Below are 234,353 nucleotides of genomic sequence, written 5' to 3'. Positions count from 1 at the left end.
GAGACATCCGATATATATATATATATATATATATATATATATATATATATATATATATATATAAATATATATATATATATATATATATATATATATAAAATTCTGACTTGATCTTGACTTCACTCGTTCTTGGTTTCACTCCCTGGTGCTTTCCACTAACTTTCTAACTGCTTCATTTCCTGTACGTATATGATACCTGTACTAAATCAATATGTATTGTATTGTATATTAAATGTATGTAGACACCCACGCGCGCACACACACCTCTCATAACAAATAAAAAATGCCCTTGAGTTGCAATCCAGAGGATCAAATTGAAAATCAATTCCTTTTTGTCCATCCTAATATTGTGAATAGTTTCTTGGAGCATAAACCCTCTTTAAATGGATCGTTATGACAAAACCAAACACTTCAATTATCATCATTAAAACATCACTTGTAACACATCAAGTCGAGTTCAGCGATGCATAAGTACAAATAAAATAAATTGGATTGCGACTGTGCAGGCCCTCGCAAGCCCTCTTTCTAAATGCATTGTACTGCATTACAAATGATTGGCAATAAGAGCGACATTCGATACGGCCCCTTCTCAATACACTCATGAGCACGGGCAGCATTAATGCTTGAGATACTGTAATGTGATGCAAGTCAGTGTATAGACGGTATGTGTATGCGTGTGTTCAGTCGGACTGTGCCATTTCTTAAATGGATCCATTATGTTTGCGGTCAGTTCACTGCAATGCGATTCCTGTTCGTGACCCAATGAAACTTATTACATTGATGGACACATTTGTTTTGAGCCCATATGCAAATGAAGGTCATATGTTTTGGTTGGTAAATAGGCAAGATCGTGTCCTCGTGCAACTTCACTCCACATCGATCGGAGCATGTGATGGAAAGAAACTCCTGTGCGACAATCAGGAGAATTAAGGTCATGTGCCGCTCAGGCCACAAGCTGTAACATTAAATGAGGATATCCTCTTGTTAATGTGCATTGTATTAGCCTTTTTTGGACTCGTAGGGGAGAAAAATACATTTCACAGCAGCAAAGTGATGAAAGTAAGAGGAAAGGAAGAAGAAGAAAAACAAAATACAGGATCTGCTGTAAAGGCAGCCACTCTCGCGGCACCATCTTGAAGTCCAAACAACACAAACTAAATAACAACTAAATTGATGAAAAGATGAAAAGAGATAGTCTCACATCTCTTGTCCCACATAAATCCGCTTCAATTTCAAGCCGCGACAGTTCCACACACACATCGGCGCTCTGCGCTGAAGCTCCTTTCTTCTCATCGCCGGCTCCTCAAGCCATGCATCCATCCGGACGCAGACTGTCCAACAGCACCGACCTTTCCGCTGAACAAAGCGGGGCTGTGAAAAAGCTGCCCATTACAAGTGCAAAAAAAGCACAATGGCCCCAGAGCTGTCAAGTGATGACAGTCAAATGGCACTGACATTCCTCGCAATCAAAAACAGTGCTGGCATAATCATGCTGATGAGAAGGCGCAACAGCTCAGCACAGTCACCTCCTTAATGAATGCCGTGGCCAAAAATGCTGAAAAACAATCCACATCCATTCCACACGACGCACAACAACACAAAGTGACAAAAGTAAACACAAAGACAATACAAAAAAACACAAAAACAACAACAACAAAAAGCAAGGCTCGTGAGAGCACTTGCCGCCAGCTGCCTACTTTGGCGCCATCTTGGACTTGTTATTGGATTTGTTCAATACATTCACATTGTTATTTAGCAGCTTATGCGTGCTAAACTGAGGAGTTCATATTGTTCCGTAGCGTGACTTTTGTCATCCTGAAATCCCAATTCTGACATATGCCCTCTTAAAATGCAACCATTGGGGAAGACGGTTACGCGTCACAAAATCCTTTACGCTTGTTAACTTTTTTTGAAAAGAAGTCGCTCAGACATGTCAAACCTGTCACGAACCCTTCTGACACTCCCTCAACTGTATTGCGATGCCGTTGAGCAAGGAGGTTTCCTTGTATCAGGTGAGGCAGACGTACAGTAAAGTCTCGTTATATCGATATCGGATATATCGATAGTCCCGGTTATATCGATACTATTTCTATGCACGCACGGAGAAAATTACATGCAAACAGGGTCGGATATATCGATAGTCCCGGTTATATCGATATTTTTTCGGACTCCCTTGAATATCGATATGACGAGACTTTACTGTATTTGTATACGATTACTATTATATTGTATTTGGCTAAATATTTCATCCATCCATATTCTATATATATATTGATATTTTCAAATGTGTATTATTTTGATTTCTGTTGTCCTCCATGAATCATTGCGGTGAGTGCCTCAAATTAATAAATGGCTTTAAATTTGGAAAACACTATTGTAGAATATTTAGGAATATTTTCTAACATTGTTACGAACTAAATAAATATTCATTCATCTTCTGGGCAGCTTTTATGCTCACTAGGGTCTCGGGGGTGCTGGAGACTATCCCAGCCATCTCTGGGCAGTAGGCGGGGTACACCCTTCACCGGCTGCCACAGAAACAAACAACCATTCAAGATCACATTCGCACCTTGGGACAATTTTGGAGTCTTCAATCAGCCCGCCATACACGTTTTTGGAATATGGGAGGAAACTGGAGGACCGAGGCGGGCTCAGGGAGAACATGATAACTCCACACAGGGAGGGCGGACTGGCTCTTGAACTCACAACCTCTGCACTGTGAAGTTGGCATGCAAACCACTCGACTATCAGACCTGCCACTCAATTAATATCTAAATCATAATTCATGATAGGGCGGACCGGGAGTCGAGTGGTTAGCACACCGGCTTCACAGTGCAGAGGTCGCCGGTTCGCGTCCCGGTCCGGCCTCCCTGTGTGGAGTTTGCATGTTCTCCCCGGACCCGCGTGGGTTTTCTCCGGGTCCTCCGGTTTCCTCCCACACTCCAAAAACATGCATGGCAGGCAGATTGACCACTCCAAATTGTCCCTAGTTGTGAGTGTGAGAGTGACTGTTGTATGTCTTTGTGTGCCCTGCGATTGGCTGGCAACCAATTCAGGGTGTCCCCTGCCTCGTGCCCAAAGACAGCTGAGATAGGCTCCAGCAACCCCCGCAACCCTAATGAGGAATAAGCGGTACGGAAAATGAGATGAGATGAGATAATTCATGATTGTTTATGCATTTTCTACACTGTCAATTTGCACTAATTTCCTATTTTTGAGAAAAGGGATAGAAATGAAAATAAAATCAAGTCAGATTTATTGATGTATCAAACAAATATAACCAATTCATCAAAAATAATAATACATTTAATTTTTAAGCGCCTTTCAAAACATCTCAAAAGATTTTTGAAATACCATTCCTGTTGCTTTGTCTGGTAGATGTCATTAACGGTGAGAATTCTGAGAGCATTCATGCATTTTGTTGTCATCACTAAAATCTCGGTGTTGGATTGGGATTTGAGAGCCACTGAGTATTGACACAAGTATTGACATGTTCGCTTCCCCTAATTTAATTTTAATACCCATCACATTATTTTTCATATCTTTCTTCTGAAATGATCTGTGAAAGTGGAGTGTGATTATGTGACAAGAGGCAGCCAAAGTGATGTTGAAGAGGGGGAGGCCACTTCGAGATCAGCCAACAGGATGTGCAGGAAGAGCCACTCATCACAGAAATGGGAGTCGCAAAGGTGGCAGGCAAACCACACACGCAGGGGAATGTGTCTATCTTCAAAACCAACCTTGCAAACCTTGAATTCAGCTGCCTTTTAACAAACCTCTGTGTACTTAGGCATCATCAGCCTCCCATTTGAAACCAGACGTCCCGCCGATAAAGCACCCTCGCAAACCGCCTGCCTGGTTAATATGACCTGATGCTCCGACGCCATAGGATCCATAGGAATCCCGCGGGATTTTTCCCAAACGGGAGGAACGACAGTGAGAGCTATTTTGTAATGGAGGCAAGGGCATCTCAAGACATCAATTACCCAGATGATTCCTTTAAAGTGGTTTATCATTTAAGAGCTGTGTTCGTAAAATAGTGAATATCAGGAAGGAGTGTGGGAATCCTAAATGTTATGGAACTGTCCAAATGGATTTGTGTTAACTTTAGAAAGAATGCAAAGTGACCACCAGCCATCCATTTTCTTAAGTGCATGTCCTCATTGGGGTCACATCTGAACTGAAGCCTTTCGCGAAGAGGCACATCTTGGGCTGGTCACCAAAGGGCACATATCGACAAACAACCAAGTCACTTACAAGCATGTTTTGAGATGTGGAAGGAAGCAGGACAATGCAAAAGCTCATAACTGCAAGGCACATGAACAAACCACTAACTCGCCACGTCATCAGCAAAATGGCCTGATCACACATGAAGATTGAATGATAAAATGACTTGTACTTCACATTGGTTTACAGACAAACGGCAAAATATTGAGTTGTTTTGTATACCCTCATCTTATTTTGCTTGTGGAGGTTGAAATAAAGCCCCATAGTATTCTCTTAGTAAAAAAACTGACGTTGAACATAGACTGATCTGACTCTTCAAGCGACGGTGTTTTCATTCTAATGTTGGCAGGTGCATGTTAATTTACAGTACATATGCACACAATATGAAAGAGAACAATGGGTATTAATGACCGATTGGCCAAATGATGAGATTGTGCGGTGCACCTTAAATAAATGGCCGATTTTTTTTTCCCATACATTGGGCACACCGCATTATAAGATGCCATCTACAATGCCCCCACTAGATGGAGCTACGCTAAAGAAAATGCCAATAGAACCATCTGATGGCAAACGTATTTCATAAAGCAGCGAGACTGTTTAATGGTGAACTAAATTACGGGCAACCATAAAACTACTAAATTCTCAGAAAATAGACGATGAATGTTCCAATGCAGCTCATTAACATCCACAATTATTATTTAAAAAGCATATTTTTATTGAAACTTGGAAATGACAATGTCTATGAACTAAGAATCGCACCATAGAGTGCTATACAAACCTACAACAGATATCCCCATGAAAGGACAAAGGGAGGGGGGGCATCAAAAACGTGAATCTTTGAGGAAAGATCTCGGAGACAGAAGTCGGGCACATCGTTCTAAGTCTTGAAGCTAAACTTACAACTTTGTGAATTTGTTTTGTTTTCAGTCAGGTTGTGAGAAGTCATCCCATTTATCTTCTGGACCGCTTAATCCTCACGAGGGTCGCGGGAGGTGCTGGAGCATATCCCAGCCGCCTTCGGGCATTAGGCGGGGGACACCCTGAATTGTGAAAAGTGTAAATGCCCGAGTGAATAACTGAAATGGTGTATGTGTATGTGTGTGCGCGTGCGTGAGAGACAGATTAATCAGACTCTTCCTCTGAGCTCGCAGGTGTGGATGCAGCAGCCTCCTCCTCCTCCTCCTCTTCTTCTGAGTCCTGGTTTAAAAACAAAGGCAACAAATGACATTTAAGCAGCAATAAAACCAAAGCAAAATGGTTTGTAATCCTAAAATGTGCTTACGCCAATGTGACAATAATTATTTATACAAACTCAGAGGTAGGCTTGGAAATCATGCAGGACAGCGACCCCCCCAGGACCAGACTTTGACACATGAGCTTGAATAGTTTGAGTTACTCGGGTGTTACTGAATGAATGAAAACTCCCAAGTCAAGCCACGACTGTACTCTGAGTAGCGGGGCAGTTACATTTCTGATTCGAGGCTAAATTGAGGTTTCCTTGACTGGATTTTGTTTTGGCTTTATAGCATTACTCGGAAGCCATTTGTAACCAGAGCAAGTTGTTTTCGACCGCAGAGGTTGCCGGTACGCTTCCGCGAAGTGAAAGAAAGCCACAGTTGAATTGGATGAGATAATCCATGTCATCATCTACGCGCTTGTCTACCTCCTTCTTCTTCTTCTTTTTGGACTTGCTCTTGTGGTCAGAGTCGGATGAGCTCTCACTGGTCTCAATGAACTCTTTGCTCTTGAAGCTCTCGTTGCCGCCCACACGCTCCCTCTCCTTGTCTCCTCCGGAGGACTTCCGCTTCTTGTCCTCCTTTTTGACTGCAGACTTCTTGGCCTCCCTAAGGGGAGAGAGGGCTCGGATGAAGTAACGCTCAAGAAAGTAGCCTGACTGTCATGCTAGGAGATCAGTCTGACCTCTTGGAAATGGAAGAATCTCCTCCGCCGCTTTCATTGTACTCTTTCTTTGCAATGTCATACTGCCGTTTGGCTTCTCTCGCCTTCGTTTCCCACTCCTGAAGAACAGAGAACAAACTGACTTGGTTTATGTTCAGACACCCAAAAACGAAGCAGAGCACAACGGAATGGGATGTCGATTTATTTAAGCAGGATATGGTTGAAGCCATTAAATATTTTGAGAATATTTTACCAATGGTGCCATCGATTGAATAATTGGATAAAAATTAGTTTAGGCTTGGTGGGCATCATCTGCGCCATTGAAATGAGGTGTTGAGTTGGCTGTCCGTCTACATGTCATGCGTGATTGGCATCTCTTGGTGATGTCCTAATTTGCAGCGGTATATAGTCCATATTACGTTAGCTCACACTGATGGGTTAAAGTGATGATTATAACTATGTTAGACTTTACTTATCGCATCAAGTTTTTTTCACAGTGAGGGTCATTTTGTGAGCAATGTTCGGTAACGCTTTGCCTTTTTTTAGCTGCAGCCAGAAAATGATCTTGTTTTTCACAAAACCAAACCAGATTGGTGCATTTAGTGCTTCCTTCTCTCATTCCTTACCTCTTTCTCATCTTTGCCCAACTGCCTCCACATTTCTCCGGCTTTTTTAGAGATCTCTGTCACAGAGATTCCGGGGTTTTCCGACTTGATTCTCTCACGGCTGGAATTGAGCCACAGCATGTAGGCACTCATCGGTCGCTTGGGGCCATCTTTATCTTTCTGCTTCTTCTGGAGTGGTTGAAAAAAAATGTGTATGACTGCTGTTGGTAAATGTTAGCATGGACACATTTTTTAGCAGTCCAACTTCCTTCTAACCTCTTTGCGTGGCTTCCTTTCCTTTTTCTCCTTCACTACTTTGGTCTTTTCAACTTTTTGTTTCTTCTTAGGACTATCATCCTCACTCCCATCGCCTTCGTCACTGCTGTCGCTAGCCGACGCCTTGCTGTCATACCTGACGACGGAAGGCAAAAAAAAGTTATGTCTCAGTGGTGAAAACTGTGAGATGTGCATACACAGGGGTCAGGGTTTTCCTTACTCTTCTGCAATGTCGTCATCCTCCTCACCCGGGTTGAAAGACTCATCTAAAGCAGAAAAAAAATCAAGAGGTCTTAGTCCAACTGAATATTACAACGCCACCGCCCCCCAAATATACAAATAAACGTTTTTTAGATGTGTTGAGTGCTCATGAAGGTTCCCATAAACACACACACGCACACACACACACACACACGCACGCACGCACGCACGCACACACACACACACACACACACACACACACACACACACACACACACACACACACACACACACACACACACACACAATTTGTCCTTCCTCATTAAGTGTCTTGCAATTAAAAATAAATTTAATGGCCCAGTTGAAAACAAAACAAAACATCATGTGCTCATCCCTCACCGCTGCCGCTGTCAGAATCATCACTGTCGTTACCCTCCTCTCTGATCTTGCCCTCGGCCTTCATACGCTCTAAGTAGGCATCGTGCTTGTCTTCGTCAGAGTCGCTGTACTCGTCAATCTTCTTGCCCTTCATGCCCTGGAAGCACAGTACAGAGTTAGAAGACACCTACAAAAAAAGGTAGACTCCCCATATAGTCCATCATTCCCACAGAGATGGCGCTGCGCCTGAAGGTTAAAGGCCAACGTTGGTTTATGCATTAAATAAAAAAAAGTTTAGTTCTATTAGAATTTTACTCCGCAGCCAAAAGGTACTGAATGCTTTTTGGGCTAGCAGAATTTGTGCATAAAAACTGTCATGTGTCTGGCTGCATGTGTTAGTGTTGCCTCCGACTACAGTTGCGTTATTGCATGTCAAAAGCCCCCCCCAGCCCTCAAATCTGCACAATGCGAACACACAAACAGACATGTAGAAACACACACACGCCCGCAGCCCTCCCAGTTCCAATGTTAGCAAAGAATCACCTCATCAATTGTTTTCCCAATCCAAAAGCAATGTTTGCATCACACCCAACCAAATTGTAAATCAACGATACTGTGCTGGATTACGGCCGGCACCCCATGCGATCACGAATTACACCAACCACGAGACGAACATACGAACCTTCTTCTATACAGGGACAAGCACACGCGCACAAGTACAAGGAGAAGGGAGGGCGACAAGTGTCATTAAGTGAAATGGATTATGATTGACAAGAGCGTCCTGACACAGAGGGCGACCGCGTTACCTCTTTGAAACCTCGGTTCTTGATGTTGAGCTTCTTGGCGTTGACAAAGTCAAACAGTTTGTCGTACTCTTCCCTGAAAAAAATAAATGGTCCAATGTGAGGATGGGAAATGAAAGACACATGGCAACATAGGGAAGTTGAGGGCTCTTGTTTCTAGGACTAAACAAGTGAAGGATATATGACTTTAAGATAGGTTTAATATTTTTTTCAAGAAGGGGCACACTATTTTTTTCGACTTGTGGAATCCCTCAAGAACTCCCAAAGTCACCTCTCAATGTTGCTGAAGGTGTACTGGTTGCCCTGCTTGGTCTCAATCTCAAAATCAAAGGAACGGGTGGTGGTGGTGCCTCGGGCAAAGTTGACGCAGGAGATCTCCTCGAAGCGCAGGTGCACGGGGGGCTTATGGACGTAGATGAAGCCCCTCTCCAGGGGATAGAGAAGGCCCGAGGTTGCCTTATAGGAACAAGTGATGCACTGAGCACCAGAGTGGCTGAGAAGGAAGTGGAAAAGGTACCTTTAGTATTTATTTAAAATTAAAAACTAAAATGTGACGATGGGAATTGTGTGTTTTGGTACGTACCCCTGAAAGTTTCCTGGAACGGTGATCTTTCTGTTGACCAGGGCCTTCATCACCCTGCTGACCAGCTCGTAGAGAGACCCCGACATGTTTTTACTCAGTTTGCCCTCAAATCGGCGTTCCACATCATCCCTGTTGACACGCAGGAAATGTTACAGTCAACCATGAGAACTGTGCCTCCCCCTAGTGGGAAAAACTCTCAAACAGCTGTGCGTAGTTGGGTTCGATTTGCCGTGACTATGTTAACTATTTTTCCCTAATAAAGTATTTGGGGCAATCCTTATTGACAAATATTTTGGGATATGTATATTGTTAAATTGTTTATGGTAAATGGATTCTGGAGTATTGGTGTCATTTTTTGAGCTGTGAAGGAATTGTCATTGTGCTGATTTTTCTTTAAACTGTGCAATGACTAACTACATGATGATTCAGGTTCATTTTTGTATTACCAGTGTTTGAAATAGCGTCTGCCCAGTGGCCCGTACAACTGTACAACTTTCAAAACGTAGCGGCTCGGGTGGCCTATGAAGTTTTTTTTGTCAAATCAAACGTTTGCTTTATTCAATAACCCAAACGTTACGAGCAAATGTTTGGCAATTTGCATACTCGGCACCAGCAGCCAATCAGAAAGAAGCCTGCTTCGGACTACACCCTGACTGAAAAGTGTACTTGAGCGTTTTGAAAGAGGAGTCCACGTAGCTTTGAGCAGACAACGCAACGATTGCATTGTGCACCATGTCGATAAAGGTCAACTGGAGCGAAATCTTCAGCAAGGGAGCATTTGTGGTAGGTACTTCCTTAACTTTAGAAAATACTTTATACTTTATACTATACAACTGTGTTTTTCGTTTTTTTGCTATTAGTCGTCTTATTGTGTTTCAAATTGTGAAAAATCCGGCAGGCAACTTTATGGCCGGGCAGGAAACTTTTCAGAGATGTCTGCCCGGGTGTCCACTAATTTTTTGACACTGGTATTACTTATATTTCATTGTTTAGTTTTGTGTTGTTACTGGCCAGTGTTAAGACTTGTCCAATTTAGGCGTTCGGGAACATGTGCTGCTTTGTGTTCCATCCGCAGCTGTACTGGTCAGTCAATATAACACGTACCACTTAGAATGGCAATATAAATTGGCTGGAATATAACTTGGGCCTGCAGTGGAAATAGTTCTATATATATATATAAGATATTTGTAGTGGTATGACAGAGTTCACATACATCAAAAGTATCCGTCGAGTGTAATTGAAGCACAAAACTCACTCGCTCATGTTTAGGGACAGACTGATATTTTCCTCTTTGGAGAAGAGCAGAATCAGGAAGTGGTAACGTGTCTGGCCTTGCTTAATGGGAGGATCCAGACTGATCTACACCAAAAGACAAGAAGCATATGTGATGGTAAAAAAATACAACAACAACAAATAAAGGGTGAAAATATAAATAGAAAATGCAGACTTACAACAAAAAACATCTGTCTTTGGTCCTTGTGTGGCAGCAGGAATAGACGAAGGACAGTTGTGTAGGGAATCTTGTAGTCAAAGGTCTTACCGTGCAAGTGAAGGAAAGTTGGGTAGATGCGAATGTCGTATCTGGCACACACAGAACGTGTTCAATTAAGGCGATAGAATGAATTGGACTTTTAAAACAGAGATACCAGTCATTGGTACAGTAGATTAAGGAACAATGTGGGCCTTACTTGGCCCAGCCTCGCTCTGAATGTCATTTAAGGCTTGTGGCCATTTTACCTTCCTCTGGGTGTAAGACACTGGAGTTCTTTGAAAATACACACAGCATCTCCCGTGGCCTGAATGACATCGGCCTTTGATAACACATTCTGAGCAAAAGCCTGAAGAGGAGGCGGACAAGGAGATTTCAGCACAGTTGCTAAATGGCTCCACAGAAAAAGCGGTGGAGAAAAACTCCTCTCACCTCCACGGGGTCTTGCCGCTCATCCGCCAGGCCTGGCGGGACATAGAAGCGGACCTCCATGAGCGAGACCTCGGCGTCGTCGTTCTGATGGAATTCAAGGGTCACTTCATTCTTGCCTGTGGCGCACTGCGACACATTGGAGAGCGGGACCTCAAAGGCTGTAATGTCATTCACGTCGAAGGATAACAGCGGCCCTGCAGTGGAAGAAAAATCAGTTGCCTTTTATTTGTCAATAAATCAAAATTTTGATCTTTTTTTTTCAGCCTGGGCTGCCTCTGCCGAGTGCGCAAAAAGCAATGTACAAATTGGTTGTCAACATAACTACAGAACAGATTTCTGAGAAAAAAAAAAACATTTTGGTGTGCATATGTACACAAATTGAATATGATTCAGTTCAAACTGCGCGCCGTGTTTTGTGTCCGAAAATAACTGCAAATCCAAAATGACTGCCAATTGTGTATTTACCTGAAAATTTGGCCGCTCCCCAGTTCCACCCCTTCACACACATGTCCTTCTCCGTTAGCTCCACACTGTAGTTTGCTTTGAAAAATTCAGAGATCTTCTCAAAGTCCTGATGCAGGGAGACAGACAAAAGAATAATCAGGTGTTAAAAATGCTGTGTAGTGATGGATGGGTCAAAGCTTTGCAAAACATTTGCTCACTAGCTAGAAAAACAAGTGGACACGTGCTGGAAGGACTAATTGAATTGAAACCATGCCTATCATTCGGGCCTCCCAGGAGGGTGAGCATCATTAATCCATTGAACTAATTTGTCGTCCAACGCAGCTTAATAATGCACACACCAAGGCGGTGTCCTCATCACATGTGGAAATGATTGTGGCAGGCACGAAAGAAGAGAATGAGACTGTGGGAAAGAGTTTACACACCTGGATATGTGCTTGTCCGCTTGCTTATTACAGACCCTGTAATCAGTGTGTGAATATATGTGTGTGCATGAAAGTTATCCGTCCATTTGTGAATGCTAATCAAGGCACCGTTTAAAAGGAGACCACGTGAGTGTTTCACATTGGGTGCATTGATGAGCGTTTTCTTTTGATGTTCAAAATAGTTATCATTTTTACGCCACTGTTTATAGGCGAGCTTGGTCCAGAAGAGGTCTTCTCCCAGGCACACGTTCAAACATAGCGCTAAAGTTACCACGCATTAGAGTGAACACAGGCAGAGGCCAAACTAGTCGTCATCGAATAATTACTGACACTGGCTGAGGGATACTAAACAATGACATCACACGTCAGTGCTCAGCGATGCGAGGATTTATCTCTGAAAAGTGGTCTGATTAACCCCAGGAGACGCTGCTCACGCCACCGTGGGTTACACCACCGCCTTTTTTCAACCCATTTCCTGGCATTCTGACAGTTGCTGTGCACGCACGGCAGCGAGGGAGAGGAAGAAGAAAAACACACATGGAGATAAAAACAAAACCTTTTTCCCTTCCACAGCAGTCACTCTCTGCCAAATTGTTTCAGTGAACCGATATAAACACTGACTTGCCATGATTATGCTGTTTATGCAGCACATGTGCGAGCGCCGCTTTCCTTCATTAATCCTATTAGGGCCTGATACACACACACACACACACACACACACACACACACACACACACACACACACACACACACACACACACACACACACACAGACTTTTCAACAACTCATTCACATGAAGGCAGCACAGTGGCGCTTTGGTTAGCGCCGCCACCTCAAAAACTGAATTCTACGTTGGAATGTCAGAGTTTGCAAGTTATTCCTCTGCTTGAGGTTTTAAGTCGTTGCTTTTGTTTTTTTTCCCCTTGTGTTCCAAGCCAAAATTGTCAGTTCTGACTTGTGTTGCCTTGATACCAAAAGGAGTTTCATACACCGATACAGAAATGATACCACAGAAAAACCTAGTAGGAACTTATCATATGTCAGTGGGTGGAGTGCTCACTTTCAACATACAAATAATGCAGATTTTCCACAAGTGATGAATAAATAGCAAAAGCAAGAACCCTTATTTTGGAGGGAGGTGTGGGGGACATTTCTGCTGAACTGCACACAAGTACCACTGCTCGTCAAAATAGCATATTTTCCGGTGTATAAGGTGTACCCAAAAGCCTATATTTTCTTCAAAAGTTGACTTCTGTTGCGCCTTATAATGTGGTGTGCCTTATATTTGGAAAACTTTTGTATATTTATATATTAGATTTGGAAAACGTTTTTTTTATTGATTGAAGGTGCGCCTTATATATGGAACAAGTTTGAAAATACACTTGGGGTGCACCTTATACACTGGACAATACAGTACTTACTATTTGGGCTGAACGATTGCAGAAGATTGAATTGTGCTTAATCACACTGATACTGCAATTTCAATTAGATTCATGTGTATGAGTGTGCGTGCGTAAATGCAGCTGCAGGGCAATATTCATGCAGGTGTGCTGACGCAATATTACATCATACCTTAAAAACATATTCACTTGAGAGTAATTACAGTACTCAAATAACACAAGGCCGCGAAAGCGACTGTATGACACACACACACACACACACACACACACACACACACACACACACACACACACACACACACACACACACACACACACACACACACACACACACACATTCAGGGAGTCAGTATATTATGCAACCCCAGTTACAGGCAAGCTTCAGATATGCCGCCGCTCGAAGGAAGTAGGGGAAAAACCCCAACAGTTGCCAATACTTTCCAATGTTTATGAAATGGCACAAATAGTACAACACACACAAAATACAAACACAAAGCAAAAGCTTTCACACAGAAAAGCTGAAAACGTGAAATAAACAGGCAATGTGACTGAATCGAGGCTTCTGACGTTACTCACTTGGCCACCCCACTTTACAAATATAAATTACGGCGTGAGCCAAACTTTCAGTTTAATTAATATATTAATCCACTGTGGTTTTTTTTTTAAACAAATAATGGTTTTTGTATTCACAATTTATAACGTAGTATTTTCTTCATTAATAATGGAACAAAAAATGGTGGTGGAATAAACTCATGGGACATGTCAAAGGATTCAGTTACGGAATGAATTCCCGCTCTTAAATAGAGATACTACAGTACTGTATGTGGCCCATTAAGTGTAAAATGTCTGTCTGCGTGTCTGTTTGTATGCAAGTGTCAGACCTGTGACTGAAAGATTGACCACGGCCGCCCCGCTCCACCCCGTCCAAACCGGATGATAAGTATTAAATCAATTGAAGGATATTGATCGAGATGTTGCCAGAAAAGATCCCTTCCCCAAATGGCAACAGAAGTCATCTTTAAGAATCCCCCTAGCTTGTGTTACATCCCACATTCATTAATACAGCACTTGGCAAGCAGGTTTGAAGCTTTTGCTCAAGTAAGGTAACATTTATTTCATGGGAACATTTCACAAGAGAGGAAGCGATGCCAAGCATTAACCCAGAAACAGCTGTCAGACCACTCCTCTAAATGTAGCTGCACATATGGAATTGGACACTCACCGTATCCCTGAAGCCGTCGTATTTGTAGATGTGTCCCGTGCTAGTGCTCAACTTGATTCCGTGACCTAAACACACACGTCGCCATTGAGCCAGGCTAAGTTCACCTGCCGGGATGCTGTCCACCTTTCCTGTCTTGCTGCTCTTGTACACCACGTTCTGCTTGCTGAAGCGCAGCCGGCCATCATTCTGCAGAGAAAACAAAAGGCACGGGGGTCTTTTGAAAAATTAGTAAACCTAATGTTCAACTCTTTTGGAGAGCTTATGCTATGTTTACACCAGTCACATATTTCACAATTCGCATGACACGATCCCATCCAGAGTAAACGCAGATGGCGTGTCGTGGCAGAAAATGGCAGCAGGCGACGGGGAGGAGTGCCTTCAAGCCTATGAGAAATCGCACATTTCGCTGTTTTTCCCCCGTGTTGCTCAAGTTGAACTAAATACAACCAACTTGACAAAATCGCACAATTGGTTTTTTTTTTCAATTTTCAAGTTTACTTCTGTATTCATCCACAATGTAGAGACAGTTTATTGTGCACTTTGAGTGGTCTCATGAACATTCTCATCTCATCTGTGAGACTAATAAAGGCAAATCCAATCCAATCTACAGTACCGAAATTTTCTTGAGAAGTGCGCAGCATGCAACACTTTCAGTTTTCTCTAAAATACTGCAGGAGAAACATAAGCTGCAGAGTGCCAATATTAAATAAACGTGTCATTGAGTATTTAATGAATTTAATTTAGCCAGTCGCACCCGTGATTGCTATGTCTGTGTACGTGCATGTGTCTGTATGTAGCCAAACTAATTTATTGATTTTAACTGTACAGCTGCTGCCATCAATAATCATTATAAAATAATTTTATAAATCACGTAACTTTATATAATATTACACAATGGGTGGATTGTGTTTGTATCCATCTATGTGAAAGACAAAGAACAGCTAATAAATGACATCTAGCCTAATGCATCCAAAGCAATGTGAACAACATGAAATTATGGGGAATGTTGCCAGCGTCATAAACTATGATGAATATTCTTCATGCTGTGGCATTTCTACAGTTACATAAAAAGGAAGCAGCATAAATAAAAGTTTCTTTTTATGTGGCTTCCACCCAACTCTGAGTTTCAAAATGAGTCCCCCCCAGGTGGGGACCGCAAAGTGTTTACCCTCGAGCTCTATGTCCAAAACACAAATGCTCAGCAGCCTATTAAAAGTTAAGGAAAGTGAACGCAGCACAGTGCTGCAAGTTGCAATCATTGGCACAAAAAGGCAGCAAAATTCATGCATCAATGTGTGCTGAAAAGCTCTGCGGCCATCGTGCTTGGTGGTACATAAAGGTGGTTCCATTAAGCTAAACTGACTTCGCTCAGGCAGTCACGTTATTGATTTGCATATGTGTGGTGTAATTATGTGTCACATTATAATCTGTTCACATTTAAGGTGAGGGGCACACAAAACAGCTTGAACACAGCCTGTTTTAAGGAATTTGAGATTTCTGGGGGGGGGACAGATTAATGGTTCATGAGTAAGTGGGGATTGAAATACTGTAACTTCTGCGAACAACCAAGACTAAATTTTGTTCCTCCTCGAACAGTAAATCTTTTCTTTCGGTCGAAATGAATCACTTAAACATGGTTCACTGACACCAATGCACTACTGTTATATTTAACATTTTTTGGAAGCAGAAATGGTCAAAAAGAACCGAAAATGCGAATTGATTAGTTTTTCATGAAATAATTAGGGTGTAAAAAAGAAGCAAATTGGTCAATGTATGGATATACAGTGGATATACAGGGGACTACGACATTTGAAACCAACACTGTGCGACCAATGTATCCAACGTTGCTTCTCTTTGGGAGGGGTCGCACAAATCATCGATACATCGTCGGTAATGTAACGTTTTACTACGGTACTTACCCAGGAGCCTTTCACTTCCTGGTAAATCTCATTGAACTCCAACGTGTCTCCCATCTCAGCAACAGGCTGATGCTCTATTGACACACAAACGGAATAACAATAATAAATACACATAACGACATGTGTTTTTGACATGTTCATAGAAAACGACGTTAGGTAACTGCGAAAAGAGGAGGCAATAGTAAAGACGAAGGTAGCTTCTTGTCCACTCACACTCAAGAGTCGTGATTCCGTAAACTTGCACTTTTCCTAAATTAGCTTTGTTTCGTACTATTTTGGGCTGCTCGTGGCACTTACTCTCTGCCTGGTTTCACGTTCGCATTGTTTCCAAACAGCATGGAGCGTTTCAATAATGCCACGTTCATTCAACGTATGTCTTCAAGATTAATAGCTAAGCTAACTCGAATTCCACTAGGCGCGCCTGTTTTAAACAATTGCATTGTATTGCGATCTGAAAGCCCGCAGCCCGTATGGAGGCTAAAAGAAAACTAGATCAAGCACCGCCTCATTTAGACACCAAACGCTTCACGTCGAGCGCTCATGCGAGCAAGGCCGGTCTAAGGAAACAAAGTGGAGTTAATGAATTTAACACGAACTAAGGACAGACACAACGCGTCTTGTCACTTACAAATCTTAAAGATTTACCTATAGTTAACGATTAACACGTAGAATGAAAATTTCAAAGTCCTACCGGTGATCTATGGGCACGTCTGCCTGTTTTCCCGCGTGTAGCGTTAGGCGCTAACACACGTCACAGGAAGCTCCGACGGCATTGTGTTCGGTATTACTTCCGGTAGCAAGATCAAATGCACTCTGTGATCTATACGTATGATAATAATTCCAAATTAAAAACACACAATTTAGAGTGAAATTCACATTAAGCCAACGACGTGCTCATGCAAAACATATTTTAGAAGTTTGTGTTTTGACACCTTACTGTCTTATAATGTAGTGAATATTTTCTCCCACTAGATGTCGCTAAACTCATCGAATGAAACCAGATCATTGCCACGTTGCCGTTGAAGTACATTTTTTCTCAAGTATAAATTGTAGCAAAAATTAAAAACAAAAACCAAATCAAGGAATTCGAACGGTGCCGAATAAATGAAGTCAAGTGACGAAGCAACGAAATGTGCATTTCAAGCCTGAATAATAACTTGAATGATCATGAAATGATCATTCAAGTTAAAATGAAAACGCATTTTAATGAAGAATCGTCCTTTAAATATAAGACTGATATTTGTTATTTACAAAATGAATAGAGTAAGGAATTTTGAAAACCTCGGTTTTGTCAGAAAACAGACATGCGATTTAATTGAATAAAGGAAGACCAGGGCAGATTTGACACGGGTAACAACTTTCGTGTAGCTACAGTTTATAAACTAATAATAATAACAGTACCAATATTTTTTTTGCCAAAAAAATGCATCTTCACAAGTTATTTCCTTCCTCAGATTTGTATTAATTCTGACATGAAGTACGTAGCGTTATAGGAGGTTTGCGAGTGGGTTTGTTTTCCTGGATGATTATAATCAGTGCACACAATTTCTCCATCTATGTAATGCAATGCAAACGTACCAGTGATTTAGCACACTTTGGGAGTATATATCCTTGCGTTTAGTGTAGGGAATGCGAGCATGTCTGGTCTCACTATAGGACATTTTGCAGTTTAATGAGCATGCAAGGTGAACACGACATACAAAATCATTCGTGTGACATCTGGTGAAAATACTTGTAATTGTAAAGAAATTACCAGAAGCAACGAGAAATTGTAAACATTTAATAGACCTGTATGCAAATTATTTTATCCGTGCATTGCTGTGACGCTGCAGCATTGAAAAAATAATAATTTTCTTGCACTATTGTCACTATTTAGAGGAGTGGTTTCCCAGCCGCAATTGTTTATCAGGTGGGGTGCCGAGTAATATTAAAGTTTACTTAACTGCATGGTCTTAAAATGATTAGAGAAATAAGTTATTATCCACTGTAGGCTACATTGTGACATGCAGGAACAATTAAGCCCCTCCCCTTCATGTAGCAACCACAATTAATTAACTTGTGTATCCAGTTTTTGTCACATTTAGTTTTCTGGTTTTTCTTGAGAATGTAAAATCCATGCTTTGGATAAACAAGGGTTGTGAAAATGCTCATTTAGAATGTTTTAAATGATGTGTATGGTCATTTTTTGTGTCAAAAACGTACAGTTGTGCTTAATTTATGTTTGGATTGGATTTTGATTGGATTTGCCTTTATTAGTTTCGCAGTGTAGAAATTTAAATTTCACATTCCATTTTTATGCCTGATATTTCGTTTTTTTAATGTTGTTGATATTTATTGATTACATTAATGAAAATTGGCGCATTCATGCGGCCATGCGTGCATGCGTAAAAGATGAACATTTTCCATTCGTCTCGTTGGATTATCCTCCCAACTATTCGGAAACTGATTAAATAAGAGGAGGACGTAAGTGGCGCGCAGACATCAAACGATCACTAGTCAGCGTGCGCGGAGGCTGCGATGACGATTGCGTGCGTGAAGACGGAGATGAGTTGAGACAAGTCTCGTGGTTCCGGGGCGAGCAGTGATGCGTCAAACCGGTGAATCAGACATAAGGATTACCATGAAGAAGAAAGTCGGGATTCAGAAATGTGCAAAAGGGGATGAAAGGAGGAGAATGAGGACGAGGAGGGGTGGTGGTGGTGGAGGAAGAGGCTACAAAAAGACTTCGTCGCCTCTGAGAGTGTCACACCGATCATAGACGTAGGAGCAGATGCTCCATCCTGACGAGAAGCTTCTTTAGAACAAAACATCACCTGCTCTGGACCTCCTCTTCATTCGCAACCTTTGCTTCAAAGGAGAAGGGGATAAAACTCTAACGAGAGAGCACCTTGAAAGTCTTTACATCTCATTAATGAACTCCTGATCACTGAAAGGAAATAAAAGAATTTGGAGGGAGGAAAATGACATTCTGCATCTGTAAGTACAAACCTGTAATTATTTTTTTTATTGTCTTCTTTTCGTCCTTGTACGTATTTGTGTGGAGGTATGCCTTCATATTTCAAACCTGTCTTCTCTTTAGTTATTTTGGAGCGATATTAAAAAAAAACAAGAAAAAACACAAACACAAATTCAACACAAAAGTCCCGTTGCCTCAATAAACCCTTTCTGAATTACCATGACTTGCGTGACTACAAATCAACACAGATATCAAGATGAACAACTACTTTTAGTAAGGAAGTTGTTTTTCTTTGATATTCTAAAACCAAGAAAGAAAATTGCAATCATTGTGGAAAGCTGTGAAATGTTAAGTGTTGTACACTGTGTTGTGTGTTGAAGTATTTTTTCTGCGTTTTTCTCACCATTATCTGTAATTGACTCTTGATCAGAAATTACTCCATGTATAGTCCAATGACAGAAAAAGAAAAACAAACTGAAATTGAAGTAAAATATTCACAATTTGTTCTCCAAGTTAAATTTTAATTAGTCCTTCTTTGAAGAAATCAAATAAAACCATGCTAATAACTGTTAATATTGATTGTGCGCAGAGTGAGGAGAGCAAAGGGTTGACTTGAGATTACTTTTTAGCCCTCGTGAATTATCTTTAATTAAAGTGACGCTAAAGGTTTTGGGGCCATGCACAACAAGGTTTAAGTGCCAGTCTTATTAGCTGTTACTGATATGTGGAAGTACGTACATGATTCAGGTTAGTCACACACACACACACACACACACACACACACACACACACACACACACACACACACACACACACACACACACACACACACACACACACACACACACACACACACACACACACACACACACACACACACACACTGATTTCCATTCACTTTTAAACAAAAAGTCTGTCCTTGGGCGATTAAACAAACGCAACATGCAGGCATAAACACAAAATGTATTATTGTGATGGTTGAGTGGATGACTGTGAGTGTGCACAGGCATGGCACAGGTACACACACAAACACACACACACAAACACACACACACACACACACACACGCACACAGACGCACGCACACATACACACACACACACACACACACACACACACACACACACACACACACACACACACACACACACACACACACACACACACACGCACACACACACACACACACACACACATGCGCACACACACACACACACACACACACGAAACAAAGAACAATTGAAAGATTGTGCAAGGAGGTTGGGATAAGGATGCTGTTTGATCGGCCTGCGTCAATATCAAGCAGCAATGGAGGGGTTAATTCCAAGCAGACTCCCCACTGACACAAATCCACAGCACCCACAGGGGAAGAGAGAGAGAGAGCAACGGGAAAAAGGGGAACATATAAAATGAGTCGGTCACGCTTTGAACAGTTACACATGCTGTTTACATTTTTGCCAAATTAACATGGCCCCTCGGCGTAGAAAAAAAAAATCTCACCACAGCCCCCCTTTCAAATCCTCTCCTCCTCCCTTCTGTCTGTCCTGCAAAACTCAACATACGGTACACTATAGCACACATTAGTTAGCTGTCACATGCTTTGAAGGTATTCTTTAAATTACTACACGAGAGAAGGAGAGTTTTAGTGATGAGCGAACAAGGTGTCAGCTCTCCTCCCACAAGTTCATAACGACGTATGGCACAAAAAACCTACTATAACTCAGTTGGCGGTAAAAACATCAAGCAGAGCTGTCGTGAAAGCGTGATATAAATCAAGAAGCATTGTATTGTTTTGTCAATTAAATATGTATTGTATTGGATGAATTGATTCACTCTTTCATTTGGAATGCAGCAAAATGGCACAAGAAGGAAAAAAAACAACGTACCCCAGTTGCTTGACTTCCAAAACATTGTAGCGATGACACCGTTCAGCAACATAAAGAAATTGATCTTGAAATTCTAAAGGTAAAAGTGGAACATTTTAAACGACTTTCTATAGTCTTCTCAAAGTATATACACATTCACAGTAATTTTTGACATATCTGCAGTGTTACAAAGCACAGCACAAAAATAAATATGTAAATAAATAAACCAAAACTATGCAACTTACAAATGCGCCTAATAAAATGTGCTTGAAGGCCGCATCATCCTCCACACCCTAAATTTAGGATGAATACTAAGTACACAAACACACGCATACACACAAAAAAAATCCCCACCCATGCTTTTAAAGAAGTGGGGGAGTTGCTTGGGGGTTGTCTGAAAAAGAGGAAGTAAGGAATGAAAGATGAGGATGAAGGACACGAGTGGAGCCAATTAGTCAAAGGAAAACAGAGCAAAGGCAATTAGGCCGAAGCCTTAGCCAAGTTTCACTTTTCATTGAGATTTTGGAAGCAATTCGTAACGGGGGAGACAGAATTGACAGGTCGCATGAACTAAAACGACTAACCATAGATTAGGGGTGGCACGCTCAAAAGCGGTTAGACAACACGCCTGCTCATGTTTGACAGCATCGACTAAGTCACCAATGTTGAGAACCTTGATAGTAAATCCAGTGTGGGTGTTTGACCCAGCAAAATGTATGTGACAACACACGGCTTTGGTTATATGGATTATTCAGCCCGTGTGTGTGCACGCGCAGATCTGCGCTGCCCTGAATTCATATGTGTGCGTCTATGCCTCCTCGTTTGTGTGTGTTGAGTTAGTGAAGGAATGCACATTTGATTGGCAACAGGCTGCTCATAAATCTGCTCTCTAACTGTACGTGCACACACCGCACCCACAAAAACATACACGCACTGACCGTGACCCCTCAACTGTCACCCTTCCAAACCCTTCCTTCCAGTGGCCTCACGTGAAATTAGCCTTTAAAGCGACAACACACTCAGGTGTCATGGTGTGACCTCAAACAAGTTCCTCCTGGTGGTCTTGTAACCATGACAACCAACCTTTGACATTGCGCTAAACTCTAACCAAGTTCTAACAGCGAGTCCTCGTGGGATTTGTGGTCATCAACTGTTTTGAAGTTTCAGATGAATCAGGTGTGAACGCAAAGTAAAAGGAAGGTGAGGTTGTGTTCTCACAAGTATTTTGTTCATGGTATGGTGAAGTGCGATGACCGATGGTCAACGCAGAATTGCCGTTGTCCTGTATGGAGTACCAGTACTTGCGGACGATCAAATCAAACTGCATTGCGTCTGTGTAAAACAGCAAATCCCTTCACTAAATCGCCATGTTGGTTTAAGTTTTAATTTAGACCGAGCTTACAACAGACTTCTTAGGCCAATACCACATAGGTTTCATCATGCTAATGAGGTGAAACTAGAGCCAGGGATAGTCCAATAGGGGTAATCAGATCAACTAATGCGGTGAAATAAGAGCCAGGGATAGAACACTAGAGGTAATCAGATTGGAGAGGTAATCAGATTGGCTAATGAGGTGAAACCAGAGCCAGGAAAAGAACAATAGATCAGATTGGCTTCGGGGTATGCTCCACTGCTTCCCCAACCTTAGAGCAAGGACCTATCAGAGCAGAGGTCTGCCACGGCCACCTCTGTGCATTAGGGATATCAGAATCAGAAAACCTTTATTCGTCCCACAATGTGGAAATTTGCAGTCCACAGCAGCAATTTGAAAGGGGATGGGGTGGGGGGGGGGGGGGGGTGAAAGGATAGAGAACAAGATATTCTAAGCATAGCAAAATAAAAATGTCAACTGTATACTGTAAATGTGCAAAACCGTTTTATAAAAAAAACTGTACGTAGTGCAAGTATGAAGAAAGGCATATTGATATATGTAGCTGTATTGTATCAACCCATATTTACAAGTGTCCAGTTTTTTTTCACATTTGATTATTGAGAATTGCAAAGGGCCAGGGTTACCAGCTCAATTTTAGTTTGCTGATGAAGCTCTTTGGATGAGGAGCGAAACGACCGACACCTTTAAAGAAGTACAGATGACGACTGAAGAAACCTTTCCCTCAGTCAAACCGCAATGGCACACGTAAAATTTTTGATTCAGTGTTTCACCTCCCCTCTGATATTTTATTTCATTTCTACTCTGGCAAAAAACTTTGATGTTTTAAAACGCCATCAGTAATTTAAATTGATGTAAAGCTCAATTCAAGGCTCTTTCCTGAGGTGGTAGCACGTACAATTACCTTATTAACTTGTTTTCTGATCACATTTGGTCCCACTCAAAAAGAGGAAAAAAGTTTGCTCATGGTCAAACTTTCCAGGACACTGAATCCACAATTCAGTGTCAAAATCAACAATGGACCATGTCAATACATTTAAGATTGCGGTTTGTTCACACTGTTCAGATTAAGATGATGACATTTGCATCATTCATTTTGCCCCAAATAGAATGTGTCGTGATGTGGGGGTTGTATTTTGCTTTGTTGTTATTTTCTGCATCTAAATCATCTTTTGCAATTTTACTATTGGATTGGATTTTATTATCCTTTATCAGTCTTGCAGTGGAGACATTTACATTTCACAGCAGAAAAGTTATGAAAGTAAGAGGAAAGGAAAGGAAGAAGTTGAAAATCAAAATACAGGACCTGCTGTAAAGGCGGCCACTTTCGCGGCGCCATCTTCAAGTCAAAACAACAAAAAACTAAATAAAAAACAATGTGACACAACACAAAAGACACAGACGGTCATTCAATTTTAACCACTTTCTGCACCATCTTTGTTGTATGAAGTTCTGGATGAAAGAAAAGAGGATCAAAGCATCTTTTTCACCAGTGGAACAGAGACGTCATGGTGAAATGTACACGTCTGCTACAAGCTAATTGTTGAAGCTGTAGCATCCGTTGACGAAAAGAGACTGTTTCACATCTCCTGTCCCACGTAAATCCGCTTCAATTCCAAGCCACGACAGTTCCACGCTCTTTTCTTTAGTTAACTTTTATTGGGCAACATTCTTGCTATGATACAACCAATGAAATGGCAACGCTTCAATGGGGGTGCGTCAAATGAGGGCAAAGATGATAAAAGTCAGAAGATAATTGATGGTGATGGACGCCACTTGGTGCAATTGTTTGTCTCAGCATTTGTTTGAGCCCGACATCAAAAGCGTCTCGCTCCTCTTTCGCTAATGGATTTCTTTCACTTTGATATTGCAACACAATAAATCTGGAACAACTATTTCAAAGGCAACATATCTGCTGTCAATGAGGGAATAAACGCTCGGTCGCACTGGGTCAGCAACCAGTGGTGAACCCTGATCATTCCATGCATAATCCGGTGATCATTTTGAAAAGACTCAAAGGCTTTGTTATTGTGTTTCCATGTATGAATTTTTGAACATTTAGTTTATGTACAGTCACGTTGACTCAGAACCAGGGCCTGGAAGACGATGATGGAACTTTTATGGTTTATATGTAAGACAGTGCTGTGATTCAATGGCAGTATTAGTGTGGATGAGCTGCTTACAGGTCAGTGATTGTATGGAGTAATTTCTTTGTCTCCCTGACAGCATGTTCCTGCCGCTTCCCTCGTTGCATTCTAGAAAACGAGGCACATTTGAAGTTTCTGACCTCCGACTAGTAAAAATAGACAAGAATACCACTCAGCAACATCGGCGAATTTCAAAACGCAAACTCCAGAACACTATATAGACTATGTACAGCATGTGGTTTTGCCATTTCGCATTAAATACACTAAATCGCAACACATTTTCTACATTCTTAAACAAAGCAAATTGCTGTGGTGCCCAAGTTTTTTTTCACACGAGTGGAATGTGAGGTCCGAAATAATAAGATTTCTCCCATCTGTGAAGCCCGTGATGCAGCATCTTCCAAGATTTTATAAGACTGTACTTGTGTTATCTAGTATCAAAGTGTTGGTCTATTGCCACAAGAGGCAAGTGGGCTCTGTTTTATCGTACACAAAAGAATTCTTGTCTCAATCCAGTTCAACTGTATTTAACTCTGAATATCAAAAAATGCTTCCTTGAGATACAAATTAAATTAATTAAGTGTCCATTCTTGGAACAGCAATCTGCTCAATGTATCTTTCATTTTTTAAATGTTCTTAATGAATGAGACTGCCATTAGTCCATTCTATCCTCCCCCAAAACAATTCACTTAAAGGACAACTGACGTCTCTGGACAAGTTGTATCCATAATTTGTAAAATTGTTTCAAATGACTTCTACTGAGCGTATTTTACAAAGATTCCACCGCATGTAGCTATATTTTAAGACTCACACTGAATATTCCGGAAGTCTTGTTTTCGAGTTGATGACGATGCCTGATGTGACGTCACGTCAGGAACGCCCCTGACCGAGATACCGACACACAATGCATTTTGGGTACTTTCTTTGGTCTGAAAACTACGTGTTGATGGCAAAATTAGAAGGGAAACACATAAATAATGCGATGGTGAATCATTGTATGTTGCACCAAGACTACTATTTGATACTAGTTGACACAAATTCCCAGCAGACAAATCAGCCCATTTCCAACGGAGCTTCGGCGCCATCTTGTGCATTTTCTGGGACACTACATTGGAGTTCTGACGGCTCGAATTGATACGGGAGGACTTCTTTAATAGATTGCAAACATTTATGCTTTCCTCTTCAGAACTATTTAAAACATATTCAGAACTGGATGAGTAACAAGAAAGCATCTTCTCCGAATCTGAAGCCATTGTCTTGATTCTAGACTCCAGGACGTCATGCCTTGCTCTAGAATCTAGAGCAAGGCATGACGTCCTGGCGTGACGTCACGAACAAGGGGGCGGGACCTTCTGAAACTCAGCATCTCCAAGGTCATTTTGAAGTAGTTTTGGGACACTTTAACTCGTTTTTATTGGTGTTTTGCATTTGACTAAAAAATCAGCCTGCATGTTTTGGGTATTTTAGATGTTATAAAACGTTTTTCTGATGTCAGTTAGGAAACAAAAAAAATGGTGTTGGTTGTCCTTGAAAGGATTATAACACTGAAACTATTCATTGGCCAGTCTAATGCGTTTTCATTATGCTCAATTACATTGCGATTGTTTTGAATACAGGTGAATTCTTTTTTTTTTGTTTACTTTGATGGTAAAGTTGAACTGAGAGTGGTAATAAACTGCGTGTGGCCTTATATTTGGATATTGGGTGATTTGCCAAGTTGCTGTTTGCTGGGAAATAAGTTGAGTTACATTGAGCACCACAATTTCAATTGAATTTTTAGTGTTTGTTTTACTGTTCCAATTGTATACTAAGAAGGTTTGTTCAAGGTCAAAATGTGCATATCCAACATTGCAGTGGCTTAAAATTATTAATTGAATTTTAATAAAAGCCCTTTAACAATTTTGCCTAAATACCATCGCCAATAGGTGCGGAAAAGACTGTGCTTCACCTCCCCACCAGGCACACGCATGCAGCCTCAATCCGCCTGCGGTGATCACCTTGAAGTCTGGCCCAATGCCAGCTCTAATGAAGTCACTCATTATAACATTATATAACAACAACACGGAGCTGGCTTTTATGGTATGTTAGTTATGCACACTTCTCCAAAAAACATTTTTAACCACAGTGGTGAAGGAGGCTTTGCAAAATGAAAATGGAAAAAAATCAGTATAACCATGCACCATGACAATCACGGATGGAACATTTTGGGCATTTTGTGTACCTTCTTCTGTGTGGGACCATTTCCAAGCTAGTTATTCCTTGGTGAAAGCGATCCATTTTGTTCCATCATGTGTAAATGCTAATGGATGTTCCACAGGAGGAAGCTCCATGTGACTTGATGGTCTTCAAACGTTCACATGTGGCATAAAGACGTTTATTGCTCCAGATAAGTGACAGGGTTTTGTGGGCTGAGACCATCCAAGCAGGTTCTGCCGGCTGACGGGCGTTGTTGTAGATGACTTATTTTAAGGTGTGTGTGTGTGTGTGCGTGCGTGTGTGTGCTTGTGTTTGTGTGTGTGTGCGTGTGTGTGTGTGTGTGGAGCGGCCCGGGACTACCGCCGAGTTTTCCAAAATATTCCTTGGAGACACTTTGATGTGGGCGACCAGAGGCTCACTGTGTCGTGTTACAAATCATCAGTCCTTATTATGTTGCTGCATGTAGTTCTTCGTCAGACTAAAAGACTATTACAAGATATCCATCACTCAATTTGTCGAAAGCAGTGGTTGCCCAACTTTTTACAGCCTCAAAAAATACTTAAGTCACTATCATGCCTAAAATTAAAATATAGTTGGTCTGTAAGTGTTCATGAAAAACAAGAATGTTGATTCTTAAAAAAGAGAGACTTTTAATAGTATAGTAAACCACTGAAACTGTGATCTGTTTGAAGCTTAACACTGCACTTGAAGACAGACATGCAATTCCAATCAGTATCCATTGAAATGTCTTGCCAACAAATGGATGTGCCACAATACAGTAAATGTATAAAAACAAGACAGTTGTGAAAGATTAAATGCAAATGTGTTGATCTTAAAAATGAAATACAGCTGAACTGTATTCTTTCATCTGTCACACTATAAGTGATCCCCTCAACTTTACATATTTGTGTTGAAATTTTATATGTGGAATACAGTACCTATTAAAGTCATGTTAACATTGAATCCTTCAATAATTGTGTTGATAACTAGTGTTACATATTATTATAAATTAGACTATTGGTTGACTTGAAGTGAATTCAATCAACATCAACATTGCATATGCTAATTAGTTTTTTGTATAAATAATTCCGATTTCAGTTGGACTCACTCACAAATGAAGTTAGATTCTGCGTGAAAGAACAGAAAGTATAGAATGGTGGAAGCATCACTCAAAAGCTGATTAAGTTAGTTGCCTTGTGTATGAAATGTGCTCTATAAATAAAATGCCTTGTCCTACTCCCTAAAACTGAAACATGGACTTACATTCATCTTTCATCTTCTTGTCAGATTATCCCCCACAATTACTTTGTCAGCTAACCACAAAAATATCATACATCAAATTAATATGACAAAACAATTACAGTGTGTGGAGACTAGTTGACAAGAAAATGTGCTAAACTGTACTGTAAATAATGAAATGACACGGTGGAAAGTACAACCACAGAAAACAGTTTGTTGAATTAGTAGTATACAATAGGAAACATTCATTTTCATTGCATGGTGAAGATACAACAGAATTGGGGAACAACTACAAGTAAGTTTGTGCGATGAAAAATAAACATTTGAATACAAAAAATATATCCATATGTATCCTATATATATATATATATAATTGTTAAAAGTATACATTATATATTATATATTATATATTATATATTATATATTATATATTATATATTATATATTATATATTATATATTATATATTATATATTATATATTATATATTATTGTTAAAACTGCAATAAAATGACAGAATTATTGTCTAATTTTTAAATGGGATTTTGGAAACCTCGTTACTGCTCTCTGCTTTCTTTTTCATAAAATCATAGTTAGCCTTGAATGAATTGAAGATTGTTTTTGTTTATTTTGCCTGTACAGTACAGTTCTCTTCAAATTGCCCTTGATTCTGACCTTGCTAGCCCGCTATGAAGCAACCAGTAGGGACGGAAAGAAAAAGGGCCAAAAAAAGCAGGATTTTCTGGGCGGAAGGGGAAGCAGGGCGAGGTAACAGGGTGGAACAACAAAGGACGAGAATGGTGACGTAAACGGGAGGCCTCAGGTGTGTCAGTCTGACAAAAATTGACAGGGTCATGGAAATTCTTGTTAAACAGCAGCATGTTTCGACCATAATTGCATACATGAATCACCGCTTGCTGTCTGGATGTCATGCGGTGCGAGAGAGACATGGCAGAAAGAATATGATTTTTGTGTGTGCGCATGAGTGTGTGTGTGTGTGTGTGTGTGTGTGTGTGTGTGTGTGTGTGTGTGTGTGTGTGTGAGTCTGTGTGCGAGAGAAAGAGAGAGAGAGAGAGAGAGAGAGAGAGAGAGAGAGAGAGAGAGAGAGAGAGAGAGAGAGAGAGTGAAAGCAGCATTATGAGAGGCTTGCGAACATGCGTTCCCTTTTAGTTGAAAACCATCTTTCAGCTTCAATTTTCTCTGTTTGAAACCAGAGTTAGAAGCAGTGCAGAATTTTCAGTGTTCCCTCAGAAACACATCCGCACGCGCACAAATTACATTCCACAATGGTACGTTGACTTACAAGTTCATGTGTTCCAAGACCAAGCTCCTTATATAATATACACCGGTCCTCATCTTTAACTCGCACTTTGAAAACATTTTTTTTTCATTAAAATGAATAAATAACATGTAATCACTCAAAACCCCCACTCCTCCCTCAAAAAAAGCACCATATCGCTCATAAACATTACAAAACATAATAAAAGAGAATGTCAACCAAACGACTCTTAACTCAAAAAACTAATAAATTGGGATTGAAGGTCAAATATACCACCGTATATCCCATTTTTTTGTATGAGGCGCATTGCAGTATAAGGCACACCCCCAATGAATCAAAAAGATTTTCTAAATATAATATATAAAAATATGAATGTTGTCCAAATATAAGGCACACCACATTATAAGGCGCTACAATAGAGGCTGAGGTTACGTATTACTTCTTCTACAGGGGGAAATGGAGTCGGTGGCTGCTGACAGTAGTTGCGAGACCTGTTGTGGCTCAATATTACTTCACACATGAGGCGCACCTGTGTATAAGCCGCAGGGTCATCTTTTGAAGAAAATGGCCTTATAACCAGGAAAATATGGTACTCAAAGTAAGATGTTACACATCGACATGTTAGAAATACATTTTTTGACTCTACAACTGTACTGCGAACTACGTGACCTCAAAAAACTAATCTCATATAAAAGCATTCATCATCAGTGCTCTTTTGTTTATTTTTTTTAAACATAGGAACATGTGCATATCCATGTGTGAACATTCATTCGACCGTCCCGAGCTACTAAGTGAGGTTTTATTTGAAACCAATGTAAACCTCTGAACGCCAGAGAGCCCAAAATAAGAATGGAAATGGAAAAAGCTTTCTTGGCAGTGTTAAATGAGCGCACTGGCAGTGTGTAAACAGACAAGGGCATTACCGTAGAGACAAAGAATTAACCCAAAGTATTGTAAGAGAGAGAGAAAAATAAAACACGAAACAATGAAGAAGCAGCAACTGAAGCACAGTTTGAAATTTATCAAAGGGGGTCATTTCTGGGGCTGTGGAATCATATCATCTATGTCATGATAATTTAAACATCTGCTATTTATCAATTGTTAACTACCAAAACCGTTGCAGTTTTAACATTTTGAAGCATTTCTGAGTGTGCTATCTTTACAGTGCATCAAATCCACGTTGTGCTTTTAATGTCTGGTGCCATGGTCGCCGTCATGGGTTCGTCCCAGAGCTTGGCCAGTGAGAGGAGTTCAATCGAAAGCACGTATGAGCTGACCAAATTTCTGGAATTCCAGCTCAAGGAAATCAAAGATGTCTATGTGAGTTTTATTTTGCTTATTTTAGCCATGTGATTTGTTGGATGGTTTATATGATGCCTTTTGAGATATAAAGATGAAATATCGGTAACCCTGCACTCAATTTTATTCAACCCCCCTTAAATCTTTGTTGCTTGCTTTCAAACATTTCCAAATGTCCAGTATTTCATGTTCAAATGACAAAAGCATATTTAAATACTTGAACGCAAATGACATTACCATTTCATAAATACGCTGTTTGTATGCTATAAATTTTCAGTCTTCCATTGTAAATGCTGAAATAAAAACGTCTGCGATCTATTCGCACGTACCCGGGAAGAAATGCAACACAGCGAATCACATTTTAACTTTTAATCATTTTACCACATGAATTCTACAGACCATTGTTACTTCTGGGGAATTACTCATGGGAATTATGTGAGTTCAACAGAGATTTATTGACATCAAATACCTTTGTGCCATTTCTGTGTCAGTTTATATTCTTTGTAATAGTTTAAGCAGATATATCAAGGTTGTGTTAGCATAATTTCAAACATTTACTTCGCATATGTGCTTCTCGGACAATGGAAGCATTTTGTTTTTGGTGAGCCTCCTGTGGGTCTTGTTCATAGCACGTCTACACATCTGTTTGGTTCTGCTTAATGTGCTTGACAAGATCTCAAATTCTTGAAATTCAACTTAGACCCGCGTGCTTGTGTCTCTGCCCCCATAGTTGACGTACCTCGGCCCCCCGTTCAACGATAAAGACTTTTCACCGCCAAGGCCCAACAGCACGGCTCTCTCCCTGCCCAGCGCCGCCACTCGTCTGGAGCTGTGGCACGGTCTGGAGAACCAAGCCCGCCTGGCTCAGAACCAGAGGGCATACTCAGTCCTGTTGGCGGCTGTTAGGGATCTGGCCCGCTCTACAGTCTGCCCCTCCCTCAAGACCTCCCTGCTGCATTTTTGCACCGGCCTGGATGGCCTTTTGGGCTCCATATCGGCGCTGATGAGCACTTTGGGCTATGTCCTTCCTGAACGGAAAACTGGTGAACTTCAGCGGGGGTTGGAGGGAGATAGCCCCGTGCCTTTGATCAGCGGCAGCCCGTACAGGTCCAGAACCAGGACCAGGACAGGGACACGGGGACGAGGAGAGAGGGAGGGAGGCCTCAGCGTGGATGTTAAGCAAGGGAAAGCGAAGAGGCGACTGGAGTCGGCTGCAGATAGAGGAAGGAATGTCAGGTTGAGGGAAAAGGTGAAAAGAGAGAAGAGGGGGAGAGGGAGGCGGGAAGAAACGGATGCCTGGAAGTGGGACTGGAAAGAGGAAGAGCGAGTGGTCGGTACAAGAAGATGGGGAAGGAGCTTGTTGAGCATCGCTGAGAATCCAGAGGCAGATTCTGCCATCGTTGCCCAGACAGGTGAAGGGTACAGCTACAACCTTGACTTCCATTACACAGACACACTCAGGAAGGAGGACGGCGTCACGGATGGGGGGGAAAGCTTCTTGATGGACTTCTCCTCATCGCATCCTCAACGTCGGTCTCCTCGCTCCCTCCTCCGCCCTTCGCTACACCCCTCGCCATCCACCCTCTCTCTTCTCTACCAGCTCAGGCCAGGCGAGGAGCAAGGGCTCGTCCCCGCATCCCCAACCTTGTCCATACACGGAGGGCCCTCGCTCCTCTCCTCCGCCTCGTCGTCTTCATCTGTGCTCCTCTCCGTGCGGCCAGCCATGAGTGACTTTGCCAGGAAGGTGGAAGGCTTTTGGATACTGCGTGAGCTACAGAGCTGGTTGTGGCGATCAGCAAAGGACTTTAATCGCCTCAAGAGAAGATTGAGAGGTTGATAAAATGCCACACAAAACAATACACACACACACAACTGGCTGTGTGAACATTGACAATATTTGCACTAGGAACTGAATTGCTTTGATTGACAACAGGGGGAAATCAGCAATCAGTAAATAAAATAGTTGTTATTTAAAAATAATAATAAATAAATTAAGGCTGGCTGCACTGTGCATAAGCTGTTAGCACACCAGTTTCACTTTTAAGGTTGAGAGTTCGAATGTGGGCCGCGGTCTGTCTTAGCATGTTCTTCATCTTTTGTCCCCACATTCCAGTAAGTTCATTGAAATCTCTTAATTGTCCTGAGATATGAATGGCGTTCTTGTATCCGTGCCTGACCAAAAAGCACCTGGGATGGGCTACATATCAGTCTTCTTTAGACTGTAAACTTAAAAAAAAAATGACTTGTTGAATTTACTAAATTGTGTTCCATCAAGTGGTTGCACAACAAACAAACAAACAAACAAACAAACAAACATAAAAATACCAAAGAAATAAATACATATATAAATAAATGGGTGAATAAATACATAAATACTTAAAATACAAATAAATAAATACATACATAAATACATACACTGAAAATCACACACAAATATATATACGTACATCAGTGACGTGCAGTCATCATGGAAAGCTGTCATGGAAATATCAAATGAAAAAATAAATTAAACAGTTAGATGTATTTAGTGATTTGTACTTTAAAGTTCTTGTCCATTTATCTTCACAGTTTTAGGATTTGTTTCAAAATCGCTGAATTTTCACATTTACCGTTCAAATACTAAGTAGAGACGAGCGGTGGCGTCATTGATGACGTCAGTGCCTCACCAGCCATGAACCTCACCGCACGTCACTGACGTACATACACAAACACACAAATAAATAAATAAGTAAGTAAACAAACAAACTAACTAACTAACTAATAAATAAGTAAACAAACAAATAAATAAATACAAAATAAAAATAAAATATAAAAATAATAAATAAAATAAATAAATAAATGAATAAATACATAAATACATACATAAATATACTGACAAACGCACACAAATATATATGTACATACACAAACACACAAATAAATAAGTGAACAAACAAACAAATTAATAAATAAGTAAACACACAAACAAACAAATACAAAATAAAATGAATAAATAAACCAACAAATAAATAAATAAATAAATAAATAAATAAATAAATAAATAACATCTAGTTCTGATTTTTTACGTTGACGATATATCCAAATACTGTATTTGAATCCAGATTATTGTTTCTTTTTTGGGCAACTGCTTGACTAAAATAAAAATTAGTTATTTCAACAAACCATTTTACAAACCAATTAACGATCAATTCTACACAACCAAATAAATTCTTAACAATCCATAAATACATTATCCTGCCCATCCCTAATTCATGCCGAGATAGACATTGATTTAAATGCAAAACCTTTAAAATGTCTGCGTAAGCTCTGAGTCGTACAGGAGTGGTCCATTGATGAAAAGGTTTCTTCAGCCGTCATCTGTACTTCTTGTAGGTGTCGGACGTTTCGCTTCTTATCCAAGATGCTTCTTCAGCGAACTAAAGTGTTACTGGTAGTTTTGGCCCTACATATATATCCCTACTGTCCAGACATGGCGGTGCCGGACTCTGCAGAGACCTATCATAGGACATATGAACATTCATGCTGCACGTTACTCAATATTCAGCTTTGGGTCCGTTTTGAGAGTGTCCTCACTATTAAGGCAACTCATCACACTAGAAAAATGATTGTCTAACTAAGTATGTTTTTTTTACACTACGAGCGCCAAAGATTAATATGCAATTTTTAAATGCATAGTCCATTTAAAAAAAGCAAATATGGATTCAGATGATTTTATTTTGTGCAACCACTAGATGAAATAAAACATAGTAAACACACTTGGTCATTTTGTTCAGTGTAATGTGCTTAACTAGTTGCGGTATTATGATAAATTAGAAGCTCTAAAACAAATTAGCTGCCTGATGGACTGTGATAGCATCACCGCACAGTGTGAAGTGAACTGGCTAAATTGTATTTTGTCAAGTGGTTGCTCGAAATAAAATATACAGTAAAGTCTCGTTATATCGATATCGGATATATCGATAGTCCCGGTTATATCGATACTATTTCTATGCACGCACGGAGAAAATTACATGCAAACAGGGTCGGATATATCGATAGTCCCGGTTATATCGATATTTTTTCGAACTCCCTTGAATATCGATATAACGAGACTTTACTGTAATTGCCAAAGTTGTCCTACTAGTGCGCAGAAATAGCCATACAGTAGTGGAAAAAAAGTAAGACATCATCTTTTATTGTTTTACTCGTGCATCAAATTGTCTTTTGGAATATCAGCATACTGGAAAGCTCTTCAGCAGTTATTCGATCGCCTTGATGACCAGGTTAAGGTCCATGAACTAGCACGTTCATGGACCTTAAGCTTATAAGTAGGACATATTTGGAATACGAGTAGGACAACTCCATTTTACTAGTGTGGAAAATCTGTGCACACTAAAGTTGTTCTACTTTGAAGCAGAAATGTCACACAGTAATGGAAGACAGAAAAATATGTTAGTCATAAGACACAGTCACTCCTCATATGCACCCTCGTTTTTCTACTAATGCAATAAGTTGTCGTATTAATGGGGATGAGTACATGAACTGTTAGATTGTTATTAAGGATGTTGAACAAATGCTCAGATGCCAGATTGCCATCAATGCTTTTGTTCATTTCATGTGGGAGGGTCATTTGGCAGATCACCACAGACACAGACCCACACACAGCCACAATTAATTGCACTGTCACACACACTCTGAGACTGGCCTGAATTACTGGACTTCATGGCTCGTAGATCACCAGCAACACTGCTCACAGGTGGTTACCCCCCACACACGCACGCACACGCACACACACACACACACACACACACACACACACACACACACACACACACACACACACACACACACACACACACACGCACGCACATGCATACACACACACACACACGCACGCACACACACACACACACACACACACACACACACACACACACACACACACACACACACACACACACACACACACTCACGCGGACAGAGTCACACACTTCACAGTCAGCTGAGTGACAGTGCCGCCATTGAGGAGAAAGCAGATTCAGTCACACAACTTGCGTGAATCAGCAAACATTCACCAGAAATGTTATGAATGGGGAGTAGACAAAAAGGAGTGTGGCGGGAGCGGAGATGGAAGAACCCGTCGGATGGGTGAACAGGTCCCAGACGAAAGAGCAGAAAAGAAGAAAATGAGATGAGTCAGTGGATGAGTGCTGAGAAAAATGGCCAGAGGGGGAGGGCAATGCTGAGTAAGCACAAGTCGACTGGTCAGTTACAGTAACTGGACAACAGCACTGTATACTATACCAGACACTGGCAGTACCACACACACACGCACACACACACACACACACACAAAGTCGAACCTCTAAGATTGAACAAAATCCAGTTTGGGAGACTTTGTGAATTTAGAATCCAGCTTTAGCATAGAAAGTATGACAAATTGATGGAATATATGTCAGCACAGATCTGCCAAAATTGTACACCGTGTTTTTTGTTTAATTTTTACATTAACAGCCATACAAGTGCAACTATAACGAACAATAAAAAACATTCTTAAACTTAGCTTGCACAACAAGTGATAGACATCGTGACATCGAGGCAGAGGGACATGATTATTTGTGCCGACTCTCCATTGTACGTCTTTTATTATTGTCATCAATTTAGCCAAATTATGCTGGGCAGGCCAGAGCGCATTTGCTTGTTTGATTATTCATTCTTTTGTTACAGAATGTTCCGTCCCCTCTTCTATGGCTTTTTTTCTTTTGCCATTACTATCACTGGTATCCTTCTATGGTGGTGCCAGACCAAAATATGCAATTAGTAGTGGTTGACCTTGGCGGTTCCACTGAAATTTAGTTTGCTGTAACACACATCTTCCACCATGCTCTTTTCTACACGCATTTAATTCACAGAATTGAAAAGTAACTATTTTGTTTAAAATGAATTATTTTCATTTCTTTTGGTTCAGAAGACCAGTTCCACAAAGAAGGAAATAATTAATTAAATTAAATAAATAAATTAATTAAACAAATAAAGACAAATATAAAGCCACTCAAAACTGTTCTCGTGAGAATTAGAGTGGAGTTCCATAAAAGTGTCGATATTACTTTCCAGCATATCGCCACATTTTCAACAGTGACACACTTACACAGCAGGGTGCCAAGTTCAACGTTACAAACATGTCCAATGCTCAAATAAAATGCGGTATTTTACAATAATCAAGCTGCTTACAGTCAGTTTATATATGTTTTCCTGAAAATAAATCCTGTAAATGTCAATGTTTGCATAGTACTTGGGATTTAGGATTTATGTTGTTTGTGATGTATGATGTTTTACTGATCGGATACCTCATAGCTAAATCCAAAAAGTCAGAATTATGTTTTTAAGGGTATGCTTTTTTGAACGATTCTGTAAATCAAATAAAAAAAATCCATATCATAATTAAGGCGCTTGTAAATTAAATGTATTATTATTATTATTATTAGTAGTAGTAGTAGTAGTAGTAGTAGTAGTAGTAGTAGTAGTAGTAGTAGTAGTAGTAATATTAGTAATATTAGTATTATTATTAAAATGTAACAGCTTCCCACAAATTCCACCACATTTCTATAAAATACAACAAAATCACTTTGATAAACAGGTTCCAGCACAGATTGAACACGGTGCAAACATCCCACTCATTTATTCCTCGGATAATTTTACGGTCAATAAATGAGAAACTTTCATTGGCTGTACTCACCAAACGCATGTGATCAAAAGAAGTACAACAATGCAGCCTCATGGCGGTCATGTCTAATCCATGAACAGGAGGAATGGGAATCTCCACCGTAAATCTTAACCATCGCTATCTTTGATGAGGTTATTGAAAACCTCTCTTCTTACCTATAAATTCTCCCTGACTGCCTCTGCACGGCAGAGTGTTATGCATGCGTGGGTTTGGCCTTTCTCAATACATTCTCGTGAAGGACAGATTGAAAGGGCATCAGGATGAGCTGTCATCTATCGGGGAAAAAAAACAGACAGCAGTTGGGTTTTGGAGAACATTTGCGCCAGCGCTTGGTGTACAGGAGGCAATGGTTGAGGCAAAAAGGACACAAAGGTTGAACAAAATGACACACCTTCATATGTGTAAGTTTGGGACTCACATGCGAAAGTGATTATTGATGGCATTTTGAAACTTCTTCATTTTGTATTTTATGTTGTCCCGTTTGATGCACCAGAAAAAAATCTAAGATTTTTCCAATGTGTCTTTAAAATGTTATCAGACAAAAGTCTTGGGCCATCATTAGATTTGTTGTTTGAATAAAATTGTCATGACCTTAAACAGACACAATCAGAAACCACATCAAAAAGAATTGTATGGCACGATGTCAAATATATAAAATGTTTATCATTGCTAAAAGTATGAGGGACGATGTCAGCTTTTATTTCTTGAAATTTCCATGTATAAGACCACATTTGAAAAATGAAAGGCAATTTCAAATGATTGTTAACTTGATGAGGTCGACTACAAATAATTACAAATTCCTCACTTTTGTGTGCATGTCAAAAATCATCGTTGCATAATGCAACAAGAAAGTCAATGGTGTCCTCAAGACATTTGAACAGTCATTATTGTATTTATTAATATATATTTATTTTTATCCAATGTGAAAAATACTGTATCGAAAACTCAATTGAGAATAAAGATGAGCTTTTGTATATAATGTGATGTTCTTGATCATTTGGGAAACAATTTGACGTATGATTTCAGGTAATGGCCAATGTTTGAGCTGTTGTCTGGAAACTAAAGCCAGTGTATATTTATGACTCCACCATTCCCTTAAAAAAAGCCAAATAAAAGTCCTTGTATGCTGGGGTGACAAATATGTTTTCCCTTTGATCTTTCACGTTGCATCATTCCTCCCACTTTTATCTCATCTCAAAATCTCACAAAGCTCCTCTTCCAGCTAATCATCTCTATGACCCGTTACAGCAGGGATTGACATCAGCGCAGGTACAAACACAACCTTTGAGTCCCACTGGCCGCTCTTGCGTCTTTGTTAATTGAAAACAACACAAGCAAGTTGCATGGTTTGGCGTGCCAAATAACATTGTTTCCATTCATGTCAGTAATTTAAATTTCCAACTTAGACTACTACTTTACCATCGAGAAAGACTTTTTTTTTAGTGTCGTTTCTGATTTTGTCTGTATGTGACATGATGGCGGTGGTACAAAGACATGGTTTAGGTCTGGTAACAATGACATTTGCCTTTGATTCCAAAACAGGGTTAATTTGTATGAAAATGTACTGTATTTATTATTGGTTGCAAAACCAGCAATTCTTTTTCATTTGAAAAAATTCTAAAACTCACACCGAGGGCAGTTTGAGGAAACATTTTCCATAACACAATGGAAAAATATAGCCTGGTGATTTGTAAAGGCACCATTAGAAGCTGCATCATAGCCGAGCAGGAAGTGACTTCTGCTGACACATTATCACACATTACTCATGAGTGAAAGTTGGGGAGGTGGGAGGCAGTCCTGACTGGGTCATGACACGCACATGAAAACATGATTAGACATACGCTTTTTACATTTAGTTTGCAATGACTGAGCGGTTGCCACCAATCAACAAAGACAGCTTTGTGTGCTCCTGTGTGTGTGTGTGTGTGTGTGTGTGTGTGTGTGTGTGTGTGTGTGTGTGTGTGTGTGTGTGTGTGTGTGTGTGTGTGTGTGTGTGTGTGTGTGTGTGTGTGTGTGTGTGTGTGTGTGTGAATCATTAGCTACGTGTCAGAGTTCCTTCATGCAAAGCCTACTGGCTATTAATTACCTCACCATATTCGTGCTGATACGTAGCACAGTAGGACATGCGTGTATGACGTGTCGCAGAGGCCAAAAATAACAGTTACCGCTTACCCCGTCCCCACCAAAAACCGGTCACGGTCACCAAATAACCTCTAATACAACCACCACATTCTCACATTGCCAAGAGTTGCAAGGTCGTGGTGGTCGACCCACACAAAGCATTCAGGAGGGAGGAGGATTGTGTATTTGACAAATCACATTAAATAAAGTTGGCAGGAACAAAATCTCAAACAACAAAGTCATTGGAGCAAAAAAGGTCCAAAGTAGCCAACAAAACCATGAGTCAAACAAGATTCAACAAAACTGACATGGTGAAACAAACAGTGACCCGACACTGAATGGTCGTACCGGGAGTCCTTTTAACCGCCATTGATTAAAACGAACAACACCTGTGCAGCTGCAGTGTCACTATTTGGTCACAAACCGAAACGTGACACACATTCCATCAAAAACTCTCACATGCACCACAAAAAGTCACACAATAAAAACTGTTTCACACAACTGTCTCACAAATTGAAATGTGAGATTTTGCAGTGTATGAAGGTTTTTGGAGCATTGCAATATTTGTGGCAGTGAAAGATTTTTAGTGAATGTGAGTGTTTTTCCTCATCTGTTAATCTTTTTTCAGTAGTGTATGAGAATTTATGTGCATGAGTTTTTGGGAGGGTGCAGTGATTTTTTTTTACTGGAAACTGTTTTATGGGTGAGTATTAGTTTGTTCTATGTTTTTTAGTGAACATGACAAATTAATTGATGTTCTCAAATGTTTGAGGAGGGAAATGTTAGAGCTTTTTTGGTGAGTATAAGAATTTTTTGATTCATTTGAGAAGTGTTTTTTTTTTTTTTTTGGGGGGGGGGGGTGCACTTCAAGGTCCGCATCCCCCAGAAAGAAGACAGGCGATGAGTGACGAGGCATCAAGGTGCAGAAACTGCCTCATTAGGCAGAGGAATTGAGCTGGTGACAGATGCTCCACAGAGGCTGATGATCACGCTGAAAATGTGAAGAGGAGCTGATGCGAGAGCCATATTGTTTGGGGGAGATTTGAAAAATGAAATGAGCCTATGGAAACAGCAACCTTCCACTCGCTGTATTGTTCATGATTTGATTGTTATATGCACTGGACTTGTGTATGATACACTGATCCATCCATCCATTCGCTTTCTGTAGAAAGGCATAAACAGTTTAGGGTTAGGGTTGGGGTTGTTGTGTTTAAGTTCATCAATTTAAGATTCCCCATCTGTGACATCCCTCAACGGCACAGGTGTAAAAGTCATGACCCGGGGGCCAAACTGGCCCGCCACATCATTTTTCTTGGCCCGCGAAAGCAGATCAAACTTGTGAAATTCCATGATGCTTGCTTAAATTCTAACCAAAATGTCATATTTTTGAATTTATGGCACGAGAACAGTCATTATTTTTAGTTTCAGATTTGAAAACTAATTATTCATTCATTTGTTGTGCACTCTATATCTAATATGTGGTGGGGATTAAACATTCTAATGGCTTCCCCAAATTCATAACGGCCCTCGAGAGGAAACCATAAGTACAATGTGGCCCGCGGCAAAAAAAAGACTTTGACACCCCTGCTCAACGGGTATCGAATTAAAACTGGTTGAACTCAGGAAAAATAAGCAATTAAAAAACTATAGCAAACATGCTGCTTCGTGCTTCCTTCTACATATACATTTTGAAATATTTGCTCACACTAGCTATCAAATAGTTTTCCACATGTGTATGCTCCTTCTGGCATGTCCAGTAGCATCCTATCTAACTGAATAATTTCCCATTTTGTCTCATTTTGTGTCATATTTTTTTCTCCCCTTACATTTTCACCCCACGTGTCCCTTTGCGGTCTGCTACAATCAAAAAACCTTTCACGCTTCCTTTCAATTTCCTCAGCCACCCCCGTGTTTCTCCCTCTTTTTCCATCTGTCCAGCGTCTTTTCTCTTTCTTGTCCTTTCCTTCCCTATGTGTTCTGCTCACCTGCAGCACATAAAAATTCCTCTTTTCCTTCTCCAGAGGATTGGCAGGTCACTTGGGGATTTATCACATTCCTCCGTGCTGTCTCTGTGTGTCTGTCTCCCCCTTTTTCTCCAGCTTTGGCAGAACTACACAGCTTGTGCTCCAGCCCATCTCCTTCTTTGTCTCTTTAGCACATTTATATCCCCCATTTGGGCTATTTTTCCCACCTCCCTCCATCCGTCTCGGTCTTTATTCTAACACGCACTAATCCTACGAGCTGTCAGTTTCCTGACCTCACCCGAACCACCATACCTGCCCCACCTGGCCTCTCACTCCAGCTCCCGCAAGATGCAACAGCCTGCCTACACTCTCTTCACTGGAGGGCGCAGGGTTGGGCTGCAGTTTCTCATCGAGGTTTAGCGGGTGCACGTTAGAGGGAGGGGTTTGCCGCTCCAGGGCTTGGGGGGCCTGTGATAAAGTTGATTTACTCATCCATCTATTGTTTGCCGATTGTTGGGAAAGCTAAATGTTACGAGACCTCCGAAGGGCTAAACGCCACAACCTACAGCAGGGGCCGGGAACCTTTTTGACTAAGAGAGCCATAAAAGTAAAATATTTAGAAATGTTTTTCAGTGAGAGCCGCACGCACGCGCGCGCGCACATACGAACGCTCGCGTGCGCGCACACACACACACACACGCGGCCACTTTTCAACAACATATCAGAATGTATTATTTAAAATAACTTTGTGATAGTACTCACCGTTAACATGAATGGTTTTCCGTTCATCGTGATTGATTTGCCGGTCCAGAGGCGAAGTTACTGCTAGCTAGCCTGCACACGGCTCATAAGCTTCCACACTTGCTATCTGCAATCTACTTCTCGCAGAAGTATGTTGATGCTAACATTAACATGGGGCTTGTTAAAATGTCACTGACATTCGACTGTTTCATCGATGGTGTTGTTTCATTGCAAATTAGAATCAGAACATTTTCTCTCGTCTAATGCTCCGGTGCATTCACGCTGAAGTGCACTCGTTGGGCTCATTTAAAGGGGCGTTTACCGGTTTCAACATGAGGGCCACTATCATCCAATCAAATTGGCGCTTTTGGCCATTCTAGGTCAGTGTCATCCAATCGAAATTGCGCTGTCCGCCAACTGCAGCCCCAACGGGAAATGAACGGCGAAAAAAACGACAATATGTATTTAGTTTTATCGACGAGCCATATGCAATCATCAAAAGAGACATATATGGCTTGCGAGCCATAGGTTCCCGACCCCTGACCTACAGTGAGGTCCCGCTGCTCGTTCCTGCCGGCTGCTTTCAGGTTATTGAATAGACGGTCCTGAAAACCTGGACTCACCCCCACACACCCACTTTTATCATGCTTATATTTTTATTTTATATTTATATACTGTGCTGAGCGGTTGCGCCTTTTCGGCAGCACGACTATGCCAGCACTGTTTTTTATTTATTTATTTATTTTTTAATTTAATTGGGAGGAATGTCAGTGCCATTTGACTGTCATCACTGGACAGCCCTGGGGCAATTGTGCTTTTTTGCACATGAAACCAGCATCTTCACAGCCGCGCTTTGTTCAACGGAAAGGTCTGTGCTTTTGGACAGTCTGTGGGAAGAAAGGAGCGTCAGTGCAGAGCGCCAATGCATATGTGGAACTGTCGCGGCTTGGAATTAAAGCGGATTTACACAGGGCAGGAGATCTCTTTTCGTCAATCCTCTGCAGCTGCGTATTTGCTTGAAAAACATTTAGCTTGTAGCATATGTGCAAATTCCACCACGATGTCCCTGATCCACAGGTGAAAAGGACGCTTTGATCCTCTCCTCATCTCATCTACAACTGCTTTTTCCACTGTGAGACACATAAAGGCTCATCTAATCTAATCTAATCTAATCTAATCTAATCTATTTTTTGTCGTCTACTGTATCCCTTTCACAATTTTGCAGCTGTCAAATGGGAATTTTGCCATTGTGAGACCATTTTATTTTTCTTATCATGACCCCCTATTGCTCTTTCAACATGTTTTCAAATGCAATTGAAAGGGGGAAATTACTTCATCTCACCATTGTGTGTGTGTGTGAAATGGAAAGACAGAGGGCCGTCGAGCCATGACACAAGAAGACTTCTTTGATGTGTGGAAGGAGCAACAATACCTTCAACTTTTAACCTACCTCACATACCAACCTATTGTATTTGATCACTTAACTTGCATCACATTGCCTAACACCTGCCTCACTGCAATAGTGTTATGATTTCTACCAGCCATTCAGCAAATAAAAGTATATGTTCATACAATTCTCAATGTTGTCAATTAAATACAAGGATAGAAAAGTACAGTATATCATTAGTATGTGGGTTGTGGCTTGTATTGCCTTTTCTAATGAGGGATCTCAAAGTACTTGAGAATTAAATTGTTACCTCATTCACTGAATAACGTAGTGTCAGGAGCAACTTGTCATGTTCTGCTCTTCCTTGTTTTTGTTTCAGCATGAGCAGCAGTGTTGGTCAGCAGTGCACCTGTTTCTCATGATGTCATCAAGCTGCATTGTATTCCAGGACTTTCAAGATGCGTAGCGTTTCTTGGATTATTGACCTTGTTTGAGGTTCATGCCCAAATGCCGTTTTTATGCACTTCATGCTCTCGCTCAAACTCGCATTTACCTCGATAGGTCAATTGTTTTGTCTGTCTTTTTGTCCCCAGCAATTTCTGTTACTACTTTGACCGTCTATCTCTTTTCAATAACTAAATATTTCTTTGTTATTATCATTTAATTGAGTCTTGATTTTTGTTATCCACCTGTTCATACCCTGTCACAAATGGGGTTTCAGTATGTTGGTCAAAGACACTTGTACACAGTTGGAATGGCTGGGCTTGGGAAACTACGACTCGACCCTTGAGCCGCCCCATAGTAATTGAAATTCCCCACTTACAACAAAAGACAAAGAAATATTTTAAATAAATCATCCGAGTGATGGTTCTTTTTGAAAAAAAGGCAAGATGCTATTGCAGTGTTTAAGATGAAGAAATATGATTTTACTTGAGCTTGAGAAATGTCGCCTTATCACTCTAACCTGCAAACAAAAGTGCTTCTTCGTGGAAGGTAGATTCAAATCAGCTCGTGAGCACTTTTGACAACTTGTATTTAGGGGGGTCGGCGTGGAATGTCCAGCCCTCAAACAGTCATGATTTTAACCCAAGCCGTAGGCTATAGGAGGGGTTTAACTTTGGTTGAAAGTTTAGAGTTAGGGTTGGTGAGGAAAGGTCACATTTGACTCAAAAATGGATCTTATATGCTTAAATATTTTGACCATCGACCCCCTAAAAAACTCCAAAATGAAGTATGGTAACTTGGGGAGCACCAGGGAGCAAAAAAAGTTCCTCGTCTCTTTCAAATGGAGCATAGGCTTTCTACTTTATTTGATGTGTTGAATGCACTTTTGGTGCCTTGCTGTAGTCCTTTCTTGGATATCGCAGTGCGTGCTTTTGTGGAAGACGTAATGAAAAGAGACAAGCGAGAACTGTTTTTGAAGACAGGAAACACAGAGTGAGCCGGGCCAGATGACACACGCAAGATGACCATACGAGTTTGATTCAATGTGATTACGCTGATGAATGGCATGCAAACATAAAAGCAGTCAGCTTGAGAAAAAGCGAGTCAATACCTTACTTTAAAAACATGACATAGGCTAAGATCATTGAAGTTGTCATATAGTAAATTATTCATCGCTTTAGTGTTGATCATTTCACTGCAAGTATACATGTTTCTCCACCACACTGGTATTTGTATGATTAATAGCCTCTTCCCTTTGGTTTTCGACAGAGTCAATGAAGCAGCGAATACATGGTCGACGGTACACGTTTGATACATCACACTTTGTCAGTGAGAGGAAAAAAAAAGCTTGTTGCGGGCCAGCTGTCAAGCCGCACAAACACGACATGCATGGTCTCTTCTGCGTGCTGTAAACACACAGGAAGAATGGTGCAAATGGTAAATAAAAAGCTTTTAAACTGTCGACGTGACACACAAAGACTTGGTTGTGGCCACACACACTTGTTTGTGTGGCCACTAGATACACCCAATTGAATTACATATACTGTACTGTAATATTTGGACGGACACACTTTGTGAAGACACACTCAACCGTGCCTGAATTGAAAGAACCACACGGGTGTTTTTTTTATTATTTGACAACCAACAACCTTGTTTCTGTAACTCATGGAAATGTTCTTGCAAGAATTTAGTTGGATGAAAAATAATAAAATTCAAGTATTTCACGGGGATGGGGACAATAGGGTTGTTCACACACCACACATTTGCATCGGTGCCGCACCGATTTCTTTTGTTCCGATATATCTTCCATCGGTGTACATTTTGTGCAGCGTTCATATTTAAAAAGCTGATTACCAAAGATAAGCATGCTAACCCCAGTGCAGTCCTGCTTGCGTTCCACTGTCAGTTTCTGCTGCCGTGCAATATGATAGTAATAATAATAGTAATAATATGGAAATAAAACATGTGCATGCGTAAGGTGTACATCTTTGTTTGTGACACATACATTTTATTCCTGTAGCATTCACACGTCAAAATTGTATATCGGTATATTACAATATTAAGTCATTGGTTGCCGTGACAACACTAATAGAATTTATTTGGTCTTGTTGTTTTGTAAAGGTGTTTAATATTTCCATGTGAATTTTCATAGTTATTTTCTTGGAATCCTCCTCTATACTGTATTGATAACATTTTGTCATTGATCACTTCCGGTTCCGTGTCTTGTGTTTCGTTGTGCGAGATACATCGCCAGAGACAGAGAACGATCAAGTCTACAACGTCATTAAAGTTTGTCTACTTTCGGTTTACAAAGTTCACGCGGTATGTTATTAATTTGCTTATTTACTGTATGTCTTGTCGAAAATATTATAGTAATGTCGATTGTTCTTTTAAATGTGTTTTAGTTTTCACTGTGTTCCATAATAAACGTTTTGGACATCAGTACGAGGCGTCTTCCTTGACACCTGCAAACACCTGCAAACTAGCATTTACTCTGGAGTAAAAATTTCAATCACCCTTTGAGCAGGGTTAAATTTGCTCTGATTTGAGCTGTTTTCAGGGGCTGCACCGGGTTAACTTTGTACGTTTGAATGCCCTGCGGGAGGGCGGGGGGAGGGGGGGGCAGTCCTAGTGCTGCGCTGGAGTAAAAGTTGCCGTGTGAACACCTCTATTTTTAGGGTGGCCTGATGGTCCAGTGGTGAGCGTGTCCATCTCACAGTGCAGAGGTTGTGAGTTCAATCCTGTTTGGAGTTTGCATGTTCTCCCCGGGCCTGGCTCGTTGTTCATCTCTATGTGCCCCGTGACTGGCAGGAAGTAGGTGCCTGGGACAGTTTCCAACACGGCCTGTCACCTTTTTGAGGAGAAAGCGGATCGGAAAATGGATGGATGGATGGATGGATGGATGAGAGATATTTTTCTCATAGCATGTTGAGCTGGGGCCTTTTCCACCTGACTTCATGTAAAAGGGAGACTACACGCACACACAAGCACACATAAGCACAGTGTCGAATAAGTGATGTGTACTACAAAAGAAATAAGCAGGAATGTTCAAGCGGTTTGGGCATAAATTTTTACAATATGTCATCAAGTTCCATGTAGTTTGGTCGATAGAGCACAGATGACCTGCACAGGTCATTTTGCCTCCCCGTTTGCGTGCGCGTGACAGTCAACACAAATCCTCATCAAAGAGTCGGGCGGGTGATCTAATAAAAAGTGACGAGAATGTGATTTCTTGTTACGTGCCTCAACTTGATTGACACATTCTCGAATCAATTCAAAGCAAAGACAGCTGGGAGTGATTTCCCACAACTATTGTGGTTTCGGCACACAGAAGGAAGGAATGGGGAAGTTCCAGGGAGATGGCAGGGTTTTCTTCAATGTCACCGCAGGACCTCATTTGAAGCTCATTTGTTTCATTTGTTGATTGCTCAGGAACTGGAACACATGAGCAGCGTGCACAGCGTATTTGAGGCTAAAAGAAGACAAATATCATTTTCAATGAGCGGTTACGTCGTGAAAGGCTCTTTTTATCTGCACCGGTATTTTATTTTATACAATTTTCCTAGTACTAATTGTCTTTCAAGCAAAACAAGGATGCTTTGCTTTTCTGCAAGAACATAGAGAGAGTTCGTTGAGATATTTCCTCATTTATTTGTGTTGGCATAAGACAGACAAAAGACAAAGTCGCATCCATTTTCCAGTTTCTACAAATGGTCTTTGACCGGTGATTCCACCACATTCAGCGGACGTGCTTTCTCATTACAGTATTTAGAACCCTCATTTTATAGACTGAGCAATATTTTTGCAATCCGTTCAAATTTACAGTAGCAGTGTTGTCAACACTCTTTATCATAGTATGTCAAATTTAGAAGACATGTTGATTTGGAAGGCCGACATGGTGGTCAACGGCTTGGCACATCTGCCTCAAAGTGCATAGTTGCATAGTTTGATACTGAGTTTGCATATTGACCCTTGTTGATGTGGCCTTTCTCTGGGCACTCTGGTTTCCTCCCACATTCCAAAAACATGCATGGCAGGTAAATGTGGTGGAAGTGTGAGTGTGGAAGGTTGTTTGTCTACATCTGCCAGCGACTGGTTGCCAACCAAATCAGGTTGTATCCCTTGTACTGCCTGAAGACAGACTCTGGCACTCCTGCGACCCTCATAAGGATAAGCAGATTAGTAAGAGGATGTATGGATAAATATTGGTTAGACCTTCACAAGAACTTGAACCATGTTGAATATATTAGTAAAATGTCACCCAAACTTTATTTTCCAGCAAAAAATAACAGCTATGTGTGATTATCATGGGCATGTCCCCCACAACTGATACATTCTGGTCAGGTAAATTGGAAACCAGAAGCTATTTTTTCTTTTAAACGATAATGATGAAAGTGTGAATAATTTTGAACATTTTTCATGAATACAGTATGTCCTAAAACAACTTCTACATTTTTGACACTTTCTTGTATCACTTCCAGCCAGACAACACCCAGCCAAACAATAACAAAAAAAGACACACTGTGGTTAGTTATGAAACATTTTGTGCTGTAAATGTTGAATGATATTGTTGTTGCAGGTGGCATGCTTTGAAATCATACCACATTGTTATCAGCGAATTTTATATCAAATTTGTAGGAAGTTGCTTTTACATGCTTTCCTTGAACTCGGGGGCCCTGCAAGCATATTAGCAGGGATTATGTGCCATGATTTGTTCCCATTGAACGAACCTTTAGTCACAATTGAAAGAAGATGTGAGAGTGCATGTTAACGTAACCTGAATTATGCTTTCAAGGCCCATTTAGACCTTCAAGGAACTGAGTGATTAGAATCCCTACTGATCCTCTGCACGCTGCTGCTCTGCAGAACAATGTTTCAAGCATAGCACTAGCAGGGTTGCAGTCATGGGTTTAACTCCCACTACAACTCCCTCACACTTATATTGCTTGTCCGCACTACAGGTTAAGGAGGGCAAAGACAATTAAGGTCGAGAAGGAGGTGCATAAAGATTCATCAACACATTTAGTCTGACAATGACATCTGACACTAAGTAGGAGCCCGGGTACCATCAAAGAGATCCCACAATGCTGGTGGGCCTGCTGGCTTGAATTATGAAATTCAGGCTCACAAGTTGCTAACTATCCATTGAGAATGGAAAAAAACACATTCGGATAAATAGGAGATAATTATAAGACTGGGTGACAACCGGGGAGGGGGGGGGGGGGGCAGGACATGACGGATGAGGGCGGGGAAAGACAAAGGGACCCAGCTACCACTGTAACACAAACTGAGGATTGAGGCTTGGGGGTGAAAGGCTAAACAAAAGTTGAACTTTTAAAGCCATTTTCAAGATGGACTTTTCAAGAATAGATGGACATCATTAATGTTGGATAGCACCGAATCTAGCAAAAATAGCAAATAATATTACAATTTTATGAGGTTACCATGAATCTACACATTCATAGTAAAAATTCCGTTTCTTAAAGGACAACCGACGTTCCGGACAAGTTCTATCCATAATTTGTAAAATTGCTCCAAATGACTTCCACTGAGCGTATTTTACAAAGATAGATACATATAGCTATATTTTACGTTTTAAGACTAGCACTGAATATTCCAGAAGTCTTGTTTTTCAGTTGGTGACGAGTCCCCACCCTACGTCACTGAAGGAACGCCCCTAACCGAGAAAGGAAATACCTTGCATCACCTCAATGCATTTTGCGGTACACTTTGTTTGATCTGAAAACTTCGTGTTGATCCATGTTGATGGCAAAATGAGAAGGAAAACACAAATAGTTCGATGGTGAATTGTTGTGTGTTGCGCCAAGAGTTCTACAGTGTATTTGATGTTTGCTTACAAAACGTCCCAGGAGACAATTTCCACTGAGCTTTGTCGCCATCTTCTGCCTTATTTGGGTACTGTGAGTACTAAAGAGTTTGTCACTACATTTCTCTCCAGATGCAATGACCGGAATAAATTGTTTAATCGATTGCAAACATGTATGCTTTCGTCTTCAGAACTATTTCAATCATATTCATAACTGGATGAGTAACAAGAAAGCATCTTTTCCGAATCTGAAGCCATTGTTTTGATTCTCGAGCAAGGCAAGACATCTTGGCGTTACACCACGAACAAGGGGCCGGGACCTCCTGAAACTGGCCACTTCCGGGTTCAATTTGAAGTAGTTTTTGGACACTTTAAGTCATTTTTATTGGTGTTTTGCATTTGACTAAAAATATCATACTACGTGTTTTGGGTGTTTTAGATGTTATTAAATGTTTTTCTGATGTCAGTTAGGAAAGAAAAAAAGTGATGTCGGTTGTCCTTTGTCTACTAGTCACAAGTTATTTCACGGCGCTCCACTGGCAAAATTGTATTTACAAACAAATGCCTGACCAAAAAAGAACAACAAAGAACACTGGTAAAAAAAAACAATGAAAAGCTTTAATTGTTTGTCCACTCAAAGAACAAAAGAGAATTCAATCGAAAAATATACAATTGAATAAATCTTGGAGAACCCTGGTAAAATTATTACTTCTGCCCCTTAGTGGCCGTATATGTCGCTACACAGGTGCTTCGTGCACTTGGCCCTTTCCCCTTCATCTATTACTGCCTTTTAAGGCTTTGCGTCACATTGTAGAACGAGGCAGGTGAGCGTGGAAGACTCTAGGACACCATGGAAGGAAGTTTAGAAGGGAAAACAAAAGAAAAGCGAGCAGTGTTGGGAGAGGAGTTGCGTGATAAGATCATGCACTCAGTTAAAAGCATACTTTAATGAAACTCCACCACATATGGCTTTGATGCAGGTTATGAAAATAGAGCATCATGGTAAGGAATTTTTTAAAGCTCAGTTTAACCCGCTAGTTGCTTTCTCAACCAACTTTTTCCAGCTCGATGTTGGAGTCTTCAACTGTATTTGCGTATGGCACACAGGGGCACGTTGTGACTCAAAAGAGCCTTCACAGATCACAATCAAATAGTTCCAGGAGAGTCTGACCTTGTAACTGTGAGTAAAATGCAGTTGTTTTATTCTTTTTGGCCTCATATAATGTAAAAAGGCTAAGTATGATTCAAATAAACAGGCTAGATGTGAGATACACCCGCACAATATCATGACATTAAGCAAGAGCAAGGTCAAGGGCAGATCCTGACATGTGACCCAGCATGTCCATGTCAAGATGTTCAATATAAATGTTCATCATCTGCCTCTGGTCAAAAAAAAATCAGGGGATGACTAAATGTCAAGCTTTCTGAAAGCATTGGTTTGGTGGTAAATTGTTTCTGTGCGCCCAACAAAGCCGCATGCTGTCATTATACTGTAGTTTGTTCCTATCTGTGTCACATTTCGGTTTGCGGCCAACGGGTGGTACTGTAGGGCCCTGCCTGCAGCTGCACAGGCGTGGGTCATTTTAATCAGTGACAGTTAAAAGAACTCCCGGCACGGCCATTCAGTGTCGGGTCATTGTCTGTTTCACTCTGTCAAATTTGTTTCATCTTGTCATGTTTTACTCATGGTTTTTGTTTGCTACTTTGGACCTTTTTGTTCTTATGACTTTCTTGTTTGAGATGTTGTTCCTTCTGACTTTATTTAATACAGTTTGTCAAATACACAATGCTCTTCTCTCCTGCCTAAATTGTTGGGGGCCACCACTACCATCGCCTTGCAAATCATGACAATCTGTTAGATACGTGTTGCCAGTGGTGGGCCGTCAGAGCCAACGAGGCCTTCTCTGCTGGCCTAACATAATCAGACATCATTATCATAATTATAATAAAAGTCAATTTCATTAAAAAAGTATTTTTTCTAAATATATATATAATTATTCTACATACTGTTTTCTTGATGTTATATTATATCCATTTGGTTATGCTCCTTTCAGTGTTGTAGTTTTAGGTCAGAGTTTTTAATCCAATCAGAATTCAGCTAGCTTGTGTCGCCAGGCTGTATGAAATCTGACCGATGCCTTCAGAATCAACAGTGAGGGCGTCTGTGCGCTGTACATGAACGGGCACATGTAGTTGATATATAGTTGCGATAGCCAATCAGATCACCAGTTGGCACAGTAAGGCCAGCTAGAGGGCCTCGCGTTGAACATGACATGTACGCGTCCTGTGATTGGATACTCACTTTACCTCAGCCCTCAGCGGAGGCAGCGCTATGCAAATCAACCAAGCTACAACAGATCAGACCCGGAAACTTTAGCAGAAAAACCAAGTATGTATATCTACTCGCTTTTTTAACACACAATGGCTGAAGGAGAGCACAGCTCGCTGTCGCATGTAGGTAAGCCTATTCTCAAGAACACATGAAAAAGATTTGTTTACTTTTATTTTCAACAAATAGTTTGTTTTGTGAACGTCTTGTTGTTTTTCTTATATTAAACTGACATTTTGTAATTTAGCGTAAAATCTTGTTAAAGATTGCATATTCTTGGTGGACTTCATAAAACTTAGTGGACAAATGATTTTACATTTCCTTTTATTTTTAAATGTTTGCAGTATCACGTATAGTGACAAGTTCTAATTGCTGATGCAGATTTATTGATGTGTAATTGCTCCGGAAAATAGCCTGTGTTGTAGACGATTAAGGTGATCCCACGCCCAGTACTGCGTGCGTGTGCTTTTGTAAATGATATCTCCAGCCGTTGTGTCATAAATTATGGTATTACGAGGGATATTTGTTCAAGTCAGACTAAGCAAGACTTCAGTGAAGGCCGAGGTGTGAAATGCACGGACCGCCACTGCGTTTTGCTACTGGTAGATATGACATTTGCACAGTAGAGCTTTCAAACAGAGTTCAGCCTTCAGACTGATTTCTATGAGGGAGACAAATGCAGGAGACAGAAGAGATGGATACCACTCAATGATTCACAGCGTGTCTTATGCACCCTTCAGGGGGTTTGTGAGTGAGCTGCATTTGATTAAAGGGTAGTATTAAAGTAAATGCAAAGCCTTTTTGTTCTTATGACTTTCTTGTTTGAGATGTTGTTCCTGCTGACTTTATTTACACTTTTTACAACAGGGGAGGGCGGGTAGGGGTGGGGGTTCCCATCATAATGTTTTACGAACAAAACACTGCTATTGCCGGGCTCATATTTGTTTGAACACACACCTTACTTTACCCTGCTGTGGTTGTTTTACACAAGTGAACACATTATTGTCATAGTCTATGTTCAAGTGAGGAATACTGTTGTCTTACCCAGTTTTTTTTTGGTAATTAACAATTTTGCATTTATTGATATACGTACCTCGTCGCAACACTAACAACAAAGACTTGGGCCTTTTATCTGCACATTCTATCGGTCAATATCTGACTCCCACCAAATTAGCTTTTACAAAACGAATGCATCAAAGACTGGCACGTATATTAAGACAACAAAACGTTACATAGTTTTTACAAAAAGGGCTAACTTTGTCTTTGAGGATGTTCCAAGGAAAATTGCACAAAAGGAGCGAGACTCAACAGAATTTAATAACAAACTGGAACGAAAGGGAAGCAGTGCAAAGAGACTTTTGTTTTTGTTTTTTTACACCAATGACATTGTCTGCTCTAAATCTTTTCAAGTGGGGAATCCAACCAATGGACGTTGTCAATTTCAAATCGCACATCTGTTACCGAAAGAACTGGCTGCAAACGTTGAAAAAAAACTTTCCTGGGAAATGTTGAAATATAAATAGGCATCTACTGCCCTACTGTGGTCAAAGTTGGGAACTATTTTTCTCATTTGGAACCACTTGCGTGTAGTTTTCACAATGGGAGAAAATGTGTGTGCGTGCGCGCGCGTGTGTGTGTGTGCGCGTGTGTTTATATTCTGCTCGTGTATGATCTCAAATAGAGATCGTTTTTGTGTTTCAGGTACTCTTGAGACCCACCCAGTCAACTGCCAAGACGCACAACGTTCTCACGTTAATGAAAATTAAAACCACATTGGTTTTGGATTTGTGTGCGTGTGTGTGTGTGTGTGTGTGCGCGTGCGTGCTTGTGTGTGCGCGCGTGTCTGTGTGTGTGTGTGTGTGTGTGTGTGTGTGTGTGTGTGTGTGTGTGTGTGTGTGTGTGTGTGTGTGGACTGTGCCTCGACTGGGATCACCACCTTATCGTGGTGAGGCACTTTGCGCGTCTCCGTGACCCCGAGAGCTATGTCGGCTGGAGTCTTGTACTCCTGGCAGGGTCACCCAAGCCGAACAGGTCGGAGGGTAGAGGCCAGACAAAGAGTGATCCCAAATCCGCACCCAGGGGTAGGCGTAGGCGGAGTCCAACAGATCGGACCACCGGCAGCCCCTTGCAACCGCACTCACCTGAAGGTCGTCTCGAGTCTTCACTCTTGCCACTGGAATACAGTGAGTGCGGCCAAGTATGTGGGGGAAGGAATTGCGCGCCCCGTCCCTCACACTAAATCCACTAGTAGCGCAGGTTTCAGCTTCCACCATATAAGTCCACTGGCGATAGGATAAATTGACGGGGGCAGGTCATGGATGTGACTGGAAGCTTCTAGCTTGAATCCTACACAGGGGCGGTACAGGATTGATGGTCGTTGCGAAGATGGGATGGAGCAACATTATCCTTCGGCAGCATCCTGTGCGTCTGAGCAGCCCTATTCAGGGTCCGCACTGCTCACCCCTTATAGGGGAAGGGTCTAGAAAAGGTGACCTAAACATTGCTTGTTCCACCACACCTGGGTGGCCCACCGCAGCCACCAAGGCATCCCCCCTCTGCGGTCGAAAACGAAATATAATCAAACCCATGACTATGAACCTGGCTTCCTGGAATGTTCGCACCCTCCTCGATGCTCGAGACGGGATGGAGAGACCTCGAAGACGAACTGCCCTCATCGCACATGAGCTAAGGAGGTACAACATCGATATTGGCGCACTCAGTGAGACTCGGTTCTCAGGCGAGGATTCACTCACAGAAGTTGGTGAAGGTTACACCTTCTTCTGGAAGGGTCTCCCAGAGAATGAGCGAAGACTCCATGGAGTTGGCTTTGCTGTGAAAAGCAGCTTACTCAGTAACATCCCCGAGTCCCCCCAAGGCATCAGTGAACGGCTTATGACCTGGCGTATTCCCCTGGTAAAAGGTCGCTTCGCAACTTTAATCAGCGCCTATGCTCCCACCTTGGATGCTGACGATAACACCAAAGATGCCTTCTACGAGTCCCTGGATGCTACCATATCCAAAATCCCTGCCTCTGATAAACTTGTTCTGATGGGTGACTTCAATGCCCGAGTAGGTACTGATGCCAGGCTCTGGAAACAAGTAATCGGAAGGCACGGGACGGGGAAAATAAACAGCAATGGCCTCCGACTCCTCACTCTGTGCTCTGAGCATCAGTTGATTGTAACTAACACCATCTTTCAGCTGAAAAAGAAATACATCACATCATGGATGCACCCCAGGTCCAAACATTGGCACTTACTGGACTACATCATCACAAGGCAACGAGACCAAAATGATGTCTGCATCACGCGGGCCATGCGTGGGGCTGAATGCTGGACTGATCATCGACTGATCAAGTCCAGGCTCAAGCTGAGAATTCGACCTCCTCATAAGAAACAGCAGCCCCAAAGGCGTCTTAACACCAGGGCCCTGGAGTCCCCAGAATGTGCAGCCAGCTACCGCCACAAGCTGGCAGAGGGACTTGCCAGCCTGGACAATGACACCAGTAACGGTGACCTTGATGTTGAAAGCAGGTGGAAAAAATTGAGGACAACAATTCATCAAGCTGCCTCTGAGACCATCGGCTTCACTCAGAAACGTCATCAAGACTGGTTCGATAACAGCTCAGCTGCCATACAGGAGCTTCTGGAAGCCAAGCGCAAAGCCCATACCACACTTCTCTCCAACCCTCATTCTCCACTTCTCCTCTCTCACTACAAGGCCATCCGTGGTGAAACACAGAAACAGCTGAGGATGATGGAGAACAAGTGGTGGCTCAGCAAGGCCCAAGAAATCCAGAGGCATGCAGACAACAACAACACACACGCCTTCTATGATGCTGTAAAATCCCTGCACGGCCCACGAAGACAACACATTGTCCCAGTTAAATCTGCAGACGGTTCTGTACTACTGAAGGACAAACAGCTAATACTTGAGCGCTGGGCAGAGCACTTTGACTCCCTGCTCAACCAAGTAAACCCTTCAGACACATCTGTCCTTGACTCCCTCCCAGAGCTTCCAACAGTTCCCTCCCTTGATGAACCTCCTCAGTTCACAGAGGTCCTCTCTGCAATCCGGAGCCTTAAAAACAACAAAAGCCCTGGCCCTGATGGACTTCCAGCTGAGGTCTTCAAGAGCGGCGGTTATCTCCTGACACGGAAGCTTTACCACCTCATCTGCAACATCTGGCAAAACGGGACACTTCCTCAGGAATGGAAAGACAGCAACATTGTCACCATTTACAAAAGGAAGGGGGACAAGTCAGTCTGTGGCAACAGCCGTGGCATCTCCCTACTTTCTGTTGCTGGCAAGATTCTTGCAAAAGTAATGCTGTTCCGTCTTACATTGCACATTACCGAAGACATCCTCCCAGAGACACAATGCGGCTTCAGGAAGGATCGAAGCACTCTGGACATGATCTTCGCTGCGCGCCAAGTTCAGGAGAAATGCAAGGAACAAAATAAGGACCTCTATATCACCTTCATTGACCTTACAAAGGCATTTGACACAGTTAACCGTGACATTCTCTGGACCATACTGCAGAAATTTGGCGTCCCCTCCAAATTTCTCGGCATCCTAAAACAGTTCCACAGCGGCATGCAAGCAACTGTACTTGTTGGTGGCCAGCAATCTTCCCCGTTCCCTGTGGAAGTCGGGGTGAAGCAGGGCTGTGTACTGGCCCCTGCTATATTCAACCTGTTCCTGATGGCAGCTACGCTCCTCTTCCATAAGTCCATCCAGGAAGGTGGCGGCGTACAAATCCAATTCCGCCTGGATGGTAACCTGTTTAACATCAGACGCCTACAGGCCAAGACCAAGACCCTGATCAGCGGCATCCACGAGCTACAGTATGCAGATGATTGTGCTCTGCTGGCCCACAGCCCAGCTGCCATGCAAAATGCCATTGATACCATGTCCTCCGTCTACCGATCACTCGGTCTCGTGATCAATGTAACCAAAACGGAGGTCATGGCAAAAGAGAGTTCTCCAACCCCAGCGTTCACCCTCAGTGGCACACCCCTCAAGGTTGTCCAACAATTCAGCTACCTCGGCAGCATTCTAACACCCTCCTGTCTAATTGATGATGACGTCCAGGCCCGCATCCATCAAGCCTCCAAAGCTTTTGGCAGATTGCGTACTCGTGTGTTCGAAAACAACCACTTAAGAACTCCAACAAAAGTCGCAGTCTACCAAGCAGTGTGTGTGTCCACGCTGCTATATGGCGCAGAAGCCTGGACCGTCTATCGACGCCATGTGAGACGCCTTGATGCATTCCACATCAGGTGCCTCCAACGAATCCTTGGCATCACCTGGCAGGATCGTGTTCCACACACCGACATCCTTCAACGCACTGCCTCCACCAGTATCGAGGGCATACTGGCAAAGAGGCAACTTCGGTGGGTTGGACATGTCATCCGGATGCCTAGCTGCCGCTTGCCTCGACAGGTGCTTTATGGACAACTCTTGTCAGCGAAGAGGAACCCTGGTGGTCCTAAGCTGCGATACAAAGACCAGCTTAAACAGACTCTAAAGAACTGCAACATCAAGCCCAGCGATCTGGAGTCTGCTGCAGCGAACAGGCCACTGTGGCGCTCCTTATGCCACGAAGGGGTGACACAACTTGAAGACAAGCGCACCCAGAGGAGGATCGTGCGGCACGAGCAAAGACACCTTTGTGCTGCTTCAGTACCGCCTCGCCAGCCCGGTCCTGGCCTCACATGTCCTGAATGTGGCAGGATTTGTGGCTCCAGAATCGGGCTTCATAGTCACCTACAGTGGCATCGCCGCCAGCGCCAATAACCACTGTCCAATACCCCACAAAGCAATGGAAGCGACGTCATCCTCGACTTCGATGGACTGCCAAGAGAGTGTGTGGACTGATTGGATCTCATTTAAGTCGAAACAGGTTCAAGAATGATAATTGCGTCTAATAGGGTAGAATTTCTTGAACTGTGTCAAACAGCAGCATCGCAGTGTTGCTGCTCAAGGGGCTTGAAGTCAATTGAAAACACGCACAGACATCACACACACACAGACACGCACAAGCTAAACTACCATAAATAAATGTGTCTGTGAATACTCAAATTAAATTACAACAAAATGCTTCTGAATCTACTTTTTCTTATACCGACTATTATTTGTCTCATGTGATTTTCATATGTTGACAAGAACATTAACACGAAAAGACAGAACAGAGCACACACAACATAAGCATTGTAAAATACAAACCAAATGAATATTTCATATTTTATTTTGATACTCTCATTCACTCTTGGCACTTGGTGCTCGGCAGAATTAACCAAAATCTAAAAAAAAAGCAGGTTTACTCATCATAGCAACAGTGAATTTAAAAAGATGATGAGAGAATCTTGGGTATTGGCGCACACACACTACTCAATCTTTTGTTTTTTTTATTTATCCCAACTGGACTACTAATTTATTTGACACAGTTGTAATGCCCTTCTTAACACAAGTCACATTTTTTAAAATCTGAGTTGGAGACTGGCATTTAATGGTTACACTGTAGTCTGCTTTTCAGAATCAGAATACCTTTATTCGTCCCACAATGGGGAAATTTGCAGTCCACAGCAGCAATTGAAAAGGGATGGGGTTGGGGTGGGGTGAAAGGATAGAAAACAAGATATTCTAAGCATAACAAAATACAAATGTCAACTGCATACTGTGCAAATGTAAATGTGCAAAATCGTTCCATAAGAGAAAAAAAACTGTACATAGTGCAGAATCAAGAAATGCATTTTGATATATTGCAACAACCCATATTTACAAGTGTCCAGTTTTTTTCCTTTTTTCCACAAGTGATCATTGAGATAAATAAATAAATAAATAAATAAGTTAGGAAGGGTCACAAATGTTTTTTCATCCCCTTCATTGGATCTATGTCAGTATGATTCCACTTACCCCAATTGCAAAATCACCCACAAATTGACTAGAAAATTTGTTGAAATACAGTATTGAGAAGTGACAACACTGGTGCACATGTGTGATTTGCAATCAGGACTTGCTGCGGGCCATATAGAAGCACAGCATAACATGGTGCTCTAGAAAGTTGGAAGCTTCATTGTGTGATTAGGACCAGACCTCATACATCTGACACAGATGGACAATATGTCATGTCCTAATCAATCCCGGCTCTCCTCCAGAGGGACAGTGTTGCCGCCACCCATCCGTCTGGACAAGCAGTCAAAGTCCATTAAGAACACTATGACGAAATGATCAGGATTTTGGTACCATCCTACAAAAGATCGAGAAGAAGAAAGACGAAGAAGAAATACCAGAGAGGATGCCAAAAAGCACCAATGGGCCTTACAGAAGTACAATACGCCTTGACATCACATTCTATTCCAAAAGAACATGAATGTTTGTATAAATTGTGGAATGGATACTTGAATACCGACGATGGTGAGCGCTCTTCAATCTTGCTCACGGCAAATCATTTGCCGTGAGTGAGATTGCAGAGAATTTTAATTCTTTGAAGACCTACAGGATACTGTTGTCAATGATTGTTGATACACCAAACTACGAAATGAAATAATAGGCTCCTTTCGGCAGTAGGTAGGAGAACCAGTTTCCAGCCAACAACCATTTGCCCTCACACTCACACCAAGGGACAATTAAGAGTGTTCAATCAGCCTTCCATGGATGCTTTTGGAATGTCGAAGTGAACTGGAGGACCCTGAGGAAACCCATGCAGGCCCGGGGAGAACATGCAAACTCCAAACGGGGAAGCCGGAGCCAAGCGCTCGCCTCTGGCCACCATCTAACCCACAAGGCAGCCAGATTTCTTGTCTTGGCCCCTCCAAGGGCATGAGTACAGTATGCATGATGTATAGTAGACAATGGTGTACTGTACATCACTGGAACTGATGCCACTCCATCCAAAGCCAATAACAATCATGCCAGCCTATGCTTAGTCCATTAGCTGCAGGATGTTTGTGATGACAGGGAGCAACCAAAACCGGAAACAACTGTGCAATAAAAACAGCACAAGTGTTTACAATCAAGCTGTTGTTTGAGAACAAGCACACCCACTGAGATCACTCACTGCATGGTCTGTGAACACACACTGTGAGCAAATGAACACCATTCACCTGCAAAAGTTATTTGTAAATTTGCTAACTGCTTTTAGAGTAAAGCTTCTTTTGTGTTCCAGCAGGTCTGTGCCTCCAAATGCACAAACCAATGTTCATAAAGTTTGGTGTGAAAGAACTCGACCCCCATTATGAGGACAAACTGGAACAGATATTTTTGAGAGTTGTCTGAATTAGTGAAATGTGTGCCTCTATATGGGATGCATGGACCATAATCAATGGAATAATCCACGGGTTAATCAATTTAAAACATTTGTTTGTGACACACCTATAGTTACAATTGATAATTAATCACATTCATTTATAATATAATATAATAAGCATCTTTTCATTCATCAGAATCAGAATCAGAATCATCTTTATTGCCAAGTATGTAGAACACACAAGGAATTTGTTTCCGGTAGAACACGCTGCACTAGTATCGTTGTCAAAAAAAAACTGCTAAGTGGCACTATACAGTTCCATTTTGGTCATTGATGAAATGGTCATTGATATAACATTGCAGGAAAATCACAATGCACCATTGACTGGTGACCAATTTTTGCAAGAGGCTCTGGTGCTACTCGTGTGCTCCTTCAAGGCTACTTGGTGCCTTAGGGCACCATGTTGGTGACTCCTGCTGGAACTCGGCTTGTTGGATCTCCAAGTATCACCCTCGAGCTACAGCCCATCCATCAGTCGAACCATCCATTATTCAAGAAACCTATTGTCATAAGGGTCTTGGACGCGCCTGAGCCTCTCAAAGCAGATTCGGGGAAAAGGTGCGGTACATGTTAAACGGGTGCCACCCAATCGCAGGGCACACATAAACAAACAATCAGTCACAGTCACACCTAGGAACAATTTCGAGTCTTCAATTAAGCTCCCTTGAATGTTTTTGGAGTGTGGACACATAAACAAACAATCAGTCACAGTCACACCTAGGAACAATTTCGAGTCTTCAATTAAGCTCCCTTGAATGTTTTTGGAGTGTGGGCAGAAACTCATCATAGGAAGGCCCGGCTGGAATAGACACACTGACCTGAAGTACTCTGAGGCGGCCATGCTCAACGGCGCCAGGGCACCTCTTCGATGTTTTCCAGCAAAATTTCGGCCCTGAAGGCGCACTTGTTTTTTTTTTTTTCAAGCAACACCAGATGGCGCCGTTGGAAGGCTGTATAACGGCAACTTTTTTTAAACATTTTCATTGCATTTGTATGAGTGCTGGCTTCCCACCCACCACCACAATGTCACTTCTGCTTCACTACAATTGATTATTTTGCATATTAAATGGAGACATTTGGTGTTTGTGTTTCCGATGAGTCTTTTAAGTATTCATTAATTTTGTCAAGAAAACTGTCATTCTTTTGGAGGGGGAAGCAGCCTTAGTTTGCTTAAAACTCGATCTGGCTCTGTTTTTACATCAGTGGCTTGGACAAATCCTGTTTCAACTGACTTTTAGTGAGTGACTGCATTTTTAAGGTGGCAATTGCCAGTCCCAAGCTAAGTCGCAACAATCACAACAGCTCATAAAGTTACTGAAGATATATATTGTATATCAGTGGTCACCAAGCAACAATTGCCTACAAGCAACAATTAAGGTACGTTTTTTTCATGGCCATTCATCACACTAGAGTTTCAAGGTGCTTCAAATACCCCCCCCCCCCCCCTCCAAAAGCTAAATAAATTTAAAGAACACTTGAGTAACATAGAAACATTCCAAATGATGGAAAGTTAACTGTCCAGCAATGTTGCTGATGAACAAAATGCACAGTGGCAGGATTACCGTGGCTGCCGCTGCTCACCCACAGAAAAAAAACTAATGCTGTGACTGTAAAGTGACCTTGAGAGTTTTGAAAGGCGCTTAGAAATGAAATGTATTATTATTACTGAGCAACACTACTGATCACATTGCTGTACTTCCTGAGGCATGTCTTGAGCACAAGATCGGAAAAGATTCCTGGTAAACGGAAGCAAATTATTCTATGTGTGAAGACTGAAATTGTGTGTCTTTCACTTTCGAAAAACACTCTCTCAGACGTCGACCACACTGGCAGTTGCCGGCAACATTTGCTGACGGAATGTCTTCAGAGTTGAGATTTTCATACTGTATGTCAAAGATATTGGCCATTTCATTTGATCAAGGTATGTTGTGGTGAGGTTCGTCTGTTCAACTTTATTTCATCGACATTACTGGCACTTATTTGTGAATAGACTATCTGTGTATTAGCATGGTATCATGATACATCTGTGTAGGCTCTCAGTCGTACGGGAGTGGTCCATCGAGGAAAAGGTTTCTTCAGCCGTCATTTGTACTTTTTTGAATTTTTGAAGGTGTCGACACCTTCAAAAAAGTACAGATGACGGCTGAAGAAATATTTTTCTCGATGGCATCATTATATTTAGTCATTTATAGTTTGTTTGATTGTTTTTTTTCTGATGTTCTGTTAATAAGTTCAATAAATCAGTCGATCTTTTGCAACGTGTGTGTAACTGTCCGACTTATACTTTGGAAGGTTAAGGAAGGTACAGTGGCACAGTGAGTTTGAGTGTTAACTGATGTGACTTGAATGAACTCAATTGGGGATTGCTGAATACAGATGGAGTCAAATGGGACATTTCCAGGTGTCCACAGCTGGAGAGGGATCACACAAATTCCGACAGGATTATTTTACTAAGAATGTGGGGCCCCTAACTTCCTATGTCGACCCAGGAGCCAGAAAAAAAAGGATGAAATGCCTGTAACTTGGGCAAATTGCTATATGGTGAAAAAATGCAATGTGGACACTTCCCAACAGAGCCCAGCAGGGTGCAGATTTCAAAGGCAGCGATTCGCAAGATCTTTCCATGAGAATTAGGCTTCCATCTCAGCAGTCAGTCCAGGACAGTAATAGCGTGATCAGAAGAACGGGGGAGCTGATGGTGTGCACTTTCAAATCCATGACCTCTCTGACCTGATGATGTCACATGACAAATAAGGCTTCAAACATCAGTGAGACAGGAGCAACATGACTTAATTACGACTCCACAATTCTGCATAACACATGAATCATGTAAATGTGCCATGGCTGTTAATAATAATAATAATAATAATAATAATAATAATAATAATAATAATACGTCTGTGTAAGCTCTCAGTTGTACAGCAGTGGTCCATCGATGAAAAGGTTTCTTCAGCCGTCATCTGTACTTCTTTGAAGGTTTCGGACGTTTCGCTTCTTATCCAAGATGCTTCTTCAGCTAACTAAAGTCTTACTGGTAGTATCGGCCCTATATATATATATATATATATATATATATATATATATATATATATATATATATATATATATATATATATATATATATATAGTAAAGTCTCGTTATATCGATATTCTCGGGAGTTAGAAAAAATATCGATATAACCGTACTGTCGATATATCCATCCTGCGCCGAACTGCATTAAAAGGAAAGGGGGGGGGGGGCACACATAAACGGGGTATGTCATGTCATTTTATCATTGGGTTCATGGATTGCGTATTTAAACATGTTTTTTGTACAGTAGTGAAGTGAAAAATAAATTTGTGCATAAAATAAAAATGTCTTTACACTTTTTTAATGACTATTTCCTTTAAAAAATGCCACCAATGCAAAATCCTCACGTTCTATTCACACGAAACCGCGAAAAAAAACAGTGATTGTTGCAAGCGATAAAGATACATTTGAATGACACACAATTAAATACAGTACATGCATGAAAAAACAAAACTGCAACGTTTACATTACTTACGTTGATGAAGTATGTTTGGTCTGAGAAGCGTGTTGCGCCCAAAAGCCGCCATCAGATGGTATCCAAGCGTCATATAAGAAACGGAGTGGCCATCGGGAGCTCGCCATTTTGTGCCTCTTTTTTTTGGGTGAGAGATGTTCTCTCAATGTTGCCTCAAAATGGCACATATAATTCTTTAATCGATTGCAAACATGTATGCCATTATTGTCGCCATTGTTGAGGACGGTAGAAAAAGTCATCTGCTAACACAGGGAGTTGGTCACGTTACAAACACACGTCACCACGTCACGTGACCAAGTCGACCAATGGCGCGACCGATACAGATTTCGATAATGGTGGTACTGTATAGAAACCCCTAAGCAAATATCGATTCATAGTAAGTATCTTTTGTATCGATATATACATAGCAAAATGGCCGGCGGGAGATGAAAAAGAGCACTGTAGTGACCGGATTATTGTAAAAACCACGAATCGTACTAAACGGAACTAATTATACATAAAAAGACTAGAAATGTGCACGGGAAATGAAAATAGTGTCGTAATAAGCAGTATTATCAATATAAACGATATCGATATAACAAGACTTTACTGTGTATCCCTACTGTCCAGACACGGCGGTGCCGGACACTGCTATGATAGGTCCCTGCTCTCCAGTTGGGGTGAGTAGAGGGCTACTCCCTGCGGCTCCACTGATTGTTCCTATTGTCCTGACTAACGACGGGACTGATTACCCCACTTGCTCCGATATCACCTCATCAGCATTACTAATCCTATGATGCCTAAGCAGGCTGTTATACGAACAATCCAAATTGAACCTCACCCCACCATATCGGTTTAGTGAAGGATTTAGCTGTTTTGTGAAAATCGCTTCTTTCACTCCCCTTTTCATCGAATAATAATAATAATAATAATAATAATAATAATAATAAGAATAAGAATACGTCTGTGTAAGCTCTCAGTCGTACAGTAGTGGTCCATCGATGAAAAGGTTTCTTCAGCCGTCATCTGTACTTCTTTGGATTCAAAGAAATACAGATGACGGCTGAAGAAACCTTTTCACCATGTGGTGGATCGGCAGGAAAAGCACTTTCAAACTGAATGCACTAAGGACTGTCGAAGTGATTGCGGTAAATTCAATGTTTTCACTTTTTCAAACAATCGATTGAAGTAGATGAAAAAATAAATGAAAATAAAAAGATAATTCATAGACAGAACAACATCTTAAATCCAAACCAAACGTGATCCCATGAGGTCCATCGTGGGTTTTGCCCGTGGTCTTGTGTGCTGATTGTTGGATGAAGCTTTTTTTCTTTTGTCTTTGCAAAATGTGTTAAACATTCTTGGTTTGTTCATTGTCAATTGTGTTATTTTTTTTGTATGTTTCTGGGTAAAATGAAGAAATAATAAAACACCCAAGTAATTAAACACACTTAATTCGAAAGGGAGTGAAGGGATTGTTTGTTTAGAATCCTGCATAGGAACAACTTGTTTCCCTGCAACATTTTTAATGCTTTTCTTTCTTTAGAATTATTCTATAAAATGTTTTAATAAATATTGAGAGACACCAAAATGTGCTCTAGACAGGCAAGAAAATACTTTGGAAAACATATTACAGTATACCATCTTTCCTCAACCATCATCTAAGTCTCAACTCATTGTCTCGTGTGTTGTACCTTCTACAGCAAGGATGTCAAACATTTTTTTTTTGGGCCGCGGGCCACATTGTAGTTACGGTTATGAATTTGGGGAAGCCATTAGAATGTTTAATTCCCTCCACATATTACATTTTGAGTGCACAACAAATTAATGAATAAATAGTTTTCAAATTTGAAGTAAAAAAATATTAACTGTTTTTGCGGTTTACATGGACAATTTGGAATTTTGGTTAGGATTTTAGCAAGCATCATGGTCTTCACAAGTTTGATTTGCTTTCGCGGGCTGAATAAAACGATGTGGCGGACTAGATTTGGACCCCGAGCCTTGATTTGAACACCTGTGTTCTATAGTGTGTGTCCTGCGATCAGCAGGACACACAAAGCAAGCAACCAGTTCAGGGTGTACCCTGCTTTCTGGAGACAGCTGTGATTAACTTCAGCATGTCCGTGAGCCTCATGCAGATAAGCGGATCAGATTGTGGATGGATGGATGGATGGATGGATGGATGGATGGATGGATGGATGGATGGATGGATGGATGGATGGATGGATGGATGGATGGATGGATGGATGGATGGATGGATGGATGGATGGATCGAGTGGGAGGTCAACACCAACTCTATCCTGAAAAAGGCCCAACAGAGAATGTACTTCCTGAGGCTGCTAAAGAAGCATGGCCTGCCACAGGAGGTGCTGCAACATTTCTACACGGCTCTCATCGAATCCATCCTGTGTTCTTCCATCACCGTTTGGTTCGGGGCCGCCACAAAAATGGACAAAATCCGACTTCAACGGACAGTTAGGACGGCGGAAAAAATCATCGGCACCGCCCTACCCACTCTCGAGGACTTGCACACTGCAAGAATCCAAACTAGGGCGCGGAAAATCCTACTGGACCCTCCGCACCCTGCCCACCACCTTTTCCAGCTACTCCCCTCAGGCAGGCGCTACCGATCCATGCGCACCAAATCCAGCAGACATTTAAACAGCTTCTTCCCCCAAGCCATTAACTCTTTGAACTCTTTCAACAGTAGCCAAAATGGAACTGTATAGTGCCACTTAGCAGTTTTTTTGACAACGATACTAGTGCAGCGTGTTCTACCGGAAACAAATTCCTTGTGTGTTCTACATACTTGGCAATAAAGATGATTCTGATTCTGATTCTGATTCTGATGAATGAAAAGATGCTTATTCCATCCATTTATCCACCATCTATTTTTATACTTTTTTTTTTTTAACTGTGTGTCCTCTTTGGGGTCACAGGTTTGCCGAAGCCTATACCAACAAGTAAACCCATTTCAATCCAATGACAATCACAGGGTTTGCGATAAATGTTTGCTCAAGACTACATGCAAAATGTGTTAGCCGCTCTGCTAATGAATTGAGTTCTTAGTATGAGTGGCACATAATGTACCCATAATGAGAGAAATGCACTTGATTCCCTCCATTTATTATTTTTTTGCTATCAATGTAATTTCCGCAGACTTTGTGGGTTCAAATTCAAGCTCTGAACGTCCTGTATGGAGATGACAGACCTGGCTTTCCTTCCTTATTCCTAAAACATGCACAGTAGGTAAATTGAACACTCCAAATCAGGGGTCGGGAACCCTTTTGACTAAGAGAGCCATAAAAGTAAAATATTTCGAAATGTTTTTCAGTGAGAGCCACACATGCATGTACGCACGCACGCACATACAAACGCGCGCGTGCGCGCGCAAACACACGCACACACACACACGCAAGAACGCACACAAACACGCACGCACGCGCGGCCACTTTTCAACAAAATGTCAGAATGTATTATATAAAATAACTTGGTGATAGTACTCACCGTTAACATGAATGGTTTTCCGTTCCCCGTGATTGGTAAAAATCCAGGCAAACGATCGGAATGAAATTCAATTTGCCGGTCCAGAGGCGAAGTTACTGCTAGCTAGCCTGCACACGCTCATAAGCTTCCACACTTGCTATCTGCAATATACTTCTCGCAGATGTATATTGATGCTAAGGTTAACATGGGGCTTGTTAAAATGTCACTGACATTCGACTGTTTCATCAATGGAATTGTTTCATTGCTAATTAGAATCAGAACATTTTCTCTCCTCTAAGGCGAATTCTCCGGTGCATTCAAGCTGAAGTGCATTCGTTGGGCTGATTTAAAGGGCCGTTTACGTTTCAACATGACGGCCAGTATCATCCAGTCAAAATGGCGCTTTTGGCCAATCTAGGTCAGTGTCATCCAATCAAAATTGCACTTTCCGCCAACTGCAGCCCCAGCAGGAATTGAACGGCAAAAAAAAAAAAACGAGAATATGTATTTAGTTCCCGACCCCTGCTCTAAATTGTACTTAAATGTTAAATGTGTGCATTTGTCTATGTGTGCTCTGTGATTGACAAGCATACTGCGTGGTGTGAAACCTTCATCAAATCCGAGTGAGGAAAATTGGTTAAAAGAAAGGATAGATGGAAGATGTCATGAGTCAACTTTACGCTCTCCATCTTGATAAGTGATTACAATATCAAACTGCAATATTTATGATCAAAAAAGTAGTTGATTAATTTGATAATGTATTATATGTTGATTAAACGATCATTTCTGACACCTTTAAAAGGGTTATAGTATAAGCCTCATACTATAAATATATTTTTGTGATCAAGAAAGATATGTAACTTAATTAAATATCAAGACAGAGAGAAAAATAATCAATTGTATGATGTGCTCAAGAGCCACTTTCTGCATTTATAAAGATCTTTTCTTACAGCTACAATTATTTTTTGTCACACTACAGGTATAATTCAAATAAGCGCACCTTTCTGTATGTTGAGCATGTGTTTTTAGTTTCAGAATTTGCCTTCCAATTCTGAAATGGCCCACAGGACTGAAACACAATGTTTCGATTTAATGCATAGATTGTGGTTGTCAGAAAGCGTTCTATCTATTCATAAAGACCGAACTGATTCAGCATGATTTCTTGGCTGAATGTCTGCTTCACAGATCACTTTAGTAACATTCGCCTCGAGGAGTGTAAAAAAAGTCCGGGGAAAAAGTGGAGTCATGGTTTATGGGTGGTGACTTCTCTCCACCCCTTTAACGGCCGGAAAGCCTCGCAGAGAGGGAGGGGATTAGAAGTCAAATTAGGCAAAAAAGGGGGCGCTTGAAATGAAACCAACAAGACAAAAGAAGCGTGGTCTCTCTGGAATTAAACAGGAAAGGAAGCAAGCGGAGTAGGAAGAAACTTTTTTATTCAATTTTTTTTTATTGAACTTGTGAGAACTAGGTGTACTTTATTCAGTAAGTACGTGTAGTTTATATATTAGTTAGACTAAGAAAAAATATTGAACGACCCGACTCTACAACCGTTTTTTCCTCAGGGACAAGCAACACAACCACAGTAAGTCGTTTTTTCCTCCATCGGGATGCCGCTGCGTGTTCAGTGGCGCCTTGAACGCAACTCAAATTTTCACCACACGTGGCATTTATACTACCAAGTTTACACACGGTTGGAAAAATATAATAAAATACTTGTAATCATAATAATAATACATGTCATTTATGAACGCCTTTAAAAATTCTGAAGGTCTTTTAGAACCATGGTATGGTTTAACTTGTCAATAGTCGTAGAGAAAGAAGAAAACAAAAAAGTATGATGTTGCCTGTGTGGAAAGTGACCATGAGGGAGGGGGTAAAATTATGTCATTGGAAAACGTGAGCATACTTGATAAATTTTAAACGTTTGTATTCGCTTAGGTAAAGTATAAACGTTTTTACGAGACACCCTTTGTCAGACCCACATATTCATTAATATCCACGAGGAACAACCGTTGACAAAAAAAATGTTCGCAGACGCTTTTGCCTTCACTGACTCATTGTAAAGTGCGGTATTTAGAAGTTGAGCTAGCTGCAATAACTTTCAAACAACTGGCTCAATAAATAAATAAGCACGATGCTCCATAAATTCCAATATGGTTTTATTGAAATGAACGAAGGTGTGCCAGTCACATTCACGTTTTTTTTTTTTAACCAAAAGTACAAACGTCGATGAAATCGCATGTTTGCAGTTGCCATTTTTGCTTTTTTCTTCAAGACTTCAAGCACGTGTGTTTTGGAAGGAGACTAATAAGTGAAGGCCTCTTCTATGTATAGCGCCTGGATTGTTTAGGTGCTGCATACATTACGCGCCTGGGGCCTGCATGTGAAGGAGGCTGGTCTCAGAACGTGTCGTAAGGCTGCTCTGTGGTTCTGAGTAACCGGACCTTCGGAGAAACAGCTGTTTCTCAGCATCTGGGATCCGTTGTATCACAATCTTTGACCCCCGTAGAGCCGCGTTTATTTTCTCTGAAACTAGCCAGGATGAAAGTTTCGCTCTGTCTTTGCTGTTTTTCGTATCACGCAGTGGTCCGCAAACACGAGTGATCCAGGCCACAAACTGAATGAGAATGGGAGCACCACTGTATAGACTTTAAAGGGTGAATTACACGTGTCATCATTGCGCAATAAAAGAAGAATTTTTGAACATTGTCCATCAGAAATTCATAAACTCTTTTACCGCAAGGAGCACTGAACACAAACATTGGCTCTCCATGTATATCTAGCCCAACATTAAAACACACTAGTGTAGCATGCCAAAAAAATCAGAATCAGAATCACGGCTTTACAGATTATTGACACCAGCAAGTTAGTCCTCACATAACCTCAAAACTGATGCTATGAAGCAGACGTTTGAAGCAACAAAGTTGCGATATTTACAACCGATTTTCAGGTGTCAGAACTTTAAAATGTTTAAAACATTTTTTACTCCGTTCATTTAAGAACATACAGAATGAAACTACCACATAGTTGTGATTTATCCATCCATCCATTTTCCGTACCGCTTATTCCTCATTAGGGTCGCGGGGGGTGCTGGAGCCTATCTCAGCTGTCTTCGGGCACAAGGCGGGGGACACCCTGAATTGGTTGCCAGCCAATTGCAGGGCCCACAAAGACGTACAACAGTCACTGTCACACTCACACCTAGGGACAATTTGGATTGGTCAATCTGCCTGCCATGCATATTTTTTGCGTGTGGGAGGCAACCAGAGGACCCAGAGAAAACCCACGCGGGCCCGGGGAGAACATGCAAACTCCACACAGGGAGGCCGGACCGGGACGCGAACCGGTGACCTCTGCACTGTGAAGCCGGTGTGCTAACCACTCGACTACCGGGACGGCAGTTAGTTTTCTCAAATTCACCTATTAACCATTGTATAGTCTAATAACGATGTTGATCTATCTATCTATCTATCTATCTATCTATCTATCTATCTATCTATCTATCTATCTATCTATCTATCTATCTATCTATCTATCTATCTATCTATCTATCTATCTATCTGTCTGTCTGTCTGTCTGTCTGTCTGGCTGGCTGGCTGGCTGGCTACTCTACCTACCTACCTATGTAACATTGCATCATAAAACAACTAAATCCTTCATTAAACCGGTTTGGTGGGGATGAGGTTCAATTTGGATCGTTCATACGATAGCCTGCTTAGGCAACATCGGATTAGTAATACTGATGAGGTGATACTGGTCGAAGTGGGGCAATCAGGCCAGTCGTTAGTCAGACAATAGGAACATTCAGTGGAGTAGCAGGGAGTAGTCCTCTGCTCCCCCCAACCTGAGAGCAGGGACCTATCAGAGCAGAGTCCGGCACCGCCATGCACAGACAACTTTCAACCATTTGCTGTTTTAAGCCGTGCCTTCATACGAAATACATCATGATATTTGTCTGTGTTAGTGAGCAGTTCATCTTCGTAATGATAATCTTATGCCAATATTAGGCTATGGTCCACAAATGTTGCCCGATTTAGATCAGACAGACGTGTCTCAAACACAGTGCCTCATAGTTGATTTTGAGTTTTTTTTGTGCATTGTGCCCCACGTAGTTTACTCAACAATTATTTCTGAGACATCCGGGACTGGGTCCAGACTATTTTTCACCCCGAACATACAAACAGTGCACATGTACATGATACTGCAGTCGGCAAGACGATAACTGCTTATCCCAGTTACCTGATGGACGAAAGCTTAACAGAATCACACAACTGCTCAGGACTTGCAGTGTGAAATCTGACCAGGTCTAAAAGGTTGTGTAGTTTTACATTTCACAGGTTTTGACAGGTCCATTCTGTATTGAACAGGCTTTCAGAGCAGTTTGTCTTCTTCTTTTCCTTTCGGCTTTTCCCCTCAGGGGTCCCCACAGCGAATCAATGTCCTCGCAGAGCAGTTGGTATGTGTGCAATAATCCTGCTTTCTAACTAGCCATTCTGATATGCCACATCTGTGAGGAAGATGGAGTGTCTTGGCTAAGGAAAAGTGTTCACTATAAAAGATTTGTGAACTATACTTGAGATTCAAAGGCCTTTGTCTCAAAAATGTCGTAGGTTGGTTTCAGCTCAGAAAAAAATGGTAGCAAAAAATGTAAATAAAAGACACAATCAAGTCTTTGTGTTTATATTTTTGTTAATTTTGAATTTCATGTGCAACATTCAGATTGTTGCGATACACACTGTGCTACGACTGACCCACGCAACACTTCAACTGAGATTTGCCATATAGTGCCCCATTCATGCTTATGAACTTGACAGTTTCGTTTGCTGCATAGTTCAATGTCACTTTCTGTACTTTGCTTATTCATGCAACTTTTTTGTTTGAGTATGCTGCGTCTAGAAAAATAAAGATTTGCATCTGTAAGGAGAGTGTTTGCCATTTTACATGGTTACAAATGAAAGCAAAGAGTACATTGATCGACCCAGGTGGTTGTCTCTTTCAAAGGTTATTATTAGAGTTTACAAGTTCCTACTTAGCATTCCAGATTTAGCAGTGTGTAACATAGTAAATCTTTGTAATGCTGGAATTTCCCTTGGGGTCTGGAATTTAATTCAATCCAATGAACAGAATCGATCACATTGCAACTCAGTTATCCATAACTATATGGTTAAACTTTAAGAACAGTACAAATACAGTAACTTGTTTGGGCCATTTGAACTGGGTTTTGTATTTTGTTCACACATGAATGATGGTTCATTGTTCATTATCAGAATAAGAAGAATCAGTGACGCACCATGATTTACTTATTATTTTATTCATGTATTTCACTGTCTTGTAATTAAAGCGCGTCTTAAAAGTCCCGAGTGTGCACATTTATGAAAAGGAAGGGATTCTTGATTTTTAAAGATCCGACATTTGCCCAAATGATTCACACATAGAATATCTCATGCTTGGTTATTCATACAATTGACAATTTATAGGTCGATTAAGATAACGATATCTTGATGCGTATGTGTGTGTGTGTGTATAGAGTAGTAATAGGATGGTAGTGTCACTTACCAAACAACCTCTCCCCCTTTTGGAAGTCACTTTTCAGCACAATCGCAGACTGCTGGACTGTGAATAATCACATTACACACTCGCCTCATGATCACATATTTGGTCATTGATGGCACACGCATGCAATTTGCTACGATTAGCGCCTGGGGAGCCGGTGTCCAGGATACCATTCAATCCAGTCCCTCCATCTCAAATAAAATCCCAAATTATGGCCATTGTAAACTAAACAACTGACTATAAAAATAATTGGATATAAATCTGTGGTATAAGTAAGGGAGCACCGTAGTCGGGTTATTGGGAGACTTTAGATAATTAATTGGAAAAGAAAAGGTCTCCCACATCAGGATTACTCAATCAAAATATAACACATACTCAAAGGAGCCCTCATTACATTTGTCACTCTCTCACAGCCATAGAATTATATCCCTACGTTCCCATCCTGGCCAAGACATTATTGAAATACTGTAGCTGGTTATATTGGCACTCGTGTTTCCTCTTGAAATGTTTCCCAGCTTCATGTGGGTGACAGAGTGAAAGAGAGTGCCTGCCCAGGTGGTCATGACTGTATTGGTCATTCGTGTCGCAGGTTGTAGTGACCTGTCCTGTGTGAACAGAACTGTGGCCGTTCGCTCCAGCCACCTGATATTGTTTGTTCCGCGACGTCATCTGTCACAGGGTGTGTGTTTATATTTTAGTGTGTGCATGTGCAACAACTCCATTGCGGCCTATCCCTTGCTGTGTTAAGGTGATTCGGGACAGACGTCAGTGGCCCTGTGGCGGCGCAATCATGTGCGCACATTGGCCTCATGATGTCTTTGCGGGTGTCAAGGGTGTCAAACTGGGACAGAACAACTCCTCACCATGTGGGGCCGAGTTAGGGAAAGAGAGACAATGTTGTGATTCTTTGTGAAGTAGTACTTGGAATAACAAATTATGTTATTCTTTATTTGTACACCATCAAGATCACAGGGCGTTACGTTTAAAATCTGTGATCTTATATGGCATTTAAAGACATTGGAATGCCAAACTATTAAAATGACAATATACTGACGTAGAGAAATTGGTGAAAAGTGTTTTTTTAAAGAGTTTGCAATTAATATCCCAAAAAGAAAAGAATCAATTAATGATACCGCAACCGTTTTCAACATCACTTACAAGGGAAGGCTAGTAAGTCATATGCACATCTGCAACTGGCTGTTTTCTGCTTGTGTTTTTTTAGAAATTAAGGCAAATGATGATTTTACTCGTGTCCTCTTCTTGTCTTGCAATTACATTCATTGGGTAATCATTTAAAGACTCTGTAAAGTGAATTTTGATATTTGTTTTTAATGACGTTATACAGTACATGACATTCAATGAAATTGTGATGAACTTCGTTATCATTAGCCTATTAGCTGAGATGTAGCCTGTGAGGAGTTGGTGAGCACAAACATTACATGTAAACAACAAAAAAAGATTTTTTCTTCTGCCTGCAATTTAAAGCAAATCCTTGATGCTTTACCAATGTTTAAGTTGAAATTTGCTTTTTAAATAGTTAATAATATGGCATTAACCACTTCCCCCTCTGTTGCAGAGCAACGATGGCACCCTCTCTCCTCCAGGCCTACAGAAGGCGCTGGTGGATGGCAGTGACAGCGGTGATTGAGAATCTGCTATGCTCGGCAGTGCTCTTGGGCTGGGGATCGCTCCTCATCATGCTGAAGCGAGAGGGCTTTTACTCACACCTTTGCTCAGGTGCGCAAAGACTGAAATGTACAACTGCAAGAAAAAGTTTCATAAAAATAACTGTACATGGTGCAAAGTATAAAAATATATAGAAGTATAAAAAGCATACAGTGACACCTCAGCTCACGAACATAATTGGTTCCCAGAAAGTGTGTGAGGTGAAAAGTTTGTCTTCCGAACATGTATTTCCCAGAAGAAACCATTCAAATGAGAATAATCCGTTCCCAGGTCCCCATAAAACATAATTTTCTACTAAATAAGCTTTAAAACTACACACAATATACCTTATTTTCTGTATAATAAATGTGCTATTGTATTGCAATTAAAGAAATAAACTGTACTTGTTAATAAAGTCGTTTTATTTACCTTTGTTCCAGTAGTTGATGGCTTGATGGAATGGATGACGAACTTCCAGGTTGCCTCTGGATGATATCCAAGTGAAGTTGCTGTGCTTTCTCGGGGATAATACCCTCACTCACACTGTCTCCTGCTATCTGCTTTTCGTGAATCCAAATCAACAGTTTTTCAACCTCTTTATTGCCTGAGAGTGTTGCTTAGACAACACAGAAATACCCTTAGCCACACGTAGCAATGGTCGACTTTGCATATTGGTACTGGGATGCTAAGTCACACAAACGCACACCTCGTTCATGTTTTTCAATGATCTTCTGCTCGATAGTAATTTACTTTAATTTCCTCTTAAGTTTAACACTAGCCTGTGGTGGGCTCTTTTTTTGGTCCCATAATGGCAAAGGTACACTTGATATGGTCCAAAATGTCAATCAAACACAAACCACGTCAGCACTCAAAGAAATGGGGTGGGTTCGTCCACCGGAAACTAGCCCGCCAGCCACCGTGCCACTGTTTTACCATGTGGTTTGGTTCGTCCGCTGAAAACTAGTTTGTCAGCAGAGATGATATGCTCGCGAATTTAATGTTCTTGAGGCGAAAAGTTCGTCAGCTGAAGCGTTCGCCAGCGGAGGTTTTTACTGTATTTGATATGTATATGATATGTAACTGTATTGACTCGACATAAGGTCGCTGTGCTATTTACAATGCATGAGTCCAGGGATTTTTTTTTCAATTACACAAGTGGGATCCAAAATACAGACATTCATATATATGAATGTATTTATTTATGAAGGTGTGTGTCATGACTTTCAATTGTGTGACAACCACAGAAAACGAATCGCTGGTGGTTTCTTTGGGTAACTCTTCTGACGGCGAGGTAGAGGAGTGGCTCAGCTGTGTGGACCAAGAAGAGATGTTGAATCTGGGCTTCACCATTGGCTCTTTCTTGCTCAGCGCCACCACCTTGCCCCTAGGGATCCTGATGGACAAATTTGGACCACGCCCTATTCGGCTGATGGGCAGGTAATGCATTATACTTTTGGGGTCACACTCAAAAACTGCTGAAATTTGCAACTAGGTGTTATATGAGTTTAGGAGCAACTACTAGCTTTCTGTTAGCTAGTTTTAGCTATCAATCTTTTAGCTATCTATCTTTTAGCTAGCTATATTTTAGCCAGCTATCTTTTAGCTACCTATCTATTAGCTAGCCATATTTTATCCAACTATCATTTAGCTAGCTTTCTATCTATTTGAGTTAATTCCGAGTGAACGCTGGCGTGTGTGGCTACCGCTGCTCACCCACAGAAAAACTTATCCTGTGACTGTAAAGTGGCCTTGAGAGTTTTGAAAGGCGCCTATATATGAAATGTATTAATACAGTAAAGTCTCGTTATATCGATATTGGATATATCAATAGTCCCGGTTATATCGATACTATTTCTATGCACGCACAGAGAAAATTACATGCAAACAGGGTCGGATATATCGATAGTCCCGGTTATATCGATATTTTTTCGGACTCCCTTGAATATCGATATAACGAGACTTTACTGTATTATTATTACTACCAGTAAATACTACTTATTCTCACGAGCCGTCTTCGGGCAGTCGGTGGGGTTCGCCCTCAACTGGTTGCCAGCCCCGTGAGGCCGATGTGCTAACCAGTTGATTAGCAGGCCGCCACAAAAGCAGTGTTGCCAACCAATAGCCGTTTGGTAGCAATATATATTTAGTTCTCTTACAGTTATATATGAGCGGAACCAACTGCATTTAAGTGGGGAGGAACATTTTACAGATAATTTAAATGTTTCTGCATGTTTGATTTCTGACTCAGCATTCATGAGAATGCGGGATGAATGAATGAATGACAAAGTGAAAATATTTCGTCAGGCTGCAGTACTGAAAAAGCAAACCGATTGCATTCCCAAAGTGGGAGTAGGGACTTATGTCTTCTGTGTGTCAATGAGTCAAGGTGTGGCAGGAGTGTGCAAAGACTTGGGTGTTTGTTTAGCAAAACGTTACAGGGAGCATGGGAAATATGGAATTTCAACAAAAGAAAAGAACAAGGAAACAAGCTGATGGAGAAATGCTTTACCTCTCAAAATATGGAATATTGCATTTTTCCTTTTTATCTCCGCGTGTGCTGGCCAAGTTGCACAATGGCGACACTCATGTCACACAGCATATTGTCGTACAATGCTGAGTAATCTGCTTCCGACACACATTTCAAAGTGTTATAAAGGTGCAGTGATGAGTTGATGTCACGTCTCTGAGATTTCAGTGTACTCTCTCTTGTTGCAGTTCGTGTTTTGGTTTTTCCTGCATCCTGATGGCCGTATCTGCCTACGACCCACCAAGTGAGTTACATACACATGGCAGGAAGCCTATCCGCTGTGATAACTTTCACCTCTTCCATATTGCCCTCTCTCAACTTTATCTGGATGGAAAGTGCGAGGTGATAAAGCACGGAAGAGAACATGATTTGATCAGGTGCTGATTACTAATGTGTTCCCTGGCAAGAGTGTAACAAAAAGATGTGCATGTGTCGCCATGATGTCATTGCAAGCCAGCTATATTTTTCTGTCACCACCACAACATAATCTACTTTTAAATATGCCTCGCTTGGAAAGAGAACAATGCTCAGCAGGTACTTTGTTAAAAACAGATGACCATTCCAATGACATACAAAACAAGAGGTTGTTAAAAAATTGCCATCACAAAGATAAGATTGTCTTCATTTCTGTGGTTTTACTCTTCGTATGTAGTGTTTGCCATATTTTGACCGGCACGCCCATCATCGGAATTCAAGACCGACGGGTTTTAGGAAAACCTCTGAGTGTGATGAAAACTGCCAAATAAAACCACAGAAATCCACATTTAAGGCATTGCTTTTAATACACCGCTGGTATGACATTGTGCAGGCGTACCTGTGTGAAGTACTGTATGTGTCCTTTGAATTGTATTCACCCCTCTAAATGAAAAGCAGCGTGCTATAAAATGAGTGAAGGAGTTACACGGTGCTTTGGCATCGAGACACGGGACTCGAGTTGCACATCAACACATACAACATTCTTGACACAGTGAAATGAGATATTTTTGTAGCCGTCACAGCACAGGGTGACAAAATGCAATGACAGTTTTTCCCTTAACTCTTTCCATGCAGCACTATCGGCACTCATCTTTCTAGCCTTGTCCCTGAATGGCTTCGGGGGCATCTGTCTGACCTTCACCTCGCTCACGGTAATACACAGAATCAACAAATCAGGAAAAAAGTGTCAGAATCTTGAGTTTACAATTATGTCATTGTGGTAAGGGCCCTTGTGATTCTACTTTTCTGAATCTATTGCCTTTAAAGTCATGAAACTGCCAAGTACAGTAAAGTCTCATTATATCGATATCGGATATATCGATAGCCCCGGTTATATCGATACTATTTCTATGCACGCACGGAGACAATTACATGCAAACAGGGTCGGATATATCGATAGTCCCGGTTATATCGATATTTTTTCGGACTCCCTTGAATATCGATATAATGAGACTTTACTGTATTAGGGAGGCGACATGTGTTGTATATAAGAAGTTAAACTCACAATTGGCTTATCACGGATAAAGCCAGAGGTCAGCCATCTTGTATTGGGACTGTTACTGACAGTTTCTGTTCATGCTGTTCCCAGTATGGGCTAATGAGAGCTGCTGAATGAACAAAATTTTACGGTTTGCATTGACCATTGTATGTCTTCACAATGAAGTGTGCATTAACTTTTCTCGACCACTTTTTGCCATCACCAACCACATAGGATGCCTGCCGTGGTTTCACTTTTTGTTAAGGTGAGAAGGCAGCGTTAGCTATCCAGGTTCTGATATGGGTTATTGAACATAGCTGCTATTTGTTGACCACAGGGTGTTTCCGTAATGGTAGCATAAGGTGAGACAATCACAGTTGACTTTGGGTGAGAGGTATGGTACACCTTTGAATTTTTCACTTGCCAACCATAGTGCAATAAGTGCAAATAGCCCGCCCTCATGCTTCCCAGTAGAAAAATAAATTCTAGATTTGAACCCATGACGTCTGCACTATGAGATGATGTGCAAACTGGTTTTGTGTATCAAGTGTTTGCTCGCATGCAAAAGTGAAAGAATTGGCCCTGTGATTTCAAGTGGGAAAACCCCGTACGTTTTGTTGTGTGACTGATTTCTACTTTGTAAAACTAGTTTAGTTGTTGAAATCATCTTGTGTTTTACCATAATGCACGGTTTTTCTTTGCGAGTATGATGGTATTTCACGGTATTTCACTTTATTTCAATGGGGAAAACTGATTTAATATGAAGGACAAGTAAACCGAACAACTACAACTTCTAAATCCAGATAATCACAGGATTAAAAAGTTTCGTTAAACACTGGCTTTCCAGTTGATTGAGGTTTTATCATCAGTTCAATGTTCCACTGTAGGTGGTATTTGAGGCACACTGCAGCTTTCATTTAAGTTCTCTGGATTTGGGGTCACATTGGGAATTGAGTCCTAATCTTTCACCTTTCAACAGACCTGTCACAGAATATTTGTTTATGATTGTTACTTGAACTGCCGCTGCTTGGTGTCCACCATGCAGTGCACTCCAAATATTTAGTGTTATGTTTAGAGGTGCCAAAGTACATGACAAGTGTCCCAAATGGGAAGGTCGCCAGCACGTACAAATAAGAATAAAGTTATCCTTTCAATGCCACGTGTTCAAAGTCATGCGCTTGCCCATCTTCCCGGTGAAAGTGATGTGATGTTGGAACGTACACGTTGATAGCTGCTAGTGTTAGATTTGCCAAAGCCTTAACTGAAGTGTCTGCGTTGCATAAGAGTTTGACTGAGAAAATCTGTGTTTCTTTTATCAGGTTTTGGTAGCTAGTGTGGTCGCAGCCTCTGTTTGCCTCAGCTGAGACAACACAGTGTGTTGTGTTTACATTTACATCAAACGCGTGTTCTCGCGTGTGATGTGTCAGCTGCTAAGTGCAGCCATCAAGTGCATTTTACTGTTGCTGCGCCTCCTGTGGCTCGTTGGCAAGTATTTTGGTTTGTCCTCTCCCCGCAGCAGCGTATGTTTCCATCCCCTCCTCTCCACCAATAGCCGCCCTCTTTCAGCCACACACCCTCCATCCGCCTGATCTCGACCCACTCACCTCTATTTCAAATAGTCAAGGCCACATTTTGTCCTCTCTCAACCCTGTGACTCCTACCCTTCCCCCTTCTCTCTCTGTTTAGTGGATCAGTCTGGAATTAATACATTCTGTCTTCCTCCATGTGGCTGTGTAATGTGCCCACGTGTTTCAGCACACATGAAATGGACACTAACTAAATAAAGAGATTGAAGGCTGACTATTAAATACTTATTATGTGAGCAGAGATGCGAAAGCTGAAATGATTGGAAAGGTGTCTCGGCTGTTACATCAATTTGACTCCATTTCCCCTGTAGCAGAAGTAGTGTGTAACCCCAGCCCGTACTGTAGCGCCTAATAACGTGGCGTACCTTATATTATTTCATATATTATATTTGTAAAACGTTTTCTCTTGAAGGGAAAAGCCGAAAGGAAAAGAAGATTTGTAAAACGTTTTTCATTCATTGAAGGTGTGCCTTATAGTCCATGTGCCTTATACACGGAAAATGTTTCAAAATACAACATTCAATGGGAGTGTACCTTATACGCCAGAAAATACGGTAAATGTATGCCAAAATATTAACACTACACATACGTACGGTGTTTTCATGTTCTCCCCGTGTCTGCGTGGGTATTCTCCAGGTACGCCCACATTCCAAGTAAAAAAAAAAACGCCATTAATTCACTGATGAATCATCACATTTGGAACTTGTTTGTCAATTTTGCATATGAATATTTCTCTCTTCAACAGTCTCATATTTGCATAACTGTTGCTGATCTCTGTTCTACATTATTGCACACTTTGAAGATCTCAAAGACTGCATCATTTTCCCATTTCACATTGTATCACAATGACAAGACTTTTTGTTGACTTTATATTGCTTTATGACTCTTTGCATCCTTTGCACAGCCGTCGTTGTTTGCTACTACCACACTAGTGCCATCCTTACATCGCGGAGCCACTCTCTGTATTTGGGTGCTACATCCCAAACGTTCATTTTGTTGTAGTTGCGGCAATAATAGGATAACTTGAAAAACACACAAAGATAGAGTTGTCCCTGTCTGATCGTATATTGGGTCTTCCCCTCGCCACCGTCCAGAACTAAATGAGTCTTGTTTTTTGGGGGAGTGAAGTGTCACTCGTCAAATCCTGATTGGAGGCATTTTGCCCAAATACAGTAAAGTCTCGTTATATCGGTTATATCGATAGTACTGCTTATTACGATACAATTTCTATGAACGCAAGGAGAAAATTTACATGCCGCAGGATCGGATATATCGATAGTCCGGTTATATCGATATTTTTTCAGACTCCTGAGAATATCGATATAACGAGACTTTACTGTACAATTTTGTTTCTTGAATGAGACCTTTCAGTTCCCATTTCAAGACACGTACTTCGTAACTACGGAGCTAATAAGGTAACGTGGGGAAAGAAATATACACACGCACACACACACACATCTTTGTGTTTCCTCTGTGCAATATTTGCAAGGGAACACATTTTTTTTATAATTCACTTTTATCTACTTCCCTGTCAGTTCAGCTAATGTAACTCGCACCATGTGTCTGCTTGCCAAATGGTAGTATGCCAAAGATGAAGAGCGTTATCGAGGAGGGTTTGGACTTTTGGTTTTAAATTCACTTAGAAATAAAATAAAAGAGGTTCACGCGGATGTACTTATACAGTAAATTATAAAAAAACTGTCCGCTCCTCCCAAAAAAATAGTGTTGTAATAACAAGATATTAAAAATCTTTGAGGGAACATAATCTTTCTTCCATGTCACCTTTGGGGGTTCTATAATTCTCTCTATGTTAAAGAAGTAAATACAATATTTTTAATCCGTTGCAAAACTTTGTAAAAGTTCAAACGAGGTGAAGGTAATTTCATTTGTGAATTACATTTTCCCGCCATACCATTGCCAAAAGCACACACCCTCTAGCAAACCATTCAGGTGTGCCTTCCCTTCTGAATCATCACGCTTGGTCTGGCTTTCATGCTTCACGTCGGCACTGCAGGAATGAACACAGCCCTCTCGTGACTGAGTCAGGCTTGAAATTCCCTCTGGGATTCTGTTGTACCACACATGCACTGGTGTGTGGTGCGAAAAAACTTATTTCACTCTATTACAATAGCTCTCACAATTCAGCAAATATTGAAGAAAATAACCCCAAAAGAGAGGCATGTAGAGTCTTCTATAAATGCATTTGGTGTCACCCACAACGTTTAGAATCTCATGTGGTTTCTTTGAGAGACTGACTTGTGATTGAGCAACAATTATCTCAACTTTTTTATACACGTGTGGATGAGCAGAAGGAGGGAGAAGTGTGAGCGAGCGTTTTTTTACTATGGTCGGCACGACACCGTTTGTGAGCGCTCTTTTGATATGTTATGACTCCTTTTCTCTACCTTCAACGCTTGTTGGTATTAGTTTAGCCCTATGCTGGAGGGTTCTGATAACTCCTAGTTTGTGTTGTAAAGGGTGGTTAAAATCGAAAAGTAAGTAGCAGGAGAGCACACACAAACTGCGTAAATGATGAGCTTCAGATCTACACCCTGAATCATTGTGCTGATTCAAATTAGGATTGTTTAGATGAAAGGAGATCTCCACTTTATGGGGTTATTTCTGTCCTGACTCATTTACACTCCTTTCATCCTTAATTATAACTAATCCGAAAACCTTTTTTAGCTCACCAAATCCCACGTCCACTTTGAATCCAGGGTTGCATTATTAAACCTGAAATATGGCCCACTGCCTTGATTGATTAGTGCTGATTAAAGTCACTGCGAGGGGTGGACAAGCCTCAGCTGAGTGAGCCCACCAGGGGCACAGCCCGAGGTAATTGGAGCTGACGGGTGAGCTGCCAACTCTCCATTTTGGACTGATTTCTCTGACCCGGTTGACCCTTGTGAGAACGTTACTGAATATCGTCAGTGCAGACAAACTTTATCTTTCTGCAGACTTCCGTCGCCTGTGAAACTGCACATGGCTGGAATAGCATGGCTTGAACATTAGAAACACATTTGCACATTCCACCATGATGTCCCTGATCCACTGGTGAAAAGGACACTTTGATCCTCTCCTCTTTCATTAGAACTGCTTCATGTAACAGAGGGTACAGAAAGCGCAAAAGAATGAATGACTCTGTCTTTGTGTTGTCATATTATTATTTGTTGTTCTTTTGACTTCAAGATGGCGCCGCGAGAGTGGCTGCCTTTCAAGCAGCTCATGTATTTTGTTTTTCTACTTCTTTCATTCCTTTCATCTTCCTTTCATCACTTTGCTGCTGTGAAATGTAAATTTCTCCACTGTGAGGCTAATAAAGGTAAATTCAATCCAATCCAAAAGATATAAACCTCGTCGAAGGCCATGAGCCTTTGACTATTGTCAGAAGCCAGGAGTGGATGTTCTCTGTCCCTCCGACATCCTCAGGAAAGCTTAGAATTTCCTGCTTACCCATCATCATCATCATCGACGTCGTTGTGTCAGCTATCGCTCTTGCCCCGTCAGACAGCAGCCAAGAACACAAACACTGAGCAACATTGACATTTTCACATGCCGGTAGGCTTTTTAAAAAAACACGTTAAGTTCCTGGTCATTTTGGTGATGCTCTTATCTGCACCAACAGGCAAAAATAATGTCATTGTTTTTATTTGTATTTTTGTAATCGTCTAAAAATTCCACATTTTCTTTGTGTTGTGGTATTCAACAAAGAGGCTGGCAACCGCCACATGGCTAAAGTGAGCAGGGCTCCGCTCTAGCTCGCCCCTGAATCTAAGAGTTGTTGTTTTGAATCACAATTAACTCATTCACTGCCATTCCCGAATTTATTTGGGAATTAAAGATATGACGTAGAGCGCCATTCCCAAATTTGTTTGGGTTTTGTTTTTTCGTGCCTGGGTGCCGATAAAGCGCTGCCCATGGCCTCTGGCAATGTTTTTTTCTTTTCCCCTTTTCCATGTTAGCACTATGTTCCAGCTTTATATATCGGCTATATAAACCATTATACCTATATTGCATTGTATTTTGGAGTGCCACCCTCATTTCAAGCTCCTATAACTCCTGACCCATACAATTTAGGAATTATCTCTTATTCTGATGAAAGAAGAGAGTCTAAGGTACTAACACAGTATTGACTGTCTGCAGTCCTAAAACGCAATATTCTGTGGGTCCTAGAATTCAAGTGACAATGACAAAAACCCAGGCACTGGAGTAGACACATTTTTGCACATGCCTGGCAGTGAATGAGTTAATGCTTTTAGACCTCACTTTTGTCATGAGGTGGAATAAAATTATGTGATGAAGTCAAGAGTTCGGAAAACCTCGACATGGAAATAGTTTGATTTTCAAGGAGGTAATTAGTGAGACTAGAGAGCTTGTGGAGCAGCATACCTTCAATCCATCACATGTGATCTCATAATCGTCATTCGTCCGCTGAAAACTTGCAATTAAAGTACAGCGAATGTGCCACTGTCACAATGCAAGCTTTGTCATGCGACCTAAGCGGCTTATTACTGTAAAAGGGTCAACCTGATGTGGGGGTGCCTGGTGCCAGCCGTTCATCAGTGTTTTTAATCCACCATGTCTGAGACTGTGGAAATGAAGGTGCAAATGAAGTGGACGTATAGTATCGTCTGACTCGGTTATTCCGAGGTCAGATTAGAAGCCTGCTGCTGTCTGTCCTCATGACCGACTGTAATTGTGTGAAACTGGCATAGTCACAGAGTCATTGGGTACACAACTACTGGAATAGAATAGAGTGCTCTGTGGGTGACTTGCACAGAAGATACTGAAACCACCGTCACCCAAAAAAAAAAAACACAGAATGCAGAAAGGCAGAAGATGCCTGCCTCCTGCTGGTCACAATTACAGAAATAAAGAAAGGCAGGAATGACATACAAAGATACATAGAAAAAGTGGGAATAGCTGCGCTGAATCTGATTCTTGTTTATGAATAGTTATGACTCAGCATGTGTTTGATTCATCCTTCTTCTGTTTTTGCCAGCTGCCTAACATGTTTGGTGCAATGAGCTCCACCATTATGTCTCTGATGATTGGCTCCTATGCCTCATCTGCTGTCACCTTCCCTGGAGTCAAGGTAACTTTTACATCGCGAGGTGGTGTCACTTAATATTGTAATCAATGCAATAGTATTGAAGTCTCTTGAAGGTACAATTAATTTTTCCATAAAAATGCATGGACAGTATTCCATAAAATCGTTTGTGTGTGTGTGTGTGTGTGTGTGTGTGTGTGTGTGTGTGTGTGTGTGTGTGTGTGTGTGTGTGTGTGTGTGTGTGTGTGTGTGTGTGTGTGTGTGTGTGTGTGTGTGTGTGTGTGTGTTCCTCTGCCCTCCAGCTCATCTACGATGCCGGCGTGTCCTTCAGGGTGATCATGTGGTCCTGGGCAGGCCTTGCAGGCTTTGTCTTTGCTAACTGCTTCCTTAACTGGCCCATCAAAGGTTTCCCGACCCCCGAAGAAGTTGATTACAGGTTCGGGCGCGGTGGCCCGCATTCTGTCAGCCTCTAAATTTGACAAATTTCATCCCAACATTGTTTTTGTTTTGTTTTTGTGGGTGACAGTAAGATCCTCACACTTGAAGTGGTCCCGTCGTCAGACCAGAATTGTGTTGAAGAGAGACTGCAGGAAAAAAATGGCGACGTCCAACACTCCACGGAAAAACTTCCTAATGGAGGCAATGCTGGAACAAGTAGGTCAATCGCACATAAAGTGCATTCAGGACTCACAATCACATTTCATTGATATACGATCAAATGAAATGCGAAAGATGACCAGATAATTTTTTTAATGAACTCACTCACTGCCATTCACGAATTTATTCGGGAATTGAAAATATGACGTAGAGCGCCATTCCGGAATGCGTTTGGGTTTGGTTTTTTTCTTGTTTGGGTGCAGATAAAGCGCTGACCATGACATGTGGCAATGTTTTTCCTTACCACAAGGGGCAGCATTTCTCTTTTTTCCATGTTAGCGCTTTGTTCCAGCTTCACCTGTTGTTAAAGCGGTATATAAACCATTATGTATGTATTGCATTGTATTTTGGACAACCACCCTCATTTCAAGCTCATATAACTGCAGACTCATATACAGTAAAGTCTCGTTATATCGATATCGGATATATCGATAGTCCCGGTTATATCGATACTATTTCTATGCACGTACGGAGAAAATTACATGCAAACAGGGTCGGATATATCGATAATCCCGGTTATATCGATATTTTTTCGGACTCCCTTGAATATCGATATAACGAGACTTTACTGTAATTTAGGAATTAACTTTTTTTTTTCTGATGAAAGAAGAGAGTCTAAGGTTTCTTACGCTGCATTGAATGTTTGTGTAATCCTAAAACTCAATATTCTATGAGTCCTGGAATTCGAGTGACAATGACAAAAACCCTGGCACTGGAGTCGATACAATTTTTGCATGTCGGGCAGTAATGAGTTAAACAATATGTTTATTATTGGAAATTGCACCTCTGTTTTGGATCCCATTACATTCTTCAGTCATAAAGTGAGTTAGTTGACCTATAAATTCACTTGATTTGCTTTGTCACATAAAAAGTGTCCTTCTTCTCTCTCAAGATGCCGTTCCCTTCCGCCGCTCTGTCTTCTCCCCCATCTTCCTGTGGAGTCTGGTCACAATGGGGATGTCCCAGTTGAGAATCATCTTCTTCATGGGCGCCATGAACAAAATGCTGGAGTTCATGGTGATGCACGGCGAAGAACACCGTGAGTGCCACTGCGTCTCCTCACTGTCCCAGATGACAACTTACTGTGTGTGCCTTTACTGACTGACTGTCCCCAACTCACATTCCAGCATCGGAAGATTTGGTGATTGAGAGCGCAGAAAAAGGTCAGTCGTTACTTCATCAAGCATAAATTCCCCATTTTGACTGACAAAATTACTTCACACATGCTATCTTTTTTCAGTGAGCTTCTACTCATCCATCTTTGGCACCCTGCAGCTGTTGTGCCTCGTCACGTGTCCATTGATTGGTTACATCATGGACTGGAAGATGAAGGAGTGTGAGGACGACAAGCCCATCACACCAGGAAGTGAAAAGAGGTAGTCGATCTTGAGGAAACGTCCATTCCGGAGGAAACACGCACAGCCTTGAGGTCTTTGATGAATTAGAGTGAGGGCGTTCGAGACGTGAGAAAAGGCGAGCGACCAAAGGGCCGCAAGTCTGATGCACTAAAAAGTCACTTGCACTAAGTTAACCTTGAGGTTTCAATTTTCCTTCCTCCTCACATGACCGCGTTGAAGTGTCTATGAGCATAGGTACCATCATCAGTGGATGAAGGAAGAAACCATGTCAAAGCGCAATTCAAGTTCAAGGCCATTTAGCATTCATCCAAAGGAGCAGTCCGAAACTTTTGGTACCACAGACCCGTGCCACACGGAGAAATGTTTGAATGGAGAATCTCTGCACTAATCCACCTTGGAATGAATCCTCCTTGATCGAGCAAGACCCCAAGAAAATTTAATTGAAAAATACAAACAGTTGTAATTGAAAAATACAAACAGTTGAAATCATATTTTACCCAAAGCACAAAGCAGCGGATTGCTATTCACACAGAGGCGCTGGCGATACATTTTATTTTCAAAATAAAACTTTTTTATTTTTTTTTCGTTCTGTCTGGCCAGATGGCCAATGACTGTGTTGTTCATGGCTATTAAGCACATCTACCAATGACCCCTCAGGGAAAGCAGTGGGACCAAGCGAGACCGCACGATCCAGAAGTTGACCAATGTCATGAGGGCCTTCATCCTCACCAACCTGCTGCTCATCGCTTTCGGCTGCTGCTCGCTCATCGACTCGCTGCCGCTACAGGTGGCGCAGACGTGTGAAACAAATACCACTACACTCACAGTTGCTTGTCGGGACTCGGTCACCAACACTTGCTTCTTTTCTTGTCTGTTTGCTAGATATTGACCTTCATCCTTCACACCATGGTCCGAGGCTTCATTCATTCCTGTTGCGGAGGCCTCTATGCTGCTGTGTGAGTTGAGCTTCCACTGCCAGGATCGTGTTAGACTGAAACATTGATGGAAACTCCACCTTTACAAACATAAAACAATGATGCAATTTGCTCTTGGTAAAGGCTGAAGTGTGGCTCAAGCTTTTGCCCTTTAACTCATTCACTGCCAGATGTGCAAAAATGTGTCCACTCCAGAGCCAGGGTTTTTGTCGTTTTCACTCAAATTCCAGGACCCACAGAATATAGAGTTTTAGACTACATAAAAATTCAATACAGCGTAACAAACCATAGACTCACTTCTTTCATCAGAAAAAAGGAGTTAATTCCTAAATTGGATTGGATTTGCCTTTATTAGTCTCGCAGTGGAGAAATTTACATTTCACAGCAGCAAAGTTATGAAAGGAATGAAAGTAGAAAAACAAAATACAGAAGCTGCTGGAAAGGCAGCCACTCTCGCGGCTAAATGTCAATTGTATGGGTCTGGAGTTATCTGAGCTTGAAATGAGGGCGGCTGACCAAAATAGAATGCAATACATACATATTGGTTTATATAGCACTTGAACAACCGCTGGAATAAAGCGTGTTAACAAGGGAAATGCTGCCCTCTCGTGGAAGGGAAAAAACACTGCCAGAGGTCTGGCCAGCGCTTTATCGGCACCCCCCGCAAAAAAAAAAAAAAAAAAAGATCAAATCCGGGAATGGCTGTGAAAGAGTTAATGTTTTCATGATAATTGATTTGGAAGTCCGTTTCATTCACAATCTTCTTCACTTGATTTTCATCATGTATGTTGAGCATACTTGCTTTTTATTCATCTTTAGTTCATAAATCCATTGTTTCTCCCATCGCAGCTACCCATCCAACCACTTCGGCACACTGACTGGCCTCCAGTCCATGATTAGTGCTGTGGTTGCCTTGCTCCAGCAGCCACTCTTCATCGCCATGGTTGGTCCCCTTAAAGGAAACCCCCACTGGGTGAGGACTCGTTTCCCTGTTTGGACATGAAAAACACTGGCGAGCCCAAATGCGTCAGGGTTTCTGTCAGAGATGCTCTCGGACATTGTGAACAAAGGCTCGAACAAAGAAAGATTGTCTTTCACTGCCAGTAGGGGGCGCAGTTTTCAAGAAGCCATTTCATGTGGGCTTCTTTGATTGATGCCCGCCCTTACCAGCCCTGTGCCAAGCTATTTCTTGATAATATATGCACATTTAAGTGATACATTAGTAAAACACAGCCTTCTTGATTTGAACACCACACCCCGGGACGTCTCATGGACACTCTTCCAAGTCGTCCTCAAGCACCAACCTCCATAAACCAACAGAACGTAGATATTTTAATGGGTGGCCTTTGCATGAACTGATGGATTTGTAACCTGGTTAATGATAGCTTCTAAAGCAAGAGTGTATCAAATACTCCCTTCCGCCCAAGCCTAGATTTCTTACCCAAGAATGACAGGTCAACATGCTAAGTCTTTTTTTAACAAAGTGCACAAGAAGCCACTGTGTATTGTAGTTCCACATGTTGGGGCAACTAAGCATTTAACAGGATGAAACTTTTAAACATGATAACTTCTGTCTATTGTCTGTATGGCTTCAGTAGGAAAAAAATAGAAACACAGGACTGGATTTTACTGAATTGGATCCATCTTTAGTCTATCTATGCCAGCGACAGCCAGTGAAAGGCAAATAAACACATTAATATTCTTACAGAAAGTGGCAGAAGGTACATTTTTGTAACAGCTTTGGTTTTCATGACATGGCGCTACATGAACCCAGACATTTATATTCTCCACTCAGATCAACGTGGGCCTGCTGATCCTCTCGCTGGCCGGCTTCCTGTTGCCTGGTTACCTGTTTTTCCACCGCAGATCCCTAATGAGGGAAAAAGAGGCCCGAAACAAGAGGGCCACCGGCCAGGAGATGCAAGCGCTCAACCACGCAGAGGCCAATGGTTACAAGCACCGCGGCAATGGCCAGGCGGTCGTCGAGGGTTAAAAACCACCGACGGGAGCAAGGATTTTGTGTGTCTCTTCAAAATCAGCAGTGTCAAATATTTTTGGAGGTTATTGTTAACCATATCATAGATTAAGATTGGATTTCCTCTTCCTGGCCGGCCCCGAGGATCGCTGCCCCGCCCGCCAGCCCGTTCGCCTGCCCGCGCTTTGCATTGACTGAGTGTAAGCCACGTTCACGCTGTGGTGTGATGTGGGCGCAAACTGTCACCATTTTTGGTCATTATTTATGGAGGTTGTTATTGTTACAGAGCCAAATGAGCGTGATCCAAAGCCATAAATGGGTTCTACTCAAACAACGCACACGTCCGCCCCGATGCGTTCTCGGCATTACACTGCGGACATCACGGTACTTGAAACACGACTCACGCTTTCAAAGATAAATCATTGCAATCTTCGCTAAAAACAAAGAGCAAGAGTAGAAATGTTTTTTTCCCCCCAGGGTTGTTCATAGAAAGTACTGAATGAAGTTTTAGTGCATTATTTAATTTTGTAATCATGCTGTTTCCACTGAGATCCAATTCATAAAGGTACCGAAGGGAGGAAACTATCATTTTAACTCTGCAACTTGGCTCGTTTGCAGCGACACCATATCTACCTCCTCCATTTCATTTTGTCGTCGCTTTACAGGTGACAGCATCATTCGTCCATCCTCACTTTTTTTAACAGGAGAAAATATTAGTTCCCCAATCCAAAAAGTACCTTGAGTCAGTGCATTGTTTGCTCCTTGTGCTTTCATATTAAGGTGGAGTTGATTTAAAGGACAACTGACGTCACTTTTTTGTTTCCTAACTGACATCAGAAAAACGTTTTATAGCATCTAAAATACCCAAAAGGCGCAGTATATTTTTAGTCAAATGCAAAACATCAATAAAAATGACTTAAAGTGTCTAAAAAGTACTTCAATTTGAAACCGGAAGTGGCCAGTTTCAGAAGGTCCCGCCCCCATGTTCGTGGTGTCACGGGAAGACGTCTTTCCTTGCTCGAGAATCAAAACAATGGCTTCAGATTTGGAGAATATGCTTTCTTGTTACTCATCCAGTTATGAATATGATTCAAATAGTTCTGAAGATGAAAGCATACATGTTTACAATCGATTAAAGAATTTATTCCATGGCATTTTGAGGTATCTGGGGGCAGGAAATGTGGCACAAAAAGAGGCAGAAAATGGTGACAAAGCTCCTGTAAGTAATTAATCAGCCCATTTCCACAGGCTGATTAATTCCTTACATGGAGCTTGGTCGCCCTCTTCTGGCGGCTTTTTGCTCCTACATGACGTTTTCAGACCAAAAGTACAGCAAAATGCATTGACGTGATGGATGGACTGCTACACTGTGTCCTTTTTTCGGTCGGGCGTTCCTTCAGTGACATCACGTACGGACTCGTCACCAACTCAAAAACAAGACTTCCTGAATATTCAGCGCGAGTCTTAAAACGTAAAATATAGCTATATGCGGTGGAATCTTTGTAAAATACGCTCAGTAGAAGTCATTTGAAGCCATTTTACAAATTATGGACACAACTTGTCCGGAGACGTCAGTTGTCCTTTAACCATAAAATGCCTAGACTGATTATTCAACCCAAACACACGGTATGTGTTAACGTCATTTAACACTTTGTACCGCTTTATGCACAGAAATGAGTGTGTATAACAAATGTATTTAAAGTGTTTTTATACTATAGCTGTGGTAGAATTTAAAAGGGAAGCGTTTGCTGGTCCAGCAAATGTTTTGTAGTGTGCCAAGATAATCACCTGCGTATGCTTTGCCATGTTGCTTTTCTTGTCATGTCGTGTTGATTCGCGAGTAACAAACCAGCCAAAACAATTGACTTTCTGTATATACTTTTGTTTTGTATTTCATATCATGTTCTAGTTGCTCTATTATATACGGTCTGTGTCCAGTATGTTGCAGTGTTTCAGCAGAGGTGCTTGCTGTGCTTCATCAGCGGGAGTTTTGTATAGTTTGATTAGATTGCATGATGAAAGACTGCTCAAGTCTGCTGGAACGTTGGACAATGTACAGTTTGGACTCGTGCAATCACTTTGTCAAGGATGATTTGTTTTGACACAATGCATTTCAAGGTCCTTACATGTTGATTATCAGGCTGCTGTGATGTGATGATTTTACCTTTTTTTTCCTATTCTAAGTACAGTATATGCAAGAGATGCATTGTGTGGCTCCATGGCGACGCAGACTTGAGCAAAACTGTGCCAAAGTAAATCCTATGTATTAGTGACTGTACGCTGCACTTGCAATTAAAAAAAAAAAAAAAACTGGATCACACAAAGGGGTGAAACACACATGAGCATGTAACATAAGTGTCAGTGGTATTGATTTAGTATTCCTTCTGTCTGAACATTTGGAGTGTTCAATCAGCTATTAAGAGTGAAAGAAACTATAATCTGTTGTCAGGAAGGGCTGGTTTTGCACAGGATATTTAATCAAAACGTCTGTCCTTTACATTAACCTGTATATCATCAATCATGCACTGTTGCTAATGTAATCCCGCTTGAAGTAATTAAGAAACAATCACTTGACCAGCTTGTACATTTTATAAATAAAAAGATGGATGAAACAAGACTTTCTGTCAAAAAGGTTTTATTTACAATTGCTCCAAAACACTTTGGCCCAGAAATTCATAGCAATGTGGCTCGGTGTCAATGTTTGAACAGGTAAACCCCAAATCATTCATAGCCTGCCCACGTTGTGACTTGAAGTTGAATTTAGACTCATCTTAATGATGAATCATTTTGGACATGACTGCACGTGCCTGAAATCTAAGCTGCGAGGAGGCAGATTTTGAAGCGTGCTTTAATGAGAAAAACAAAGATTTACATATTTGGGTTGGAAATGGGGGGAAACATGATTACGACAAAGTCAAAGAGTGACACAGAGCTCACAACTTTCCCTCAAGAAGAGTCCCAAGTATCGTGACCAGTGCTCCTGAATGCACCACGAAAGGATTTGTAGTTTCCAGTCCATCTTTTCGTACACAATAGCACACTTTGAATAGTGCAAGTATCTGTGCAACACTCACAAGTGTGACAAACAGGGCACTGTCACTCTGAGGCATGCGCACGTGGACCCGGGGCCTATCTGAGGCTGCTGCTGTTGGGTTGCAAGCCACCCAAGCCAGTATGATCGGGGCTGTGGCGGTTCTGGAGGAAGGGGGAGGAACAAATTCCATGAACATCAACAATATCACTGAAGACGTCCGACACGGAGGCATGTCAGTACCCCTCGAGATGTGCAATACTTTAGGGCATCGATATGGAAAAGGCCTCATTCAATCAAACACTCTGGCTGATTTTGCAACTTAAGTTAACCTTGGCAGAATAATATATTGGGAATATTCACTTTTTTTATGTGAACAACGCATTCTGTCTTGATGGTGGAGGACGGTTGATGAAACACATTTCTGCGCTCAGCTGAGCAATGCTAAACCATTGCAAAGTGCTCGCATCAGGAAAAAAGGAGTCAAAATGCCATACAGCGGGCCTTAGGACTACATTTACCATTATTATTAGGGGCGCCGCGAGAGTGGCTGCCTTTACAGCAGCTCCTATGTTTTGCTTTTCTACTTTCATTTCTTTCATAACTTTGCTGCTGTGAAATGTAAATTTCTCCACTGCGAGACTAATAAAGGCAAATCCAATCCAATCCAATTCTTAGAAGACAGATGCAAAAAGTAGTTGCAACTCCGACTTGACGAAAACAGACGCCTGCTAACGATCAGATGCGGACCCAGAACGAGGCCCTGAATACAATAGAAAGGAATTTGAAATAAAGATGATCAACTAAAAAGCCAGGATCCATAAAGTGCACTGGATGACAAATTGCACTGCCAGGTTTTGAGAAAATTAAGGGATTCTAAGTTATGGTCTTTTTAATCGATGTGATTTTGTTCCTTACCTTCTTCTTTTTCTTATCTTTTTTCTTCTTCTTACGATCTGGATCATCGTCCCTTTTTTTCTTCTTTTTCTTGGGGTCGGTGTCTGATGGCGTTTCTGCTGCGTGGCAAAAGTTCCAGATGAAAAGGCATCTTTCAAAAAACACTGATTGGTGCGAGTACGTCTGCTAGGTGGGTGTCCTGTCCTACCTTGTGGCAATGGATCCTGCGGGCGATGGTGTTTATGCTTGTGCTTGCTCTTCTTCTTTGGCGGCTGGATGTGCATCAGGCGGTACTGTTCTGGGAGCTGGGATGGAAACAAACATACAGATCCACAAGCTTTGTAAATTGGATTTCATTCTTTTTAAAGCACGATGACACACACACACACACACACACACACACACAGTCGGGAGGGCAAACAAACTTACATTCACACCTACGGGTTATATTTCAATGAACCTGACATGCGGGATTTCAGAATGTAGCAGGAAGACAACCCACGCAAGCACAGGCAGAACATATAGTTCTGCCACATAAAGTTAGCAAATGTGAACAGAAGCAGAGCAGCTTCCATATTTTTTTGCACAAATAAAGGTATCAATCAAAATAAATGTCATTTGGAGAAGATTTATTTTGCTGATCTCAAAATTAAAACACAATTAAATTAGTAAAATTTGCAATAATAGGTTTCATCTTCTAGCCCACTGTTGTTAATTCCAGTCGTTTGCAATGTCATTACGTTATCTCACCAATTATTCTGGTTTCTCTGGCTTTCCCTCTGCTCATTACTCATCATAATACCTTCTTGCAAACAATATTTTTCAGAAATGTTGACTAATCACCGCCACAGGAACGAGACGGAGGTTGGGACTACTGAGTTATCAATGAAACCGCAATGTGTTTCGCAGGCAGTCAAAACCAGCTAAAGCTTGTCGCTAAACCACTCGGTGCGGCAGCGCCGCGACGTGCAGACTACGTGGCCGCAGGTGGCCTAAGCATCCCATCAAATATTTTAGGGACATCTCAGCCCTTCAGTTATTGGAATCACTTTTTAAAAAATGATTGTTTTGATGTTGCTCAAAATAAAAAAAAAAAACGCACGTGCGAATGCATTGTTTATTATCAACTTTAAAATTCTTCTTTATACATTTAAAGCGATCCATAACCTTGCCCCCCCATACTTATCTGACCTTCAAATTTCTATTCCTTCTCATTCCCTCAGATCCTCTTCCTCCCTCCGCCTGTGCCCCGTCCCCCGCCTCAGCACGATGGGGGACAGAGCTTTCAGCCGCTCTGCCCCCAAACTTTGGAACCCGCTTCCTCCCAACATTCGTAACATCGATTCTCTTCCCACCTTCAAGTCCCATCTCAAAACCCACCGATTTAAAAATCACATTTTCTGTGTAGTTCGCTCTCGTTTCTATTTATAATTGTATTTTATTTGTGATTGTATTTTATTTATTATAGTACCTATGCTTGTCTGTGACTGTAAAGTGTCCTTGAGAGCTTTGAAAGGCGCTTAAAATGTAATGTATTATTATTTGTTTTATTTTTGTAAATACTGCAGTATTAACAATTGTTTTTTTTGTTAATTTATTATTTTTCAACAAAGTATCCTTTGTTTTTTGCATGTTTTCATTCAACTACCTCGCTATTTATGCTCTTTGATCGAGTAGATTTAATTTTGCGTTGCAAGGTTGTTATGTAGGTTACCATGAATTGTGATTCCATTCCCTGAAGTGTTGGTCAGTCTGCCACCTGGTGGCAACGGTGCGACAGAAGAGAAGTGAAAGCTTTTGCCCATGAAATCAAGCTTATTTGACGTCTTAATCAGTTTGCCGCAGATGATAAATGGCAACAACTTGGTTGTCATTGTGATATACATTGCGGCGTGGCCCAGCTCAATGGTTTCATTCATTACCGGCCCGGTGTGTAGTCTGAAGCCTGTTAGCAAAGCGCCGGTGAGTGGGCTGAAGGAGTTTCCAGACACTGGTGGCTTATCGATCAGGGATCGCAAGGAGCTGCCATCTTGATTCCCGGGACAGTCGATCATACCTATGACAAAAAGGGAGAGAGAGAGAGATGTTAGTATTCCATAGGGCTAACACAAGCATCTATTTTGCTCATTGACTTGTCACCAATAGTAGTGATTAGTGAATTTATCAGATCATACGTTAATTGCAGCACATTGCACCAGCAAGTCTTTTTCTTCTTCTTTTTCTTTCGGCTTTTCCCTTCAGGGGTCGCCACAGCGAATCAATGTCCTCCATCTAACCCGGTTTTGTGCATACTCTTCTCTCACACCAGCTACCTTCGTGTCCTCTTTGACAACATCCATAAACCTCCTCTCAGGCCTTCCTTTGGTTCTCCTGCTCGGCAGTTCAAGGCTCAGCATCCTTCTCCCGATATAGTCACTCTCTCTCTCCTCTGGACATGTCCAAACCATCTCAGTCTGGCCTCTCTGACTTTTTCTCCAAAGCCTCTAATATGAGTTGTCCCTCTCATGTACTCATTCTTGACCCTATCCAACCTGGTCACTCCCAAAGAAAACCTCAACATCTTCAGCTCTGCTACGTCCAGCTGTGCTTCCTGTCTTTTCTTCAGTGGCACTGTCTCCAGTCCAAACATCATGGCTGGTCTCACCACCGTTTTATACACCTTTCCTTTCATCCTAGCTGGAACCCTTCTATCACACATCACACCTGACATTTTTCTCCAGCCGTTCCAGCCTGCCTGGACATGCTTCTTCACATCTTTTCCACACTCTCCACTGCTCTGGACAGTTGACCCCAAGTACTGTACTCGAAATCCTCCACCTTCTTTATCTCTTCTCCCTGTAGCATCACTCTTGCACTTGGATCCCTCTCATTCACACACGTATATTCCGTCTTGCTGCGATTGATCTTCATTCCTCTCTTTTCCAGGGCATATCTCCACATCTCTAGTTTCTCCCCTACCTGTTCCCCGTTCTCGCTACAGATCACAATGTCATCTGCAAACATCGTGGTCCAAGGAGATTCTTGTCACCTTGTCCATCACCATCGCGAATAAGAAGGCGCTCGGAGCTGACCCCTGATGGAGTCCCACCTTCACCTTGAATGCCTCCTTCACACCGACAGCACACCTCACAACTGTCTCACAATCATGATACATGTCTTACACCGACCGCACTGACATACTTTTCTGTCAATCCAGACTTCCTCATGCAACACCATAACTCTTCTCTGGACACCCTGTCATACGCTTTCTCCAGATCTACAAAGACACAATGCAATTCCTTTTGACTTTTCTCTGTACTTCTCTATCAGCATTCTTAAAGCAAACACTGTATGTGTCGTACTCTTTTTTGGCATGAAGCCATACTGCTGCTCACAAATGTTCACTTCTGCTCTTAGTCTAGCTTCAACTACTCTTTCCTATCGTTTCATTGTATAGCTCATCAACTACATTGCACCAGCAAGTGCAGCAAGTGCTGTAAAATGTAAATTTCTCCACTGTGAGACTAATAAAGGCAAATCCAATCCAATCCAATCCAATCCAAGTAAGAGCGCTGATATGATCTTAATTACCTTGCATCTTGAATTAGGTCAAGTATTTGCAAAATTCAAAATGAAGACAATTACAATGACAGTACATTTGACTTTGAGGAAACATCGCAGCTCGTACCTGCACTCACGACGTGCTTACAAATGATGGGGAAACTTAAATTGAAAGCAAGATTAAATTTCACATTAAAATTTTTGCTGTAAATATTCAGTGCCGTACATTTTAAAATGGAAGCAAAAATTATCCTCTATGCAGAGTGTCAATGGGAATAATATGTCATTATTTATAAATATGAAAACACGATACGTGGAAATATTTGTCACTCTTCTCAGGCATCAAGCACTTTGAAGTGTAAAATACGACAAATTAGACATTCCGGACTGTTGAACAGCCGAAGCTGCACATTAAAATTAGGTATGTACATCAGGCCGGCGTGTCGAGTTCGGGCCTTCAACACGACGGTTGAATCAGGTGTGCTGCAGTAATGAGGGATGGAAAACTGGCAGGATAGAGGTCCTTGACAACAGACTTTTGGACAGCCCTGTTCTATATCTTACACTCACGCTCCAAAACATGAAATGCAATGTTACCTGCAGATTTGAATTTGACAATAGGAAGTGAATAGGAGTGAAAGTGTGTGTGAATGATTGTTGAGCTACACGAGCCCTGCATTCGGTTCACGACTAGTGTGGGGTGTACCTCACTTCTGGTCCAAAGTCACCTGGGGTGCTTTGGCTAAGATCACCTGTGACCATAATCCTGTGACCATAATGAGGTCAAACATTACGGAAAACAGATGGATGTCTCGTTTGTGCTGCCACAGATTCATGGAGCTTAATCCATATATATACGTGGTGGATCAAACTAACAGTAAGAATAAACGAACATAATGCTGAAAGGTTAACATTCCCAACTTTTGATGATTAGTGTTACAGCCGTCCGTCTATAGCCTACCTGGTAATTCTGGTAGAAAGTTGCTGAGCTTCTCCTTTACCTTTTTCCCACAGAATTTGTTGTAGGCGTGTTCCAGGTTGTAGTGCGTGATGAGGTTGGTATTCCCAGTTAACTCGTTCCCAACTAAAAAGTCCACATTGACATGCATATATTACACTTCAAAATTATTTTGTCTATTATCGTACAATAAACACTAGATGCGTCTGGGGACGCCAACATTTATATGTTGAAGCGGTGAATACAAACATGACAAATGTGGTATAAAGGTAAACGGAGCAATTGTTCGTAAGAAGATTGATTATAAACTACTTTGATGAAGGCATCTGTTATTGTCATCGCCCCGCCAAAAGCAGAAAACACTCTTCAATCAAGTAAAAATCGTGCAATGATACATTACCGGGTAGTTCTCGTAAAAGGTAGAATGGTTCATTCATCGCTCCGGACTTTCGCATAGGAGGCCCATCATCCCCGAGCTGCGGTTGTATTTGCCCCGCCACAGAGCCTTGATTTTGCGGGAGCGGCGGCGGAGGTTTCCCAGGTCCGAATCCGAGGGAAGATGAACCTGGAGGTCCCTGAGTTTCATTTTGACCGAATAAAGTGGAGAACATTTCCGTCATACTTGTCACTGTTGTTAGAATTATGGAGCTGTAAACAGGTTACGGGTTTACAGAAAGCGTTGTTGTTGCTGCTTATTGAAATGTTATCTGGTCTTTTGTGACGTTCTCACGTAATACCATGAGTAAACTGGCAGCATACCGTAATACTTGGTCAGTGTGCGCACGCGGTTATAGAAAACACAAGACCACCTTTTCCCATCGGTTTTACTTTATTGGAAAAAAATAATGACAAATGTATATAGTTAAATTAGTTAATCCAGTTGATCATTTTGGAAATCATACATCAAACACACCTGCGGGGCATAATGAAGATGCCAGACTTCCGATTTTGGTAGCTGATGCCTGCAAATACAGAAAAACACACAAATAATAGTCAATAAAAATAGAGGGAAAAGTGGAGCATCATTCATGTGAAGACTCATTCCCTTGTTAAAACAAACAAACAAACAAACAAACAAATATTTAAATAGATAAATAAAAACCTGTGTTTTGCTTTTCTACTTTCATTTCTTTCATAACTTTGCTGCTGTGAAATGTAAATTTCTCCACTGCGAGACTATTAAAGGCAAATCCAATCCAATCATATCCAATCCAATAATTATATAGATAAATAAATACATAAAGAGGCAGTACCAGGACTCTTGCAAGGGTAGCTGGCTGTGAATATAGTGCAGATACTGTACTTATTTTTCTCTGCATTATCTCTTGTTCAAGCCATTCTTTAAATTTCGTGTATTTCTGTATGGAATTTGTACTGGCTCGGTTGGGATGTTACTGAAGTTTGGATGGCCCAGCACAGTCACCTAAGTCCAGGCACTTAGGTGACTGTGCCACTGTTAACATAAAACCCTGCTCGCACATAAATGTATTGATTCCCAACTTTAGTGCTGTGGTACCCTAGTGCATGCAAAAGCTAAGACCTGTAAATACTAACCACTTGACCACGCAATGGCACTGAATGCATCAGTTAGGAAAAAAAACAAACAAAGGGAATTTCTAGAGTCTATGCAATGCTGAAGTCATCTTAAATATACACTTCTTTCTGACCTCCCACTCAGCAGCAGCTGTTGAGATCCGTTGTTCGGTCTGGGCAATCCTCTCCCTGCCAGCCTGAACCTTCAGTGCGAGGGCAGCATTCTCAGCTTGAATCTTTTTGAGCTCACGTCGCAAATAAGCCTCCTGCTTTTGATAGTAGGGAATTATAAAGCTGCTAAGGTCTTGTTCCGGAACCCCTGATGGCCGCCTAAAGAACGAAATGAATTGAGATACAGACAATTATTGCATTCTCACAACACAGTTAGTCAAAGTTTATGGTACGACATTGTACCAAACAATAAGACACCGAAGTGGACAAAACAAATATTTTCCCATTTGCCTAAAAAACAACCAAAATGAGTCGATATTACAAGAAAAGGAGAAAATAGCAGTTTGAATCTGTGTACTTGAGTACCAACCATGCAGGATCTGGACTGTCTTTAGCAGCACTTTCCAGTTTGTCCAGCTCTTTGAGTTTGGATTCGAGACTTGCTTCTTCATTCAGTCTTCTTATATCAACCTGAACAAGGAAAGAAAGGTTGAGGTATTATGTATAGAAACAATACATCATGATTTAAAAAAACCTCTGTGTGTATATACATGCTTTGTATGTGACGTATGCTTACATTTATAGCGTTCTGCAACTCGTCTACAAACTTCTTATGAATATTTTCCATCCTTTGACGGTTCATTTTGTAGAACTGATGGAACATGCTGGAAAACCTGTCAAAACTGGTTTTCAATCAGAGAACAAGTGTTAAAATAATAGTATTTCAATCGAGTATGACAATACTCACAGCTTTTATAGTTCCACCACATTGAATGATTGAGCTTAGTTCATTTTACATATCAACATGGCAGATCAGGCGTCACGGTGTTTGACTGATTAGCACATTTGTTCCAGTGTTGTAGAAAGGTGCATGGTTTTATTCAGGCTTCCTGTGTGGAGTTTACATGTTCGCTCTATCCCCGTGTGGGTTTTATCCAGGTACCCAGTTTTTCGCCCACATTCCAAAAACATGCGTGGCGGGTTAATAAAACACTATTATCCATAGGTGTGAGTGTGGGAAAGGTAACACGATAATCACGTTTTTTTATTTTTTATTTTATATGCTACAGTTTATATAAAGTATACTGACATGACATTTTAAACAAACACGTTAACTGTTGCCAATCAAATGGTGAATAAGCTACTCTGTAGAGTTCATGTTTGTAAATCTGACTGTGATGACGTCAGTGCCTCGCCAGCCATGATAAAGACTCAGAAAATTTTGCCTCAAGTGTCATTGGGACACAAACCCCCTCCACCACAGAAAGGTGACAGCTGACGCGGGGAGTTACCCACACAACTACATTCTATATAAACACAGACTGTACATGTCTAGAGCGCTGTAGCAATCTCTGCTATTTAAAGCAAATAACAACAACTCACCGAGCAAAGTCCATGAACTCTTCGATGCTTTTGTCAATTACGTCATTGTACAGTTTCAACCTCTTGCCTTGAGGTTCGTCATTTGAGGATAGGTCACGAACTGCTTCTGATTTTACAACCTCTGGTGAAACCTCCTTCGTAGATTCATCAGAGCGGCGTTCTGTGGCAGAATTTTCATTCGACAGCTTTTCTGTTGGGCTTTCATTGTCCTCCATTTCTCCTGTATTCATTTTGGAATACGCGCCCAAACTATTGCACGTCACAAAGCCCAGAACACACGATTCCCCATTTGCTTCGCGCATGCGCAGAGGCCATCCGGAAGCAATACACCGTCACTTCCTTCACTTGACCCTCGACATCTGCTGGATAGCTCCTTTTGGCCAAAATGGGTCTGATCACCGGAGTCTGCGCTTTCTTATACCACCTGCCCCAGATTTACAAATGGCTGCTAAAACCTTATTACATCACCTCCTTCTTCATGACTATCGCTTTCTTAGCTGTCCGAAAGACTCCCGGTTTGTGCGAGCACCTGGCGACGCAGCGTGAAGACGGCAACTCATGCGACTTCGACTGGGTACGCACCCCTCGGTCGGCTAGTGGAACGCACACAAATATATATCGAGGAGTCTTTTTACTTTCCAAGAGCTTCGCGTACATTCTATGTTTGCCCCTTTTCTTATACAGAGAGAAGTGGAGATTCTCATGTTCCTCAGTGCAATAGTCATGATGAAAAACAGAAGAGCAAGTAAGTCTCATTAACCTCTCTCACCCCCGCCCCTGCACAGATCAATCGACTCCCACCAGTCGTTACATTTGATCAGATTGTAAACAAAACAATTTCCCCAATATTTAGTGTGTTTTTTTTTATTTGCATCAACTATTTTTATTTCCATTAAAAAAAAGCTGATCTTCACCAAAATCTATGAGGACCTCTCCCCATATTCACACCAATCTCAGAAAATATCAAAAGAACTGCACCAATATTTTGGATCTTGTGGACATTACCACCTTCTTCCTTGTCGCAGACAGCCCAATGTCACTTATTTTAATGCAGAAACAATGTTCATGAATCCTAAATATTTGGCAATATTTTCAGATTGATGTAGGTAGAGATAGGGCCATGAACTTTGGAAATGATTGTTTGTTGCTTTCTTACGAAAATGACCTCAAGCGGGAAAAGGTTTAATGTCCATAAAATCCAAAATCGTTTCTATATTTTCAAATGCTAAAGTGGGCAAGTAGCTTGATAGTGATTTTGTCTTGCAATTGTTATCTGAGTTGGCAGAACTTTGATGACATTTGCTTTTAATGATAACTTGTCACGGCTGACATTTCGACATCCAATTCTCACGTGCTTGCCACATGATTTACTTTAAGGTAAACTGTTCACCTAGCAAGTAAAACCGCAGAACAACTTTAGAAATTGCTCTAAAAGAGGCCAATTGTGTAATTTTTTTGTATGTGTGTGACTGTTTAACCAATGTGCGATCAACTATATGACCATTTCACAGTTATCACCCCCAAGCAACCCTTGCCACATGCAGGAAGCAGTTCATGACAAACCAGTCCACTGTTGTGTAAACATTAACCTTGAAGGTCCTCTTCTGACCTTGTATCAGCTTTTTCTTTTCTTCCACATCTTCAGTCACCTTGGAGCAGCACATTGGCAACTTGTTCCTGTTCAGCAAAGTGGCCAACGTCATCCTCTTCTTCCGACTGGACATTCGCCTCGGCATCCTCTACCTCGCTTTGTGTGTTGGTCAGTGGCTTTGTCGCAACCATCTGTAATATTCTCCTTGAGTCATTGTACAGCTTCAATGATTAAGCGGGTGTAAACCTCTGAAGGAATAGGATCAGGATTTAAAATATACCTCCCTCTCAACTACAAATGTATTTTTTCTTTCTCCCCAGCATTTGTTATGACTTGCAAACCTCCTCTATATGTGGGCCCCGAGTACATCAAGTACTTCAGTGACAAGACCATTGATGTGAGTTGGATATACCACATGAAGCATTCTGGAAATGTACTTTTGTTTCATCTGTTGAAACTTAATGTGTTTTGTTTTTTTTCCTATCAGGAGGAGCTGCAGAAAGACAGCCGTGTCACCTGGATTGTTGAATTCTACGCCAACTGGTCGTCTGACTGCCAGTCTTTCGCTCCGGTCTATGCTGACCTTTCGCTTAAGTAAGGGAGGACTTTTCACTCAATTGTCACAAAACATTGAGGTTCTCGGCTCTGCTGCTTTGAGGTGTTTGAGTAATCTTTATCTGCAGGTACAACTGTGCTGGTCTGAGGTTTGGGAAGGTGGATGTTGGGCGTTATGGAGAAGTTTCACAGAGGTATCATATTTTAACTTCTTTTCGATATGATAGCCAAGTGCCCCAAAAAGTTAGTTTGTGCCCACTTTTATTACTACAAATATTAAACTCATTTAAATCTCATCCTTGGAACTCTTTTAAACTGATTGATAAAGCGATAATGTCTTGACCAGGTACAAAGTGAGCACATCTCCCTTGTCCAAGCAGCTTCCTTCACTGGTGTTATTTCAAGGTGGCCAAGAACTTATGAGGCGTCCAGCAGTAGACAGTAAAGGCCGAGCCATTTCATGGACTTTTAATGAGGTATGGCTGCATTGAGATTGAGTAACACAACTAACAATTTACCCCACTATGCCACTTATATTTATTTCTCTGGTTAGGAAAACATCATCAGAGAGTTTGACCTCAACGAACGCTTCCAGAAATCCAAGAAATTGAACAAGAGTCGTTCTTTGAAGGAAGAGAAGCAACAAAACTCCCATCAAGAGAAGGCACAGCCTGATGCGGACACTCAGGAGCAAATTTCAGAGAGCAAGAAAGACAAGTGAATATTTGGAAGTGTGGTTCGCAGATGTACTGTATGTTTTTTTTTTCTTCTTAAAATGACCCGCCTTCCAGTATTTTTTTTAATCCCTAATACAGACACTCCCCACCTTACGAACGAGATACGTTCCGAGCGGTCGTTGGTATTGTGAATTTGATCGTAAGTTGGTTCAGCGCTATATTGTGTATGGAATGTATGTTGAAGTCAAACACTGAACGGGGAAGTATAAAACATTGACACTAACATTCGTAAAATAAATTCACATCTACTGTATTACGGCGACATATATCCTTGGTTTTGCAGTAAGCGATTACTGAAGCTGCTGGCACGTAATTCAGCCATTACTTTTTGTAAAGCATCGCATCCTCCTGGAGTGTCAACTGGACGAGGATTTCCTCCCCGTCCACATATTCTACACAGCCAATCGTAAGCAACCTCGGCAGATCGAGGTCTGAAGTCGTTGGCAACAGTTCAGCCTTGGTGTCCGTCGCGTAAACATCCAGCCCTTGAAACCCCCAATGTGTCTGTGCGCGTGAAGCACAGTACACACTAAATCGCCAACGAGCTTGGCCGGAAAAAGGCGCGCAATACAAAATCTCACTTACAGCACCTGTCCGAACATTTTTCGACATACGGTACTGTACCCGCAAAAATGTTTGTATGTACCATAGCGTCGTAACTCGAATGTTCATAAGTTGGCGAGCGTCTGTAATGTAGAATGATTCAGATTTTACTCAGCGAAAAAAAGTGGGTCAGTGCTGGCCTGTTTTTGGATTGGCAGCCGAATTGTGGCCATGCAAAATATTAGGCAATGGTCAAGTAAGGTTTGATCAGCCTATTTCAATAACTTTTTTTTCAATGTAATGTTTGTTGGCTGCATAACATCTCTCTTCTGTGTACAGTTGTGGAGCTTGTGTTTACTAATGTCACATCACTCAAAAGCAAATTAAAACACCTATCGTTAAACTTGTCACAATTTTTTGTTTCATCAATTTGACCTTTTATTATGAGAAGGCATCTTGAAAAAATCTTGATAAGGCCATTTTGGAAAAGTCTTCAATGCATTACAGGTATTACTGAAACTTGTTCGAATCCTATATGAGCAAGATTTATTCTCACAAGTATTGTACTCACAGTACTTGAATTGTTCAGCGGGAGGATAGTAACACAGGTTTGCTAATCTCTTTTCAACTACATGTGCCATTTATGTTGAATCAATTGTGATCCTAAGGAAGCACCCCCCCCCCAAAAAAAAATAATGTTCGCATACTGGAGAAACAATCAACATGAATGAGAATCACATCCACGATGAAGACACAGCCGGGCAGAAGTGAAAATGTCAGAGTGCCCGTTAAAGAAAAAGTGAATTTTCTCGAATACAATCCTTGATTAGGTTAAGAAAATGGACATTTATTTTTGCCCCAATGGAAGAAATATGAACGGACAAAACCCATCTTTTTTCCTCAATGTGGTAATTGTCACTATTTAACATTTTTAGAATTTATTATCAATGCAGCAAATACAATTTCATTTTTGAATTAAAGTATACTATTCACCCAATCTTTTTGAAACAACTTCAAGGATTTGTTGTGTCATTGTTTACAAAAGTAAAAGCAGATACTTATTTGGATTAAACACGTGATAATCATTCTACTTTTGCGTAGACAGATGTCCCAGAAAAAAATCTATTGACAAGATAAAATCTGAGGATTAGAAAACTGATTGTTCGAATCGTTGTCGGTTAATTATGGATTAATTATGACACTTCTTGCATCTTTTTGCTGGGTTTTCAAGTCACTTATACCTAGTAGACATGATTGAATGTGAAGCTACCAGCAATACACAATGTTGGGGGAAGTTGAATATATAAAATGAAAAAATGTGTCCCAATAACTGGTCTTAAGGAAAGACTCATTGCAAACCAGTGCCAGCATGATAACAGGCACTGTATACTCTAGTGATGCACCGAAATGAAAATTCTCTGCAGAAACCAATTAAGAAACTAAGGCAAACAATTGAAACATGATTGAAACATGATTTATATCTCTCAAAAACCAGGAAAAACATCCTCCGCTGATGACATTGTCTAGTGCAAGCTGCCAGGACCCAACAGCCCATCTCACTGAACGCAAGTTGTTGTTTTTTTTAAACGTCAAGGGTTCCTTCATGGTTGTAAAGAGTTGCAAAAATGAGTGCAGTAAACGACTTAGTTTTAACAAGTTCATCGAGATGCATTCTACGACAGCAGACGTGTTAAAAGTAAGCAGCTTGCACCGGCGGGCATAAATGGTCAAATTGATGCTTCATAAAGGACAAGAACTTTACAAAGTCGGAGTGATTCGTACAAATTGACGGCCACCATAGAGGCAGTCCTTGGTAGTCATCCAAGGCATCCAAGGCCTGTGAGCGCCCACGACGGTGTGATGCACCATTGTGTTTTATTTGTTTTTAAGCGCTAAGCCAGGGGTGCCAAGCCTTTTTTGATCAAAATCTTTATCTTCAGGAATCTAACGAACTGTTGTCAACCCGCTATTTTGTGCACACACTGCACGTGCACACAGTTTGTGAAATTGAAATCATTGCCTTACTTTATGAGTGACCTGACACAAGGTTCACAGCGGTGTGCTTCTGCAACATGTCAGAAACATCATTATTGTAGCTCACTTGTCCCATAAAATGATTCTACTCACGGTCCAGGTTTCCATTCTTTGCCAATCAAAGAATTGCAGATGAAAAAGTTTGTTGAATATGAATGAACAAAAAAGTCAAAAAATCTCAAAGGCCCGTGACCGTGAGATGTAATTGCAGACTAATTGGCACCCCTGTCTTCAGTCAATGCTATCAGGCAGAGCTGACAAAATGTGTGATCAACACCATGATTGGCGTGTTGTCAAATATTTTCAACCCTGACTTAAAAAAAACTCAGAATAACCCATATTACGGCCTTAATGAGTGATTCAGACGCATAATACAGATGATACCTAACACTTAAAGGACAACCGACGTCTCCGGACAAGTTGTGTCCATAATTTGTAAAATGGCTTCAAATGACTTCTACTGAACGTATTTTAATAAGATTCCACCACATATAGCTATATTTTACGTTTTAAGACTCGCGCTGAATATTCAGGAAGTCTTGTTTTTGAGTTGGTGAGGAGTCCTCACGTGACGTCAGAAAAGGACTGTCTCCTGACATAAAAAAGACGCATTGTAGCGTCTTGCCATCACGTCAATGTATCTTGCTGTAGTTTTTTTTTGAAAACCGTGTGTTACATCCAAAAGCCGCCAGCAGAGGGAGTCCAACCTCCATGGAAATCATTTATCAGCCTGTAGAAACGGGCTGCTTCATTCCTCACAGATCGGTGGCCATTTTGTTGCCTCTTTTTGGGTGAGACATTCCCCCCCGCCCGTCTGCCTCAAAATGACACAGAATATTTTTTTTATTCGATTGCAAACATGTATGCTTTCCTCTTCAGAACTATTTGAATCATATTCATAACTGGATGAGTAACAAGAAAGCATATTATCCGAATCTGAAGCCATTGTTTTTATTCTCCAGCAATGCAAGACGTCTTGGCGTGACGTCACGAACTGGGGGCGGGACTTTCTGAAAATGCCCAATTCGCAGCTCAATTTTTTTGCAGATTTTGGACACTTTAAGTCATTTTTATTGGTGTTTTGCATTTGAATAAAAATATCATACTGTGTGTTTTGGGTATTTTAGATGCTATAAAACGTTTTTCTGATGTAAGTTAAAAAACAAAAAAGTGACGTCGGTTGCCCTTTAAAGGACAACCGATGCCTCCGGACAAGTTGTGTCCATAATTTGTAAAATCACTTCAAATGACTTCTACTGAGCGTATTTTATAAATATTCCACCGCATATAGCTACATTTTACGTTTTAAGACTCGCACTGAATATTCACGAAGTCTTGTTTTCGAGTTGATGACGATACCCACGTGACGTCACGTTTGGAACGCCCCTGACCGAGAAAGCGACACACAATGCATTTTGCGGTACTTTGTTTGGTCTGAAAACTTCGTGTTGATCTGTGTTAAAGTCGGAATTAGAAGGAAGACACATAAACAACGCGATGGTGAATCGTTGTGTGTTGCACCAAGACAACTATTTGATTTTCGCTGACACAAATTCCCAGCAGACAAATCAGCCCATTTCAACGGAGCTTAGGCGCCATCTTCTGCATTTTCTGGGTGCTACATTGCTGTCATTGACGGCTCGAATTGATATGGGAGGACTCCTTTAATCGATTGCAAACATTTATGCTTTCCGCCTCAGAACTATTTGAATCATATTTATAACTGGATAAGTAACAAGAAAGCATCTTCTCCGAATCTGAAGCCATTGTTTTGATTCTCGAGCAAGGCAAGACGTCTTGGCGTGACGTCAAAAACTGGGGGCGGGACTTTCTGAAAATGCTCAATTCACATCTCAATTTGTTGCAGTTTTAGCACACTAAGTGTTTTGCATTTGACTAAAAATATCAGCCGGCATGTTTTGGGTATTTTAGATGCTATAAAACGTTTTTCTGATGTCAGTTAGGAAACAAAAAAATGTGTTGGTTGTCCTTGTAAAGCATGGCAGTGATGAAGCATGATGAGCAGTGAGATGAGACTATTTAGCCTGCCCAGAATGCTTACTTGAAAGTTTTTTGCTTCATGTACAACATCCTATTTTGATTGTGTCTTTTCTGTAATTTTTTGGCAAAAGATTTTCGGTGCATCCCTACAACCGGTATATTACATTCTTTAAAATGTATCCAAATTTTAAAAAAACAACTGAAAGCAACTAGTTTGACATGTTTTTCTCTGAACTGCGATTTGTTTTTCGGTTTTAGTGAAATAAATAAGCCCATCCCTTGCTGCCCCGAATTGGCTGGTCATCCGAGGAAATGATCAAAACTGTTCAGCAAGCATCCGAAACAAGACAAATGATGACCTTAAAGCTCCAAAACTGATTTTGTATAATGCCTCAAGCTCAAAAACATTACACAGGTACATTCAACAAAGATGCGTTCCACTCAGTTCACACATTTTTCTGTGGCTTTTGAAAATAAAGCTCAATTGTTCGCCACGCCTGCGGTTGACTCTTTGAATCACTACAATTTCGGCAAGAGCTCACGAGTGGCTGATGCAGCCGTCAATTCTAAACAGGCAACACATTTGTAATGAAAATAAACAATTATACACATTATACACTTGCCACCCTCATCGATAAGTCATCTTTACCACTTGACGAAAGGTCCCATTCATAATATGTGAGAACTTTTATATAAAAAGCATATTTAAAAACAAGGACTTGTAAAACTAAAATGACACTGTGTTTTATAGGTCGGATGCTCTCAATGTTTTGCACTCGGCGGGATGTGTGGTCCATAAACAAGACTGTCCTCATTGGTCAACACTCGGATATCCTCCTCAAAATGCAATCAAGTTTCAAAAATACTGTGTCCTCATGTAATCACGTCAAACGGTGTGCGTGCACGTTCTGTCCTTGGACAAAGAGCCTCCAAACCGTCTGTGCCTGTGAAACAAGAGCTACGTGTGGTCTTGGTTCAGATTGGAAAGGCCATTCGGTAGCGGCGGGCAGGTGCGCTCACAGCCGTGACTTACGGCTCTGCGGTAGTCAATTATATCCAGCTCAAAAAAGAGACAGGTGGGAGTTGTCCAGTGACTCCCCCCGCCTCCTACTCAATGGAATAGACCGTTTGTGGCTCAAACCGATATCTCGTAAGTGGTCCCTCCGACACCAGTTACCTTCTTCACTCCGGCTCCTGGTTTAGATGTGGTGTGATTGGCCAAGACTGTGCGGGATGTTGACCTGGTTGGAGGGGCAGCCGGGAAAGAAGAAGATGACAAATGGAGTTGAGATATGTTATTTCTAAAATTAAATTCAGTACATAAAAACTCAAAGGCTGAGTTTGGAATCATTCACTCATTCCTTTGTCACTGTAAGTAAGGGGATCTTTTGTCTCGTGGACTATATAGGTCACCTACCAGCCAAATGAAAAATTGTTTTGAGAACACTACTCGGGAGCGCCGTAATTGTATCAATTTTGTCAAGTACAACTGGTGGACCTTCCATAAATAATTTTGAACAAATGAATAAATTACAATAACATTCAATTATGAAATTACTATAAATAAAGCAATTGCACTTTAGCATATGCATGATTGCCTTTTTTTCCTGTTTCGGCGCAATGCGTCATGGGAAACAGTAAAATTATAGTGTATTGCTTTTCTTGTGACTTCAAGATTCACCAAAGCCCCTAAACAGGAGATAACGTACTCTCTACAGTCTACACAGTCAAACTGCACTATAAAATGGCAGACTTGATTCAGAAAGCAGTCATTTTCAAAGACAGAATAATGGACTATGCAATCTTACAATGGCTACAGCTGTTTTTGGAGATAATATGCTAAGTTGTATTTAACTTGAACAATGCTTTTGCATTTAACCTTTTAGAACTTTGTTTCCAAACAATTGATCCTTTTTTTAACTGACTGCCATGAGGTGGATTTTCACACATTTTTTCCTATACTGTATTAATATGTAAATACAGTGTTAATGTTCAAATGCTGAAGTTTTGCAGTGGTTGAATATTAATTCTCCGTTTTAGGAATAAACAGCTTCTAAGCTTGTTTTATTCACACTTGGGCCTGTCAGCTACATATGAGCTTGGGTTTTAATGATGATTGATTGTTGGAGAATCAAGTACAGTATTTTTTAATTTTCTGTCAACACTGAGTACCACATATAGTGCGTCGGGAAATCAGCGTTTGATTCCAAAAACAACTTATGGCTTCTCTCTTATTCAACTTTCTATTCAGTTCAAATTGGAGAAAAAAGGCAACTGGATGAAAACGACCGCATGCTGGCATGCTCCTTACACTAATTGTCTGTCTGGAAGCTAAAGGAGGAAAAGGAAGACTCACACAGATCAGGGAGGAAGAGGATGGCTGACACAAAGTAGGGAGGAAGCAAAGGACGATTAGGAAGAAAGTGAAAAGGAAGACGATCAGGCTAAGCGTGACGACGACGACGTATCTTTACTCACTGTGGAGCCTGATTCCCTCCTCCAACTCCTCCCCCTCCCAGTACCAGTGTGGCCCGAAGCTTGTGCTGGGGCCCCGCCTGCCCAGTGTAAGACTGGGACTTGCCCAGGGAGAGGCCGCGCGGCGGCGGGCAGACAGGAGGCTCTGGCGAGCGAGCCCCCAGAGAGGAGGATGACGACACAGAGTTACGGGGAACTCTGGAGGAGGAAGAGGAGGCGTCGTGGTTATGCTGTAGCAGGTGCAGTGTCTCGGGAGGCCCGGAGAAAGGGGGCGGGCTGACGGCACGCAGGTAGGCTCTGTGGGGTGAGGAGAAAGTGGCGGAGCCTTGGAGCAGTTGGCCCTCCCTCTGCTGGCTGAGCTGAGCGGAAAGGAAGGGCGACGTATAGCCCCGCAGCGGAGAACTGGGGATCTCGGCTCTGACCGCAGTCCCGGCCGCGGAGGGAAACGGGGGGCGGGGTTTCTGCGGCGACAACTCATGGGCGGCAGACTCAAACTCTGGGCTATCGGATGGCGTGAGTAGGCTGTCGTAGGACAGACTGCCGTTCCGAGGGGTCTGGTTAGCCAGACTTTTGTAGCTGGTGTCTGTGGTACCTTCTGACTGAAGGGCGGCCAGAGGATTGTGGGCCATGTGCACCGAGCGCAGGCTGGAGGAGTGGGACCCCCCAGTGGACAAAACCAGAGAGGATGGGTACGAGGTGTGGGAGCGCCCGGTCAGGGAGTATCCTGACATGCCCCCCGACACCCCACCTCCAGTCCTGCCTAAGCCTCCGGGGCCCTCAACCCTCTCCCCCGCCCCTCTGAGCATCCCTGAGCCACCCACCACCGTGGCCCCGTCCAGGCTGCTCGGTTCCGAACGGGAACTGGGATGGCGGCTGGAGTGAAGAATAGAGGGAGACGGAGAGTCGAGACTCTCCCCGCGAATCACCTGAAGACAGCAGAGAGGAGGAGAGACAGATATAGAGACAGTCGGGGGAAGTGTACACAGGAGAGAAGGGGAGGGGCCGTGATGAGCACGACGGGTGAGGAGAGGATGAAGAAAGACCAACAAGTCCCCATGTTACCACAGGAAATTTTGCAGAGGCGGCAATGAAACACGGGTCATCTGACAGATTCCAACAGGAATAAAAGAGTGGTGGTGGGCAGGTTGGGTGCGGATGCTTAATTTGTGCTCTACTCCATCATCACACTACTGCATTGGAAACATTGACTGGTTTGAACAGGCACTGACGCTGCATGTCACAGACAGAAATGGAAATACACAGTATGTTGAATACGCATTCCAGTCAATGCACTTTAGGAGGGGGGGCAAGATCCACTCCAACATACAGACTGGCAAGGGAACACACACATGACACTTGCTGAGGACTTACTGATCAACCGATGGCCACTGAACGATCAATTTTAAGTAAAAACAAAAACAGAGGAGCTTGGTGTTAACCACAAAGGACATCAGAGAAAGGATGGAGCAATAGTTTCCAAAGCAATTGGGAATACATCATAAGCAGGAGGTCAATGCAGGGGAGCTAGGTTTTCCTTATCCAACCAAGTTTTTCCAGGTTCTGATTTAACTCCTTTAAGTCGGCTGCAGCGCAGCGCAGCACATTTTGACCGTATTTTGGTATTTGGTACCCGTCTTATAGTACCTTGCCGGCATGCGTGTGGGCACTGTGGTTCCTTCCTGGGCTGTTGTAGGCAGGTCGATACTTGTACATGGACTGTGGGACCACTCCTTCTGCCAACAAGCTGCTTTCTACAATTCGGAAAACAAGTGAGCATGTGATTAGGAAAAAAACTACGTCAGTGCATGCGCGTGTGTGTATGTAGGATGTGTATCCTACCCTCAGCGTCACCATGAGGCAGCCCAGGGTAACGAAGTTCTGGCTTCGGTGGAGGTGGAGGTTCTGTGTCTGCTGACTGGCTCTCCATTTGATCCAAACTGTTCTTTGACTAAAATGACAACCACAAGGACCACACCATCATGCTGAAAATTAAACTGGAAGTTCTACCTCAAAACTGGATTTTGCCACGTTTTAAAGTATAGAAAAAGCGGTTAACCACTGCTATTTGCATATGATGGAACTACACCATTCAAGTGCTTACTGCTCATCAATACCGGTTTTTCATTTTGGTTGATATTAATAATCTTTCCTTTCTTCTATTCAAAATAAGGACCCAAAGGGGGAAAAATCTGAATTGATTGAATTTTAACATCGAATATTTCATCTTCAATAAGTGTGCACCATGAAAAAGGTACACTAATCTGGTCAAAATAAAGATTAAATAAACGCCTTTCTTAAAGGACAACCGACGTCACTTTTTTGTTTTTAACTGACACCAGAAAAACGTTTTATAGCATCTAAAATACCCAAAACACGCAGTATGATATTTTTATTCAAATGCAAAACACCAATAAAAATGACTTAAAGTGTCCAAAATCTGCAAAAAAAATTGAGCTGCGAATTGGGCATTTTCAGAAAGTCCCGCCCCCAGTTCGTGACGTCACGCCAAGACGTCTTGCATTGCTTGTGAATCAAAACAATGGCTTCAGATTCAGAGAATATGCTTTCTTGTTACACATCCAGTTATGAATATGATTCAAATAGTTCTGAGGAGGAAAGCATACGTTTGCAATTGATTAAAGAATTTATTTTTGCCATTTTGAGGCAACATTGGGGGAAAATCTCTCACCCAAAAAAAGAGGCACAAAATGGCGACCTCCTGTGGCCACCTCCGTTTCCACAGGCTGATAAATTCCTTATATGGCGCTTGGACGCCCTCTTCTGGCCTTCTGGCGGCTTTTGGGTGCAACATGAGGGCCCCAGACAACACAAGTACAGCAAAATACATTGACGTGGTGGAAGGACGCTACAAAGCGTCTTTTTTACGGTCAAGGGGGGTCCTTTAGTGACATCACGTACGGACTCGTCACCAACTCAAAAACAAGACTTCCTGAATATTCAGCGTGAGTCTTAAAATGTAAAATATAGCTATATGAGGTGGGATCTTTGTAAAATACGCTCAGTAGAAGTAATTTGAAGCCATTTTACAAATTATGGACACAACTTGTCCGGAGACGTCAGTTGTCCTTTAAACATTCAGTTTATGATTCGCCGGGCTGGGCAATGTGGTTGAAATATTTTTCACAATAGGTATACGGTATTGCATTTGAGTCAATCTTGAGCGTGACGGATTTTTTTTGTCTTGGATGCCACACACGCTTCCAGATGAGGGTGTGCACTTCATTAGTTTTGGCAGACAAGGTTTGCGAAAATGTTTTTGTGCAATCAAGGCGCTTTTGTAGCCAATATTTTCTCTGAGGGGCTTGTGGTCTAACATCATGCTGAAGCATGTGCTCTCCAGACCTCAAAAAAAAAACAAAGAGGAAACATTTTCAACCTATTTTTCAATAAATAGAACATCAATAAAGAATTAAGATGGCACCGACACGCGTGGCGGCCTCGGTTAGGCAGTTCATAGTATTAAGGATAGAAATCATAACATAATTCAGTAGAACGTAAAGAATTAAACAGTTTGAGAATGATCCTTTCATGCAATAATTCAATGGCCATTGTGTATCTGATGCTCTCTACTGTCGCAACGGTAATCCTAAACCTCAAGCAGGACGTGGAGGACACCCTGAAATGGCTGCCAGCCAATTGAGGAGCACACACAAAACCATCCACACTCACAATCACACTTCGAGATAAGAATAGGGGGGGAAAAAGACCAAGCAAACCAACCGTGGCTCCGACCAACTATACCCCGTGACTTTTCCCTAGACTGCTTCACCATAGGCTGGACCTTCAATGTCACACCCCACGTTGACAGCGCTCATAAATAGCAACGGCCTAACTGCAGACAAAAAATATGTTCGGGCTTGCATTGGAGTCAACAGAATTGGCAGTAAACTTATAATGGGAGAGGCAGTAATCAACATTTGGCTTTTTTTGTGGGGGTTGAACAACTACTTGTACTTCAAGTGTGTCATTATCTCAGCACTTGTATGATTTTGCTCACAAGTCAAAAAAGGGGGAGCAAAGAGTGGGAAAATGGCTAAGTGACCGCTCCTTTTCAAAAAAAAAAAAAAAAAAAAAATCACCCGGATCACTCATAAATTGAGATAGTTTTACCAAAACCTATGTTTTAGAATAAGAATAGTCTGTGTTTGTCTGCATTTTCTGTACTTACTCTTGTGCTGTGTCGATCATTCGGGATACCATTGTCCAGGATCTTGGCTTCGAGCTGTGCCTCCGTGAGAGGTGGCCTGAGGAAGGGAGGCTGTATTTCGACAGTCTGAGGTTTCCGCGGACGACCCGTATATCTGAAAGAAAATGTACACGTCACTCATTATTTCAGTCAAAAATGAAATTCTTCAAAGAGGGTTTTTAAAAGATAAGGAAAAACCGACCTGGGTGCTAGTGAGCTGCATAGCACGCGTGAAATATTCCTAGCGCAGCCATTTGTGAAGGGGTTAACACCTCCACGAAATTTTCCTGTCACCTGAAGAGTGCAGAGATGAAAGAAAGAATAATAATACATTATCATTCATTTTCTCTGCAGCATTAACCAACGACAACAATAATACATTTAATTTGTACCGCATTTTCCAAAAGAACACAAAATAACGGATGACAGGTTTAGAACAACAAAACCATGCAAACTAACACATGAAGAATCTAACAAAAAAAAAACAGAACAAACATTGAAAAGCCAGTGATGAAAGTAAAATGTGTGGTGTGGAATAATTAAGAGAGGTTGCAGTTCATGTGGTGTTCTGAAAGGGTGCCAACTTTCACATACCTGTTCATTTGTGGTCCGACCTCGAGCCACGAGCACAATATGGAACCCAGTCAGGCCAGCAACCGGGACAAAAAACAGACCAGCAACACACATCACAGCCATACTGGTGGAGCAGAAGCTAAGGAGAAAAGCCAATACTTCAACAAATGCAAATATGAGCAGCAAAAAAATCAAATGAATAATCAGGAAAAATTATTGTGATTTGCATCTTGGACACAGCGTTAAGGATACGTCACTGCAGCGTGTGGCATGTCGAGTTGCTGCCGGTGATGCAGTACATAAACCAGGCCAAAGCCAAAAACGTCCACAATGTGCATGGTCAGTGACAGCAGAAAGAGGAAGAAATAGCGATAGTTGCGCCGACCAATACAGTTGTTCACCCAGGGACAGTGGTGGTCAAAGTCCTGACAAATCACAGAGGAGAACTTATTCAGACGAGGAATCCAGGACACGGTTCATCTAAAAGTAAATCTCATCCTATTCTCTACCTGAACACAACTAATGCACTGTTAATATTAGAGCTCAAGCGACATGAAAATATCTCTGAAAATGTCATAGCAACTATGAGGACCAAAATGATCAGAGACACAGTAGCTCTTGAATAAACACAAACAAGAAAAATCCCACCAGAGCTGAAAACATGGAAGAAAATGATAATCAGCAACAAGTTGTGAGTTTCAACAGGTCGCATCAGGTTGTTACGACAGTGAGTCATTTGCATGATTTGTTCGGCAAAGTTTATCTATCTATTTACAAAGCACCATGTATTTGCTGAAGCAAATCAGCCATTATTTTAGAATATGATTTCAACACACATTTATCTTTCACAAGGCTCGAACAATATCAAGTCGGCTCTATTTCATCCTTTAACAGACTTATGGTAAACATTCTAGTCAGGAGACACCCGTTTCTACTTGGGCCGCATGATCAAGCTGTTTGATACGAAAGGGCTAAAGTCAGTGATACCTGCAGCTAAGACGCACAACGCAAGCAATACATATATATATATACATATACACACACACACACACACACACACACACACACACACACACACACACACACACACATATATATATATATATATACACAGTAAAGTCTCGTTATATCGATATTCAAGGGAGTCCGAAAAAATATCGATAAAACCGGGACTATCGATATATCCAACCCTGTTTGCATGTAATTTTCTCCGTGCGTGCATAGAAATAGTATCGATATAACCGGGACTATCGATATATCCGATATCGATATAACGAGACTTTACTGTATATATATGTGTGTGTGTGTATATATATATATATACACACACACACACACATATATATATATATATATATATATATATATATATATATATATATATATATATATATATATATATATATATATATATATATATATACACACACACACACACACACACACACACACACACACACACACACACACACACACACACACACACACACACACACACACATATATATATATATATATATATATATATATATATATACACACACACACACACACACACACACACACACACACACACACACACACACACACACACACACACACACACACACACACACACACACACACACACACACACCTACATGGTGAATTTATGATCAACAAGTCAGTCAAGGTAAATGTTGTGCACATACCTCCACACAGTTGTCACAGACTGAGCAATGTGAGCATCGGGGTGGTCGGTAGAAACGACAGGTGGAGCACCACTTCATGCGCACCTGGATTCCTTTGATCTCCACAGTCTTGTAGAGTGGCGCACGGAAATCATCCTCTTTGTCCTCATCCTCCTCCGCTATATTGAAGTGCGGAAAGAATTCAGTTGCTTTACAACTGACAGGATCAAATGGGTTTGCAGGACTGAAACTTTTAACACTTTATTCCTAATTAGAATCAGACCAGAAAGTCTTCAATGGGGAAATTTGCAATGAAACCATATCAAATTATAAATGACAGAGAAAGAATATCAGTAATATAAGTGCAAGGGTTGCTCGTAAGCATATAGATAAAATGAAAAATGTTTGCAATGATTATCGTGTGAATAGATGTAGCTATTTGAACCAGATGTTCAAGGAATGAATGAAATATTCTTGAACTAGAACATTCAAATGCATCAGAATGTCCAACCTTCTATTCTTGACAGTGTCATTGTGACACTGTTATAATTTTGCTTGCATGCACCTGACACACTTGCAACCCTATCCCCGTGTACAGCCAAGAAAAAAAATATTTACCTCGGGGGAAAACCCCCGGATCCATGAAGGTGGCCATACAGAAGTTGGCCAGTGTGAAGAGGAAGATCACCGCAATATAAACAGGAATGACGGGGGAAAAATAGTCGTACAACCAGGGACAGCTAGAAAAAAACAAAAAGTCATATTATTAATAATAATAATAATAATAATAATAGCGGCCCAGTAGTCGAGTGGTTAGCACATCGGCTTCACAGTGCAGAGGTCGCCGGTTCGCATCCCGGTCCGGCCTCCCTGTGTGGAGTTTGCATGTTCTCCCTGGGCCCACGTGGGTTTTCTCCGGGTCCTCCGGTTTCCTCCCACACTCCAAAAACATGCATGGCAGGCAGATATACCACTCCAATTTGTCCCTAGGTGTGAGTGTGAGAGTGACTGTTGTATGTCCTTGTGTGCCCTGCGATTGGCTGGCAACCAATTCAGAGTGTCCCCCGCCTCGTGCCCGAAGACAGCTGAGATAGGCTCCAGCACCCCCCGCGACCCTAATTAGGAATAAGCGGTACGGAAAATGGATAATAATAATAATAATAATAATAATAATAATGCATTATTGCTGTACAAAGTTTGCAGGAAAAAAACTGATTTGAATCCATTAAGAGTTGGCAGGATAAAAAAGTAAACAGTTCTTGCCAACATTTTGTGCACCCAAATATGACAAAAATTAAGAAATGTATTAAGTGTTAATGCACTTACTTTATGCAGTGAGATATAGTGTACATTGCACCAGTTATTTGACACTATGTCAACAGCAAGAGACTCACGTGAAGCAGAAGAAGAGTGTGGTGGATCCGACGAGGAAGGTAGTAGCTGCAGACACCGGAACATATCGGCTTGGTTTAAAAGGACGAGGAGGAGCAGAAACCTGGCCACCCACTCCTCCCCCAACACCTCCACTGCTGAGGCCCGGCATCAGAAATGGAGCAATGGGAGGAAGACTAAGCGAGAGGTACCTATCTACTACCGAGCTATTTCAAAGGCTGTTTGACCACTCAATATGACAAATTTGGTCTTCGGCTGGGAAATGCCATGGATTGACTTGGAGCAAGCAGCACATGAACGGAAACAGTTGGCAAGACTAGCCAGCACTACAAAACTCAATCAAATATATACGCCTTAAAATTATACAGCAAAATACAATTCCACTTGCATGTTTATAGTATGTAAATATAAAGTCGTATATGCAGAATTATAAATTAAGCATTAAAAAAGCAGGAGCAAGATGCTACAAAAATATGTGTAGGAAATTCATAAATATTTTTGTATGGCTTCAATGTTACTGTGTTTGGTGCAAGAAAGGAATTGGGTCTTCACTGTAACAACCCTGATTGAGCATAGCCTCAGACAGTGTTTTTTCAGTGAATCGCCATTGTTGTGCTTGAATTCGGATTCTATCTTAGAACCAAAATAAAAAGTAAATCTCAATGTGAGGGAGCAGAAAATAAAATATTATGGCAGATAAAGGGCTAGCAGGCGCTGAGCTGATGCACATTGAGGAAAACAGGCAAAGGATTGAGCACAGTTACTGATGGCTTGTGCGATTGTCTCCAAAGGGCTTATTTAGGCACTGGGTGGGTGGAAGAAGCTGGTTGACAGCTGCAAGCGGGACGGTTCCACACTGTTGAACTGTCAGCAGCGATATACAACTGGAGAAAGTTCAAATTGAACTCCAAAGGCGTCTTTGAAAAGTTGCTCAAATTGTACAGTCACATCTATAAGCTTATAAAACTCTGCCCTAGTCCATAACGGATCCTTCAGACCCCTGCCTTGAGTTTGTATGTCAATGTGGCAACAGGAGGAGAAACAAAAGAAAAAAAAATCAACTCATTCCAAAAAGAAGCTCTGTGCACGTCACTGCGGCGTCACTGTACTTGTCCAGGCCTGGATGTAGAAACCTTTCCCACCTCCACATTCTCAGCACACAGACCTCCTCTTCCATTGTGCAGCTTTGAAACACAGCCATCTTCAACATGGCGGTCACATTCTCAAAAATGTCTTAGTCTTTATAGCTTGTCTCCGTGATGTAATTCCTCAACACCTTATGTTTGGCGGATTGGAGGAATTCTCTGTTTAAAACAAAAACATAATACAGTGAGACCTCAACTTACAAACACCTCAACTTACAAACTTTTTGTCTTACAAACATTAAATTTATGAAAATTAAACCTTATAATAAGCACTATTTTCATAATAGACACCCACCACGGCTGGCGGAGTGATCTTCGGCGGAAGCACACGACCGAATAGCACCAGAGGTTAAGTTACCAACAGTCCTTATGGAAGGTGACTCTCCTTCCATAAGCCATCAACGAACATCAAAAAGGTAAATAAAACTTTATTTTACAGCACAGTTTATTTCTTTAATTACAGCGGTCATGTAATGCGCCTCTCTTTCCAACCAGCAATTCCCTTTGACCTTCGACCTCCAACGCCATTCCATCAAGCCATAAATGACCATCACAAATGTAAATAAATTGACTTTATGACACAATGCAGTGTATTTCTTTCATTACAATACAATAGCACATTTATTATACATAGAATAAGGTATGTTGTGTGTAGTTTTAAGGCTTATTTAGTTGAAAAGTATATTTTATGGAAACCCGGGAACGGATTATTCCCATTTTAATGGTTTCCTATGGGATTTTTTTTTTAGATCCACACTTTACGCCTTACACACTCTGTCTGGGAACCAATTAAGTTCGTAAGTTGAGGTCTCACTGTAATTTGTAATTAAAAAATACAATATCAGTGTGAATGGTTATCCGTTTCTATGTACCCTTATCTAGCAAAATAACATGATGTTGGCGAAACAAAGAAGACCTTAAATGGGTTGTTTTTGGCCGGAAGCAACATTGAACAATTTCATGGAAAGACAAATCTAAGAAGGCAAAAAAAAAATCAACAAAGTCATGAGTTCAAACCATCATCATTCATGATGTGAGCAAAAAATATAATACTCCTTCAGCTCACTGAACAGCTTAAGCAGTAATTCTAAACCAGTGGATACAGATTCAAAGAGGTCGTAAAAATGAAATAGGTCGTGACTTGGCAACAATTGGAAAATGCGGGTCCCTAAAACAGTGGCGAACCAGTTTTCGAAAGCAGAGGCATTTTTTTTTGCTCAGGCGACACATGAGAAATTAGAACATTATCCCAAGGTGTGATCATGACTGTTGACGGTTGTTTGTCTATGTGTGCCCTGCGGTTGACTGACAACCAGTTCACTGTCTCCCCTACATACTGCCCGAAGACAGCTGGGATAAGCTTCAGGATGCCCCACGACACTTGTGAAGATGAGCGCATCAGAAAACAAACGGATGTATAAATGTTCAAATACAACATCATTACTTTAATTTCATTGTAAACATGGACAATGAATTGATTCAATATTTTGCCAGAAATATATAGCAAGAATTATAAAAGAATAATGATGATGATGATCATCATAATAACATTGTTGAATTCCAAGGTCGTGTTGTGGGATGCCTCAGATTGCCACAAGGAGCGTGGGGTGCTAATGAGCCCCTGACGCGCCTAACTGGACACCAGCCAGCAGCAAAACAAGTGGGGTCTCAGCACATGGTAAAGCACCCAGCACTTGCTCCGCCAGAATGGAAAGGAGTGGGAGTAGACCGTCCTTAAACAATAATCAGGCGAGGGCCCTTTGGAGTCCCACACTGTGTATGAATCTCAAAAGGCACCTGCGAGTCGTGTGTTTTGGATACCGGGAGTTGGGGCAAGTCCCTGACGGAGGCTTATAATAGTAGGAGAAGGTTGAACAGCGGCAGCCCGATAGTCGAGTGGTTAGCACACAGACTTCACAGTGCAGAGGTCGCGGGTTCGCATCCCGGTCCGGCCTCCCTGTGTGGAGTTTGCATGTTCTCCCTGGGCCCACGTGGGTTTTCTCCGGGTCCTCCGGTTTCCTCCCACACTCCAAAAAGCAGATTGACCACCCCAAATTGTCCCTAAGTGTGGTGTGAGAGTGACTGTTGTGTGCTGCAAAAGCTCATAGTAATTTGCGTTGTGCTGAACAATAAATGTCTTTCAAAATGCACAAGTGTTATGCACGATGTATGTTTTATGTTTAAATGTTATCCTGATTTTGATCTCACCTTCTATTTGGATTTAGTCACCCCCACTGACGTCGCAAGATGAAAAACTAGTTCGTGCGGTGAAAACGGATCTGTCGGAACACACGTAATCGGATCGTTTGGACACGCCCCTCTTCCAAACAACCGAGTCGAGACTAACGCGGAGCTGTCGTACTGACCGTTACACCGTGTCTGTTGTTAATCATCTCATCTGTCCCACACAAAATCCCCCCGTAGCTGCACTATAATGGATGTTAATCCTAAAATCTCCACCCAGCTCGGCATGTTGCGGCAAACAATTCATAGCTGAACTTAACGTTCACGTCAAGCAAAACGCAATCAGTTTAATGTGTAACGATGCCACAATGACCCTTTGCTGGTTTCTGTCTGATTACGATGCACCAGCTGATAGAACGTAGCGCCATGTTTCATTTATCTGTCCGAATTGAGAGCTGGCGTTGAACGGGCCAGGGCAGTGTTCGAGATCATCATCAAGCAACAGACTCAACATTAAATTAAAGCAATGGCCGTCGACGTGACTTGTCATCCCAAACGACATGACAGAAACAACAGGGTTTCGCGAAGTTTCCGCGTGATTTGTTGCGCTTACCTTGCCTGTAAAGTTTTTGCGACAGCAAACGCTAACAGAGTTAGCCGACGAGCATGAAACCTTCACACTGTCGACTGCGCCTCTTTGGCTGCCACCGTTCATCAAATATTCAACAGGATTTACCGATAATGTTGACAAGAGAAAGCCACACTCACCTAAATATCCAAATCGTGTGCGATTTTGCTCGTGGATGAGAAGTAGTTCCGGTTTAAGCTGATTTAGCCGATAGCAGATCGCATAACTCGTCTAGGCCGACAACGGAATCCCGGAAAAGGAGCATTGTTTGCTCATCCTCCAGGTGGGTCGAGTAACCAATCAGAAACCGAGAGGCGTGGTCTGTCGAAACTGTTCAGGACACTGCCATTTTCTTCAAATACCGTACTGTACAATCACCTGTATATTGTCCTCAATTGCAGAAAACGACCTGATTTTTGAAAACGAGATATCGTTATTGTATCTTGATTACCATTACTGGTGAATCACAATTAACTGAAAAGTGAAAGTTAACTAAAAAACACCGTAATAATTTTATTTAATGCAGATGTTCTGTATTGTTGTATTTCATTTTCCTGCAAGAAATGCAGTTTTATCAAGAGTTGATCACGCTATTTCAACAATTCCATTCTGGAATTTGCGCAAATGTTTTGTCAAAAAAGATTCCTTGGCGTAGTATTTTCTCTGGTCCTTTCTTAATTTCTGGGGCCATTTACAAGACGCAAAATTATTTAAGCATTTACTCTTTTGTTTGTTCGTTGGTTCGGACTCAATGAAGCCAAGACGGCATAAACAAGGGGATGAGGCAATTGCACTTCGACCTGAACTTGAACATCGTGGTCTTGACAGGTCTTTTGAAAACCTAACATGAAAGCAATCGAGGTCCGGTTCAACAAGACCACTTTGTAGTTATTGTGTTCTATGCAAAATGTTGATTTATAAACGTAAAAATATTGGTATAATTAAAAAGCCAATGTTGGAAACAAATTTGAGAGACCCCCCCCCCCATTTCTGGAATTTTTATTATATGTGGTTTTAATACAGATAGTGTTCATAAAAATAAAAAACGGAAGTGAGGTGGGCAAAAATGACCATCACGGTCTAAGAGGTTTATTATACAGTGTATACAAGGTGAAAAATGAAGAGTACCTCAGGAATGTTAAATATGACCTGCAAAGTCAAGTGACAAACAAACAAATGAAGTGTGAACAATTCAGAGTACTTTCGCCCCAAACCTCTTTGGCAAGCGTCCTCTGTGTATTTTGCATGTCGTCCCTTGCTTGTGGGTGTTCTTCATCTACTCCGGATTCCTCCCACACTCCAGAAACATGAGTGGGAACTAACTCCGGGGTTTCACAAAGTCAACTACAATGCGCGCCACCTCAACTTCAACTCTATTGAGGATAAGCGCTACAGAAAGCGTATGGCTGAAAATGAAATGTTAAGGGGGAAGTCATTTAATTCATATGACAACAGACTATGATGTGTCACCTGTCAAAAATAGCAAAAAGCAAACTTGATAATAAACTGAAAACAACATTTCAATGGATTTGAGTATTGAAGCATAACAGGCATGATTTGATGTCATTGGGACCAGCCTAAAAAAAGCACAGGACTGCGCCACCTCATTTAGTGTCCATGAAACGTATGTCCATGATGAGCAGTGTGTGTCTGGGCAACGGTCTGGGTGCTGGGGACAAAACTTTCATGACCTGTGCTTGTGTGTCTACATTGGTCACCACAATAAAGCCACACACGGGAGTCTCCACGATTCCCTTTCTTGCCCCGTCGTCTCCATCCTCTGCACTACTAACACTCAGAACATGATAGGTGAGGTCCCTTCCTGGCGTCACAGGGACCAGTTTCAGTTGAGTGTCATCCTGAGACATCCCTAATGGCAAGCATGAGTCCGGGATGGATGGTGCCCCAATTTTATAGATTCGCACATCAGAGAAACGCACTTCAAACGAGAAAGGGTAGAACGACACTCCTCGGAAGCCGTAGAAGTATTCTCGGATTTTCTCATCCCGAACCTCGCGTCGGCACTCCTTGGAGCGCTCGACCACTCCTCCTGATTTGGGCAGGAGCACGACACGGACAAAGTGAGGAAGATCTCGTTTCAGTTCATTGTACAGCCTCTCGTGGTCCAGCACGAGTACGACGTCAACCTCGAAAGCGGAGGCACAGTGGACCAGAGCCTGGTAACCAGAACCCTTCACCCAGCCACATGTGTTGATGATACAGCCTCCCACGCTGGCTTTCCTATTCACCTCACAGCGCTGAGAAAACACTTCAGCCAGGCACGATGTCAACTTATGGGGCATAAAAATACTTCAGGTCATTGAAGTGAACAAGATACACTGGATATAAATAACTCCACGCACGCACGCACGCGCACACACACACACACACACACACACACACACACACACACACACACACACACACACACACACACACACACACACACACACACACACACACACACACACACACACACACACACACACACACACACAGTAACTGGGATGTAGCTGTGTTCAGTTTTAACCAATCATATTATTTATATGTTCAGTGTGTGTCACCTGACACAAACCACAATTTAAAAAGCTTCAGATTAACCGCAAATGCATTTCAGCCCCAAAGCATTACCTTGCCACCACCATGTTTCACTGTGAGTGTGGCGGCTCATGACGAGCATTGTGTTTTTTTCGCCATGCATGATTTTCAGAATTAAATTAACCTTTGGCTTAATCAGAATAGAACACATTTTCCCTCAGGCTTTGCAAAATTTAGGTCCACGATCCTAAGAAACGTATTTTGTGTTCCCACAAAAACTGCAGAATTCCACCCGAAAGGCAAAAATCTGTAATCAGAATCAGAAAGCCTTTAATCGTCCCACAATGGGGACATTTAACATTAGAAATTTATAGGTGGTGAATCAGAAGCTCTTTAGGTGGTGAGAGGTGTGAGCTGATTCCTATTTAACAGAAGTTTGAATGTGACTAATTAAATCTCAACACATCCACGAGCCAGTTATAAAATGGTGTGAATGCCTGTATATGTACAACCATCATATTTCAGTATTTTTTTTCATCCCTCTAAGAACTGTTTAAAAGTGTCAATTCATTTTCAAAAATGGCTTATCACTAGGGTTTCAGAGATGCTAGAGCCTATGTCCGCCGTCTTCAGGCAGAAGGCGGAGGTCACCCTGAGCCGATTGCCAATCAATCGTAGGACACACAGAGATGAACAACCATCCGCGCTCACAATCACACCTGGGAAAAATTTAGAGTGTTCAATCCGCCTGCCATTCAAGATTTTGGAATGCAGGAGGAACCCGGAGGATCTGGAGAAAACCATGCGCGGGGAGAATATGTAAGATCCTCACAGAACTGAGGTGGAATTGTAGCCTGTCCCTCTGCACGAGGCAGTCAACGTGCTAACCACTGAGTTGAAGTTTGAAAATTATTTCATTTCACTTTTTGACTGTATGTCACAAAAAAATGGCATTTGAACAGAAGCGTGCAGACTTCTACAGCTGCTATAACTACAGTTTAGCAATTTCCATTAGCCTTTTATTTACTACTCCATTGTTTGGTCTGGATTTTACCTTGTTGTAAAGTTTGATATTGGTCCCTGGAGAAGTCGACCCAAAGTGGTAGACCAAAGGAGCCTGGACTGAGAAGCCCTCTTCCACATCTGCTGGACGCTCGATGCACAGCGCTGACACTGTCCCTGGCACGGACACCTACAGAAAAAAAGTACTTCAAACCAAATATATTTCACTGTCAAGACGATCCATCCATCCATTTTTTCTGATTCGCTGATCCTCACTAGGGATGTCTCAACTAATTAATGAATATTCTGTAACCCCCGCCCATATTATTTTTTTCTGTCTGGCAGTTAATTCAATTACATGTATGAAAGTAAAAATTTAAAAAGTGAGACGAACAAGGCTGTCTTGCCTTTAGCAATCCTTCATTTTCACTTCCCTGCTCAAAGCATGTCATATGACCATCAAAGATTGAGTAATTTGGTAGTAGTTTTATATTATCATACTCTATACTAATTGCTCCGGGGATTGTGTAAGTATTCACAGTGGTTTGGCAACAATGATTCCAGTTCAGCTTTTTGGGATGTAATATAGGGAGATGATAATTTAGATACAGTATATATACGGTGGAAGATAAAGCATCTCAAAGGACTTTGAAGTTCTGTTTGTGATGTAATGTAGGGAAAGAGATGCCCATGCCACGGTAAGATCAGAGCATTGTCATCAAATGGTGAGTATAGTTTTTGTTTTTTTGAATGTTGCTGTGCCGATGACCATTTTGTGTTCGGGAGCCTTTTACTGAGCGAGTTGCTTGTTCTGAAGCCACAAAGGGACATAAGTCTTCTTGTGCCGGTCCCAAGGCCGGATAAATACAGAGGGTTGTGTCAGGAAGGGCATCGGACGTAAAAGCTTGGCCAAAACAAACATGCGGATCAAACCTCGAAAGATGGAGGACACTGATTTGCTGTGGCGGCACCTTGAAGGGAAAAGCCGAAAGGAAAAGAAGAAGATACTACAGTAAAGTCTCGTTAAATCAATATCGGTTATATTGATAATACTGCTTATTACGATACTATTTTCATTTCCCGGCCGAATTTCTAGTATTTTTATGTATAATTAGTTCTGTTTAGATGATTCATGGTTATTACGATAATCCGGTTACTACGGTGCTCTTTTTCATCTCCCGCCAGCCATTTTGCTTTGTTTATATCGATACAAAAGCAGTTTAGGGTGAATCGATATTTGCTTAGGGGTTTCTATACAGTACCACCATTATCTAAATCTGTATCGGTCGTGCCGTTGGTCACGTGTCTTGCGCAGTGTAGCAGACGCCATTTTCTACCAGCTTCCGTGTTTTGAACTGGCGTAGTAGAGCTTATATACAGTACTGTTGTTCAACACCAATTTAAACCATGGGGAAACATAAGAATTGTGACCTCGGAATGAAGTACAAGGCAATAGTGGCTGTCGAGGATAATCCAACAAAATTTGAAACTTAAACAGTGTTGTTGCTTTCATGAAGCATGGGTGTGTCTGGAACGTGCAAGAGTTAAGACAAGAATATCAGTGGTGTCCAAACTCGGTCCTCGAGTGCCAATGTCCTGCCAGTTTTCTAGCTCTCCCTGGAGCAACACACCTGATGCAAATCATCAGCATTTTCATGCTGCTTTAAAAGTGGCCGATTAGCTGCTCATCTCAATCTGGTGTGTTGCAGCCAAGAGAGATGGAAAACGCAGGGCGGCATCCCTCCAGGCCTGGAGCTGGACATGCCAGGACTAGATTGTGTTTCAAATAACTACAGCAACACACGTCTATTCATCATACCCCGCTCTGGCCGACATCCAGTTCCACCAGCGTGGGTCTCCTTCCCACTCTCACAGCATAGCTAAGTAAGAGTCGACACACCGTTGATTTGCCCACGTCAGTCGGTCCAACCACCATGACCTAAGAAAAGAGAAACAGTTAGTGATTCCTGCATTTGACACAGTGGACAGAGGTTGTACTCCAGGCCATAATCGCTAACATCCTACCATTACCTTGACCCCAGTTCCAAGTAAGTGACTGTGTTCAAATGAGTGAGGTGCATCAGAGCAAGCATCCGTTGTAAAGACAATGCCAAACATATCAACATTGTGGCGACACCTGATGAGCAAGCCCTACTCCTAACATGGAAAATGACTGCAGTGTCAACTTTTGACCAAGAGGTTCCTTGTCAACTCTGATGAAGGCTATGAGTGGTTCAGATGTATGTGGTCTGGAAAAGCCTTTATTTATGGCATACAATGTTGCTTGCAATCCCGCAGGTCAAAAATAAATTTCACCAACCATTTGTTTTCGTCTTTTTTCCCTCTGACCCCGTTGCCAATCCTACTGAATATTCATTAGCCCTTCTGCAGCAGTTCCAGTTATGTGTTACTACTAAGCTAGCAGACATGAAGGCAGATATTGTTTTAGGTACACAATATACATTTCTCCCTATTTGATTTGTTTCATCCCAAACTTCAACTGTGAGTGATGCCTTAGGACGTGGGTAGGGAGGGCACTTGGGTTTCTTGAGAGCCATATCCTACCGGTTTCAAATCTCTCTCTCCTTTTATACACCTGATTCAAATGATGAGTTCATCTGAAAGATCTGTCAAAGGCTGAAATTATTACCATCAGTTGAATCAGAGTTGTGAGAGTAGGGAGAGATCTAAAACAGGCAGGATATGGCTCTCAAGAAAGCAGAGGTTGGGAACTGCAGTTTTTTTGAAAAACTGTACTCGATCTGCCAAACTGTTACTTCTTGTGAAGTGGGCTGAATTCAGTTTACGAACACCATTGAGTACTATGTACATAAAAACTGAGGAAATAAATAAATCCGCTTAATAATGACTAATAATAGCTAATATCTCAAAATATTCACAATTACAGTCACTTGTATCTCAAGGCACCAATGTATTCAATATTTCAGAATATAGAGCACTTTCAAGGTTTATGTTTATGAGTGGATATTCAAACCTACCCTTGGCCCTCTCTCATTGTCCCGCTCTGCCTGTTTTCTCATTTGTTCCAGCGCAGCATGCGTGTTCAGGTAGAGCAACATGGGAGTATCTTTAGACACGTAAGCTACCTGAAGTTGTGATGGAAAGAAGGTGATTACTGAGCATGATGAATTGCTACTATGATAAAGAAAAACAGACCGAGTGCTGTGCTAACCTCAGGCTTTCCATATAGGTTGACACTGCAACCTTGCCAGGTAAATACTGCGATCTTGGCGCCTGCTCCAAAAGTGTACTTCTTGTTTTTGTTCAATTCGGATCCAAATACTTCTGCCATTCCTGTAAGGAGCTCTAACTCAACATGCTCCGCAGCCTCCCCGGCTTCCACCTCGAAACGAAGTTCAGTCTCCCTCCCCAGGTCAAATCTGGTGCCGACTTTACCTGGTTGCAATGGATCGTCACTTGTATTTTCTACCCCCTCTGTTGCCATGATAATGCTAAAGAGTGCACAAAAACGGGGAAAATGTGTTCACATATTCAAAAAGATCATACACAATGTTTCGCTGAGATTAATTATATGGGAAAGTTAAAAATTAAACTGTATATGTATAACATGTAAGAGTAACCTCAGGATTAGTACGCTTCATTGCACGAGAATTCGTTTAGAAACACCACTTCATCCAGTTTAAAATTGTTAAAAAACCTTTGCAAATCGGTTGCTAACCGCCAAACTAGACAGAAACATAGGTGACACCATTTGTCGGATACGATGTCCGAGCGTCAACAATAACTTTCAAATCTAAACAACTCACATGCATTGGCGCCATACTTACGCGTGTATTTACTAACTAATAACGTGTTTTCTAGACTCAATCACTTTGGTGTGGGAGCACTGAACGTCGCGTGTTGATGACGTCGTACTCGCAACGAACAAGTGGCGCTCAGGAATACGCAATTAACTTTTCCACTCCGTCCAGCCTGCTGGGTCCGTTTGTTGTGTTCTGCGCCTTTATCAGGAGGAAATCGACTACAAACATCAGTTTTCAATACTATAGAAAATAATTACAATAGTTGAGATGGATTGCACTGTCTTGACGGTCTGATGCGTCATTAAGTAGCTTTGGGTTCGTTGTGCACACGACTTAATTACAAATCATATAAACAACGCAATAACAAAAAAACAATGTAAACATTTTATTTTGAGAGTGGGGAAAACAGTATACATGCAACAAATGTCAAACTTGGTACACAACAAGCGAACAACAGTGTGTGGTAAAGGACGTGTTCTATAATGGTCCAGTAGATGTCCCCAAATGTTCATAAGTGCGAGCTGGAAAAGCTTGGTTCATCAGAGGAGAGACTGTGCACCCAGTTTGGTCACTCTTCTTCATTCTGCTTCCACAAGCCACACACATGAACCTGCACGTTAGAGAAGAAAAGCCAGAATTGTCATTCATCACAAATAACTTTTGAGTGAGGTGCAGCCAAGTGGTCCAACACATCAAACTAGGTGCAAAGTCATAGGGTTCAATTCCAGCTCCGGCCACCCCGTGTGGAGCGTGCATGTTCTTCCCGGGCCTATGTAGGGTTTCTTTGGGTACTGCGGTTTTCCCCAATATTCCAAAAACAAGTGACTGTAAAGGTGGCAAGGTTTATCTGTGGGTACCCTCCGGTTGGCTGCTAACCAGTTCAAGGTGGCCCCACCTACTGCCCGAAGATGGGCTCCAGCAACCCCGCAAAGATAACCGGATTGGAAAATGACCAAATGGAATTTTGAGTGGAGGCTGAACCGACAACCTATGGGTTCCTGGTTTGGAATATGAAATGGCAGTGTCCATACTTTAGGAAATTAATGTTTAATTTGAAGTGTTTTAAGTCCAATCATAGGTGCAGTATATCAAATGTCAGATGCCCCCGTCACCCTCCAAAAAAAGTGACATTCCCTTCACAGAGAGAGAAAACTGTAGCACAGGTCTTAACTATCAAGAAAGTTTTTTTGGTCAACAAACCAAATAACAGTGACAAACAGTAGTGTCATTAGTTTCTTGGTATAACAGACACTGCAAGTGATGATGTTTTTTTATAAATACACAACGCATAATTACCTTTGTTTTGTTTAGTTTGACAGTGATAATGTGATTTATCTCGACCAGCAAGGTTATGTCACCATCATCATCATAGACAAGCATCCTTTTTGAAAAAATATTAACTATGTGCTAATCTGTTGCATGTTGTGTTGTTTGTGCTGGTATCTCTTTTGCTAGGCAAAAATAAATGAATCGGGTGGGTGGGAGGTAGAGAAATGGCTTTTATCATGAAGAATTCACAACTTCCGAAAATCAGGAGACTACTGTGTCTTTCAAAAAGACAAACCTTCTCTAAGCATCTAGTCAGCACTGACAGCCTCCAGTAGAGCAGAAACTACAATGTCAGGTTCGGGAAATTTGAGCTTACGAGGTGGCCCCTTCTTTATTCCAGTCCAGAGAGGTGTTTCTGTTGAAATGAGACACAAGAAAAGACAGTGGTATAAGAATTATCATTTACATAGTCAATGGTAATGGAAACACAGCGCTTGTCACCCTACACACATCCCTTCCATCCTCTCCCCTATAAGAAGGCTACGGCGCTTCCAAGCAGTACCATAAGGCAGAAGAAAGCTTCTTTCTGCAAACTGCTAAGACTGTTAAACTCAAAACCTGCTCTGTAGCCCCCGTTTCTATTAGTCTCTGCACATCAAGTACTTTATTGTTAAACACACTCTAATCTCCATTTTGTTGTTGTGCAAACCGCTGCTCACCCGCAGAAAAAAATCTCTTCCTGTGACTGGAAGGTGTCCTTGATAGTTTTGAAAGGCGCTACTAAATACAACGTGAACACAAATACAGTGATACAAACCACAATTCCAGTGAAATGAACTTTAACCTCAGTATTGTATCATAAATACAATAACATTTGTTGGAATCTTTGGCACTAAACACAATCCAGCTGCAATTCCAAGTTGTCCAAATTGCTTTTTTCCAATAAGAAATGTATATTGTCATTTACTTCAAGCCCTTTGTTGTTGTGTTTGGACCTAAACACATTAAAATAATTTATTTTGCACATGTGCATGTATTTTGCCTATATATAAACTATCAGTTTTTGTCATAAATCTAGATAGGATGGTCATCTGTAACCCACATGTGTGAAACAGTTTTTCTTATCTTGTAAAACTAATAAAACGTGTGCACCCCTCCAGCATTTAAGTTTCCAATTCCTCTTCCAATTACAGCAAAGTCTCGTTATATCGATATTCTCGGGAGTTGGAAAAAATATCGATATAACCGGACTATCGATATATCCGATCCTGCGGCATGTAAATTTTCTCCTTGCGTTCATAAAAATAGTATCGTAATAAGCAGTACTATCGATATAACCGATATCGATATAACAAGACTTTACTGTAATAGTTTAATATTTTTAATGGACATGCAAATACGCAATGCTTAATATAATTGTTTTTCCGTTCAGCTCACCTTTGCCTCTCTCAATGAGAGTGATCTCAAAGCTGTTCCTGCGAGGCTTCTCGGGGTTGAGGACCACAGTCAGTTCAGGGCGTGCAGCCAAAAGGGCAGCTTTTACCCCCTCGGCATTACGCCCATACACTCGTCAGCTCTTACTGCCAAAGATAACGGATCATCATAAGAATGTTAGTGCCACTTACTAAGATGATATGCCACTTCTGCCTGAGTATAAGTATTTTTGAGTGCTTGTCAATATAGAGTACCGATATGATAAGAAAACCCTTATTTGTCTCCCAATGGAGACATCCACCATTTATAGCAGCAAAAATTGGAGAGATGAGCGTATAAAAAAAACGTTGAGTGTTTGTGCCATTCTGTCTTGCAATTATGAAAACCAAACCAAAAAAACACACCAATATGATGGTTTTGACCATTCTGACGTCTTGTATACTGAATGTTAATCATAGATTTTTGGGGGGCAGGGTGGAGGGATCATGAAATGCATCTCGGAGAGAGTCAATTACGGTATATCGTGCATTCTCACTATTTGCAGGCCAGCCTCAACCTTGCCTACATGCTGAATGTTGGCTAACTTACAAAGAGAGACACGCTATGATGTATGGCCTGAATCGGGTGTCAAACTCATCTTTTGTTGCGGGCAAAATTGTAATTAAGGTGTCCTCTTGAGGGCCGTTATGAATTTGGGGAAACCATTAGAATGTTTTGTTTCCTCCACATATTGCATACAGAACACACAACACATTAATGAACAACTAGTTTTCAAATCTGAAGTCAAGAATAATGACTATTATTATAGTTTACATACGACAATTTGAAATTTTGGTTCGGACTTTAGCAAGTGTTTGGGAGCCTTTTACAGAGCATCTTCATCTTAATTAAGTTCATAGAGTAGCTTGTGCTGTAGCCACAAGGGGACACAAGGCAGTGTCTTATTGTGCCGGTCCGAAGCCCGGATAAATACACAGAGTTGTATCAGGTAGGCTATCCGAAGTAAAAGCTTGGCTAAAACAAACATGCGAATGAAACCTCTGAAGATGGAGGACATTGATTCACTGTTGCAACCCTTGAAGGGAAAAGCGGAAAGGAAAAGAACACTTTCGCAAGCATCATAGCACTTGACATGCTTGATTTGCTTTAATGGGCCGAATAAAATTATCTGGTGGACCCAATTTGGCCCCCGGGCCTTGACTTTGGCACCGATGTTCTGTATGGAGGACTTGACAGAATGAATGCTCTGTGAACGTATTTTAATCTCAACATTGACCACCAGCTCTGGACAATGTTTTTGAACATTATGAAATAAATAAACATGCTCACCAATGTTCAATCACCACTCTTTGGCCATGCAGCATAGGCAGGTCTTCTTTTGCCTCCTTGGCGGGTTTCTTCTTCTCCTCATCCTCTTCCTCAGGTTTGCGCTTTCTCCCACGGCGACCTGAAGAAATCATCGCGTTATTTTTTTACGTCCGAAATAAATATGCTTGTTAGTTTGTGTTTGTCTGCCGGCAAAAAAAGTAAAAGTTGGCTCCATCATTCAATTCCAGCAGACCGATGAAATCTAGTGTGTTGTATTTGAAATATTGAAATGCAAAGATACTTTCACGAATAAGCTAATTTAAGAATAAGATGACTTTTGGAACGACGTTTGTTTTTAGGGAGAGTGGAATTTTTAGAGGGCAAACCTAAATGAGGATATGACCGACCTGCTCCAGACGCCATAGTTGTTATGAAACTTTCGCGGGTTGGAGGACTGTACTAACCCGCCGGTGCAGATGGGGGTATGGTCGAAACCATTACTAAACATTTGGGGAATAATCACTGTACGCCAGCTGGGAAAAGCGAACCATGATTGCGTTTGTAAACGGTGTTGGATTGGGTAAACGCCGTTTACCCAATCCAACACCGGTTGTCAAAGTTGATTGACCCAGAGTCCACTTACAGCGGGGAAAATGGGGGCTAATTTTTTTAAGACGACCTTTGAAAACTTTATTGTTCACACAATGCCGGTTCATAATACGTACTGTGTTATGTCACTATCTTGTTTTTAAATGTATGTTTTTAATCTATTTTTGTTGAGTTTCAGATTTAGACTTTATGTATTTATTTATTTATTTATTTATTTATTTATTTATTTATTTATTTATTTATTTATTTATTTGTTTATTTATTCTGATTCACTGTGGCGAACATTGAAATGATTAGCCAAAAGGAAAATATTTAAGTGTACTTATTTGTGTGTTTATTTGTTTGTTTATTTATTTTTATCCAGATTTATTTGTTTAATTGAGTCTGTAAAGCACTCTGGCTTGATCTTAAACTAGAACTGGGCGTTTGAGGCAAAAATATTCACGATTATTTTAATTTGGATTGAAAAAATGATCCATCCATGCATCCATCCATCGATTTTCGGGCATGAGACGGGGAAACACCCTGAACCGGTTGCCAGCCACAACCGGAAAACCCATGGATGATAGGGGTCCCAGTTTGAGAATGATTTTGCATCTTTGTATTGAACTTATTTCGTATATGTGTCTTGAGTTGTATCGTGGTTTTAAATTGTGTTTTCTGCCATGAACAAATAAACTGTCTCGAATATTTGTACAAGTTGAAAAATGCCACAAATGTATTACCTCAGCCCATAATTAGAAAAAGGGATTAAACTATTGTTTGAGGTGCACTAATTGTCTGTCAATCAACAATGCCAATGGACTCCACAGCCTAATTCTATTTGCTAATCATTTCATGAAATATTTTGGCAGTCGTTTCAATCTGATAGCAGCTCTGATGGAAGCTGCTTCATCCATCTTAAGCCTCACTTCTGGTACTTATGTGTGAAAATAAGTGCACAGCAACGATATTAGCACAGACGAATGAATATGGGACTGGTGTACTTTCGTTACTTTTAGTAATCCCTGAATATCTTCTAGTGTTGAACAGTTGACGTTGAGATTCAAAATATGGACAAATTCATGAGAAAACCTGCCTGCAGATGAATATGCTTCAAATCAAAATGCCAATACCATATGTGCTTACCACAATAATAATAGCGCATGCATGCATGTTACCTAGGATGTGGTGTTCACTTTTTTTTAGAAACGGCGTAAGCGTTTGACGACATTGGAGCATGTGACTGTGTCAACAAACAAAGGCTGTCAAATGTCCGAAAATGAGGCGGTGTGTGATTCATCCGTGCTCATAATAATCATATTTTTTTCTGCACTTGACCTTAAATCACAGGAGTCATCTGCTAAAATGTTATTATACTCTCTTTTATATCATAGTAGGATTTAAAATATTCGTTAGCATTTCAAAGTATGGTTTTGCATTTGAGTTAAAAGTTTCCAAGTCGTTTTTTTACCGAGGCTAAGGTTGCGAAGTAGGTTTTTAATCCCTATAAGTTTTTCAAATAGGATTTAAATTAAGGTTAGAGTTTCAAACTATGTTGAGGACTTAAAACAATATTTGGGCATTCAAAGTAGGCTTTTGAACTTAGGTTACACTCTTGTCATTAATTTAATACAAATGTTATCCCTCAAGCATACAAGTGGTATCAGTTTCTTGCTCCTGTATATCAGACTTCAGTACTCATACCGGCTTTAGTTTGGGAAAAAGTGCGATCAAATTTCCCTTGTTTTGAACTAGAATTAGTGTTTCAAAATAGGGGTTTAAACTCGAGTTAGGGTTTGAAAGTATGCTCACAATTTCAGTTTCAGGTTTTAAAAGTTGGTTTCCCATTTTGAATTGTCCTTTTAATCCATCCATCCATGCATGTCAATATTTTATGTATTATGTACAGGATAAAGACAAGTTGGTCATTAGAGGTTAGTTATGCTTGATATGGGTCTCTGGCTGCGCTATTCTATTCTATTCTATTCTCTATTCTATTCTATTCTATTCTATTCTATTGGAGCTATAGAGACTAAGGGTCCAACGTGGCAGTCATTTTAGCCAAATATGACTTTAGCAAGCGTGAACGTCACCAAAGCACGTCAATGAAATAGCAACTAATAAGGGCCAACGCACATGTTTGAAGCATCTGCATGCGCGTGACAGTGACAAAGAGAGAGCGAGTGAGAATTGGTGTCCAGACAAAGAATGAGTGACAGCATTAAAAGCACACACAGACAAAGCCAGGGGAAAAATAACACAGACATTTTGGAAGACAAGGAGTGGGTGCTGTGTATGCACGTCATCAATGCACGAAAAAAAAATGCAGTACGTCACATTTGTAGTGCACAGGAAGTTTGAGACCATACAATGCAAACGTCTACACTTTACTGAAATGGGAACATACTGTAAACATATATGAAGGATAATCACAAATGTGTCAAATGCGAGGGATCCTTCCTGTGGTACATAACCCGGAACTCTTCAACAGGGAGCTATTCGGGAGGCATACTGTTAAGATGCTCGAGCTAACTCATTTGTACAATGCAGCCAGATCTTATACCTCTATGTTACACTAAATGCAACTTTCAGTTTGGTGGGTCTTGTTAGGTTAAAATATTACGAGTTAATATTAGCATTAACAGTTATCTTTAAAATTGTAACAATTAAGGAAATAAATACATTTATTTTAGTCTCATCCCTTTTCCTGTTTTGCTTTTTTTAGCAGCATAACAACACAAAAAACTCAGATGCTCACGCAGATCAAGGATTTATATTTGAACTGTTTTTTTAAAAATTACAGTACAGTATTTTTGTGTGCCACTTTTATGGCATGTAATTTCAGAAGTTAAATTAAAATCTTATTACAGTGAGATGTTGGTTGTTCACATACAGTATTTGTGTGTGCGTGTGTGAGTGATTGCGTGTGCGTGTGTGTGTGTGTGTGTGTGTGTGTGTGTGTGTGTGTGTGTGTGTCTGTGTGTGTATATCACTATCACGTCTGAATCAGCAATGTCACAGTTCGGATTCTGTTGAGGGGGTGTGTGAACTCCAGGACAAGTTATCGCCGCATCTACAAGTACAGTACATATATGCCATTTTTGGAACACAATTTGGTCCCATGTTTGAATAACACCGTTGTTCTGCCAGCAACCCCCGCCCCCTCACCCCCAAAACACTCTGGACATCTCGTGTACATGTTATAGGTCCAATCTGTACGCGTGAATGGTATTGCTATTAATCACCTTTACCAGATACAAACGCACTCGCATGCCCACAATTTATGGACTCAAGCATAATGAAGGAGAATGACTCACTTTAAAACTGCCATTTTGTAATCTCAAAACTTCTTTCTCTGTTAATTTAAAGGTCATGTTTTGCAATAATCCATGTGGCCTGCGATTGGCTGTAAACTATTTCAGGGTTTCCCCCTTCTGCCCAAAGACAGTTGAGATCGGCCTCGTTACCCAAGTGAGGATAAAGTGGTTCAGAAAATGAATGCATGAATGAATGAATGTTGATGTTATATTGTTTTTAGTGAATTGGAAACAACTTGATCCAGATTTTTGTGCCAGTTAGTATAATAGCGTTGAACTTGAGTCAGCCACTTGTTGCAGTGAAACCAAGGAACTGGTTTCTTTATTCAAAAAAAAAAAGAGGAAAATGCACAAAAAACTGATTCTTCCAGCTTTCAATTGAAAAAAATCACAAAATGTGATAAGTGAGCAGATCAAATTCAAAAACATTTTGGTAAAAACCTGACAACACATTATACAGCTTCAGGGAGTTTGCTTCACACCATCGAAAAGGATGTGGTCTTATTCACTAAAGCTGTAGCTTTCGGCGCGTCTAAATAAACAAATCAATAATAAATGCACACATGAGCGAATACCTTTACAAATCAGGATGTATTGTATTATTATGTAAATAGGCTACTGCAGCAAATCTGTAGAATATCTGGAAATTATTTCATCAACTTTATTTTCAGATTTTTACACACACAACAGATACTCAACATAAAGATGATCAAAGCCAATTTCTAAGAATCTAATGCAAAATCCAACCAAGACAAACACAGGATTTCTGATTTTCTTTTGTTTGACTAAACTAGCCAATGTAGTTTTTGTGTTCATTACTAAATGCTACTGACTGAAAAGGGAAAAGTATGACAGATAAAAGTGCAGAGAAGCATATGATAGTTGACATTTTTTGTGTCATGCATGTTTCAAGTTCCTTGATGTGTTTAAATTTGCGCGGAGAAGTGCGGGCGGCTATGCTGCTGACATCTCTAGGATGACACACGATTTGGAATCTCAAAGAAGAGTCGCTCTTGGCTGCAAATCAGGCACTTGGCCATTCGCTTTTTCTCACTCCTCATTTTCATTTTATTTCACAATGAAATTTTCTGTTTGTCCTTCTCATCTGTGATCTGTGCCAAGATACCTTTCCGCAGCTTTTCACAAACTGTATGTGGTACTGACAATTAGAATGTATTGACAGCAAGCTATTCTCTGAATTTTGGACCATTTTTCTTGGCTGCATTCCTTCCAGAATATTTATCTGGGTATTAATGTTTTGTTTTGTTTGTTTGTTTGTTCTTTTGTTTGGTCCAATCAGATTTCATGTTGCCATCTATTCTGCCCGGGGCCTTCGGAATCAATAGTGCTTGCTTATGCAACTTAAATTATTAACGGCCCGGTAGTCGAGTGGTTAGCATGCCAGCTTCGCAGTGCAGAGGTCGTGAGTTCAAGACACGGTCCGGCCCCCCCATTGTGGAATTTGCATGTTCTTCCCGGGCCCGTGTGTGTTTTCTCCAGGTTTCTTCCCACATTCTAAAAACATGCAGGATTGAACACACCAAATTGTCTCTGGATGTGAGTGTGAGCGCGGATGGTTGTTTGTCTCCATGTGCCCTGTGATTGTCTCTGTGTCCACCGCCTAGTGCCCGAAGACTGCTGGGACAGGCTCCAGCACCCCCTGTGACCCTAAAGAGGATAAAGCGATATGGAAAATGGATGGATGGACTGTTTGGTTGCCAAAATGTACACCAACCAAATGAGTTTCCGACCCGAGCCACCACTTCTACCCATAAGAAACAGTATTAAAGCAAATTGTTGGTATTACTTTCGAAGAATGGTTTTTCTTTATTTTCCCATTTTGCAAAGCCTGGTGCTCAAAAGAAAAAGATAATCATCTTCATTGGCGATGTAAATGAAAGCAGCAGTACAGATGCTGTTTGTTGTTTGTGTAGAAAATACCTCCAGACAGGAAGGTGGAATTGCTTCACTCCTACACCCGACAGTGTGTTGTTTTGTTGATCGATGAGTTCTGTTCAATACCTATCACAGACTCCACCATATGATCCCTGTCATTGTCAAGGCCTATGCTGCACCTATTCTGGTCAGCAGCAGACACATCAACAATAATGATGAGCCCTGTCTTGCCTCAACTCGCAGAGTATCTGCTTCTGAAAACTGATTTTTACAACCCTCACCCGTTTCCTGTCAATGTGTAATGCCATCTCCTTGTGGGTCAAGGAGGTGACTGAAAGGGATCAAGGTCCCAAGCTTTTTCTATGAGTTGAAAAGAGCAGGACAGAAGAATGAGAGAAGGGCTGAATGAATGGTGGATTCAGCCAAAAAGTAAATGGAGGGAGAAAGCAACTACGCAGACTGAGAGGCGGTGGAGGAGAGCTGGACTTGTGGCAATGGATGAGAATGAGGATGTAAAAGCTGAATTGTCATAGTTTAGGGAGCACTCGGGCTCGAAGCAGCGGATGGCAGCATCTTCGTTGCCATAGTTGTCCCAGTACTCTTCTTGGTCGAGCTTTGGGAGAGCCACTTCGTCATCTGATAGTTCATACTTGGGAGGAAATGAGTCCAGTTGGGTTTTGGGGAAATACTGTGGCTTTCCTACAGGGAATGTCTTTCCTGTCTCTGTGGTCTTCTGATTATTGATCTTGGAGGAAGAAACGGGCTTGTGCTTGGAGAACCACCAGCGTGTCTTAGTGCTAAAGGTGGTCGTGGTGGTACCGGCCAGGGATCCAGGGTCAGGCATTGGGCAGAGGGCAAAGTCAAGTTCCCGGAGGAATCTGAGATCTTGGCCGCGACGCTGGGACGGTGATGAGCATCTGAGCTCTGAAGAGGAAACGCGGGCTTTGCGAAACCACTCCCACAAGGTGCGGGCCTCACAACCACAGGACCAAGGGTTGCCATTGAGACGGAGGAAGGTAATGCCTTGGGTGTCTTTCATAGCTTGGCCTGGGAGCTCAGCAATGGAGTTGTTGAACAGGTAAAGGATGGAGAGGCGGCCCAGGTCGCGGAAAGCGCGACGGTTGACCTGCCTTATTCGATTATCATGGAGAAGGAGGCGGTCCAGATTGACCAAGCCTCGGAACACATTCTCAGAAAGGACACGGATGCGGTTGCCATGGAGGAATAGGTGTGTGAGGTTGACCAGATCTGAGAACAGGTTATCCTGCAGAAAGTGGAGCTGATTCTCCTGCAACAATGTGAAAACATCACATTACAAAACAAGTAATTGGATCTATGCTTGTCTGTGACTGTAAAGTGTCTTTGAGAGCTTTGAAAAGCGCTTGAAATAAAATGTATTATTCTTATTATTTTTTTTTATAACCACCGCTACCAATGCTAGCCTATAATGGGTAATTCCAGATTGTAAACTTTGTTCAATGTGTATTTATGCAATATTTACCTGCAAGTAGAGAAACTGCAGACTGTACAATTTGTGAAAGAGGTCATGGGGTAGCATGGAAATCTTGCATCGATGCATGTGTAGACTCTGCAGCTTCTCCAACCCTCTAAAAGCTCCACCTTCTAGGCGCCTCAGTGTAGGGTTGTCACCCAGGTCCAACTCCTCTAGCACTCTGAGGTTACTAAAGGCCCCGGCTTCAATCCAAGTGATGTTATTGCCATAGAGCCAAAGCACCTGTGTCGAAGAATAGGGGGGTTAAGGTGTTGGAAGGGGAGTGTGAGTTGTCCACCTCATTTAAAGTGCCCGGCGGTCATCCACTTTCACCTGTGTTTCGAAGCCAAACGAATCCACACGGAGCTCTGTGATACGGTTGTTTTGCAAGAAAACACGTTGTGAGTCATAGGGCACGCCGTTCGGAACCATGGTGAGGTTCTGAGACTGACAGCTGACTGTCATGGGTGTAGGGTAACACACACAAAGCCTGGGACATGCAGCCACACTGCTGGGCTTCACCACCACCAGCCACAAGATCAGCCACAAAGACAATCCACCTAGGACAAAAACACAGGATTCAAAGCTTGTTTGGAAAATGTGGACATCAGATTAAGATACATAGCTCTTGGTTTCACCTATTTTTTTCTGTGCAGCCTTTTGTAGCCACTGATTATTTTCTAGCACATTCTTATGTAAGCCTTGTTTTCTGAGACTTGTGCAGATGACACACATCATTCAACCATTCATATCTCCCGGATCTTCGCATTGGGTGTCTTGTCTCCAAGACACTTGTCTCCAATGTCAGAGTGACTCTAACCATGAGCTATGCAGAGTAAGTAATAAATAAAAAACCTTTGACAAAAGAATCAATTCGTAGGCAAATCCCCCCCAAAAAAGGAAAATGTGAATGAACTCACTGAGTGTATAATACTTTGCACATGTTCTAGAAAACAAACCTTTCTACTGAAGAGTCTGCTAAGCAGAAGGCACACGTAAAAGAAAACTAGACTGAGATCAATTTCACTCCGGCTTCAGTTACTTCCCTGTGCTTCAGCACAGCTCATATGACGGCACACAAAAAAAGACTATGGAGGTAAAAGTAGAGTCATTAAATGATAATGAACATCCCATTCATCTGTTGTACGCAAGATTTTCCAGTGACTCACCCCTTGGCCTCGCATCAAGTTGAACCCTTACCTATGCCGGACCTCCAAGAGAACACAAGACTGGGATTTCAAATGGAAGAAGACACCAATCCAAAATCTTGGTAAGCCTTATTTACCACATTGCAAATAATGATTGCATAAGCATCCAGTTTGTAAATGATTTATGGAGGAATTCGATTAAAAAAAAACCTAAATGAAAAACACATCCATAGCAATAACTAGAAAAAACGGTGCCATGTGAGAACCCAAACATGAACTATATGTACTCATATCAACAACAACATGCACCTCTGCTCAAAAAAATTGGCTCACTTAGAAACTGCCTTATTTTTTCAGTACATTGTTTTGATCAACTCTTCTATTTGAGATTGGTGTTTTGTGGAAACGCACCATGTGGCCATGTCATGAATGTAGAAGAAAAAAATTGGTATAATCTAAACAATATGGCAAATATCTTGCAAATTTACATGAGATGTTAAAATGAAAACGACATGGTGCTTAACTGGTTAGCACATTGGCCTCACGGTGTAGAGGTGCTGGGTTCAAGTCTGGCTCCAGCCTTCCTGTGTGAGGTAGTATTGTTCTCCTTGTGCCTGTGTGCTTTTCTTCAGAAACGCCGGTTTCATCCCCACATTCCAAAAACACGCAAATGAAGTTAATAAAGCACTCTAAATTGTCCTTAAGTGTGACCGAGATTATGAATGGATGTTTGTTTGTGTGTGCCTTGTGATTGGCATGAAACCAGTTCAGTGGTTCAGAGAATGGATGAACGGATAGAGACTCAAATGGTTTGTCATAGGAAGATGCCAGCACAAGAAAACATATTTTATCAGATTTAATTGTAAGTAGAAATTATTCAAGTTGTAAAGTACTTTATTGAAGAGCAATACAATTAATATGTAGTTGTTATCAGTCCTTGTGACCCAACTGATTATTGAAATAACAACAATTCAACAATACCCCATCAGAAAATGCCTACGAAGCATATCTTCTTGCTAACCTGGGGTCGTTTTTTGTTTCTTCTTTTAACCCATTGCAGGTCATTGACTCGATTTCCATATTTAACTGTACAGTTTTGCATGCATTTGTCATGTTGCTGAATCCCCTCTTAATTTAAGTAGTCTGTACTTCGTAAGTACTTTGTAAGAATCAACTTTGAACTTGGTATTTTCACCAACCAACCAACCAACCAACCAACCAACCAACCAACCAAACAAACAAACAAACAAACAAACAAACAAACAAACAAACAAACAAACAAACACAAAAATAAACAAACAAACAAACAAAATAAAGTTATGTTTTTTTCGTAGTTCATGAACATTTCCAGCTATTCAAATCAATGCTGGCAGTACTCCAAAATTATTCTAAATTGAAGCATTAATTTTATTTTTTTAAGATGCAAGCCAATCAAATCACGGAAGGCAACACAATCATGTTGGGTGTACGGCCGCTCACTTTTGAAGTTGTGGGCTGTTGAGGAGCTCCTCTTGGTCCAGCGAGTCTCCATGGTGAGTAAAAGCGAAAGCGAGTTAGCCTGCGCGGCGATGAAGTGCCTGATCGCTGCTATCTCTGCTGACGTTCGGCTCCGGGGACCGAGTCGCTGTGGCTTCCCAGGGGAGTGAAGCTCAGGAGTCCCTGTCAACATTTTTATACTTGGCGGCGGCTTCGTCGCCCACCAGGCGGCGTAGGCAGAGCGGTGCCTGCTGTCAGACGTCAGCCTTCTTGCTGAGAGGAGGAGGGACGGCACTCGCCGAAGGAAGAGCCAAGAAAGGGAGCAGCACACAATGTTTAGCTTCTTTCTTCTTATGCTAACAATACAGCATCATTGTTGCAAAACAAAAGGGAGTGGGAAGTGAATATGTCTTTATTGTCTTCAGACTTTTTACTTTTACAATACAACACAATACACCCTAATTTATATTGCGTTTCCACAATAGCTGCAGCAGTATCGAAGCAATTCACATAATAGTCAACACAAAGCAAAATAATAAACACGACAGGAACATAATAACATGGACAATTGTGCAATCTTAACGACTTTCCCCATGTACTGTATGATGTTTGAGTACAAGACAAACACTATTACGTGAAGCAGTTCTAGATTTTACTCTTTATCACTGGATTTGACGACAGTGGTTTAATTTGGGTGACTTTATAATCCAGTGGTGAGCGCGTCTGCCTCACAGCGCAAAGGTATAGGATTCGATTCCCTATCCGCCTTTCCTTGTGGAGTTTTTCCCCCTCTTTATTCTCCTTGTGCCTGTATGGGTTTTCTTTGGGTATTATGTTTCCCCCCCACATTACAAAAACATGCGTGGCAGTATCATGGAACACTCTCAATTGTCCCTATATGTGAGAGTGTGTGCAGATAGTTGTTTATCGAGATGCGCCCTGCAATTTGTTGGCATCCAGTTCAAGGTGTAGCCCTGCCTCCGGCCCAAAAAAAGCTGGAATACGCTCCAGCACACCACGAAGCATGGAGTATGCCTGCATGTGTATAATCTGTACAAATACATGAAAACCCTTGATCGTTATTCATAAATTGATCCATCATTGCCAATATGGGTCGAGGTGAGTACCAGCATGATGCATCCATCTGTTCCCAAGAAAATACACTTACCAAATTGAAATCTTGTGTTTCAGGATGGTACTGACAGTAAAGTTTCTTGTTTTAGGTGATTGGCGGATGCATATTGTACATCATATCCAGACAGGCTTCGGAAAGTATTTACCCTCGGCTTTGCACAACAGCTTTGGAAGCATTGATTGTGGGATTTCTTTGACAGTGTTCTTGGCCTCAGGGTAAACTGGTCAGACTCCGTGGAGGAGGAAGACGTGTGTAAGTTCACCTCATGTGCATATCATGTTGATCCAACGTGTGTCTACACACTCCACACCAGCCTCTCCTCCCTTAATGATGCATCATCTCACTCGCCCACTTGTGTCAACGCGATTCGCAGGCACGCTGGCATTTGAATTGGTGTAAACACAGCATGTTCAAAGGATCTGTCTTGATTCTGTTCATGTGTTGTCATCTCTCACACATGCAAACTCATCTTTCACAGCTGAAGACCTTCTACAGTATGCAGAATCAGAATAAAGATCAGAATCAGAAAGCCTAATCATCCCACAATGGGATAATTTGTAAGATTATGGTGTGGCAGGGTGGTGCTTGTGTTAAAAGTTTGAGAATCACTGTTTTGGGGAGCTATGAGTGGTATGGCCCTACCAAAACATGTTGAGCATTCCATTCAGTACAATTTGGCTCCGATTAGCTGGCAACTGGTTCAGGCTGGCCCCAAATCTACTGCCTGAAAATGGCTGGGATAGGCTCCAGCACACCCACAACTCTTATTGATGATAAGCACCTCGGTTCATTGATGAATGCACAGTTTTCTTCCAATAAATACCCTGAAAACACAGAGGCCAACAGTGACGTTAGGTGTTAGGTTGATGTTTCTATTCTCAGCATCTCCGAGCTTCAGTTTCTATTTCAAGGCGATGTACACACACTTACATTCCAAGTGAAAGAATTGGCAGGCTTGCATCGATCTAACATGTTGCACAGCGGGGGCACAGTGAGAGACTTGGTCAGTGAATTTGCCTGTTATTTTTGGTGTCAAACACAACTTATTGCTGCAGAGGACCTTCTGTCCCCAGGAGTTTTAGCGTACAGGCAGAGGCAGCTTACTCAGTGACAGTGAGTAGAAATGGATGTTCTTGTTTTCTTTCTCTGTTTCTTTTCTTTTTCAGGTGAGGTGGTAGTTAAAAGGTGAGGTAGTAGTAAAAAAATCACAAAAATGATGGCATCGATGGTGACTCGAGGCCCAATGAGTTAGCACGTCTGCGTCACATTGCAGAGGTACAGGGTTCAATTTCAGGCCCCGGCTTCCCTCTGTGAACTTTGCATGTTCTCCCTGTGCCTGCGTGGATATTTCTGGGTATTCCGGTGTCTCCCACATTCCAAAAACCTGTATGGCAAGTGAATGGAACTTTAATTTAACAGTAATTGTCCCTCAGTATGAATGTGAGTGTGAATGATTGTTTGTCTATGTGTGCCCTGAGATTAACTGTCAATAAAACAAATCTTGTCAAAAATGGTCAAGAATACAAACATATGATATAAACCGAGACTACAGTTATCAACTGAAATACTACCTATATGGAACAAAGAAATTACGAGGTATCAACATCAAGTGTATAGACTCTATATTCTATTTGCAAAATTTCCATCAGTGTGGCATGGCTTTTGGAATTGGATTTGCCTTTATTAGTCTCACAGTGGAGAAATTTACATTTCACAGCAGCAAAGTGATGAAAGGAATGAAAGTAGAAAAACAAAATACATGAGCTGCTAGAAAGGCAGCCACTCTCGGGGCGCCGTCTTGAAGTCAAAAGAACAAAAAAAAAACTAAATAACAAATAATATGACAGCATAGAGACAATATGACAATCCAAAGACACAGAGAGACATTCATTCTTCAGGACTTGCTGTACCCTCTTTGTGATGACATGAAAGATGATTTTTAAAGGCAGAACGTGACAAAGGCAAATCTGTGTCATGTGCGGCTCGAAAGGCGAGACTGAGGAAACAAAGCTAACAGGACCAGATCATGACAAAGATGTTTTTCTCCTGACATGTCATGTGGAGTGGTGACATGATGCAAGAGGAAAGAACTGTTGGGGGGAAATGAGCACTTCTGATGCAATGGATGCACCGTGTCTTATGCAGTAATAAAATGCATAATGTATAGTGGGCCACATTTTACATATCATTTCCCTTGGAGAACCATTGTAATTAAAATTATATTCAAACATTCAAAAATAAGACTTTATTCAACTATTCTTTATGTGACTGTAATGGAGTGTTTGGCAACAAGAAAATACTTACATTGTCTCTCAATTATTACATATGAGAATTTGAAATTGTGGTACATATTTTAGTAAGCATCATGGAAGTTGCCATATTTGGTTTGCTTCCGTGGACCATATAAATAAAGTTGGGGGCCAGATATGGCCCCTGGGCCTTGACTCTAACACCTGTGCTCTTGAGGGATCCAGCCAGTGCATTAAAAGAGTAATTTGACCGTGTTGTCCAAAGTTCAATCATGTTCACAGGACACCATTTTTGATATTTAACTTCATAACCTTTTAATTGGCGCCACAATTAATGTTCATTTTTCATCCTGTGAAACTTTTTTGACTCAGATAAAACTCCTCATGCTTGTCTCTTTTCTATATTTACAAAATGACGTCTGTTGTCTTTATGGATGACAACAATCAGCAGGTGGTGCAATAGCTGAGTCACGAACTGCTCCGTTGAATCTGAAACTTTGCCTTAGTTTAAAACAGAAGCCTAAGTTACCCTGTGGGCAAATTCATAACAATATAAAATGTGTCCAGAACCCAGAATACACCTCTATATCTTTTATAGTAAAGAATATTGCGTAGAGGCAAAGTTGGCATAAGGTTGGCCAAAATAAAACAAAATTATTAGTACACAAGGCGGCTTTGGGTTTGCTGACGACATACAAAATGTAACATGGGTATCCGAAACACACAAGCAGAACTTTGCGAATCATTTAAAAATGAAACAACCACCCACAGTACAGTATTGATGTTATAGTCACTGTGTCAGTGTCATTGTGTGACTTGAAAAATTGTCACAAGTCCGCTTTCAATGCTATTGAAGCTGTCTGTTGGCTCGCTGTGCTGCAAGATTTTTACAGTGCAAAAAGACAGACAGCGGGTGGACAAAGGCGAGCAGAATCACCAGGGTCACAGCGATGTTCACCTACAGACACATCAAATAAAAGTGAGTGTCTGAGAGAATTTCTACAGGAATTTATTTAAGATTTGTGTGATTGTATACTCACATATAAAGGATCTCCGTGCAGAACAGTTTTTACCAATGCAAAGGAGGCATACTGCAATAAAGAGATGATTGCTGAAATTGCCATGATGAGGCCATAGAGCTTCCCAAAGTGGCATGATGGGAAACTAGATACAAAAAAGAATAACAGAAAATTAAAGAATAAAGTACACGTCTCATAACTTGTCAAATTAAGCTATGGGAATACTTTCTGGCTCATGCTGAATGAATATTGTGTAAGCATTTTTGGGTCAGGGAAATTGAGTCTCTGTAACTCAATGACCAAAAAAGAAAGACAAATGATGACATGTCCCAAGCTTCCTGAACACATCAACAAATAGCAATCAAAACAAGACTTTACTGCTTTTTGGAGGTACAGTTTTATGGGAGATATTGCAAAATTTTGGTGTGCACTTTTACTCACGCCACACTGAGGAATGCTGCATTGCCACCATACAGGAAGGAGCGATTGAGCACTTGCATGATGAAGGTAAAGTACTGAAGTGGTAAGAGTGGCGCAGCTGCACAAATTGAGAACACGAGCGCCATCAACGATGTCAGGAAGAGAGAAAGAACTGAGGAGTTCAGGTCTGCCTCTTGTTCACTCAAACCTACACAAACAATCCAACAACAAATTAAGTTGCTTTTCGGTTTTCGTTGAAAAGCCGTTAAATGTAGTATGTTGCCTTTAAATTTGAATATACTGTATGAACTCCTAGGCTTTTCACACAAACAAGTAATTCCTGCCCATACAATCCACTTTATTCCCGGGGGCTTTGAGATTGCAAGAAGAAAGATAATTGTGTTGTGAAAATTGGTAGTTTTTCATTTGGTACTCGGTTATAAGGAACATAAAAGGACTAGGATGAATACCTTAATTAATAAAGACCGGCTAAATGTTGCAAGCTTGCTGCTTTCATTTAACATGGGCAAAAGGATACCGGGGTAATATGTGCAATAAACTTCGGACGTAGGTTTCGACAAATACCAGAGAAGGTTCACTGGGTAAAGATTGAGAACAGTGTCAAAAGAACATAACATATTTCATTTATAAGGGTAGAAACCACAAAGTAAATCATGAACAACATGTAAGGACTTATTTTCGTGCCCACCTCGTTTCACACATTTGCTCAGTATGAAAGAGCCCTACGGCAATGTCAAATGACCAGTTACCATATTTGGAAGTGCCAACGTCGCCTCCTCCCCGAAAGTAAAAAGGCAGATTTTGCTGCTGGTTAGACTTATCTTTCAATGCCAATGAAGAAAAGTCAGAATGTGCTCATTGTGGAGGATATTCTCCCTTTGGCACTGTTAAATCAATTTTGCACGTGCACTTTTAATATGTGGATTCTTACACACGCTTCATTCCTGACCTGTGAATACTGTATGTGCGCAACCATCATAGAGGTGTCATTCAGTGAAGTCTGAGGATATCCCGAATTGACTGATCATGGAGTTCTCATGAGACTTGAGAATTCCATAGAGATCCATTTTGAAAGTATGCCACACTTTGATTGTGATATTAACACATTCACTGCCAGGCGATTAGCAAAAATGTGTCCAATCCAATGCCAGGGTTTTTGTCATTGTCACTCCAGGACCCACAGAATATTGAGTTTAAGGACAACATAGACATTCAATACAGCGCTAGAAACCTTAGACTATCTTTAATGAGAAAAAAAGAATTAATTTCTAAATTGTATGCATCTGGAGTTATATGAGCTTGACATGAGGGTGGCAGTCCAAAATACAATGCAATACATACAAATTGGTTTATATATCGCTTTAACAGCTGAAGCTGGAACAAAGCACTAACACGGAAAAAGGGGAAATGCTGCCCCCTGTGGAAAAGAAAAACATTGCCAGAGGTCATCGCCAGCGCTTGATCGGCACACAAGCATGAAAAAAAACCCGAACGAATGGCGCTCTCTGTCACATGTTCAATTCCCGAATACATTTTTCAATGGCAGTGAATGAGTTAACATGCACCATGAATACATTTACACCAGTGAGATGTGCTAAACTCAACTATATGCCACTTGGAAGGAGCACTTTGCATTAAATTTGTGATAAATTCAGTATAAGTAATTAAATTTGTGTCAGTTCTCAGAACGGAAAGCTTGTTCAAGTCGTCAAGCAGCACGCAGCACCCATCTCAATCAAATACCCCCTCCAAAATAATCTGTAATTTATGATCAGTTATAACTATGACCGTGACTCTGTGTTTTAATCTTAATTACTAGCAACATGTGGAAATTCTGATCATTTTTTACACCATCCGATTTAATGTTAACGTCATAGTATTGTAGTTCTGACACATATGCAGCTGTTTGGCAGTCGGTGAGTGTATATGGGATAGATGTTCCCTCCTTCCACCGTCCATATACCAGCAGGAATCAGCCGAGTTGGCCTTTCACCTTCATCAGCTCACTGTGAAATTACTCAAAATATAATGTTTTGCCTTCAACAGGCACTAAAACAGTGCAGAGGCCAAAATACGTTTTACGTCCATGGGACAACACGTACCCATACAAATTTGTCAGCATACAATGCATGCAATTGCATACAAAGCATACAACATGCATCAACAATGACCCGACACCGGATGGCTGTGCCGGGAGTCCTTTTGAGTGTCACTGATTGTAACGACCAGCACCTGCGAGGCAGCAGGCAGGGCTGACAGCGCTACCCATTGGTCGCCAACCAGATCATGACACTGATAGCATGATAATTAAACTACACATCAGCTGTAACATCAATAGTGTACTGTTTGTTGGTGGCTTTTTTAAGTATGTCTCCTATAATTGTTCGTCCAGCTTTTTCATTTGTTGCAAATAAGTGCATGCATTCCTATTATCTATTTGCTAGGTTGCCGCTTGGCCTGACTGTATTTATTCAGTGGGTTCTACTTTGTACCCTGATGAACGTCCCACTGAGCCTGGTGGCTACCAATATTTCCACGAGTTAATTTTTAATGTTTTCTTGTTGATGATAAAGTTGAACGTGCTTGTTGTTTATTACCTTGAGGCAGAGGTTTGCGCTTGTTTCTGTCCATGATGAGGCCATTCCAAGGTGCACACAACACCCCACACAGTTGGGTAAAGGCAAATGCGTTGATGTACTGGCTGACTGCCAACATATTGACAAAGGTTCATACATTGAAATGAGAATCACTGTCAACAGTAGCCAAAATGGAACTGTATAGTGCCACTTAGCAGTTTTTTTTTGACGACGATACTAGTGCAGCGTGTTCTACCGGAAACAAATTCCTTGTGTGTTCTACCTACTTGGCAATAAAGATGATTCTGATTCTGATTCTGAAGTTCACATTGCCAAATACTGTAATGTGTCTTTCTGGGACTCATTTACTAAAAGAAAATGAATACATTCTACTTTTTTCCTGATATGGTTTCTGTCTTTCTTTTAAATCAGAGTCATCAGGAAATGCGTGCGTGCATGTTATGTATGTTTTTGTGTGTGTATGTGTGTGTCTATATGCGCGAGCATGTATTTCTTTGTATGTATACGTTTCAATGCACAACACTTTTTGTTGCATTTTTATGTAGGAAAAATGCTGCCGAAATAAAGTTTTATGAATCGATTACCTCACAAGGAGGCTTGTTTGAGTGGACTGTGTTTGACTTGCATGCCACTGTAGAATATGAAGGCCACAGGATAAAGTGTGCTCGTACCAAGTGAAGGCTGTCCATGAGTTAGCTTCTGCAGCATGGGGTTAAGGGTGCCAATGAACAGATAATGTCGCAGTTGGATCACCGATAACCAGATTACATGCCAGATGAATAATCTGGATAGAACACACTCACGTAAAGTTTTCTCTGGGTAAAACAAGAAATTGCAGAGATTTGACAGTCATTAGTTCAGAAAAAGGTTTACCACCAGACTTAAACGGGACATTTGATCAAAGCCGCGTCATAGAGCCTCTCAACAGGTTTACAGATATGTTATTCAGGTTGGTCATTAATTATTATAGTTATTGTATTTCATACATTTTCAGTGGAACATACATAAAATGTCATCGTGTTTACCGATCATGTAAACTGGGATTTATGTATTGATCAAAGCATTCCAAGGGATGAACACCAAAGCAAGGAGACTATTCACAAATATTTTTTTTTTATCAAAAAAACGTTTTAAATGACCTGTTGCTTTATTCCTTGAGAAGTACCATATTTTCACTGCTAGACAAAGCCATTGTGGTTAAAAGGATTGGTTTAAGGCTAACTTGAACCATCTCATTGTCTAAGAAGCAGTTTGACATACCATCATGTTTCACATTCATCACCAATTAAATAGGCGTTAGTATAATTATCATGGGAATGAACTGAGTTTTATTTTTTATAATTCCAGATTTATCCAACCGAACCTTGGGAAAAGAGAACCTTGGGAAATGTGAAAAAAACTTGTTCAGTGTCAAACATTTGTCAAGTGATGCTCAAGTTAAATGTGAGCTTGATTTATATCTATGAAATTTGTGTTTGAAAAAATTAGAGAGTTGCAATTGCACACTGACCTTGCACCGGAAGTGCCTTGTTGGCAAATTGTTCTGTCTCTGTGGCCTTCTGTGAATTTACGTTCAGGGATTGTTTAACCCTTTTTCTCTTGCTGCAGGACAGCCTGAGGTCAAAGTACAGCGCAAGTTACATTTCTATTTGTGATTGTTTACATGTCACGCTTCACATGGATAAATACACTTGATTTCCACTGTTCATACCCATATGTGTAGTCATCAGGCAGTGGGTATGGAATGAAGGTTCTGGGGAAAAGGAAGAACGTCCTGAGCACATGAATGACACTGCAGATGGACAGGAACAGGAAACAGGCACGGAGAGAGATGCCAGACTCGTATAGCAACTTCATCGGGAAAAGGAAAGATCAGTATCAGTGCATAAAATTAGAGATTAGATAAATCTGATGATTTGGGTCATGGGGGCAACTATCTCACCTTGATGATTATGAAGAGTGCTGAGGAAGAGTCAAAGGCCCCGTTGTAGAGAGTAATGACGGTTGAACGACGGGTGCCAAAAAGGTTTCCCACCTTCAAGGGGAGAAATTGAAATAAATTACATTGATGTGTTCTCTGCTGCTTGTAGTGGTTTGTTTTTTTGTACTCTATCTATCCATCCTTTATATGACATTCACTAGAAAAGCTTGTGAACATAAAAGCTGGATTTTTTCAAAATTTGTCATCATAAGACCAGTGACAAGATAATTAATAAATAATCAGATAATTAATTTATTATTATCATAATTAATTAAGTTAATTAACTAATTCACTGCCATACGTGCAAAACCGTGTCCACTCCAGTGCCAGGGTTTTTTTCACTCAAATTGCAGGACCCACAGAATATTGACTTTTAGGACTACATAAACATTCACTTGCCGTAAGCAACCATCGACTCTCTTCTTTCATTCCAAAAAAAGTGTTAATTCCTAAATCATATGGGTCTGGATTTATCTGAGCTTCAAATGGGGGCGGCTGTCCAAAAGACAATACAATACATACATATTGATTTATATAGCGCTTTAACAACAACTAAAGTTGTAATAAAGCGCTAACATGGACAAAAGGCAAATGCTGCCCCCTCGTGGAAGGGAAAAAATTGCCATAAGTCTGACCAGTGCTTCATCGGCACCCACAGCAAGAAATACCAAAACCCGAACAGATTCGGAAATGGCGCTCCATGTCATATTTTGAATTGCCAAATAAATTCGGGAATGGTAGTGAATGAGTTAATAGTTGACTATAGTTACTCCCGCTTTGGTTGAATGGGCTTTAGATGCAGAGATTGGTACAGTTAATTCTGTTTTGTACACCAGCGTGAAACTGCCAATTCGGACTTTTTTTGCAAATAAATACATTTGAATGTACTTACAAATACTTTCAAACATATGTCCAAGTAGACGTTGAAAATATTTAAATATATTGAAATGTACTTGCAAGTACGTTCAATTTGAATATATGGCCTAGTGAGGAGGAATTTGAAACCTAATGATTGATAGAACCAACACAATGGCAAATACAGTTTAGTTATAGTGGCCCGCACCCCTGATTTTGACCCAAAATAGACTGAGGTGGTAGCACACTGAGGCTATAAACACATTTTTGCAGAAGTGGGACTTCTGTCACTACTGATGGAAGGTCTGTCCGTCTGTCACAGAGAGACGCCCAGTTTGGCCAAGATTGACAAACGATGGCAAATTCAAGCTTCTTTACAGAAATGACCGTCAAAGCACTGACAAAGTAAGTTTTGGCCCATCGATGTATTCTTTACTAACCGGATCAAGTACAGATAAACCTCTCAGTCCATCACTGACGGATGCCACTTTGCGACTGACAGAACCATGCCCTGACAATCTCGAGTATTTTCAATGTGCATGGGTGAAAACAAACAGGGTTGATTCTATTGGCTATTTATGGAAATAATAGTACAGACTTTTCTTCCTGTACAGTAGAGGGCCGTATGCCCGAAATAGGTGTAATCCACCAATGAACCAAGAACAAGAAGACAGCGAAAGGCTTTTTAGAAGTTTATTTGGAAGTCATTTGAGTTCTTTGGAATATCCACATGTACACATGGGTACCCCCTCCACATTCCCCTGCTCCTAATGTTATGTGTTAGCTGTGTTGAATACTGTGAAGAGTAAAATGTACTGGGTACTGAACTATCATTTAATATTTTTTTATAATTCACTTTGTTTCATGTGATTTTATTGTTTGGTTGTCAATTTTTCTGATGTCAAATATTTCCCCGATTCTTTAAACAACCCCTCCAAGATAAGACTTGTTTGACAAAAACGTTTCAGACCTACCTGCATGTTGGTAATGAGCAACATGATGCCTCCCACAGCAATGAAGGAGAGGGCTGGGAAAAGCAGGACAGAGAGAGCTGATGGAAAAAAGGCAATTAAATGAGCATCCTCACTTGATTTCAGGATTCAGACCAAAAAGTGTTTTGTTTTACCTGAATTTGAGAAGGCTACCATTAAGGTACCGGTAGTGTGAAAACCTCTGAAATAAACATATCACATGCATGATCAATGATGAGTCAAATGCCAAAGAGTACAAGTCAATTGTGAGGCGGTTTTTAAAGATGGGCAGATTTTTCATTTGCGGATTTACTTTCCAGCCTCATGATGCGATTCCCCTGAGGCCTTCTGTTTTTCTTATTTCTTGTACCAACCCCAAAACAAGAGATCCCTTCAAATCATCAAGCTGTGAAGTATTGAACTGGAAAAAGCTATTAGCATTCCTCGGCTCTGTATTTTCTCTCCACCCTGTATTAGTGGAAACACATGGATGTTCAATGAGTCAGTATATTTTTGTTGTTGGTTTGGATTATTCTGAAATTTCGGCTCTCTTTACTTTCCAAAATAGTTACTGCGCACTGTCAGCCAAATAGGCATTTTTCTCTCCGATAACTCCTCCTTTCACTTCGTTTATCCTTCCTCGGTGAGGTATTTTCTTGTACTGCTTTCACTTGCGACCCCCCTTACCACCACCACATAAAACAATCAGTTTCAGTCTCTGCCATTTCAGTGCTCCCTGGATCTCCTGTTAAGTGTGTATGTAGACATGACCATTTCTCATGAAAGCTACTGCGGTTTCTCATCATCTGCTTCGTAGCCTTCCCTCTTCCATTGAGTTCATGAAATGGATAAACATTGTGAATGAAAGAAAAAAATCACAAGGTTTCTCAAATTTTGGCTATAAACCACGAACATTGCCAGAGGAACAACACATGGCAGCATTGTGGTCTAAAGTTTAGGGTAGGGACCAAAATCTTGATGAGATGAAGAAAATGAAATAGAGAGAGAGAGAGAGAGAGAGAGAGAGAGAGAGAGAGAGAAGGAGAGAGAGGGAGAGAAATTCAGTAAACAAATAGCTTTATAATAACGTCACATCGTTTTTTTTCTTACTAAGAGCCTGCTCAAAGGTGAAAACGATGGGTAAATTTCAATGATTGGTTCTCATTACAGTCATTATAAAAAGAAAAAAGAAACAATGCAAGCCTAAAAAATCAAGCCGTTTTCACCGATCTCAAAAGCTGCGTGTCTATCCATTGAATCATATTTGTGAGGTGCCAAATATACATATGTCTAAGACACATGTATATTTGCAGGTATTTTCTTTATCCACTGTATTTATCCACTGTATTTAGTTGTGTACGCTCCTAATCAATAATTTCAAATAATCCCTACCTTATTTAATAGTCTGTTGGAGGCCACATTCCTTTGAGTCACTCCCTTTGGAATATTTGTAATTAGTATGACTCCAGCCGCATTTATCAGAATCAGAATCAGAATCATCTTTATTGCCAAGTAAGTAGAACACACAAGGAATTTGTTTCCGGTAGAACACGCTGCACTAGTATTGTTGTCAAAAAAACTGCTAAGTGGCACTATACAGTTCCATTTTGGCTACTGCTACTATTTAACTCAAACTGAGTGAACTCCATCAATCAGTCAACTGGTTGTATCAAGATGTACTCACATTCCCAAGAGCCTCGCCACTGTTGTGCCAAAGTGGTCGAAAATGAAACCACTTGCTACTGTCAGAAAATTATTCATGAAGGATGCAATGGTGAAAACCAGGGAGAGCTGCTCATCTTGTCCATTGCAATCTGAAAGAGGCAAGTGAAAAGTAAATTGTGCACCAGAAACAATAGTATTCGAATCACAAGCTCACCTAAAGCCTGTGAGCCATTGATTCCTGTGCTGTTGACACACAGATAGTTGAAGTAACCCTCCTTCTTGAGGACGAAAACAAGTGACGCCCATCCAAATAAGATGCCTGCAAAACAAAGACACTCCACCAGGCCAGTGATGAAGGTGAGGGCCTGTCGCATCCCCAAACGATTCTGACAGTCCGGCATGGTCCCGGCTTCTCACACTTGCATGCACACCAGTGGAATTGGTATTCACACTTGCAGACAGACACCTGCCAAGAATAATGCACGATTTTTGATTGTGGGAGGAAACGGGAGGACCCGGAGAAAACCCACACGAGCAAACTCCACACAGGAAGGTCTGCTCGGTATTGACATGCTAACCGCTCGACTACTGGACAGCCCACTAATATTATTTATTTGAGATTTTTATGTCTTGAACCACAAACCATAAGATGACAAAAACGGCTTTGATTAAACTCCCAGTCAGCAATGGCATCTGGGCCGGATCTGGCATGAATCCGGCACAGCCAACCTTGTGTCAGCACTGGCAAAACGCATGTGGGCCGAATGCGGCCCAGACGCGGCAAAGGAGGCACGTGGGCCTAAAGAGTTTGATGGTTCTCTTTATTTGTAAGTAGGGTCGTTGTCAGAACTCCCAGGCAGGTGACGCGCAGAGCTTGATCGCGGCGTGGAGTCGAGCAAGTCGTGCCGTTATGTCCGTCCGACGCCCGGCATGAGCCGGGCGCCTGAGCGGGTCTTTGCAAGTCTCTTTGAGTCTGTGAGTCCGAGATGAGTCTGAGATGATTCTGCCCCGTGGTTCGCCCAATCTCTCTGTCCCGCGACAGCTCCTTTTATACCATTTTCAAGCGTGTGCTATGCGTCAGGGTGAGACGCACATCAAGGGGATCAAGGAATTGAAAGACATGAAAGGGTTGAAAGGCGCACTTCAAAATCATACACACGTGTGACGCCACAGGGCTCCCCTCCTGGATCCGAAGTCGGTGAAGTACGCTGACGTCGGCGGCCGAGTTGGCCATGAAGCGTCTTCCCGAAGTCAGATCGTGGACATAAGCGATGTCCGACGATGTGCGATCGTGGACATATACGATGCAGCTAGTTGCAGAGTCGCCAGGCGAATTGGACGGTGTTGGCTATCAGGGTGCGACAGGTTTCACGGTGGGGTCGGGGCGCCCACGGCAAAACATTTCTGTCGAAAGTTAAGACTGAATTTTGAAGAGCCCTAATAATAACATTAGCGCAAAATGGGGGGATATGACTCTTTATGGTAGCAAAGGGAAATATTTTAACATATTGTGCTCTAACTTTCGGGTTATTTACGTGTATTTTTGCAAATATTTTCACTTGGTGTACGTATTTAATCGAGACTGAAGCGTGCAAATTTTGAAAGTAAAAACTCAAAACGTCACTGGTGGGTTGGGCTTGAAACTGCCGAGGATTTCAGGAAAGATTAAAAAAACACTGAACTGAAATACAATGAACTTCATTAGGATTCACCTTGCAGCGATATGAACCAGACACTGTACTTATATTACCATAAAACAATTATGAAAATTGTAACCTGAATTTGAAAAAACATTCAGACGTTGAAACTAACTTTTTTATCTTAACTTCATCGTGCATGAAACTCATATTGACATGCCTGATCTTTATGCGTCCCTCAGCGCCGGTGTTGGTCAGATCGTCAGCTTCAGCGTGAGTGACGGAATAATCAACAGCTGGGCACCACCGCAAAACCTCTATGTACATTTGTTGAGGTAAGCTGATACAAATCAGTCTTCATTATTGGAGAATTGTGCAAACTTGGCCCTGAATGACCACTGTCCTGCCCATTTCCCTCCTGAGCGCTTTGTTACAGCTTCAGTTGTTGTTAGCGCTATATAAATCAATATGTATTGTGTTGTATTGTATTGTATTGTATTGTATTGTATTGTATTGTATTTGCAAGATTGAAAATGAAAATAAACAGAATTTAATTATCAGTGAAGATCAAATACAGTTTCAAAACTGGCCTTTTCAAATTGTACAGTGCAGATTCACTTATTCAATATAATTAAGATTATAATATACAAATCCATCCTATATCTGAGTCATTCAACTTTAAGTTATGCAATTCAAATTCAGAATAAACTATTTAATTCTAAATTATTCACCTTTAGTTTTTGGTGGCAAATATTCCACCTCACTGTGTCACTCCTGATGAAGAAATTTCAAGGGTTATTTTTACTGATCATTCATTGGATTGGATGGGCCATTATTCATCTCGCAATGGATATATTCACATTTCACAGCAGCAAAGTTATAAAAGTAGGAGGAAAGGAAAGGAAGTCGAAAAGGTAATGTCATGTACAAATGTTTATTTTCCTAACACACTGTCCATCCGTGTTTTCTTACAGTTCTTACAGCCGCTGTGAGACCTAACTGCCCAGCATGAGACTAGGAACTCAATGTCACAATCAAAAGATGGATACATTTGGCTTTGGATGGTTAAAAGAGGGCATGGAGAGTACAATAATATGACGGATAGAAATTTGCAGTTCAAGAACAATGGTTTGGACTCTTGTGTTCACTATTAAATAAAGAAAAGTGCAGTTTTCCAGTATATGTGCAGTTATGTGTGACAATAAAATATTTTTATAACAATTGTTTTTGCCTTTTATTTAAAGAAGGGTCAAATATGGCTCATGAAAGAAATGGTTCAATTAAGGTTGAATTAAGGCTGACATCAGGTGCCTGTTCGGGCCGGAGTCGGGACGGATCCGGTTATTCAATCCGGGCCAGATGCGGCTCACATTGCGGTTGCCGGATCCGTCATTCATTGCCGTATCCGGGCCGGGCCGAGTGACCAATTTTGCTGACTGGGCTGTTGCCAATCCCAGAAGACACTCAGTGAGAGGAATAACATTCTCAAAAAATGCACTGTCCCTTATTAGGTTCGTTGTCCTCTGGACATAATTTATTAATTTTGGCAAAAATAACCAGAATTTCTCGATTGCTAGACAAATAAAGGTGGTTCCTATCTTATTTTATCATAAAATGTGCTGTTAAGTAGAAAAAGAATACAGACCTTTGCTGTCCTTCTTCCGGCGGTGGTGGATCTCAGTTCACATTGCCATCTGTTCTGAATTTTTCTCTTCCTTTTAAATGGTACAGCTCCTCCTTCCTCTCGCCTTTTGGCTTCCGCTCTCCTTGTTTTTTAATCCGTCTCTTTAGTGCAAAAAAAAGAACCCTTTCCATCTTAGTTAGTTGCAAAAGATGCACCAAAAAGGCTTTCTTGCTGTTATGATGAAAGTGCTGCAATTGCTGCAACACTTATTCCGTCAGTCTAAAGGTCATATGAATGCAGTGACAGGAAAAACATGCCAAAAGCAGATTGGAAACAGACAGAAACAAAAAGAAAGAAATCTTCCAAGAATTCAATTTATCGGCCAAAATTCAGAATTGTGAAACTTGCCGCGTAAATGTGAGTTTTGTGGAAAGAGCATATTTTCAATGACATAAAGAGAGTGTAAAATTCCCTCAGGAGCTTTTCCTTGTTGATCTAAAAATATCCCCTCAAACATAGTCCAAAAATCTATGCCAATACTCTTTATTTACTCGAGCCAGATCATGCAGGAGTCTGACTACCAACAATAACATGAGATAATTGACCCAAAAAAGGCTGCTTTTCATCACCAGGCTCTCCAACAACATTTGATTGGGCGGTGAATGGTTTGATTTTGTGGTCTGATTATTATTATTATTATTATTATTATTATTATTATTATTACAGTAAAGTCTCGTTATATCGATATCGGATATATCGATAGTCCCGGTTATATCGATACTATTTCTATGCACGTACGGAGAAAATTACATGCAAACAGGGTCGGATATATCGATAGTCCCGGTTATATCGATATTTTTTCGGACTCCCTTGAATATCGATATACCGAGACTTTACTGTATTATTATTATTATTATTATTATTATTATTATTATTATTATTATTATTATTATTATTATTATTATTATTATTATTATTATTATTATTATTATCAGTAGTAGTAGTAGTAGTAGTAGTAGTAGTGTATTTGTTTCTATGTTTAAATATTTATGTATTTATTTTTATGAAAGTCTTGCTTTTTGTACTGACATACATTTTACATTATTTTAAACTGTGCGCCTAACCGTGGTATTTCAAAATGAGAAGACATGTTTGTTATCACATTATGAGGATAAAATCAGCTGGCTGAAGAATGGATCTTAAACTAGTTATTTTGTCTGCAAGCAACTGCAATGGTATCCTACATAAACAATGAGAATAAGACAGGTTAATGTCTCGAATCATGTTTTAACAGATGATCCTCAGCAAGCACAGCACACCAAATGAAATTTAGTCATGGTGAAATTTAGTTAGGTTGGCACGCACTATTCTGAAATTCAGGAACTGCAGAATAAAAAGAGTGCCAACATCAGCAAACTTTGTGGCAACTTATGATCTAATGTCATTGAAAAAAGAGCCAAAATAGCGACGGACTTGAGATTGTCTTTCCCAATCGTTGCTTCCTGTTTCAAAAAATGTTGCGTTCAAAGTATTGACAGTTGATCTAAAACACTGAATGTATGTTGTTGATCACACAATACAACATAACTTGTACAAGTTCTCCAATAAAAACGAGCATTTTGTAGAGTATCTCTCAAACTAATATTGGTGAAAGGAATTTATATCGTACACTAATATGGAATGTTGAACATTGAAAATTAATAGCAGTTGATAGACTCATGGCTTATTTATGTTGTTCCTTCACCCCTGACAAAATACAAATACATGCCACTTGAGACACCTGCTGTTGTTTCCATGTTTTTGGCAGTGCTGTGATTGACATAGTGATAATTAACAATTTCACACATGCATGCACACACACACACATACCACCTATATATATATATATATATATATATATATATATATATATATATATATATATATATATATATATATATACACATATATATATACACATACACAGACACACACACTGAGATTCGGTTAGCATACAATAGCTTTATAACAATGTCACATTGTTATTTTAATTATGAATCTGCTCAAAAAGTGAAAACTGGCACATTTTAATGGTTGGTTCTCTAAAACTATTTCCCCCGACATTGACTGGAAACCACGTGCTCTCATTTTGTTCTGATGATCAATTCGCAGTCTACTGTAAATCAGAGCGTGGACTCCTCATCCTGGGATAAACTGGCAATTACAACGAAAAGTACGGGTAAACAGTAGTCAATTTTTTAATGTATCATCAGGAACACATAACTATATTGTAAAAACTGAATTGTGATGTAATTGTTCCATTAAATGTGATTCATTTATTCCAAACAGATTACTGTCTTTATTGCGTTTCTTTATGCTTATGGACTACTAAAAGATAACTATACTAATGAAAACAATCACAATGGGTTTGTTTCCTCTCATTTAGGTGTCATCAGGCGTCTTCAAGAACAAAGATTTTATTTATGACAAATTGATAGACATGTGAATAGATCATGTGTATAGAACACAAAAAATAATATGCAGGCATGAAATTTACCGAAAAAGCACACAACCGTGCCATGTCCCTGCAGACGTTCAGAATCAATATGAATCTAATAACATTTTTTCACATTGAGTGAAATATCACATTTCAGAGAGATGTTGTTTATTGATTGTATTCATTCATGCATGCATGTCTTTTTCTAGTTGAATTTGGATTGCTCGACCAATCAATCAGTAAGTGGAAAAATTCTGATATCAACTTGGGGTCTTGGGTCAGTGTTCTGGGCCTGTGAGGACAAATTTGATATCTGGTTCAGGAAATAGCCGTAGTACTATCGTACATGAGCCTAGTTTAAAGGACAACTTTCTTAACTGACATCAGAAAAACGTTTTATAGCATCTAAAATAGCCAAAACACGCAGTATGATATTTTTATTCAAATGCAAAACACCATTAAAAATGACTTAAAGTGTCCAAAATCTGCAAAAAAAATTGAGCTGCAAATTGGGCATTTTCAGAAAGTCCCGCCCCCTGTTTGTGACGTCACACCAAGACGTCTTGCATTGCTTGAGAATCCAAACAATGGCTTCAGATTCGTAGAATATGCCTTCTTGTTACACCCCCAGTTATGAATATGATTTAAATACAGTAAAGTCTCGTTATATCGATATCGGTTATATTGATAGTACCGATACTATAGTACGATACTATTTTCATTTTCCTTGCACATTTCTAGTCTTTTTATGTATTATTAGTACCGTTTAGTACGATACCCGGTTATTACGATAATCCGGTTATTACGGTGCTCCTTTTCATCCCCCGCCGGCCATTTTTGTTGTTTATATCGATATATCCGTCGCACCATTGGTCAACTTGGTCACGTGTCTTGTTACGTGAGCCGCCATCGGTCGCGCCATTGGTCGACTTAGTCACATGAGCCGCCATCGGTCGCGCTATTGGTCGACTTGGCCGTGTGACTTTGTCACGTGATACGCCATCGGTCGCGCCATTGGTCAACTTGGTCACGTGTCTTGGTTACGTGTCACGCCATCAGTCGCGCCATTGGTCGACTTGGTCAGGTGACTTGGTTACGTGCCCAGCACCCGTGTAGCAGGACCATTTTCATTTTCAGACGCTAGCTCGTGTGTAGCAGACGAGATTGAAGTGTTTGTGTTAAAAGGTAAAAATGGGAAGCAGAAGAAGATTGATGACTTTTTTAAATTGTATACATAATACAGTAAGATGTAAGCGTTGCAGTTTCCCTGTTGTGTTATGTACATGCCCACTGTACTGTATATGAATGCAATCGTTTTTTGCAACAATGTTTCTTGTTTTGTCTGCTGAAGCGCGATGATTTTGAAAATTATTAACATTCCATACTGTGTATTAAAGGACAGCCGATGTCACTTTTTATTCAAATGCAAATAAAAATGACTTCACGCCAAGACGTCTTGCATTGCTTGTGAAGCCAAACAATGGCTTCAGATTCGGATAATATGCTTTCTTGTTACACATCCAGTTATGAATATGATTCAAATACACTGTAGTTCTGAAGATTAAAGCATACATGTTTACAATCATTAAAGAATTATATGTGCCATTTTGAGGCAACATTGGGGGAACATCTCTCACCCCCCAAAAAAAGGGAGCTAATGGCCAGCTCCGTTTCTTATATGGCGCTTGGCAGCCCTCTTTTGGCGGCTTTTGTTTAATGCAGTTCGGCGCAGGATCGGATATATCGATAGTCCCGGTTATATCGATATTTTTTCGGACTCCCTTGAATATCGATATAACGAGACTTTACTGTAGTTCTGAAGAGGAAAGCAAACATGTTTGCAATCGATTAAAGAATTTATTCCATGCCATTTTGAGGCAACATTGGGGAGAAACCATCACAAGAAAAGAGGCACAAAATGGCGACCTCCTGTGGCCACCTCCGTTTCAACAGGCTGATAAATTCCTTATATGGAGCTTGGACACCCTCTTCAGGCGGCTTTTTGGTGCAACACAAGGTTTTCAGACCAAACAATACAGCAAAATACATTGAGGTGATGGAAGGACTGCTACAATGTGTCTTTTTTTTCGGTCAGGGGGGCGTTCCTTTAGTGATGTCACTTACGGACTCGTAACCAACTCAAAAACAAGACTTCCTGAATATTCAGCGCGAGTCTTAAAACGTAAAATATAGCTATATGCGGTGGTATCTTTTTAAAATACGCTCAGTAGAAGTCATTTGAAGCCATTTTACAAATTATGGACACAACTTGTTCGGAGACGTCGGTTGTCCTTTAAGTTACATTGGCGAGCACAACTGACTTAGAATATTAGATTGATATGGCAACGTGTAGTGGCTGAAATCTAGGGGTGCAGGGGTCTGTATATTTCACGTTGGATATTTATTTTCGGCGACCAAATTCATACGTGCTTCCCTCTAGTCAAACGGTAAATTGTTAATTATATGCATGTCTGCGTGTTTTGTGGATGTGTGTACTGCCGCGGTTTCCACAACAGATGCAGCTGTCCGTCCACGTTTGACTTCGCCTATGTCACTAAGATGCTATTTTTGGGACATGTGTTGTTAGAAAGGTCAGATAAAGAAGCGAAGGCATCCTCGGGAAAGCGAAGGAAGAGGGTGTCGAGTGAGTGGGGCAGAGAGACAACTGAAAGCGCAGAGCTGCATTGAAAAAGCTTCTTAAGAAATCTCAACGAATTGAATTTCTGCTGGAATGGATGCACACGCAGTGAACCAGGAGACACCTGACTTTTCAGAGGGGGCAAATCAGACTGACTCAAGCGACAAGAAGCAGGTTGATGTGTTTTCTTCTCATCAGTAAATGATAAATGTTTATTTAAATCGCTAAGTTGTCTTCATCCTTACTGACAGGACCGTACCAAATAAAATATTTTCTATTGGATGATAAAATGATGTCAATTCGTTTTTGTAAAAAATCAGAATGTATCAAGAAAGGAGGATCTAGGATGGTACATTTCAATGCTCCAGCTATAGTATTTTTCACTAACACAACATATACTAATATTACGATTATTTAATACTGATGATTGTCAGTGAGGTAATCCCATGAGTGACATGTGACAGAATCGTGAGTTGGAATTTATTTGTGTTTACCCGTTAAATCAAACATATTTGCATGTAAAATTGAAGAACTGTTTGTCCCCCACACCCCTAAAAAATATCCAACATTATAGCTCAGTGTTCAATTGCGCAAAATGTTATGCTTTTTACAATAACATTAAAATTACATGTTAGGGATGTCGAACACTTGGACCTACGATGCTACAATTTTTTTCATGTTGATTGTGATACTCAGGCAGCCAGATCATTTATTAGATGGCACTTTGTGTAAAAACGTCTGTGAATCGCTTCTGTGCTCTTTAACTGGCGAGGGAGCAGAGTAGAACAGCAATACTGTATCTGTATTTGAAAGTGTAAATGCAATTTTTGGCTGTAATCTGACTGATCGGATAGTCATATTATAGCATTAAACTTATAAAATAATATGAACCAAACAAAATGGAAAGTGACATTTGAAAGGAAAAAAAGATGAGCTGTGGCATATGTTTGTACAGTAAACTTTTTCAAGCTCAGATATAAAAAATGTGTATACAGTATACGGTACCTTCATATTGCATCAGAATCAGAATCAGAATCAGAATCAGAATCATCTTTATTGCCAAGTATGTAGAACACACAAGGAATTTGTTTCCGGTAGAACACGCTGCACTAGTATCGTCGTCAAAAAAAACTGCTAAGTGGCACTATACAGTTCCATTTTGGCTACTGTTGAGTCAGTAACAGATCTTAAAGAAAAAAATGAATTTGCCAGTATTGTCGATCCAGTTCAAATATTAGCATTAATCTAACATGAACGCAGCAAAAGAAATGATAATTGATTTCAACGTTTGCCGCGACAGAAAAATAATCCACCCAAGACTATAATAGCACTGCTGTCCAACAAAAAAATGCCTGCATGGCCATTATTTATGTATTTATGTATTTATTTATTTATTTATTTAAATCTCAGACTCAAAATTACCCAATCACCAAATTTATATATTTTTTAACATGACAAATATAAAGTAGATAAATCAGATATCTGTTGTTACCATGCCCCGTGAGAGTAGATCCTGACTGTTCCGATGTAAAATGTCTAAATCGAGAAACTCCACAAATCCCAAAGTGGCGTTTCCCATCTCACATTGCATGATTACTTGCTGAGGACTGTCAGATCTCCAGAGGAGAGTGCCGACTAATATTAGCTGCTCTTACTTCAAACTATAATCTTGAATCTGGAGTGTCAACATAAATCTCTCTTTCTCCTCCTCTTCGTCAGGTTAGCAAGGCAACAAACTATGATCTACCACTGGGGGGTTTCCTCACCTTTAATGACCCAAAGCACATATTTTACAACATAGTTATATGATAACAAGAATTTATATGACTTAACCCACCTCCAATAACATCACTATCACCTCTCCGTCATATATATATACAGTAAAGTCTCGGTATATCGATATCGGTTATATCGATACTACTGCTTATTACGATACTATTTCTATGAACGCAAGGAGAAAATTTATATGCCGCAGGATCGGATATATCGATAGTTCGGTTATATCGATATTTTTTCAGACTCCCGAGAATACCGGCCCAGGAGGCGGGACTCCACAAGAGGCCACGGTGGAAGGTCAGAAGCTCAAAGCAGAGAGGGAGGACTCCACACCACAAGTGGGGGATGGGAAGACTGGAGACAACCCCCCACCCCAGACAGCTGATTCAAACTCGGTTGAAGGTGACACTAAAAACATTGTACCAGAAGATAGGAACGGCACAAAAGAGAAAGATAAGGGGGATGACAGGAAGGAGGTAAAAAATAAAGATCTTGGGGAGGAGAATGCAAAGAGCAAAGAAAAAGTTGAAGAAAATGTAACTGAAGATAAAGGTGTTGTTGAAAAGCCAGAGAAGGTGGAAGAGGAGAAAAAACAAGTCAAAGAAGATCGAGTAAAAGACAAAGAAAGGCTAAAAGAGGGTGAAAAACAAGGGAAGGCCAAAAGAAATCCAAAAACCACAGCTCAAGTTTTCAACCGTCCGAGACCCTCAGCTCGTTCTGGCCGAGCATCCAAAAAAAGCGACATCATCGCTAAATTCCAACAGGGTGCACCTGAGTGAGTGACCAAACTAAAGAAATAAACACTTTTGATTTTTTTAATTAAATTGTCTCTCTCTCTATCTCTCACTGCCTCTGTCTCTGTCTGTCTGTCAGTCTCTCTCTTTCTCTCTCTCTCTCTCTCTCTCTCTCTCTCTCTCTCTCTCTCTCTCTCTCTCTCTCTCTCTCTCTCTCTCTCTCTCTCTCTCTCTCTCTCTCTCTCTCTGTCTCAATCTCTCTGTCTATTTGTCTCTCTGTCTCTGTTTCTCTCTTTCTTTCTCTGTCAGTCTGTCTGCTTGTTTGTCTCTTTCACCAAAAATAGATACTTTCCTACGTTTGGTGTGCTTTTGCACATATCTGTTTATGTCTTGTCTAGGACACCAATACCACGCAACTTTAAGATTCAGAAGTCATCAACAGCAGCAGCTACAGGATCTTCCATCAAACAACGAATTTTGCAGTGGTGCCGTAGCAAAACTCAACACTATCAGGTATGCTGTCAAATGATGATTCAGCACTATTTATCCATCCGTTTTCTAATCTGCGTGCTGAAGTGTGACGCGAACGTGCTCGGCACTTGACCGCCGTGCCTCCCCATTGAGCATTTATTATTATTCATTTAATTGAAGACATCATTGAAGATTGCCTTTTGTCATTAAGGGCGTAAACATCGAGAACTTCTCCTCATCTTGGTGTGACGGGATGGCTTTCTGTGCATTGATCCACCGCTACTTCCCTGACGCTTTTGACTATAATTCTTTGAAACCCACTGAACGAGAAAAGAATTTCACTCTGGCCTTCCAGACTGCAGAGTATGTATCTACCTGTCAATCCATCAATTCATCCATCCTGTATCTACTGTATCCATCCATCCATTTGTCTGTCTATCTATGAGCTCTCCACTGTATATTACCCCCAAGTTTTCAAAAATCTCTTTTCTCATCCATCAATCATCAATCTATTGATCCATATGTTTGCTCCGCCCAGCTAGTCATTTACAAGGTTTATCTGTCCATACAAAAACACAGGTTTTCTTACCCATCCACTAATGAGTAACACCCAACATCCATGATTGAATTCTGTCATGCCGTTGTTCTTTATCTCCTCACATATGACTTATGCACCCCCGCCCCCAGGTCACTGGCCGACTGCTGGCCTCTGCTGGAAGTGTCTGACATGCTCATGATGGGCAACAATCCCGACCCCATGTGTGTGTTCACCTATGTCCAGTCACTGTGTCACAGCCTCTCCAAACTGGAGAAAGAAAAGAAGGACAAAGAGGAGAAAGACATGGAGAAAGTCAAAGGGGATGAAGACAAGGACGAGAAGGAGGAGAATGCTGCCAATGCTGCTCATGCTGAGATCAGGACATTGATGAGTGACCAGAAGGAAGAAGATCGCTCAGAAACAAGTAAAGAGGAAGAGGAAGCACCGAAGAGTTGTGAGACGGAGGGAGATGGAGGAGTGTTCGTGGAGACAGAGTCTTAGGAAAGAAATGACCTCCTCCAATATTTTTTGATCAAAGGTATTGAGAAATGTCTTAGTTTGTTATCGGTTGACACGATCACTTATGTAAGCTATGTCATGATTATTTTTGTACAAGTTGATGTTCTGTTCCTGTGCAAAAATGAAGAAGACATCTACCTTTACATTGTCATGTTATTCTAACGCAATAAATGGAACACTCAATAGTTTTTCAGGATATGAAGGCGCATTTAAGACTTCTCGAATGGACAAGAAGATATGATTCAAGTCACAGTTATGTTATGAATGATATATTGAAGAATATAATTGAATAGTTTATAGTGTGGTTGAAAATGTATTGTCAGTGTCCAAATACCTGATATGTTTCGGCGTCTACTTCCGCCTTCGCCTTCGTTCGTAGACGGCGAAACATGTCAGGTATTTGAACACCGACAATACACTGTCTGTAAGATAAGAATCTGTTTTAAATTAGATATCAGGTAGACAGGATGAACTTAATACAACTAGTGTGGTTGAAAGTTTGAGAAAGAATATGATTCAAGAGAGTTAATGCAACATATACGGTATAAGAAACAGGGTCCACTACTCCGACGAGTGCACATTTAGTTGATTGTAGCAGAGGTTGAAAAAAATACATTATACTCTATATCACAGGTGTCAAAGTCAAGGCCCGGGGGCCAAATCCGGTCTGCCACATCATTTTTTTTTGGCCCGCGAAAACAAATCGAACATGTGAAATTCCATGATGCTTGCTAAAATCCTCACCTAAATTTCACATTTTTGGATGTAAACCATAACAACAGTCATTATTCTTGACTTCAGATTTGAAAACTAGTTATTCATTAATTTGTTATGCGCTCTATATGTAATATGTGGAGAGGATTAAACATTCTAATGACTTCCCCAAATTCATAACGGCCCTCGAGAGGAAACCATAACTACAATGTGGCCCGCGGCAAAAAAATGACTTTGACACCCCTGCTCTATATATAAAATTGGACGTAATCCGTTACTCACCCAGTTAAGACATGGTCTACGCAAAGTCCGGTTCATTCTGCAGCACTGACGTCCTGCCTCAACAACTATCGTTTTGTCTACTTTCCTGTAGTTGCAGCCTTTGTTGAATGACTTTTTAGGTTTGGAATAAGATAATCATCTGTCTTCTGGACTGATTTTTCATGCAATTACTGCATCTTTTGTATACAGTGTGTTTTGACTTGGGAGAGAGACATGGTTTTGTCAGCAGGATGGTTGCTTTATGGAGCTATATGGAGCTTGAGTGTTCTACCCCATCATGAAGTCCCTGGACAGGATCTGAAGTGTTTATTCTACTCTTATTTAGTCATGCAATCATAACTTTTCTAATGTCTCATGTGGGATACAGCTCTCCTGACGATATACAAATGATGTGGATTCTTGTCTTCTTTGCACTCGTGATCCGCAACCATTGTCTGTCAACTGCGGGTGCACGGAATATTCTTTTATTAAAAGCTTTGAAGAAACTCTTAATTGACTCCTTAATTGACTTAATTGACTCATTTGGATAACCAACATCCTCATCATCTGAAATTAACGTCCATGCGGCGCAAGAGAAAGGCCGCTCTCCTCCAAAAGACCCCACAACACAAAATCTAGTGTATATGTTTGTGTGTGCGTGCATGTGTGCACACAAAAGTAAATCAGAGGTGTGTCTCAGCAAATCTTTCTGCATACTTAATATTTTGTAAATAGTTGGCAACATACATTAGGTGACATAATCGCGTAAGAGACAGTACCTGACCGCACAGGAAATAAGAGTTCCTGACAGATAATCATTATACAAAAAGGAAAAAGAGGAGAGAAGAAAAAAATAGAAGAAAAGAGAGAGAGAGAGCGGGGGTGCCAGGGGTTTTAACATTTCATTGAGTCTGCACAACATAGTGAAATTGACAAAAAAGTGAGGGGGGGCCACCAGATGAATCGGCAAGCACATCATCCTATGCCATATTTCATCAACAAATCATGTGTTTTGACTTTTGATAGCGTTTGGGTCGGCAGATGGTTGAATTGTTTTCTGATATAGTTTCATTTCATTTTGAAATATTACAAATAGGGGTTTCCTCCCACAAAATTTAGATTTATGAATATGATGTTTGGCAAAAAAACTAATACATTAATAATAAAATATTTATCGTTGGTCTTGTTGTAATATCCAAACAGCAGGAGACGAGACGGGAGGCGGCCATGGCCGTAGCATGACGGTAATTTCCTGCGCCACAGGAAGGAAGTGTTATTGTGTGAGAGCTCTTAGCGGGCTAAAGCTAATCAAGCCGCTGTAGCGTAACGTTTTACAACTCCGACGGTTTTTCTACGGTAAGCGACCTGTCTAATGATAACAAATATGCCAACGGAGAATTTTAATCTCGAGTCACAGCTTTTATCCATCATGGATGTGCTGGTGAAAGCGGCGGTGCTGGAAATAAACCAGCTATTCTCGGAGAGTTCAGGGTCCCTGCGGCTGCAACTGAGCCAGAGTTTGAGGGACAACGAGAGCCTGAGGATGAGGATGAAAACGATGAGGAGCGAGATCTTCTCCCTGCGTCTGCAGACCAGAAGCAATCGGCCGGTCAGCCGTTTCTCCATCTCCCGTACTAATGCGACTAAAGCCCGGATCAAAACACCAGGTAAGAAAGCCACATAGGTTTTTTTTGTCACACTGTGTGGCTATGTGCGTTTTATTCCAAAGATTTGTCGATTTAAATAAACCCTGTATTGAGACGAGATAATCTTTATTCGTCTCATATTGGATAACTCCCCAATTCACAGCAGTGATGTTGTAAAAGGAAGAGCAAAGGGAAAAGCATACGCAGAAAAATTAAATATATTAGCTGTTGTAAACGCAGCCAATCTCACGGCACCATCTTGAAGTCAAATAACAAATAATATGACACAACACAAAAGACACAGACAGTCTTTCAATCTAAAGCACTTTCCTGCACCCTCTTTGTTGTCTGAAGTAGTTATAGATGAAAGAGGAGATTATTTCACAGTGGATGAGGGACGTCATGTTGAAAATGTGCACACGTATGCTACAAACTAAATTTAGAAAGAAAAACACGAAGCTGTAGCATCCATTGACGAAAACAGATTATCTCGCATCTCCTGTCCCAAGTAATCCGCTTCAATTCCAAAACGCGACTCCCAGTTTTACATACACATTGACACTCAGCGGTGACACTCCTATCTTCTCATTGTTGGCTCCTCAATCACAACGACAACATCCACTAGAACCTGGAAACATTCTGCTTTCAACACTTATCGTCGATACAGTTTTCAAATTTGATCACTGCATTTTTCTTGCATCTCAGGGACAATTTTGTATTGCTTCTCTAGTTGTCTTAAAGGCTCCAGCAACACAAGAAAGCTCTCCCATCTCTTTGCAACTGTCAGTCAAGACCTCAACTGCTGATACAAAAGAGGTAGATTTTCTTTACCGAGCAACAAATGTGAGGGGTTGTTTTTTTTAACATGCACTTGCATTCATGTTAGCATGCAGTTGAAGAGATCCCTGATGTGATCCTAATCAAAGATGAAGAGGATACTGGAGGATCATGTGAGCCAAGTGAAAGTGAGTCAAGTGTGTGGGGTCATATGACTGGGGTGCAGCACTTAACAGTAAAAGTACAATTGCAAATTTCCCCATGGTGGGACGAATAAAGGTTTTCTGATTCTGATTTTTCTGATACTTCGCTTTGTTGAGATTGCCAATGAATTTCCTGTACTTTAATTAACTGGAAGAGGGGGAGTTGGGATACTTCCCATTCAAGTCCCGAATTTTGATGTCAACTCTTGTTTCATTTTTTGCTCTGTAGGTTTAATGGGCACACATTAGTCAGAAATGTTTAGACCGGTGGTTCTTAACCTTTTCAGAGGTTCTAAATCCAACCAGTCTATACGCACATTCACTTCTTCCTTCAAAAATAAATATATTTTTTACAAATCAATTTACCAGTATTTTTTTCTCATTTTATTTAACACAATAGACTAATCTTCTTTTCCTTTCAGCTTTTCTCCTCTGGGGTCGCCAGAGTGAATCAGTGTCCTCCATCAATAGTCTAATATAAAATACATTGCGATTCACCCAGCCCTATTGAGCACATAGTTTGCAAATACTTTTTCACTTACAAACACATTATAAAACAAAACAAGATGAGGATCCGTTTTCAATTACCGGATATCAAGGTTTGGAGCAATGTATAAATAGTACAAATACATAATATACTCCTGTGTCTTTGTGTACAATTCATGGACAAAACTGAACACCAAATTTCTAGTGGAGCCAATGTGAGCAGATGCATGTAGCATGTGAGGAGTGCCGAACCAGTTGAGTGCAGTCAACTAATTGTATGCTCACTGCTCCTTGTTCGACAACAAGAGCTGTAGGGGAAGGAAAAAATACAGGGGATTTTTCAGTTTTGAGTGCGTGTTTTAAGGAAAGGGTCAGTCCGTTCTGTCCAATGTGAACAACACAAATTATTAAATAACTATCAACCGCACACGATGATGTGTGTACAATTAGTACATTTATGAAACACGACACAACTCTTTCAGCAATGACTGCACCACCAGGTGGCGTTATTAATCAGCAAACACAATGTTCCTCTGTTAAGTCTTGTATCTTGAATTTTATTTAGCATTACTGCAGAGTGGAATTCTAAATTGTAAATTTTTTTAACAACTTGGAAGTCACTCAGTTGTGTCACAGAACATATTTTTGTCCCTTGCAGTTAGTTCCACTGTATATAGTGTTTTTTTAATACATCACATATAAGGATATACAGTAAAGTCTCGTTATATCGATATTCAAGGGAGTCCGAAAAAATATCGATATAACCGGGACTATCGATATATCCGACCCTGTTTGCATGTAATTTTCTCCGTGCGTGCATAGAAATAGTATCGATATAACCGGGACTATCGATATATCCGATATCGATATAACGAGACTTTACTGTATTTTGCCACATAAAAATAAAGAAGTACATACATAATACTGTAATATTGCTCAGCTGCCGTTCATTTCAAGTCAAGCAAAAGGATGCACGTCTGTAGGCAAATACAATTTCAAATTTAAAGCAGATTCTTTACTTACAGACAGTGTAGGTGTTCAAATACTGACATGTTTCGGCGTATACTTCCGCCTTCGTGAGAGTGTCACGGATGTTGTTGTGACGCGCCATTTTCCGCTGATGTTGCTATGAGGGTGTGACCTACCTGTCAGATCTGACAGGCCAGCCACGCCCCTGGCAAACACAATGTCAGGTATTTGAACACCTACACTGTCTGTAAGTAAAGAATCTGCTTTAAATTAGATATCAAGTAGACAGGATGAACTTAGTACAACAAATACAATTTCAGCCACTCTTCACATGTACTAATCAGTTGTGATGATTCAAAGAAGTCCCACTCAGTCAATACACTTCACAAGTGAGCGCGGAATGCTTTGGAACAAAATGGGAGCGTCCAATCATCTGTAGAAGATTGCATTTGGAGCTTCACCTAAGCGTGGGTGTAGACGAAAATACATTACAGTGAGAGCAGTGGTTCTTAACTCATTCACTGCCATTCACAAATTTATTCGGGAATTGAAAATATGACGTAGAGCGCCATTCCCGTATGTGTTCTGATTTTGTTTTTTTTCCCGTTTTTTTTTTCCCGCCTCTGCCAATGTTTTTTTTTTTACTATCCGCAAGTGAGTATTATCTCTCTTTTTTTCCATGTTAGTGCGAGGTTCCAGCTTCAACTGTTATTAAAGCACTATATAAACCAATATGTAAGTATTGCATTGTATTTTGGACAGCCACCCTCATTTCAAGCCCATATAACTCCAGACACACATAATTTAGGAATTAACTCTTTTTTTTCTGATGAAAGAAGAGAGTCAAAGGTTTCTTACGCAACATTGATTGTTCATGAAGTCCTAAAACTCAATATTCTGTTGCCCCTGGAATTTGAGTGACAATGACAAACACCCTGGCACTGGAGACTTTTTTGCACGTCTGGGAGTGAATGAGTTAAGCTTTTTAGAGGTACCAAACCTACCCAGTTAATATGAACATTCACCGAACACTTCATAGTTTGAAAAAAATGTACAGTACCAATTTAAATCTCAATGGATGGCTATATGCTCTTGATGGCGGAGGTGTGCGCGTGTTCATTGACATCATATTTTGTTTTTTCAGGTCAGGACACCTTCCGAAATCCCTCCGTGCAGAATGACGTTGACGCGGGGACACAGAACATCGAGCCAGTGGGATCTTCTTCTCTGACAGGAAGTAACAACGAGCTGAGAATCATCAATGTCCACGGACGAGGACACGGGCCTCTCCAGGACGGAATTGACACCGTCTTTGCTGCAACCGATCAGCAAGTTTTTAACTCTCAGGACCTCACAGTCACCCAGGACGGTTTCCTCAATGTCTTTCCCAGTGTCAATGATCGAGCCCTGCTGAAAACTAACCAGGTGGACAGACTTCCCTCATCTCAGACAAACTTATTAACAACAACTGATACTAACGGAGGACATCCCAGTCACAACGACCAATTCCCCCAGCAGTTGAATGTTGTCTACGCATCTCAAACAGTGAACAAATCTTTAGATGGCAACGTTTGTGGCATGTCCGTCCCCAGTCGCGAGGACTTGATGGCCCACAGGGTCACTCATACAGGGGAGATGCACATTTCCTGCACAATGTGTGGAAAGTCATTTGCCAACAAGAACACACTGGGCATCCACATGCGCATACACACTGGAGAGAAGCCGTACGCGTGCTCACTTTGCGGGAAGCGCTTCACGCAGAGCGGTAGCCTGAAGATTCACCTTAGGACGCACTCTGGGGAGAAGCCGTTCTCCTGCTACCACTGCACGGCCAGCTTTAACAACCCCAGCAACCTCCGGAGGCACATGATGACACATAACACTAACGGATCGCTCTGACAGCAATTCGTGGAAAAGCATCATTTACAGTGCCCTGAAAATGTTTTCGCCCTCTTTTTCATTCCCAAAAGACAAGACAACCCACACAAATCTCAAATGTTGTTTCTGAATTGGAAGAATTGCCTTTTTGGCAGTAAGAACACCAGAGGCAGCCGTCTGGTTAAGCGGAATACGGCTTCAGCGGTCGCCGAAGCAAAAACTCGGGCATGGGAGGAATTTGGAGAGGAAAAGAACGTCGGGCCGGTTTTGAGGAAATTCTGGTACCCCATCCGGCGTCTCAAGAGAGGGAAGCAGTGCACTCTTAACACTATAGTGGAGATGGGGCACTGCTGCCCTCAACTCAGCTCAGTGGGGATAACATTTCCAAGACCTCCGCAATTTCATTGACACGCTTTCCATTGAAGAAACAGAACCTGGAGACGATGAGGTGGACTCTCCTGTCTCTGGGATTTGCGTAAATAGATGCTCAAAAAACTCTTTGGTGGCAGAGGAATAATTTTTAAAGGGGGCAAATACTTTTTCGTTCGAAGATACTTTGATATGGGACTGTGGTTTGCTTGCCACTTAGCGAAGATAACCATGAAATTCAGATGAAATTCCAGTTGGATTAACATGAATAAGCACATTTCTTTAAAAAAAGCTTATTTTTCCTTTTTACTTGGGATAAGACATGATTACTTTCATTAAATTGAAGCTTTATACAGATACTGTGGCTCATGTTTGCAATACACAATAGAGCTGTGATTATCAACATCTGGCCAAGGAACATCATACAGGCTGCTCAATGTTTATTCAATTGTGGCTCACTCAGCTTTTTAATTGAATGCTTTAATGTTTGTGGCACTGCAGTAATAGAACAGACCACCCTCCCACCTTGATTTCTTTATTTCTGTGTGTGTGTGTTTTTTTAAGTTTAAACTATTCATGCAATAGAGGATTCAATATGTCCTACCTTTTTTATTGTGTCATATGTTTTCATTATTATTTATTTAATTATAATGGAAACAGGATTTTTTAATAAAACAATGTCTTAATATGTAAAATCTAATATATTTACCGATTTAGCATAGACAACAAGTAATTTAACTGTGTTGAGGAATTGAGTACACTTGGCCCGGCGTCAGTTTCCATTGACCCTAAAAGTTTCTCCACATAGAGTACTTTCTGAAACGGAAATTCTTTGCTTTTTGTTCCTCTTCCCACCTAGTGAGTGTTTTTTTGTTGTTGTAAACGGGCAAGGAGGGGAGTAATCTTCATTTTATGTAAAAAAAAATAAATAAATCAGAAAAAAATATTCCCGATACAAAACCCGCAACTCCAATTCAATTTTATTTTAATTAATTGCCAAAAAGTACTTTAAAAGTGATTACCAGCAGTTTATTTCTTTTGATTATACCGAAGTCAACGTTTTTTTTTTTTTTTTTTGTAGTCTTAGTGTGGAATGTCGTGCACGTATTTCCACAAGCGGCGCGCTTCCTCCCGGGCTATTGTTCTTGGGCAATTCATTGAAATGACATCAGTGTGAGTTTATGTGGACAAGATGTGGGAGGAGAAACGGGAGGTGGGCCGCCCTTTTTCTGCTGTAATGGCTTTTAAATCCCAAATTACTCATTCATGAACCGACTAACAAAAAACTGCTGGAATGTACGTGTTGCTTCTACGGCAAGTCGTTTGAGTTTCCTCACATCTTTGCTTTGTGGTTATACTGTCGCAGGTGAGGAAGGAGAACACATGATTGACTGGAGTATGTCTTTATTCCAACTGCTAACAAGTGGATCTGACTTGAACATGTGAAAATGCAGTCAAATATCTTATCATAACCACGCCCCTTGCTGTACACCTGCTGGGTGAGATACATGGTCTTAGTGCCCGACAATTAGTGCCCGCTATCATATTTGTGCTGACTAAGATAATTCATCACACGAAGAGTCTTGTTCCTACGTTTTTTCATTACTGCCTTCCATTACTATATACCGTTTCCACACAGTAGTAACTTTGGCACGCAATACTGACGAATCTACATTTATTACATTGAGGCAAAACTACTTAAGATTTGTTGACAGCCAGAACTCCGAGACCGATACATTCGAATACAGTTTAGTCAAGTGTATGCTATAAATAAACAAGTGCAGTTTTGCCTCATTGGTCACATGTAGTTGTTCTTCAATGTCTTAATATTGAGAAAAAAAGAGTAGAAGAACATTGAGTTGAAGATGACTGTCGTAAATGCCCAAATGGCACACCGTTGGGATCTTTTTTGTACTGTTTTCAACACATTTTTGCCTCACTGTAGTACCATTTACTGTGGTGGTCCTACCATCCATCCCACTTATTCCTCAGTAGGGTCGCGGGGGGTGCTGGAGCCTATCCCAGCTGTCTTCGGGCACGAGGCGGGGGACACCCTGAATTGGTTGCCAGCCATCAATGGGTTTCTCGGCTCACCGTGTTTCTCTTTTTCAAAGAGAATATTTTACATCTCTCCAACATTACCACGACACTTTATTTTCTTTACATGCGCAGAGTTTTTGGTGTTACGGTAAAAGGGCACTTTTTTGACTCCGCCCCCTCTTTGATAGAAAACTCTCTGATGTCTCCTGGCTTTAAACAAGCTTGACCCAGAAGCCAAGGAAGGAGGGGAAAAAGAGGAGACAAAACACACGCATCACGGAATAGTCCGGAGAGTTGCCAAGGACATTGTAAAGATAAGGTAGGCGCACGGAATGAGGCTACTAAAATTATATTGTGATGGTGCCTTTGTCGCGATAATCGTGGGAACACTGCGGCTTTTTAGAAGGAGTGGTCGCGTCCATCTGGAGACCACCGACATGGCTCGCGCAGGCTTCCTCGACCTGTCTTTTCTTTTCCTTTTGTTTTTGGACTCGCTGCACACTGAAACGGTTGGGAAACGTCTTACGCCACCTTTTAATAAGCGATGATCACGCGTGTAAACACAACGGCAAGAAAAGAGGCGACCGTTAATAGACAAGCGGCTGCTATGCTAACACTAGCTGGAGTCTCGGTGGTGGGTTATTGTGATGCTAACGTAGCTCGACAGCCAAACCAGGTCACACGGTCACTACAAACCAAGTGGGCCTGATTCGATGTCCAACCTTGTCATTTATCATCGCCATAGCGTTTGCATGGCACAACACAGTATATCTCGGGCGCTCATTTTATTCGTGGTGTCTTTTACTTTAACATTTGTCAAATTGTTTCCAGTCAGTTTTTTTTTGTCTATGCCGCTGTTTTATGTGGACGGTTGGACGGCGATGATTCTGAAGACTGTTTGAACTGGAGAATCTTAGCTCACATGACCATTGGTTTATAGTTTTGTGTGTGTCAGTGCGCGCGTGCGTGAGTGTACGCGCGTGCGTGAGTGTACGCGCATTGGCCTAGAAATCTTATCTCGTGTTTGATTCCCTTGCACATCTCGACGTTGTGAACAAGCTATCGAATCATCCCGACAACATAACTGTAAAGCAAGAGTCTGGATTCCCAGAGTTTCCCATCTTTTTCCTTAATCCCAGGATAGATAAACTGGTAGGTGTCATTTCGTTTTGTTGACCACTGTCATATTTTTGGTGGTGGTGGTTATGTTTGTTAAAGTCATTAACACAAAGTGCCTTGCATGCTGGGTCCGAGAGGACAGTAATTTCATCTGTGCTGTATGTCATGCATATTAGCATATTTGACAATAAAGGTGACTTTGACCTTTTACAATTTAGGGCTTTGAACCTGTTGGATGAGTCCTGCGCAAATACAGTACATGCGTGCATGGATGGGTGCGTGTGTGTGTGTGTGTGTGTGTGTGGGTGGGGGGGGGGGGGGTACTGTCATTGTAACATTCTGATTTGTCATTTTACCTACTTTTATTTTCTGACGGAGTAGTAAATGTAACAAAAATATGATGACAATACCAGATCAGATAAGAATAACATTTATTAGTTTTACAACTGAGGAATTCCCAATTCACAGCATTAGAGTTATAAAAGGAAGAAGTAAAACAACAAAATATAGGAGGTGCTGTAAAAGTAGCCACTCTGGAGGTCCCATCATGAAGTCAAAATAACTACCGGTAAATAATGTGACACAAGACACAAGCATTCAATTTAACCACTTGTATGCATTCTCTTCGTTGGATAAAACACTTATAGATGAAAGAGAGGATCACAGTGCTTATCGGTTGAAGTGTTATGATCTTTTTTTTTCTCTGAGTCACTTAAATTTGAGTATCCGCCAATACACAGGGGATATGTTTAAATTGCAGTCTCTTAACCGTTTTACTGCTTTTTATTTGCCTTCGATGGATAATATCTGGTCAAGGAGGAACAGAAAAATGTGCCTTTTCACGATGAAAGGACAGTGTTTGAAGTTACTTCTACGCTACTTTATGTAACCCACATCATCGCGCAATGAGTATTGCGGCTTCAATTCTGTTGCTGCAAAAGAGTAGTTTAATAATAAAATGAAAACGTTACAGGTGCAAGTTGTTATTTTTGTCAAGGATGGTCAGTGGTGTTTTTCATTGATTTTTGAATTGTCAATTCTTTAATAAATTATGAAAATATATTAACACTAAAATTACAAGCTCAAATGTTTGAATATTAAATATTAAGCTCGAATGACTCAATTCAGTAGTATTGACATTTTTATGCTTTAATTATCTTGAACCTAGGTTAACTAAGGTGTTGTGACTATTGATGCCAGTTGTTGTGTGGCCTCTTGAGGTGTGCAGGTTAATCCAAAGGGGCCTCATGTCTCTGCATGTCTGTGAATATGTATGTTTGTGAGGGGCTAAGTGGATTAGTGGGCTAAAGCTTCAATCTCATTACAAGCCACGCTCGTCTCCAACTAGTGCCAGTGACATCACACTGACAAAATTCATCAGAATGCTTATGGAAGGAGGCGTATTTTCATTTTGACGGTGCTTTTGCTGCAGTGTTTCACTCGGTCGACAAATGCCACATTGTTACCTTTGGCCTCATGGTTGCAGATGTCTGGGAAGGCCAAGTGAGTCATGCTGACTGATGGTTCAGAATCAGGTGAAACTGACTCGTGATGTCATGAGGTCTCCGAGTTGTATGTGCCTGTGTTTTTTTTATTTTCTTTTTCTTTCACACCCCTTAAGAAACGTATCATATATCTTGGGGCAGGGCTGCTAATGTCATGTGAGATGTCTGTAAATCTCCCAAGACTTCAGTTTATTTATGTGATGACATAAAAACCCAGACTCCAAATGATTATTATGACAGTCTGTTACCATTTCCAGAGTCTGATTCTTTGCAAAGTAAGGCAATGTTGACGCACGCAGCGGCTCCCCTCTCCCGGCAAATTGGCGTTTTCATGTTTATGTTTGTTAAGTAATTATAAGTGCCTTGCATGCTGGGTCCGAGAGGACAGTAATTTCATCTGTGCTGTATGTCATGCATATTAGCATATTTGACAATAAAGCTGACTTTGACTTTTGTTTGACGACTAAGGTGGCACACTCTTTGTCCATCTAAACATGTCAAAGAGTATTGAAATAATCTTGTGTTGGCTGATGTTAGAATCGGTCCCTGGAGCTATTGTGATCACTGTTTGGCATGGCGGCAGAGTTGAAAGTGAACAATGTTAGCAAATGGGGAACATTTAAACAAGGCATCTTTTGCAAGTCTAATAAAGTGTCTGTGTAAACTCTCAGTCGTACAGGAATGGTGCATCGATGAAATGGTGGCTGAAGAAACCTTTTCATCTCATAAAGTGTGAATTTTTTTCTGACAGGCAAACTTTGATGAGGCAATAGTGATCTTTGCAGATGACACCCACTCTTCTAAATACCATTGTGCTTGACTGCAAATGCACTTTTTTCTATGCATCGACTCCGATTAGATGATACTCAAAATCAAGCGACTTGGACGTTGGTGCAAAAAAAGTGATTGGCACATCCCCAGAAATGGAAGAGTGATCTTTGGTCACCCCTGTAGCTCTCGCATCTCTTGCGCTCACCTCTGATGTCAGATCCACAACATCCTTTTTGTCAGGAAGTAGGTCTAAGGGGAAAGGCAGGGGCTGTGGGACAGAGTCTATTGTTTTTGTTGTTCAGTGACACTAGCCACTAGCTAAGGCCAAGAGACTCAGCTGCGAATGGGAGAGGCTGGTAGAGAACCTCGACTGGGACAGATAGAGGATGGATGCAGCTCTGGGTCCTCGATTTTGCCGTATTTGCTCTCACAATCTTCTCGTTGTTCAGCCAGCCCCCACGAACCCCCCTCAAACGGACAGCTGCAAGTTCCCTCTTTTGACACGAAATAACAACCCGGACTGTGCTTGTCAAGAAATATCTGAGTTTATAATTCAACTTGAATGAGTGACAGATATGCTCATTACTGGAAGAGATAGTGTGTAACATGCTCATGATGATGATTATTCACCCTGTCTCGAGTTGAGATATGCAGTGAGTGTGCGTGTGTGCATGCATGTTTGGACGGTGCTGGTGAACTAGCAATAAGTGGAGTGCGATGAACACTGGTCACACCAAGGTCATTTTCTTTTTGACGAGTGGGTGGGCCGCTGTGCTGAATTGGCAGAAGACAATGTTAGGAATGCAAGATTAGCTTTTATCTTTAATTCACTTTAAATTTACTTATCTTGCCTGTGTACCGCTTGTTTGCTCTTGCTCTGTCTGTCTCATGTCTTTTTCCACATACCGTCTTGATTCTTGTTTGATTTGTTTGCAGCGCTGTCTGTCTACAGGGTATAAAACAAACCAGGCCTGGTTGTGACCATATATGGCTATGTGTGGCAATAGATAGTTTCCCCCCCCTGACCCCTTGACTCCCTCCCACAACAGGTAGGAGGTCATAACTGTGGGACTTTCAAGTGACTACACCTTCGACGCAAATAGTGGTTTTGGTTCTGACAAATTTCCTCACAGAGTTGTGAAATACTTCACAGCCGCTCCTTGTTTTCTCATCGCTTTCCATGCACCGAGCACAGCCCCCATGCATTACTGTATGTGTGTTGATGTGCTGAGTCATTCGTCGGACAGACGTACAGGAACCGACAATCAGCTTGCTTCATTTTCAAAGATAAAATGTTGCAATGAGTCAGTACTTTCATTCATAATCTCTTCTGAATAAATTGTCAGTGTCATATTTGAACACTCCATCTTCCCCGCACATTGACGAAATGTAATCACCTGTTTGTTCTCCACATTTATCTGCATCTACAGCCCCTATCTGTGTCTGTCCACTTTGGCAACACACAGACCTATTGAAAAGAGTGAACCGACACCCGCACCTACTCTCTATACCTTGAACAACCGGTCACACAGGTGTTTGCTAAGCAGTGGTTGTTTATTCAACTTGTAGGGCCCAGTTGACCGGGCACCTGAGGGTGTATTCACTCCCTGATAAGAGAAGCTGACATGCCAATTGTTGGGCTCGTATAACAAAGTGATCTTCGTCTTTGTTTGAGCTCAATCCAGATAACAGCGGAGTTCTATAGATGGGGTATTGAACACGAAGTCTCTCTGCTTGGGAGCAAACACATCCACGCTGACCCATAGTTTGGCATTCTCACTATGTTGCTGTTTTTTTTGACGGACCCGTCCTTCACTGAGAAACACTTCTCTCTTTGTCTTCTGTCTCTGCGAGCAGCCCTCCGTTTCTGGACTTGGGCCTTGACTCAGCCTCTACCAATGAACAACTAGAGCTTCACCTCTGGCCTTGGTGTGATCTCTCACCTCTTCTGTCAAATCGCACGGGTGAAGGTGTGTATTTCTATGTTTGCGGATTTGGTTGTGTATAAAACATTGCAAACAGAGTTTCACAGTATCCTTTATGGCATAAAGGATACTGTGAAACTCTTTCATCTAGAACAGGGGTGGGCAAACTTTTTGACTCGCGGGCCGCATTGGGTTCTAAAATTTGACAGAGGGGCCGGGCCAGGAGCATTTGGAGGGAGTGTTTGGGCCGGAAATACTAAACCTAAAGCATTAAAGGACAACCGACGCCTCCGCATAATTTATAAAATCATTTCAAATGACTTTGACTGAGCGTATTTTACAAAGATTCCACAGCATATATAGCTATAGTTTACGTTCTAAGACTTGCGCTGAATATTCACGAAGTCTTGTTTTCGAGTTGATGACGATCCCCATGTGACGTCACGTTTGGACCGCCCCTGACCGAGAAAGCGACACACAATGCATTTTTGGTACTTTGTTTGGTCTGAAAACTTTGTGTTGATGGCGAAATTAGAAGGAAAACACATAAATAACGCCATGGTGAATCGTTGTGTGTTGCACCAAGACAACTATTTGATATTCGCTGACACAAATTCCCAGCTGACAAATCAGCCCATTTCCAACGGAGCTTGGGCGCAATCTTCTGCATTTTCTGGGTGCTACATTGCTGTCATTGACGTCTCGAATTGATATGGGAGGACTCCTTGAATCAATTGCAAACATTTATGCTTTCCTCTTCAGAACTATTTGAATCATATTCATAACTGGATGAGTAACAAGAAAACATCTTCTCCGAATCTGAAGCCATTGTTTTGATTCTCGAGCAAAGCAAGATGTCTTGGCGTGACGTCACGAACAAGGGGGTGGGACCTTCTGAAACTGGCCATTTCCGGATTCATTTTGAAGTCATTTTTATTGGTGTTTTTCATTTAACTAAACATATTAGCCTGCCTGTTTTGGGTATTTTAGATGCTATAAAACGTTTTTCTGATGTCAGTGGGAAACACAAAAAAAATGGTGGCGGTTGTCCTTTAAATGTAGTGTGTACAAACCTCATAGCACAGTAAGAACCCAATTTATTAACTGTCTTTCAAATGTGAAAAATATCCCTGATCAGTTAATATATTTGTCTCAAGGAATATGGCGTTTACATACAATTTCGCAGATACTTGGAGGAGGAAATGGAAATAGATTAAAATAACATATGCACTGTGATTCATCAAGATTGCGCCTGTTTTTAATAGGTTTTCATTGAAGGGGCAAAGTTAAAGAAATCAACATTTATTGAAAAATTGAACCACTTTCAACATTCAAAACATATTATTCCACAACGAAATATTCAAGCTCAAGAATACCTACTTGTGTTAAATTCCGCCAATTCATAGATGGTTTGTCCTGACTGCGCGCCCAACAAACTCTCCACTGAAGCCCTCGCCTTCACGCGCAAACAATACACGTGTACCGTCGCCGAGCACACAGACATAGGCTACCTGCAGTGAAATTTGCATACTCGGCACGGCAGCCAATCAGAAGCCTGCTGCTTTCTTCCGGACTTTCACAAGCGTTATAAAGTCGTGCAATTGCATATCATTTTCCAAAATAGATGCACAGAACGTCAGCCCAGAAGAAAGATTCAAAAGAAGCTAACAACATATGTGACGCTACAAAACTTAAATTTACATTAAACCGTGACTGTAAAGTGTACGTGAGACTTATGAAAGGGGCTTAGTGGCTCGTAGGAAGCAATGCAGACGTTGCATTGTGCACCACAATGATAATCGATTACTGCAGCAAAATCTAGCCATGCACATTTACCGTAAATTAAGCAAGGTAGCATTTGTAGTAGGTACATTCTTGATTTAAAAAAACTTTATACTTTGCGACAATGTTTTTTAATGTGATTAGTTGTCTCATTGTGCTTCAAGTTGTGAAAAATGGGGCAGGCAACTTTTCAGTTATCTGCCCTGTTGTCCGCTAACTTTTTGTCATGAGTTTCAGACACTGTTTTTACTATAATTTGGGCAGGTTCGGCGGGCCGGATTAAAAAGCCTAACGGGCCGTATGTGGCCCATGCCTGATCTAGAACTACTTTAAACAACAAAGCGTATGGGGGGATAAAGTGGTGTACAGATTGTATGACTGTCGTTTTATGTTATAATAATAATACATTCAATTTCTAAGCACCTTTCAAAACTCTCAAGGACACTTTACAGTCACGGGATAAGATTTTTTTTTGTGTGCGGGTGAGCAGCGCCAGCCATTGTGTTGTGTTTATTACTTACTTCGTGTTAACTGTTTTGTGAATCGCTTTGTGAGCTGTTGTGAGTGCTATTTAAATCAGGATGTATTGTATTGTATGAGTCGGAGTGCATCGGAAAACCCCTGCAAGAGGTCAAGATTGCTTTCCTCAAAAAATGCGGCATTCGCAAGCAGCTATAAAATACCCCGAAAGGCCAATCTCTACAATGATGATGATATTAATGATATCAACAGAAACAAGAATCTCACAGCAATCGCTTGCTCACATTCATAAGTGTGCTGCTGAGGCCATAACTGATGCCCAGTTACTCTACAGTTTATGCAACAAAGCTAATGGTTAGCCAATCTTTTCCTCAGACAGTGTTGTATGGTGTTGTCAGAAACCATCACGCCACCCAATTTCATGTATCATGTGGAAGAATGAGGGGGGATCATAAAGACAAATGAACTCCCTCTTCATTATAATTTTTGTTTATCCATCTCTTATGATTCTATTTTTTTAAATAGTTATTTTATGTTCCCTCATGTAGAAAAATTGCCCTGATAGGTCATAGTTAATATGCAGATCTTACATGTATATAACATGTATTGCACCCTCTCTCCCCTCGCGGTGGTATAGTGTGTATGGAGCAGTGTGAGAGCGCAGCAGCTCTGCTGGACTCCGTCAGGGAGCAGGAGGTGCAGTTTGAACAGCTGACCAGGGCGCTGGAAGAGGAGAGGAGGAGAGTGGGCCTCTCCGCCCCCAGCCCTTCACCGCTGGGTCGGCCGCTCCCTCACACACAGGTAAAAATGACTTAATCAAAAATTCTTGTTAACATCCCCTTGCCTTCATGTTACCATGCTAAGATCCTCAATTAAACATATGTATTGTTGCCTTTTGATCATCATAATTAATGCATGTTTTTTTCCTACTGATCTGTTATCCAGTAAACCTCCTCTTTTCTTTCCATTGGTTCGATAATGTCGTCAGTCTGCATTTACAATGCAATGGCCAAGACCCATTCATCCCAAAAAAATGGCGCATCTCATGTTAACATGTCTGAAGTTATCATCGGCATCATCATTATTACCGCACACTTGCTTTATGACTTGACCATCACTCACCACGAGCAACTCTTTTGTCAACCCCCTTAAACGGAATCTCAGTCATTCACTTCCTGTTCCCGCATATTATGGAATGTGGCCATCTGTCATCGTTCACATTGCTTTTAAATAACCCTTTCTGCACTGTAGTGAAATATTTCTATGTGGATGTAAGATATGAAAGCCTTTAATAGTTCTACATTGGGGTATTTGCAATCGACAGTAGCAATGTTGAAATCTATGTTGGTCATCTGTTGATAAAGGTCCATTAGGGAAAAACAAGATTTGGATTTTAAGTGTTGTACAGTTTGGTAGTCATTTCTGAACTCTTTTGTTAACTCATTCACTGCCATTCACAAATTTATTTGGGAATTGAAACTGCCATACAGTGCCATTCGAGAATTTGTTCGGATTTGTTTTTTCATACTTGGATGCCGATAAAGCGCTGGTCATGGCCTCTGGCAATGTATTTCCTTTTCACAAGGGGTCAGTATTTCCCTTTTTTCCATGTTAGCACTTTGTTCCGGCTTCAGCTGTTGTTAAAGCCCTTTATAAACCAATATGTATTTATTGCATTGTATTTTGGACAGGCACCCTCATTTCAAGCTCATAACTTCTGATGAAAGAAGAGAGTCTAAGGTTTCTAATGTTGTATTGAATGTTTATGTAGTCCTACAACTCAATATTCTGTGGGTCCTGGAATTCAAGTGACAATGACAAAAACCCAGGCACTGGAGTGGACACATTGGATTGGATTTGCCACATTTTGCACATGTCTGGCAGTGAATGAGTTAATCAAGGTGGCAAAGTATGATTCATCCTGACTGTTAGTAAGTCAAACACCACAATCTTCAAGGCTAATCCTAAAAAAAAGATGTTTTGATGGTTTTTGTTTTTTTCCGATGATCATTCCCAGTTACATGCTAGCGCCCTACTTGCCCATAGGCCAAGAGATTATGCAGGTCAACAAATAATTTATTTGTTTTTTCAAGTCAGAGATGCAAGCTAAGTTATCCACTCAAAAACAGGTGATAGACTTATTTTATATTGGTGTCAAAAATATACTTACGGCCACACCGAGCCATCTCTGATTTCAAATTTGCTGTTGACTAGTATCAACAAGCTCTTTTTTGATGGTGATCTTGTGTCATTGTACTTTAAGGTCACATTGTGCTGTGTTAATAGAGACAGTTCAGGCATACGCGGCAGCAGAGATGAAAAGTTCAAATTCCATCAGTAAATATTGTTGTTCATTAGGACTCACTTGCATTTATAGGACTGTTTTGACTGTGTGAATCCTTGGAGGCTTTTGCTCAGTTGGAAGCACCAAAGATAAAAAGAAAGCCAATGCCAAGTGTTGTAGTTTTATGTTGAGTGAACTTAATTTCCACAGAGACTGGGACAACCGTCTCATGCATGTATTCTGAAAACTGCTTTAAATTCAGGGCACAGCAGATTGTATTATAGGAAGGGCAAGATTTAGAGGAAATTGGCCCTTCTCATGAAAGTCCACTTCCCATTTTCAGAGAAAAAAAACACTGCCATTACTTATATTTCTACTATTTGCACAGGTGTTTTGAAATATTACAGTCGGAATTGCCACAGAATTTCTTTAATGTTCGCTGTATTCGTCCCCGAGCAGTTCATCTTGACGCGACTGCTGATATCGTAAGCGAGGTTATTGTGTTGCATGAAACCAGGTGTTACTCGAGGGGAGGCAACTCACTGGTGTATATGGGATGACAGACATTAATTATGTAACTTATTGGAGGAGGAAGTAGGGTGTAAAGAGGAATGGCTTCTCTCCAAAGTGTTCATGTGCATCTCTCAAAGTGTTCAAAGACCACTGCGCGCGCACACACACACACACACACACACACACACACACACACACACACACAGACACCCCCCCCCCCCCCCCCGAACACACACACGCACACACACGCACGGTTGAAGGACCTTATATTTGGTGTGTGTTTCATAAGAGAATTGACTGGAGAAAAATGCTTCATCCTCACATTACTTCCTCAGCGTAATTGTTATTTAGTCGTGCACAATTTTAAATCATTTCTGTCACATTCCAGAACGGGTTCTTAGGGGATGCAGAGATTGAACGACTAAAATTAACAGACTCCTTCATAAACGGCACACAGGTAATTGTTTTTTTAATGTGTGTGTAAATATTGAATGAGTATTTAGCTGTTCTAATTCATGGTTTTATTATTATTAATTATTAATTTACTGTATTTTCTGGCGTATACGGCACACCCAAAACAGATGACCCTGCACCTTATACGCAGGTGTGCCTTATATGTGAAGTCATATTGAATCATATATATATTTTACAGTACAGAATGGTGGACCCAGCGCATGGCGCTCTCGATGAGAGCTACACACCAGAGGACGACGTTCATGAAGCGCACTCTGTCTTTTCGGAAGAAGGAACCACACGCCGGCTTGACAACGGGGTGGGTTATGCGCGCCATATGAATTAATGAAATGTGGATAAATGTAATAGTCCAGCAGAAGACATTGCCCTTCGTAGAAGTAAAAGCTTTCACAAGTCTAAAAGAATCCTTAAGGCAAATTCTCTCAAATCCTTGTCACAGATGAAGAAACCCATCTCACGCACAGTCCTGCCGAATGACTCCATGTCTATCAGTGGTGGCATGTCTGTGTCTGGTATGAGTGGCTACAGCGCCACACTGGACCGTCCATACAGACAAGTGGGAGGAGACTACCCTACTGCCACGGTACCCAGAAACTACCATTACGGACCTGTGGGAGTTTATGATGATTACAGGGGAGGACCGCCATCAGAGGCATACACAAGTTTGAGCAGAGGCTCCCACATGGATGATCGCTACAGGTACCGGAACCCCGTGGCCACCCTTAAAGGACAACCGACGTCTCCAGACAAGTTGTGTCCATAATTTGTAAAATGGCTTCAAATGACTTCTACTGAGCATATTTTACAAAGATTCCACTGCATATAGCTATATTTTACGTTTTAAGACTCGCGCTGAATATTCAAGAAGTCTTGTTTTTGAGTTGGTGACGAGTCCGTACGTGACGTCACTAAAGGACCGCCCCTGACCGTAAAAAAGACGCATTGTAGCAGTACTTCCATCACGTCACTGTATTTTGCTGTACTTGTTTGGTCTGGGGACCTCGTGTTGCACCCGAAAGCCGCCAGAAGGCCAGTAGAGGGCATCCAAGCGCTATATAAGGAATTTATCAGCCTGTGGAAACTGAGGTGGCCACAGGAGGTCGCCATTTTGTGCCTCTTTTTCTGGGTGAGAGATATCTCCCCAATGTTGCCTCAAAATGGCACAAATAAATTCTTTAATCGATTGCAAACATGTATGCTTTCCTTTTGTGATGTTGGTTGTCCTTTAAAGCACAACCGATGTCACTTTTTTGTTTTTTAACTGACATCAGAAAAACGTTTTATAGCCTCTAAAATACCCAAAACACGCAATATGATATTTTTAGTCAAATGCAAAACACCAATAAAAATGACTTAAAGTGTCCAAAATCTGCAAAAAATCGAATTGGGCATTTTCAGAAAGTCCCGCCCCCAGTTCGTGACATCACCCCAAGATGTCTTGCCTTGCTCGAGAATCAAAACAATGACTTTAGATTCGAAGAATATGCTTTCTTGTTACACATCCAGTTATGAATATGATTCAAATAGTTCTGAAGAGGAAAGTATACATGTTTGCAATCATTTTGACGGATATAGACTGAGGTGTAGTGTCACAGAAAATGCAGAAGATGGCAGCAGAGCTCCGTTGGAAATAGTTTTATTCTTCACCTTGGAATTTTTGTCAACGAATATCAAAGAGTTGTCTCGGTGTAACATACAACGATTCACCATTGTGTTATGTTTCCTTCTAATTTCGCCATCAACACGGATCAACACGAAGTTTTCAGACCGAACAAAGTACCGCAAAATGCATTAGGGTGATGCAAGGTATGTCCTTTCTCTGTGAGGGGCGTTCCTTCAGTCACGTAGGGTGAGGACTCATCACCAACTCAAAAACAAGACTTCCGGAATATTCAGCGCGAGTCTTAAAACGTAAAATATAGCTATATGCGGTGGAATCTTTGTAAAATATGCTCGGTAGAAGTCATTTGAAGCGATTTTACATTGTGCTTTAATAACAAGCTGAGTTCATTCAAATGATATTTTGAGGGGATGTGCCATGGTTCTGCTTTTTTGATAGTGTTTGTCATAATTGGGTCACAATGACGCACAGTAATGTGACGCTTAGACAATGCAAGATTACATTTGTCACTTGCGAAATGTGGGCAAAAGCTATAACCCCCCCCCCCCCCCACACACACACACACACAAACTTGAATGGAAACCTGAGTTACCAAAGTGAAGAAGATAACATAATAAATGTCCTCTACCCACAATTATATATATATATATATATATATATATATATATATATATATATATATATATATATATATATATATATATATATATATATACATCCAGCTCAGATTATCACAGTCCTCTTTTGCACCCCTCTGTCTGCAGGCCGGTTGATGGCTACAGAACTTTGGATTCTGGTTATCGGGCCCCAAGCCGCCAGCAGATGGACCCGTATGCAGCACAGCCCCAGGTGGGCAGAGGAATGAGGGCCATGGGCTCAGCAATGGACATGCGATACGGCCACGGACACTATGGTCTGGAAGATGACCAGCGAAGTGTGGGCTATGACGAGTACGGCATGGGGCCTCCGCCCATGCACCCCGGAGGTTACGGCACCATGCCGCGACTCGGCCCTGGCCCTGGTGGTATGGATAGACGACGACTCAGGTAAAGCAGCACAGAGTGTAGCGTACAAGCCTAACTTGTATACAGTATGTTACAGCATTTAACTCATTGTGCACCGTACAGGAGTTGTGAAGATACTTTGGATGGTGAAATGGGAGGGGTCGATCCATATACCTGGGGTGTTCCCATGAGTCTGGAGCGAGGAAGCATGGTTTCTTTAGACAGCACATTGAGGAAAGGCCCTCCCTCCTCATGGAGACAACCAGAGCTGCCAGAGGTAATCGCCATGCTGAACTACCGCCTGGATCCTGTCAAAACCAATGCAGCGGCCTTCCTCCAGCATCTCACATTTAAAAATGACAAGGTGAAACGGAATCTCCTAAAAGTTAAAACCACTTTATCCTAAATTATCTGTGTTGTTTTGCTCAAGTCCTTTGTCTTTTTTTCCCCAGGTTAAGTCAGAGGTACGACGTCTGAAGGGTATCCCGGCCTTGGTGTCATTGCTGGACCACCCCAGCAAGGATGTGCACCACTCAGCTTGTGGAGCGCTGAAGAATATTTCATATGGACGTGACCCAGACAACAAGATCGCAATCAAGAACTGTGATGGCGTGCCAGCGCTGATCCGATTATTGAGGAAGACTCACGATCAGGACCTCACTGACACGATCACAGGTTCTTAACCTTTTTTCTTCATTAAAATTTGTAAATAAACATTTGTAAAATGGCACATAAACATGCCAAACATAATGAGCATTGATACCTCAGCTTACGAACACTTTAGCTCACGAACGTTTCGCCTTACGAACATTAAATTTGCGAGCATATAGTTTTGGCTGACTAGTTTTCGGCGGAGAACCAAACCACACAGCGCCACGGTGGATGACAGACTAGTTTTCAACGGATGAACACCAAACCACACGTTCGAACAGGTGGCTGGCTGAATAGTTTTCTTCACCCCCATTCTTTGAGTGCGGACGTGGTGTGTTCTCGAGTGTAGTAGTTTTGCTATTATTGCACCGAAAAAGACCCCCCACAGGCTAATGTTAAGCTGAAGAGGACACAAAAGAAAATTACGGTCGAGCAGAAGGAGATCATCGAAAAACACGAACGGGGTGTTAAGTCGACCATTGCTATGTGTGGGTAAGGGTGTTTCTGTGTTGTCTAAGCAACGGTCTCAGGCAATAGAAGAGGTTGAAAAACTTCTGTTGATTTGAATTAACGAAAAACACCTAGCAGGGGACAGTGTGAGTGAGGGTATTATTGCCAAGAAACCCCGACAACTTCACTCGGATATCATCAAGAGGCAACTACATCAACAACCATCACAAAGGTAAATAAAATGACTTTATTATACTGTACAGTTTATTTCCTTAATTACAATACAATAGCACATTTTTTATACATAAAATAAGGTATATTTTGTGTAGTTCTAAGGCTTATTTAATAGAAAATTATGTTTTGCTGGGACCTGGGAACGGATTATTCTCATTTTTAATGTTTTTTATGGGAAATAAATGTTCGGCAGATGAACTTTTCGCCTTACACACTTTCTGGGAACCAATTAAGTTTGTGAGCTGCGGTATCACCGTATGTCTGTTTCTTGGTCCAGCTGTCAGCAAATATTTACTGTTCTGCTGTGGCTGTGATCAAATAATGAAAACAAGCATCGTGACACTTGTGTGCTTTAGTACTCTCACTCAAAAAATATGAGCAACATAAATCAGTTTTGTGAAGTCTATTTCAAAATACAACCCACTTACCGTAATTGGTGTAATCACACTTTCAAAAATGTTGTTTGATAACAATTTTGTTTAAATGATGTGTTTGGTTGAGTGTGACCGAATTGCTTGCACAGTAAAGAAATATTTCTATCATGCCAGGCACACTGTGGAACCTCTCATCTCATGACTCTGTGAAGATGGAGATAGTGGATCATGCCCTGCACGCTCTGGCAGATGAGGTAATAGTGCCCCATTCGGGTTGGGAGCGAGGGTGCAACGGCGGAGAGGAAAGCTGCAAACCGCGACATCTGGAGTGGGAGACCGCCTTGACCAACACTGCTGGCTGCCTGCGGTATGAGAGCACTGGAGGAGGAACGCAGCCGAGCGACATAATAAGACAAATGTTGAAATATCTCCTATGTCCAACAGAAATGTGAGTTCAGAGCGCAGCGAGGCAAGACGAAAGCTAAGGGAATGCACAGGATTGGTGGATTCGCTGATGTATGTTGTGCAGTCACAGATCAACCGCAAAGATGTGGACAACAAGGTCATTAGGAAGTTCAGAAATATGGTGCTTCCATTTAATTGCCATGCAAAAATAACCCTTTCCTCCTAAAATGTTTCTGTCCATCCTGCAGTTAGTAGAGAACTGTGTGTGCCTCCTACGGAATTTGTCCTATCAGGTCCATCGCGAGGTGCCCAGCTGTGAACGCTATGCAGAAAGCACGCCCAGCAACCATGGCTCTGCACCTGGCTCGCAAAAGGGGGGCTGCTTTGGCTCTCGAAAGGGGAAAGGTTAGTATCAAATCACCCGATGAGCGCAGGTTTAGAGCCGTTGTCTTCGGCTTGTTGGTGGCGGTCGCACTGTTGCAGTTTTTTCACTCTGCTTTCTTCTTTGTCCCCCTCCATCTTACATCCCTCCCTCCATCTTTGCTCCTTCCTTGCTTTATCTCTGTACTGATAGATGAGTGGTTTTCCAAAGGTAAGATTTCCCTTGGTGCAATGGCAATATGATCATAACTAACAGAATGCGTTTCATTACTGACTGAAGTGACACTTCAGGGTCAAATGGACTAGTCCGTTAATGCCTGTGTCCTATTTAGTTTTGTGTATTTTATTTTTTATGAGTCATCGATTTGATCTGGCTGTGTTTACTCACTACACATTAGAAAAAAACATGCACAGATTCTGAAATTGCATGCAAGCGGCAACGCAGAAGCAAGCGATAATACAGCTATTAAAAATGTTGTTGGCCAGAGCTGACGTTTTCCATGATTGATTTGAAATCTGGTCAGTTTGCCCCCCGTCCCCCTCACACACATACAAACACTCACTACCATGATAAATTTTGAATTGTTTCACTTTGGGTGTGTGTATTTAAAAAATGGAATTATATATTGATTTTATTTACTATTTTGGAGTCCATCTTAAAAATGAGCAATCCTTCACAAATCCCACAGAACGTACACCGTGCTACCCTCGCTAGTTGCATGATTGCATGATCACATTCACCCCACTGGGAATATAAATGCACAGCTTTTCTGTTGTTTCATTTAAAGCAGATTTGTTTCTCATCTGTCATGTCTTTCTCTTTTGTTTTCGTTTTTTGTGTGTGTCACGACAGCAAAGAAAGATGGGGATGATGGAAGCGCAGATCAAGTTGACATTCCAAAGAGAACAATACCCGCCAAAGGTGTGTTTGTTGGTCAACCGAGTCTTATTAGAAAAGCCGTATCGAATCACAAGCCCTCCTTTTCAAACTGTGTCGTGCGCATACTTCTGTTTAATAATGACTGTCCAACTGAATAGAAATCAATATTCCATGACACTAAGCAAATGTGTTTCAGCAAGATTACATACATGAGGTTCACTAGAAAAAATGTGTGTGTGTTAGGTTACGAGCTATTGTTTCAGCCTGAGGTGGTTCGAATTTACACATCGTTGCTCAGAGAGAGCAAAAACCCTTCAGTGCTGGAAGCTGCTGCCGGGGCAATCCAGAATCTGTGTGCGGGGCGGTGGACTGTAAGTATTCTGAAAAAAACTCATCATTACTGTACTTCTAATTTCCCTCTTCTGTATAAAAACTGAAATAAATAGTTATTCTTAACTCGTTCATTTTATGTTTTGGCTACCATATCAGTACGGTCGTTACATCCGAGCCACTGTGCGTCTGGAGAAGGGGCTTCCCATGATGGCGGAGCTGCTGGCTCACGGCAACGACCGCGTTGTGCGGGCCATGTCTGGGGCTTTGAGGAACCTCGCCATCGACAACAGGAACTGTGAACTTCTTGGTAAGCTCGCTGGATGTTGCTTAAATCGATGTCTTCAATATTTGTTACAATGTGCCGTGCTTGCATTGAAGAAGCTGACTTTTGTTTCCTCTGCAGGTTTACATGCAGTACCTCACCTTGTGGCCAACCTACCTGGTGGACAGAGCCAGTCGGGGCGCACCCTGTCAGAGGAAACGGTGGTGTCTGTGCTGAGCACACTCACAGAAGTGCTCGGCAACAGTTTGGAGGCCGCTAAGACCCTTCGAGCCTCGCAAGGCATAGAGAGGCTTGTTCTTATTAACAAAGATGGGTAAGCAAGAAGCAACGACATGTTAGAGGGTAGAAAACGTGTTTTTTTCACTAGCCACTCTCGGAGTGCTGGTTACAGCAGTGGAACCACATCAAGATATAATTGCTAGAATTGTAACGATATGCCAGAATTGTAACGATATGCCATAAATTGTGTGAGATTGAAAAACAATTTTGCCAAAAGTAATGTTGATTTCATTAGGTGTGCGTCCTCCTTAACTGCCACCATCTTTTTGTGGATTAATTCTCTGGAAGCCGTCGTGTTACTGGAGCTTAGTTGGCAAAAGTGGCTACTTCTCGTTTAGTCGATCAAGTCTTTATTGATCTCATGACAGCCCGTGCATGTTAGAGGGGGCATTAACCCTTCCCCCACAAACCCCACTCTTTTTTTTTAATAGAATATCAGAAAAAATAGCTTTCACAGATGGAATTTTGCCTATGGTTAATCAACTATTCCTTAGCCAAGACCCGAGCGTTTTTAAAAGAAATATACGGTGCATATGTACAATGATGTCTCGCTCTCTATATATAGCAAGCGGTCTGACCGTGAGGTTCGAGGAGCAGGCCAGGTGCTGCAGCTCGTGTGGGCCCACAAGGATCTGCGTCGTCCTCTTGAGAAAGATGGCTGGAAGAAGAGCGACTTCCAGGCCAACCTAAACCCCATCACCACCAACGGACCGAGCACCCGGTCCAATGGCACCTATGGGGACACAACCACACCACTGCTGGACAGAGGTGTTTATTTAGTCTTGAGCGGCGTGTGTAACTGCTCAAAGAACCATCAATTGAGCTCACGTTATTTTCTACACCCATAGGGGAAAAGCGAAACATGATTCCACTCAATGACCTCGGCTGCGGTAGGTGTTATTCTTCTTGTTCTCATTTCAAATGTGGTTTAGGTTTATATGAAGTAAACTTTTACGTTTGTCACGCTTGTCAGAGGCATACTCGACACTGGACCAGAGGGAGAGGAGACACACCCTCGACGACACCACAGACACTTTACCGGTACTTTTTTTTTAAAAACACCAACCATCTGCTTGTTGGACTGCTCAATCAATAACATGAAACTTTGGCTTTGCCCGAAATCTCACAATTAACAATTTCTAACGGTAGCTTCCTACCCCCTCACCCCTCCCTCTCTCTCTCTCGCTCTCTCTCACTCTGACTCTATCTCTGTCTACCCCTTCCTCTCTCTTTCTCACTGGTTGTCTCTCAGAGAGGGCTTTATGGGGGAAGAAAGGGCTCCCTGCCTCTGTTGGACTCTTATGATGGTTAGCCCACCCCCCGCCCCCTAATCTCCCTCTGCATGTAACAGCATGGTATGTCTTACTGACTTCTATTCCTGCACGCACCTCTGATCACTATTTCTTTGTTCTTTTCTGACGACAAACCCCTCACAACAACCTATTTGTTATTGGCATAACACAAGCCTGCTTGAGGTCTATCCAATGCCCCCACATCGTGTTATTCTGTTTACACTTGTGACTTTGGTCCTGCATTTGGATTTCTTGTTGATTTGTGTGGCGCTATCACTATAGGGGAATCTGTTTTATAATTGCTTGTGGGGAAAGTGACATCCCCCATGAGGTGTATAATGGCCTATAGATAACACAAGAAAGTATAACTTTTATACAAGCACCTGCGCTCTAATATAGCTCCTTAGCACTCGCAGTACTTGTGTTTATTTGACGGAACTTTTCTACAAGCAACAATAGGTCGGGGGAGAAAAAAAAAACAATGAATCAGCACATGCATGAACAATGCAGAGCACAAAGTACTTCTTTTTAATTGTCTGAACTTCAACATTGAGTCAGAGTCAGACACAAATGCATTCCCCTATGTTGTCTTTCCTCCTGCATTAACTTGATCAGCATTTTTTTGTTAAATGCAATTTGATTATCAATTGAAATAGCTTTTGACATTGTGTGTGTTTTTTCTGAGACACGTACCTAATTACTAAAACTAATAGTCAAGAAGCCAACTTTGTAAAACAGAAAATATCACATCCCCTTTTAGCAAAGGCAGAGAAAGATCTGTCAGATATATACAGTACAGAAAAACAAATGTATTTTTAATGTTGTAAAATGTGAATCCCAACCCTATGTTAGGTACAAATCAAATCACACAAAATAAATGCTCATGATATGGTTTCAGAGGCATCTGACAAACAAAAGCCTTTGCTGATTTGGGTTGCAAAAGCGGGAAAAACGCTCAACTGTATTCCAATTGTGGGCACAGCGAGACCTTTAGAGACCAACGTTTTAGGCCAAATAGCAACAGTTTGGCAGAGAGTGAGCAATTCTTCCAAATTGAGGCTTTGAGTTTTTTAATTTCACTCCTAATCGCAATCTGCCAATTTAAACATGATACAAAGAGAAGTATATTTAACTAAAGTACATTAAGGTAAAGCTAGATTAATCTTAGCCTACAATCCAAAACACAATAGATCGATTCATGAATGGCATATGTATGGCAATGCTTTAAACAAACAGTGACAAATAATGGGAAGCTGCTACTAAATCCATCCATGTTCAGTATATCTGTACTGTATTGTCCCAGGTGGCCAAGGTGCAGTCACCACAGAGAACAGCACAATGTCCATTGAACTCAAGCAAAAATTGCAATCTATGTAATCTTCTCGTAACTATGATCAGAGAATAGGGAAGTTTTTCCATTGAGTACAATAATAAAATGAGTGGCTGCCTTTCCAGCAGCTCCTGTATTTTGTTTTTCTACTTTCATTCCTTTCATCACTTTGCTGCTGTGAAATGTAAATGTCTCCACTGCGAGACGAATAAAGGCCAATCCAATACAATACAATATATGGATTTATATCAATAACAGAGGATAAGTTCCCCCGCCCCAAGTAGCAAATATGCTTTGAGTGTTTTGATGGAAAACATACAGCGGCTTCAGTTTTTAGGCAAATAACGATAAAGTTTCACCCGAACAATTCTCCAATTCGATTTAAGATGTAATTGTTTTTGTTCATGCAGAAAAACTGATCGTGTGCATCACCCAGACTGGGCAATCCCTGCCTGACCACTGCTACTGAGAAGGGAGGGTGGGAGGTTATTTTCTGTTGTCTCCTCCCCCTTCTCCCGCCGGACCAATGGGATTGCGCGACGACTGTTGGCACCCAAAGAACATGTTTTCTGTTGCAGGCAAAGATATTGCAGCTTCAATGCATACAAAACCTGACCCCCCCCCCCCCCTCTCCCCACTTTTTATGTTGATCAATTTACTGTAGCAAGAGAATTCTAGTTTGTGTTAAGTTATGAATCTCGAAAGGCAATCATCTTTGTTGACAATCATTTGGTTCCCGCATTGTCCTGCTTTTGTATCTTTGCTATTAACGTTTTCGTCCCGTTTTTTTTTTTTTTTTTTTTTTTTTCCTGCCAATGCCTGTATCCTAACAAGGGGCTTGTGTTTAGACTTCAGTGTAGGTTATATACTGTACATATAAAGAGAAAATTAGATAACTGTGTCCATTTTGGCTGGTTTATTTAAATGGTTCCTTCATGGGGATCGCTGTGAAATTGAGGCGTGGCCGCAAACCAGATGAGTCGCCACTGTTGTTTGAAACAGAGTCGTATTGTCAATATTGACGTTCTCTTGTTATGATGGGAATGCGTGTCGAAGAGAGCAGGTGTGTGTGTTTATTCCTAATACTGCACACCAAAAGGTGTGCGTATCTGATTGTGCATATGCAAGGGGACAAATGCTAATGGCCCTTTTCGTTTTTCTCCAAGTCTGGTTTTTTTTCCTACATTTTCTCATTTGTTCTTGAGTCAGTTAAGATGTGTTATTCTCCTTTTCACGTTTTGTCTCGGGTTTGTTGTGCATCACCAGCAGTTTACGCCCTCCTGAAGTGGAAGAAAATGTAAGTATACCTGTTTGCCATTAGTAATCCTAAATTGGGCTCAATGATTATGGTGCGTTAACCTATCAATTGCACAAGGAAACCCATTCAGACATAAACATTTATTCTTAACTCTGTGATTCAAGATTCAATTTCATCCTTAATTGACTGAATTTTGTATTTGACCTGGAGTCACTCAAGTATGTTTGGTGTTTTACTGCCCAAATGAATAAATATGCAAAGTGTATTTGCTTTGGAGGAGTTTGACAGTTTGAGGTGCATTCTAATTTAGGTGGATGTGCTGCATATTTTCTTTTTCTCAACCATTTTCTGTTGTGTACTCCCTGCTATTCTGACTGATTCACCCACTCTTTTTGCAGTGGGTGGGTGGGATCCATATGCAATTTGTTTTACAGCATTGTTTATTAGAGACCACTCTTGCCCCTCCAACATGTCACCCAGTTCTCCACAGACAGTATATTTGAAATGTAGCCTATCCATGTAAAATTATTACAAAACATTCATACCTGCCTTGGCTCTGACACCATTCTTTTTTTCAATAAAGTATGTAACTGGTTATTCTGATGTTTTGATAAATAAAGACAATTTCTTAGACAATGTTGTTGTGTATAATTTGTCCGACATTCAGATTGCCCCGTGAGACTGTCGTTACTAATATAAGTGCTGTGAAGTATTTCTCTTTTCTTATCTCTGTGTGATATTATCATGACTTTGATGAACTGAACACAGGAAGAGAACAAATATTTTTTCAGAGCACTGTAGTACTTTTTGTTGCATTCATCTGCAGATAAGCCAAAATTGATACTGATTAGACCAAATGCACCACACCATGCAGGTACAGACAGATTGTATATAATTTGGAAAACAACTTTCTGATGTTAAGCAGATTCCTTACTTACAGACAGTGTAAGCAGTCGGCAGTGTGTGCCGAAACATGTCAGGTATTTGAACACCTACAATACACTGTCTGTAAGTAAGGAATCTGCTTAACATTAGTTATCAAGTAGACAGGATGAATTTAGTACAACGAACAACTTTCTGTACCTAAAAACACCCGCTAATTTAAAAAAAAAAATCAGGCTACACCGTTAACAACTTAGTCATGATCGCCCCCCCCCCCCCCCCCCCAATGTTTTTTTAAACATTATTTGGACGCATGGACATATTAAATGTCCATACAACTCCAAATAATGAGGCAACAACGCTCAGAGTACAACCCGTGAAGCACTGCTAATCAGTTGAATTTTCTATCTCTGGTCAGGTGCACTTTTGCTAAAGTAACATGCTCAGTAGTCTGACAATTGAAGCGTTTAAAGCCATTTGTGCATTTAATCAGCATACGTATTTGATATGCAGCCGAAACTATTATTGTCGACCGAAAGTGGAAATGAAAGTGTAAAACTATGTTTTAAGAGTTAGTCGTCGGTGTGCCTGAGTCCTTTAGGGACCGTTACATTTCGCAGAAGTGATGGTGAGATGAGGACGCTTGGGAATTTCCGTGCCATTGGTTAGACACGAGATCTGTATTCCAATTGTGGTTCAATCCTCTCTAGCACCACCAAGCGGACGTCTTCATAACTCACAGAAAAAATATGTTTTTTTTCCTTTCGGCTTTTCCCTTCAAGGGGTCGCCACAGAAATATCGTAATCATTTTGATTTAAAAATAATAGTTTCTCAACTGTTTTGGGGGCTCAGTCTGATTATTTTTTTGAAAATCTCTCCCACCTTTAAAAAAACCCTGACACATATAAATGATGGGAATTCCGGCTCTCTTCTCAAATGGTGCCTCCCTTTTTTGTTGCTTAAATTAATTTACGACAATATATATATATATAATATAAAGGATTACTAATGTAAAAAAATATACAATATATCATTTTTTATTTATATGGCTTTATATTATTCTGAACATACACGAAGTGCAACATGGAATGTTACAAAAAAAAAATCAAATAAAAGTACAAAAACAAAGTCCCATCGCAAAACAAGGCCATCAAAAAATTCAAATCTCTGTTTATTTATAAGCTTTTAACAATTTACAGTAAAACAAATGAGTATAGTTTTGCTTTGCTTGAATGCTGCTGTGCCGATGACCATTTTGTGTTTGGGAGCCTTTTCCTGAACATCTTCATCGTTATTAAGTTCATAGAGTTGCTTGTTCTGTAGCCACATGGGTACATAAGCCAGTGTCTTCTTGTGCTGGTCCCAAGCCCGGAAAAATACAGAGGGTTGTGTCAGGAAGGGCATCCGACGTAAAATCTTGGCCAAAACAAACATGCGAATCAATCCTCTGAAGATGGAGGACACTGATTTGCTGTGGCGACCCCTTGAAGGGAAAAGCCGAAAGGAAAAGAAGAAAACATGCAGCTTCACCAATGGGGGGAAAAAGTCGGCTCCTCTAGGCGGCTCCCTGTAAGGAGCCGACTCCAGCCATTCAATATAGATATACAAGCACAATAACACAGGCGTGCTAACCAATCAACCACTGGGCCCATTGGTTGGCACATTTTTTTCATTTCATGAAATTAGTAAAAAGCGAGCGTATGTTCCTTTAAAAGAATCATAATCAAGAGAAACTACTAGCAACTACACTGTACGTATAACTTGAATGAAAATGTCCTTTATATTTTTCGTCATCAAATATCATACATGCAATTTTGCTGTTAAGTTTAAATATACCACAGAATCAGAGCTGCTCTTCAAGCAGGTCTGATTCTGTGCAGCTCTGATTCTGTGCTCACGTCTGATTCTGTGGTCATGTCAGCGATTTTGTTGGCTTTGGTCCTCTGGGATACGAGTGATCGACAGTGCAGTAAAACATTCAGGGGATGACTAAAGGAGAATAAGATGAGGATGGTCAGCCCGATGTTCATCTGCAGACACATCAATGGAGAAATGATTTTAATTTAAAAAAAAATCCCCACAGTGGGGAAATTTGCAATCTGTAGCATCACATTTGAAAGGGGTGTTGAGTGTTGAAGAGGGAAAAAAAGAAAAACAAAAGGAAAAAAAATAAAATAAAAAAAGAACAGAACAAGAAAAAAGACAAAATGTAAAAAAAGAAAAAAGAGCAAAAGAAACAAAAAACAAGTCTTGCATGTACAAAAAAAAGTCTTGATTTCATTGCACCCTGTACCATCATGCACTCACATATAAGGGATCTCCGTCCAGGAACTCTTCCACCACAGCAAAGCAGGCATACTGCAGTAGAGAGAAGACCGCCGAAAGACCGAAGATGAAGCCATACAACTTCCCAAAGTGACATGGTGGGAAACTACACCCAGGAAACATGCACATGCACACGCACACGCACACACACGCGCGCACGCACACGCACACGCACACACACACACACACACACACACACACAAACGCACACGCACACGCGCAGATGCACACGCACACACGCGCACACACACACACACACACACACACACACACACACACACACACACACACACACACACACACACACACACACACACACACACACACACACACACACACACAAGCTTTTGTCAGTTGTTATACACTATTTAGAGTGAACATTATGTTTCTGAATCTAAAATAAGACAAGGTGATTACCGTATTTTCCAATGTATAGGGTGCACCCAAATTGTGCCTTGATTTTCTTCAAAAGATGACCCTGCACCTAATACGCAGGTGTGCCTTACATGTGAAGTGATATTGAGCCACCACAGGTCTCACAACTACTGTCAGCAGCCACCGGCTCCATTTCCCCCCGAAGAAGAATTAGTGCGTAAAACCAGTCGCTACTGGAGCGCCTTATAATGTGGTGTGCTTTATATAGTATCTGGAAAACTTTTATATTGTTTATATTATATTTGAAAAAAGTTTTAATTGATTCAACTGTCAACTGTCCAGAGCAATGGAGAGTGTGGAAAAGACGTGTAGAAGCATGTCCAGGCAGGCTGGAACGGCTGGAGAAAAATGTCAGATGGGATGTGTGATAGAAGGGTTTCAGCTAGGATGAAAGGAAAAGTGTATAAAACAGTAGTGAGACCAGCCATGATGTTTGGACTGGAGACAGTGCCACTGAAGAAAAGACAGGAAGCAGAGCTGGAGGTAGCAGAGGTGAAGATGTTGAGGTTTTCTTTGGAAGTGACCAGGTTGGATAGGATCAGGAACAAGTATATTAGAGGGACAACTCATATTAGAGGCTTTGGAGAGAAAGTCAGAGAGGCCAGACTGAGATGGTTTGGACATGTATAAGGCGCATGGGGTGCGCCTTATACTCCGATGCACCCTATACACCGGAAAATACGGTAAATGGAGACGTTTGGACTGAAGGAAGATACCATGTATTTTTATACCTAATACGAAAAAACCAAACATTTTACAAACGGAATAATCGGTCGATTTGTTGATGAATTGGTCACAGTTCATATGACTTTTTTCGAATCCTTTTTTCCCAAAACAGGACATAACTTGTCATTCAAAGCACAAAAATGCGTGGGCAACCTTGATTGAGTTACCTTTTTAGTCTGGAACATCCGTCCGTGATTTTCCAAAAATACAGAGAATTAATTTTTGCTAATGTCTTGAGACAGAATTTGGTTAATATTTACTGTCAAGGGGGGCAAAATTAAATAGATTTGTATGATTTGAAGAAGTGCATTTGGTGGATTAAACGTGCAAAACAGGCTATCCGTGTTTCTGTCAGCCATTCTTGAAATGGGTGTCGGTACTCTGTACGGACTTGACCCAGTATAGGGAAAGAAAACTCTTCTTCCTCATTTTGAAAATCTACCAAATAAATCCTTCTGTGTAACCTATAAAGTCACAGAAATACTTTGCCTTCCATCCCTCATAATGTTTAAGTGGAAATGGTCATATTATTGTAACTTTCAGGATCGCTTACTCACGCCATTGCGACGAAAGCAGCCATTCCGCCATAGACAAAGCTGTAATTGACCATGAATGCGATGAAAGTGAAGTACTGGAGTGGCAACACGGGAATGGAAGCGCAAATTGAGAAGATCAATGACACCAGTGACGTCAGGAAGAAAGAGAGAACCGCGGAATTCAGGTCTGCTTCTCGTTCACTCATTCCTATGAACGTCAACACACACAGAGGAGAACATGACAGATCGACCAAACTAGAGAAAAACAATGGATGCATTTGACGTATCCTGGCTCCGATAACTCATATCCTTTCATTCTTTTATTTCCGGTTTTCTTTGACAGCGACAACACAGTCCCTCCAATGTGTTACAAGCTTGCTGCTAATGTGCATGGAGACATGATCACACATGCTAAATCTAAATTCCTCTACCATATCATTGCAGTAAAGTAGAAAATATAAAATAACCATCAATGCCAGGCCGTGTAGTACATTTCAATACTGAGTCATCCAATAATGAATGTATATGACTTAAAACACGGCCATTCATTCACAGCTTGGCAGGACAGACTACAATATAACCCAGGTTAAAAAATGTAAGTAAAATCAACATATTCCACAAAGTTCAATAATTAAACTTCAAGGAGCATACAGTAACCACGCACCTTGGAACATAGACCGACGGGGTCTCATTTTGGGGATTTTTGCGTGCGTTATTACCTGCCACCGGAGGTTTTCGCCTGTGTCGGTCGAGAATGAAGCCATTCATGGGACCAACTAGCAACCCACACATCTGAGTGAAAGCAAAAGCGTTGATGTATTGGCTCACTGCCGACACACAGAAAATAAATAAATAAATAAATACATAGTACATACATACATACATACATACATACATACATACATACATACATACATATGTAACGGAGTTGTGCACTTAGATTATTAAATTATGAAGGAAGTGACGCAAAGGCGCACAGTGTGGCACTATGTCCCGCCCATAGTTTCCAGAACAATCTCGAGGAGATTCAGGTTAATCACAAGACGAAACCCATGCGACTTCACCCATCCCTTCTGCCATACTGTGTTGCAGAAATAAAATAAATAAAAAGACACATCCACGCGTCTCGTCTTCATTAATACGGCAGCATCGTGGAGATGAAGACAGTCACTGTTGTGACGCCCGTCACACATACATACATGAATAATTACATAAATACATACATACTATGCACACATACACACACATATAAATACATAAATATGTAAACATATAAGAAAAGACTGAAGAAAAGACAGGAAGCAGAGCTGGAGGTAGCAGAGCTGAAGATGTTGAGGTTTTCTTTGGGAGTGACCAGGTTGGATAGGATCAGGAATGAGTACATTAGAGGGACAACTCATGTTAGAGGCTTTGCAGAGAAAGTCAGAGAGGCCAGACTGAGATGGTTTGGACATGTCCAGAGGAGAGACAGTGACTATATCGGGAGAAGGATGCTGAGTCTTGAACTGCCAGGCAGGAGACAGAGAGGAAGACCGAAGAGGAGGTTTATGGATGTGGTCAAAGAGGACATGAAGGTAGCTGGTGTGAGAGAAAAGGATGCACAAAACCGGGATAGATGGAGGACACTGATTCGCTGTGGCGACCCCTGAGGGGAAAAGCCGAAAGGAAAAGAAGATGTAAACATATAAGTATATACATAAATAGATATAAAAATGTGCAAGTTCATACCAACTGATGCATCACCAACAGCCAGACGTTCCAGCATAGGGTTGAGGGTGCCGATGAACAGATAATGTCTCAGTTGGATCACAGAGAGCCAGAGGACAACAAAGAAGAAGAATTTGGACAGAACACATTCACGAAAGGTTTTCTCTGAGGAAAAAGGTAGGTGAGATGTAAAGACATGAATTTTTAAAGACACTGTTTTAATCACAATTGCACACACCAGGTCTTTCGGCTTCTTTTACATCATTTGGCTTCTCCTCCACTGGCATCTGAAAGTCGCTCTGTTCAGTTTCATTGGACTTCCATAATGTTCTGCAGGTGATCCTGAAGTCAGACACGACTATCACAGAAAACAGTGGGCATACAAATCACGTCTATTTAGAGTTAAGAGTCAGTTAATTTGCCGTCCCCATTTTTCAGCGTGCAGTGTTAACTCTTAATCGGTGGTGGACCGTCAAGGCCCGCAAAGTACAGTAAAGTCTCGTTATATCGATATCGGATATATCGATAGTCCCGGTTATATCGATACTATTTCTATGCACGCACGGAGAAAATTACATGCAAACAGGGTCGGATATATCGATAGTCCCGGTTATATCGATATTTTTTCGGACTCCCTTGAATATCGATATAACGAGACTTTACTGTATTCTCTGCTGGCCTAAAAATATCTGAGTCACGGACCAATGTTCATTATATTTTATACTTGAATTCTTATGAAATAATTCCACATTGTCCTTCAGCTCCTTTCATTACATTTCCCTTTTGCGCTGCTTCCAGACGTGTGTTTTCAGATTTAAGTAATCACATTTCAGCCATAATTTGTTACCAAGGGCAAAAATCTACCTGGACGCCACAATCAGTTCTGCAGGCCATGATTGGCCAGTCACTAGCCAATCATAGTTTGCGAAAACTGCTCTGTTCACAAGCCGCCAGTGACAACAGCATACGACCAGAGCTACCACACTGTGTCGGTACCTAGCTGCATACGCGAATATATTGGGTTGATTTAATCACAGTTTTGTCAACCCACAATGGCTGAAGGCGAAATAATGGATTTGGTTGGAGATTCACTGTTAAAGCCATTTTCAAGACGGACTTTTCAAGAAAAAAATGGACATCATTAAGAAAGGTAGACCAGTCACATCACACTTTTTCAGTCTGGATTGATTCAGACGTCGCACTACTGAAGGACGAGCAATGAAATCCACGGCCTGTCACTGTCAGTGCGTCAAATAATATAGTGTTGCACATGTCACAGACAAGCATAGGTAGTATAATAAATAAAATACAATCACAAATAGAATACAATAAATAAAATACTATTATAAATAGAAACAAGAGAAAGAGCTACACAGAAAATGCAATTTTAAATGAGATGGGATTTGAAGGTGGGAAGACAATCGATGTTACGAATGTTGGGAGGAAGTGAGTTCCAGAGTTTGGGGCCAGAGCAGCTGAAAGCTCTGTCCCCCATCGTGCTGAGACTGGCAGGGGGGTGGGGAGGGGAGGGGGGGGGGGGGCACACGGAGGTGGAGGGAGGAAGAGGCTGGATATGCTTGTTACTGGACAGATGGATGGGCACAAAACCTTTTTCTGTTGTAATTATTTTCTCACCGGAACCTATCACTTTGATGTCATGCCTCTGCGTCCCAGTGTTTTTATAGAGGTGATAGAAAAGTCAATTTGTCATAATAAAGTATCTTTTGATATTTCTACTTGGGACCTGTTTGTCTTTTGACTGCCGTCATCCTTTTCCATCCCCACTATGATGAATAGTATTTCGTATTCCTACCCATACTTGTAATGGTCAGGTGGCGAGTACGGGATTGAGCTTCTGGGAAACAGGAAGATCGTCCTGAGTATGTGACACATGCTGCCGGTGGCCAAGAACAGGAAACTGGCCTTTAGAGGGATGCCACACTCGTATGCCAACTGGAGGTATAAAGTGAACATCATGACTAATTTGCCATTTGTCAACAGCCTTGTCTGCCACTGAGACACACTTTAACAAGGACAAAAACGCCAGAGGACGAGTCGAAGGCCCCATTGTAAATCGTGATGATGGTAGAACGATGAGCGCCAAACAGATTTGCCACCTACAGGAGGAGAAATTACATTGGGTGAGTTTCACATTTCAAACAACCTTCTCCAAAGTCACAAATGCTTGAACACAATTCTGCTCTGAATTCCAATGTGTGACCCATGATCGCGATGGTCAAAGCATGAACATTGAAACTGTCCTTTCTAGATGTATGCCCGTGGACAAATGACTGGTTAAAATAAATGCAGTTGTTTCTTTAAATTCAAAGCTGAGCTCTTCCAGCAAATTATATTGTGTTTTTACTGCAGGATTTCAACGTAAGCACAGCGGCGCACTCATATTGGCTCTTGGCAACTTAAATGATCTCTCTCTGAAAAAAATGTTATGAAACGGGCTGGAATGCGCGCTGAAAAGGAATCAGATTAAGATACTAGTCTATGTCAAATGTCACTGTCATTTCCCTTCAAGACAGAGTGAAACTTTGCATGGCCAGCCACCAACAAAATGACAATGTCTGATGAATGGAACGTTACACAATTTCAACGTCTGACTAGGAAACAAACATATTTCAGTGCATTTGTGTCACCCAGCAGGGTGCTGTTAAATCAGTACATATTTACAGCAGGAGTTACTGAGTGTAAAAAAAAAAAAAGGAAAGAAGGGGCGGGTAGGAAATATGGACTCAGGATTGGGACACGAGGGGCTCAGTTTTCTCTGGGAATGAACGTGCTTTACTTCAAATTTGGAATGGGATTGAGACAGGATGAGGTGATACGATACGCCCAAAAAATTACCTGCATGTTGCTCAGGAGCAACATCATGCCGCCAACAGCTATGAACGAGAGTGCTGGGTAAAGAACCATGGACAAAGCTGATGGAGAAAGTCAAAGATTAAGACAAAGAGCATCCTCGCATGCAAGATTTTATAACATTTCTATTTTTATATGCATACATGTAGTCACGGAGGTCACCACCAGGTGGCCCCTAAGAGAAGGCTTGGCATTTGGACCTTGTCCCGCAGATATTCCCCCCGCCCCCAAATCTTTTGTAGCCACAAAATGCTTCTCCACTGAGGACAAAACTGCATTTGTTGTTGTTTTACCCATGCAGAAGAAACTAGTGTGTTGTATTTATGGAATCAATAAGGTGTTACAGAGAATACAACACTTCATTACTGCATAAAATAACAAAACAACGATTTGAAATCACATCATTTTTTATTATTTGACCCTCCCACATTGTACGCAATGAAAGCCAAACTTAGATGAGGCCCCTGCAATAAACCAAAAACACAAAAAAAAATGTCAGATGTTTCTGGGCTACGTCAACATTTTATTGCACCTGCGAGCTACATTTAAAATGAGAATCTCGGCAACTCTGTCGACAATTATAGAAAATACAAAACCGAATTATGTAGGATTAAGTTGGTCTGTTGTGTAAAACGTTATCAAAATGGAATGATTTGCAAATCTTTTTAGTGAACACATAATAAAGACAATATATATATAATGTTCAAACCAATAAATGGTCCCTTTTTTATAATAATAATAATAATAATAATAATAATAATAATAATAATAATAATAATAATAATAATAAAATAAATATAATTTACAAGTGCCTTTCTGAACACCCAAGGACACTTTACAATAAAAACAACAATACATAAAACAATAAATAATAAAATAGCAGATTGAACTACACAATGAAAGCAAGTTTACACAGGTGGGTTTTGAGGTGAGATTTGAAAGTAGGAAGGGAGTCAATATTACGGATGTTGGGTGGATGTGAGTTCCAGAGTTTGGGAGCAGAGCGGCTGAAAGCTCTGCACCCCATTGTGGTGAGACCGGTAGAGGGCATACAGAGGTGGAGGGAGGAAGAGGATCTGAGGGCCCGAGAGGGAACTGAGATTTGAAGTAGGTCAGACAGATAAGGGGAGCAAGGTTATGGATGGCTTTAAATGTAAACAGAAGTAGTATCTTGAAATCAATACGAAGTTTAACAGGGAGCCAGTGAGCTATCGAGGACACCCAGGCTCTTGACCTAAAGGGCGGGGGAGACGGTAGGACTGTCAATGGTGAGAGAGAAACTGTTTGCTTTGTGAAGGGTGGATTTAGTACCGACAAGAAGAAGTTCAGTTTTTTCGCTGTTTAGTTTAAGAAAGTCATGGGAAAAGCAGGACTTAATTTATGAGAGACAAAGTGTGAGGGATGCAGGTGGAAGAGAGGCGTCGGGTTTACTGGAGAGGTAGAGTTGGGTGTCATCCGCGAAGCAGTGAAAGTGAATGCCAAATTTGCGGAAGATATCAACAAGGGGAAGAAGGTACGTAATAAAGAGAAGCGGCCCCAGAATGTTCTTGCGATGGTTGTTTTAAAGTGCTCTCTCAATACAGTTAGGTTGAGTTGAGTACAGTTTCAAATTGGTATCCTTCCACGTGAATCAGGATCCAAGAACTAACACTTAATTTTAAAAAGGTTGGTGACTCCTTAAATTGCTCAAAGAAAAATATTTATTAGCAGAAAGATATTTACCTGGAGTTGCAAAGGTCAACATCAAGATACCAGAGGTGTGAAGAGCTCTGATGCAACAAAACAACGACATAATCACTAGCGCGTCATGATGTACAGACAGGTTAAAAATTTGGACAAAAAATTGCATTTCATCCAACAGAACTTCTTTTGTTTTACTGCTTTATAAAATATAGGTAAAACATGTACGGTGTTATTTGAAAGATTGTATTTAAGCACTCACAATCCAAAGAGTCGAGCCACCAAAGTGCCAAAACGATCAAAGATGACACCATTTAGAAATGTCAAGAAATTATTCATGAAGGATGCAATGGTGAAGACAAGAGAGAATTGTTCATCCTGCCCCCTGCAGTCTGACAAAAAACAAAGAACCGAAAACAATAAATCCATCTTGTATTGGATCATGTACCATCTGTTTTTTGAAGCAACAACAACTCAGCAGTTGTGATTGCTTCTCATGCTGAGGAATGTTGAAAATAATTTTTGCAGAAATGCGGACTATTTCATCCATCCAGCCATGCATCCATCTATTCATCCATCCATCGGCCCCATCCCTCCATACTCATCCATCCATTTATCCATCCATCCATCCATCCACCCACCCATATTCATCCATCCATCCACCCACCCTACCCACACATATTCATCCCTCCATCCACTCACCACACCCACCCATATTTATCCATCCATCCATCCATCCTCCCACCCACCACATCCATCCATCAATCCACCCACCCCACCCACCTATATTCAGCCATCCACCCATCCTACCCACCCATATTCATCCATAGTTTAAGATACAGACAGAAAAAACAATCTGAAACACCTTGTCCTCAGGCCTGTTCTTTGAAAGATCATGAGTATTGAAAATTATCAGAGGCAAGAAAAGCAAACTGACCTTGGATGCGGACTCCATCAGTGTTTGTGGTGTTGACACAAAAGGAGCCAAAGAACCCTTGCGACTTCAGGAGAAACACAAGTGAGGCCCAGCCAAATATAATTCCTGCGAAGAACAGACACTCCACCATGCCCGTGATAAAGGTGAAGACTTGTCGTACTTTGAAGTGCTTACAAGATGGCAACATCGTCCAAGCTTCTTGCGCATGCACCTGGCGAGGAAGGACCCGATGTGAAATAAGAAATACTGGATGCACCCTAGAGCTTAAATTGCAGTGTGGAATCCACAAATGGTAATTAAATTGTGTGAAGGCAGCCTTGCACAGGGTTCATGTCAAAATAGAACCTTTTGATTGTAATGAAAGTAACCTAAATCTTATGAAATGTGATGATGACATGAATGTCCAACGAGGCTGCCGTTCAGCTCTTAAAATAGATTTTGCATTTACCAATTTGTGATTCACCAAGAAAACGTGATTATGTACATTTTGAATTACAAAATTTGAGTGCTCCATCAATGTATTAATTTCTATGAGAAAGCAATACAAGTTTTCAAGGAAGGTTTGGAAACAACCCAGAGAATTGGCTGTTTTTCAACCACATTTGCACACAGCCCTCGTGCAGAATCTTGCAGAAGGGTGTGCAGGGGGAACTTTGAAAATGTGAAAGAATACAACAGTAAAACAATGATCAGACCGACTAAACAAGGAAGAGAATTCACAGGGTGGCCATAGGATGCCTTTCCACCAAAGCACCATTTCAAGCTCTATCTAACTGTGGACAGACCATTCAAAGATTTAAAAGTACAAGTGTATAATTTGCGATTGGAAAACATTCTTGTTGACGATCAAAATTGACCTAAGTCACGCAATGCCCACAAGAATAATAAAGAGTATCTCAGGGTTCGGTTGCCACACATACTCAAAACAAAGTGATACCGACCTTGTAGTTCCTCAGCGTAGCTCATCAGCTGGTCTTCAAAATCTTACACTGACTGACACACTAATCACTGACTGACACACTTCTTTATAAAGAGAAACACCCCATTGCTCATCACCATGGCTGTGGCACGTCATGTGCTGTTGTTTTTTGTCAAGTGGCATTCTCAAGGTCTAAAACAGTTCAAGCAAGCTATTATCAGATCCACATAAAGTGCCGTTAAAAAGTAATTGCCCTCTCTTTCTAATGGAAAAATTCTTTTCCATTTTCATGTTCAGCTTTAAATGGCGCAGGAGGAAAAATATTTAAATCAGAGATGTGCAAAGGGTCATGTCCTATTGATTTTTGTCAACTGGCATCTCGAGACCCAAACAAGTTCACGCTTTTATCGGATTTATCAGATAGACACACATACACACAAAAAAATTCTTCTGCTCTTCGACTTCAAGTTTTTTTTTTGCATGTGTGATTTCCCCACAGTTTAAAGTTTGAGCGCAGTGTGCATGCCACAAGTCCCCGCATGGGTAGCGGCTGGAAGTTCACTGTCTCTGGACTGCCACAAAATAGATCCATCGTTCTGGGACGGAAACGAGGATAGAGGAGGTGTTCAACGATAGCCGAGCCCGAGGAGTTGTCCATCTTCTGAGCAAGGCGGCCATACAGTCTTCTTCAAAGAAGCGTCTGTGTAAGCTCTCAGTCGTATATGAGTGGTCCATCGATGAAAAGGTTTCTTCAGCCGTCACTGTACTTCTTTGAAGGTGTCGGACGTTTCGCTTCTCATCCAAGAAAGTTCGGCGGCAAACTAAAGTTTTATTGGTAGTTAAGGCCCTAAATGTATATCCCTACTGTCCAGACATGGCGGTGCCGGACTCTGCTATGATAGGTCCCTGCTCCCTCCCGGGGACAAAACATAGACACTGGTTTAGATATGTGGAAAATACTTTTGTCATAATTAAAAAACAAGAAATTCAATCCTTCACAGATCACCTAAACTCTGTAGACATCAACATTAAATTTACTCGTGAGGACATTAAAGAGAACGAACTATTCTTTTTGGATTGTAAAGTAATTATAAAAGAGGACAGAGCGCTAAAAACAGAAGTGTTGAGGAAGGCTATGCACACTGACCAATACTTACTTTTCGATTCTAACCATCCTTTACAACACAAACTAGGAGTTATCAGAACCATCCAGCATAGGGCTAAACTAATACCAACAAGCGTTGAAGGTAGAGAAAAGGAGTCAAAACATACCCGGAGAGCACTCACAAACTGGGTACCCTCAGTGGTCATTTAACAAATGTCAGAAAGAAAGAATAGGGAATGAAACCAAAAATTTTGAAGATACAAAAAGGAGAGGAGTAGAAGTACCTTACATTGCAGGAGTTTCTGAAAAACTACAAAGAGTCCTTTGGCAACACAAAATTCCTACTTATTTCAAACTTTAAGGCAAAAATTAGTACATCCAAAAGATAGGCTGCCAAATGAAAAACAAAGTAATGTAGTTTATTCAATACATTGTAAGAAGGAAAATTGTAAAGAGCAGTACATTGGGGAGACTAAACAAATTCTCAAAAAAGACTTTATCAACATCGCAGGGATAATACTAGTCAAAGTCAGCTTTATTGTCAAATATGCTAATATGCATGACATACAGCACAGATGAAATGGGCCTCAATTGGCAGTATATATGCACCTAAAAGCTAGCAACCACTCATTTGACGACAATGAGGTTAAAATCTTAGCGCAAGAACATAGATGGTTTGAAAGGGGAGTAAAAGAAGCAAATTTCGTAAAACAACTAAATCCTTCATTAAACTGATATGGTGGGGTGAGGTTCAATTTGGATTGTTCATACAATAGCCTACTTAGGCAACATAGGATTAGTAATACTGATGAGGTTATACCGGAGGAAGTGGGGGAATCAGGCCAGTCATTAGTCAGAACAACAGGAACAATCAGTGGAGCCGCAGGGAGTAGTCCTCTGCTCCCCCCAACCTGAGAGCAGGGACCTATCATAGCAGAGTCCATGTCTGGGCAGTAGGGATATATACATAGGGCCTAAACTACCAGTAAGACTTTAGTTTGCTGACGAAGTTTCTTGGATAAGAAGCGAAACGTCCGACACCTTCAAAGAAGTACAGACGATGGCTGAAGAAACCTTTTCATCGATGGTTCTTCAAGGAAGTTATTTCATTTCAAACGCCGATTTAAACTCGTCCACAGCATAATAATTCGAATGATCACCGCCAATGACACTGCGTTACTCATTTGATGTTTCCTTTGCTTAATTGTTTGAGTTTCATGAGTCAGTGACAGCCAGCGAAATAAGTTAACAATAGCTTTTGGCGTGCCTTGTCCCTATGTCGACATCAGGTCAACGCCTGCTTTCCTTGGAAAGCCAAAATTTTAAAGTCATGACGAAACAACACTAAACTAACTACTGAATCATTTGGCAGGGATATTTTTAATGCTGACGTCAATTTTAAATCCCTTAAAATCCAAGCAGAGGTGGGCAAACTATGGCTTGCGGGCCCATTTGTCTTTTTAATCCGGCCCGCCGGAGGTTGGTACGCAATTGAGGTCCGATGTGAATGATTGCATTCATTTCATTTGAACTTGTAATGACAGGCATTTCAAGGCCCGGTGGTAGCGTTACTTCAAGTTGCACCAAATGGTACTTCTTTATAACTGTAATGATATTAAATATATCAATTGTAATTTTTTCCCCCTGTGGTTTATTTAACAAGCATAGGTGGGCACTTGTGTATCAGTCCTTCATTCAATTCGTCACTCCTTATCAGCTTGGGCACGCAGCCATCATTGTCAGTCTGTCATTTTCGCAAGCTGAACCAAACAGAATCTAATTCAACCCCTAAAACACAAACATTTTGTTTTAAAATTGAAAATTGGATTGGATTGGATTGGATATGCCTTTATTAGTCTCACAGTCTTATAGTATTAGTCTCTTAAAATTGCTTACCATGTTGAAAATGCAACTCCATATTGGGGTGTTAAGGGTCAATCCAATGAAAGCAGCTCACAGTCTTACGCTTATCTGTAAATTCTCACCGTTATTGTCGTCATTGTCTTCTTTTTCTTAGTTCCCTGGTCGATTAGAGCTCCTACTGGATAATGGAAGTGTTTCCATATATAGTCACTGGAAACAACCTTGCTTGTTTTCAGCCCCAACAGTACCCCGCCCACTGCCCGGAGACAGTTGAGATAAGATTCAGCATGACGGTGACGCCTAGTGGGGATAAAGCGGTTCAGATAAAGGATGGATGGATGCATGGGGTGGGCTTGAGTTGGATGGATGATGGATGGATGCATGGATTGTATTGTAAAAAGTTGACTGAACTCCACCTGAATAGTTACCCTTATTGTAAAGCACCAAAATAAAGGCAGTAGCCTCATTTTCACCAATGTACTCAAAACATTTCTATTTAAGTAATTGACATTTTTATTGTTATGAAATTAGAGAGAATAAACATCATGGTTCAGAATGTCCTACGTGTAAAAATGTAAAGTTGTACCTGAATAAACTGGATTGCATATTTTACAGTATATATTTTACATGTGGAAACATTTATTTTCACATCCAGTATTTGAAGCAACGTTAAAATCCAGTTCTTTATTACATCCTAATGCTCATGCACAATGTGAACTAATAGAACACAATCTTACATAAACACTCTTTCATCCATGAAACGCTCCCAGTAGTTATTGGTACTTAACTTCTCTTAAATCAACAAAGCACAGCCTAAAGGTAACACAAATAATTTTCCATGTACTAAAAATACATTCCAAGTGTGTATGTATACGGGAACTTAATTTGGGGATGTAGCCAAACATTTTTTAAAGGTATGTCACAAAACACTTCCCGAACTTCCTGTTCACACATTGAATTCCAGATGTTTTCTGAAAATTGGGAGACCTTCTGCCAGCCATTTTTAGCTTTTTGACAATTTTTTGAAGACTAACAAAAATGTCTGAAACTATATCAGCATGGAAGCTACCAAAGGAAAACTTTAGTCCGCTTCTTTCATTAAAAAAAAGTACATTTCTTCTTTTCCTTTTGACTTTTTCCTTCAGGGGTCTGAACAGCGAATCAGTGTTCTCCATCTTCAGAGGTGTGATTCGTATGTATGTTTTGGCCAAGCTCTAACGTCGGATGCCCTTCCTGAAACATCCCTCTGTATTTATCTTGGCTTGTAACCGGCACAAAAGGTTCATTTGTAATACAGTATTTACAATTATGTATTACTGGAAGCCATCATGTGCCATGGAGGGCAATGGCAAATGATGCTTATAAAATTCAGATTAATTCCTAATCCAATTCTGTAAAAGAACATATGTCATGAAGTAGGAAAAGTGAAATATGAAACCCCTTCCCAAATGCAGGCCCCCCTTGTGTAATGCATTTCAAATTTGACATGCCATCATACTCAACCGGTTGCCATCAATGTATGTTCATGTCATTCATCGTGTTGACTTTGGCTCTTTTGGATGCGAGGGCTCGGCAGTGCAGAAACACGTTGAGAGGGTGACTGAAGGAGGTCAGGATAAGTACGGTCAGAGCGATATTCACCTGCAGACACAGGAATGGGGAGATGAGTGTTCTCGCAGACATACGCGGCAGACACAATTGTTGGTACCTTTGCATTGACTCATTCACTGTCATTCACTAATTTATTCGGGAATTTAAAATATGACATTGAGAGCGCCAATCCCAAATTAGTTGGGGTTTTGTTTTTTCTTGCTTGGGTGCGATAAAGCGCTGGCGAGACATCTGGCAATGTTTTTCCCTTCCACAAGGGGCAGCTGATAGAGTGCTTATGCACATTAGTAAACATATTACGTTATTTCATGTTTAGATTAGTAAACATATTATGTTATTTCAGGCTCTATCAGCAGCATTTCCCTTTTTTCCGTGTTAGCACTTTCTTTCAGCTTGAGGTATCATTAAAGTGCTATATAAACCAATATGTATGTATTGCATTGTATTTTGGACAGCTGCCCTCATTTCAAGCTCATATAACTCCAGACCCATATAATTTAGGAATTTACTCTTTTTCTGAAGAAAGAAGAGAGTCTAAGGTTTCTTACACTGTATTGAATGTTTCTGTTGTCCTAAAACCCAATAGTCTTTGGGTCCTGGAATTCGAGTGTCAATGACAAAAACCCTGGCACAGGAGCGGACACATTTTTGCACATCAGGCAGGGAATGAGTTAAAAAGGTAAAGAACAAAACTTTGAGACCCAGAATAATTTTATGACACATAAGTAATATTTTTTTTTGTGAATACACACAATTGAAAATGTATTCACGAAAATCTGGCCTTTCTCCTTTGAGAATTATTTTTGTCCCATAATTGTGTTGTGTCAAAAAAAAGACTCTTAACCAGATAGTTCAGCAATAGAACCATTTGAGTCACTTTAAAGTGCAGTGCTTCTGTCATATTTTTGAACAACATATTTTGGATCTTTTATCCTGGAGCGGACCCATGACCTTCTTCTCATCTCTCAGCACATTGCTTAACAGCCTTGAGATTTCATTGTACCTTGTACAGACTGAAGACACCCTGTACCGGATGCAGCAAAGCAGTGCATGCTTCTTCATTCATTCGTTTATTTGTTTCTTTCATGAGTTTCCATGAGTTATGCACTCACTCACATATAAGGGATCTCCGTCCAACAATTTTAGCACCACAGCAAAGCAGGCATACTGCAGTAAAGAGAAGACCGCCGAGAGAGCAAAGATCAGGCCATACAACTTTCCAAAGTGACACGGTGGGAAACTACGCAGATGACAAAAAAATAACACAAGGGAGGTGAGTGAACATTGCGACAGTCAAACAAATTTCTTTGTCTCTTGTTATGGCAAAAATAAAAATTAAGTTAAGCATATTTCAAAAGACAACCTAAAAATCAATCTTTTACTTTGATCTTTTACTTTAATCCCTGCATCTGTGTCCTATGCCCAAGCCTTGTTGTGACCCTTTCCAGTAGACTTGACTGTTTGCAAAGGGTAAGTCCGTTATTATTCACAAAGAAAACTGTCCGCCATTCGCATATCAACACTTGATGGGTGTCCTTTGATTTTCTCCTCTCATCTCAATTTTGGATTGTGCTTTTCTACTCCAAATGTTTTCTATTCCAAATGTATGTCAGTTTTCTGAATACAGTTAGGCATGAAGAAGGATAAATACATTGAACTTTACTCACGCCACAATGACAAAAGTAGTCATTGCGCCATACAGGAAGCTGTAATTGACCACTTGCAGGACGAAAGTGAAGTACTGAAGTGTCAGCACGGGGATAGAAGCACAAATTGAGAACACCAAGGCCAGCAGTGATGTCAGGAAGAAGGAGAGAACTGACGAATTCAGGTCTGCTTCTTGTTCACTCATTCCTATGAACGTAGACACACATTCACGCGCACACACAATAATCACACTATTATGGTATATATATCTATATATACTGTATATATATATATATATATATATGTAGTATATATATCTATATATACAGTATATATATGTAACGGAGTTGTGCACTTAGATTATTAAATTATGAAGGAAGTGACGCAACGGCGCACAGTGTGGCACCATGTCCCGCCCATAGTTTCTGGAACAATCTCGAGGAGATTCAGGAAATAAAAGAAATAAAAAGACACATTGACGCGTCTCGTCTTCATTTAGACGGCAGCATCGTGGAGATGAAGACAGTCACTGTTGTGACACCCGTCACATATATCTATATATACAGTATATATATATACAGTAAAGTCTCGTTTACTGTCTCGTTATATCGGTTATATCGATAGTACCGCTTATTACGATACTATTTCCATTTCCCTTGCACATTTCTAGTCTTTTTATGTATAATTAGTACCGTTTAGTACGATACCTGGTTATTACGATAATCCGGTTATTACGGCGCTCCTTTTCATCCCCCGCCGGCCATTTTTGTTGTTTATATCGATATATCCGTCGCGCCATTGGTCAACTTGGTCACGTGTCTTGTTACGTGAGCCGCCATCGGTCGCGCCATTGGTCGACTTGGTCACATGAGCCGCCATCGGTCGCGCTATTGGTCGACTTGGCCGTGTGACTTTGTCACGTGACACGCCATCGGTCGCGCCATTGGTCAACTTGGTCACGTGTCTTGGTTACGTGTCACGCCATCAGTCGCGCCATTGGTCGACTTGGTCACATGAGCCGCCATCGGTCGCGCTATTGGTCGACTTGGCCGTGTGACTTTGTCACGTGACACGCCATCGGTCGCGCCATTGGTCAACTTGGTCACGTGTCTTGGTTACGTGCCCAGCACCCGTGTAGCAGAGCCATTTTCATTTTAGCTCATTCTAGCTCGTGTGTAGCAGACGAGATTGAAGTGTTTGTGTTAAAAGGTAAAAATGGGAAGCAGAAGAAGATTGATGACTTTTTTAAATTGTATACATAATACAGTAAGTTGTAAGCGTTGCAGTTTCCCTGTTGTGTTATGTACATGCCCACTGTACTGTATATGAATGCAATCGTTTTTTGCAACAATGTTTCTTGTTTTGTCTGCTGAAGCGCGATGATTTTGAAAATTATTAACATTCCATACTGTGTATTAAAGGACAGCCGATGTCACTTTTTATTCAAATGCAAATAAAAATGACTTCACGCCAAGACGTCTTGCATTGCTTGTGAATCCAAACAATGGCTTCAGATTCGGATAATGTGCTTTCTTGTTACACATCCAGTTATGAATATGTTTCAAATACACTGTAGTTCTGAAGATTAAAGCATACATGTTTACAATCATTAAAGAATTATATGTGCCATTTTGAGGCAACATTGGGGGAACATCTCTCACCCCCCCAAAAAAAAGGGAGCTAATGGCCAGCTCCGTTTCTTATATGGCGCTTGGCTGCCCTCTTTTGGCGGCTTTTGTTTAATGCAGTTCGGCGCAGGATCGGATATATCGATAGTCCCGGTTATATCGATATTTTTTTCGGACTCCCTTGAATATTGATATAACGAGACTTTACTATATATATATATATATATATATATATATATATATATATATATATATATATATATATATATATATATATATATATATGCATACATACATACATACATATATATATATGCACAGTAGGACCTCGGTTTACGAACCCCTTGGCTTATGAACTTTATGGCTTATAAACTTTTCGGTTCACGAACGTTACATTTATGAAAATGTTACCTTGGCATACAAACTATTTTTCGGGATACACACTGAGCTGCCACAATGAGTGATGTGTCGTTCATGAATGAGCCTGTTCTCCAAACAAGGAAATGGCAGCGGACTTTTTTTTGCCCTCTATTCCCCGCCCCCAGTCATCGGTTAAAGCTATGTGATTGGTCAAGAACGCAGCAGTGGGGGATGGGGTAACAGACAGAGAGAGTGTGAGGCCGTTCTCAAAAAAACAAAATGCCGTCTTCGGTAAAAGCCACGTGATTGGTCAAGAACCCAGCAGTGTTGGGGGGGGTGGTTAAACATTAAAGAGGCAGACAGAGAGAGAGAGAAAACACACACACACACACACACACACACACACACACACACATACGCACGCACACACACACACACACACACACACACACACACACACACACACACGAAAGGCAGAGGACAGAGCTTGAAACAAAAAAAAAGAAAAGGAGAAAAAATGGTGAGAAAATGGATAGAAAACAGTGAAATTTGGACCCATTTCAACTTTCATAGTTCAAACGCAGAGTGTAGACTGGAAGGTTAAATATCCCATCAATCAGGCTCCACAAATAATCCCCACAATTCATCTGTACAGTTGATGCAAAAAGCTATTAACCCAGCTTAACAGATCACAATTGATGAACTAGATACAATTATCACAGAGAAAGCACCTACAAGCGATCATTCCTCAAGATCGTGAAAGAAGCCTATGTTCCTCATCAAGTGTTTAATGCTGAGGAAACCGCACACTCCATTCCATCAAGCCATTAATGACCATCACAAAGTACTGTTTGCGTACTGCGATTGGCTGGCAACCAATTCAGGGTGTCCCCCGCCTCGTGCCCGAAGACAGCTGGGATAGGCTCCAGCACCCCCCGCGACCCTAATGAGGAATAAGCGGTACGGAAAATGGATGGATGGATGGATGGATATACAGTAAAGTCTCGTTATATCGATATCGGATATATCGATAGTCCCGGTTATATCGATATTATTTCTATGCACGCACGGAGAAAATTACATGCAAACAGGGTCGGATATATCGATAGTCCCGGTTATATCGATATTTTTTCGGACTCCCTTGAATATCGATATAACGAGACTTTACTGTATCAGCAGTACATATGCACCTAAAAGGTAGCAACCACTCATTTGACGACAATGAGGTTCAAATCTTAGCGAAAGAAAATAGATAGTTTGAAAGGGGAGTAAAAGAAGCTAGTATTTTCATAAAACAGCAAAATCCTTCCCTTAACCGCCATGGTGGGGTGAGGTTCAATTTGGATTGTTCGTACAATAGACTGCTTAGGCAACATAGGCTTATTTATGCTGATGAGTTGATACCAGGGCGAATTGAGCAATCAGGCGAGTCGTCATTCAGGACAATAGAAGCAATCAGTGGAGCCGCAGGGATTAGTCCTCTGCTCCCCCCAACCTGAGAGCAGGGACCAATCATAGCAGAGTCCGGCATAGCCACGTCTCGACAGTAGGGATATATGTATAGGGCCGAAACTACCAGTCAGACTTTAGTTTGCTGACGAAGCTTATTGGATGAGAAATGTCCGACACCTTCAAAGAAGTACAGATGACGGCTGAAGAAACCTGTTCACCGATGGACCACTCCTGTACGACTGAGAGCTTACACAGACGTACATTAAAAGCATTGTGGAAAAAGGAGTTCACGTGGCTTGTCGAAGATGACGCAACGCAAACATTGCATTGTGCAACATACCGAACAGTATATGGACAAACGACAACTGGAGCAAAATCACCAGCAAGGGATATTTACTATAAATTAAGCAAGGGAGCATTTGTGGTCGATATAAGGATATCAGGAAGCAGAGGGGAGTCGAGTGGTGCATTTTAGTGTTCTTAGTTTGTCGAGAACCGATTTTCATTTGTTGAGATGAGTGTATTTTCGCATACATTTATTTAGGTATTTTTATATTTTATATTACGCAATCCCATCTGCCTTCTTGTTCATGTGTGTGTTATTACCTGCTACTGGGGGTTTGCGCTTGTGTCGGTCCAAGATGAAGCCATTAATGGGAGCAACCAATAACCCACACATCTGGGTGAAAGCAAAAGCGTTGATGTACCGGCTCACTGCCAACACACACACACACACACACACACACACACACACACACACACACACACACACACACACACACACACACACACACACACACACACACACACACACATGCACACACACACACACACACACACACACACGCACGCACACACACACACACACACGCGCGCGCGCACGCACGCACGCACGCACACACACACACACACACACACACACACACACACACGCACAAATTGAGATACATAATTTAACAAATCAGTTCTCTATTAAAGGTAGAAGTAGTGAATATAGGCATATGCGTTCCAGCCAACTGTGATAATGGGCTTGCGTGTGTTTATTGGATTGGGCTTATGTGTGTTTGTGTCGGTGAATGTGTGCCTGTGTCTACATACCAACTGATGTATCCTGATTAGCCAGACGCTCCAGCATTGGGTTCAGGGTGCCAATGAACAGATAATGTCTCAGTTGAATCACAGACAACCACAGGAGGACCAAGAAGAAGAATTTTGATAGAACACATTCACGGAAAGTCTTTTCTGAAGAGGACAATGCAGATGAGATGTAAAGGAATGGTTGCTTTGTTTTTTTTCAAGTATTTTAGAATAATTCATAATTGCACATGCCAGGTTTTTCGTCGGTATTTGCTGCAGGTGGCGTCTCATCTACTGGCAAATGAAAGACAATTGGCACAGTTTCAGGGGGCTGTCTTGATCTTCGGCAGGATACACTGAGGTCAGAGAGGACAATGAGCGAAAAGTGTGGGCTTACTACTCACTACTCTAAACCTACACTCTTGAGAGCTTTCGTTACCTTTTCATGAAACAGCTGAAATAGTTATTTTAAAAAAGCAAGCGATGTGGACCCAAAAGGTCAACATAGAGCCCAGTGGGTGCATTTCACACCTGTATGTGGGCAAGTACTCAATTTTGCATGCTACGTCTGCTTCAAAGATTGCTACTTTTCTGCCGAGTACACACGTTTTTGCTTTTACTCCGGCCCTTATCCTTCCATGCCCTCTCTTATGAGCAGTGTTTAGGATTCGTACCCAAACTTGTAGTTGTCAGGCAGCGGGTACGGAATGGAGGTTCGAGGAAATAGGAATATTGTCCTGAGCATGTGATGGATGCTGCCGGCAGCCAGGAACAGGAAGCTGGCCCTCACAGGGATACCTTCCTGATAAATGAACTGTCGCAACAAAGTGAAGAGGGTCATTGATAAATATTAACATCTGCCACAATGCACCTCTCCCACTTAGACGCACTTTCACAATGAGAAAGACCCCTGCGGAACTGTTGAAGGCCCCATTGTAGACAGCAACGATGGTGGAACGATGAGCGCCAAACAGATTTGCCACCTTCAGGAGAAGAATTCGAATGTGTGAGTGTCACATTTGTTCAGGCGGCCTTCTTTTAAATCATGAATGGTTTCACACAAATCCATCTCCGTTGACTGAGCATTTGCATTGTCAAGAATGTTGTAATTTGGTTAAATTATGTTTTTTCTTTTCCCAAAGTTATTCAATCCAAATATATGTATTTATTTTGTAATAATTAATGTAACGGTACAAACACAAAACTGCATTGGCCTGTATTGGCTCTGCACACGTGATATGTCCTCTACAAGATTGTACAGTTTCCTCCGTTTTCAATGCTGACTGACTCAAGGTGCCTGAAGATCCATTAGACGCAACGTCTATTTTTATCACTCAATGTGGACATCACCGTTGACGCCATTTCAACATCAGTGACCAATTTGAGCTCACTCGAAAAAAAATCCCCTTTCAGCTGTGAGGAAAATAAACCCTACCCTTAGCATGTTATAGAAGAGATTAAACATATCTTCTTCTTTTCCTTTTGGCTTTTCCCTTCAGGGGGTCGCCACAGCGAATCAGTGCCCTCCATCTTCAGAGCTACGATTTGTTTGGCCAGGCTTTTATGTCGGACGCGAAGAGATGAAGCGTATATGTACGCATATTCTTGATCCACGGCCCCTTATTTCAAAAGACAATTTGACTGTCATGTCAGGGACTTTAGTTTTTTTGTTATATATTTACATGTATTTTAAAATGGGAGTTACTGATGGTGTTTCAGTTTCCATTTGTCATGATCGACTGGTGTGAGGACTCTGCCTTTCACCTGAAATCAGCTGGGACAGGCTCCAGGTCCCTGCCATTGTTAACAGTCGAGAAAAGGGCCGATTATGAGGCATAAATGTTTGGAAAACCATGAAATAAAAACAGATGCGACTTGCACAGTGTATCAGCATCACACACCAACAAATGCAGATGAATCAACTGAAAATATATCGAGTCTCATGCACTGGGCCATGACTGAATGTCGCCAAACAGATATGATTGCAATCAAGATTGGTTTTTCGGACAGGCACATGCATATCCACATAGACGGAGAGAATTTACCAAGACAATGGTAAACCTGGTGATGGAAATTTGGCATGTGATCATTAGCACGACATACTGATATGTCATTCCCACACTAATCAGTGTCTTGGTAAATTCTCCACATAACTTCAACAGTCACTTGAAGGGCACAATAACTTGCAGATTACCGACGGTACCTGCATATTGGTCAGGAGGAGCATTATTCCACCCACAGCTGTGAACGAGAGAGCTGGGTAAAGCAGCATGGACAGAGCTGAGGACAAAAAACAAAAATGAGAAAGGACAGAGCAGCTTTCATCTCGACACGGTTCATAGACTCACAGGCACCAGGAAGTCGCCACTCGCCAATCACCGCACGAGTAGCCCGCGATCGAAAATTAGCTCACCAAACGTCAGGATATTGTTATTTCCTCACAATGCAATCGAAGGGATGGTTTCAAAATGTAAACACTTGCAGTAAATAGAAGGGCACCAAAAGTATGACCAAAAGGTGATTTAAAGTGTGACTATCATACAGTACGTGTAAGAAAAATGCAAGTACAGTATTGTAGTTTACGATTGATAGACACCCATTGAAGTGCACTGGTCGAACTGGGGTGCAAACTCCCCCCAAAACCTTGCCGAACATCAAACATGCGTTTTGCGTGAAAAACAGTGTTGCTAAATGAGCATAAAAACACAGAATTTACTTCAGACCTGTACATGGGTTGGATTGGATTGGATTGGATTGGATTGGATATGCCTTTATTAGTCTCACAGTGGAGAAATTTACATTTCACAGCAGCAAAGTGATGAAAGGAATGAAAGTAGAAAAACAAAATACATGAGCTGCTGGAAAGGCAGCCACTCTCGCGGCGCCGTCTTGAAGTCAAAAGAACAAAAAAAAAGGTTGACATTTTATCACATTTTCCTCATAAATAAACACATGATATGTTTTAGTTGAATACATTTTAATCAAGTGCAAACAAAAATCAAGTACTTTTTTTGAGTGCAGTTCTAGGGACATCATTCTCAATTTCAAAATTGTTTGACGCCTGGCATTTGATGGGATAAAAATGTCAGTATTTACCTGGAGTAGTAAAGGCCAAAGTCAAGATCCCCCCTGTGTGAAGAGCTCTGTTGCAACAAAACACAAGTCATGATTTGCATTGGTTAGCTTGTGATATTGCATGAAATGTCATTCATCTGTCTGTTATCTGTGCTTGATCTAAATCAGGGGTGTCAAACACATTTTTGTCATGGGCCACGTTTTGGTTCCCATTACCCCTGAAGGGCTATTGTGACTGAAATCATATCAAGAAGTTGAGAATAACAGTTCATTCAACTATTTTATCTGTTTCTGTAATGAGGTGTTTGGAAATAAGAAAATACTTACAATGCCTTTTTCATTTATTACATGTAAGAATTTCACATTTTGGTGCATATTTTCCATATTTTAGCAATACGTTTTTGCAAGCATTATGGGAGTAGTCATGTTTGATTTGATTTGCGGGTTAGATAATAAGATGTAACTGGCCAGATCTGGCCCCTGGGCCTTGAATTTGAACCCTGTAATCTAAATCAACAATGTACCAGGATGCAATGTAGTCAGACGACTGCTGATCAACCGACATTTAATGCGTGTTTTATTGTACGAACCTGTGAAACAATAGGTCAAACAGCGAGAACATTATTGCTGTTGTTTGAAATATTTGATCTCAACACTTACAATCCAAAGAGTCGAGCCACCATAGTCCCAAAGCGGTCAAAGATGATACCGTTTAGAATGGTCAGGAAATTATTCATGAAGGATGCAATTGTGAAGACCAGAGAGAACTGTTCATCCTGACCCCTGCAATCTGCCACAAACAAAAAAGCTATGGTTCAAAGGCAAAAGTTGCCAAGTACAATTTCGACAGATGTTGTGATTTTAGTTTTGATTGTGCTGAGAGATAAGCATTAAAAAAAACAAAAAAAACTCCTGTAGATGATATCATAAAACTGGAGTTATTGCTCATTGTTCACTCACGAATGCTCCCAGCTGTCACGGAGCAGCATTTGTGTTTGTTTGGATTTTTCTCTCATAGATTAACATTTTAAGCATTGTAAATAATACGTCTGTGTAAACTCTCAGTCGTACAGGAGTGGTCCATCGATGAGAAGGTTTCTTCAGCCGTCATCTGTACTTTTTAAAGGTGTCGGACGTTTCGCCTCCTATCCAAGAGGCTTCGTCAGCGAACTAAAGTCTGACCGGTCGTATCGGCCCTATTTATATATCCCTAATGTCCGGACATGGCTGCACCGGACACAGCTATGATAGGTCCCTACTCTCAAGTTGGGGGGTGCAGAGGACCACTCCCTGTGGCCCCACTGATTGTTCCTACAGTCCTGACTAACGACTGGCCTATTTGCCCCACTCCCACAGGTATCACCTCATCAACATCACAAATGTTGCCTAACCTGTTTTTCTTAAGCACGCTATTGTATGAACGATCCAAATTGAACCTCAACCCACCAGACCGGTTTCATGAAGGATTTTGTTGTTTTATGAGAATCGCTTCTTTTACCCGCCTTTCAAACCATCTATGTTCTTTCGCTAAGATTTTAACCTCAACATCCCAACCCCAGCAGCAGTCTCAGTGGTGAGGACGAGACTGCTGGCGGACGTTTCTCTGCATGAAAGAACCAAACTTAAACCGGATCTCATTCCTTTCATCACTTTGCTGCTGTGAAATGTAAATTTCTCCACTGTGAGACTAATAAAGGCATATCCAATCCAATCCAATCACATCTGCCAATTATTGAAAATCTGCCTTAATACTACATATTTTCAATTTCGGGAGAAATTTTATAAACAAATTCATGGTTCTGCTATGGGCTCATCAGTTTCACCCATAGTAGCTAATCTGTACATGGAAGAGATGGAGAAACAGGCCCTCACGTCCTTCCCGGGGACAAAACCTAGACACTGGTTTAGATATGTGGACGATACTTTTGTCATAATTAAAAAAACAAGAAATTCAATCCTTCACAGATCACCTCAACTCTGTAGACATCAACATTAAATTTACTCGTGAGGACATTAAATAGAACCAACTAGCCTTCTTGGATTGTAAAGTAATTATAAAAGAGGACAGAGCGCTAAAAACAGAAGTCTTTAGGAAGGCTACGCACACTGACCAATACTTACTTTTTGACTCTAACGATGAGAAGGTTTCTTCAGCCGTCATCTGTACAAACTTGAAGGTTTCGAACGTTTCGCCTCCTATCCAAGAGGCTTCGTCAGCGAACTTTTGACTCTAACCACCCGTTACAACACAAACTAGGAGTTATCAGGACCTCCAGCATAAGGCTAAACTAATACCAACTAGCATTGAAGCTAGATAAAAGGAGTCAAAACATATCAGGAGAGCACTCACTAACTGTGGGTACCCTCAGTGGTCATTCAACAAATGTCAGAAAGAAAGAATAGGCAATGAAACCAAAAATTCTCAAGATACAAAAAGGAGAGGAGTAGCAGTACCCTACATTGCAGGAATTTCTGAAAAATTACAAAGAGTCCTTTGGCAACACAAAATTCCTACTTATTTCAAACCGATAAACATGTTAAGGCAAAAATTAGTGCATCCAAAATATAGGCTACCAAATGAAAAACAAAGTAATGTAGTTTATTCAATACATTGTAAGAATGAAAATTGTAAAGAGCAGTACATTGGGAAGACTCAACAAATTCTCAAAAAAAGACTTTATCAACATCGCAGGGATAATACTAGTGGGCCTCAATCGGCAGTACATTTGCACCTAAAAGCTAGCAACCACTCATTTGACGACAATGAGGTTAAAATCTTAACGAAAGAACATAGCGATTCTCATAAAACAACTAAATCCTTCATTAAAGTCTGGTCTGGTGGGGTGAGGTTCAATTTGGATCGTTCATACAATAGCCTGCTTAAGCAATACAGGTTAGGCAACATTCGTAATGCTGATGAGGTGATCGCGGTGGGAGTGGGGCAAATAGGCCAGTCGTTAGTCAGGAATGTAGGAACAATCAGTGGGGCCACAGGGAGTGGTCCTCTGCTCCCCCCAACCTGAGAGTAGGGACCTATCATAGCTGTGTCCGGCGCCGCCATGTCCGGACATTAGGTATATATAAATAGGGCCGAAACGACCAGTCACTTTAGTTCGCTGACGAAGCCTCTTGGATAGGAGGCGAAACGTCCGACACCTTCAAAAAGTACAGATGACGGCTGAAGAAACCTTCTCATCGATTGTAAATAATACATTTTTCACCCTGCCACTCTCCTGGGTCAGATTGAGCTAAACTGATTGCCTGCTTCTTCCTTCCTTGCTTCCATCTTTTCTATCACGTCCGTTCATTTACACATACAAGACACATTATGGAAACAAATAGTTTTGCACGACTTAAAAGGTTTTCATTCTATATTTTTTCAGTTATAGACTCAATATTTCAGTGAGTGTCAAATTATTTGGCTATGACATTGCCAATCACGAGTGCATGTCAGCCACAGGTCTACATTTTACAAGGAGTGCGGTGTGCAGTATTGGTTTAAAATAAATTGACAGGCAGTTAGAATGCATTGCAAGATGGCGAGCCCCCGTCTCTTTCACAGCAAATGTTTGGAAGATACTGAATCAGTAAATAATCCCTTTCATTATTTCGACAGTTCCCCACATTTCAAATTCAGACGAGAGAGGCGCAAACTGACCTCGGAACTGTGAGCCATCACTATTTGTGGTGTTAACACAAAAGGAGGCAAAGAACCCTCGCGACTTCAGGAGGAACCCGAGCGAGGCCCACCCGAACACGATTCCTGCAAAGAACAGACACTCCACCACGCCTGTGATGAAGCAGAGTCCTCGTTGCATTTGGAAGCGCTTCGAACACAGCAACATCGTTCAGTCTTCATGCACACCCCTGGGAAGGAGGAGGTAATGTGCAATCAGTTCTTATACAACGCGTGCGTCAAAGTCAACGCCAAATCTGGCACGCCACATCATTTTATTCGGCCCGCGAAAGCAAATCAAGCATTTCAAGTGCCATGATGCTTGCTGAAGTCCAAACCAAAATGTCAACTTGTCATATGTAAACCACAATGACAGTCATTATTCATGACGTCAGATTTGAAAACTAGTTATTCATTAATTTTTTTGTGCGCTCCATATGTGATATGTGCAGGGCATTAAACATATATGATGTATACATTATGTATACATTAGTATACTAATGTCATCCCCCAATTCATCACAGTCTTCCAGAGGAAACTGTCATTACAAAGTGGGTCGCGGTAAAAAAATGAGTTTGACAACCCTTGTATATATTCTGTTCTTTTCGTAGCTCTCTCTATTTCTCTGGATTTTCTGAACCCACTGTGAAAAACACATTGTACTATGTGCACCAGCAATACTTTTCAGCTCAAATTTGTCCGAGTTAAATGTTTTTTCTTTCACCTTGAAATGTGTAAACTTTTCATTAAATGACTCCGCATTTGGAAAGAAATAAGCAATTAAACTTGGAAAATTATAGAAGTGGGTAACTTACTGTAGCACAGTGCAACATAGTCTTGCTGGAGTAAGAATGAACAGGATTTTTCTCATTTCATTTCTTCAGTAATTTAATCTTCTCTGCTAGATTTAAGCAAGTGATTGTGTGTCTATGACGCTAAAACCAAATAGGTGAGCGAATACGTGTATCTCCTTTAAGAGAGTCTGCGTGTGTGGATGTGTGTGTGCGCATGTGTGTGTGTGCGCGAGCTTGTGCTGCGTGCATTTGATAGAGAAACAAAAAGTAAACATGTAAATCTACAGTGGAGCTGTGACCAGATACTTTGTTTTCAAAGCTGTTCATCAACTCAAGACGATTAAAAAAACCTCTTCTTTTTGCCAGGTATGCAGAAGTGTTTCCGGTAGAACACGCTGCACTAGTATCATCACCAAAAAATTGCGAAGAGTCACTAGACAGTTCTATTTGGGTTACTGTTTAAAGAGTGAATGGCTTGGGGGAAGAAGCTGTTTAAATGTCTGGCACGCAATATCATTTTATCCGGCCGTGAAAGCAAATAAAGCATTTCAAGTGCCATGATGCTTGCTGAAGTTCGACCCAAAATGTCAACTTGTCGTATGCAAACCACAATGACAGATTATTCTTGACGTCAGATTTGAAAACTAGTTATTCATTAATTTGTTGTGTGCTCTATATGTGATATGTGCAGAGCATTAAACATACTAATGTCATCCCCAAATTCATCACGGTCTTCCAGAGGAAACTGTCATTACAAAGTGGGTCGCGGCAAAAAAATGAGTTTGACAACCCTGGTATATACTCTGTTCTTTTCGTAGCTCTCTCTATTTCTCTGGCTTTTCTGAACCCACTGTGAAAAACACATTGTACTATGTGCACCAGCAATACTTTTCAGCTCAAATTTGTCCGAGTTAAAAATTTGATACCTGAAATGTTTTTTCTTTCACCCTGAAATTTGTAAACTTTTCATAAAATGACCCCACATTTGGAAATAAATAAGCAATTAAACATGGAAAATTATAGAAGTGGGTAACTTACTGTAGCACAGTGCAACCTAGTCTTGCTGGAGTAAGAATAAACAGTATTTTTCTCATTTCATTTCTTCAGTAATTTAATCTTCTCTGCTAGATTTAAGCAAGTGAGTGTGTGTCTATGACGCTAAACCAAATAGGTGAGCGAATATGTGTATCTCCTTTAAGAGAGTCTGTATGTGTGGATGTGTGTGTGCGCATGTGTGTGTGTGTGCGCTTGTGCTGCGTGCATTTGATCGAGAAACAAAAAGTAAACATGTAAATATACAGTGGAGCTGTGACCAGATACTTTGTTTTCAAAGCTGTTCATCAACTCAAGACAATTAAAAACAACTCTTCTTTTTAACTGTAATTATTGAAATGATGTCAATTGTAGATGTAGAACACGCTGCACTAGTATCATCACCAAAAAATTGCAAAGAGTCACTAGACAGTTCTATTTGGGTTACTGTTTAAAGAGTGAATGGCTTGGGGGAAGAAGCTGTTTAAAGGTCTGCTGGATTTGGTGCGCATGGATTGGTAGCGCCTGCCTGAGGGGAGTAGCTGGACAAGGTGGTGGGCATTTTTGTGGCGGCTCCGAACCAAACGGTGATGGAAGAACACAGGATGGATTCGATGACAGCCGTGTAGAAATGTTGTAGCACCTCCTGCGGCAGGCCATGCTTCTTTAGCAGCTTCAGGAAGTACATCCTCCGTTGGGCTTTTCTTTGGATGGAGTTGGTGTTGACCTCCCACTTCATGTCCTGGGAGACTGTGATTCCTAGGAACTTGAAGGTCTCAACGGTTGACACGAGGCAGTTGGATGGTGTGAGGGGCAGCTGTGCTGATGGATGTTTCCTGAAGTCCACGATCATCTCTACTGTCTTGAGCGTGTTCAGCTCTAGGTTGTGACAGCTGCATCAGAGCTCCAGCTGCTCCACTTGTTG

General features: G+C 41.1%; 16 protein-coding genes across 32 annotated transcripts; 6 read left to right on the top strand and 10 right to left on the bottom strand.

The window, feature by feature from the left end:
• Nucleotides 1-3,083: 3,083 nt before the first annotated feature.
• Nucleotides 3,084-21,184, bottom strand: ssrp1a (structure specific recognition protein 1a). Of its 4 annotated transcripts, none has more exons than XM_088988336.1 (18): nt 21,165-21,184; nt 16,323-16,396; nt 14,404-14,589; nt 11,359-11,464; nt 10,894-11,087; nt 10,710-10,810; nt 10,424-10,553; nt 10,228-10,331; nt 8,973-9,101; nt 8,661-8,882; nt 8,393-8,465; nt 7,608-7,743; nt 7,228-7,273; nt 7,008-7,143; nt 6,753-6,920; nt 6,148-6,245; nt 5,891-6,071; nt 3,084-5,424 (listed from the first exon to the last, which is right to left on the bottom strand). In XM_088988336.1, exons 2-18 carry the CDS (start codon nt 16,374-16,376, stop codon nt 5,350-5,352), a joined length of 2,139 nt encoding a protein of 712 aa, XP_088844462.1. In that variant the 5' UTR covers nt 16,377-16,396; nt 21,165-21,184; the 3' UTR covers nt 3,084-5,349. The 4 variants fall into 4 exon arrangements, with proteins under 4 accessions (XP_088844462.1, XP_088844480.1, XP_088844490.1 ...); XM_088988354.1 differs by lacking the exon at nt 21,165-21,184 and adding an exon at nt 16,620-16,862; XM_088988364.1 differs by lacking the exon at nt 21,165-21,184 and adding an exon at nt 16,536-16,583.
• On the top strand, nt 19,158-33,162 carry clcf1 (cardiotrophin like cytokine factor 1). 2 transcript variants are annotated; one of them, XM_088988407.1, is made up of 4 exons: nt 19,165-19,298; nt 29,844-29,991; nt 30,559-30,713; nt 31,423-33,162. In XM_088988407.1, coding segments are annotated over exons 2-4 (1,263 nt in total). In that variant the 5' UTR covers nt 19,165-19,298; nt 29,844-29,990; the 3' UTR covers nt 32,530-33,162. The 2 variants fall into 2 exon arrangements, with proteins under 2 accessions (XP_088844525.1, XP_088844533.1); XM_088988399.1 differs by lacking the exon at nt 29,844-29,991 and having other exon boundaries at nt 19,158-19,298.
• On the top strand, nt 19,195-92,905 carry slc43a1a (solute carrier family 43 member 1a). 2 transcript variants are annotated; one of them, XM_088988387.1, is made up of 15 exons: nt 19,195-19,298; nt 74,659-74,819; nt 75,992-76,184; nt 77,463-77,518; nt 78,325-78,401; nt 85,316-85,408; nt 85,666-85,799; nt 85,890-86,017; nt 86,913-87,059; nt 87,148-87,183; nt 87,261-87,396; nt 88,036-88,165; nt 88,261-88,334; nt 89,163-89,286; nt 90,109-92,905. In XM_088988387.1, exons 2-15 carry the CDS (start codon nt 74,666-74,668, stop codon nt 90,304-90,306), a joined length of 1,680 nt encoding a protein of 559 aa, XP_088844513.1. In that variant the 5' UTR covers nt 19,195-19,298; nt 74,659-74,665; the 3' UTR covers nt 90,307-92,905. The 2 variants fall into 2 exon arrangements, with proteins under 2 accessions (XP_088844513.1, XP_088844503.1); XM_088988377.1 differs by lacking the exon at nt 19,195-19,298 and adding an exon at nt 68,870-69,111.
• Nucleotide 92,906: 1 nt separating this feature from the next.
• med19a (mediator complex subunit 19a) lies at nt 92,907-99,426 on the bottom strand. 2 transcript variants are annotated; one of them, XM_088988421.1, is made up of 6 exons: nt 99,115-99,426; nt 98,718-98,840; nt 96,139-96,272; nt 94,425-94,521; nt 94,238-94,335; nt 92,907-93,483 (listed from the first exon to the last, which is right to left on the bottom strand). In XM_088988421.1, exons 1-6 carry the CDS (start codon nt 99,332-99,334, stop codon nt 93,418-93,420), a joined length of 738 nt encoding a protein of 245 aa, XP_088844547.1. In that variant the 5' UTR covers nt 99,335-99,426; the 3' UTR covers nt 92,907-93,417. The 2 variants fall into 2 exon arrangements, with proteins under 2 accessions (XP_088844547.1, XP_088844555.1); XM_088988429.1 differs by having other exon boundaries at nt 94,238-94,332.
• A 106-nt stretch (nt 99,427-99,532) lies between these two features.
• On the bottom strand, nt 99,533-102,103 carry pmf1 (polyamine modulated factor 1). Its single transcript, XM_088987902.1, has 5 exons — nt 101,802-102,103; nt 100,996-101,101; nt 100,789-100,889; nt 100,382-100,577; nt 99,533-99,676 (listed from the first exon to the last, which is right to left on the bottom strand). The coding sequence occupies exons 1-5, from the start codon at nt 102,101-102,103 to the stop codon at nt 99,611-99,613; spliced, it is 771 nt and encodes a 256-aa protein (XP_088844028.1). The 3' UTR covers nt 99,533-99,610.
• A 14-nt stretch (nt 102,104-102,117) lies between these two features.
• Nucleotides 102,118-105,634, top strand: LOC148901487 (thioredoxin-related transmembrane protein 2-B-like). The gene is made up of 8 exons (XM_088987888.1): nt 102,118-102,375; nt 102,486-102,546; nt 103,447-103,560; nt 103,713-103,789; nt 103,880-103,986; nt 104,076-104,141; nt 104,294-104,423; nt 104,501-105,634. Exons 1-8 carry the CDS (start codon nt 102,187-102,189, stop codon nt 104,666-104,668), a joined length of 912 nt encoding a protein of 303 aa, XP_088844014.1. The 5' UTR covers nt 102,118-102,186; the 3' UTR covers nt 104,669-105,634.
• A 3,995-nt stretch (nt 105,635-109,629) lies between these two features.
• Nucleotides 109,630-123,821, bottom strand: zdhhc5b (zDHHC palmitoyltransferase 5b). Of its 2 annotated transcripts, none has more exons than XR_016113570.1 (12): nt 123,677-123,821; nt 119,582-120,883; nt 118,806-118,927; nt 118,209-118,366; nt 116,770-116,942; nt 116,539-116,641; nt 116,147-116,238; nt 115,927-116,059; nt 113,577-113,685; nt 113,382-113,488; nt 111,619-112,663; nt 109,630-110,503 (listed from the first exon to the last, which is right to left on the bottom strand). XR_016113570.1 is itself a non-coding variant. In XM_088987789.1 (12 exons), exons 2-12 carry the CDS (start codon nt 119,728-119,730, stop codon nt 110,398-110,400), a joined length of 2,175 nt encoding a protein of 724 aa, XP_088843915.1. In that variant the 5' UTR covers nt 119,731-120,883; nt 123,677-123,821; the 3' UTR covers nt 109,630-110,397. The 2 variants fall into 2 exon arrangements, 1 of the variants encoding a protein (XP_088843915.1); XM_088987789.1 differs by having other exon boundaries at nt 111,741-112,663.
• Nucleotides 123,822-124,560: 739 nt separating this feature from the next.
• clp1 (cleavage factor polyribonucleotide kinase subunit 1) lies at nt 124,561-130,955 on the bottom strand. Its single transcript, XM_088987837.1, has 6 exons — nt 130,886-130,955; nt 130,270-130,549; nt 130,076-130,183; nt 128,896-129,015; nt 127,129-127,266; nt 124,561-125,827 (listed from the first exon to the last, which is right to left on the bottom strand). The coding sequence occupies exons 2-6, from the start codon at nt 130,540-130,542 to the stop codon at nt 125,141-125,143; spliced, it is 1,326 nt and encodes a 441-aa protein (XP_088843963.1). The 5' UTR covers nt 130,543-130,549; nt 130,886-130,955; the 3' UTR covers nt 124,561-125,140.
• A 278-nt stretch (nt 130,956-131,233) lies between these two features.
• On the bottom strand, nt 131,234-135,321 carry selenoh (selenoprotein H). Of its 2 annotated transcripts, none has more exons than XM_088987923.1 (5): nt 135,280-135,321; nt 134,894-135,011; nt 133,568-133,710; nt 132,426-132,545; nt 131,234-131,471 (listed from the first exon to the last, which is right to left on the bottom strand). In XM_088987923.1, the coding sequence occupies exons 1-4, from the start codon at nt 135,293-135,295 to the stop codon at nt 132,439-132,441; spliced, it is 384 nt and encodes a 127-aa protein (XP_088844049.1). In that variant the 5' UTR covers nt 135,296-135,321; the 3' UTR covers nt 131,234-131,471; nt 132,426-132,438. The 2 variants fall into 2 exon arrangements, with proteins under 2 accessions (XP_088844049.1, XP_088844040.1); XM_088987914.1 differs by having other exon boundaries at nt 135,259-135,302.
• Nucleotides 135,322-139,135: 3,814 nt separating this feature from the next.
• Nucleotides 139,136-147,548, bottom strand: rtn4rl2b (reticulon 4 receptor-like 2b). The gene is made up of 4 exons (XM_088987801.1): nt 144,796-147,548; nt 142,502-142,728; nt 142,178-142,411; nt 139,136-141,964 (listed from the first exon to the last, which is right to left on the bottom strand). The coding sequence occupies exons 1-4, from the start codon at nt 144,983-144,985 to the stop codon at nt 141,095-141,097; spliced, it is 1,521 nt and encodes a 506-aa protein (XP_088843927.1). The 5' UTR covers nt 144,986-147,548; the 3' UTR covers nt 139,136-141,094.
• A 159-nt stretch (nt 147,549-147,707) lies between these two features.
• On the bottom strand, nt 147,708-175,244 carry slc43a3b (solute carrier family 43 member 3b). 2 transcript variants are annotated; one of them, XM_088987823.1, is made up of 14 exons: nt 175,229-175,244; nt 160,988-161,127; nt 157,920-158,171; nt 157,725-157,854; nt 156,196-156,242; nt 156,044-156,120; nt 154,176-154,268; nt 153,945-154,084; nt 153,744-153,847; nt 152,905-153,048; nt 152,234-152,341; nt 149,637-149,823; nt 149,217-149,340; nt 147,708-149,134 (listed from the first exon to the last, which is right to left on the bottom strand). In XM_088987823.1, exons 3-14 carry the CDS (start codon nt 158,104-158,106, stop codon nt 149,024-149,026), a joined length of 1,452 nt encoding a protein of 483 aa, XP_088843949.1. In that variant the 5' UTR covers nt 158,107-158,171; nt 160,988-161,127; nt 175,229-175,244; the 3' UTR covers nt 147,708-149,023. The 2 variants fall into 2 exon arrangements, with proteins under 2 accessions (XP_088843949.1, XP_088843939.1); XM_088987813.1 differs by lacking the exon at nt 175,229-175,244 and having other exon boundaries at nt 160,988-161,163.
• Nucleotides 166,044-171,606, top strand: smtnl1 (smoothelin-like 1). Its single transcript, XM_088987849.1, has 5 exons — nt 166,044-166,254; nt 168,099-168,631; nt 168,989-169,103; nt 169,273-169,424; nt 169,749-171,606. The coding sequence occupies exons 1-5, from the start codon at nt 166,174-166,176 to the stop codon at nt 170,098-170,100; spliced, it is 1,233 nt and encodes a 410-aa protein (XP_088843975.1). The 5' UTR covers nt 166,044-166,173; the 3' UTR covers nt 170,101-171,606.
• LOC148901480 (uncharacterized) lies at nt 172,381-178,181 on the top strand. Of its 3 annotated transcripts, XM_088987876.1 has the most exons (5): nt 172,381-172,449; nt 172,584-172,760; nt 173,470-173,555; nt 173,626-173,704; nt 176,319-178,179. In XM_088987876.1, exons 2-5 carry the CDS (start codon nt 172,637-172,639, stop codon nt 177,071-177,073), a joined length of 1,044 nt encoding a protein of 347 aa, XP_088844002.1. In that variant the 5' UTR covers nt 172,381-172,449; nt 172,584-172,636; the 3' UTR covers nt 177,074-178,179. The 3 variants fall into 3 exon arrangements, with proteins under 3 accessions (XP_088844002.1, XP_088843986.1, XP_088843993.1); XM_088987860.1 differs by having other exon boundaries at nt 172,387-172,760; XM_088987867.1 differs by lacking the exons at nt 173,470-173,555; nt 173,626-173,704 and having other exon boundaries at nt 172,387-172,760; nt 176,319-178,181.
• A 1,469-nt stretch (nt 178,182-179,650) lies between these two features.
• LOC148901479 (catenin delta-1-like) lies at nt 179,651-201,637 on the top strand. 4 transcript variants are annotated; one of them, XM_088987774.1, is made up of 22 exons: nt 179,654-179,780; nt 184,714-184,826; nt 187,681-187,844; nt 190,229-190,297; nt 190,493-190,612; nt 190,754-191,013; nt 192,700-192,981; nt 193,063-193,303; nt 193,392-193,614; nt 194,823-195,015; nt 195,093-195,210; nt 195,302-195,458; nt 195,628-195,645; nt 196,288-196,356; nt 196,558-196,685; nt 196,804-196,954; nt 197,051-197,243; nt 197,775-197,977; nt 198,058-198,099; nt 198,183-198,250; nt 198,462-198,516; nt 200,242-201,637. In XM_088987774.1, the coding sequence occupies exons 3-22, from the start codon at nt 187,686-187,688 to the stop codon at nt 200,298-200,300; spliced, it is 2,808 nt and encodes a 935-aa protein (XP_088843900.1). In that variant the 5' UTR covers nt 179,654-179,780; nt 184,714-184,826; nt 187,681-187,685; the 3' UTR covers nt 200,301-201,637. The 4 variants fall into 4 exon arrangements, with proteins under 4 accessions (XP_088843874.1, XP_088843900.1, XP_088843891.1 ...); XM_088987765.1 differs by lacking the exon at nt 198,462-198,516; XM_088987748.1 differs by lacking the exons at nt 184,714-184,826; nt 200,242-201,637 and having other exon boundaries at nt 179,651-179,780; nt 198,462-200,214.
• A 1,375-nt stretch (nt 201,638-203,012) lies between these two features.
• On the bottom strand, nt 203,013-217,449 carry LOC148901478 (equilibrative nucleobase transporter 1-like). The gene is given in 13 exon segments (XM_088987643.1): nt 203,013-204,002; nt 204,280-204,403; nt 206,016-206,202; nt 206,714-206,821; nt 207,723-207,866; nt 207,940-208,043; nt 209,515-209,711; nt 209,714-209,818; nt 210,558-210,634; nt 212,295-212,341; nt 212,515-212,644; nt 213,190-213,400; nt 217,110-217,449. Coding segments are annotated over 13 exon segments (1,611 nt in total). The 5' UTR covers nt 217,113-217,449; the 3' UTR covers nt 203,013-203,828.
• Nucleotides 217,450-217,733: 284 nt separating this feature from the next.
• LOC148901477 (equilibrative nucleobase transporter 1-like) lies at nt 217,734-233,558 on the bottom strand. Of its 3 annotated transcripts, none has more exons than XM_088987663.1 (13): nt 233,435-233,558; nt 231,585-231,793; nt 228,587-228,716; nt 227,948-227,994; nt 227,055-227,131; nt 225,742-225,834; nt 225,526-225,665; nt 225,104-225,207; nt 224,873-225,016; nt 224,381-224,488; nt 220,355-220,541; nt 219,804-219,927; nt 217,734-218,717 (listed from the first exon to the last, which is right to left on the bottom strand). In XM_088987663.1, the coding sequence occupies exons 2-13, from the start codon at nt 231,769-231,771 to the stop codon at nt 218,589-218,591; spliced, it is 1,470 nt and encodes a 489-aa protein (XP_088843789.1). In that variant the 5' UTR covers nt 231,772-231,793; nt 233,435-233,558; the 3' UTR covers nt 217,734-218,588. The 3 variants fall into 3 exon arrangements, with proteins under 3 accessions (XP_088843789.1, XP_088843781.1, XP_088843798.1); XM_088987655.1 differs by lacking the exon at nt 233,435-233,558 and adding an exon at nt 232,418-232,707; XM_088987672.1 differs by lacking the exon at nt 233,435-233,558 and adding an exon at nt 232,418-232,716 and having other exon boundaries at nt 218,577-218,717; nt 219,804-219,854.
• Nucleotides 233,559-234,353: the final 795 nt, after the last annotated feature.

This window comes from Hippocampus bargibanti, linkage group LG02, assembly GCF_051943395.1.
Source record: "Hippocampus bargibanti isolate YZ-2025 linkage group LG02, ASM5194339v1, whole genome shotgun sequence".
NCBI classification, from domain to species: Eukaryota; Metazoa; Chordata; class Actinopteri; order Syngnathiformes; family Syngnathidae; genus Hippocampus; species Hippocampus bargibanti.
Note: the sequence above shows the minus strand (reverse complement) of the source record. Positions and strands in the feature narration are given on the sequence as shown.

Bases quoted from the DNA above. Each gene is read 5' to 3' on its own strand.
- ssrp1a (XM_088988336.1), bottom strand. From the start codon at position 16,376: ATGGGAGACACGTTGGAGTTCAATGAGATTTACCAGGAAGTGAAAGGC. The intron at 11,465-14,403 runs GTGAGTGTCCAA...TCCCTGCATCAG, and splicing joins ACGACGGCTTCAGGGATACG to GACTTTGAGAAGATCTCTGA. The intron at 8,466-8,660 runs GTGACTTTGGGA...TATTTTTTTCAG, and splicing joins ACCTTCAGCAACATTGAGAG to GGAAGAGTACGACAAACTGT.
- clcf1 (XM_088988399.1), top strand. The intron at 30,714-31,422 runs GTGAGTTTTATT...CTGCCCCCATAG, and splicing joins AGGAAATCAAAGATGTCTAT to TTGACGTACCTCGGCCCCCC.
- slc43a1a (XM_088988387.1), top strand. From the start codon at position 74,666: ATGGCACCCTCTCTCCTCCAGGCCTACAGAAGGCGCTGGTGGATGGCA. The intron at 87,397-88,035 runs GTAGTCGATCTT...ATGACCCCTCAG, and splicing joins ACACCAGGAAGTGAAAAGAG to GGAAAGCAGTGGGACCAAGC. The intron at 88,166-88,260 runs GTGGCGCAGACG...TCTGTTTGCTAG, and splicing joins TCGACTCGCTGCCGCTACAG to ATATTGACCTTCATCCTTCA.
- med19a (XM_088988421.1), bottom strand. From the start codon at position 99,334: ATGACGGAAATGTTCTCCACTTTATTCGGTCAAAATGAAACTCAGGGA. The intron at 96,273-98,717 runs GTAGGCTATAGA...TTTTTGTCATAG, and splicing joins CTTTCTACCAGAATTACCAG to GTATGATCGACTGTCCCGGG. The intron at 94,522-96,138 runs GTAATGAATGAA...TTTCCATCCCAG, and splicing joins TCAGACTACACACCGGGCCG to CTCCCAGAACAGTACCGCCT.
- pmf1 (XM_088987902.1), bottom strand. From the start codon at position 102,103: ATGCGCGAAGCAAATGGGGAATCGTGTGTTCTGGGCTTTGTGACGTGC. The intron at 101,102-101,801 runs GTGAGTTGTTGT...ATTGAAAACCAG, and splicing joins GAGTTCATGGACTTTGCTCG to TTTTGACAGGTTTTCCAGCA. The intron at 100,890-100,995 runs GTAAGCATACGT...TTCCTTGTTCAG, and splicing joins AGTTGCAGAACGCTATAAAT to GTTGATATAAGAAGACTGAA.
- LOC148901487 (XM_088987888.1), top strand. From the start codon at position 102,187: ATGGGTCTGATCACCGGAGTCTGCGCTTTCTTATACCACCTGCCCCAG. The intron at 103,790-103,879 runs GTGAGTTGGATA...TTTTCCTATCAG, and splicing joins TCAGTGACAAGACCATTGAT to GAGGAGCTGCAGAAAGACAG. The intron at 103,987-104,075 runs GTAAGGGAGGAC...CTTTATCTGCAG, and splicing joins TATGCTGACCTTTCGCTTAA to GTACAACTGTGCTGGTCTGA.
- zdhhc5b (XM_088987789.1), bottom strand. From the start codon at position 119,730: ATGCCGGGCCTCAGCAGTGGAGGTGTTGGGGGAGGAGTGGGTGGCCAG. The intron at 113,489-113,576 runs GTAGGATACACA...TCCGAATTGTAG, and splicing joins GCCTCATGGTGACGCTGAGG to AAAGCAGCTTGTTGGCAGAA. The intron at 110,504-111,740 runs GTGAGTAAAGAT...CCCTCCAACCAG, and splicing joins GGAGGGAATCAGGCTCCACA to GTCAACATCCCGCACAGTCT.
- clp1 (XM_088987837.1), bottom strand. From the start codon at position 130,542: ATGGCAACAGAGGGGGTAGAAAATACAAGTGACGATCCATTGCAACCA. The intron at 127,267-128,895 runs GTATGATGAATA...TTTTTTCTGTAG, and splicing joins TGGATGTCGGCCAGAGCGGG to GTGTCCGTGCCAGGGACAGT. The intron at 125,828-127,128 runs GTAAAATCCAGA...ATGCCCCATAAG, and splicing joins ATATCAAACTTTACAACAAG to TTGACATCGTGCCTGGCTGA.
- rtn4rl2b (XM_088987801.1), bottom strand. From the start codon at position 144,985: ATGTTGACAGGGACTCCTGAGCTTCACTCCCCTGGGAAGCCACAGCGA. The intron at 142,412-142,501 runs GTGAAAGTGGAT...TCTTCGACACAG, and splicing joins CGTTTGGCTTCGAAACACAG to GTGCTTTGGCTCTATGGCAA. The intron at 141,965-142,177 runs GTAAATATTGCA...ACATTGTTGCAG, and splicing joins TGCAGTTTCTCTACTTGCAG to GAGAATCAGCTCCACTTTCT.
- slc43a3b (XM_088987823.1), bottom strand. From the start codon at position 158,106: ATGCCGGACTGTCAGAATCGTTTGGGGATGCGACAGGCCCTCACCTTC. The intron at 153,049-153,743 runs GTCAGTGTGCAA...TGTTTTACCCAG, and splicing joins CAAGGCACTTCCGGTGCAAG to AGAAAACTTTACGTGAGTGT. The intron at 149,135-149,216 runs GTGAGTATACAA...ATGTGTCTGTAG, and splicing joins TGCACGGAGATCCTTTATAT to GTGAACATCGCTGTGACCCT.
- smtnl1 (XM_088987849.1), top strand. From the start codon at position 166,174: ATGGATGCACACGCAGTGAACCAGGAGACACCTGACTTTTCAGAGGGG. The intron at 166,255-168,098 runs GTTGATGTGTTT...ATATTTTTTCAG, and splicing joins ACTCAAGCGACAAGAAGCAG to ACTCCCGAGAATACCGGCCC. The intron at 168,632-168,988 runs GTGAGTGACCAA...TGTCTTGTCTAG, and splicing joins TTCCAACAGGGTGCACCTGA to GACACCAATACCACGCAACT.
- LOC148901480 (XM_088987860.1), top strand. From the start codon at position 172,466: ATGATAACAAATATGCCAACGGAGAATTTTAATCTCGAGTCACAGCTT. The intron at 173,556-173,625 runs GTAGATTTTCTT...CATTCATGTTAG, and splicing joins CAACTGCTGATACAAAAGAG to CATGCAGTTGAAGAGATCCC. The intron at 173,705-176,318 runs GTGAGTCAAGTG...TTGTTTTTTCAG, and splicing joins ATCATGTGAGCCAAGTGAAA to GTCAGGACACCTTCCGAAAT.
- LOC148901479 (XM_088987774.1), top strand. From the start codon at position 187,686: ATGGAGCAGTGTGAGAGCGCAGCAGCTCTGCTGGACTCCGTCAGGGAG. The intron at 190,298-190,492 runs GTAATTGTTTTT...TATATTTTACAG, and splicing joins CCTTCATAAACGGCACACAG to TACAGAATGGTGGACCCAGC. The intron at 195,211-195,301 runs GTCATTAGGAAG...TCCATCCTGCAG, and splicing joins GCAAAGATGTGGACAACAAG to TTAGTAGAGAACTGTGTGTG.
- LOC148901477 (XM_088987663.1), bottom strand. From the start codon at position 231,771: ATGTTGCTGTGTTCGAAGCGCTTCCAAATGCAACGAGGACTCTGCTTC. The intron at 225,666-225,741 runs GTGCGTCTAAGT...TTGTTGCGACAG, and splicing joins GGGTCTTTCTCATTGTGAAA to TTCATTTATCAGGAAGGTAT. The intron at 224,489-224,872 runs GTATGTAGACAC...GTGTGTTGGCAG, and splicing joins TAATCAGGATACATCAGTTG to TGAGCCGGTACATCAACGCT.